Source organism: Neoarius graeffei, chromosome 19 (genome assembly GCF_027579695.1).
Source record: "Neoarius graeffei isolate fNeoGra1 chromosome 19, fNeoGra1.pri, whole genome shotgun sequence".
In the NCBI taxonomy this organism is placed as follows: domain Eukaryota; kingdom Metazoa; phylum Chordata; class Actinopteri; order Siluriformes; family Ariidae; genus Neoarius; species Neoarius graeffei.
This window is the reverse complement of record NC_083587.1, coordinates 37,090,195-37,378,552: the sequence shown is the minus strand read 5'-3', so window position 1 is coordinate 37,378,552 and position 288,358 is coordinate 37,090,195. Positions and strand designations below refer to the sequence as shown.

Here is a 288,358-nt window from a genome sequence, read left to right as displayed (position 1 = left end):
TAAAAGCCAGACTTCCATGTGTTTACAGCCTGCAGGATAAGTTTAATTGTAAAAATGTAAAACTTGTTGATAGAAATAAATGTTTGGCCTGCTTGAAACTGGAACAGGCTGTTCTGATTGCTACTTGTTTTAGTTAGTTAAATCCTTGAGTTATCTTTACTCGCACATTCTGCTCTCTGCTTAATGAAGGTTATTTTAACCAGTAATGTCTTTCTTCTTTCATAAGATTATGATCTTGACAGGTGATGTAATGGTACCTAATGTCTCTCATCTCTCTCATTATCTCTAGCCACTTTATCCTGTTCTACAGGGTCGCAGGCAAGCTGGAGCCTATCCCAACTGACTATGGGCGAAAGGCGGGGTACACCCTGGACAAGTCGCCAGGTCATCACAGGGCTGACACATAGACACAGACAACCATTCACACTCACATTCACACCTACGGTCAATTTAGAGTCACCAGTTAACCTAACCTGCATGTCTTTGGACTGTGGGGGAAACCGGAGCACCTGGAGGAAACCCACGCGGACACGGGGAGAACATGCAAACTCCACACAGAAGGGCCCTCGCCGGCCACGGGGCTCGAACTCAGGACCTTCTTGCTGTGAGGCGATAGCGCTAACCACTACACCACCGTGCCACCCCTCCTAATGTCTCTCTTTTTCCATAAAGTAGTGTAGTCTAAACCATTGATATAATGCTTCATCACCCATTTCTGTTACCCTGTCATACATAGATAACTTAGCATCGTGAATAACATCATCATCAAATCACATGCTACAACACACTCCTGAATGTGAATATATACTCATGTTTGTCCTACTGTAAAGTGAGAAACATCTCTAAACAGCTGTGTCTGGGTCATTGACTGTTTGCTCCTGGATCTGTGAGGCAGAATCTCTTAGGCGGCAGAGGTCTGCATTCCTAGGTCATACTTTGTCAATTCAACCTCTTTGAGTACAGACAGATCAAAACCTAACAGTGTTTTGGTGGCTTGTCTGGGGTCTTCATGTGGAAGGTAAGAATCTTTTTTCATTAAGTATTGAGTTCGGCGGCACGGTGGTGTAGTGGTTAGCGCTGTCGCCTCACAGCAAGAAGGTCCGGGTTCAAGCCCCGTGGCCGGCGAGGGCCTTTCTGTGCGGAGTTTGCATGTTCTCCCCATGTCCACATGGGTTTCCTCCGGGTGCTCCGGTTTCCCCCACAGTCCAAAGACATGCAGGTTAGGTTAACTGGTGACTCTAAATTGACCGTAGGTGTGAATGTGAGTGTGAATGGTTGTCTGTGTCTATGTGTCAGCCCTGTGATGACCTGGCGACTTGTCCAGGGTGTACCCCGCCTTTTGCCCGTAGTCAGCTGGGATAGGCTCCAGCTTGCCTGCGACCCTGTAGAACAGGATAAAGCGGCTAGAGATAATGAGATGAGATGAGAAGTATTGAGTTCTGTTCTTCCATCTGGAGATCTGAAATCTGATTATCCCAATCGCACACATACATGCATCATATAAATAGTCCTATGATGTTTCCTAGGGCCAATTGGATAGTAATTTTCGATTATCCCAGTCGCACACTTATGTTGATTGTATAAATAGTCCTATGATGTTTCCTAGGGCCAACTGGATGGTAGTTTTTGGTTATCCTAGTCGCACACATCCATCCATCCATTACCTGTAACCACTTATCCTGTGCAGGGTTGCGGACAAGCTGGGGCCTATCCCAGCTGACTATGGGTGAGAGGTGGAGTACACCATGGATAAGTCGTTAAATCATCGCAGGGCTGACACACAGAGACAAACAACCATTCACACTCACTGTCAATTTAGAGCCACCAATTAACCTAAACTGCATATCTTTGGACTATGGGGGAAACCGAAGCACCCAGAGGAAACCCAGGCAGACACTGGGAACATGCAACATGAGAACATGCAAACTCCACACAGAAAGGCCTCCGTCGGCCACTGGGCTCGAACCCAGGACCTTTTTGCTGTGAGGCAACAGTGCTAACCACTACACCACTGGCACACATACATGCATCATATAAATAGTCCTATGGTCTTTCCTAGGGCCAACCGGAAGAGACTGTGATTTTGATCTATCTGATTTTGATCTGTCTGATCTTGATTCCTCTGATTTTGATTTGTCTGATTTGCCCAAGTTATCCTTATCTCCAAGTGTTTCTGGGAATAAGAAGGTTGTTGAGTCTTACTCAACCATGCATATTTTAAAGCTGCCATATACTGTACGGATATGGTCTCAATGGTGTTAACAGAGACAGGTTGAGAGGTTTATACACTCAAAGCTGAGAATTATTTCCCAATATTATAATTTGTTGAAATTTTACCTCACTGCACCAATGAAATTCTCTTTCTTTGCGTTTTGTCTACTGTGTGTGTTGTTTTGTATGTGTCAAAATGGGTGGAAGTGGTCAGGATAAGAATGAATATAGGACTCCAAATCAGTTAATGTATGGCAAGGGCATTGGCTATTTTGTGCAACCTTTCATTGATAATATGGATTGAGGGTCAACTTATCTTAGGTATTTTTGACGAGCACTATTTGTTAAGCATTAGTTTGATGGTAAATAAAAATCAACCATGGCCAGCATCATAAGAAAAATGTTGATAACTCTTACAGAGAAAAGAGTAACCCAAAAAGTGTAAAGTTGACTAAATCTGTAAATGCATTTGTGCAAGCTTCACCGCCTCCTTCAGCCCCACTGTGTTAAAAATATCTGTGTTAAAAAATTCAGTACAAGCTGTAAGGTTTGAACAGTTAAGAATACATTTCAATCTGCTTCTGACCTCTCTCAAGTAACAGGTGTTAAACAACCTCAAAACTGCATGGAACAAGCATGCTTTGGATGGGAGGCATTTCACTATGCTTTTCATAACAATCTTTTTGAATAACTTGCTTCCTGAAAATGCTCATGTTTTGAGAATTTCCACTGCAGGTGCCCTCAATGACATGAGCTGCGATACTCAAGACTTGATGGATGTCATGAACTCAAATTGTCAGATCGAGCAGTTCTTCTCCTAAAATTAAGATAAAATCTTGTTGTAGAACAGCTTCTAATGTGAAGATGAAAAATTCTAGTAAACTTGTGAAAAATTCAGTAAACTTATGTGAAATGCTCATCGTTTTGTTATTATTCCTAGTTCCCCTTCAATCTATTAGGTTGTGATATTTTGACTAAGCTCAATTGTTCCATCTCTTTTGAACAAGCCCATACTGTTCTGTGCATACCAGATAACTTATCTTTTGCTTCTGCTGTTTTCTCCTGGTATGACCTGAAGGATGACACAGGCACTTAAGTCTCTGTTCCGCAGATGTTGAATTAGGTGCCTCAAACTCTCTGGGCGTCACATCCCAATGAGGTCGGACATGTACAGGTACCACCATACACTGCTAGTTTGAAAACACCTGTCCCTATGTATTGTAAACAATATCCACTGTCCTCGAAAAGGAGAAAGGCATTGAACCTGTGGTTTCATCACTGTTATCACAAGGTGTTATGTTCCCTTGTTCTTCTCCATATAATACTTTGGTTAACCCAATAAAAATATCAGATGGGGACAGAAGATACACTCAGGATTTTAGATATATTAATCAATTGGCTATTTCTGTTAGTCCTTCTATAGTGGATGTAGCTTCCATTTTATTATCTATTCCTAGTCAACATCAGGGGCGCAGATAGGATTTTTGAACTGGGGGGGACTGAGCTGTCAGCAAATGATTCCATTTTGTGTGTGTGATATATATAAAAAGTGTGTGTGTATATATATATATATATATATATATATATATATATATATATATATATATATATATATATATATATATATACACTACCGTTCAAAAGTTTGGGGTCACTTTGAAATGTCCTTATTTTTGAAAGAAAAGCACTGTTCTTTTCAATGAAGATCACTTTAAACTAATCAGAAATACACTCTATACATTGCTAATGTGGTAAATGACTATTCTAGCTGCAAATGTCTGGTTTTTGGTGCAATATCTCCATAGGTGTATAGAGGCCCATTTCCAGCAACTCTCACTCCAGTGTTCTAATGGTACAATGTGTTTGCTCATTGCCTCAGAAGGCTAATGGATGATTAGAAAACTCTTGTACAATCATGTTAGCACAGCTGAAAACAGTTTAGCTCTTTAGAGAAGCTATAAAACTGACCTTCCTTTGAGCAGATTGAGTTTCTGGAGCATCACATTTGTGGGGTCGATTAAATGCTCAAAATGGCCAGAAAAATGTATTGACTATATTTTCTATTCATTTTACAACTTATGGTGGTAAATAAAAGTGTGACTTTTCATGGAAAACACAATTGTCTGGGTGACCCCAAACTTTTGAACGGTAGTGTGTATACATGTTATTTCACCTCCCTCACTGCCATCACCAGGAACTACCTGCAGGCCAGGACAATGATAACATTTTAACATAGCCTATGGAAATCCAAAGTTTACACATTATCATCACGCACAGAAATTGCAAAGCTAGTTTTAAAACCGCTAAGTTCCAACTGTTAAACATAGCGAGAGGCTGGGCTACATGTGTGTGTAAAGTGTAAACCAGTGCATCCTGACTTTCTAACTATGCCTGTGTGTTGCGTGAGCGGCAGTCAGTCAACAACTCTTCTCAAAGTTTCCTTATGAAACAATATGCTCGCTGAAATTATGGCAGGGAACGCCAGATTAAACATTAAAACTGCCTTCTGAGCACTGTATCTACAGGCTACCACCGAAAGGAGGCGGCTACCAGAAAGGCATCTCTACTCCGTACGATTTTACTTTCACTACGATATTACTTTGAACAGACTATCAAAAAATTGCAAGGTGATATGATAAAGTAAGGCACAGTTTACTTAGTCATTGTTTTTGTTTTTTTAAAACGATGCAATCGTTTTCTGCCTTTTGGCACCCTTCATCATGCCGTGTTGGGGTCCTGAACTAGGAGGCGCTGTCCCTGATATGCCTGTCAAACTTGTTATGGGTAACCATAGCAACCAAGCTCGAGCTCGCAACCTGTGCAGTCTGCGCAGTTGCAACTATGTATATACTGCTGTGCACCTCAATAAACCAAATGGTAATTAGCCTTTTGATTTTTCCGTGAGGTTTGCCTTATGCAAAGAAAGACAGCATAGACGTTTTTTCCTCCCTATAAGTGGGGGGGACCGAACGAGGTGAATTTAAATCTGGGTGGGACGAATCCCCCCCGTCCCCCCCTCTATCTGCGCCCGTGGTCAACATACCCAATTTACTGTTTTTGCAGTGCATTTTTGCACATCCCGGTGAGTGTTGAGACTCAACCCATATTTGCCTTTACTTTTAAGCAGCAGCAATATACATGGACCTGCCTACCTCAAGGGTTCATTGACTCCCCTGCGGTCTTCTCTGTTGTTGTTCAAGACTCACTGAACTCTCTGACTCCCTGATTGCTACACATTGCTCCAATATGCAGACAACATTTTACTCTCAGTTGAAGACAAGTCCAAGTGTGAACAAGGCTCTCTGGCTCTTCTCGTGCACCTGGCTAGGTGTGGATTTAAAGCCTCATGGTCCAAAGTACAGTTCTGTCAGCCCTTGTGATACCTTGGTGAGTGTCGTCTCTCATCTGATTGAATCTCCGTGATACTCGAGGTGGCTCCTCCCTCAAATAAGACTGCCGTGCTGTCTTTCTTCTGACTCATTAACTATTTTCATCAGTACATTCCAGACTGTTCTCATCATGACAAGATCCTGACAAAGTCCTGCCTCAAAGAGCAGCCCAATGAAATTGTATGGTCCTCTGAAATGATTCACTCATTTTGTTATCTGAAACAATCTCTTACATCAGCTCCAGCACTGGGCATGCCTGACTACAATCAGCCATTCCACCTGTATGTCTCAGAGGATGGAGTGACCTTGGTCCTGGACCAAAAACATAGTGGAGGTTATTGTCTTGTAGCTTATCTATCAAAGACCCTGGACCTAGTGGCCTAGGGCATGCCCATGTGTTTACATGCTGTTGCAGCCTCTGCTCACATGGTGACTGATGCTGAAAAACTGGTACTATCTCACACTCTGATTTTACATGCATCACATCAGGTACGCTCAATTTTAAACAATATTGAGACACAACATATAACCGTTCAGCAACGTTCTTGTTACAAGTCTATTCTGTGTGCCATTCAAAATTGTCTATCAAGCTTGTCACATCAAATAATACGACAGCTCTTTTGTTACACTGCATGTTGTCATCCTGCAGGTATAGCCCATATCCAGCATGGTTGCAACACAACTGTCTAGATGAAATTACCTCCACCTCATCACTGGGCATGGTGTGCATGTGTTTCTTGACAGTTCTTGTTCAAAACCTAAAGATTTGTTTTTTTCTGTGTGGATATTCTATTTATACAGATTCCTAATATACCTTTGGGGCAGCTCATGATTTTTTTTTTTTTCAAAATTTGGCACTCACATGGCGTTAAGACCATTGATGGTAAGCCTATATCATATGACTCTCTTGTCACAGATCTTTTGGAAGCATGTTCCCTGCCTAAGCAATTATCCATTGTCAAAACCAAAGGTCACGACTCTGGTGACTCATCTGAGGCCTGTGGGAACCACTTAGCAGACCAAGTCGCTAACTGGGTGGCCAGAGAGGGCAAACTTTGCTCATATGTGTAGGTGCATTTGGGTAATTGAGTGATCAATCTCATTAAATCTGAAGGTTAATAATTAAATTGAATCAGTCTCATTTGAATCGTTTTCAGTGAATCATTTTCATTGAATCAGTCTCATGTTATCATTAAATCACTCATGGAATCAGTCTCATTAATTCTCATCTCATTATCTCTAGCCGCTTTATCCTTCTACAGGGTCGCAGGCAAGCTGGAGCCTATCCCAGCTGACTACGGGCGAAAGGCGGGGTACACCCTGGACAAGTCGCCAGGTCATCACAGGGCTGACACATAGACACAGACAACCATTCACACACACATTCACACCTACGGTCAATTTAGAGTCACCAGTTAACCTAACCTGCATGTCTTTGGACTGTGGGGGAAACCGGAGCACCCGGAGGAAACCCACGCGGACACGGGGAGAACATGCAAACTCCGCACAGAAAGGCCCTCGCCGGCCCCGGGGCTCGAACCCAGGACCTTCTTGCTGTGAGGCGACAGCGCTAACCACTACACCACCGTGCCGCCCGTCTCATTAATTAATACCATTAATTTTGGTGCTTAATAATAAATTACCAAACAGCTAAATTATGGTATATTCCAAATTATTATGATCACTTACCATATTACATAAATCATATGCACCTTTTAGAATCCTTTGGAGATTGGGGACTTCAGAGATATTGGAACACAAACACACAGTTTCAATAATAAATACATTTATTATAACAAAGATAAAAATGGATAATGGCAGTTGAAATATATACAAACAGTGAGATGTGTGTGTGTGTGTGTGTGTGTGTGTGAAAGGCCCTATGGCCTGAGCAGAAGGCTAGCGTGGGATGCTAGCCAGGTATGTTCGTGTGTGTCCACGTGGTGTAGGGATCACCACGTGGGATTTGAGGAGAACAAAGGAATTAGCCTTGTGTGGCTAAGCTAAGACAAAGGGAAGCTAGCTAAGGTGTGTTTGTGTGTGGGGAGAGAGAGAGGCCTTGTGTGTGGCCTACAAAAAGGATTAGCTCTGGTAGCTAACTCCACGTGTGTTTATGGGGGAGGAGTTAACCACGTGGTAAGGCCTATGGCCTAGCAAAAGAAAGAAGCTAGCGTGGGATGCTAACTGAGGTGTATTTGTGAGGCCAGGTGAGGCCTGTGACCACGTGTTTGTGTGTGTGTCAGGCCTGGTGACCACGTGTTCGTGTAGGCCTAGATTAACCTCGTGTGGCTAAGCTAAGACAAAGGGATGCTAGCTAAGGTGTGTTTATGAGTGGGGGAGGACTGCCACATGTTTCTAAGACAATACACTTAGCTTTGGATGCTAATGGGACAAAAGAAATTAGCCGTAGGCTAACTTCACTAGCTTATAACAGTACTGAATCCACTGAAACCTTGATAAGGTCAAAATGTGTGATAAGGAAATTAAAGTGTTAGTCAGGAATAAAGAGAAGCATGCACAGCCTATCTATTAAAACAACTGAGAGATTAAAACAAAACAATAAATCAATTCAACACACTGCGTGTTTACAGTGTAACAAACCGTTCCTGAGGTAAATTCACATTACTTCAATAAAAGATAAATTCCTAAGACTAGGTTTAATTATGCCCAAATGCCAAGTCTTACTCAGTATCTTGCCTCTAGCAAGATTATGAAGAGATGTTCCGAGACTTTGGAGTTTCGCCATTGTGGAGCACGTGAGTCGCTTCCATGAGGCGCAGAGAACTTCTTGATCCGATGCGTGGTCGCTCGTGATGAAAAGAAAGTCTCTGATCAAACAATGTGCACAGCTTTTGAGTTAAAAAGGATTCAGTCGCTTCTTAACTTTAAAATAACTGCCTGGACTGCAGTAGTATGTACTTATAAGGAACAAATGAAAAACCGGTTGTAAATTCAAGCTGAGTTTGAAATCGTGCGATCTTAGAGTCTACCGTGGCCAAAGGTAAACAAAGAAAAGCACGCAACTCTGATTCTTGCAAGAAAGAAAAGAAAAGACGTCTGTTCTTGGGTTTGCTCGGCGGAGCAAACGATTCTCCCTGTGTCCGTGTTGAATTCACGGCGCCAAAAGAGGAGGAGCTAGGAGTTTCCGGGTGGTTTATGCCTTCCTGGAGGATGTGACATAGATGATCCTGTCAACGCGGAAGTTGGCTGATGGGAAATGTAGTTTCTTAAAGAGATGGACTGAATGTACCTACATATGTTTCTGAATCACCCATTTATTCAATGTTGTTTCATTTTTCTTTGCTTTGTGACAGACTAGACATAGCTTTTCTACAGACTCAGCCTACTGAAGCTGACTTGACGTTCTACTGTCCGTCCTTTGTGAAATTAGAATAACTCCCAATTTGAGATCCAAATTGTCTCTTTTAGAGATAATAATGGGCCAACCATTCCCAACCCCATGGACCAAAAGTAACCCTGGTGTTTCATTTAAGTCAAGTCAAATTTATTTGTATAGCGCTTTTAACAATAAACATTGTCGCAAAGCAGCTTTACAGAATTTGAATGACTTAAAATATGAGCTAATTTTATCCCCAATCTATCCCCAACGAGCACGCCTGTGGCAATGGTCTCATCTCATCTCATTTTCTTCTGCTTATCTGGGGCCGGGTCGCGGAGGCAGCAGTCTGAGCATGGAAGCCCAAACTTCCCTCTCCCCAGACACCTCGGCCAGCTCCTCGGGAAGAACACCGAAGCATTCCCAGGTCAGCCAAGAGACATAGTCCCTCCAGCGTGTCCTGGGTCTTCCCCGGGGCCTCCTCCCGGGGGGACATGCCTGGAACACCTCCCCAGGGAGGCGTCCAGGAGGCATCCGAAAGAGATGCCCGAGACACCTCAGCTGATTCCTCTCGATGTGGAGGAGCAGCGGCTCTACTCTGAGCTCCTCCCAAGTGACTGTGCTTCTCACCCTATCTCTAAGGGAGCGCCCAGCCACCCTGCGAAGGAAACTCATTTCAGCTGCTTGTATCCGCGATCTTGTTCTTTCGGTCATTACTCAAAGCTCATGACCATAGGTGAGAGTCGGAACATAGATTGACTGGTAAATCGAGAGCTTCACCTTTTGGCTCAGCTCCTTCACCATGACGGACCGGTAAAGCGACCGCATCACTGCAGAGGCTGCACTGATCTGCCTGTCGATCTCACGCTCCATCCTTCCCTCACTCATGAAGAAGATCCCGAGATACTTAAACTCCTCCACTGGACTTCTCCACCAACCTCAAGAGGGCAAGCCACCCTTTTCCGGTCGAGAACCATGGCCTCGGACTTGGAGGTGCTGATTCTCATCCCAGCCGCTTCACACTCGACTGCAAACCGCCCCAGTGCATGCTGAAGGTCCTGGTTTGAAGAAGCCAACAGGACAACATCATCCGCAAAGGCAGAGATGAAATCCTGTGGTTCCCAAACAGGATTCCCTCTGGCCCCTGGCTGCACCTAGAAATTCTGTCCATAAAAATTATGAACAGAACCAGTGACAAAGGGCAGCCCTGCTGGAGTCCAACATGCACTGGGAACAGGTCTGACTTACTGCCGGCAATGCGAACCAGACTCCTGCTCCATTCATACAGGGACCGGACAGCCCTTAGCAAAGAGCCCCGAACCCCATACTCCCGAAGCACCCCCCACAGGATACCACAAGGGACATGGTTGAATGCCTTCTCCAGATCCACAAAGCACATGTGGACTGGTGGGGCAAACTCCCATGAACCCTCAAGCACCCTATGAAGGGTATAGAGCTGGTCCAGTGTTCCACAACCAGGACGAAAACTGCATTGTTCCTCCTGGAGCCGAGGTTTGACTATTGGCTGCATTCTCCTCTCCAGTACCCTGGAGTAAACCTTCCCGGGGAGGCTGAGAAGTGTGATTCCCCTATAATTGGGGCACACTCTCCGGTCCCCTTTCTTAAAAAGAGGGACCACCACCCTGGTCTGACACTCCAGAGGCACTGTCCCCAACCACCATGTGATGTTGCAGAGGCGTGTCAGCCAAGACAGCCCCACAACATCCAGAAACTTGAGATACTCAGGGCAGATCTCATCCACCCCCAGTGCCTTGCCACCGAGGAGCTTGCAAACCACCTCAGTGACTTTGGCTTGTGTAATGGATGAGTCCACCTCTGAGTCATCAGCCTCCGCTTCCTCAATGGAAGACATGACAGTGGGATTGAGGAGATCCTCAAAGTATTCCTTCCACCGCCTGACAATATCCCCAGTCAAGGTCAACAGCTCCCCACCCGCACTGTAAACAGTGTTGGCAGGGTACTGCTTTCCCCCTCCTGAGGTGCCGGACAGTTTGCCAGAATTTCCTCGAGGCCGACTGATGGTTCTCCTCCATGGCCTCACTGAACTCCTCCCAGTTCCGAGTTTTTGCCTCCACAACTGCCCGAGCTGCGGCACGCCTGGCCTGCCGATACCCATCAGCTGCCTCAGGAGTCCCGGAGGCCAACATGGTCTGATAGGACTCCTTCTTCAGCTTGACGGCATCCCTTACTTCCGGTGTCCACCACCGGGTTTGGGGATTGCCGCCACGACAGGCACCGGAGACCTTGCGGCCACAGCTCCAAACAGCCGCATCATCAATGGAGGCAGAGAACATGGTCCACTTAGACTCAATGTCCCCTGCCTCCCTCGGAAGCTGGGAGAAGCTCTCCCGGAGGTGGGAGTTAAAGACCTCCCCGACAGAGTGCTCGGCCAGATGTTCCCAGCAGACCCTCACCATATGTTTGGGCCTGCCAGGTCTGTCCGGCTTCCTCCTCCGCCAGCGGATCCAACACACCACCAGGTGGTGATCAGTTGACAGCTCAGCCCCTCTCTTCACCCGAGTGTCTAAGACATAGGGCTGGAGATCAGATGAAACGACAACAAAGTCGATCATCGACCTCCGACCTAAGGTGTCCTGGTGCCACGTGCACTTATGGACACCCCTATGCTCAAACATGGTGTTTGTTATGGACAAACCATGATGAGCACAGAAGTCCAATAACAAAGCACCACTCGGATTCAGATTGGGGAGGCTGTTCCTCCCAATCACGCCCCTCCAGGTGTCACTGTCATCACCCACGTGAGCGTTAAAGTCCCCCAGTAGAACAATGGAGTCCCCAGTCTGAGCACCTCTCAGTACCACTCCCAGGGACTCCAAGAAGGCTGGATTGCTATTCGGTCTGTAGGCACAAGCAACAGCAAGAACCCTCTCCCCGACCCGAAGGCGCAGAGAGGCGACCCTCTCATTCACTGGGGTAAACTCCAACACTTGGCGGCTGAGCTGGTGAGCTATAAGCAAGCCCACACCAGCCCGCCACTGTTCACCATGGGTGACTCCAGAGAAGTGGAGAGTCCAGCCCCTCTCGAGGAGCTGGGTTCCAGAGCCCAAGCTGTGCATGGGGGTGAGCCCGACTATCTCTAGCCGGTACCTCTCAACCTCCCGCACAAGCTCAGGCTCTTTCCCCCCCAGCGAAGTGACATTCCATATCCCAACAGCTAGCCGCTGTGTTCGGGGATCAGGTTGTCGAGGCCCCTGCCTTCAACTGCCACCCAATCCACACTCCACTGGCCCCCTACGGCTACCTCTGTGGGTGGTGAACCCACAGGAGATTGGGCCCACGTCACCACTTCGGGCTGAGCCTGGCTGGGCCCCTGTGGTGACGGTGCCACCGTGTGGCGACAGTGGCAAGGAAAAACTCCCTCAGACGACACAAGGAAGAAACCTCGAGAGGAACCAGACTCAAAAGGGAACCCATCCCCATCCGGGCAACAACAGACAACATGACTAACATTAACAGTCCTAACAAAGTCAGCTTTGTTGATGCTATAAACCCCCCATCAACGGAAACCCGAGAGCAAAACTGTTCACGACAACTGCAGTCCCAAAGTCAGCAAGTCAACTGCAGTCCTAAAGTCAGCAAGTCAACTGCAGTCCCCAGCCACAAAAACACCACTGCAAGAGTCCAGAGCATCCTCCAGGTGTGACCCCCAACTGTCCACATGGGGCCGCCCTCCACAGGAGTGATGAGACTCCAACCAGACACAGGGCACCAGGATGGACCAAGCAGGTCCGAGGAGCAGAAAAGGCCAGCATCTCGATCCCAGGACCAACATGTAACTCAGAGGGACAGATTTTGGGGGGGGAGGAGAAGAGAGAGAAAACACAGGTTGTTAGGTATGCCCAATGTCACCTGAATAAGTAGGAACAGTATACATATTGCACTGAGTACAAGCAGGGACTCCGGCAACTAACTATGACAGCATAACTAAAAGGGGAGAGCCAGAAGGTAACACAGGCATGAGGGAGCCCCGGGACATAAAGCAGCCAGCCACTACACCATCAACAAACTCGAGTGAGCAAGCGAGTGGGGACTGACAGCATCCATACATCCCAGTTTACCAAAATACTCTATGTCTGAGGACCCTCCAGATCTACACCTTTACCTCATAAAAACCATTAACAAAAGGCTTGACTAAACAGATAGGTTTTCAGCCTAGACTTAAACACTGAGACTGTGTCTGATTCCCGAACACTACTTGGAAGGCTGTTCCATAACTGTGGGGCTTTGTAAGAGAAGGCTCTGCCCCCTGATGCAGCCTTCACTATATGAGGTACCAGCAGATAGCCTGCACCTTTTGATCTAAGTAGGTGTGGTGGGTCATAGAGGACCAGAACTTCACTCAGCTACTGTGGCACGAGACCATTCAGTGCTTTAAAGGTCAATAGTAGTACTTTATAATCAATACGAAATTTGATTGGGAGCCAATGCAGTGTGGATAAGACAGGGGTGATGTGGTCATATTTTCTAGTTCTAGTAAGGACTCTTGCTGCTGCATTTTAAACTAACTGGAGCTTATTTATGCACTTATTGGAACATCCAGACAGTAAGGCATTACAATAATCCAACCTGGAGGTAACAAAAGCATGAACTAGTTTTTCCGCATCATGTAGTGACATTAAATTTCTTATCTTAGCAATATTTCTGAGATGAAAGAAAGCTATCTGGGTAATGTTATCAATGTGAGTTTTGAATGAAAGACTGGGGTCAATAATCACTCTGAGGTCTTTTACTGCTGCACGCGAAGAAACAGAAAGGCCATCCAGAGTTACTATGTAATCAGAAAACTTACTTCTAGCTGCATGTGGTCCTAATACAAGTACTTCAGTCTTGTCAGAGTTAAGCAGAAGAATAATTTCAATTTATAATTTCAAATTATCCTTTGATAATTTCAAATACTTGGGTTCACATATAAGCTCCACGGAAAAAGACATCAAGGTTCGTAAAGCACAGGCATGGCAAGCGCTTCACAAGATGAACAACATTTGGCGATCTGGAATGTTGGACAGCTTAAAAAGATGTCTATTTGTTGCGACAGTAGAGGCAGTTCTTCTCTATGGTTGCGAGACATGGACCCTTACAGTTCAGGAGGAGGCAAGGCTGGATGGATGCTATACTTGCATGATTAGAAAGATCCTGGGTGTCTCCTGGCAAGATCGTGCCCCAAATAAGATCCTTTATGGGGCCCTACCACCAATATCTTGCAAGTTAAGAGCGAGAAGACTCAAGCTGGCTGGGCACTGTGTGCGCCACAAAGACCTAATGGCACACAACCTAGTACTCTGGGAACTCAATCATGGTCGGGCTCTTCGGGGTGGGCAAAAGCTCTCCTATGTAGACCAACTCAGGAGAGACACCAACACACAGATGGCCGAAGAAATAAGATCTCTAATGCTCCACAGACCATCGTGGCAAGCCATATCAACTTGCTCCTGAGGAAACTCGACCTGATGATGATGATGAAGCAGAAGGAAGTTAATAAGCATCCAGTGTCTAATGTCCTTTACACATTCCTCAATTCTATTAAACTGGTGTCTCTCATCAGGTTTTGCAGAAACATACAACTGTGTGTCATCAGCATAACAGTGGAAACTAATACAATGTTTATGAATAATATCACCCAGAGGTAACATATATAAAGAAAAAAGCAGTGGACCAAAGACAGAACCTTGTGGAACACCAAACTTTACCTCAGTACGTCTAGAAATATCACCATTTACATCAACATACTAATAGCGATCAGTTAAATAAGAGCTGAGCCAGGAGAGGGCCGTTCCCTTAACTCCCACAACATTTTCTAGTCTATCCAGAAGAATGGAATGATCAATGGTATCAAATGCTGCACTAAGGTCAAGCAACACAAGCAGCGAGACACAGCCCTGATCAGACGCCAACAATAGGTTGTTTACTACTTTAACCAAAGCTGTCTCTGTGCTATGATGAGGTCTAAATCCTGACTGATACATTTCATGGATGTTATTCCTATGTAAATATGAGCGTAACCGCTGTGCCACAGCTTTTTCAAGGATCTTGGATAAAGGGGAGGTTTGATATTGGCTGATAATTGGACAGCTGACAGGGATCAAGGTCAGGTTTTTTAATCAGGGGTTTGATAACTACTAGTTTAAAGGATTTGGGTACATAGCCAATCGTAAAAGAAGAATTTATTATTTTTAGAAACGGTTCAATTACTTCAGGTATTATCTGTTTGAACAGACGTGTAGGTAAGGGATCTGGTACACAAGTTGAGGCTTTTGATGCCGAGATTAATGAAAGTAATTCAGTTTCTTTTAGGGGAGTAAAACATTCTAATTAATTATCTGATACAGTTATATTGTTAACTACAGGGTCACTTACATTGTCTGACCTTAAATTAGTAGTTTGAATTTTTTGTCAGATATTCTCAATTTTGTCATTAAAAAATTCATGAAATCGTTGCTACTACATACTACAGGTGTGCATGTGTCTATAGTGGACTTATTCCTGGTTAATTTTGCTACAGTATTAAATAGGAATCTAGGATTATTTTTGTTATCTTCTATTAGGGAGGAGAGATATGTTGATCTAGCAGCACTAAGAGCTTTTCTATAGTTCAGGAAGCTCTCCTTCCACACTAATTTGAACACTACCAACTTTGTTTGACGCCATTTACGTTCCAATTTTCGAGTGGTCTGTTTTAATGTGCGAGTGTCATCATTATACCAAGGTGCTAATTTTTTGTCTCTGACCATTTTCCTTTTAAGAGGACCTACATTGTCTAAGGTATGGCGGAATGTTGACTCTAAGCATTCAGTTGCCTAATCAAGTTCTGCAGGGGCTGACAGTGACCCAATCAAAGTTGATAACTCTGGGAGATCATTTATAAAGCTCTGTGCTGTAGTTGACGTGAATGTACGTTTAATACAGTAGCATGGTGAGGTGCATATATTATTACTCAGACATAGTTTGAATGAGATGAGAATGATCTGAGAACTTCAGACTGTGGAAGTGTGACTATATTTTCTACGTTTAACCCGAATGTTAGTATTAGATCGAGGGTGTGACCACCATTATGGGTCGGTCCTATGACATTCTGATTAATCCCTACTGAATCTAAAATGGACACAAACACTGTTTTCAAAGGGTCTTCTGGGTTATCGAAGTGAATATTAAAATCTCCGACAACTAAAGCCTTGTCTAAGGAAATAACCAGATCTGAGATAAAATCTGCAAATTCAGAAAGAAACTCAGAATATGGCCCCGGGGGCCTGTAAATAATAAGTAATGGAATTAACTGGGTAGACTTATTTTTCGAGGCTACATACATTGAGTATGAAGAACTTCAAATGTATTAAATTTATAACCAAGTTTTTGTGTTACACCTAGATAATCGTTATGAATAACCGCAACGCCTCCTCCTCTGCCAGTTAAACGAGGCTGGTGTATATAACTGTATCCAGGAGGACTCGCTTCATTTAATGCTATATATTCATTTGGCTTAATCCATGTTTCAGTTAAACAAAGTACATTAAACTCCTGATCAGTAGTGAGTTCATTAACCATTAGCGCTTTAGATGTAAGAGATCTAATATTTAATAGCCCCACCTTTAGATCAAAGGTGCTGGCAGCAGCTGTACAGTCAGTATGATCTAATTTTATATTGATTAGGTTACTGGAACAAACTCTGAATATTTCTACCTTTTTGTTTAGCTCGGGGAACAGACACAGTCTCGATGTAGTGGACCCTGAGTGACGACTCTGTGCAGCTAGCAGACAGTCAGTTTAGCCTGTTTGTCTGCTTCCTGGCCTTGGCTCTGGATTGTCAGAAATTAACTAGGCCTGTTCTGAGACTATGACCTATGCTGCAGGAAATGAGAGCAGCACCTTCCCGAGTGGGATGGATACTGTCCCACCCTAACAGGCCAGCAGTGCCCTCAAAATTAGACCAATTATCTATAAAGCCCACACTGTTTTCAGAACACCACCTGGACAACCAGCAGTTCAGCGACCATAAGCTACATCGCCATGCCGCACTGGGATGGGGCCAGAGCATACTACAGCATCGGACATCGCCTTCGCTAATTTAAACACCTCTACAAAGTTACTCTTAGTAACCTCAGACTGATGAAGGCGTATATCATTAGCTCCTGCATGGATAACTATCTTTGAGAACCTGTGCTTGCCTAGGAACCTAAGATTACCTGCTATGTCCGGCACCCTGGCTCCCGGTATACACCTGACTAAAGCTCCTGGTGCCCCTAAAGGCTGAGCTAATTTCACGTGCCATATGATAGAGTCCCCTATAACCAGAGCTCTTTCAGGTTTCTCAGTGGGTGCATCGCTAAGGACAGCAAACCTGTTCGACACGTGACGCAGAGAGGAGTGGTGCTCCCGTGGGCGAGCCTCAGCGGTAGCTTTGGCCGTCACCCATTCGTCCCGCTGTAAGGGCTCTAATGCCGGAGTTGGGGGATTACTAACTCCACCTAGGGCATCCAGACTTTCCTCTACAGAAACTACACTGTTTTCATGCTCACTGACCTTCTTTAAAGCCTGGATACGCGCTTCTAACACTGTAATCTTCTCTGTCAGAGAGCTAACTAATCTGCACTTATCACAAATAAAGCTATTGCTAGCGACGGAGGAAGAATGACTAAACATCCTGCACTCAGCACACTGAACAGGCTGAAGGCATGCCATGATGAAAAGATTCACGTACCTTAATCGAAGATCTGTTGATATTAAAGCAGATCCAATGTGGATGGCCTCCACTTGTGGTCTTTACACAGGAGAAGAAAAACAAGAAAAAGAAAGCTTCCGGTCTCTGCGTTCTTCCGAAAAAAAAAACGGAAAAAGGAAAGCGAAAGTGGAAAGTACAAAAAGGAAAGCGACAGTACAATAAAAATGAAGAGGATACTGGAAAATTATTTGTAGAAAAAAGTTAAAGATTAGTAATTAACACCAACACTCACGGGAAAAAAGGACTCGTCGCAAACAACTCAGGAACCAGGAAGTGCATAGCACAGAATGTGCATGCGCAGCCCAATCACCAAGTTTCATTTACAGGTGATCTGGATGTGATTGTTGGTGATTACTTAAGCTTTTGATTGAGAACTTGAACAGTCTACTTGGCAAAGTCTGTGTCTCTCCCTCTGCCTGCAGAAAAGCCTACTCACACATTTCTTCCAGGTGATCAAGTATTAGTGTACAGCCTTAATGAGAACAGCTGTCCTCATTTACTCCCAGCCACAGTAAATACATGCAAATCATCTGAAAAGTGTCCTCCATCATCCCTACCTCTTCTTGTCTCACCCAAAATGACAGGAGCATTACGGCAATCAAAAAGTCCTTAGGGGACCTTATCTCATCTCACCTTTGACAGGAGTGATTCAGCAATCAAGATGTCCTTAGGGGATCTCTTCTCATCTCACCTTTTCATATATACATAAGTAATCTTTGTATTAGCTTTCTCATAACACTCACTTATGGCCCATATGCTGGCACGAATGCCACTTATATAGCTGTACCATTTCAAGACCTCAAACTTAGGCCCTGTCCACACGGCAACGGATTCAGGTGACTCCGATACAATTGCTTATCGTTTAGGCCTGGCGTCCACATGGCACCGGCGTTTTGGGTGCCCAAAACGCAATCTTTTTGAGAATGGGTTCCAGAGTGGAAAGATCTGGCAACGTTGCTGTTGTGAAGTCGTCTGGATGAGTAGAACGGATTTGTTTACGATGACGTCACAACCACATGACTGTGAGTGCTTCACGCTGGGTAGAAGTGTAACGAATATCACCAGGATATCACCAGGAAAAAGCCTTACAGAGCACTAGTGAGAGCGAAACACGAGCTTGGATATTATTATTATTATCATTATTATTATTATTATTATTATTATTATTATGTTCAGTGTTAGTTCACAGTAGTAACGCAAGAAGCAGAATAGTGACAGTAATAGTGAAGCAAAAACATGCAATTGTACAAACACTGCAGCTCTACAGCAAAATATTCATTTATGAAATGGTCTGATTCTTAACACCAGTAGTGCCAATGATCTTCTCATTGCGATGCGATGCGAGTTGTCAACAAATCCTATAACTTGGTTCATGAAACGCGCTTACAAAATATTTTCACTGTGAATATTTATTGTGTAATGGTGCAAAGTGAGAGAGAGAGAGAGAGAGACTCTGCCCTAAGGGGATCCCGCCAGCAAAAATAGGGGAAAAAAAGGAGCGATCTCACCTCTTCAGATGTGGGTTTAAGTCCTACAATACATTCCTCAAAAAGGGCGTAGAAGAAATTAATCCATCAACGTGTATCATTCAATTTATTCCGGACCATTAAAGACGCCGCCTTCCGCGTAGAATCATACGTCATCCTCATCGCCATATTGGATAGGTCAAAGCGGAGAATAAAGATTCATGTGCTGTGTTTAACTGTACCAACAGGTTTACCGTCCAAACGAGATCATATGGGATTACCTTTCACAGGTGAGAAACAACAAATTAATCCATCAACGTGTATCATTCAATTTATTCCGGACCATTAAAGACGCCGCCTTCCGTGTAGAATCATGTCATCCTCGCCGCCATTTTGGAGAGGTCAAAGCGGAGAATAAAGATTAGCTGCGTTTAACTGTACCAACAGGTTTGCCGTCCAAACGAGATCACATGGGATTACCTTTCACAGGTGAGACTGGAAAAATACTTTTCATTGTATTTGGTCATTATAATGTAATTTTACAAACCGATTTTCCTGACTTTGTGGCTAATATGAAGTCTCGCGCATAATAGTTTATGCGCATGCGTCCTTACTACTTCTATTGTTCTGGTGTCTCCGAAGGGACTGTCTTACAGCGCCCCTAGAGGTGTGGCATGTGTATTGCATCGTTTTCAGCAAGCGTTGCGTTGCCATATGGACCTGATATTTTATTGATTGTTGCCCATTTGGATGCGATATATTTTTAAATAGCATCTCGTTGCCGTTGTCGTGTGGATGTAGCCTTAGGCTACATCCACACGACAACGGCAACGAGATGTTATTTAAAAAAATATCGCGTCCACATGGGCAACAATCAGTAAAATATCAGGTCCATATGGCAACGCAACGCTTGCTGAAAACGATGCAATACACATGCCACACCTCTAGGGGCGCTGTAAGACGGTCCCTTCGGAGACACCAGAACAATAGAAGTATAAACTATTATGCGCGAGACTTCATATTAGCCACAAAGTCAGAAAAATCTGTTCGTAAAATTACATTATAATGGCCAAATACAATGAAAAGTATTTTTCCAGTCTCACCTGTGAAAGGTAATCCCATGTGATCTCGTTTGGACGGTAAACCTGTTGGTACAGTTAAACGCAGCACATGAATGAGGCATCTTTATTCTCCGCTTTGACCCATCCAATATGGCGGCGAGGATGACGTATGATTCTACGCGGAAGGCGGCATCTTTAATGGTCCGGAATAAATTGAATGCTACACGTTGATGGATTAATTTGTTCTTCTACGCCCTTTTTGAGGAATGTATTGTAGGACTTAAACCAACATCTGAAGAGGTGAGATCGCTCCTTTTTTTTTCCCTATTTTTGCTGGCGGGATTGACTCTGCCCTAAGGGCTATTCTCTCTCTCTCACTTTGCACCATTAAACAATAAATATCCACAGTGAAAATATTTTGTAAGCACGTTTCATGAACCAAGTTATAGGATTTGTTGACAACTCGCATCGAGTTCGTTACACTTCTACCCGGCGTGAAGCACTCACAGTCATGTGGTTGTGACGTCATCATAAACAAATCCGTTCTACTCATCCAGACGACTTCGCAACGGCAACGTTGCCAGATCTTTCCACTCTGGAACCCGTTCTCAAAAGATTTTGTTTTGGGGCACCCAAAACGTCGGTGCCGTGTGGACGCCAGGCCGAAATGATAAACAATTGTATCGGATTCACCTGAATCCGTTGCTGTGTGGACAGGGCCTTAAAGATGAGGAAAGCCCAGTGTGATCAAGCATGCATCAGAACTTTTCAGGATCAAAAAGGGCATTGATAGAAATATATATACTTGGCATGCTTGAAACTGGAACAGGCTGTTCTGATTGCTACTTGTTTTGGTTAGTTAAATCCTTGAGATTTATCTTCGCTCACATATTCTGCTCTCTGCTTAATGAAGGTCGTTTTGACCAGTAATGTCTTTCTTCTTTCATAAGATTATGATCTTGACAGGTGATATAATGGTCCCTAATGTCTCTCTCCTTCCATAAAGTAGTATAGTCCATAAAGTAGTTCATCACCCATTTCCATTACCCTATCGTACATAGATAACTTAGCATCGTCAATCACATAATTATCCAATTCCATAGCTACAGCACACTCTTAAATGTGAATATATATTCATGTTTGTCCTGCAATAAACTGAGAAACATCTCTGAACAGCTGTGTCTGTGTTAGTGACTGTTTGCTCCTGGATCAATCCGTGAGGCAGAATCTCTTTGGTGGCAGAGGTCAACATTCCTAGATCATACTTTTTCAATTCAACCTTTTTCAGTACAGATAGATCAAAACCTGACACTTGTTAAACTACTTAACATTTTGTATAAAACATCTGGGTTCAAGTTTTTTAAATGTTATCATTTGGAAATAGAATGCAAGGAAGCAAAGAAATGTGTATCAAAGTACATTGTGTCTGTTCTGACATGAATCCTGTACAAAAATAGATCCAGCAGATCTAATGATATAAAGATCTATTCTTCTGCATGTGCAAACATAATTTAGTGGGTGCTAGTTTGGTTAGGTGTAAGGCAAAAGTTTCCCGTCCTCTCACCTGATTAGTATTTTTTGTGGGCATAGATTAATGTGACATAGATCAAGCAGCACAACACGGAGTGTGATATTTGAAATTTGGAGCTTCAGTGGGATTTGGGAAACCTTTTCGATCAAGTCATATCCTTCTAGGGCTGAGCATTTTCTTGGGAATCCTGTAATTCTGGTGGAACAGTCTGTTGTTTTGATCAAAGATCTGATTGTTTGGGATTTTTTGGTTTCTGACTTGAACCATTTATATGGACTTTAAAACCTGATGAAAATGAATTAATCACCAGATTTATTGCTTTCCTAGAGCCAAGGCACTAAGGCAGGAAACACATTGTGTTGCAAGTTATATCAGCTAGTTAATTATTTTTACCACTAAAATATTGTCATAAAATGTGCAAGTGAAATTGAGTCATGTAATTAGGAAAATGTAAGTATGCTAATCCAGGGAATGAGAAGAACTGCAGTATCGACTCGTTCATAGGTTTTACCGTATTCTGAATGTTTTCATTGTAGAACAATACTGAAGACATAAAAACTATGAAATAACATATGGAACATATATGGAATTATGTGGTAAACAAAAAAAAATGTTTAAAAAATGAAAATATGCTTCATATTTTAGATTCTTCAAAGTATCCACTGTTTACCTTGAGAGTTTTGCACACTATTGGCATTATCTTAAACAGCTTCATGAGGTAGTCACCTGGAATGCTTTTCAGTTAACAGATGTACCTTGACAAAAGTTAGTTAGTGGAATTTCTTGCCTTCTTAATATGTTTTAGATCACCAAACAGTAAATAGTAAATTAAAAAAATAGTAAACAGCCATATTCTACAACTGTAGTAATCCATATTATGTCCAGAAATGTTCAACTAAGTAAAGAAAAATGACATTACTTTAAGACATGAAGTGTGTTTTAATTAATAAAAATAAAGAAAAAGAAACTGAATTAGAAGGTACGTCCACACTTTTGACTGGTACTGTACGTTGGAACCTTCCACAAGATTTTTAACCCTCAACTACTCAGCTAGATGCTTGATTCACTTGGGATTTAAAAAAAAAAACCAAAAGTATAAATATAAATGCATCACATTTCTGACAAAGTCTCTAAAGAACTAATTTACAGATTTTTTAAGTTGTAACCTGTTTTGGTGCGTTTTGAGATTTGTGCAACCCCTCTTGATGTTCTGCCCCCATGCCAACTGCGAAAGCTAAATGGAGCGAAGAACGATGGCCTCTCTTGTCTCAGTCATCAATGTCAGACATTTTCACCTCTAATGATGGGGATGGGAGATGGACAGAGCCGGAGAGGCGAGTGTATGCAGACATCTTGGACAGGCTATGAGCATCGATAATTGCCCCTCCGGAGGCAACAAGGTGTGTGCAAACACCAAATATAATGCTATATATTTGTGTCTGTGACAGAATGAGAATGTGTCTGAATTTGCTGGCAAGGGAGAGAGAGAGAGAGAGAGAGAGAGAGAGAGAGTTGTAAGTGTGAAATTAGTGTTTATATGAAGGTGTGTATTTGAGGGTGCATGTTTGACTGATGCTGCGACAGTTCATTTTCTGAGAACATCAGCCCCGTTGCACGTCCCCCACACCAGAGATAAGGCACAAGAGCAGCTCTGTTCAGATGGAAAAACAAAGACTGCAATTTAAAACCATCGGCATCTTACAGACACACACACACACACACACACACACACACACTATATATATATATATATATATATATATATATATATATATATATATATATATATATATATATATATATACACACACACACACATTTTTCTTTGCTAGTGTCCTGACTGATATTGAAACATAATCCATTTGAGCTGCTGACATGTCTTGGTGTTTCTCTTCGAGTTTCTTCTTCTCTTACTTTCAGATTTGAAAGTTGTGTTTTGTTATGATTAACCCAAAGGATAGAAAGAAAAAGGAAGATTTTGGTGTGGTGTTGGATTATTATTGATTTTGCAATTCAAAATTAAGACAAATATGCTGTTAAGCCATATGCTACAACTAATAGCTGCTCGCTCTGTATGTACAATATACAGTATGCTGTATATGCTGTTTATTAGGTTAGTGAATCTGGTCAATAATTAACTGAGAAACTGTACATGAGATTCACAATAATTTCACTTTATTGTCACTTAGTCTGTGATGTCACTTGCAGCTTTATAACATTTTGCAAGACTCAAGAAAGCTTTAGGGTTTTTTTTCAGTGTAACGATATAGTATTTTTACATTTTCATTCATAAGAAATGGAACAAAATTCAACAACACCACTCTTCTTTTTTTTAAATTTTATAAATTTCACACGAAATTTTTCTTCTATGTTATGCCTAAATTAAATATTAGTGCACTGGTATAAAAAGGTTATTCCATTTGTACAGGCTTTGAAAATCATAAAGTTTGTTGCTCATTCAAGAAACATTATCAGTTTCTTTGTAATAACAGATAAGCAGGATTGTGTGTGTGTGTGTGTGTGTGTGTGTTCGTTCCCTGAGAAGAAAAAGGACACAACACCCTCAGTCACATACAGAAGAAAGAATGCAACACAGTCTGAACTGAAGTGGATCAATGTCGGACCATCTGTCTTGGGTTTCTATCCGAGCCTTAAATATGCTCGGCCATAGATGTGATACAGTCTAGGTTATAGCACCCACCCACCCACGATGCAGTAGTGAAGTACTTTATTACTTTGAGCAAATGTAACCAAACCAATACAGATTGTTTGGCATTGTATTGAGAGCAACTTTGAAACAGAGATGGAAAACGTTTCATTTGTCTTCCATCTTTGCTTCTAGGCCAAAGCAGATTGACGGATGATAAACAATAGCAGAAGAAATGGCACAATTACAACACTAAAAGAGAAATGTGTGTGGAAAAAAAGGGGGATGCGAAACAACTTCTACTGCCACACTTAAAAAGAACTCTAGGGGGAATGGAGAAAAAGGATGATGCGAACATCTTCGACATCGCTTCTCAGCCTAATGTTAATAATTTATGTTGTGTGTGCTTTTTTATGATGATTATTTATTTATTTACTGCTCTTCCAGTTGGCAGCTAGTCAGCTTTTGAAAGGCTTTGTGGACGAGAAACTTTGGAGTTGAGTTTGTAGAAGCTTTCAGCTGAGAATGAGCATCCCTCTTTGTCTCAAACTTGTCTCATTATTGTTATCTGCTACGGCAAAGAACTGAAATATTGATGCAGATCAACTATGGCGCAAGATTCTTTCCAGTTGACCCTAAGGGAGTCTATAATAAACTGCTGTAGCAACAATGTACTGTCAGTTTGCTTTTAGGTGTGAACTTCTGAATGAAATCTGGTTTGTGTGTGTGAAAAGTCTTTGTGAATTTCACTTTCAATCAGGATAAACAGAATATCAAGACACAGGTACAGAGAAGAGATCATTAGCATCTGTCCTGCATCTCAGTACTGTTTTCAAGTCACCTTTGTTGACATGCCTTCTTGACTGGCATGACGTAGCCGTGTGCAGCACTAGAATGAGGAGTAAATAGTGAAGTGAATAAAACAAAAACAACAACTGAGGTGCACTTGAAATGCGCTAATGGAAGTACAATGTTTTTGAAGCTAATATGTGCTGACTGACCAGCTGAATCAACAGGCATATACAGATGGAGAAGCCCGCTACTTAAAACAGATTAACTACATACAGTAATTTAAATATTTACAAATATTAAGCATCCTATTTGTTCTCTGTACATTTATAAATGACCAAATCTGCAATATTTTTTTGTTGTTGTTGCTAAAACTGTAGTTACTTCTTTGTCAATTCTGTTCCTGAACAACCTTATTCTTATTAATCCTATACACAACTGTTTAGTTACAATATCCTATAAAATGGGATAGTTAACTTAACTGAGCCTTCTTAACTGTTTAGTATTGTGTGTCAGTTTTAAAAAACTGACTTATTAACATAAGGAATAGTAAATAAGAACATTAACATTAAGAATTTCAAAAGACATCACCAGGATTTATGAAGAAAAGTAGAAGAGGGCATCTTTACTAACAGTACTGAAGCACAAAACCCCAAATCCCCCCTTGCTCTCACCAAACACACACACACACACACACACACACAAAAAAAAAAAAAAAAAAAAAACCTGACTGTTAAAATATTCCTTTTAGTTCCACACTGATCTGTCAAAAATGGTGAAGAACTACTCTTGAAGCATGAGATAAGGCTGTTCCTGCGCTGTAATCCGTAATGCCTGAACCTTTTAAAGTTTCTCTACAGAATAATATGTGCAACAAACAAAACATTGCTGGGATAATTTATTTATTTGCTTTCGAGTATAGAACATTATTCTTATTCACCCAAATCATGTGGCATTTGATGGCCTTTTATAGCAATATTCAGTCATTTAAATTAAATCTAAATATGGTTTAAACTGATGGAAATATAAGGCATATATAGTGGCTCAAGCTGGACAGAGTGGGAGGAGTATCTAATGTTAAGAATTACTTTACATACAAAAAATACATTAATTGTCCTGTGTATATTATTATTATTATTATTATTATTATTGGCGGCACGGTGGTGTAGTGGTTAGCGCTGTCGCCTCACAGCAAGAAGGTCCTGGGTTCGAGCCCCGGGGCCGGCGAGGGCCTTTCTGTGTGGAGTTTGCATGTTCTCCGCGTGGGTTTCCTCCGGGTGCTCCGGTTTCCCCCACAGTCCAAAGACATGCAGGTTAGGTTAACTGGTGACTCTAAATTGACCGTAGGTGTGAGTGTGAATGGTTGTCTGTGTGTCGGCCCTGTGATGACCTGGCAACTTGTCCAGGGTGTGCCCCGCCTTTCGCCCGTAGTCAGCTGGGATAGGCTCCAGCTTGCCTGCGACCCTGTAGAAGGATAAAGCGGCTAGAGATAATGAGATGAGATTATTATTATTATTATTATTATTAAATAAAATACCTCATTAAAGTATTCATGATAAAGCACTTTAAAGAACATATAACTACTACAAGACATATATGTTTCTAATTCCTATAACTTCTATAGAGTGTGTGTTCCTCACGATTACTCAGGCAAAAATATCAGAATCCAGATGTGCAAAGCTAATAGACACATATTTTCATGCACAAAAGTCTCTAGAGTTTACACATAATACTGCAAGAGCAAAATAAATAAATAAATAAATAAATAAATAAAAATTCAGTGAGGGCAGATCTGGGGGCAGAAGCGCCTTGTTGAGAGTTGAATGGCCAGAAGACAGGAAGTCAAAGATAACTTAAATCACTATGATAACACTTTAGATTACAGCCCACAGATTGCAGGGTAAATACCTGTTAAGTAAAGTGTAAGAAAAAAAACAATAAATGGTATGATTGTAGAAGTGATAACTACTGGGCAATTTACAATTTCAAATTCATTGTACTTCTAAACATAATTAGATGTTATTTAAAATTACTGAGGGGTATAATAGTATAAGTAAATGGTTCTATAGTATGTATATTGTAAATCACTCAAAAGAAAACAAAAACAAACAAACAAAAAAACCCTCAATGTAATTGGTTGATGTAATTTAATAGCAACCTGAAAGCAGTACCTCGACGCTGGATTTCTGCATGCAGTGTTGCAGAAGCACACTTCCATGTTATCTCCTGAGTTAGGATCCCAAAAGATTTCCTGCCTGATCAAGGCACAACTTACATGTCACACACACTTTGAAAACTGTATAAATTAGTAGGGATTAAATTGAACTGTATCAGTGTGTACCATCTGCAAACATACAGCCTGGTCAAACAATTTAATCAGATGGTTAAAAGACACGATTTGTAAGTTTGTGCATGATGATAATAGCAATTGGGATAAATTGCTGGAACCACTCTTATTTGTAGTACGAGAAGTCCCGCAAGCCTCCACAAGGTTTATCCAATCTGAATTACTGTATAGTAGTAAGCCTTTTGATGTCGGACGTCATTAGAGAAAATTGGGAGGAGGGACCTTTTACTAGTAAAAATGAAATTCAGTATGTTCTTGACCTGAGAGCAAAACTAGACACACTGAGTCACTTAACCCAGGAGAATTTGCTACAGGTGCAAGAACAGCAATCCCGGCTGTATAATGAGATATTCGGCTATGGGAATTTGCACCAGGAGATAAAGTGCTTGTTTTACTACCCACATCGAGCTCTCAATTACTTGTGAAGTGACCCGGACCCTTAGAGGTCACACGGTGAGACTTCAACTATGAGGTCAGGCAAATGGATAGAGCTGATGCACTTCAAATATACCACCTCAATCTCCAAAAACTATGGAAAGAGGAGGTTCCTGTGGCTCTGGCGATGGTGGTTCCAAAGAGGGAAGAGTTGGAACCATGAGTAAGTCCAAAAAGGGCATTTCAATTCACCCCGGTCCTCCAGGTGTGATTGAATGCAGTCGCACATACTGTACGGTAGTGCTTACCTGAATACAAAAAAAAAAAATAGTTCAGGATGAACTCAAGACTATGCTCGACATGGGGGTAATCAAGGAGTCACACAGCAGTGGGAGCTGCCCAGTGGTTGTGGTCCCCTGGCAGTTCATGGGGCTGACTGGCAATCACAAAAGGTTTATACCTAATTTTTCAGACACCACCAGTCTGCTGACTGGTGTTTTGCCTAGCTTAAAGCGATTTTGTGTGAGGGTCTGCTGTTGCATTCCCTTGACTTTTCTCTCCCTTTTGTTCTGCAGACTGACATGTCGGGCAGAGGGCTGGGGGCCATTTTGTCCCAGGTGGTGGAGGAGGAGGAGCACCACATGCTGTACATCAGCCGCAAGCTCTTGGTGCAGGACAGTAAGTATGGCATGAAAGAGAAGGGACCAAGTGGGTGGTTCTCACTCTCTGATACTAACAGCTGGGATGCCTTTTCACTCTATGTTCTGATCCTGCCCTGCTCCAATGGCTCCACCACATGAAAGATGCCAACATGTAGATTACTCATTAGTATCTGGCACTGCAGCCATTTAAGTTTGAGGTGGTCCACAGGCCGGGGACACAAATGGTGGTGGATTACATCTCCCACCTGGGAGGATGTCAGCTGCAGGCTGGATGGCTCCCTGGCATGAATTGTGCGGTGGGGGTATGTGGCAGTGGGGGTGTGGTTGAGCAGCAGCTGTGGATAAAGAGGAGGCAAGTAGAACCAGCAGATAACATGTGATGAGTCTCACCTGTGCTGGATTACTGGCAATTTATTTGTGTGTATTTTGTGTTCTTTAAAGGAGATACGCAGAACCATGGCCTCACTTTCGTTTATATATGCCTTGAGGCCTCAAGAATGGCATAGGAATAGTTTTAAGCATTAACAATAAATCTAATATAGTCATTTTTATGATTAAAGTAATTCATATAGGTAGTGGTCTGAGTGAATGACCTTGATGTCCATAACATCACAGCAGGAAGTCTATTGGTCTCATCACCATTTCCGCTATACTAAAACACAGAGCTGACTGCAACTCCGATCCTCCATTTTGAGCTAATTTATCGCCATGCCATGTAGATGTGTTGCTGGCCAGTGCAGCAACACGACAGAAGGTGGATTCACGTTGCATTCATGGCCCAAGAATGTTTAAACTGCAAAGATTTGGACACGTTTTGCAAGAAGTTCACGGGCACATTGGTTGCCTATGAAGTGGTCTCTCCTCTGCTCTGCACATTTTACTGAAGACTCATACGAGACCTCTGATCTGTTGAGGAGCATTGGCTATAAGCCTATATTGAAAGAGGGTGCAGTACCAACAATTAAATAAAACTACAAGACAATGAAAGTATTTATTTTATTTACTTTTTAAAAAAAGTAAAGTAAGTTCAGCTGCACCAGTTCTCCCGGAGTGTGAGCTGAGGGTTGTTGGTAAAACCCGGAACGGAACGGGACATATTATTGCTTGGGCAGTGACCTCCCCATGGTTGTTGCTAAAACTGATGACGTCCCATACTGTCCCAGGTTTTAATAATTGCCTGAGCCAAGCAGTAATGGTGGAGTACGCAGTATGGAGAAAATGGAGAATGAGTGGAGCAGCCGTCTGATTTCTCCACTGGATATTGCTGCTATCTCGCCCTTACGTGGAAGAAGCGAAAAAACGGAGAACTGAACGAACAACTGAAAGTCAGATTGTTTCAAAACAATCGGCTACAAGATCGGCCTTCAAGAAGCGAGAACACAGACGGGTAAGCTCTGACTCTCATTTGGATACAAAACAACAAAAACAACACATTGTTTAGATGCATTTAGATTAATACATGTAACTTGTCTTGTGTATTTAAGTTACCGTTATAAGATTATTTAATTTGCTTCAGAATGTGATTGTCTCAGTTCATCTGATTATTTAATTAGCTTTTTACATTTTATCAGTGAAAATGTATGCATGTACATGCATGTTGCATAAGTTATAACACCTAGCCTGTTTTAATGAGACTCAACCCACAATCAGTGAAGTCAAATCAGTCTTAGTTGAGCAAGTGGGTAACGGTATTTCTTACTTTCACCATAAATTTTTATTTATATGAGTTTGGTCTATAGCTGTCAAAGGCCTCAGCCTTAAAGCTCATAGGCAACGGTTTTAATTTTATGCACATTTGAAACTTTATATGTTAAAAAAAACCCTCTGTAATTTTCTTCTGGTCCCAAGAAGTATTGTTAATAAGTAATAATTAAAATAAGTTAGCACGGATCGTGGCGAAGTTCGGCTATTTTCGTGACCACTTGGCGCATGACGTCATATAGCCTTGCTCTGGTGTTAGCTTTCTGTTCCTATCTCTTATGTTAACAGGTTGGTTTTGACCCATGTCTTAAATCAGCCATAAAATACCCTAAAAACAATTATTTATCATCCAATTTGTTTCTTACCTCTTGGTTACCTTGTTAGGCTCCCTTATCCATGAAAAGATTGGTTTTAATATTTTTGTTGTGGCCCCCTGGGCCTTTCTTTTAACAGCATACCCCTCGTTTTCAATATAAAAAAGTGGTCAAATGAACCTCAAGAGAATAATGTAAATAAAGAAAAGGTTGTTCTGTTACCTGACTATTACTGAGGGGTATTAGATCACATCTCTTAAATGTTCAAAAAAAAGATTTTAATTTTAATATTATCAACTATAGTAACATCTATGGTGTTTCGGGTCAATTTCGACCCATATATATTTACTTCAAGAAAAGGGCAAAAAACAAGTCTTTTTTTTTTCAAAAAATATTCCTGCCTGTCGATGCGTCCCAGAGACTATCAGTGGCCTCATTGCTGGATCTGTACACTCCAGCAAGGAGAAGAACACCAATGTAGGCATCCAGGCATTCCTCATCAATGTCATTCCACATGTTGCCATGGACTTTTATTCCTTCAAGGTTTGTCATAGCAATTATGACTTTTTTTAGTGACAATGGCATAAACAGATCAAAACATGACTTGATGTCACTTACTCTCGTCACAGCAAACCTTGTGATCCCAGGGGTCATTTTGATGACATTTGCAGCAGCTGTCCTGCCATGTACGTCAGGAGGTACTGAGCTCCAACAGATGTTGCCACTTTTGGATCTGAATGTTTCAGCAGGAGCAGCTTCAGCACCGGTGACCTCCTCATCAGACTGATCAGATGTGTCTGTGTCTTCCGGTTGATACGCCACATCATCTTCCTCCTCAGAGACCTGCTCATCTCCATCGCTATACTGCTCTGTGTCCTCTGCCTCATTATCAGTAAAGATATGATCCAGAGCTTGGCTTACATTCAGTCCTCTTCTCATTGTTGCATGCTGTAAATTGGAGATGTGTACTCTGCAAGTCACCAACTCTAAACTCAATTGGCCTTACATGCCTGGACATGTCTGTCTTTGTTTGTTCTGTCAAACAGACAAAGAGAAAAGCCCCTGACTGAAGCTCAAGTGGTTGGAGGAAGAGCTGGCAACCCTCTGGCGGAGCAAGAGGGTTGGCTTTTTCCAAAAGAGGAGAAGAGGCGGAGCGAGAGGGTTGGCTTTTTCCGAAAAAGGAGAAGAGGCGGAGCAAGAGGGTTGGCTTTATCCAAAAAAGGAGAAGAGGTGGAGCAAGTGGGTTGGCTTTTTCCGAAAGAGGAGAAGAGGCGGAGCGAGAGGGTTGGATTTTTCCGAAAGAGGAGAAGAGGCGGAGCAAGAGGGTTGGCTTTTTCTGAAAAAGGAGAAGAGGCAGGGCGAATGGGTTGGCTTTTTCCGAAAGAGAAGACGAGGCAGAGAGAGTGGATTGTGTGCATAAAGACAGAGAGTTGTTTTTTTTCCGGAAGAGGAGACGAGGCGGAGAGAGTGGATTGTGTGTGTGAAGCCAGAGGGTTGTTTTTTTCTGGAAGAGAAGACGAAGTGGAGAGAGTGGATTGTGTGCGTGAAACCAGAGGGTTGGCTTTTTCCGGAAGAGGAGACGAGGCGGAGAGAGTGGATTGTGCGCATGAAGCCAGATGGTTGTTTTTTTTCAAAAAGAGGAGAAGAGGTGGAGAGAGTGGATTGTGTGCATGAAACAAAATCAAGCAGTCAAAGAAGAAACGGCGCAGCAACGCTCAAGCAAAAAGGAGAAGATTGGAGGTAAACATTTTTACTTTTGCTTGCAGTTGACAAGTCAAGAATCCTGAGGGATCCTGTATAATCATTGTGGAAATGAGACATATTTAGGGATATTTCCTCACTTAGAGTAGGCTATAAATAGTATAATGCCGCGGATGGCAGGCTAATGTGGCCTACCAGCGCACTGTCCAGTAATCGTTACCTATATCCACTAGGGAGGGCAGTTTAATTATTCTTCAAAAGGGCTCTTATTTAGTATTACGACGAAAGTAGGAATTTATCATAACTACCAGGATAAATCGTTTGGGCGCGAGTCTTGTTGAGGTCCGGGGTCACCGCGATCAGAGTCGGCCGAGTCACTGTCCGATTCCAAAGCCGCATGGTCAAACCAGTAAGCCACATTCACTGATTGCTTCGCAACGGCCATAGGTTCATACATATATGGTTTCACCTCTCGATATTCAATTTGGAGAGTTCCTACTTCAAAATCGCTCTCGCTTTCAGACATTTTACACAACCTCTCTCGACCAAAGTCCATACACATATGCTCGGTTTGCAAGTAAACACAGAACTGCTCCCGGGCTGTTTGGCTTAAATGACATCACGACGACGGTCCCCTGGCGGTGAAAGTGTGCATAAATGAGATGTAAATAAACCTTCGGAAATTGGGCAAAACAGTATATTTTAACTGCTTTATTCAATTTTAGGGTGCAAATTAGACACTAGGAAAATTGAATTTGCTTTTTGGGTCGTTCTTCTAGACAATAAAGTTGATATTCTACGTTTCACCTCCAACCCTTGCCTATGATCTTTAAAACCGGTTCCTGCTGTGACGTTATGCACTCAGGGCTGGCTGGCTCAGTGGGGCAGCTCGATTGCCAACTTTGCGGTCGATTTTAATTCTCAAAAATATATATTTTTTATTCCCATTTATGCAGCATACAAGAGTTAAGGATGGAGATACTATCCACTCAGAAATTTATTTAAAAATAAAGGTTCTGCGTATATCCTTTAAGAAAGAAGCTGTTAACTAGAGAGAGAGAGAGAGAGAGAGAGATAAACAGGCCAGTGCCGTGTGTGTGTGTGTGTGTGTGTGTGTGTGTGTGTGTGTGTGTGTGTGTGTGTGCAGTGCATGTGTGTGTGCATAGAGTCAAATAAAATAGCTGTAAAGTGAAAGTAAGCAGGAGCTAACATTAAGCAGGCATTTATTATTTTATTATTTTATTACTGCTATTGATAAAATGTCTATCGACAGTACATATCACTCTTGTTTTTTCACCCAGGCCTAGAATGTAACTGAAACTGTATGTTATAGAGTGCAGTTTATGCCATGTTATCGGCTTTGAACTGAATGTTTACCATGCAATATGATTACCGTGCTAAAGTTATTAGCTGGTTTTACAGAGATATAAGTTTATGGATAAGCTAATGGAATTTAAAAAACTGAAAGCTAATGCTTTTTTCTCTTTTCTTTCTTTATCTTTTTTTTGCACATTTGACTCCAGCTCTGACAATTTTTTTGGATTATTAATAAATGTTAAAATCATCAGTCATGTCTCAAGCCATCATTTGGAGGGGGTATGCGACATATAGTTGGTGTGTAGTGTTTATATATGGTTTGACAGAGTTGATATTGTTTTTGTTTTTACTTTGCAACTTTGTTACACCTTTAACTGTGTGTCATTTAAAAATAATCCTTTTTGTTTTCCTTTAGATTATATCAGAAATGTTTTCATTTTGAATAGCTGAGGATAATATTTCGTTACAATGCAGGTTCAAGACAAAGTTGATTTTAACTCAATTAATTTTAATATTGATAACAGTGCATCTCAAAAATTAGAATATCATGAAAAGGTTCATTGTTTCATAATTTAATTCAAAAAGGTAAACTTTCATATATTCTATATTCATTGCATGTAAAGTGAAATATTTCAAGCCTTTTTTGTTTTAATTTTGATGTTTATGGCTTATAGCTCATGAAAATCAGAAATCCAATATCTCACATTATTAGAATTTTCCTAAGACCAATAAAATAAAGGATTTGCAAGACAGAAATGTCCAACTTCTGAAAAGTATGTTCATTTATACACTGGATCCTTGGTTGGGGCTCCTTTACCATGAATTACTGCATCAATGCAGCGTAGCATGAAGGCTATTAGCAGGTGGCACTGCTGAGGTGTTATTGAAGCCCAAATTGCTTTGACAGTGTTCTTCAGCTCATCTGTATTTTTGGGTCGTGTGTTTCGTTGACAATAGCCCACAGATTCTCTATGGGGTTCATGTCAGGTGAGTTGACTGACCAATCAAGCACAGTAATGTCATGGTCAGCAAACCATTTGGTAGTAGTTTTGACACTGTGGTCAGGTGCTAAGTCCTGCTGGAAAAGGAAATCGGCATCTCCATAAAGCTTCTCAGCAGATGGAAGCATGAAGTGCTCTAAAATCTCCTGGTAGATGGCTGCATTGACTTTGGACTTGATCAAACACAGTGGACCAACACCAGCAGATGGCTTGGCCTTCCAAATCATCACAGATTACAGAAACCTCGCACTGGACTTCAAACGCCTTGGATTCTGTGCCTCTCCACTCTTCCTCCAGACTCTCGGACTTTGATTACCAAATGAAATGCGAAATTTACTTTTATCTGAAAAGAGGACTTTGGACCACTGAGCAACAGTCCAGTTCTTTCTCTCCTTAGCCCAGGTAAGACGCTTCTGACATTGTCTCTGTTTCAGGAGTGGCTTGGAATGCAACAGTTGTAGCCCCTTCCCTGAAGACATCTGTGCATGGTGGCTCTTGATGCACAGACACCAGCCTCCGTCAATTCCTTGTGAAGCTCCCCCAAGTTCTTGAATCAACTTTTCTTGACAATTCTCTCAAGGCTGTGATCATCCCTGTTGCTTGTGCACCTTTTCCAGCCAGCCTTTTCAGCAATACCCTTCTGTGGCTTACCCTCCTTGTGGAGGGTGTCAATGATCATCTTCTGGACAACTGTCAGCAGTCTTCCCCATGATTGTGTTTGCATGTATTGAACTACACTGAGAGATACACCTCCTACGCTACAGACTTTGCTCCTTTGTTTCAACCTCCTTTGCTACAGACAGATCAAAACCTAACAGTTCCTATTTCATTATGTTTTACAGGAAGGTAGAGGGTAATAAGTTATACTTATACTTACCAGCTAGTTGCCGGAAAATACAAAGTACTAAGCTCCACTTTAAATTACAGCCCATGCAGCCTCTATTAGAGTGGACTTTACAGAAACAGGAAAGTAATAGGTACTAAACTACAATTACACCATACTTATCAGTTAGTTACAGGAAATTATTTGGACAAAAGTTACTGGAAAGTGGAGGAAACTAAGCTACTCATCAATTTATAGAAGGTTTATTTTATAACATTCTAAACATACTGCTCTGATGGTACCTGCTGAAGGATCAAAACCTGAAGAGAACAAATTTATCTTATTTTCTGGGTGGTTAAAATATCTTAAAGAAATACAACCCTGATTCAAAAAAAGTTGGGACAAAGTACAAATTGTAAATAAAAACGGAATGCAATAATTTACAAATCTCAAAAACTGATATTGTATTCACAATAGAACATAGACAACATATCAAATGTCGAAAGTGAGACATTTTGAAATTTCATGCCAAATATTGGCTCATTTGAAATTTCATGACAGCAACACATCTCAAAAAAAGTTGGGACAGGGGCAATAAGAGGCTGGAAAAGTTAAAGGTACAAAAAAGGAACAGCTGGAGGACCAAATTGCAACTCATTAGGTCAATTGACAATAGGTCATTAACATGACTGGGTATAAAAAGAGCATCTTGGAGTGGCAGAGGCTCTCAGAAGTAAAGATGGGAAGAGGATCACCAATCCCCCTAATTCTACACCGACAAATAGTGGAGCAATATCAGAAAGGAGTTCGACAGTGTAAAATTGCAAAGAGTTTGAACATATCATCATCTACAGTGCATAATATCATCAAAAGATTCAGAGAATCTGGAAGAATCTCTGTGCGTAAGGGTCAAGGCCGGAAAACCATACTGGGTGCCCGTGATCTCCAGGCCCTTAGACGGCACTGCATCACATACAGGCATGCTTCTGTATTGGAAATCACAAAATGGGCTCAGGAATATTTCCAGAGAACATTATCTGTGAACACACTTCACCATGCCATCCGCCGTTGCCAGCTAAAACTCTATAGTTCAAAGAAGAAGCCGTATCTAAACATGATCCAGAAGCGCAGACGTCTTCTCTGGGCCAAGGCTCATTTAAAATGGACTGTGGCAAAGTGGAAAACTGTTCTGTGGTCAGACGAATCAAAATTTGAAGTTCTTTATGGAAATCAGGGACGCCGTGTCATTCGGACTAAAGAGGAGAAGGACGACCCAAGTTGTTATCAGCACTCAGTTCAGAAGCCTGCATCTCTGATGGTATGGGGTTGCATTACTGTGTGTGGCATGGGCAGCTTACACATCTGGAAAGACACCATCAATGCTGAAAGGTATATCCAGGTTCTAGAGCAACATATGCTCCCATCCAGATGACGTCTCTTTCAGGGAAGACCTTGCATTTTCCAACATGACAATGCCAAACCACATACTGCATCAATTACAGCATCATGGCTACGTAGAAGAAGGGTCCGGGTATTGAACTGGCCAGCCTGCAGTCCAGATCTTTCACCCATAGAAAACATTTGGCGCATCATAAAACGGAAGATATGACAAAAAAGACCTAAGACAGTTGAGCAACTAGAATCCTACATTAGACAAGAATGGGTTAACATTCCTATCCCTAAACTTGAGCAACTTGTCTCCTCAGTCCCCAGACATTTACCGACTGTTGTAAAGAGAAAAGGGGATGTCTCACAGTGGTAAACATGGCCTTGTCCCAACTTTTTTGAGATGTATTGTTGTCATGAAATTTAAAATCACCTAATTGTTCTCCTTAAATGATACATTTTCTCAGTTTAAACATTTGATATGTCATCTATGTTCTATTTGAATAAAATATGGAATTTTGAAACTTCCACATCACTGCATTCCATTTTTATTTACAATTTGTACTTTGTCCCAACTTTTTTGGAATTGGGGTTGTAAAAGGAATGGTATATGCTGAGGACCCACTGTGTGAAGATAATGACCCAAAGGTAAGGCTGATGAAGAAGACAAACACTGAGACGAACAACCATTTACACTCACATGCATACTTATGGGCAATTTAGAGTAGCCAGTTGACTTAATCCACATGTCTTTGGACTGTAGGAGGAAACCAGAGTATCCAGAGGAAACCCACACAGGCACTGGAAGAATATGGAAACTCCACGCAGAAATTATTCTTGCTGTGAGGTGACTATGCTAACCATGGCACCACAGTGCTGCTCTCTTTATGACTTTTTACTTTTTTTTTTCTTATTTGTTACTTAACAGGGACTTACCCTGTAATTTGCGAGCTGTAATTTAAAGTGTTACCATACACACATTCTTTACTGAAGTAGAAATACAGACAAGTGCAAAAATGACTGCTAAAAGTAGAAGTACTGATTCACGAATCTTCTCGCATGTCTTTCATTATTTTGGCATCCCCAAAGACATAGTCAGTGATCAGGGCTGCCAGTTCATGTCACAATTCTGAGCCAAATTCATGGACAAACTAGGGTGTCCGTGAACTTAACATCCGGCTCCCACTCCAACAATAGAATAGAATGCCTTTGTCACTGCACAAATGTACAATGAAATTTAGTTCATCACAGGAGAGCAAAGCCGCTGCATATGTATACGTCGCCACTCTTGGGCACATCAGCCCAACCTATGTTAACCTAACTGCATGTCTTTGAACTGTGGGGGAAACCGGAGTACCCGGAGGAAACCCACGCAGACACAGGGAGAACATGCAAACTCCACACAGAAAGGCCCCCGTCGGCCGCTGGGCTCGAACCCAGAACCTTCTTGCTGTGAGGCGACAGTGCTAACCACTACACCACCGTGCCACCCTAACTCTAACAGGTGGAACAAGCCAACCAGGAGACTGGGTGCTTCTTCAGAGCGTTCTGCTCAGAAAATCAGTGGGACTAGGCTCAGTTTCTGACATGGGCAGAATATGCCCAAAACTCCCTAAGACATTCTGCCACACAACTCAGACCATTCCAATGTGTTCTGGGATATCAACCTTCACTCTTCCCTTGGGCTAACTCTCCCACAGATGTACCTGCTGTAGACAACTGGTTCAAATGCAGTGAAATGGTGTGGGAGAGTGTTCACCAGCACCTTGAACAAGTGGCTCAAAGTTACAAGCACTTCATTGACCAGCATAGAGGAGATATCCCCCAATACAATCCAGGTGACAGTGTGGCTGTCCACAAGAGACATATGAGATCCCCAAGCCTGCAAGAAGCTAAATGCAAAATACATTGGACCCTTTAAAGTATTGCAAAGAGTTAATGAAGTCTCATATAAGTTTGATCTTCCCAAACACAGCCATCTCATGAGAGATGGCTGTGTTGGGGAAGATCAAACTTGTATGAGAAAGGTGGGGGAAACTTATATGAGAAAGGTGGGTGCACCCATCTTTCATGTTTCTCATGAAACATGAAAGGTGGGTGCACCCACCTTTCATGTTTCATTACTGAAACCTGCTATCCCTGGTCCTTTAGCCTCCAATCTCCCATCCACTTCACTCCTGCACCACTTACCCTAAAGGGACAGTCAGCATATTTAGTACACAATATCCTCAAATCTTGTCACAAGAAAGGGAATCTTGAATACCTGGAGGAATGGGAGGGCTATGGCTCTGAGGAATGCAGTTAGGTACCAGCCAAGGACATCCTGGATCCACTGCTCTGTCAGAAGTTCCACACAAGACACCCTGACAAACCATCTCCTCGCACCCGGGGCCATCCTAGAAAAAGTAGCACTCCCAGAGTGAGCTTTTGGTAGTGGGGGTTCTGTAACTTCTGCACCTGCTCAAGACTCCAAATCCCAGAGTTCACAGCAGTCTTCAAACATGGCCACTGTGGACTACAATAACCAGCATGCACCGCACCATGCTCCATCACTGGAATTCTGATTAGCACAACACCTGATTCACGTTTATCACAATCACAGCTCAAGTATATAAGGACTCTCAGAACATGTGCAATGTGAAATAAATGCTCAGTGTTCTATTGCCTGAGTTTACCAAGCCTTTCCATTACTGCATTGTTTCTCTGGTTTTGACTTCATTTGTGTATTCTGGGGTGGCACAGTGGTGTAGTGGTCATCACTGTTGCCTCACAGCAAGAAGGTTCTGGGCTTTGGGCACATGTTTTTGTTTGTCTGCTTGCTGCCTTGTTTTACCCCCCCACCCCCTTTTCCCACAGCTCTCTGCCCAATTGGTGTCATTCATCGTTATACCTAGGCCAACTGATCATGGATGCGCCCAAATGGGAGGAGCCCTATCTTTAAAGTGCACGTGGCAGTGATGGCAACCCAGTGCTTTGGCTCTTCCATACACATGCATGCTGTTCAGTGACTGAGTGTTCTGTTTGTGTTGATTCCTCAATGATTGCATCTGTGTGCTTTGCTATGCTACTGTGCCATGTGTCTGTGTTCTGCTTTGCATGATCTGTGCTTGATGTTTGCTATGTGTTCTGTTGTTGCCTATGGTTTATTAATGCTTGCTATGTGTTGTATTATCTGTCCCATCACTACACATTGCTATCAAGTCACATGGTTCATCCTAGGCAGGATGAACAGAGGTCTGTTTCCCAAAGGCATAGTGGCTAACTACGATAGCAACTTACATAGATGGAGCCATGCAACTGTGATGCAAGTGTTTCCCAAAACCATAATTCAAACTTTCAAGGTAAATATTGGAGCACTCATGGCTGTGGTGGCTGAAAACAGACACTTAACCCAGGGATAGTGGAAAGTAGGTGTTTTAAAAAGGAGGGGGAAGTGAGTGAAAAGGAGGTTGTATGAGAGAGTGAGAGGTGTGAAACAGCACAAATTCCAACTACTGTCACTCTACAGCTGCAGGCAAGAGCATTGGGGACTGTCTGGAAGAGCTCTTCTTGTTTTGGCATTTTCCTTGTAGTCCAAGGTGTCAACAAAGTGACCTAGGCAGGGAGAGGAAGGAGGCACCAGTCAGCATGCTCTGCAAGAACTGTACTAATCTATATTTGTTGCGGTGCCTCTTTCTATTCCCCTGGCTGCTTGAGGAGAGCAGCTTGAACTGTATGTGATTAGTTGGCTCCACCCAATGGCCACACTGCTGTTGGTGATCCAAAACAGTGGTGCTAAAGTATAGCTGTCTCTTCAGCACCATCAGAGTGGTAGTGTGAGAAGCACTGTGCCATTTAGGCAGGGGCTTTCTTGGGCTGCCATCACATCCCCTTCCTTAGCTCTAAGCCTACCATCCTTGCAGGCTTGGTCCAGAGGCTGTAGTGTCTTGACAAGCCACTGGCATTCCTGAAATATCCCACATGAGTCCCGGGCTCAGATGGCTCCAGCTGACAGCACCTGGTAAGGGCTCCTGTCCAGGGTACTGACAATAGGGCACCTCTGGCAGCAGGGAGGTGCTATCTTACTCATGCAGAAGACACTTTCACAGTACAATGGTTGAGTAAGGCATCTTGGTGCTTGGATGAATTGAGTTTTACAAAGTCAATGAGCATAGAACCGTCCAGTTAGAGGACACTGTGGGGCAGCTTTGGAGCTTCCCGATCATCACAATCTTTTGTGCCATTGGGATACAAGCTCTTAAGTTCAGAGAGGCATTTACTGGGGGCATGACAATAAATGGCCCGACTTACTATGCAAGGTATGGAGGTGCAGGAAGACCTAAGGTGATAAACCAACAGTGATGGTGACAGGCCTGAGAAGCTGGAAGTTGCTAGCTGGAGGTTTGCACTTAGGCAGCTGTGATGTGATGGTTATGTATTTGGTAAAATGAGTGAATACTGATTCAAGGTCCTATCACAGAATCCAAGCAGCCCTATTTAGGGACACACTGCTTGCCCCAATACAGGGACGCCCCAAGAAAAGGCAGGGTAAAAAAATAAAGCTTCTGCTAAACACCTCCTAGTTGTCATCGGACACAATGGACTTCCATAACAATATGAATACACTAAATAATAAATTAATCATATGATATCTTCACAACTGTCATATTTAGGCATAATATTTAGGGCTGTCAATTGATTAAAATATTTTATTGTAATTAATCGCATTATTATCTATAGTTAACTCATGATTAATTGCAAATTAATCGCACATTTTTTATCTGTTCCAAATGTACCTTAAAGGGATATTTTTCATGTTTTTGGGGAGTGAGAGTGGACATATACACTACCGTTCAAAAGTTTGGGGTCACCCAGACAATTTTGTGTTTTCCATGAAAAGTCACACTTTTATTTACCACCATAAGTTGTAAAATGAATAGAAAATATATTCAAGACATTTTTCTGGCCATTTTGAACATTTAATCGACCCCACAAATGTGATGCTCCAGAAACTCAATCTGCTCAAAGGAAGGTCAGTTTTATAGCTTCTCTAAAGAGCTAAACTGTTTTCAGCTGTGCTAACATGATTGTACAAGGGTTTTCTAATCATCCATTAGCCTTCTGAGGCAATGAGCAAACACATTGTACCATTAGAACACTGGAGTGATAGTTGCTGGAAATGGGCCTCTATACACCTATGGAGATATTGCACCAAAAACCAGACATTTGCAGCTAGAATAGTCATTTACCACATTAGCAATGTATAGAGTGTATTTCTGATTAGTTTAAAGTGATCTTCATTGAAAAGAACAGTGCTTTTCTTTCAAAAATAAGGAAATTTCAAAGTGACCCCAAACTTTTGAACAGTAGTGTATGCTTGCTTTATGCAAATGTATGTGGCCAGGTCAGGAAGGATAAGACTGGACACAGTAAAATTTATTTTTGTGGGTATTTTATTCCCCCACTGCATTAAAAAAATAAAAGAAGAACAACAACTTTATTCATCACATGCTTGTGAAATTCCTCTCTGCATTTAACCCATCTGAAGCAGTGAACACACCAGGGGCGATTTCTCAGAGACAACAAGGGAAGCCAAGCTTCCCCTAAAATTCTCTCCCCAAACTGCAGCGTCTACGACGTTGAATTCTCATTAAAACAATAACTTGCATAACATAATATATGCCCAAGATTGTATTTACAGTGGGGCAAAAAAGTATTTAGTCAGCCACCAATTGTGCAAGTTCTCCCACTTAAAAAGATGAGAAAGGCCTGTAATTTTCATCATAGGTACACTTCAACTATGAGAGACAGAATGGGGGGAAAGAATCCAGGAAATCACATTGTAGGATTTTTAATGAATTAATTGGTAAATTCCTCTGTAAAATAAGTATTTGGTCACCTACAAACAAGCAAGATTTCTGGCTCTCACAGACCTGTAACAACTTCTTTAAGAGGCTCCTCTGTCCTCCACTCATTACCTGTATTAATGGCACCTGTTTGAACTCGTTATCAGTATAAAAGACACCTGTCCACAACCTCACACAGTCACACTCCAAACTCCACTATGGCCAAGACCAAAGAGCTGTCAAAGGACACCAGAAACAAAATTGTAGACCTGCACCAGGCTGGGAAGACTGAATCTGCAATAGGTAAGCAGCTTGGTGTGAAGAAATCAACTGTGGGAGCAATTATTAGAAAATGGAAGACATACAAGACCACTGATAATCTCCCTCGATCTGGGGCTCCACACAAGATCTCACCCCGTGGGGTCAAAATGATCACAAGAACGGTGAGCAAAAGTCCCAGAACCACACAGGGGGACCTAGTGAATGACCTGCAGAGAGCTGGGACCAAAGTAACAAAGGCTACCATCAGTAACACACTACACTGCCAGGGACTCAAATCCTGCAGTGCCAGATGTGTCCCCGTGCTTAAGCCAGTACATGTCCAGGCCCATCTGAAGTTTGCTAGAGAGCATTTGGATGATCCAGAAGAGGACTGGGAGAATGTCATATGGTCAGATGAAACCAAAATAGAACTTTTTGGTAAAAACTCAACTTGTCGTGTTTGGAGGAGAAAGAATGCTGAGTTGCATCCAAAGAACACCATACCTACTGTGAAGCATGGGGGTGGAAACATCATGCTTTGGGGCTGTTTTTCTGCAAAGGGACCAGAATGACTGATCCATGTAAAGGAAAGAAAGAATGGGGTCATGTATCGTGAGATTTTGAGTGAAAACCTCCTTCCATCAGCAAGGGCATTGAAGATAAAACGTGGCTGGGTCTTTCAGCATGACAATGGTCCCAAACACACTTCCCGGGCAACGAAGGCGTGGCTTCGTAAGAAGCATTTCAAGGTCCTGGAGTGGCCTAGCCAGTCTCCAGATCTCAACCCCATAGAAAATCTTTGGAGGGAGTTGAAAGTCCGTGTTGCCCAGTGACAGCCCCAAAACATCACTGCTCTAGAGGAGATCTGCATGGAGGAATGGGCCAAAATACCAGCAACAGTGTGTGAAAACCTTGTGAAGACTTACAGAAAACGTTTGACCTCTGTCATTGCCAACAAAGGGTATATAACAAAGTATTGAGATGAACTTTTGTTATTGACCAAATACTTATTTTCCACCATAATTTGCAAATAAATTCTTTAAAAATCAGACAATGTGATTTTTCTGGATTTTTTTTTTCTCATTTTGTCTCTCATAGTTGAGGTATACCTATGATGAAAATTACAGGCCTCTCTCATCTTTTTAAGTGGGGAGAACTTGCACAATTGGTGACTGACTAAATACTTTTTTGCCCCACTGTATGTTCATAACTATCCTGTAACTTATTTGAGTGATGTCTGACGAACTTGCAGTTCGCTACGAGAATCACCTTTGCTGCCAGGCTGTAACCTTTCTTATTTCAATGGGCTCTATGGACTGGCAGCAGTGTTGCCAGATTGGGCGGTTTTAAGTGCATTTTGGCGGGTTTTGAACATATTTTGGGATGGAAAACGTCAGCAGTATCTGGCAACACTGACTGGCAGCTGGGTATCCATTGCAGTCTACGAGACGGCTCTGAACAGCCAATTTCGGCTAGTTGTTATTGGTTAAAATCAACAAAATCATCACTTCCAGGGAAGCCGGGCTTCTCTGGGACTAAACAAGACAGTGGGAGGGACAAGAAGCCGGGCTGATAAAGGATTATTGGAGGTGGTGTTTGAAAGACATGAGGAGGGTGGTACTTCGGTGAGGAACACGGAAGCATGAGATCAGTCAGTCCCTAGCGGATGTCGAGAAAGTGTAGTCGTGTGCCAAAGTGCTGTCCGAATTTCTTTTCATATAAACATTTCTTCTCATTGATGTCTCTGTACATTACTCTGTAAATAAATGTAAATATTACTCGTTGTGCTCTGTTAACTTTCATCCATTCTATCAGTTTGATCATTCGTGAATTCACTCGTTTATTTCATTTGTAGTTCAATCTGGTTGTAGGCTAGCTTGAGCCTTATTGGGATCTGCAGTGCTAGCTGCTAACAGAAATTGGTGAAGTCTCTGGAAAGCACAACCAGCTGGTATGACAGGGTCACAGACCATTTTCTGGAAAAGGAGCGGAGGGCAGAATTTGTGTATAAATAGTGTTCATGAATCTGAAGTGTGTATATTGTTCAGTAATGTTAAGAGAATGGTGGGCTCTGTGTTATAGGTTATACCTGGGTATGATATTCAATGTTCTGTGTGTTGCATAGCCTACCTGATTATGAATTTCCAGACTGTGTTGCAGAAGATGTTCAAGGATGTGTTGCACAGCTGGGTGTTGTGTTAAAGACTCTGTGTTGCATATCAGGGTATGATGTTCAAGGCTCTTTGTTGAATAGCCAGTGATTTTTGGATGTTTGATATTTTTGATTAAGGATATGAGGCACTAGCCTGGCAAGCCAGACTATAACATGAAATGTACAAGCAAAAATACTTTCTGCCACTAGGTAGGGTTGTCTAGTTCACTATGCTAATGGCGCACACCTTTCTTTGCTTTGATATCCGGCCTACAGGTTTTACGATGAATGCGTAAAATGGGCTTCCCCTGTTTTAAAAACCAGCAGCCGCCACTGGAACACACACATGAGCTATGAGCACACACACATAGCAGTGGGCAGCCATGCTAACAGCGCCTGGGGAGCAGTTGGGAGTTAGCTGCCTTGCTCAAGGGCACGTCAGCCCAAGGCTGTCCCATATTAACCTAACCGCATGTCTTTGGACTGTGGGGGAAACCAGAGCACCCAGAAGAAACCCACGCAGACACAGGGAGAACATGCAAACTCCACACAGAAAGGCCCCCGCCAGGTGCTGGGCTCGAACCCAGAACCTTCTTGCTGTGAGGCGACCAATGCTAACCACTTACACCACTGTGCCACGTTGACTTTATAATTTTGAGGGTTTAGCACAGTTCAGAGTGAACAAAACAATTTAGTATTTTCCTCTAGTTCTGTACTTAACTTCCAGCTGTCAGTAACAGCACTGAAAACCAGAGTTCGGAGCAGCCTCCAAACATGGCCGCTCCAGACTACACCTCCCAAGATTCACAGCCCTCTCTGTCACCAGAGTATTAACTACTGCACCTGCCTCCAATTATCCCACAATCACTTCCCCTATACAAGCCCAGCTCTCACTCTCAGTTAACGCTAAGTATCATTCTGTGACCTGTACCTATACTGAGCTGTTTGTTTTCCTGACTGGCTTTCCGATTTAGACCTCATTTCCTTGTCTATCCTGCATCACTCTGTTCAGTGATTGATCAACCCATGCCTGTTTCCTGACTACAATTTCTGTCTCGTGATTTGACTCCAGCTGCAGTTTGCACTGTACCCACTCTCCCCTGCACCTGCATCCATAAGTGCCTGTGTTCTGACAGGATACTTTGCCAGCATGAATGCAGCAAAGGAGGTGAAGCAGACTGCAATCAATGTGCAGGGCGACTGTCAGGAGAACGCCCTTAGAGGATAAGCGATTTCAACACCAGGATGACACAACTCACTGCTGTGGTGTCACAGGCCATCCTTACACACCCGCCTTCTCCATCTGGTGCGTCCCGAAGCATTTCTCTGCTAGAAAACTTCTGGGGAAACTTGCCATTGTAAAGGATTTCTTCTTCAGTGTTCCTTGTGTTTTTCATCTCTCATGGGGGCAACAGATGAGCACAAGATCTCCCAGTTCATCAGTCTTCTCACTAGTAAAGCTCTCCAGTGGGCAAGCGGGGGTGGCAGCATGGGGGCATATGACAGTTTGCTGGAGCTTTTCACAAGAGTGTTCAACCATGAGCTGGAGGGTATCAAAGTTGGGGAGAGCCTATTAACTATCTGTCAAGGAGAAGGGAGTGTTGTGGAGTATGCACTGGACTTCTGCACCTTAGCCGCCAGCAGCAGCTGGAACGAGCCAGCCCTGAAAGCCAAATTTTACCAAGGTTTATGCCCAGAGGTAGTCAGCAAACTGGCGTGCCATGATGAACACCTCTCTCTTGACTCGCTTATCGACCTGGCCATACGTTTGGATCATCTCCTCTACAAACAGCCCTCACTACAACTACCTCCTGCTCCCTCTCCTAACACTAACTCAGTGACCCCAATAGAAGTCTCATGTACATGACTCCAACCATCCAAAAGAAAGAGAAGAAAGCAAGAGGGCCTCTGCTTTTACTGTGGTGAGGCTGGCCACCTAATCTCCAAGTGCCCTACTTGACCCCCACAAGACCATCAACCAAGCAGAACTTCCAGTCCCACCAATCTGATGAGTTCAGATATTTCTCATAACTCACAATCCTTCCAAGTACCAGTATTATTGAAGCTGCCAGACTCGACCCATGTACTCTGCTTTCATAGACTTGGGGTCAGAGGGAAACTTCATAAATAGCACAGTCATTCAGAAGTACCATCTTACTACCCACAAACTGTTGAGACCCATCAAACTCAAGGCCATTGACGGGGGACCCATAGGAGAAGGATTGGTTTCAGCATGTACAACGCCCCTTGAAATTCAAGTAGGAGCAATTCATACCAAACACATCTCCCTTCTCATTACCCCCACCTCACATCATGACTTAATATTGGGTTACTCATGGCTCCAACTCCATGATCCCTTAATCTCCTGGCAACAACATGACATCCTTCAGTGATCTCCCTCCTGTCTCCAGAACTGCATGAAACTTCCTCAAATCACTCTCATCCACCTTGGTAGAGAGCCCTCAGCCTGACTCCACAGAAAACATTCCAGAGTGCTACCTCAACCTAAAGGAGGTATTCAGCAAAGGGAAAGCCTGTGGTCTGCCTCCTCACTGTCCTTATGACTGCACTATTGACCTCCTCCCAGGTACTACTCCTTCTCGTAATCACATCTATCCTTTGTCTCCAACAGAACAAGCAGCTATGGAGGATGCCTGATGTACCCTGCAACAAGGGTACATCAGGCATTCTACATCTTCAGCCTCAGCAGCATTCTTCTTTGTTGAGAAGAAAGGAGGAGGTCTCCGGCCATGCACAGATCATCGGGGCCTGAACCAGATCACAGTGAAATACCCTTATCCACTCCCACTGGTCCCTTAAGCACTAGAACAACTCAGATCCGCCAAGATATTCTCCAAACTGCACCTGCGCGGCACCTACAACCTGGTCTGGATTCATGAAGGGGATGAATGGAAGACCACATTTAGCGCCACCGCTGGCCACTTAGAATATCTTATCATGCCTTATGGCCTTTCTTGTGCTCCCAGTCTCTTCCAGTGCCTCATCAATGACGTGCTCAGGGACATGCTGGGGAAGTTTGTCATCACCTACATTGATGACATCTTGATTTACTCCCCAGATGAGAACATCCATCGTGAGCATGTCAGGTCAGTGCTTTCTCACCTCCTCACAAATCACCTGTATGTTAAAGCTGAAAAATGTGAATTTCATATCAGCCAGATCTCATTCTTAGGCTATGTGATCAGCTCGGAGGGGGTGAGCATGGACTAGTCCAAAGTCACAGCAGTGACCTTGTGGCACACTCCTATGACCGTCAAGAAATTACAGCATTTTTTGGGGTGTGCCAACTTCTATTGCCGATTCATCCACGGATTCAGCACCACTGCAGCCCCCCTCACCACTATCCTGAAGAACAGACCTCATCGCCTCCACTAGAACTCAGCAGCCAACCAAGCCTTCAACCAATTGAAAATGGCTTTCCCTACAGCCCCCATACTTCAGCACTCAGACCCCTCAAAACCCTTCATCATGGAGGTGGATGCTTCTGAAACAGGAGTGAGAGGGGTTCTATCACAGCACCTTAGCAAACAACCAAAATTGCACCCCACAGCATTTTACTCAAAGAAGCTCACGCCCACTGAGAGAAACTATGACTTCAGCAATCGAGAGCTCCTGGCTGTCAAACTAGCCCTTGAGAAGTGGAGGCACTGGTTAGAAGGTGCAGCACATCCATTCACAATCCTGACTGATCACAAAAATCTTGAGTACTTGAAGACAGCGAAGCACCTGAACCCCTGTCAGGCCAGATGGTCCTTATTCTTCACCAGATTCCGTTTCACCATCTCCTATCATCCCAGTTCCCAAAATACCAAGGATGATACTCTCTCATGCATTCACACAACTTCTCTTCAATCATCTGAACCAACCACTATTCTGCCTCCTGAGTGCTTCCTACAAGCAATCACCCAGGACATCAACAGGGAGATCAGATAAGTACAAACCACAAGCCCTTCTGAGAACTGTCCATCTGGACTTTTGCATGTTCCTGTTAGGGGTGGTGAGATTAGGGTCCAGAAGCAGAACACACAGGCAGTAATCCAATAAATAATGAAATTTAATCCAGGGAAAGGGCATGGCAAAAAAGGTAAACAAACAAATGGCAAAAATAGTCCAGGTACAAAGAAACAAAAAACTTGACAAAAACATGAGACAGACAAGGACAAAAACACTAGAGCAAAAAAAAACATAAACAAGAAAAAACCCTAAGCGCAAAAACCATGAACTAGAAAAAAACCCTTAGTGCAAAAATCATGAACTAGAAAAATAGCTTGAGCAAAAACCATGAAACACAATAAAGGCACAGAAATGGCTAGAATAGCAAAACGAGACGTTCTGGCAAAGTCAGGGTCTGAGAATGGCTTATTTATACACAGCAGAGAGAACCAGGAAGTGAAATGCAGGCTAGATGGAATTCCTGTCCTGGATCCGGATTAGTGCTGACCTGGGAGATAAGTAATCTCGGGAGTGGAAGTCCGTGGCGGAGCCTGGGTGCACTCCGCTCATGCCAGTGGTCATCCCTGCAGCCACTGCACCTACCAACTCCTCCAAAGCAAGTATTGGTGGGAGAATACGATCACAAACATCAACCGTTACATCTCTTCATGCTCTGTCTGTGCTCAAGCCAAAGTCCCCAGAGCTCCCCCGCCGGCAAACTATGCCCTCTCCCAGTACCCCAGCGACCCTGGTCACACATCGCCCTGAATTTCATCACTGATCTACTCCAGTCCCAAGGTAACACTGTCATCCTGGTTATCATCGATCACTTTTCAAAGACATTCAGACTCATCCCATTATCAGGGCTTCCCACTGTATTTGAGACAGCTGAATTGCTCTTCACCCACATCTTCCATTATTATGCTATCCCTGAAGACATAACAAGTGATCAGGGTCCCTAGTGCAGAGTGGCACGGTGGTGTAGTGGTGAGCACTGTTGCCTCAGAGCAAGAAGATTCTGTGTTCAAGCCCAGCGGCTGACAAGGGCCTTTCTGTGTGGAGTTTGCATGTTCTCCCTGTGTCTGTGTGGCTTTCCTCCGGGTGCTCTGGTTTCCCCCACAGTTCAAAAGACATGCAGGTTCAGTACAATGGGGCCATTGTAATTAGTGGTTTTCCAGCCATTATGTGTGTGTATATATATATATATATATATATCTTGTTATGGCAAAACTAATTAAATTAAAATTTGTTAAGCCACACAGCTCATAAATATGTTTTCCAGTAAAATGCAATAACTCACTGGTAAATATACAATACATTCATGAGCAAAAATTACATTTATAAACACTTTTTTGCATAACTCACAAATTTCTCAGAATAAAACAAACTCTTTCAGTCTAGTGTGCAGCCTGCATACTTGTGCACACACACACACACACACACACACACACACACACACACACACACACAGCTGGACCTTAACACGTCTTCTTTTCTCCCCTCTGGACCATCAAAAGCATATAAAAATACACACAATTTATGTAAACAGTCGGAGTGCAACAATATAAGTTGATTCTGTACATAAGTGCACTTTATCATGACTTACGCTGACCGGCTACTTTCCACATTGCTTGCTCGTGCTAGGTCATTTCCTGATTTCCCAAACTACAGGGGAGGCACACAAAATGTGCATGCATTAATCACGTGTCAAAAAAAAAAAATAGTGGTGTTAAAATGAATTTGCATTATCGCATTAACTGTGACATCCCTAATAATACTACAAAGTTTGTGAGTTTTTGCAAGCTTCCTCCTGTGAAAGTCAGATTGAACACATTGCAGTATGAACTCCAGTGTTTCAAACCCACATGGTTCAAACTACTGTGATATTAGCAAGGTATACCAGTTTTGCGAAACCATCATACTTTGCTAATAGTTTAGCGATCGTGCCATCTTAGTTAAATGCTAACTTCCATCATTGTATGGGAAATGCTCCCCAGCTCAGCAGGTGTGCACAGATACATACCCACATGTAGATCTCTGTCTAGACACACTAGGTAAATGGGCGGGTACCACCCATTGTATTTTTGTATAGGCTTGTATTTTTGTATCCTGCTTAGGATAGCGTGGCAGTTAGTGTTGTCTTGGCAGTTTGTCAAGAGGTTGAATTCAGCATTGGATATAGAATCTTGTCTTATGCATTTTCCTTTGGTGCCATCCAGTACTCTCCCTAGGGGAAGCACCAACTACAGTGGTTGTCCTTCCACCTGCCACTCGTCAAAGTTGCTCTATAAAGTGTCTTTTGTGTGAACTGTGTTTATTGTAATAAATGTTGTAAGTGTACCCCAGTTCTGAAGCCTCTTCACTTCCCACCAACCCAGTGTTTCCCCATTTATCTCCAACTTATTTTATCTACCCTGCACTATTCCCCTAGGCCAAAGCCCAAACTTAGCAGGGTTGTAATAACAAGGCTGTTAGGAATTATCTGAAAAAAAAAAAAAACAGAAGCAAGTATGACAATCAAAGTCTCCTGAAGAACTGTGGCAGATTATCCAAGATGTTAGTAAAACTTCCCAGCAAATGCCCTTATAAAGCTGCACAAACCGCACCTGAGAATACTGATGCATTTTAAAAAGCAAAGGATTGTCACGTGTCAAATATTGATTTTATCACTGTTTATTGCTCTTTTAGTAGATTTTTTAACATAGAAATGTTTCATTTTATTATTTTTCAAGGTATCTTTGCTTTACCACATTTCTTTGCATGTGTCTAAGACTTCTATATGTACCAAATATGACAACAATGAAATCTGAACTTCAGTAGTTTCAGGTTTTTTTCATTCAAATTTATTTTATTTTTCAATCTCCAACTGTGAAATTCAATCTGAAAACAGTCCTGTTAATATAGTGGCATAATGTAGTGGTCTACTGTGTGGAAAAGCTTGCATTCAAAGACAATCAGCAATGATGACTGATCCTCAACTAACCTCAGAGCATCAGAGCAGCTAAGTAGACACATCTGACGTAGCTATGATATAAATGTGTGAGTGTGTGCGAGAACAGAATATATTTGTAATGTGGGGGAGTTTATTTTTTTAGATTATTTATAACTTCAACAAGCCAAATCTCCTTACTAGTTGCAGTTTGCTAGATGATCAGGTTAGCTTATAAGCTCTTTTGTTGACTATAAATAAACATTTCATATTTATATTTTTATTTGCTGTATTATGCAGTGTTACTCATTAACGACATAACATTCATTCATTCTCACATCTGGTATATACACACTGCTTATCCTTTGTGGGTTGCGGGTGAGCTGGAGTCAATTCCAGTTGACAGATCACTGCTAATCGATCACAGGGCTAACACAAGAGAGTAAGCAGGGTATTGGCCTTTCTGTGTGGAATTTGCATGTTCTCTTTCTGGGTTTCCTTAGAGTGCTATACTGTAATTTCTTCCTACAGTCTCAAAACATATGGATTTTGTCAACTGGCTACACTAAATTGCCTATAGGTATGAATGTCTGTCTGTCTCTCGTGTTAGCCCTGTAATAGATTAGCGGCGACCTGTCCAGGGTAAACCCCATCTCTTGCACAATGTCAACTGGAATTGACTCCAGATCACGCGCAAACCACAATGGATAAGCGGTATAGATATGATGTAAGAATGAATGAATGTTATGTCGTTAATTAGTTGGCTGCAAGGTTCAAATCAATACTCTACTTGCTGTGAGGCAACAGTGCTAACCACTGCACTACTGTGCCACCAAACAACATAACATTAACATGATAAAGTTTTATCATTTAAAATAATAAGGGAACAGCCCTCTCCTGGCTCAGGTCTTATTTAACTGATCGCTATCAGTATGCTGATGTAAATGGTGATTTTTTTTTTTTCTAGACATACTGAGGTAAAGTTTGGTGTTCCACAAGATTCTGTCTTGGGTCCACTGCTTTTTTCTTTATATATGTTACCTCTGGGTGATATTATTCATAAACATTGTATTAGTTTCCACTGTTATGCTGATGACACACAGTTGTATGTTTCTGCAAAACCAGATGAGAGACACCAGCTTAATAGAATTGAGGAATGTGTAAAGGACATTAGACACTGGATGCTTATTAACTTCCTTCTGCTTAACTCTGACAAGACTGAAGTACTTGTACTAGGACCACATGCAGCTAGAAGTAAGTTTTCTGATTACATAGTAACTCTGGATGGCCTGTCTGTTTCTTCACGTGCAGCAGTAAAAGACCTCGAGGTGATTATTGACCCCAGTCTTTCATTCAAAACTCACAATGATAACATTACCTGGATAGCTTTCTTTCATCTCAGAAATATTGCTAAGATAAGAAATTTAATGTCACTACATGACGCGGAAAAACTAGTTCATGCTTTCGTTACCTCCAGGTTGGATTATTGTAATGCCTTACTGTCTGGATGTTCCAATAAGTGCATGCGGCAGCGGGGGCATGGTCAAGCGCCGGTCTGTGACAGGAGGGCGGAGTCAGGGAAGGTAAGTGGCAGAATCACTACACTTGAGAGCAATTAACCTGTTTGTGTGTCTTCCCAGTGACCGCGCCTTATATAAGGAGGGAGAGCAGAGAGCAGGGGAGCTCTCCCTGGAACCAGACGCCGAGTGTGTGTGTGTGTCTGTAAACGTTAATTATATAGCTGTTAGACTGAAAAGTGTGACAATAAAACGGATTATCAACCTGAGCTCTGTCCTGCCATCTTCTGTGCTCCGCCCATACATAAGAACTGCTACAGTGGTGCCGAAACCCGGGATCTGGAGCACAGAACGCCAAATCGCCCCATGGAGTCTTCCCCGTTCGCCGACCTGGTCCACGCCCTTGCCACGGCCCAGCAAAGCCAGCACCAGGCGCTCGTCACGCTCCGTAAGGAGCAGGAGCAGCGCTTCAAGGCCCTGGTGTTGGCCCAGCAAGAGAACCAACAGGTGTTCCGGCACCTCCTCGCGTCAGCGGGGACAATCGACGCTTCCATCGCGGGCCTGTCCCCCCTCACCCTGACAAAGATGGGCCTGCAGGATGACCCCGAGGCTTTCATCACGCTCTTTGAGCAAGTCGCGGAGACCTCGGGGTGGCCGATGGATCAGCGCGCGGCGCGCCTCCTCCCCCTGCTAACGGGGGAGGCGCAGTTGGCCGCACTACAGCTCCTCGCCGACCGCCGGCTGGCCTACGCGGACCTTTGCCGGGCCATCCTCCAGCGCATGGGGCACACCCCCCAACAACAGCGCCAGCGCTTCCACGCTCTGCGCTTGGAGGAAGTCGGCCGCCCGTTCGCATTTGGCCAGCAACTCCGGGACACCTGCTGGCGGTGGCTGAGGGCCAACAACCGCAACGCCGAGGAGATCGTCGATCAGGTGGTTCTGGAGCAGTTCATCGCGCACTTGCCCACAGGAACCGCGGAGTGGGTCCAGTGCCACCGCCCGGCGTTGCTGGATCAGGCCATCGAGCTGGCGGAGGACCATTTGGCAGCTGTTCCGGCGGCAGGACAGCAGACAGCCTCTTCTCTCCTCTTCTCTCTCTCTCTCTCTCTCTCTCTCTCTCCCTCCTTCTGTGTCCCGTCCTTGCCCCATTCCCCCACCGCGGAGGCGGGGGCCGGCACCACCCCAGCCGGCCCGCCGTACCCACGGTGCCCTCCCGTTTCTTCCTTCTGTGTCTGTCTCTCCCCCCCTCAGGTGAGTGAGCCCCAAAACACCGGTGCAGAGAGGAAGCCCGGGCCGGTTTGCTGGCGCTGCAGGGAACTGGGCCACCTCCAACAGCAGTGCACGGCAATGGAGGTGGGCGTGGTGGTTTGGATCCCCGACGCGCCAGAAGCCGCCCTCGATCGGGCCGGAGCGTATCGCATACCGGTGAGTATCCAAGGGGATACATATCAGGCGTTGGTGGATTCTGGTTGTAATAAGACCTCAATTCACCAAAGCCTGGTGCAAAATGAGGCATTGGGGGGAGCACAGGGGGTGAAGGTGTTGTGTGTGCACGGGGATGTTCACAGCTACCCTTTGGTGTCAGTCCACATTTTTTTCCGAGGGGAAAAATTTATAGTGAAGGCGGTGGTTAATCCTTGCCTTACCCACTCTTTGATTTTGGGGACTGATTGGCCGGGATTTCGGGGTTTGTTGTCGCACTTAGTAGAGAGTGGGTCCTGCCATTTATCAGGGGGAGGTCCCGGTGTCGCTTTGGCGGGAGCAGCTGTCACAGAGCCGTCTACATCATCTCCGCGTCAGAGTGAGGAGCCCCAGGCTCCTCCTCTCTCTCTCGGGGAATCCCTCACGGATTTCCCATTAGAACAATCGCGAGACGAGACTCTGCGACATGCGTTTGACCAAGTGAGAGTAATCGATGGTCAAACGCTCCTGCCGAACGCCACCCCGTCCTTCCCCTATTTCTCTATTATGAAGGATAGGTTATACCGAGTGACGCAGGACACTCAGACAAAAGAACAAATCACGCAGCTTTTGATTCCAAAGAGCCGCCGGGAATTGGTATTCCAGGCGGCTCACTTTAATCCCATGGCTGGACACCTAGGGCAGGACAAGACACTAGTATCAGACACACGGTATCTGGGCTTCCACTTGGGCAACGGGCAGGTGCGTCCCCAAATTAATAAGACGGCAGCAATTGCGGCCTGCCCGAGGCCCAAGACCAAAAAGGGGGTGAGACAGTTCCTGGGGCTGGCTGGCTATTATCGTAGGTTTATACCTAATTATTCAGACGTCACCAGCCCGCTGATGGATCTGACTAAAAAGGGGACACCAGATCCGGTCCAGTGGACGGAGCAATGCCAGCGGGCATTTTCTGAGGTAAAGGCTGCACTGTGTGGGGGGCCACTTTTACACTCCCCTGACTTTTCTCTCCCCTTTATGTTGCAGACCGATGCGTTGGACAGAGGGCTGGGGGCAGTTTTGTCCCAGGAGGTGGAGGGGGAGGACCGCCCCGTCCTGTACATCAGCAGGAAGCTGTCGGTGCGTGAGGGGCGCTACAGCACCATAGAGAAAGAGTGTATGGCCATCAAGTGGGCGGTCCTCGCCCTCCGGTACTACCTGCTGGGGCGCCCTTTCACCCTCTGTTCGGACCACGCGCCCCTCCAGTGGCTCCACCGCATGAAGGATGCCAATGCGCGGATCACCTGTTGGTATCTGGCACTCCAACCCTTTAATTTCAAGGTGGTCCACAGGCCGGGGGCGCAGATGGTCGTGGCGGACTTCCTCTCCCATCGGGGGGGGAGTCGGCTGCAGGCCGGACAGCTGCCTGGCCTGAGTCGGGCGGTGGGGGTATGTGGCAGCGGGGGCATGGTCAATCGCTGGTCTGTGACAGGAGGGCAGAGTCAGGGAAGGTAAGTGGCAGAATCACTACACCTGAGAGCAATTAACCTGTTTGTGTGTCTTCCCAGTGACCGCGCCCTATATAAGGAGGGAGAGCAGAGAGCAGGGGAGCTCTCCCTGGAACCAGATGCCAAGTGTGTGTGTGTCTGTAAACGTTAATTATATAGTTGTTAGACTGAAAAGTGTGACAATAAAACGGATTATCAACCTGAGCTCTGTCCTGCCGTCTTCTGTGCTCCGCCCATACATAAGAACTGCTACAGTGCATAAACAAGCTCCAGTTAGTTCAAAATGCAGCAGCAAGAGTCCTTACTAGAACTAGAAAATATGACCACATCACCCCTGTCTTATCCACACTGTATTGGCTCCCAATCAAATTTCGTATTGATTATAAAATACTACTATTGACCTTCAAAGCACTGAATGGTCTCACACCACAGTACCTGAGCGAACTTCTGGTCCTTTATGACCCACCATGCCTACTTAGATCAAAAGGTGCAGGCTATCTGCTGGTACCTCATATAGTGAAGGCTACATCAGGGGGCAGAGTCTTTTCTTACAAAGCCCCACAGTTATGGAACAGCCTTCCAAGTAGTGTTTGGGAATCAGACACAGTCTCAGCATTTAAGTCTAGGCTGAAAACATATCTGTTTAGTCAAGCCTTTTGTTAATGGTTTTTATGAGGTAAAGGTGTAGATCTGGATGGTCCTCAGACATAGAGTGTTTTGGTAAACTGGGATGTATGGATGCTGTCAGTCCCCCACTCGCTTGCTCAATCGAGTTTGTTGATGGTGTAGTGGCTGGCTGCTTTATGTCCCGGGGCTCCCTCATGCCTGTGTTACCTTCTGGCTCTCTCCTTTTAGTTATGCTGTCATAGTTAGTTTTGCCGGAGTCCCTGCTTGTACTCAGCGCAAAATGTATACTGTACCTACTTATTCAGGTGACATTGGGCATACCTAACAACCTGTGTTTTCTCTCTCTTCCCCCCCAATCTGTCTCTCTGAGTTACATGTCAATCCTGGGATCGAGGTATTGACCTCTTCTGCTCCTTGGACCTGCCTGATCCATCCTGATGCCCTATGTCTGGTTGGAGTCTCATCACATTGCTCCTGTGGAGGATGGCCCCATATGGACAGTTGAAAGTCACACTTGGAAAACACTCTGGACACTTACAGTAATGCTTTTGTGACTGAGGACTACAGTTGGCTTGCTAACTTTGGGACTGCGGTTGTCATGAACAGTTTTGCACTCAAGTTTCCATTAATGAAGAGTTATAACATCAACAAAACTGACTTCGTGTTAAAACTGTTAATGTTATAGTCATGTTGTCTGTTGTTGTCCAGGTGAGGATTGGTTCCCTTTTGGGTCTGGTTCCTCTCGAGGTTTCTTCCTCGTGTCATCTGGGGGAGGTTTTCCTTGCTACTGTCGCCATAGGCTTGCTCATTGGGGATAGATTAGGGATAAAATTGGCTCATGTCTTGGGTCATTCAAGTTCTGTAACGCTGCTTTGGGACAACGTCTATTGTTGAAAGCGCTATACAAACAAACTTGACTTGACTATTATTAACTGTTGATGACAGTGGGCGGCACAGTGATGTAGTGGTTAGCACTGTCGCCTCATAGCAAGAAGGTCCTGGGTTTGAGCCCAGTGGCCAACGAGGGCCTTTCTGTGTGGAGTTTGCATGTTCTCCCCGTGTCTGCATGGATTTCCTCCGGGTGCTCCGGTTTCCCCCACAGTCCAAAGACATGCAGGTTAGGCTAATTGGTGGCTCTAAATTGACCATAGGTGTGAGTGTGAATGGTTGTTTGTGTCTGTGTGTCAGCCCTGCGATGACCTGGCGACTTGTCCAGGGTGTACCCCGCCTCTTGTCCATAGTCAGCTGGGATAGGCTCCAGCTTGCCTGCGACCCTGTACAGGATAAGCAGCTACAGATAATGGATGGATGTTGATGACAGTGGCTTTTGTATTGATATTGCATCATATAATGTTCAGATGTATTCAGATTTTATTGTAGAATGGAAGGATAACATAATGAAGATTTAAAATGAGCAATTATACACATTCATCATTGTGATATATTAACTGTGAGACATCACCATGGACCTCAGTATAATTTTGATCCTGATTATGGCCCTGAGCATGTGTATCAACAAATCAAATGGTTCATGTCAAACAGTTGTTTATTATTACTTATGGTACAAATAAATGTAACAGATCTTAAGTGGTTCAGGAATACACAAAGTGCAACTTTACTGACCAAACATATATTGCTTTATATATGTACAGTTTTCATAAAATTTAAAGCAGATTTATCAGCTTTGGTTTCGAAGTGTTCAGTGTTACAACTTTTCAAACTCATGCTCTCTCTCTCTCTCTCTCTCTCTCTGTGTGTGTGTGAGAGAGAGAGAGAGTATAATCAGTTCGAGTCAGTTGAGTTCGGTCACAAAGCTCTCCTTACTGCCTATTGTATAGGGCAATTCCAGTCACAGTCAATAAAGTTAATCAATGTAAATCACATTTGGGGGGAAGGGGTTGTGGACAAACAAACAAACAAACAAACAAACAAACAAACAAACAAACAAACAAACAAAACCATTACAATAATATCTAAAATGTTCTATATATGTGACCCTGGAAACCACAGCATGAAAAATAACTGGTAGACTCACATTCTCTTTGAGTACCTACCATGTCTAGTGAAATCTACTTACACACGTATACACAAGTCCATAAGTTGCTGTTCACTTCTCTTCCTTCTAAAAACCCACTGCATACACGTACAGCCATGAGGTAATCTTGATGCTAGACTTTATGATTCTTCCATTCATTTTACTCAAACATTTCAAATATTTAAAGATTGTCAGCAACATTTCGCCATTTCTCTGTACAGTGTGCATATTACAATTGAGCTTTGGTCCAGCATTGAAAAGATGAGCAAAGGCAGAACTCATTTCTTTGACTCTTGGATTAAGCTTTTCCTTCTTATTTTGGTTACAGCTTCTTTGTTAAACCTCTGTAAGATATTCCATGTCTGCAACCATAAAACCCGGGCTAGTCAGAGGAAAATGAAAAAGGTGTGTGATTATAAGTCATAACTGGAGCTGTATACACCTAATAAGCATAATAAACTGTAAACTGACAGCTCAGTGTTTTGTATTAAAAATATTTTCTCAAAACCAAACACAACATTTACTGCAGATCATGATGAGAAATTAAAAATGAAGAATTTTGGTAATTTGAAAAATGTAAAAATTTATTTTTTCCCCTTTTGCTTGAATAAAAACTGGGACATACTTGGATCAGTCATAATTATATGCTGGAATTTGCTGGAATTACATGTATTTTTCCTGTAATAATATCTGTCATAAAACTACTTCCAAAGCTTGCTAGTTGTACCAAACTCCTTTAAGGATTATTAATTATTATGGAAAACAATATTGGGGCAATGTCTATTGTTAAAAGTGCTATACAAACAAACTTGACTTGACAATATTGAAAGAGTAGTAAAGCAAAACTTTAAATACTCATCAATATCTTTTTAAAAAGTTTTAACCTTCATGATTTATAATGTGGCATCCAGTACTAGCTATATATTTTTTCACTTAATTATAATAAATGTCATCAATCTCATTTGATCACTTCCTTGTTTTGATCATATGCATTCTCCATTTTTTTCATGTAAAGTGCTAAAATTAAACATGTAAATCAACACAGCTTGGCAAATAATAGCACAAACTATAGTATGGAGAGTTATAAAATGAAACATTATTTTTATTATTTTTAAATATCTGTGTTATGGCTTTTGGCTGTCGTTAATCAATTCAACCTGATTTCTCACCAAATTTTGAAGAATTTCAAATGAAGGTCAGAATCCCAAGAAAACCAATAGCTAACCCTAACCTGAACCATTCATAACTTCTCACATAAGTTGTCTCACTCAGTATTTTTTACACATTTGTTATCATGAACCTAGGTTTCCAAAAGCTTTTTGTTCAAAGCAACTTTCATCACCTCTACTTCTTGCAGATATTTGCTTTAAATTATATTATTTAAATTTTGTAATGTATTTTGTGATTTTTATGAGTGTAACTGAAAATATTAGTGTTCTTCAAGCAGAGAACACTTTAACGACTATGCTGAAGAAATAATATTCTATCATATAACAACAAAATGGAAGAAATGACAAACTGTAGGGAATGTAAGTATAGTACTTGGGTTGTAGTACTCCCTGCCCATTTCTGTTATTTCAACAAATTGCGAATTCATAAGAATTTATATGAGACAACTCATAAAAAAACACATGCATGGTTAGGTTAGGTTACAGCTTCATTTGTGTAAAATCAAACAAATAACCCCAGTGTTTAGAATTCCTATAGATTTTTTTGAGAGAACTGACTGTTAGTTTTGATAATTTTGTATGTTTTGATCACTTGTTTTGTCTGACACAAGTTACAAATTATACGTTTAACAAAAACATGCACAAAAATGATAAATCTTAGAAATGATCTCGTTTAATTTACCACTCATTGGTTGTGTACTGCAAATCATGCAGACCTGAAGCCATTGTTAGGACAAAACATTGAAAAAATTCATCACAGCAAAAGAAAAAAAGTAATGTTTTTGCCCATGTATAGTCCTTGGGCTACAGCCCATGTCCTTGGGCTGAAGAATGATGTTCTTTGGCTAGAAGGCTTTGGCAATACAATGACATACTGTAGTTTAAGTCACAGCTGCAACAATGTGGGTTCTGCCATATCGACTACCTTTGACATATAACCCATTCTTCCAGAGATTAAAAGAAAAAAATCTTTTAAATTATAGTTTTACAAACTGGAGTGAGGTGACTAAAGAAAGGACCACGGGTATATGATGCAGTCATCTCTGAGACAAAGTTCCAAAGAGGTTGTGATTTCAATTTGAAGACAAAATTATCATAATATTTACATATAAACCCAAGTGAGCAAGTGAGACAAAGATAATGTTACACCCTCCCACCACCCCACCACCCCTACACATAGGTATATTTTTTCCCATTTTGGTCAGTACAAATGTAAAAATTTAAACACATTTACAAAAAACAAAACAAACAACCTTCAGGAATTAGACACATCAGACTTTGGTTGTAGTAGTTTTATAGCTGTCCTTGATTTAGGTATGATCTCTAGTGTAAGTTCTCTGCTTTGTCCTTGGATGAGGACCCCAAATTTGAAAGCATTTAGACATTTCTTTACTTAAGTCTCTTCACTTCAATGTCATTACAACACTGCTATTAACCTTTCTATCCTTGTTGGTGGTCCATCACAGTACAATGTTAGAAACGTCCATGTTTTTACTGTCCAGTCGATTGAATCATTGGTAAATGGATCCAGTTTTTTTCTCACATAAGTCCATCTTATCTATGGATGGTCTTCCAAAGGGTCAGCCAGAGGGTCCATAGGTGCAACAGCCCCGAGCTCTGGCTGTTTCAGCCTCTTTATTGTGTTTTTAAGTGCCTGCCTTTTATTGCAGAACCAGACGCGCACCACCTCACGGTCGTAGTTCAGTTTTTCAGCAATCTCAGTCATTTCCTGGCCCGAGGGGTGTGTGTTCTTCTCAAAGTGGCTGTTAAGAATCTCCAGTGCCTGTGGCGTGAAAGAGGTCCGGCGCTTGCGCTTTTTCGATGGCTCACTGCCGATAAACTCGGTCAGGTTCTGCATGCCCGAGCGATGGCGGGCTTCTGCCTCGGCCATCCAGCGCTCCAGCACAGGCTTAATCTTCTGGGCGCTTTTTGGCGTGATGTCCAACTTCTCAAACCTGGCAGGATATAAAAGGCCAGGGTTCAGTTTGCCTGTCAGACTGCTAGCTATAGTGCTCTCTTGGGCTTCCTGTGGTAGGAAAAAGTGGCTTCTCAGGATGGTGTGTCTGGGGGAGAATTGAGAGAGAACAAGCTTACTTTGGCTGCCCCGACTGGGCGAACGGGGTTTGCTGCCTGACCCAGTTTCTCAGGAAGGGTCTCCTGGTCCAAACTGCCAATGAGACAGAGAGTTTCTCTTATGTCATTTGTCTTGCTGCATCAGCACTTGTATGCTGAGAAATCTACTTCCACGTCTTAGTAACACAGCCTTCTTTCTGTGCTAGTTCACTTTGTAACTCTCTGTGTTCACTTTGCAGTGATGGACTGAGGAGACACTTCCACAGACTGGAAAAAAAATGCTCCAAAATTATTCAGCACCTAACTGCTATAATTAAACAATTTAAGTGGGCTTAAACTCTGTTGTTTAACTTAAATGCATAATGATTTAAATATAACACATTGAAGTATATGACCTCATTTAATATTCCCTCTTTTCCTGAGCAGCAAAATGTGCATTTAAATGTAAAACATCATTTATTCACATTTATGGCTTAAATTATTGACCATAATGCACAACTATTTTAATACATCTCTTCATTTCCAAATAGCCCTCGCATCCAGTGAATGTTAATATTAATGCATTTTCATCCCCCAGGCTTGCATATGCGTGCAAATACACAAATGCACTTTGCAAACATTATTATTATTATTATTATTAGTAGTAGTAGTAGTGGTAGTAGTAGTAGTAGTGTTTTTAGAAGTAGCATAGACTGTTTATCTGAATGTAATTGAATTATTTTAAATATAATATTATATATTATATATGATATAGTACACTACTGTATGATTAATTTAACAAATAAACACCAGTCCATTTGACCATGAAAAAACACTCAATATAGCTTATAAAAGACCTATATAATATGGAATACATTTGCAACATAAATAACATGTTGAAATAGAGATAAAACCACGATACAGACTTGGGGATTTGCTTCGATAGTGTGTGTGTGTGTGTGTGTGTGTGTGTGTGTGTGTGTGTGTGTAAACACTTAGGACATGTCACGGGGACCAAAGTCATCTTTCAGCTTATTATTCTGAAATCTCAGATTTTGGTAACACTTTACAGTAAGGTTTTCTTAATTAACAATGTAACAGTTTATTATTAGCTTTAAGCTTAAGTATGTAATTAGTTTTTAGCAATATATTTGTAATATGCATTTAGCATACTTTAATTTGACTTATAGTTGTATTATATACAGTGCCTTGAAAAAGTATTCATACCCCTTGAACTTTTTCACATTTTTCCACCTTACAACCACGAACTTAAAAGTTTTTTAGTGAGATGTTATGTGATAGACCAACACAGAGTAGCACATAATTGTGAAGTGAAACGAAAATGATAAATGGTCTTCAAAAATTTAAACAAATAAAAATCTGAAAAATGTGGTGTGCATTAGTATTCAGCCCCCTGTACTCTGATACCTCTAAATACAATCCAGTGCAATCAATTGCCTTCAGAAGTCATCTAATTAGTTAATAGAGTCCTACTGTGTGTAATTTACTCTCAGCATAAATACACTTGTTCTGTGAAGGCCTCAGTGGTTTGTTAGAGAACACTGAAGAACAAACAGCATCATGAAGACCAAAGAACTCACCAGACAGGCCAGGGATGAAGTTCTGGAGAAGTTTAAAGCAGGGTTAGGTTATAAAAAAATATCCCAAGCTCTGAACATCTCAAGAAGCACTGTTCAATCCATCATTCAAAAATGGAAAAAAAGTATGGCACAACTGCAAACCTACCAAGACATGGCCATACACCTAAACTGACAGAGCGAGCAAGGAGAGCACTGGTCAGAGAAGCAGCCAAGAGGCCCATGATCACTCTGGAGGAGCTGCAGAAATCCACAGCTCAGGTGGGAGAATCTGTGCACAGGACAACTATAAGTCGTACACTCCACAAATCTGGCCTTTTTGGAAGAACAGCAAGAAGAAAGCCATTGTTGAAAGACAGGCATAAGAAGTCCCGTTTGCAGTTTGCCAGAAGCCATGTAGGGGACACAGCAAACATGTGGAAGAAGGTGCTTTGGTCAGATGAGACCAAAGTTGAACTAAATGCAAAGCACTATGTGTGGCAGAAAACTAACACTGCTCATCACCCTGCACACACCATCCCCACTGTGAAACATGGTGGTGGCAGCATCATGCTATGGGGATGCTTTTCTTCAGCAGGGACAGGGAAGCTGGTCAGAGTTGATGGGAAGATGGATGGAGCTAAATACAGGGCAATCCTGGAAGAAAACCTGTTGGAGGCTGCAAAAGACTTGAGACTGGGAAGGAGATTCACCTTCCAGCAAGACAATGACCCTAAACATACAGCCAAAGCTACAATGGAATGGTTTAGATCAAAGAATATTCATGTGTTAGAATGGCCCAGTCAAAGTCCAGACCTAAATCCCATTGAGCATCTGTGGCAAGACTTGAAAATTGCTGTTCACAGACGCTCTCCATCCAATCTGGCTGACCTTGAGCTATTTTGCAAAGAAGAATGGGCAAAAATTTCAGTGTCTAGATGTGCAAAGCTGGTAGAGCCGTACCACAAAAGACTTGCAGCTGTAATTGCAGCAAAAGGTGGCTCTACAAAGTATTGACTCAGGGGGGCTGAATACTAATGCACACCACATTTTTCAGATTTTTATTTATTTAAAATTTTGAAGACCATTTATCATTTTCATTTCACTTCACAATTATGTGCTACTCTGTGTTGGTCTATCACATAAAATCTCAATAAAACCTTTTAAGTTCGTGGTTGTAAGGTGGAAAAATGTGAAAAAGTTCAAGGGGTGTGAATACTTTTTCAAGGCACTGTATATATATATATATATATATATATATATATATATATATATATATATATATATATATATATATATAAACCTGAATTGATTAGGGTTTAATAGACCCATGAGTAAAAATAATCCCACATGAAAGATCACAAATGAATTTATAGCATGTTCTTAAATGTTGATAAATTGCTGAAATCTGGTTTTCAGGTATATATTTATAAATAAACTTGCTTTTCATCTTCAGTTCTGAACTTTGCTGGTTAACAACTAGTAGTACTTACATTATTAATGGAACTTATGATGTATTAATCCTTAAGTTCATGGTTTGTTCATTTTAACAAATGTGTTAATAATTAATGAACCTTAATGTAAAATGTCACACATTTATTCTTTATTTTACATTACTTATTTATTCATCATGTTTATTAAGAAATTGAGCAGAGCACATAATATCATATTGGGAACATTATTTTCTTCCAACTTAGTGAAATTTATAATGGCTCAGAAAAATAAAAATAAGAAAGCATCTTTTATAGACTGTCCACAGACAAAGCCAGTCAATTGAAAGTGTATATTTGAGTGTGTACGGTAGTGTATGTTCACTAAGCAGCTTACACCTGTCAGACAGGCCAAGAAAAGCCTAGCAGAGGGAGAAGAGAGAGATGAGTCCCAGGCTCCTACAAGGATTTCTTTGACGGAATCTTAACTGGCAGTTGAGGAGATGCCTCAAGCAGGGGCAAAGGCCTCTGCTCTCAGGCCCCCAAATGCAACAAGACACATTTTTCTTACTCTTAACACAAGGATGAGTGACATTCCTATGTGAACACTGGACGGAGGAGGACGTAAAAGCTAGAGATTTGGGATAGCAAAGTCATATATATATATATATATATATATATATATATATATATATATATATATATATATATATATATATATATATATACAGTACTGTGCCAAAGTCTTAGGCACATGTAAAGAAATGCTATAGACCAAAAATGGCTTTAAAATAATGAAATTAAATGTTTCACCATTAAAAAAAACAGCAACCAAAAACCCTATAAACAGCCGTAAGCCATAATAAATGAAAAAAAAAAAAAAAACCACAAAAAAGTCAAGTATTTGGTGTGAGATGACCCTTTGCTTAAAAAAAGTCATCTCTGGATCTCTGGTACAATGAGAGCAGTTTTATAAGGAAATGAGCTGTAGGTTTTACTGAGCATCTTACAGAACCAGCCACAGTTCTTCTGGACACTTCGACTGTCACACTTGCTTCTTAATTTTGCACCAAAACCCAGTAGCCTTCATTATGTTTTCTTTTTTGAACTGAAAAGTGGTGTGTTATGTAATATGCTGCTCAGATACAAACCTTTTTTTTTGGTAACATTTAATTTTGTGCTGGAAACCGAACGTTTGGAACTCTAAAATGTTTTTGTACTGACTCGATAATGTATAAATCATAAAATAGAAATCTATAACAAAGTTTGTATGAAAAAAGGGTTCCTAAGACTTTTCCACAGTACTGTACATATATAACAATTATTCCACAAAATCTAGTCATACATAAGCTGATAGACGATGAGGCAGATTTTGAGAAACACAGCATTTTTACTTCTATTTTTTGCAAATTCAATAAATAAAAACTCTGTACAAAATGTCCAACAAAATCATTTCCGCTTAGGCAGACTTCTTAAAAACCTGTTGATGGCTGCATGTATTGACATTAGTGTTGTATTTTTCTAGAACGTGCTGTCTTGCTGAGATATAGAACAGCTTTAAACATTTATTTAATTCTTCCTTGGACATTTCAGTTATGTAATTTTCAAAGTTCTTTGAGATTTTGAACCAGTCTCAAAAAATTCAACAAATTTTAATACTTAAAGATGAAGAATGTAAACATACCAGAAAAATGACAGCAGCAATTTGTGAAAAATGCTCTAATAATAATTATTGAAAAATTAAAAAAGGTATATTCTTACCATCAAATACTTTCATTCCATATTGTATTGCCTTTTTTTTGGGGGGGGGGGGGGGGGGGGGGCTTTTGTTTTGAGTAGTTTTTATTTCATCCTTGGTTGGTTTAGCAAAATGCTCTGCCATTTTGTTTTTCTCTACTTACAGTATATGAGCTAATGGCCTAGTAGTAGAATAGCCAAACAGAGCACACAATTGCTCATATCCAGTGAATATATATATATATATATATATTTGGCTACTCTACTAGTAGGCCATCAGCCCACTAGTAGATAAGCACCATTTTCAAAAAATTGACTTTATATATATATATATATATATATATATATATATATATATATATATATATATATATAAGTAAAATTTTTTGAAAATGGTGCTTATCTACTAGTGGGCTGATGGCCTACTAGTAGAGTAGCCAAATATATTTTATATATATATATATATATATATATATATATATATATATATATATATATATATATATATGTGTGTGTGTGTGTATATATATATATTATAAAATTTATAATACATTTTTTAAATGTTGCTTATTGTGTTTTGGAACCAAACTCTCACACACACACACACACACACACACACACACACACACACACATATTATATATATATATATATATATATATATATATACACACACACACACACAGAGAATACGAGATTCTCATGAAAGACAGTTTTCCAGTGATTGCACTGAATAGGATAAAAAGCAGTATGCTAAGTGATTCTCTTAAGTATACACACCAGTGTTAAGCATTGTTTCTGCCTAATTTGTTTTGCAAATTGCAACCAGTATCTCGTTCATGAATCATTCATATTAGCTGGAGTTTTAGTGTGGGTTAATGGTGTACATTCATGTGGCTTAAACGTCTTAAAGGGATTCCCATCCTGAAATTATGCAGTGCCCATTTTCAAAACATTCATGCGCAGCATTGCATCCTAAGTAGAATTTTTGCTGTAGATGGCTGTGAATTGTTGCATGTAAGAAAAAGAAAATTTGGTTGTTACAGAAGCATCACATATTGTGCACATGCTTTCTCCAGATACAAATGAATTCGCAACTGTTTTCTATATAAAAATCTAATCCATGCTAATATTTATAATATTAGTGGAGTATTAAATGGACACCAAGAGTCATTTGAATATCTTCAATGGATTCACCAATCTCTGAGCTTTTCAGTCAATTAGCTTCGATCAGGACTGACCACATCCCTTATGTGACTTTTGGGGAAAGCAGTAAAGATTTTTTTTCCCCTCAGCCTAAGCTCAGAGAGATCAGACAACATGGAGACATTCTGTCAAGCTGAGTTTGACTGAGCACAGACTTTAAAAGCCCCAAGAGCCTACACAGGAGGAAAAAAAAAAACCAAACCATGAACTCATCCTTATCCTCCTCATCTTTGTTGATGTTAACCAAAGGAAAGCATGTGAAGTCTGCTGTTAAACCCAACAACACAGAGCAGTCTGTCATGTCTAATGCCATACAAATGAATGAGTAATTAAATAAAAAACTCCTGTCTCCTCTCTAAAGAACTTAGATGAAAGAACATGGAGTGAAAGCTTCACATCACCCATTTATTTTGCAACGTAATGGCTTTTAATGTATGTTTCCTAAATATCTGAATTATGTATTTGGGAGGTATAAATATTTCATGCAGAATTTCTGAGACTTTAAACATTAGTTTGAAGCTTCATAATTCTTCGCCAACTTGCCCCTCAGTTCTGTCACACTGTTTCAGGTTTTATTTGGTGTTTGATGTTGATGGAATGAAATTTTTAAAATTGCATGACATCGCTGTGACACATAAACAGAAGCGGCTCATCATCCTGCCCTAAGATTTCAGCAAACATCAGCTCTAAAACAGTAAAAACAAGTTAAAATGTGCCATAAAAAATCTAATGTGTGAGAGCATATGATCCCAAAGATATTAATTTATAATGGGACTTTAATTACATATAAATCAGTAAGGTATAGTGCTTATATTTTAGATCCATATGTGAACTTTATTAAGATTATGGGCATTTGTTGTTATGACCATTTGTTTCCCACAGCAAAATACAGGCCCTTGAGGTCAATCTATCCAAAAATTATATGATAAATACAGTATATGCGAACGAGTCATAATTTCTAAGGCTTTTTGCTAAATATTTTGTCAGTAGTTCACCATAATGTTCCAAACTTTGTTTTTATGGGACTAAGAAGATGTTCATTTTATTAATGGCCTAGCTCAGTGACATTCTCTTTTGCTAAATCCACGAGGAACACATGTAGACCTTCGCAATTATTAACCGCTTTAAGTACTTTGTGTAATACTACTAATACATTTTGCATATACCAAGTAATTTAACGCTCATACTGTATATACAAAGGACAGAGTGAAGAAGACACAGGTTAAGAAATGATAAAATAAATGTCAGTTATGCAGCTTCCATCTTAGGTTTTTACATACATTTATTTCAATATTAATTTCAGGCCTACTCTCTGAAACAGAGTATAGAGTAGGTAAGATTCTTTATTTTATGGCCATTATGGAGAGTTTATTTACTAGCACATACAGTATTTACTCTTTGCATTTTCCTGGACATTTGATAATGTGGGTTTTTGTTTGTTTGTTTGTTTGTTTGTTTGTAATTGCTGCACTGTCAGTCAGATTTGCGTAAATTATTTTATTCATTCATTATAATTTAATTGGATATATTCAGAATACTAAATGTTAAGTACTGTTAGTTATTTAATATTAAATAGTAAAATCACTCAGCCAAAACATTTATAAATTCCTCTTATTTATGATCAAACTTCACATTTTTTTTCCCACAAATGTGCAATTAATTCTTTTCATATCCCTTCATTTTTCCAAAGAATAGTTATTATATCCATCCTTGTAAATATCATCTCACATGCTAATGCTAGGTTTACCAATGATAGACTTGGAAAGTGGCTTATGTTTCATAGAAACTGCAGTGTTTTAATAATTTTTTTGTTCCTTAAGAATGTATCACTTGCCTTTTAAAAAGATTTTTCTTACTTTCACCCCTCATATCTTTACTATCAAAAGTAAAGATGGCCCCAGTGACTAAGTCAGCACACATGCAGCCAGAGCACCATCATCGTAACCTTTACATCAAGATTTAGTGGTAATAAAGTTTTTGTGTTAGGCTTGGCTACTGTAATTTGCGGAGTATGTGTGTTTTTGGTTTTGATATACTGCTCTTTACTTGGATGCTTTTGTAAGTGCTGATAGCTGAACTAGTATTGGAACTTGTAGTTCTGAGCAGCACTTGGCCCTCCTTACCTGCAGATGGCGGATTGACTGTAGGCAGGCCCCTCTGTGGCACTGAGAGCCTGGCCCACCTGAGTTTGTGTCAAACCAAGAGACAGACGACGGATTTTAAATGCTTTGGCAAATTCTCGAATCTCCTCCAGATTCACACCATCCACTTCACTCGGAGCCGTTTGAGGGTCTGAGAAGCATAAAAAGGAGTGAAGATAAATATCTAAACATGAAACCTTGTAATGAGGTATTTTATTTAATTATCTTGTTCAGTGATTAAAAAAATGTGTTGGAAATCATGAAAAAACCAAGTTGTCATGAGGGATTTAAAGGGGTACAGCTCAAAAAGTTAATTAAATTAATTATCCTGGCATTTCTAAATATACAGTATATCTATCTATCAGAGTGCAATGGATATATTCATTGCCAAATTGAAAACCTTAGTATGCAAGCCTCAAATATATGAAGTTCTCATCTCACAAACGTGGAGAACGGCAAAATATTCCCAAACAGGGCATTTTCCACAATGAATGCAAGACTTTTTTGATTTTAAATTTATTATCCCAAGTTAACCAGACAATGCATTCAATTACAGTGGTTTGAAGAATGCAATTTATTATTATTTATTATCCAAAAACATCGTTTGGATAAAATAAATTGTTCACACTTCACATTTAAAATATGTTTGCTAGTCAGTAAAATTAGACTTTGTGTTGTATATCACAGTAGTCGTGCTCAACATTCCGCTTATGTAGGGGAAAAAAGTTTGGCAAATTAAATTATTCATGTTGGTCATTATCAATGAATTATTAAAGAATCCTCTGGGCATATTGAAGGTAAAAACCAAGTGAACCGATCACTTGTCCTTCCTCATAAGTAAATGTGATCTTCAAACATGCTCTGGCCTTATAATGTTTAATGGTGGAGATGAAGATGAAGATAAATGACTTATATTTAGCAAGACATACTGAGTTACAGTCAAACACATTTAAAGATAACTCAAGTAGTTCCTTAAATATATGACTGTATGGCTGTCTTTTAGCTTAAACCTAAAAGACAGCACCAACATGCAATTCCATGTTGTCTTTGCTGCTTCTCCATTCTTTGAGCGAGACAGATGTTGTGAAACCAGAGATATTAGACTAACTAAGAAGCAAACCTGCAGAAATTTGTAGGAAAATATTGATAATTTGACCTTCTGCCTGGTGCACTACGTGCCACCCATCAGCATATTATTATTAGTTAAGTTCATCTCATCTCATTATCTCTAGCCACTTTATCCTGTTCTACAGGGTCACAGGCAAGCTGGAGCCTATCCCAGCCGACTACGGGCAAAAGGCAGGGTACACCCTGGACAATTCGCCAGGTCATCACAGGGCCGACACACAGACAACCATTCACACTTACGGTCAATCAGTGACTCTAAAGTCACCAGTTAACCTAACCTGCAGGGGTGGAAACCAGAGCACCCGGAGGAAACCCACGCGGACACAGGGAGAACATGCAAACTCCACACAGAAAGGCCCTCGCCGGCCACGGGGCTCGAACCTGGACCTTCTTGCTGTGAGGCGACCGCACTAACCACTACACCACCGTGCCGCCCTATTAGTTAAGTTGTGTGACATATTAAGGTTTATTGAGGTCGGACTTTGGCATTGGTAACTACTGTATTCTATATAATTCTGAAAATTGCAAATTTTCCCAGACTGAAAGCTGTGTCTTCTTCTTCTTCTTCTTCTTTTGGTACATATTGCAATTAGAATTAAAGTTATATCATCTTAAAACCTGTTTACTTTCAAAAGTGGAGAAAATTTGCATTTAAAGATTCCATTCATAGGGTCATCACAGACATTAACATCCTGTGTCTTTTTGGGAAATTAATCAATTAAGCTTACGTGGAATTGGCTCCAATATCACAGAAGAAAAATATGGACTTAAGTCCAAGGTCAGAATTGTATGTAACTGTGACTCATGTCTGTTTAAGGCAAATGCCATCCTGTATTACCAACTCACCCACAACTGATAGAACTTGAGCTTGTGATTATGTCTGAAATCTCAGTAACATTTGTAATTTCAGTATTAACTCCTCAGTTACCTAATGGCTCGTTGTACTGAAGGTGAAAAAAACAGAAGTAATCTCTTTTGGAAATATAGTGCATTACAAATGTCTATTTAATACCTCCATCACACATCTCTTTTTTAAACTGTGAAGTGTAACAGCAATCAAAGTCCCCGCCATAAGTACTGGAACAACAAAGTCAATTTTTTTACATTTCCTATACAAAGATATTTGTGTTTAAGATCAAAAGCTGAGAATGAGACATTAGATCCACATTTCACCATTTATTTCATGATAGTTACATCAAGATGTATCAAACAACTTAGACACCATTTTGAAACCACCCTTTTTTCAAATGATCAAAAATCTCATTCATCTCATCTCATTATCTCTAGCCGCTTTATCCTGTTCTACAGGGTCGCAGGCAAGCTGGAGCCTATCCCAGCCGACTACGGGCGAAAGGCGGGGTACACGATTGTTAGGTTTATATAAGTATTAATTCTTGGCCAAGAATTCAGCAAAATTATTCTGTGTCAAAATTATATTAGTTGAAACGACCTTAGGTCCAGCTGGACATTGTTTGGGAACATTTTGTTTATGAAATGTGTATTTTGAACAGAGAAGTGTCTGAAGGTCTGTTTTGGTGTCAGATCGACTCACACACACCCTGAAATGGTAGAATTAAAGTTCATGTTTATGTTAATCCATTCAGTTGAAACTTAGGTCATAGCTTCATAAAAGCTATGAAATATACTGAAATATATTGAAATATACTATGGTAGTGATTTGGATCCCGTAATTAATGAATGCATTCCGTGATTAATGTTAGTTTTATAGTTTTAGATTAGTTTCATAATGACATTATAATTATAGTTAAGATCTTATGATTCTAAGGGTTTTTAGTTTAAAAGCATTAACCTAATTTAGTTATGAGTTTAATCCTGTTAGTTGTTTAATTGTTCTCTCTCTTTCAGACATATTCTCATTGTTCTTGTGGTTAAGTTGTTCTTATTTTAATGTTTATTTTCTTTGTTTTAGCATTGTTTTAGACATATTGTTATTTGTTATTTTGCTTATGTTGATGAAATCAAGATGTAATTTACTGACTTAACACACATTTATGTGTTAAGGAGTTATGTTAAATTATTAGATCCTTTCTGTGCAAACGTGTCTTTGACCTTCTCTGAATAGACTCCGTAGACTAGACATTCTGTGTTTAGACATTCCATGCTGATATCTATCTGTACCTTACTGTCATCAGAAATATGTTTTTATATTATGATTGATTCAAGATCATTACACACTTCCACATAGACACACACCCATTACACACACACACACATGAAGACAAAACATAAACACAGAAACACTATAAGACGTTTCCAAAGATGTTTTCATTTTGACGAAGTGACTGTGCGAATAAACTGACATGTGAATCTCTGATTCTGATTGTCTGTTTCTCTCGACCTGATCATTCTCGTCCTCGGCCGAGGGTGGCCCACGAAGGAATCGGGGTCTCTTTCTGGGTGAACCCAACAATTTGGTGTCAGAAGTGGGATACTAACAACCCTGGACAAGTCACCAGGTCATCACAGGGCTGACACATAGACACAGACAACCATTCACACTCACATTCACACCTACGGTCAATTTAGAGTCACCAGTTAACCTAACCTGCATGTCTTTGGACTGTGGGGGAAACCGGAGCACCCGGAGGAAACCCACGCGGACACGGGGAGAACATGCAAACTCTGCACAGAAAGGCCCTCGTCGGCCACGGGGCTTGAACCCAGACCTTCTTGCTGTGAGGCGACAGCGCTAACCACGACACCACTGTGCGGCCATGATCAAAAATATTAAAACTTTTTGTATTAGAGCCCATCTGGGCAACAAGGTGTTTCTTTTAAGCAATTAATAGCTCTGAATGTCTACTCTTGGTTTGCACCCTGGGTTTCAACTCTGAAATCACCTGCATTTGTTGTTGCTGTTGTTAAAATGGATAAACCAATATGAAGACCAGAGAGCTATCTATGGGAGTAAAACAAGTCATTTTGAAGCTAAGAAAAGAGGGGAATTTTATCAGAGACATTGCAAAAGCATTGTGAATTGCCAATTGCCAATTTGGAAGATCCTGATAAAGAAAGAAACCATGGGTGTACTAACAACCAGACATGGAACAGGTCGGCCAAGGAAAACAACAGCACAGAGACATTAGAAGAGCTGTGAAGGAAAACCCAAAAACAACAGTCAGTGACATCACTGACAACCTCCACAGGGCAGGGGTGATGGTCCACCATTCGAAGAAGACTTTGAGAGCAGAAATATAGAGGCCATACCACAAGATGCAAACCACTCATCAGCAAGAAGAATCTTTAGCCCAGTTTGGAATTCACAAAGAAATACAAAGAAGAGCCACAAAAATTCTGTAACCAAGATTAACCTCTACCAAAGTGATGGAAAGGCCAAAGTGTGGAGAAATAAAGGATCTACTTATGATCCAGAACATATGAGCTCATCGGTCAAGTACAGTGGAGGTAGTGTCATGGCTTGAGCTTTTATGGCTGCTTCTGGAACAGGCTCACTAATCTTTATTGATGATGTAGCACGTGATGGTAGCAGCAGAATAAATTCAGGAGTCCACAGAAGCATTCTTTTTGCCAATTTACAGACAAATGCATCCAATCTAATTTAGGGGGATTTCATCATGTAGCAAGACAATGACTCAAAACACATTGCCAACACAAGAAAGGACTTAATTGGGGGGGGGGGGGGGGGGGAGATTGAAGATTTTAGACATGCCAGGTCAATCACCCAATTAAGCGTGCTTTCACCTCCTGAAGAGGAGACTGAAGGGAGAAACCCCAAAACAAACAACATCTGAAAGAAGCTGTGGTACAAGCCTGGAAAAGCATAAAAAAAAGAAGAATGCAACAGTTTGGTGATGTCAGTGGGCCATCAGTTGGTTGCAGTTACTGCAAACGAGAAATATGCAACCAAATATTAAGTGTTATTTACTTCAATTTACTTTAAGACTATATATTCCGGGCGGCATGGTGGTGTAGTGGTTAGCGCTGTCGCCTCACAGCAAGAAGGTTCGGGTTCAAGCCCCATGGCCAGCGAGGGCCTTTCTGTGCGGAGTTTTCATGTTGTCCGCGTGGGTTTCCTCCGGGTGCTCTGGTTTCCCCCACAGTCCAAAGACATGCAGGTTAGGTCAACTGGTGACTCTAAATTGACCGTAGGTGTGAGTGTGAATGGGTGTCTGTGTCAGCCCTGTGATGACCTGGCGACTTGTCCAGGGTGTACCCCGCCTTTCGCCCATAGTCAGCTGGGATAGGCTCCAGCTTGCCTGCGACCCTGTAGAAGGATAAAGCGGCTAGAGATAATGAGATGAGGTGTGAGTGTGAATGGGTGTCTGTGTCAGCCCTGTGATGACCTGGCGACTTGTCCAGGGTGTACCCCGCCTTTCGCCCGTAGTCAGCTGGGATAGGCTCCAGCTTGCCTGCGACCCTGTAGAACAGGATAAAGCGGCTAGAGATGATGAGATGAGATGAGACTATATATTTCAATACTTTAGCTCACCTAAGAATTGGGTGGTCTGCCCCCAAAAGTGTGAAGTTCTAAGTTGTTTAACACAGCCAGATATTAAAAAAAAAAAAATCAGGAAATGAAAGCTGAAATTCTGTTCATTCATCTCATTTTCATCTTTTGATCTCAAAACCATGCATCTTCATTGTATAGCAAAAACAAAAGAATTGGCCTTACCATTCTAATACTTTTGGAGGGGAGTGTTTAATACAAATATAAATATAATACCATAAATCCAGATAAATACTGGACATATTATATTTTTCTTATTATTTAAAGAGAACTGAAAATACTACGGTATAAGCGTTGTTTCAAAATCAGAGTGTACTTTTCAGGTCCACAAAAGTTCAAAAATCAAACCTCAGAATTTTGTGTTTCTCTGCTACCAAAAACTACCTTTTGAGATGGACATTAACTGTGCAGAATTTCAGAGCCAGTGATGGGAATAACAGCGTTAGAATAAACGGCGTTACTAACGGCGTTACTTTTTTTAGTAACGAGTAATCTAACTAATTACTTTTTACATCGTTATAACGCCGTTCCCATTACTTACAATAAAATACTATGCGTTACTTTATTAAAGCTGTTCTCATCTGGCACGCTGCTCGCTCAGCCTTTCTTTACTCTGCTTTAGTGTGGGGCGGGGAGACGCGAGACAACGGCACAGTAAGCCAATCAGAGTAGATTTGGACAACATACGTGAGTAGGCCACGCCTACTGCACTACTGCGCGCTCTTTCAATCAGAAGAGACAGCGATGGCGAGCGGTCAGCCCAGCACTGCGCTTTCACATTGGAAATACAGCCATTACTTTTCATTACTTGAAATAAAAGGCAAGAGTGTTTACGTGCAATGCACATTATGTTGAGGAACAAAGCGTTTGTCCTCATCAGTGGCCAGTAGTAATTAGTAACATAATTTTAATAACTACAAAAATATATTAAATTTGATAGATGTCTTATCTCACATTGTCCCACAAAAATATTAATATAGTGTAGATAACGTTACTAATTGGTTCTGTTAAGTGTCCATTTCAGTCATTAAACACATTTAACATTCACTTTTATTATGATTACACTAATTGAATTTGATTTTTTTTGAGGGGGAACAAAATGTAATGGAATAATTACTTTCCCTGGTAATTAGTTACTTTTATGACAAAGTAACTCCGTTACTAACTCAGTTACTTTTTGGGAAAAGTAACTAGTAACTATAACTAATTACTTTTTGAAAGTCACGTGCCCAACACTGTTCAGAGCTACAGGTCATATACTGGATAAAGATCATATACATATAAAGATGGCATATAGTGTATTTCTAAAATTGACCCACTTTCTTGTAGTCCACAAGAGTAAGATATACAAAGTGAAAAACTGTTGAAATGTATGTTATTTTAAGTACAAATTTTCAAGTACTGTGAAGCAATGTTTGTACATGATGGGAACTGTAATAACAACTGAAGTGGTGACAATCCTTGTGGTTTTCTGGAGAGGACACTTTCTGGCAGGCACACATTTCAACCACACTTGAAGCTCTGCTGCAAATGTGTCTCGCATCTGTTTCAAGTCCTGTTTTTTACTGTGCAACAGAGTATTCTGTTTCAAAACATAGACGTATTTTCTTAAAAAAAAAAAAATCATTTACAACCTCATAATATGGTGAGTGGTTTCCAGAGAGGACTTTTTGACAGACAAAGAATCCTGTTGGAGGCACTTAGCTTACAAAAAATGTAACTTCCAATTAAATATCTTTCTATTGTGAATGAAAATATATGTTCCAAAGTAAAACCTAGTTAGTGCTAAAATGCAATTCTGAATTTAACCAGAAAAATATGTATAATAATTAAATTAGAATTAAACAAAATGACCAGAAGATCAAAACTGAGCCTGCATTTGACTCTTGCAAACATAAGAACTTAGAAGAGACATTACTGCTGTAGGTAGAGTGGTGTGTCCCTGTAAAATAAGGTATAATAAACTCCAGCACCTGCGACCCTGTAGAACAGGATAAAGTGGCTAGAGATAATGAGATAAGATGAGATAAACTCCAGCATATATATATATATATATATATATATATATATATATATATATATATATATATATATATATATATATATATATATACTAGACCTAGTTGTAGGGGTTACTTGGTGTTATTCAAAAAGCTAACCATGATTATGAAGCAGCCCATAAAGCCTTCAGTCATTCAGTCTGATCAAAACAAACATCAAGCCTTTTCTAGAAGTGGGTTACTGATTTTTCTCATCTTTTTCAACCTATGTTCTCCAGATTTGTGCTAGAGAAGGATGCTGTGACAAATACTGTGTGGCATAGAAGGCTACACCATGGCAGCAAATTGATGAAATGAATAGAGAATGCCAGAGGTATTACATACATTTTGACACAGAGGAAGGGGGGAAAAGAATTATGAAACAGACCATTGGCTACGTTTGCAACAAGTCGATCAATGGCAACTTCCCTTTTATTGAATTCAAAACTCCATCGCAGATGCCTTTGAAACAGGTTTAAAGCAATTGCCTGTGACAAATGAGAATTTATCTAAGTAAAGCAGTTTTTTTAAAGAGACGCCGGGTCTGTGACAGGCAGCATGGAGTGATTTATATGTGGTGGCTAAGAAACTCTGCACACAAGCCTCTGTTTATGACACATGCACTTTTTAATGCACACAGTCACAAAGAAAAAGTGCACAAAACCAATCCATATACTGTTTGGCTCCAGACAAAGACAGGGATAAATATCAGTACAGTGTTTGGCCATGTAGATGGCAGACCTTGATACATAAGTTTCAGAACCCTCAGAGTTTCTTTGTACTCTGGCTTGAACAGACCTTTGTTGTGTATTTGAGCACTACAACCTCTGCTTGCTTTATAATATTCCTTCATTTTCTTAAACCTTCAAGTGCTTATAGAGCTACGCCTGTTATATCCACCATTTCACCAAACAGTAATTTTATCCAGGATGTGTGTGTGTGTGTGTGTGTGTGTGTGTGTGTGTGTGTGTGTGTGTGTGTGCATCTACGTATATGAGAGGGTGAGGTATTTGTACTCACTGCTAACCAGCTGCCCCACACTAAGTGCTGAAGATGAGGATGAAGAGGTTGAGGAGGATGAAGAGGCTTGGCGGAGAGGACTCTGGCTGTGGGGCATTCTCAGCAGGCCTGGCTGAGACACCGGTGGAGGCGGCTGGGCCTGGGCAGCCTGAGACAACTGCAGACAGGTGCAAACAAACACACATAGAACTGTAAGTACCAGAGACAGTACAGAATGTATGAGATTGAGTGTATCAGTTAAGGTAAAGATGAAGGTAAGAAAGACCAGGAATAGCTGAGATGCCAATTTTAGAGTTTACCATTCTCGGCTCTCATACACATACTCAATGTAGTATAAAAATACCATGCCTTTGCTCAAAGAGAAACAGGTGTGCACTGAAATTTAGGAAAAATTCACTCACCAGCCACTTTAATAGGAACACCTGTACACCTGGTCATTCTAGTCATTCATGCAATTACGGTATATGTGGCCAAAAGTGGGGCGGCACGGTGGTGTAGTGGTTAGCGCTGTCGCCTCACAGCAAGAAGGTCCGGGTTCGAGCCCCGTGGCCAGCAAGGGCCTTTCTGCGCGGAGTTTGCATGTTCTCCCCATGTCCGCGTGGGTTTCCTCCGGGTGCTCCGGTTTCCCCCACAGTCCAAAGACATGCAGGTTAGGTTAACTGGTGACTCTAAATTGACCGTAGGTGTGAATGTGAGTGTGAATGGTTGTCTGTGTCTATGTGTCAGCCCTGTGATGACCTGGCGACTTGTCCAGGGTGTACCCCGCCTTTCGCCCATAGTCAGCTGGGATAGGCTCCAGCTTGCCTGCGACCCTGGAGAACAGGATAAAGCGGATAGAGATAATGAGATGAGATGATGAGATGTGGCCAAAAGTACAACCCCGATTCCAAAAAAGTTGGGACAAAGTACAAATTGTAAATAAAAACGGAATGCAATGATGTGGAAGTTTAAAAATTCCATATTTTATTCAGAATAGAACATAGATGATATATCAAATGTTTAAACTGAGAAAATGTATCATTTAAAGAGAAAAATTAGGTGATTTTAAATTTCATGACAACAACACATCTCAAAAAAGTTGGAACAAGGCCATGTTTACCACTGTGAGACATCCCCTTTTCTCTTTACAACAGTCTGTAAACGTCTGGGGACTGAGGAGACAAGTTGCTCAAGTTTAGGGATAGGAATGTTAACCCATTCTTGTCTAATGTAGGATTCTAGTTGCTCAACTGTCTTAGGTCTTTTTTGTCGTATCTTCCGTTTTATGATGCACCAAATGTTTTCTATGGGTGAAAGATCTGGACTGCAGGCTGGCCAGTTCAATACCCGGACCCTTCTTCTACGCAGCCATGATGCTGTAATTGATGCAGTATGTGGTTTGGCATTGTCATGTTGGAAAATGCAAGGTCTGCCCTGAAAGAGACGTCGTCTGGATGGGAGCATATGTTGCTCTAGAACCTGGATATACCTTTCAGCATTGATGGTGTCTTTCCAGATGTGTAAGCTGCCCATGCCACACACACTAATGCAACCCCATACCATCAGAGATGCAGGCTTCTGAACTGAGCGCTGATAACAACTTGGGTCGTCCTTCTCCTCTTTAGTCCGAATGACACAGCGTCCCTGATTTCCATAAAGAACTTCAAATTTTGATTCGTCTGACCACAGAACAGTTTTCCACTTTGCCACAGTCCATTTTAAATGAGCCTTGGCCCAGAGAAGACGTCTGCGCTTCTGGATCATGTTTAGATACGGCTTCTTCTTTGAACTATAGAGTTTTAGCTGGCAACGGCGGATGGCACGGTGAATTGTGTTCACAGATAATGTTCTCTGGAAATATTCCTGAGCCCATTTTGTGATTTCCAATACAGAAGCATGCCTGTATGTGATGCAGTGCCATCTAAGGGCCTGAAGATCACGGGCACCCAGTATGGTTTTCCGGCCTTAACCCTTACGCACAGAGATTCTTCCAGATTCTCTGAATCTTTTGATGATATTATGCACTGTAGATGATGATATGTTCAAACTCTTTGCAATTTTACACTGTCAAACTCCTTTCTGATATTGCTCCACTATTTGTCGGTGCAGAATTAGGGGGATTGGTGATCCTCTTCCCATCTTTACTTCTGAGAGCCGCTGCCACTCCAAGATGCTCTTTTTATACCCAGTCATGTTAATGACCTATTGCCAATTGACCTAATGAGTTGCAATTTGGTCCTCCAGCTGTTCCTTTTTTGTACCTTTAACTTTTCCAGCCTCTTATTGCCCCTGTCCCAACTTTTTTGAGATGTGTTGCTGTCATGAAATTTCAAATGAGCCAATATTTGGCATGAAATTTCAAAATGTCTCACTTTTGACATTTGATATGTTGTCTATGTTCTATTGTGAATACAATATCAGTTTTTGAGATTTGTAAATTATTGCATTCCATTTTTATTTACAATTTGTATTTTGTCCCAACTTTTTTGGAATCGGGGTTGTATATGGACACCTGATCACTGAGCATTACTCTCCAAAACTCTGGGCATCATTATGGAGTTGGTTCCCCCTTGCTATAATAGCCTCCACTCATCTGGGAAGGCTTTCCACTAGATTATGAAATGTGGCTGTCGGGATTTCTGCCCATTCACCCACAAGAGCATAGTGAGGTCAGGCACTGACATCAAGCGAGGAGGCTAGGGGTGCAGTCAGCATTCCAGTTTATCCCAAAGGTGTTAGTGAGGTTGAGGTTAGGGCTCTCTACTGTCCACTTGATTGCAAAGGATTTCTTTTTGTATCTTGCTTTGTGCACAAAAACATTGTTATGCTGGAACAGGTTTGAGTCCTTTAGTTCCAATAAAGGGACTATAAAACTATAGCAAACAGCAACATCCCAGACAAAGATATTCTAAACTAAACATGTGATCATGTTCTGTGGTGATATCAAGGATCAACTTAGGATCAAAACCTTATATCAAGGTTTTGATATATATGTCAAAATATCAAAATCACAAAATTGTCAGAGAGAGTCTTAAAATTCCAAGTTTTTTTTCCATTTTTCTGCATGAACAGTGCATTTCACAAGTAAGTAGCTATAACAGAGCTGTTTTGTGCATATTTGTTAAAAATAATTCAGCCTGTTGTATTGAAGTTGCAGTGTGGAGAAGTAGCTGATTTATATTGAAGTGGGGTGATATAAAAAAGGAACATCCAAAAACCAAGTAATAAGTTTATTCACATGTGACATTCATGTCACTTTTCTATAAAGGACCATGGACATTTATGAAAATGTTAATGCATATTGTGTAGTGTAAAACGTTTCACTGACTAAAAGACGATGTTTCGTGGATAGGACAGGAATTTTAAGGCTTTGTGTTGGATAATACAACTGTGTCTGCATATTTTGAAACCCAGGGTCAAACACTGATGATGAAAATGACAAATGCCATTGGCGGGGGCTTGCACCCATTCAGTGACTGCAGTGAGCTCATTGTTCTCTTTTAAGATCAGAGTTGCCCAGTGCTTTGTGCAGCGGTGCTTCTGTGCTCGCTTTCTGGATCCATGACACGGTGTTCCAAGCGCTGTTGCCCAGTGGTGTCAAGGTGGCTGTGCAAACGGGGTGGGATTTGCCTTCATGCACCTGTTGGTGGGACTGTGGCTAGCTATGCTACTGGAGACACATCCTGACCTCTTTTGGTGGACTTTTTTTTTTCTAATTGTAAGGCGACATTGGGTGTGAGAAAGGCGATATAGAAGTTTAACTTTATTATTATTTCCTGAAATTATGCTTGTGTCTGCATGAAAATAGACCCCATAGTGTGGGGGGGGGGTCTACACACTTTAATACACTGCAATACAAAAAATAAATAAATAAAAATTGTGCCCTCTAATATTTGATTGGACCTGACTGAATTTGATTGGACTGCGTTTAGCTTTGATTACAGCATGCATTCACCATGGTATTGTATCAATAAATTTATGCAATTTCACAACATTTATTTCAGTCCAGAGTTGTATTAACTTTGAGCCGAGATCTTGTTTTGAGGATGGGAAACTGAACCACTGCATAAAATCTTCTCCAGCACATCCCAACGATTCTCAATGGAGTTAAGGTCGGGACTCTGTGGTGGCCAATTCATGTGTGAAAATGATTCCTCATGCTTCCTGAACCACTCTTTCACAGTCTGAGCCTTAATTTTATGCCTGTGCCATCAGGGAAGAAAAATCCATTGATGTGGTAACCTGGCTATTCTGTACATTCAGGTCATCAGCTGACTTCATTTTATTGCCCCATAACATTGCTGAGTCTTGACCTGACCAACTGAAACAACCACAGATTATAACACTGCCTCCAGAGGCTTGTACAGTGGCCAGTATGCATGATGGGTGCATTGCTTCATGTGCTTCACTTCTTACCCTGACACACCCATCACTCAAGAATAGGGTAAATCTGGGCTTATCAAACCACATGACCTTTTTCCATTGCTCCAGAGTCCAATCTTTATGCTCCCTAGCAAATTTAAGCATTTTCTCCTGATTAGTCTAACAAGTGTTTTTCTTTCTTTTATGGGCACACAGCTGTTTAGTACCAATCCTGTGAGTTCTCATCACATTGTGATTGTGGAAATGCTCTCAATTTCACTATTAAACATAGCCGTGAGTTCTACTGTCAATGTTTTTTACAATTCAGCTTCACCAAGTGGCGGCACGGTGGTGTAGTGTTGCCTCACAGCAAGAAGGTCCTGGGTTCGAGCCCAGCGGCCAGCGAGGGCCTTCCTGTGTGGAGTTTGCATGTTCTCCCCGTGTCTGTGTGGGTTTCCTCTGGGTGCTCCGGTTTCCCCCACAGTCGAAAGACATGCAGGTTAGGTTAATATGGGACGGCCTTGGGCTGAGGTGCCTTTGAGCGAGGCACCTAACTCCCAACTGCTCCCCAGACGCTGTTAGCATGGCTGCCCACTGCTCTGGGTATGTGTGTGTGCTCATTGCTCACATGTGTGTGCATGTGTGTGTTCACTGCTTCAGATGGGTTAAATGCAAAGAGGAATTTCACAAGTGTGTGATGAATAAAGTTGTTCTTTCTTTCTTTCTTTCTTTCTTTCTTTCTTTCTTTCTTTCTTTCTTTCTTTCTTTCTTCCACAGTCCAAAGACATGCAGGTTAGGTTAATTGTTGGCTCTAAATTGACCGTAGGTGTGAATGTGAGTGTGAATGGTTGTCTGTCTCTATTGCCGCTTTTCCACTACAAACGCGGCTGAGTTGGGCTGAGCCGTGCCGTGCTGAGTTGGGCTGAGTCGAGCTGAGTGGGGCTGTTGGAGTTGCATTTCGACTACAACCGCGCTGAACCGTGCTGGCTGGAAGTGGGTGGACACATTGGGTGGAGTTAGCAAAAGTGGGTGGATGTCACGTGATGTCGTTAAGCGGTGCAAACAGTGACATCAGTGATCTTTTAAGCGGTAGTCTCACAACCCGGATAGTAAACAATAAACATGGAGGACATGGAGTCGTTAGTGTTGCTGGTCTTGATTCTGTGGCTTGTTGTCACCGATAATGCCAACAGATACTGGCAAGAGCGTATAGATGAGGTGAGGCACATAAGGCTTCAGAAATTCTCGTAATTCTTCTTCCGGTTTTACAGTGTTTACAGATCCCAGCGTGCTCGCGGGGCGTGTGTGGGCATGTGAGGACACTCCTCCTCACCAATCAGTGCACAGGGGAGTGTCTCCTCACGCCCCTAGCCTCACTCAGCTCAGTTTGGCTCGCTTCAGCCCCATTCCAAAACCGTGCGAGTTTTGGGTGCTAAGCAGGGCTGAAGCGAGCTGAGTCGTGCTGCTCTAAGGTAGTCGAAACGCGAGCCGTGTCGGGCTGAAGTGAGCTGAAGCGAGCTGAAGTGAGCTGAAAAAGGGTAGTGGAAAAGGGCCATATGTGTCAGCCCAGCGATAACCTGGCGACTAGTCTAGGGTGTACCCCGCCTCTCGCCCATAGTCAGCTGGGATAGGCTCCAGCTTGCCTGCGACCCTGTAGAACAGGATAAAGCGGCTACAGATAATGGACGGAACTTCACCAAGTGTTTAAGTGATCTCTGATCATGGTCAGTCAGGATCTTTTTCCCCACCACATTTTTTCCACAAAGTTGATGCTTCACCACTATCTTACCAGGTTTTAATAATGTACTAGACAGTTCTTAACCCAATTCCGATCACTTCAGCAATGTCCTTAGTTGTTTTCTTTGCTTGATGCAGGCCAATACTTCGACCCTTCTGAAACACAGTAACATCTTTTCCATGAGCATGGGATACGTCTTCCGACATTTTTGTTTAAGAAATGAGAAGCTCCTCACTGCATCAGTTAGTGTTAAAAGAATTGTTGTCAGCTGAAACACATTAATCACTGCAGTAATTATCCAATCAAATGCTCTTATGTATTTGCTTATTTAAATACAAATGGCGGCTTTTTTTTTTTTTTTTTTGGTCAAGCAGTGTATTTGTCATACAAACACATACTGTCTGTCCACAAAACATAATCTTTTAGTCAGTGAAAAACATTTTACACGACACAATATAAAAAGTGACCTGAATGTTACATGTGAATAGTCCCATGATTCTCATGTGAAATTTGTACATTTGGATTTTAGACACTCGAAATGTTATTCTTCACATATTTTTTCACATGTAGTACGTGTTTTTTTTTTTTAACTTTTATATGCTGCATTAATTTTTTAAATAAATGATTCATGTACTTATGTTAAGTTTTCATGTGATAGGCATGCGATTTCATTTTTCACGTGATTTGTAGATAATGGCAAGAATTTTTTTATCAAAATGTGAACACACATTATTCACGTCACATGTTTACTTGAATGCACATGTGCAATTTGAGATTATTACATGCTTTTCAGATATTATTCATAAGTCCTTGTGAAAAAAAACGTGAAATATATTTGATTCTTTTTTTTCTCTAAGGCATAACAGCAATATTGCTGTGGCAGCTCCAGGTTAAGCTAAAGATTTGGATAAGGTGAGATGCTAGTTCTGGTCATATCTGTGAAGATACTCAGTCGTCCAGGTACATAGTAATCTACTATGATTACTATGATTAGATTACTATGTACCTGGACGACTGAGTATCTTCACAGATATGTTTCTACACACTTTGGGATGAGTACCCTTCGACTAGTGCGGGAGTATGAGAGGACTTCCAGAAAACTGGCAGACATCTTAGCCAGAGAGGATCGTTCAATTTTGTCAGCCTGGAACGACCATCACTGAACAGAGGTGGGGTCTATGACATCTATCAGCCACCTTCAATGCAGACATCAGCATTCTGATTTGGATTCTATTATGATCCATGAGAGGATAAATACTTGATACTCCCTATTAGACAGACAGAACTGATGATGCCTTTCGGACGAGAGGCGAAACGTCTTCAAGACTTTTCAAGCAAGTCCAGTTGCTCTCTTCTACCAACCACAGACTAGTTCTGGTCAGCAAACTTTCTTTAAACACTGCTGTCATATACAGATTAAAAATGCACAATAGGAAGACTGACATATTCAGCATTTTGTGCTTTACGTGACGCACAGATGCTCCAGTTTAGTGAAAGAAATAACCAGAATTTTACCGGGGCTGTACATGTTGTCATTAGGAGCTGTGTGTCAGGAGCATAAAACTGATGCAATCATGTTATATGCACAGTTGGTTTGCTTTTACAAGATCAAGGCAATGCAGCTCCTGTAGGTTGGCTACTTTGTGCTAGTCCCTAGTGTTATTAATTATAGTCTGCAGAGACTCTGTGTGTGTGTGTGTGTTTGAATGTCAGAACAAGTGTTGCATATACTGTCAGAACTGTCGACAGCTGCTGGAGAATTATCCTGAGTCTGCGGCGCTCGCATAGAGCCAGTTGTGTTTGACAGCCATAAATTATCAGGGACACAGAAATGGTTGGCATTTTAGAGTCCACACAAAACCATAAACGTTATTACAAACACATTAGTGTGGTTGCACGAGTGATCAAATGGCCTATGAAAATGACACACAACACCTCCCAGAGAAATGAGATTAACCGGAGTGCATTTTTTCCACTGAATGAATCTAAATCATGGGGCGGGATATGGACAAGCATTATTTCTCTGTAGTATATAGTAGTGTAGTGAAGACAAATGCTCTTGTGTGTGTGTGTGTGTGTGTGTGTGTGTGTGTGTGTGTGTGTGTGTGTGTGTGCACGCGCGTGTGTGTGCAGGGGGCTGAAAAAACCTTTTTTAATACTTCTCTATGCAGCAGTTCTATTGAATGAGTGCATTCTATTGACAAGCCTCTCTCTCTCTCTCTCTCTCTCTCTCTCTCTCTCTGTCTCTAACACACACACGTAAACATGCACAAGAGCACTTAATTATTTTTCAGGTAATTTAATACATTTCTTTTGCACACACTCAAACACACACAGCTCCACACAGACTGGCACACAGGCCTGTCTCTCTCTTACTACACACATACACACAAACCCAGAAAGGTCCTGTTATTTATTCCTAGCTAATAGAATATCTCAGTTTTCTCAGTCTCACTTTTTATTCAGTTTTAAATACACGTCATTCATTTGTTTTCAATCTATATAATATAAAGAGTAGGATACTGAGTGACAATTGTAAAGAGCTCAGATGGCCTTCAAACTGGTTACAGGCTTCAGGTGGAACATAAAAGGTATCAGGAAAAATAAGAACATAAGACATGTCACTTTCTTTATTAAAATGTGTTATTTCATCCACAGTATATCTATATAATGTGCACCAGTGTGTATTAAGCTCAGTATATAACACTTCCAAATGCTGCAATTACATTAGCGTAACTTTACGTTAATTCGGAACGGGGTGCCCAAGTAGTGAGGTTACCGCTTTGGGGTAGAAATTTTGTACACTCCTGAGATGAAGGCAACATATCATACTTATCTACAATATCTTAAATAAGAGAAAGGGGGGGGGGGGGGGGGGCATGGCATGTATTTTTGGTCTACAGGATTCTGCCCAATAGACAAGAAATTACTTCCCATAAATGACATTATTTAACACAATAGTTAACATGAACAAACCATGAATTCCAGTATTAAAGCACCAGTAACATTAATAATGCAACTAACACTTGTATTAGTTGATGAGATGAGATGATAATAATAATAATAATAATAATAATAATAATAATAATAATAATAATAATAATAATTAACCAATGTTCATCCCATCACTGAGTAAAATTAATGACCAATGAACCAACACCTTAAACAACAACATGTTAACTAGCAAAATTTAGAACTCAGCAGGCTGAGGCTGAATGGCAAATTATTTACAACTGGAAACAAGAGCTCTGTAATTTACCAACATAGGACATGTTATTAGGAACATGAAATTACAATTTTGCTAAATATTGTAAATTAATTTTAGTCATAGTTTGAATAAATAATTGCAGCATTAGATTAGATTAATCTAGATTACATTCAACTTTATTGTCATTGTGCAGATTCCAGGTACAAAGCTAATGAAATACAGTTAGCATCTAACAAGAAGTGCAAAATGTAGTATTATTTACTGCATGTGTTATCATTATTATATGGTTTATTAATGTTGAAGTTCCTGTTTTGTTGTTGTTGTTTGTTTGTTTGTTTTTTTAATGTCAGAACATCGCTATCATGTTAGTTATGGGAATCTTAATAATCTTTAATAATAATAATAATAATAATAATAATAACTAGCGGAGGGCGGCACGGTGATGTAGTGGTTAGCGCTGTCACCTCACAGCAAGAAGGTCCTGGGTTCGAGTCCCGTGGCCGGTGAGGGCCTTTCTGTGCGGAGTTTGCATGTTCTCCCCGTGTCCGCGTGGGTTTCCTCCGGGTGCTCCGGTTTCCCCCACAGTCCAAAGACATGCAGGTTAGGTTAACTGGTGACTCTAAATTGACCGTAGGTGTGAATGTGAGTGTGAATGGTTGTCTGTGTCTATGTGTCAGCCCTGTGATGACCTGACGACTTGTCCAGGGTGTACCCCGCCTTTCGCCCGTAGTCAGCTGGGATAGGCTCCAGCTTGCCTGCGACCCTGTAGAACAGGATAAAGCGGCTAGAGATAATGAGATGAATGAGATGAGATAACTAGCGGCCTTGACGGGCCCTCGCACGTGTGGTTCCACAACCCAGGACATCCCGCCACCCAACAAAACAGTCACATGTCATATATTCATCAAATGTTCATCAGACAGGCCCATAACTGCTAAAGAGTATCAGAATCAGAGTCATATTACAAGATATCGAGTTCAACATTCAGCAATATCCTACAGATATCAAATTCAACATTCAGTAATATCTTGGCATATTATATGTTATAATATTTCAACATATTACAATATATCAAAAATCATTGTGCATTTTGTCTGCGACAAAATGCACAACGATAGAAGGTCACTATTAGTGTGTGTGTGTGTGTGTGTGTGTGTGTGTGTGTGTGTGTGTGTGTGTGTGTTCGATTATTTGGTCCGCACCAGGCAGTAAAATTGTTACATTGTAGCATACAGACTGCGTGTGGTCCGCATTCGCACATGCAAACGAACCAATGCATCAGAATCATATTACAAGATATCAAGTTCAACATTCAGCAATATCTTGGCATATTATATGTTATATTATTTCAACATATTACAACATATCAAAAATCCCTTAGCAATTCAACTTCAGCAACATCTTGGCATCATGTTTGCCAAGTTTGACATGAATTTGATGAACCGTCTAGAAGGAGTACGTTAAAAATGACCATGTGTAATTTCACTCCAAATGGCCTTATGACATCATCATTCCAAAGTTCTACCCATTCATTTCAATGGGAAATGGAAAAAGGGGCGCTATGAAGTCCCTGGGCCATGCCTGGGGCCAAAAGTCTGTGGCTGAGTAGTGAGGACAATGACTGATGTGTGTATCAAATTTCATGAGTTTTCATGCATGGGAAATGCCTCAAATAAGGCCAAACGCGACAGAATAATAATAATAATCATCATCATCATCATCATCTTTGAACAACGTGGGTAACAAAAATGTTGCACTAAAGGATGTTTTCACAGGGAAGTTAGCACCCTGTTTCATACCTGAAATTTTCTTTACCATTTAACAATAACATGCAAATTGGAAGCTACAATAGCCAGGTCATTAACTGTAGTAATTAACTGTAGAGGTGTTCTATAGTGATGTACTTTAGTGATGTACTGTAGCAATGCTGCACTGCAAAAAATAGAAAACTGAACTTGAGGAGAAAATTACTTAATACTAGTGGAATTATGTTGCTGCATGGAGAGATAATTTTACTTGACAAGACATCTTGGAATAAATCGGTTACAATCTAGAACCTCAGAGTTGGTGTCTTGTATTCTTCTAAGAGGAAATGCTAGATTGTTTCAATGATATTCAAGATATTCTAACTTGCCAAGATATCATTTTTTGCAGTGTGTAGTGATGCAGTACTGGAGTGATGCACTGTAGTAATATACTTCAGTGATGTAGAGTATTGTTAATTAAATTTATTAGGGATAAAATTAGTTCATATGTTTAAAGCCTTTATTTTTCTGTAAAGCTGCTTTGCAACAATGTCTGTTGCTAAAAGCGGTATGCAAATAAACTGACTTGACGTACTGTAGTGATGTACTGTAGCAATGTCTTGTAGTGATGTACTTTAGTAATGTACTGTGATGATGTAGTGATGTATTGTATTGATGTACTGTAGTGATGCACTGTAGTGATCTCGTGATATATTGTACTGTTGTGCTGTAACAATCTATTGTAATGGTGAAGTGATTTAGTACTGTAGTGATATATTGTAGTGATGCACTGTATTAATGTAACATAGTGATGTGCTGTAGTGATGGACTGCAGTAATGTACCGTACTAATGGACTGTAGTGATGTATTATAGTAGTGATATATTCTGTAATAATGAACTATAGAGATGTACTATAGCGATGTACCATAATGAAGTACTGTAGTGATGTATTGTACTGTAGTGAAGATCACTCAAGTGCCCTGCATCTGGTGGGTCAGACCCGCAAAATGATATCCAAACCAGCTGACTTGCCAAAACATGAAAAAAAAAAAAAACCTGCATCAGAAAAATCTAAAGAGTAATGTCAATGATTTGTCAGGATTTATCTAAGCTTAAACTTGCTGATAAATATTTTTGGACTGATTAACAGCTTATGAAACAAGTGTATGTATATACATGTATAGGGCCTGTATGTCTTCTGGTATATATGGGGTTAGTTGATGGGGCACCTCTGCCAGTCATGCTGAAAAGTGATAAATGAAATTTGGTCTTTTCATTCACAACAGTCTGACTACTCGATCACTTCCAAAACTGCTTTTTGGCATGTCACATGCCGAGATTTTCCGATTGCCTTGACAGGGCCTGTGAGTTTACAAGCCTACAGATGTATGACAGCTGTTGTCACTGCATGCGTGTACATATGTAAGTTATTTTTTTATAATTATTGATCTATACCGTACGCAATTTATATCTTGCACACATGATTAGTCATTTGTGTAATTATGTCAGATTATGATAGACCAAGTACAAGTACACCAAAGAAAAGAAAGCATGTGCATTCTAACACAAAATTCAATAAAGAGTGGTCTTTTGCATTTCTGTGTCTACAGCCTGTGAAAGATTAGCCAGGCAAAGCTTTTTGCACAGTAATTATATATTATTTTTAATAAATTATTTATGAGATCTCGACCTAATGCTTAAATTTCTCTTTATATTACTAGGTTTAAAGAGATTAATATGTTGGAAATATCAGTGTTTTAATGTATCGAAAATCTAGATTTGCATCTGATAGACTCTAGTGTAGGCCTCCATCCATCCATCATCTCTAGCCGCTTATCCTGTTCTACAGGGTCTCAGGCAAGCTGGAGTCTATCCCAGCTGACTATGGGCGAGAGGCGGGGTACACCCTGGACAAGTCACCAGGTCATCACAGGGCTGACACATAGACACAAACAACCATTCACACCTACAGTCAATTTAGAGCCACCAATTAACCTAACCTGCATGTCTTTGGGGGAAACCAGAGCACCCGGAGGAAACCCATGCGGACAGCATGCAAACTCCACACAGAAAGGCCCTCGTCAGCCACTGGGCTCGAACCCAGGACCTTCTTGCTGTGAGGCAACAGTGCTAACCACTACACCACTGTACCACCCTAGTGTAGGCCTATAATAGCCTAATGTCTGTAATGATCTTAGACTAATGTGTGATTTATCAAATGTCAAGGTCATTACCCCATCAAAATAAACACTACTCGGTGCTGTCAGATGCTAAACACATGCTGCTATTAACTGACAGCAGATACACAATCCACTTGCAAGTTTTGTTACCAATATAAATATCATAAAAAGCTTAAATGCTTGGAAATTGCATATTTTAATGCCATTTTAAAAAATAAAAATTATGGGGGAGACGCATAGACCCCCTGAGGGAGGGAATACCCCTCCCTTCTTGGTGGCTTTGTTGCCATCGATCGGCCGCTGTATGGCCTCAGCCTCCGGGATCACTTCAGAAATGGACCAGCATTTGGAAGTTGGAAACTTGGGACCTATGTAGTGATATACTGCAGTCTTAGTGTTTAAGTCTAAGCTGAAAACGTATTTATTTAGTCAAGCCTTTTGTTACGAGCTTTTTATTAGGCAAAGGAGCAGATCTGGAGGGTTCTTGGGCATAGTGTTTTTGGTAAACTGGGATGTATGGATGCTGTCCCCCCCACTCTCATGTATTCACTTAGATTTGTGATGATGGAGTGGTTGGCTGCTTTATGTCCCAGGGCTCCCTTCTGTCTGTGTTACCTTCTGGCTCTCCCTTTTAGTTATGCTGTCATAGTTAGTCTTGCCGGAGTCCCTGCCTGCTTGCACTAAGCGCACAATGTACACTGTTCTTAACCATGAGGTGACAACAGGCATACCTAACAATCTGTGTGTCTCTCTCTCTCTCTCTCTCTCTCTGTTGAGATACACATGTCACTCCTGAGATACCAGTGATGCTGACATGTCCTACTCTCCAGACCTGCCTGTTTCATCCTGATGCCCTACTTTTGGCTGAAGTTCTCATTGCTTCACTCCTGTGGAGGATGGCCTTATATGGACAGTCTAAAGATACACTTAGAAGATGGTTCTGGACACTTAATACAAACAGTTTCGATATGATGGCTTAGGACTACAATTAAAAAAAGTTAAAGTCCTTCCCACGCCGTGTGGCGCCGATCTCCGTTTCCACAGCCCTCGGCCTCTCACATAGCTAGGGTTACAGCGGGGGGCTAGTCCTCTGGTAACCACGAGAGTTTAACTCCCCACTCGCATCTCTATTGCAGCGTGCCTTGCCAGATGGTAGTAGGTACCATTTTTATGATGGTCTTTGGTATGACCCGACTGTGAATAGAACTCACGATCGAGAGGCGGACACACTACCACTAGGCCACTAGCCGGTCTTAGGACTACAATTGCCATGATAAATTTAGGACTGCAGTTGCCAAGAACAGTTTTGCACTCAAGCCTTAATTAATGAAAAACTGATAACTTTAAGAAAATAAACTTCATGTCAAAACTATAATGAATTTCCTGGTTACACAATTGTACCTTTTGACCATATAGGACACACTTTTAGAAGCGAATTATTCATCATGCTATCTGTTATCACTGAAATGAGGATGGGTTCCCTTTTGAGTCTGATTCCTCTCAAGGTTTCTTCCTCATGTTGTATCAAGGAGTTTTTCCTTGTCACTAGGTTTGCTCATTAGAGATAAATTTATTAATTCATATGTTTAAAATCTATGTTTTTCTGTAAAGCTGCTTTGCAACAATGACTAGCTGGAAAAGTGCTATACAAATACCGTAAGTTGACATGATGTAATGTTCTGTAGTGAAGTACTGTAGTCATGTATTGTAGCGATGTACTCTAGTGATGCACTGTAGTGATGTACTATGGTGATATATTGTAATGATGTACTGTAGTAATGTACCATAGTGATGGACTGTAGTGATGTAATGTAGTGTGTATCTAGCAGTAAAATACTACTTTATAGAAGTAGCAGTGTGTAGAAATGTACTTTTGTGATGGACTGTAGCGATGTACTGTGCTCCAATTCCAAAAAAGTTGGGACACTGTGTAAAACATACAACCCCGATTCCAAAAAAGTTGGGACAAAGTACAAATTGTAAATAAAAACGGAATGCAATAATTTACAAATCTCAAAAACTGATATTGTATTCACAATAGAACATAGACAACATATCAAATGTTGAAAGTGAGACATTTTGAAATTTTATGCCAAATATTGGCTCAGTTGAAATTTCATGACAGCAACACATCTCAAAAAAGTTGGGACGGGGCAATAAGAGGCTGGAAAAGTTAAAGGTACAAAAAAGGAATAGCTGGAGGACCAAATTGCAACTCATTAGGTCAATTGGCAATAGGTCATTAACATGACTGGGTATAAAAAGAGCATCTTGGAGTGGCAGCGGCTCTCAGAAGTAAAGATGGGAAGAGGATCATCAATCCCCCTAATTCTGCGCTTACAAATAGTGGAGCAATATCAGAAAGGAGTTCGACAGTGTAAAATTGCAAAGAGTTTGAACATATCATCATCTACAGTGCATAATATTATCAAAAGATTCAGAGAATCTGGAAGAATCTCTGTGCGTAAGGGTCAAGGCCGGAAAACCATACTGGGTGCCCGTGATCTTCGGGCCCTTAGACGGCACTGCATCACATACAGGCATGCTTCTGTATTGGAAATCACAAAATGGGCTCAGGAATATTTCCAGAGAACATTATCTGTGAACACAATTCACCGTGCCATCCGCCGTTGCCAGCTAAAACTCTATAGTTCAAAGAAGAAGCCGTATCTAAACATGATCCAGAAGCGCAGACGTCTTCTCTGAGCCAAGGCTCATTTAAAATGGACTGTGGCAAAGTGGAAAACTGTTCTGTGGTCAGACGAATCAAAATTTGAAGTTCTTTAGGGAAATCAGGGACGCCGTGTCATTCGGACTAAAGAGGAGAAGGACGACCCAAGTTGTTATCAGCGCTCAGTTCAGAAGCCTGCATCTCTGATGGTATGGGGTTGCATTAGTGTGTGTGGCATGGGCAGCTTACACATCTGGAAAGACACCATCAATGCTGAAAGGTATATCCAGGTTCTAGAGCAACATATGCTCCCATCCAGACGACGTCTCTTTCAGGGAAGACCTTGCATTTTCCAACATGACAATGCCAAACCACATACTGCATCAATTACAGCATCATGGCTGCGTAGAAGAAGGGTCCGGGTACTGAACTGGCCAGCCTGCAGTCCAGATCTTTCACCCATAGAAAACATTTGGCGCATCATAAAACGGAAGATACGACAAAAAAGACCTAAGACAGTTGAGCAACTAGAATCCTACATTAGACAAGAATGGGTTAACATTCCTATCCCTAAACTTGAGCAACTTGTCTCCTCAGTCCCCAGACGTTTACAGACTGTTGTAAAGAGAAAAGGGGATGTCTCACAGTGGTAAACATGGCCTTGTCCCAACTTTTTTGAGATGTGTTGTTGTCATGAAATTTAAAATCACCTAATTTTTCTCTTTAAATGATACATTTTCTCAGTTTAAACATTTGATATATCATCTATGTTCTATTCTGAATAAAATATGGAATTTTGAAACTTCCACATCATTGTATTCTGTTTTTATTTACAATTTGTACTTTGTCCCAACTTTTTTGGAATTGGGGTTGTAAATAAAAACAGAATGTGAAGATTTGCAAATCATAGAAACCCTATATTTCATTGAAAATAGTACAAAGACAACATATCAAATGTTGAAACTGAGATTTTTTTTATTGTTTTTTGAAAAATGTATGCTCATTTTGGATTTGGTATCAACAGCACATTTCAAAAACGTTGGGAAATGAAATATAGGGTTTCTATGATTTGCAAATTATCCCATTCAGTTTTTATTTACAGTTTACACAGTGTACCAACGTTTTTGGAATTGTGGTTGTATTAATGCACTCTAGTGATATACTGTAGTGATGTAGTGTATTAATGCACTCTAGTGATATACTGTAGTGATGTAGTGTATTAATGCACTCTAGTGATATACTGTAGTGATGTAGTGTATTAATGCACTCTAGTGATATACTGTAGTGATGTAGTGTATTAATGTACTCTAGTGATATAGTGTAGTGATGTACTGTATTAATGTACTCTAGTGATATAGTGTAGTGATGTGCCGTAATGATATACTGTATTAATGTACTCTAGTGATATACTATAGTGATGTGCCAAAAGGATTTACTGTAGTAATGTACTACAGTGATATACTGTAGTGATGTGCCATAATGATGTACTGTCCTAAGTAACTGTAGTGATATACTGTAGTGATGTGCCATAATGATGTACTGTAGTGATGTACTGTAGTAATATATATACTCACTGGCAACTTTAATAGGCAGTAGTTCTTGATTCTAAGATTCCTGCTCTTGGCGAGTAGGAGTGGAAACTAATGTGGTCTTCTGCTGCTGCAGAAGATGCTTTTCTGCTCACCATGGTTGTAAAGAGTGATTGTGAGTTACTACAACTGAAACCAATCTGGCCATTTTCCTTTAACCTCTCTTATCAACAAGGCATTTCCACCCACAGAACTGTCGCTTACTCAGTGTTTTTTGTTTTTCACACCATTCTGTGTAAACTTTAGAGACTGTTGTGTGTGAAAACCCCAGGAGATCAGCAGTTTCTGAAATACTCAAACCAGTTCATCTGGCACCAACACCCATGCCACAGTGAAAGTCACACTTTGAGATCACAATTTTTCCCATTCTGATGTTTGAAGTGAACATTAACTGAAGCTATTGATTTGTATCTGCATGATTTTATGCATTGTGCTGCTGTCAAGGGATCGGCTGATTAGAGAACTGCATAAAAGAGCAGGTGTGTGGGTGTGCCTAATAAAGTGGCTGGTGAGTGTACTGTAATAATGTACCATAGTGATGTACTGTAGCAATGTAATGGAGTGTGGATTGAGCAGTAAAATACTATTTTATGTTAGTAGCACTCTAGAAATGTACTGTAGTGATGAACTACAGTGATATACCGTAGTGATGTATTGGAGTGATGTACAATACTGATGTATCATAGTGATGTACTGTACTGTAGTGACATACTGTATCAATCTACTGTAGTAATATACCATAGTAATGTACTATACAGCAGTAATGTACTATAATTAGACGAAGTTATGTACTATAGTTAGAGAAGACGAAGGAGATTGTTGTGGACTTCAGGAGAGCGCGCACCCAGCATGCTCCACTATCTATCGACGGTGCTGCAGTGGAGAGGGTGAGCAGCACCAAGTTTCTGGGTGTGCACATCTCTGAAGACCTGTCCTGGAACAACAACAACACATCACTGGCCAGAAAAGCCCAACAGCGTCTGTACTTCCTCTGCAAACTGAGGAGAGCAAGAGTCTCGGCCCCCATCATACACACATTCTACAGAGGCACCATCGAGAACATCCTGACCAGCTGCATCACCGTGTGGTACGGCGCCTGCACCGTGTCCTACTGCAAGACTCTGCAGTGCATCGTGAGAGCAGCTGAGAAGATCATTGATGTCTCTCTCCCTTCTCTTATGGATATCTATAACTCCCGCCTCACCCGCAAAGCCATCAGGATTGCAGGTGACCCCACCCACCCATCTCACAGCCTCTTCAGCCTGCTGCCATCGGGGAGGAGACTGCGGAGTGTCTGGGCCAAAACCAGCAGGCTCAAGAACAGTTTCTTTCACCAGGCGGTCAGGAGGCTCAACTTGCTCCCTGTTCTGCCCCTCCTCCCCCCTCTGCCCCCTGCCACAGATTCTGCCCGCACACCCCCCTTCAGCATCTGACATGTCATCCTCACAGTTTCCCCCCCCAACACACACACACACACACACACACACACACATATCGTTCATTAACACACTGAACTCAGGGACCGCACATCTCACTTTACTTCGCCCATTTGCACTATTCCGCACTACCTCATCTTAACAGCTGCTAGTTTGTTTATTCTGCTTATTTCATGTTTCATGTTTACCTGCTATACCTCAAGTGCCCTTGACTGTTTGGTTATTTGTACCAATTGTGTGTGTGTGTGTGTGTGTGTGTGTGTGTGTGTGTGTGTGTGTGTGTGTGTGTGTGTGTGTGTGTGTTTAGTCTAGTTAATATCTAGAGTGTTTATACTGTTTATATTGTCTGTTTGAGTGTTTAGTCTGTCTTGTTGTTATCTAGTGTTTATACTGTTTATTTATACTGTTTATATTGTTTGAGTGTTTAGTCTAGTTCATATCTAGAGTGTTTTATACTGTTTATATTGTCTGAGTGTTTAGTCTGTCTTGTTCTTATCTAGTGTTTACACTGTTTATATTGTCTGAGTGTTTAGTCTATGTCTTGTTCTTATCTAGTGTTTATACTGTTTATTTATTCTGTTTATATTGTTTGAGTGTTTAGTCTGTCTAGTTCCTATCTAGAGTGTTTATACTGTTTATATTGTTTGTTTTTTTCAATTATTCTATTTTTATTTATTGCATTGCCAGTTTGCACCGTGGGTCAGAGAGGACTGATATTTCATCTGTGCTGTATGTCGAGCATGTATAGCATATTTGACAATAAAGTTGACTTGACTTGACTAGTTAGGTGATGTATTTAGTGATGCCCTGTAGAAATGTTCCATAGTGATGTACTGTGATGTCTTGATGTACTATAGCAATGTAATGTAGCGTGTATCTAGCAGTTAAATACTTTTATTTAAGTAGCAGTGTGTAGTAATGTATCAGGATAATGTACTATACATGTAGTGATGTGTTGCAGAATGTATAGGGTTTTGTGTATGTAGCAGTGTGTAATAATATACTGTCATATAGTGCAAAATAATATTTTTATGAGGCAGTGTTCACTGAAAAAACTTTTGTTGCTATATGCAACAGTGTGTGATAATGCACCATAGTGCGCGCAACATTGTGCAACAAATTAGTAAAGTGTATACAGTATGCAACAGTATGCATTGTGTGTGTGTGTGTGTGTGTGTGTGTGTGTGTGTGTGTGTGTGTGTGTGTGTGTTATAATGTAGTATAGTGCATGTGACATTAGTGCTGACCTGCTGTCCAGGTTTTATTGGTGATAGTGTGATTCCCTGTGTATTGATGACAGGCAGAATCTGGTTCCCAATCACTGTGGCGATGATCTGGCCTTGTGCATTGGTCAGCAGTTGTGGCGTGATTGGCTGGACCTGGAGAGATGAAGTCCCACCCCCTGTTTGGTTAGAAGGTCCTGCAGAGTTTGGCATCAGTGGGATTGTACCAATTATCTATAAATATAAGGGTGGACAAAGAACATTTTCAAAGTTTATTAAGAGACCTGTTCATTCACATCAGGTAAAATGAAATATGTAGTTATGTGATTAATCATGTAGAAGCACATGTGCTAAAATCAAGAAAAACATTAAAGTATAATGAGGAAGTGCTTAATAAAACGTTAAATAGTAAGATCTAAACTTCCACTACCAATTCATCAATTTTTAAAATAAATATATTTGTGTCAAATTATTTTACACTGGCCTTCACTAATTACTGTCAAGTTGTTGTTGTTTTCCAAAGAAAAAAGATTTCCGTATAATATGTATTTGTGAGTAAGTTCATTGTAGTGGACGTCTGAAAAGAGCCTGTTTACTTGAGAGGACATGAACGAAATAATTGAACAGCTGAAGAAGTTGCTGGAAGATTGAGCGCACACACACACACACACACACACACACAAATGACATCTATATGTCCTTGTATCAGAAACCTCAGATCATCAGACTTGTTTTGCTTAGGACTGTCAGGTACATCCCACATGATTATCCGTCATAGTGGTTTGAGTATTGCTAAGGTCAAAGTGCTACAGAAATGTAGACATATACCATACACACAGCCTGTGTGCTGATTTCCACACACATATAATACACACCTTGTAAAGGTCAGGATGTGAGTAGATTTGTGTTAACTGGTGCACACCACTGACTCATATCCATTATAAGACCAGCTGAAATGAGTATGTGTCTATATATACACTTGATAAAACACAGTAGATCAACACCAGTGGATGATATGGCATCCCAAACGATCACAGACTGCAGAAACTTCACACTGGACTTGAAACACCTTGGATTCTGTACCTCTCCACTCTTCCTGCAGACTCTAGGACCTTGATTTCCAAATGAAATGCAAAATTTACTTTCATCTGAAAAGAGGACTTTGGACCACTGAGTAACAGTGATTTCTCCTTAGCCCAGGTAAGACACTTCTGATGTTGTTTCTGGTTCAGGAGTGGCTTGATATGAGGAATGTGACAGTTGTAAGCCCTTTCCTGAAGATGTTTGTGCGTGGTGGCTCTTGATGCACTGACACCAGCCTCAGTCCACTCCTTGTGAAGCTCTCCCAAGCTCTTGAATAAACTTTTCTTGACAATCCTCTCAAGGCTGCGGTCATCCCTGTTGCTTGTGTACCTTTTCCAGCCAGCCTTTTCAGCAGTGACCTAATGTGGCTTACCCTCCTTGTGGAGGGTGTCAATGATTTCTCTTCTGGACAACTGTCAAGTCAGCAGTCTTCCCTATGATTGTGATTGCATGTACTGAACTAGGCCGAGAGATACATGGTATTTATACTGTTTTGCTCAAACTTGAAATGAAATATTCTAATATTTTGAGATACTGGATTTCTGATTTTCATGAGCTATAAGCCATAATCATCAAAATGAAAACAAAAAAGCCTTGAAACATTTCACTTTACTTTTAATGAATATAAAATAAATTAAAGTTTACCTTTTTTAATTAAATTATAAATTATATAAATTATAATATATAAATTAATTATATATTGAGACTGGGAACCCCCCAGCAACATACCCTTGTGAGCAAGAAATTAATGTATGAATGGAAATTGACCTGAAATTGAACATAGTAACAAAGCTGAACACCTTGAACGACCATGCCCAACTACACAACTGTATGAAGTACCTCTTGAAAATCTCCTAGAAGATGTGAATGCAGCAGTATGAACAATCCCTACTATGACTATCACTGAGACCAACAAGCTCAGCATACATCACAGCAACAGTGATATCCTGGAAATGCTTGGCTAAAAGATGGACACATACCATAAGGTGCAATACCCACCATGGAAGAGAAGGTTAGAGGCTAAGATCAAGGCAACCCAGAGAGAAGTTAGCCAGCTATCAGAACTCCAGAAAGGTATGATAAGGAAAAGGCTACCTGTCTATACCTGAGGACAGAGAGACTGCCAAACAAAGACTCACAGCCCTGGCTATCTATCTAAGGAAGTAAAGCTGAAGCCAGGAGAATAAATAGGATGTTCTCCACTCAACCATCAAAGGTGTACACCCAGTGGCAGGGTAATAACAACATGGTTCCAAATCCACCAAGGCTGGAAACTGAACAGTACTAGGAAGGGATATGGGACCAAATAGACCTGAGAGCCAAATACAGAAATCTCCCTGAACAAGACCCAGTAACCATCACTGTGGCAGACATCCAAGTAAGAGTCTTGAAAATGAAGAACTGGACAGCACCAGACCCAGAGATGGTTCACACCTACTGCCTAGTGATGAACCAGCTGCTTGTGGACGGGACTGACCTGAAATGGCTGACTGAAGGTCGGACAGTCCTGATCCTGAAGGACCCACAGAAGGGATCAGTCCCATCCAACTACTGCCTGATAACCTGCCTTTGCACAACATGGAAGCTCCTGTCAGGTGTCATAGTGGATAAGATGAGTAGGCACATGACTCAATACATGAGTGAGGCCCAGAAAGGTAGGAACACCAGAGGAGCAGAACATCAGCTACTGGTAGACAGTGTAGTAGCTTGAGACTGCAGAACATACCAATCTGTGCACTGCCTGGATTGACTACAAGAAAGCCTATGACTCGATGCCCTACACATTGATCCTGGAATGCTTGAAACTGTACAACAGGATTCAACAGGACTCTCAGAAACTTCATCAATAACTCAATGAGGCTGTGGAAAACAACCAACTTCAAGCCAATAACACAGGTCACCATCAAGTGTGGCATATACCAAGGAGATTCCCTGTCCCCACTGCTATTCTGCATAGGACCAAACCCCCTCAGCCAGATCATCACCAAGACTGGCTATGGATACACACTGAGAAATAGAGCAACCATCAGCCACCTCCTCTACATGAATGACATCAAGCTGTATGCCACGTCTGAGCAAGACATTGACTCACTGATCCATACCATCAGGATCTACAGCAATGACATTGGAATGTCATTTGGACTAGATAAGTGTGCCCAGATGGTAACAAGGAGAGGGAAAGCAGTCAGATCTGAAGGGATGGTGCTACCAGATGGCATAATAGGAGAGGTGGAAGACAGCTACAAGTACCTTGGAACCCCGCAGGCAAATGGTAACCATGAAGAGGCTGCTAGGAAAGCAGCAACAGCCAAATACCTATGGAGGGTAAAGCAAATCCTGAGAAGTCAGCTGAATGGGAAGAACAAGGTCTGGGCCACCAACACCTACACCTTGCCAGTCATCAGATACCCTGCTGGCATAATAAGATAGCTGAAGGAGGAGATAGAGGCCACTGACATCAGGACAAGAAAACTCCTGACAATGCACAGAGGGTTTCACTCCAAGTCCAGCATCTTGAGGCTGTACACTAAGAGGAATGAAGGAGGCCAAATACTAGTGAGTGTCAGAGCCACTATCCAGGATCCACAACAAAGATCCACGAGTACATCAGGGAGATGGCCCTGAATGATGAAGTGCTTAGTGAATACCTCAGGCAGCAGAAACCTGAGAAGGAAGTGCAAGAGGAACCATCATGGAAAGACAAACCATTGCATGGGATGTACCATCAGCAGATAGAAGAAGTGGCTGATATTGAAAATTCCTACCAGTGGCTGTATAAAGTTGGACTGGAAGACTGCACAGAGGCACTAATCATTGCTGCACAGGAACAGGCCCTAAGTACAAGATTGATAGAGCCCGGGGTCTACCACACGAGGCAGGACCCCAGGTGCAGACTGTGCAAAGATGCCCCCAAGACAATCCAGCGCATAACAGCAGGGTGTAAGATGCTAGCAGGAAGAGCGTACATGGAACACCATAACCAAGTGGCTGGAATAGTGTACAGAAACATCTGTGCTGAGTATGGTCTGGAAGTCCCAAGGTCAAAGTGGGACACACCTCTGAAGGTGGTTGGGAATGACTAAGCTAAGATCCTGTGGGACTTCCAGATACAGACAGACAAACTGGCAATGGCTAACCAACTGGGCATGGTAACGGTGGACAAACAGCAAAACAAGGCTGTGGTGATAGATGTGGCAATACCAAGTGACAATAACATCAGGAAAAAGGAACTTGAGAAGCTCAAGAAGTCTCAAGGGCTGAAAGAAGAGCTAGAAAAGATGTGGAAGATGAAGACCACAGTGGTAGGAGCCCTCAGTGCAGTGACTCCAAATTGGGAGAGTGGCTCCAACAGATCCCAGGAACAACATCTGAGATTTCTGTCCAGAAAAGCAAAGTCCTAGGAACAGCTAAGATACTACGCAGGACCCTCAAACTCCCAGGCCTCTAGTAGTTTGAGGCCAGAGGAGGGGCGAGCGGGGAATATATATATATATATATATATATATATATATATATATATATATATATATTTTTTCCCCCCTTGGCTCCTCTATATTCTCAAAACGTCCCACTGCCTCCTTGTTTTCTCTCCTTCATTTATTGTTTATTTCTTCCAGTTCTTTTCCTTTCTCTATTCAGCTCTCTATTCTCAAAACATCATCCACCTGAAATGTATGGTCAGGGGTTAATGAGACTGGGAGTCAAATAATATTATTGAATATTTATTATAATATTTTATTATCTTTCAATGGCTGTGAAATTCTGAATATGGAATTTATTATCACTGTTTAAGTACAATGAGATTCAGTGTGCAGTATTTTTCAAATGATAAAAAATGTGGGGAACACTTTATATGAAGGGTCACATGAAATTCTTATAAGCAGTAGTTATTAATGAGAAGCAAATAACACCTACAAATATAAAGTAAGGACATGAGAAAGCTAAATAAAACACTAATAGCCTGAAAATATTGTCGCTTTTAATCATTGTTCCCATTTATTAGCTATAAATAAACAGATAATGTGGCCCCTTATACTAAAGTATTTTAGTATAAGGGGTCACATTTAGTATAAGGTATAAGGGGTTACTGTTATTTACTATTTTTTCTCAGAATTGCATACACAGAAAAGATGAGGTTCTGCAATCTATCTGCAGTTCAGAAGGAAAGTATGTGGGAAAAAAATGTGACAAAGCCCAGAGAGTCTTTCTATGGATTTGAGTATTCAGGTAAAGCAAATCAATCTAGAACTATGAAACGGATTTATAGGACTTTTTACAATAATAAATAAAATGACATTCAATGTATATGGGTATTTTCTTTCTTTCTTTCTTTCTTTCTTTCTTTCTTTCTTTCTTTCTTTCTTTCTTTCTTTCGCAGACCAAATGTCCACACAATTGTAAGTATATCTGAGAGTTTCCAGAACGATGGCAACATTTGGCTGATCCCCATGAAGAAATGAGCTTTTTTTTTTTGGTTGTTGTTTTTTTTTATATACAAAAACTACAGTTTTTATTTCAAAAAATAAAACAGCCAAAAGTTTTCCTTATGATGGCCGCATTAAAAAATATGCAAGTGAAAGGTCCTTACAAGGATAATAAGACAAACGTGTGAGGTTGTGTGTTACTTAGACTATATTGTTACATTGCTCTATCCTGTTGCTCCTTAAATAATTTATTATGCTTTTAATTAATTAATCTACAGTATGTTGCAATTTTAATGCCGTTCCTTACTTCTGATAAAAAGTGTGCATGTATTTGGTTTTGTGTGTGTGTGTGTGTGTGTGTGTACGCACTTCTGATTTTCTACCTAGAGTGTGCGTATAATGTCTGATAAGTAATGTACCCTTGGACACTTATCACACTAGCAACCCTATAAACCATCTAGAGCAATGATCCCCTCTGTGTTGTACTCGTCCACTCCCCCCCACCCTGCTTCATCCCTCTCTCAGTGACATAATAGCAACAGAGTCACATGCCAGAGATCTGTAATTCATCCTCTCCACGGCTCATTTGCCTGCGTTGCTTCGCATTACGCGAAAGATAATTTATCTCTCTCTCTGTCCCTCTTTATCTCTTGCTCTCCTGTGCTCATGCTCTTTATCCCTTCCTCAGCACTCACTTCTGCCACTTAGCATATTTCATTGTGCTGGGTGACGATGCTAGTGTCTCAGGAGCTGCTCTGCTCAATTATTCATCCTCATTGGGCTAAGTGGTTTTACTATTTGTATGAGCAGTGAGGAGATGACAGCCTGCTCACACATGCACAGGACGCCACAGAGCCATTCACTTGTCTCTTGTCTTGCAAATACAGAACATTTTTCACATTAAATTTTGTTCAATGCTATGTAGGATGGATTGGAAAATACAACAAAGAAGAAAGTATCCAACAAAGAACTTCTTTGGTTTCTCATGTCGATTATAAAATCCAAAAAGAATTTTGTTAAATCATTTATTATATAAGAATAAAACATAACAGGGTATGGTGTCATCAGACATTAATCACTGACTGGATGTTATAATGTGGCCTGAAGTGAATGGGAGTTACTGACACCAGCCATGTATTAAATGCTTTATTTCTCTTATACATACTCCAGATTGCAAACACTAACAATATTTTATTTACAGTATAATCATATAGTTCCATTCTTCTATATTTATTTTACATAATATATATTTTTGAATTGTTGAGAGCATCTGACTTAAGAGATAAAAAGATAAAAGAAGGTACCGTTCTTTGGTCAACAACCATTTTCTCTCTGTCTTTAGACTCTGCTTTCTTTATCCTTTGTCTTCTTTTTTTATGGAACATGTTTTACAGTGAAGACTCATCGTGATCATCCTCTCTCTCTCTCTCTCTCTCTCTCTGCTCTTCCTGTGAGAAGTCACTGTTTTGCAACAAATGTCATCTCCTTCTTCCAACCAGGCCAATCTGGAGTGTTCGCCATGGTCTCCAGCCAATATCCCTGTCCATTTTCTCCCCAAACTTAATCCCAAACTTCTAACAAATAGACTAATACTGCCAAAAAAACATCCCACATACTATGTGAACTCAATATTGCACTGAAAACAATATGCCTTATGACACTTTTTCCATCATAAATTGCAGTAGTAACTGGGCAAAACATATCTTAACAATGAGCATTCTCGTGCCTTACATACACAGAAAATCAGCTGAGTGTCTCACACACTTCAGCTTTTTACAGAATGCCAGAAAGTGGACAACAGCGAAATCATCGACCACCTTTCTAATAACAAAGAGGATCTGGCAACAACAATTTGCTGACAAATGATAAGGTTCAACATCAACAAAGCAAGCTCAGCCATAGTTAAACTCACAAACAATGAACAAAAGGCTAAAAGCTTGACACTTCCAGAACTGCTATTTATAGTGATAAAGAGAGAAAGGTAGCATCCACTGCCATTTACCTCTGAGGCTGAACCACAAAATAACTCCCAGAGGCTTCCTTTATATTTATGTGTAAACGGGAGCACACAAAGAGAGAGACCTCTGAACTCCATCTATTTTCTCAGTATGCAGCTTGACTTGATGGATTTATAGCTCAGAGTAAGGACTTGGAGTTGTATTTTAAATTTGCCAAAACAATTCTGTATTCACTTTGCATTCAATCTGTCTTTTTGGTGAAACATTCCTTGAATGCACACTCTGCTCTTTAAACAAGAGAAACCACATAATATAAATATAAATACTCATTTGTGCTCACCGATGTTTCTAGCAGAGGCAATCATGTGAGCAGTTTTACTTTAGAGGACAATCTACTAGATTGAGACTCAGCTGAAGGCAATGTGACTAAGATAGTTCTGGAACCAGGGCTTTACTCAAGCCCAAAAGCCACAAAGACAAACACACAGCATGGCCTTAATGTCTCATGTGAATTTCAGTGCCTTCGATTGTATTATCTTCTTTTCTGTGTCATGTCTGAGGCATCATCTGGTCCTGTTCAGGGCATGTATTAGTATCTTTAATGTTAAAAGCAGAAAGAGGAGAAAGAGGGGGCTCAGGCTCAAAGGCCTACAAGTGTTTTAGAGAGCTCAAACTAAATAATAGGCTGCTGTAATAAGGTCAGGAGCGGAGGCTGTAGCCCTAGGCTTTGACCGTCTCCATGACCTGATTGTGTCAGGCGGCCATGACAGCATGAACGCACAGCAAAAAACACACAGTGTGGTCCATCAAAGCCAGCGTAACGGCGATACATGCAGCCAAGGCCCTGCGGGTGCCTTCAGAAACCAAGTACACGTCAAGCTCATTAGGGATGTTCAGCATCAAGACGCTGACCATGTTCACACACTTGCCTCTACATGCTGAAATGTGTCAGTGTAAGTACACACACGATAAACATACTGTATATTAATCTGTAATCAGATATGCTGTTTAAGAAATTATTATGTGGCATCCATAAGCACATCAGAATTTCTGCATTAATAATACTAATACTAATACTAATACTACTAATAATAATACTTATTATTATTATTATTCCTGGCGACTTGTCCAGGGTGTACCCCGCCTTTCGCCCGTAGTCAGCTGGGATAGGCTCCAGCTTGCCTGAGACCCTGTAGAAGGATAAAGCGGCTAGAGATGATGATGATGATGATTATTATTATTATTATTATTATTATTCGACTCATCATTCTAAAACTTGAGTTAAAATTAAAAGTGTTAGTTGTGGTTTAGGGTACACTGGCCACACACTCTTTCCCTTTAGTATAAGAGGGGTGTGCACCTGTGATAAGATGATTCATTAGATAGGGCTTAGCTATGACAAGCGCCATCGTTCAAGCCTCTGGCAACTGATAAAACAATTCTGCAGCCAGCCCATAAATATGACAAGGTCAGCTGTTTAGCCCACAGTCTACACACTGCAGACCAATCAAACCATGACATTCAGGTTAAGAACATAGAAAACTGGGCCGCTGACCAATCATGCTAATCACACTCACATCCGACTTTCAGATCAGAACAGACTAATGTCTTCTTATCCAGTTGGGATCAGACTGAAAAGGTTAATATGTGAATAGGGAGGCAGATGGTATATGCTTAGAATAAATACAGTGGTGCTCGAAAGTTTGTGAACCCTTTAGAATTTTCTATATTTCTGCATAAATATGACCTAAAACATCATCAGATTTTTACACAAGTCCTAAAGGTAGATAAAGAGAACCCAGTTAAACAAATGAGACAAAAATATTATATTTGGCCATTTATTTATTGAGGAAAATGATCCAATATTACATATCTGTGAGTGGCAAAAGTATGTGAACCTCTAGGATTAGCAGTTAATTTGAAGGTGAAATTAGAGTCCGGTGTTTTCAATTAATGGGATGACAATCAGGTGTGAGTGGGAACCCTGTTTTATTTAAAGAACAAGGATCTATCAAAGTTTGATCTTCACAACACATGTTTGTGGAAATGTATCATGGCACAAACAAAGGAGATTTCTGAGGACCTCAGAAAAAGCGTTGTTGATGCTCATCAGGCTGGAAAAGGTTACAAAACCATCTCTAAAGAGTTTGGACTCCACCAATCCACAGTCAGACAGATTGTGTACAAATGGAGGAAATTCAAAGTTATTGTTACCCTCCCCAGGAGTGGTCAACCAACAAAGATCACTCCAAAATTAAGACATGTAATAGTCAGCGAGGTCACAAAGGACCCCAGGGTAACTTCTAAGCAACTGAAGACCTCTCTCCCATTGGCTACTGTTAATGTTCATGAGTCCACCATCAGGAGAACACTGAACAACAATGGTGTGCATGGCAGGGTTGCAAGGAGAAAGCCACTGCTCTCCAAAAAGAGCATTGCTGTTCGTCTGCAGTTTGCTAAAGATCACATGGACAAGCCAGAAGACTATTGGAAAAATGCTTTGTGGATGGATGAGACCAAAATAGAACTTTTTGGTTTAAATGAGAAGCATTGTGTTTGGAGAAAGGAAAACACTGCATTCCAGCATAAGAACCTTATCCCATCTGTGAAACATGGTGGTGGTAGTATCATGGTTTGGGCCTGGTTTGATGCATCTGGGTCAGGACAGCTTGCCATCATTGATGGAACAATGAATTCTGAATTATACCAGCGAATTCTAAGGGAAAATGTCAAGACATCTGTCCATGAACTGAATCTCAAGAGAAGGTGGGTTATGCAGCAAGACAACGACCCTAAGCACACAAGTCATTCTACCAAAGAATGGTTAAAGAAGAATAAAGTTAATGTTTTGGAATGGCCAAGTCAAAGTCCTGACCTTAATCCAATCAAAATGTTGTGGAAGGACCTGAAGCGAGCAGTTCATGTGAGGAAACCCACCAACATCCCAGAGTTGAAGCTGTTCTGTACGGAGGAATGGGCTAAAATTCCTCCAAGCTGGTGTGCAGGACTGATCAACAGTTACCACAAACGTTTAGTTGCAGTTATTGCTGCACAAGGGGGTCACGCCAGATACTGAAAGCAAAGGTTCACATACTTTTGCCACTCGCAGATATGTAATATTGGATCATTTTCCTCAATAAATAAATGACCAAATATAATATTTTTGTCTCATTTGTTTAACTGGGTTCTCTTTATCTACTTTTAGGACTTGTGTGAAAATCTGATGATGCTTTAGGTCATATTTATGCAGAAATATAGAAAATTCTAAAGGGTTCACAAACTTTCAAGCACCACTGTAGTTCTTTTACAGTTTTCGGTAACACTTATTTTCATGGTATCTTAACAAGACGTCCATAACATGCACATAAGCATCATACAAGTCTTATTTATTAAAAAGAAAGAAACAAACAAAAAATACAATTTATATCAAAACCTTTGAGCTGACATTAGTGATTTCATTTTGCCATTTATTTATATGCTTTTCTTAAAAGTTGTTTTTACTAACAGCATATTCACTACGCTTTCAGGCAATAAAGTATTTATTCCATTCAATTTCATTGAAATATTAGCTTCTTCACATTCTAAATTCACACACACAAGTTCTAAAGACTACTCTAAATATAAAGTTGCATTGAATCAGTGCTTCATAAGCTTTGACTCCACTCCAAATGGGCCAAGAAATTCCACTGCTTCAATGTAATGATATAAATCATAAAAGGTATGATGACAGGGTCATTAGTTCATAGAAATTGTCTCTTCATGAAGTTTCATGAAGTGCTCTTAGTGAATATGCCCTTTACATAAAGTGTTAACTACACTAATTTACTAACTTGAACAAAGTTAGCATCACCATTCCTTCAGTTCCTGATATAACTGACTGGAAAAAGTGCACACACTTAATAATGTAGGATACACTTAATAAATGTATCCTACATTATGTATGAAATATAATTTCAGTAAATTAAATTAAGTAAATTAAACAGCACAGCCTAAACAATTTCAATCATACTGTATGGAATTGCTAAATAACTCAGGAGGAGCATGGGGGGGGATTTCACAGACCAACATATTTAAATTAACCCCTTCAATGCCCTTGGACGAGTCACGTACGTCATGAAATCTTTTACCGCTGTGCCTTATAACGGAAAAATGTTTTAGGCATTGACTATAATTCATATGTGCCACTGTGAAGTAAAAGTAATGTGCCATGTAAGGTACATAAAAGGAGGTGTTTATGACGAGTAGCGTATGTCATAAGGCACAGCGGTAAAAGATTTCATGACGGGCATGACTCGTCCAAGGGTATTGAAGGGGTTAATGGCAGAATTGCCACTTACATTGCCACAAGTAAAATATGTACTGTAAGTTCAACAAAAAGTAAACAGGTAAATAATGGCTCGTTATAAAAACTTGTTAAAAAATACATACATTTATGAACCTCAGTTTATTGAAGTAACATGGACATAATATCAATATGTAAACGCCACATAAGGCCATAAGCTTATTAGTGAACCAAATGATACTAATTTCAAACACATACTGGTCAGTTTTAATCTTTGAGCCTAAGTGATCTGATCCCCTCTGTCTGTGTCTACATAAGGTTGAATATCTGTGTGTGTGTTACGTTACTGACCTGTCCCTGTGCATTGGTGACCAGTTGACCTGTAACGCCCTGCAGGCTCGGCAAAGCAGTATTCCCAAACACTTGTGATCCTGCAATAGAGCCCATCGTTGCTGCTGCTACTGCTGCCTGGCTGGCTAGTGGATTGAGCTAAACAAAGATAAGGAAATAAAGACACTTGATTACAAATCTTTTTCCCCAAGTTCTCCAGGTTATTGAATGTCTAGTCAAACTGATTGGTTTTGTGATAAAAATCTGGATGATGCTTCAAAAACATGAATTAACTAAAAAAATAAATACACTATAAAGCCCTGTGCATACATGGTGCAATATTATCATGGTTTTGCTGACTTCATGTCCTGTTTCATATCCCATGTACGTATAATAAATCTGGTTTGTCCTTACATCTAACGTCTCTTTCTGCCTTGCCTCAAGCATCCTTGTACAAGTTACACCTATACCTGGGTTCCTTCGCAACTATAAGTCTAGCTTAATTGATGTACCTAAATTCTAACTAACAGTAGACCAACATTGAATTTATAAGTCTTTATTTGGTTAATCGGCATTCTTTTATATACACAATAATGTTTCAGCATATAGAGGTGATCACAGAAATTAGGCTAATAAAACAGAACTTGTTAATGGTTTTAACAAGTTAAATGTTTTACAGTCTCCATTTCACAGCTTACAGTTTATAGGCCACCTTATGTAAGCCTCCGTCCTGTAAGCTATTTTCTTCCTTGTTTCCCTTCCTTCCCTAAAAAGGGTGTCCTGTCTCTTCTCTATTCCCCATGGTTCCCTTTTTCACACTAATGTCCTTACACACACACACACACACACACACACACACACACACACACACACACACACACTTGTGCAGAGCTAATAAATCAAGCTAACCTTCTATCAAGTCATGTGCATGGTTTGCTATTTGGAATCCTAAGAGGCAGACTGGAGCTTTTTATTAGGTTGCTTAAATAGATCAAGAGCTCACAGAGTCTGCGCATTGAGTGTCCAATTACTCTCCACAATAAGGGAGTAATAGAACCAGTGCATGAAGTGGAGAATGGATAGAGAGAGGCAGAGAGGCTTTAATGACAGAATTGGAAGCACTGATTCCATTGATTCTGATATCAGTTAATATCTTATTTAAAGTGTGACCAAACCAGGACCAGACCTACACAAAATCAAAGGATGTGTTTAAACTTGAATGTTAAAAATGTTGTTTTTTTAAGAGCATGTGTTATAGGATGATTAAAACAGTAATTATAACTACATCAGTGGCATCGCTAGCTTTAGAGTCTTCTAGTCATGAACATGTAAGTGCAAAAATAAGGCATGAGCTCATAGGCATGTACAAGACATATACTGTATTTGATACTTTTAAGACCATTGATACAGGTGGAACCTGAGCTAATAAGGGTTAGGGTTAGGGTTAGTAGTGGTGAGATATCCAAACAAATCATGTCCTCTCTCTTGTTTTTAAAAACCAAGTGGCATTTTCGCAATGATATATATTTGCATGTACAACCCCAAGTCAGAAAAAGTTGGGATGGTACAGTATGTGGAAAATGAAATTAAAACTGAAAATAATTATTTGTAAATAATATTTGACCTGTAATGCTCTCAAAACAATATAACAGCACATTACTGATGTTTTACCTCATGAATTTTATTTATTTCTTTCAAAATAAACATGGTGGTGTAGTGGTTAGCATGGTCGCCTCACAGCAAGAAGGTTCCGGGTTCTAACCCAGCAGCCGGCGAGGGCCTTTCTGTGTGGAGTTTGCATGTTCTCCCCGTGTCTGCGTGGGTTTCCTCCGGGTGCTCCGGTTTCCCCCAAAATCCAAAGACATGCAGTTAGGTTGACGTGGGGTGGCCTTGGGCTGAGGTGCCCTTGAGCAAAGTACCAAACCCCTGACTGCTCCCCGGGCACTCCGGGCTGCCCACTGCTCTGGGTGTGTGCGCGTGTGTTCACTGCTTCAGATGGGTTAAATGCAGAGGATGAATTTCACTGTGCTTGAAGTGTGCATGTGATGAATAAAGGTTTCTTCTTTCTTATTATTATTTCAATTTTGATTCTTGAAACACATTAAAAACGGAGATGGTAAAACGTTTACCACTTTGACATTCTTTCTTATATGGGCGGCACGGTGGTGTAGTGGTTAGCACGGTCACCTCACAGCAAGAAGGTTCTGGGTTCGAACCCAGCGGCCGACAAGGGCCTTTTTGCGTGGAGTTTGCATGTTCTCTCCGTGTCTGTGTGGGTTTCCTCTGGGTGCTCCGGTTTCCCCCACAGTCCAAAGACATGCAGGTTAGGTTAATATGGGACGGCCTTGGGCTGAGGTGCTCTTGAGCAAGGCATCGAACTCCCAACTGCTCCCCGGGTGCTGTTAGCATGGCTGCCCACTGCTCTGGGTATGTGTGTGCTCATTGCTCACGTGTGTGTGCATGTGTGTGTTCACTGCTTCAGATGGGTTAAATGCACAGAGGAAATTTCACAAGTGTGTGATGAATCTTTCTTTCTTTCTTTCTTTCTTTCTTTCTTTCTTTCTTTCTTTCTTTCTTTCTTTCTTTAAAAGATGTCTAGGGATTGAAGACATCAAGTGATGAAATGTTTCCGGTGTTATTTTGTCCCACTCTTCCTGTGCAACAGTACAGATTTGTTGTCATATTTTTCATTTCAAAATTTGCCACACATTCTCTATTGGGGACAGAGGGAACAGGCACCCTCTTCTTCCACAGTCATGCCTTTGTAATGTGTCCAGAATGTGGTTTTGCATTGTCTTGTTAAAATCTTCCTGGAAAAGATGTCGTCTTGAAGGCACATATTTTGCTCCAAAATCTCAATGTTCTTTTCTCCATTAATGCTGCCATCACAGAAATGTAAGTTACGTTTACCAAGGGCACTTACACAACCTCGTTCCATGACAGACCCTGGCTTTTGGACTTGCTGCTGGTAACAGTCTGGATAGTCGTTATGTCTTTGGTCAGGAGAACATGGTGTCCATTTTATCCAAAAAAGACCTGTAACACTGATTCATCTGACCACAATACACGTTTCCACTATGTGATGGTCCAACCCACATGCCTCTGAGCCCAGGCAAGCTGACGGCATTACAGGACACAGTTAATATAAGGCTTCCTTTTTGAACAATAATATTTAACTGGTATTTCTGGATGTAACACCATAATGTAGTGCTTGATCAATGTTTTCCAAAGTAATCCCAAGCCCATGTGGTTATATCAGCTATAGATGAATGATGGTTCTTAATGTAGTGCTGTCTGAGGGATTGGCGCTCATGGGTGTTCAGCTTAGGCTTGCGCCCTTGCCCTTTACACACCAAAATTCTTCCAGATTCCTTGAATCATTTAATGATACTATGCACTATAGAAGGTGAAATATCCAAATCCCTTCCAATCTTTCTCCATGGAACGTTTTAAACATTTCAATAATTTTCTCACACATTTGTTGACAAACTGGAGATCCTTGGCCCATCTTTGGTCCTCAAAGACTAATTCTTTCCTGGCTGCTGATTTTATACCAAATCATGATTACAATCACCTGTTGATGTCACCTGTTTCAAATTATATAATTATTTAATTGTTTTACATCATTACTAGCCCTTAATTGCCACATCTCAACAATGTTTTTTTTTGGAATATGTTGAAGGCCTAAAATATATATTTGTTAATATATATTAACAAATGAAATGAAGTTGACCAGACAAAACATGAAATATCTTGGATTCATACTGTCTGCAATGAAATACAAGTTAAAGTAAATTTAGAAATCACTGCTTTCGTTTTTAATTTGTATTTTCCATACCATCCTAACATTTTCTGATTTGGGGTTGGGATTTCATTATATATTTAAGTAAAATAGCCAATTTAGTGTTGGGTAACAAAAACAGTGAACATCCACAGAACTCCCCTGTAAAAACAATAGCTTGAAATCAATATAAAATAATGTTTTGCATCTGTAAAGTTCAAATTTTATTAGTAATATTTGTGCCTGCATGAAAATAGACCCCTTAATCATTTAACACGATAGCACCAATTAACAAGGAAATGTTATACATACCATATTAACTGTATAATAACCAATTTGGTTGTACATTTGTACAGCTTTTTGTTTTTGTTTTGTTCATCGTAGCTCTACATGAGTCATATCATATTAATTTTGGCTAAAAATGTGTGTTCTGCCATTATACTAAATTAGAAATTGTAGTGCCGATACCAGATGTACATTATAGACAAATGTGTCTTCAGCATTATCAACTGCCACCTTTTATAAGATTATTTGATGTTATTCTCTTATCAAATATGAAATAATTAAAAATGTCATATTCTCATAAAATACTGAAAATGTGGTCAAAAATATTTTGTATACTTATCTTAATAAATGGTCAATTTTAAGAGGGTTAGGGTAAGGGTTGGTATTTTGTCTATGCCAAATTAACCATTCTATAAATTGCATAAAGGGTAAAAAGTGTAATATGAAAAGGAGTGTCAGGTTATATATAACTGTTATATCGGCATATCAGACACTTGATGTTATGAGTCACGGGAGACTTTGGATTGAGTTTTCATAGCTTAATCTACATTTTTTTTTTTCAAATCAAACTGATTCATGTAAATAAATAACTATTTTAGAATATAACTGAAGTTGTTCTGATGAAAAATATTGAGATCTTAGTGGTTGGAATGATATTTAAAAAAAACAAAAGTCAGAAACACAGGTGTCAATTTCAGTTCAATTAATTGGAATTGTTTATTGGATGTGGCTCACACAGTTTTTTCAAGGTTATCCTTGAAAACTGTGAATATTATTATTTATATTCTTTAATATAAACACTAGTAGGCCCTACTTTTGAGAAATACAAAGGCCTACAGAGCACAACGAGGATATTAGAAATAATCTTTTATTACTTTTTTACTGAGTGAACCAATTTAAAGTTTTTTTAAAACCTAATTAGCATAATTAATGCTAATTACATACTAATTTGCATAAATTGTTTTTATTAATTTTTCATACTTTGTATTCAGTATACAACCATCTATGTGCCTGCCAATTTCCATGTAAATATCTTGAAAAATAGAAAAGTTATTAAGAAAAAAACATTTGATCTCATTCGTTAATAAGGCCCATTTTGGACCATGTGATCCTAATACATAATATTACGCTGGTTTTCTAAAAATTAAGCATTTTTTTCAATCCTTGATTTGTAATATCTCAAGAACGGATAAACATTTTAATTCTGTTAAAAAATATATGTTGTTCTGCATTCAATTCTGAAGTCAGTGAGAGCAGTTTCAAGCAATTTGGATTGAATTAGAATTTTCACCTGATATGCCTACAGTTATATATAAAGATATATCTTATATAAATATGTTTGCCTTCCCTATCTCTCTCTCTCTCTCTCTCTCTCTCTCTCTCGGGAAGGAATCCACCTTTGTTAAACTGAGACCACTCAGCAGCCATTTATCTTTTATCATACCACACTAGCGATGTATTACCAGGCTTTCTGAAATCAAATGATGAGAAAATGCCACAGAGCGATCAATACTTTTTCATTGACAGTAAAGGTTAAGCACATTAAGAATGACATCGCATTTGTCTTATGAAATCATATTTCATGTTGGTGGCCTGAAATTGGATGAGATTGATACCATGTCCCCAGGACTGAAAGCTATTTTTTTTTAACTCCTAATCACAGAAATCATCTTTTCTTTGTCCAGCGTTCCTTCGTCCTTCAGCAAAAGTCAAGTGCCTGTTGATAATATCAGTGGCCTAAATGTTAAGAGCAATGCTTTGCATCCTTGAATACTTTACTGTTTGGCAATTGTGACAACTAAATGCATCAAGAAGCTTGAGGAAGTATACCTGCTTCAACGCAGGTAGTGAAACACACAGAGGTGTGAGTTATAGCAGATTTGAGTTATTGTGGAGTTGAGTCACTACTTGCTAGACTCATAAAAATACATGTTCAGGTAATGGTTATTTAGAGCGATGCCACTGAAGAATCATTTTAGGTTTCTTCAAGAACTTTTTTTTTTTGCCACAGGAAGCTGAAAAATAATCCTCCACAAAAAGTGGAGACATAATGATAACTTTCCACATAATGATAATGGTACACTGCTCTACTAATAAAATGGTTAAATATCCCTCAATTAAAAAGGCTCATTATAAAATCAAAACATGACATCACAATCTTTTTTTTTCTTTTTTCAGTTTACCCTTACAGAAAACCACATCAACTCCACATGATTCACACAATTTTTCACATGTGATTTGAGTTGTATTTCACAAATTTTCACATGTATTATTTGTCGATTGCCCCAGCCCCCCTCCCTCAACCATGTGATTTTTTTTTTCGCATGATTCAATTAATTCCACATGTTCTCATGTTTTGCTTGTGGTTTTATATTTCAGATCTGATTTTTTTTCCACATGTATGGAATGTATTTTTGTTTGTCCACATGTGATTTTTTACACTTCATTTATTTTCACGTTCATTCCTGACATGTAGGGCATGTGGTCACAATGACATTAATAACCTATGTCATATGTGTTGACGTGACTTGGGTACGGCTAGCGTTAGGGTTATGGTTAGGGGTTAACACAGATATGATCCCAACTACCTAGCCAGATCTTCTAATGTTTTACAGTATGATAGTTCCTTATTAAGCTTGTCACTTCTATATTTGGTGTCATGTGCCTGTTGTGCTAAATTTTTATAAATGCTGCTACAGCTTGTAGAAAATGTTCAGGACAATATGTAAGAGGCATCTTTGTTAGATAGTTAATTATGTAGCTAGAAACGTTTGAACAAGTGTTGCCAGGCAAAACAAACCTCGCCCGGTAGCACTTTTTTGTTTGTTTGTTTGTTTGTTTGTTTTTAAGTGCAACTAAAGGGCTCTTCAGAAGAGCTAAGATTTCCTTACATATAATTATGTAGTAAATCTGTAATAACTATGATTTTGACCTTTTTGGGGACCTTGACCTTGACCAGATGACCCTCAAAATGTTGGAGGTTCTATTTGAGACCAACGCCCATCTATCCTGAAAGTTTCATGAAGATTGGTCCAGCCATTTTCCTGTAATGTTGCCAATAAAAAAAACAAAGAAACAAACATACAAACAAAGAAACCACACTGAAAACAATACCTCGCCCCCGGTGGACTCCATCCCGGGCGAGGTAATTAACATAAGTTAGCTAGCTACTGAACCTAGCAAGCTACTGAATCCCCAACAGCATGTGGCTAATTTATCCAGCTCAGTTACCATTACCTTTGAAATATGATGATGATAATTAAGGTGTTGTTCAATTCAGCATAGTTCACTTGATAAATTAACAGACAGTAATTGTTCAAAAATGCATTTCTCAGAAATAGGATAGTTTTGGATTGGTTCTGTCAATTGTAGACATGTAAAAAATAATTTATGAAGTAATTATTCAAGTCTTTTTTCTCATTTAATCTTACTTCTCTTTACTACTCTTATTTACTTACTACTTAATATTGATTTCCTAGAAAGGTCCTTACATGCAATTATTAAATAGATAGATAGATAGATAGATAGATAGATAGATAGATAGATAGATAGATAGATAGATAGATAGATAGATAGATAGATAGATAGATAGATAGATACTCCCTCCCCTCTGAGTGAATGGTATATCAATTTATTAGAATATAAATATGTCGGGGGTGTCGTGGCTCAGATGGCTAAGGCGCCATATACCATAAGTCCGGGGACCCGGGTGCGATTCCGACCCGAGGTCGTTTCCCAATCTCTCCCTGTCTCTCTCTCCCACTCATTTCCTGTCCTGTCTCTACACTGTCCTATCCAATAAAGGTGAAAAAAGCCCCAAAAAAATCTTTAAAAAAAAAAGAATATAAATATGTCCAGATCCCTTTATTATGTTAATTAATATAATTTAGACCCGGTGTAGATGCACAAGTGCTAATATGTACTTCAGCAAAAACAACAGCAGGAGGTGGGTGATAATGCTAAGACATGAGTAGAAGAGGATTGCAGAATTTGAGTCTGAACAGGTGTTTTTCCAGGAGGCTGACTCGTTTCAGAGAGGTACAGCGAGGCAGGAAACGATTAGTTGCCCCATGCATTTTTACTGATGACATGGATGTGTGTCACTAAAAAGGCCTTATGCTTACAGACAGATCACAGAGAATTTACAGGTACAGTAAAACACATTCCTTCCTTCTCTCCTTTCTCTCCTCTCTAAAAAGAGATTATAAATGATGAAATCAAAGAGTACAAATCTGTGATTTTATGGCATTAAACCTTACTATTTAGGCATACTTTAATATGAAACTCAATTTTAAGGATGTAACAAATACAGAAATTAAAATGCAAAAACAAATGTTGCCCATATAAGCAAATCCAAGTTAAACAGAGTTATTATCTATATTGCTGTTTATTCAGTGAGGGGAAAAATCTCTCTCTCTCTCTCTCTCTCTCTCTCTCACACACACACACACACACATTTTGCACCCCTTGCCAAAGCGGATGAGTAAATTTTAAACTCTATTAAGTTCTGTGTGGTCTGCAATGGTCGTTTGACCGGCACGGTCAGATGGAGCAACAACCCATGTAATCTCCAGAAAGAAGGAAAATGGCTCAGTGTTAGCACACAGAGACCTCTGCACATCTGAGTAAAGCTCTCCAAAAGCTAGAGTCCATTTTCTGTCTTTTCTATTCACACAAACTCTATCACTTTCACTGTGAACACAATCCGATTCAACTGGCCTTAAGGTGACTGCTGTAGATGTTCATGATCTCAGGGAAACCGGAGCTGTTTTTAAGATTTTTTTTAAAGCAATGCTAACTGCATTAGCCCTGTGACATAAGTGGAGATCGGTTTCAGAAAGCTTGGCAGTCTTCAAAAACTGATGATTTAATTTATACAAACTGTATATTCAGTATTACTTTATTTGGATAATCTGCTTTAGGCACATTACTCAGTTGACTGTCATGAACATCCTAGTAACTCATTTTCAGCAACAAGTCAAATAAGGTATAACTGTCTTTTAGTATGTCACAAAATATATCAGTCAACTAAACTGTGATAGGACAAGGGATAAGTAAAGATACTATATATGATCTACAAAACATCAACAACTAAAAACTGTTCACATATTGTTTAGGTTGGTTGATGGGTGTTAACCATCTAGTGAAGGTTTGTTGACAGTTTGTCGAGTACCTATATATTGGACCTAATAAAGTGTAGGTACAGTTTTACAGAATCCACTTTGGCCACAATTCCTATGAAATCAGAAGACAGAATGCATTATACATGCATTTACAATGTGTCATAGAATACATAAACATGGTTTTTAAAAATCTGTTTTTGTGGAACATCTGCTGTACAAGTCCCTGTGTAAGTGACTATAGTTACTACAAGTTACTATAGAAGCAATAACATATTCCATGTAAGCAGGGGCACCGCCAGAAATTTTGGGCCCCATGAAAGATTAGAATTTTGGGCCCCCCAACTTTGCCCACCCTCGTCACAATTGCACTATTGTCATTATTTGACTTTTGATAGCCCATGGACCTTGAGTTTGTGACTTTGTTATTGCATTTTATGTATTAACCTACCAGGGACAAGTTTGATGCATTTAAATGAACTCCATACTCAGTAGCCTTACAAATGTTACCCATAAAAGACAGGAAACATCTTATTATAAATTTATTTCAAAGTGACATGGAGTGACATTTCAATTTGATCAATTACGTACGTATTTCTTCATATGTTGTAACCTCTATCCCTCTTTTATGTGTGCTGCGCTTTCTCCAGCTCCTCAATTTGAAACCAATGGTTTAGAACGTGTGAACATTCCACACACATAACTATGTCAAACACTTGACTGGTGTCCGTTATTAGCAACACTTTAATCTAGCAAACTGTATATGGCGCTCGCTCATTAAAAACTTCAATCCTAAAGCATTTATGGGTTGTATTGCTGCTTACCTCCTTCTCCAAAGGGGGGGTTCAGTGGTTTGGTAGGGCGGAGGTCCCCCTGAGGCTGAATCTGTGCATATTTAGGGCACCCCATTAGTTATGAAACTAGTTATTAGCACTAGTTATTAGCCACGTTCATACTGTTAATTTACCATTCGCTAATATTTTGAACACACATGTGAGCGATAGCTACCTTTCTTTGGGAAAAACTGAGTGACCAGTTGCCTGCCTCTCCGGTCCCTCTCAGCTTTCAGCTGCCTTTCTTTACGTTTTTGACAGCCACTCTTCATATTTAGCGATCATAGACTGTACGCACTCCACTGCTGGCTGGCTGGCTGCTGCACCGCGACACAGCAGCAAGTAGCGTTGCACTGATCAGCACACAGATTTAACGCATCGCGCTTCTACCAGAACTGGACCGTACCATTTCGCAAAAGGGGGAGGGTTAAATGACAATATGTTGAAGAACTCAAGAAATAGACAACCTTGTTCAATTAGCTCATTTTACCAGATGGAATATTGCATTGTTGTTATTTCAAAAGTCTTATTAAAATCATTAAAAGCATATTATCAGCCCCTTAAAGGGCCCCATGGCAGTGCTGGGCCCCTAGAATTGTTCTAACCTTTCCCCCCCGGCGGCGCCCATGCATGGAGTACATTAACATAAACCTTGCAGTCAGAATATTAATCTACACTTTCTGACCAATCAAAAATGAGAAATTAGCAGTGCTGTGATAAAGTAGGTGATAATGTTTGGCTTAAACCTGTATTTTTCAAAAAAAATTAATTAATTTTAAAAACCCTACTAAGTATAGTTAGATGCATAACACTTTAAACAGCATTGGTATATGAGATTGTAAAGTATACATGAAAAAAAAGTAGTAAATTTTGTAATATGTTTATAAGAATATCACAGACACTAGTGTTGTTAACACAGAATATCGGTACAGAAAGAGCCTGTATTACAGTGCATTACAATATGCCTGTCTATAAAGTCCTTATGAACAGATATTACAGTTTGTTATTTATACTGACTTTTGTAAACTCACATACCCATGATTTATAAAGTGCTTTGCACATAATCATACTGACTTAGGAGAAAATTATAGAGGCTTTTGTTAAAGTATGGTATTTATATGGTACAGTATATAACATATTATAAATGTACTTATAATGGATTATGAATCTCAGGATCACATCCAAATGAATATAACAAAAAACATTACAAGAAAAAAAATAGAAAGGAAGTTGGTGTGTTGAAAGAAAAAGTTGATTTGCAGTATAAATTATGAATGTGTCATTTAATATCTGCACAACTGTGAGTGTTTGTTGGAGTTGTTATGGTCAGGGCTTCTTGTTCTGCTTCAGGATATTTCCTTAACCATAGTAGTACATATCAATGCACTGTTTTTGCTCACTTTTTTAAACAGCCACCATATTTGTCCATATCTTGCTCATGTCCTTTCTCTCTGCTCTCCCTCTCTCTCCCTCTCTCTCCCCTTTTCTTATGACAGAGTCAACATGCTTGCTCTCCCACTGCTCATCTCTGCAGACTTCTTACCATCTTGTACAAAAACCTCACCCTCATTTTCCCCTCTGTTCTTCTCTGTGTCTCTTGGCATGGTCTATGCCTTTACAAGGGTACATCAAAATGCCATTAAAACCTCTATTCCCCAAGCTTGACTACCAGCAAGCTACTGCTTCTTAAGTTCAACTGCTCTGGCTGTATGTTAAGAAATAACCAATGTAAATAAATGTAGTGTCTGTGCTCTGCATGCCCAATCAGGCAAGTACTCTTCAAACAACACCCTTTCACCACCACTATTTTGGACAGCTGGCAGCCACATGGCCAGTGGAAAACCAAGAAGCATGTTGAAGAAAACCAACTTGGTGTGGCTGAAGACACAGACCCACCCCCAGACTTCATCCTGTAACTTCTCCTAGAGGACAGACTCCTGCAGCACTGGCTCTCCCAGGCACTGGCCCAGGGATTTCATTCTCTGACCCACAAGCTCCTGACCCACCACAGCCTGGAGCCTGCTGCTGCAACCCCTCTCTCCAACTCAGCTCAAGATGACCAGCACTTCCTGACCAAACTCACCACTGAGGACAATGTCAAGGCATACCTGGGCACCTTTGAGAGGGTTGCAATGAGAGAGGACTGACCCGAGAGAGAGTGGGCCAACATCTTTGCCCCCTTCTCACTGGGGAAGCACAGTGGGCCTATTACCCCCTCCTGGAAGGGGAGGCCAAAGGCTATGGCATACTTAAGGGTGAGATCTTGGCCCACTGCAGGCTACTCCTCACATAGGAGACTGCTGAGCTCCATGACTGTACCTACAAAGATGACCTGGAGCCCCAAAGCCAGACTCCCTCCTGACTCCCTCCAGCCTGACCAGCTGTTGGTGGCTGAGTTGAATGGGTCACCCTCGACTGATTTCTGAGAGCCCTGGTGGAGGAAGAAAGAAAGTCTTTGGGTATGAGGGTGGTCAAGACCCCTAGAAACATGGTTGATGCCCTCAAGCCACTGGGTCACATTCAACATGGGGAGAGAGGAAAGAAGAGGGCCCTTCCTGAGCTTCTGATATGAGCAACTCTGATACCCAGTCCTGACCCCAGGCACCCTGAGATAGGCTCAGGAGGGGAACCTGGTCCAGCTTTCACCTCAGAACAAGCCCATGCCTACTGAACCAGAGCAGCTACCTCCTTCACAAGTTGGCAGGACATGGCTAACTGGGTGGTCTGTCTTCACCATGTCCGAATCCAGCACTCCCACTGTCACCCTCCACCTGAACAGGGCCCTGGTGCCAGCCATGCTGGATTCAATAAGCACTGTCACCCTGGCTTGTCCCTTGGCTCTCTCTAAGGCTGTAAATTCCTGTGGCTGCCTGACCATCTCCTGCATGCACAGGGACCTCAAGAAGCCCCCCCCCCCCCCCAAGATCCAGGTAGGAAGCCAATGAGATGAGTCATCTAATCCCTGAACTTCCTGCACCCTAGCTCATAGGAAGAGACTGGCCAGAATTTCCCAAGGAGCCCACAACACTACAGAAGCAGAGGCTGAGCACTGCCTGCAGCCTACTTCCTTGTGAAGAATAGGCTGCTGCTCTACCACTGCAGCCACCACAGTGAGGCCTGCAATCTTCTCATTGTGCAATGATCCAAGATCAATACCCTTCTGCACATGGCCCACTCACACCAGCTAGGATGTCACCTGGGGTTCCCACAAAATGTGAGAGAAACTCCGGGACTAGTTGCACTGGCCCCGCATGGTGGCAGAAATTTAGAATTTTTGTCAATGGTGCCTCAAGTGCCAGTAGGCATCTTCTTGTCTATCATTGGGGTTGCCTTAGAGTGAGTGAGCATAAGCCTAATTGGGCCACTCCCCAAGTCTGCCTGAGGCTATATAAGTATGTGCTAGTGCTGGTAGACTATGACAGCAGGTACCCCGAGGCCATCCCCTTCTGAAAGTGATTTCCAAAACATTGCTAAAGAACTCATGCTCTCCATCAGCCTTGTGGGGATCCTGAAAGACCTGCTTACTGACCAAGGCACCAAGGTAGAGGACCAGCTCAGGGACATGTTCTCGGCCAAGCCCGGGTGGACCCACCTCATCCAGAACAAGATATTTCCACTGTGAGTAGTGATTTGCCAGCGAGTCAAGACTAGGAGCAGTCCTCTCACAGGACTTTGACAAAGAGGAGCACCCCATCATATTCATGAGTAGAAAACAAATGGGCCATAGAGGAGCCCCAGTACTACTTCACTGAGCAGTACTTCACTTTAGTCACTGATCATGCCCCATTGTAGTGGATGAACACAAAGATCAGAATAACCGGATGGTTTTTCTTTGTCCAGGACTTTCAGGTCCAGCATAGAGCAGGAGTCAACCAGTGGCCTCTCCCAGAAGTACAGGCTCTGGTTCTGGTCTCTTTTGACAGTAGGCTCAAAGCTGTCACAATCCCTATCAGACAGACCCTTCCCTCACCCCTACTTCATCTCTCATGTTTTTTTTTTCCATTCCCTTTGTCTCCCTCTTGTGTGTCTGTTTGTCTCTGTGTAGGTCCCTGCAGCAATGGTAGGCAGAAGTGCTTCCTGAGTGCAGTCAGCTGACACTCATTCTCCTCTGGGTATATAAACCCTGGCTTCACACCATCTCCTTGCCAGATCGTTGTTCCCAACCCCTGTGGTATCACGCTACTCTGTGACTAGCTTCCATGCTAGCTCTTGTTATTTCCTTGTGTGTTTTCTGTGTGCTGATTTCCTTATGTTTTCCCCTTTCCAGAATTCCCACTGCATCAGCTGTGTTGTCTGCCTGCCAATAGCAAGCAAACCTGCTGCTCCATTTCTGAGCTCTCTTCTCCCCTTTTGGTACACCTCCTTATCTATTCACCCTACTAGTGAGCAGGTTAAGTGTCATGCCTTCAACACAGTGACTGGGGTTTGATCCCTGTTTTAAGCATCAACTCACCACTCACTTATTTCCCTGTACTGTGAATAAATACTGCACTCTGAAGTCTCTTTTCAGCATTTGTGACATAAACTGAATGGGGGTACTGTGTTGACTATGGGCCTGCACACCCAATCAGACAAGCGCTCCTTGCCATAGTGCTACAATGGTGCTGAAAGAACAGCTCCCTTTCAGCACCACTATTTTGTACAGACGGCAGCCACATTGGTTTTCCCCACAGGGTGGGGAAAACCATTGCTGTGTGGCTGGAGGACAATAATCAGTGCTCCAACTCATCCTCCTTGATATGCAGGGAGAGAATAAAAGTGTGCTGTTTCTGCCAACAAGTGAGTAGGATTGAATGAGATGCTGTGTTTGACTCGATGTCCTTGTCTACCAGCAGAAAGCAGCTTCTGGCCGCTGCCAACTTTACTGACTGCACCAGCCACGAGCATCCAGCACTAAACACTGAGCCACACTCCAACTTCCCCTCACCCTTGTCCACTTTAAAAGAAAAATAAAGGTTTTCCCCACTCCTGCTTCCTGCGTCTGTGACCTGTCTGCCACAGGAGAGCATGCCCTACAATCATTTTTATAAAAAATATATATATGCTCGGGCGGCACGGTGGTGTAGTGGTTAGCGCTGTCGCCTCACAGCAAGAAGGTCCGGGTTCGAGCCCAGTAGCCGGCGAGGGCCTTTCTGTGTGGAGTTTGCATGTTCTCCCCGTGTCCGCGTGGGTTTCCTCCGGGTGCTCCGGTTTCCCCCACAGTCCAAAGACATGCAGGTTAGGTTAACTGGTGACTCTAAACTGACCGTAGGTGTGAGTGTGAATGGTTGTCTGTGTCTATGTGTCAGCCCCGTGATGACCTGGCGACTTGTCCAGGGTGTACCCCGCCTTTCACCCATAGTCAGCTGGGATAGGCTCCAGCTTGCCTGCGACCCTGTAGAACAGGATAAAGCGGCTAGAGATAATGAGATGAGATGAGATATATATGCTCAGATTTTGCCAACAACAACTGAAAATATGGGGATGAAAAGTGGCTGATGCTCAGATTTCTCATAATGCATTGGTGTTTGTAAGTGAAGATAAATTGTGTGGCATTTCATAGGACCTAGGCTGTAATTACACAACAATTATTTAAATTAAACCTTAAAATAAAAATTTCCATGTGTAAATTAGCTACATTAACCAGCTAACAACTACCATTTGCCAAAACACCAACAGTGTCTCAATTTATGTACTTCTGTACTCAGGGGCGCCGCCAGAAATTTTGGGCCCCATGAAAGATTAGAATTTTGGGCCCCCCAACTTTGCCCACCCTCGTCACAATTGCACTATTGTCATTATTTGACTTTTGATAGCCCATGGACCTTGAGTTTGTGACTTTGTTATTACATTTTATGTATTAACCAATGGTTGAAACCAATGGTTTAGAACGTGTGAACATTCCACACACGTAACCATGTCAAACACTTGACTGGTGTCCGTTATTAGTGTAACGGGTTTATTTTTTTCCACTTGCCATTGTGTGTAGTGGTGAGGAAATTCTGCGCTGGCCCTTTAAGAGCGCAGGTAGTTATGGGAACGAGGCGCTGGCGTCTTTCAGTTCATTTTGGAAATGTAAGCGCCAATGCCACTGGACGTTTGCAGCCCGTCCTCAGCAGTGTATTTGTGTCTCATTTCTTCAGAATAAAAAGACTGGTGAACAACACAACGCAACGTCTGTTACATTAGCAACACTTTAATCTAGCAAACTGTATATGGCGCTCGCTCATTAAAAACTTCAATCCGAAAGCATTTATGGGTTGTATTGCTGCTTACCTCCTTCTCCAAAGGGGGGTTCAGTGGTTTGGTAGGGCGGAGGTCCCCCTGAGGCTGAATCTGTGCATATTTAGGGCACCCCATTAGTTATGAAACTGGTTATTAGCACTAGTTATTAGCACCAGCATAACGTAATATTTCATCTTGTTTATCACACAAGTCAGTTCAGTTATTAAAATGGAAAAAAATGTCACTGTACAAACTGTAAAAGTGTTCTCTTGATAGGCTAATCCAACCACATTCATACTGTTCATTTACCATTCGCTAATATTTTGAACACACGTGAGTGATAGCTACCTTTCTTTGGGAAAAACTGAGTGACCAGTTGCCTGCCTCTCCGGTCCCTCTCAGCTTTCAGCTGCCTTTCTTTACGTTTTTGACAGCCACTCTTCATATTTAGCGATCATAGACTGTACGCACTCCACTGCTGGCTGGCTGGCTGCTGCACCGCGACACAGCAGCAAGTAGCGTTGCATTGATCAGCACACAGATTTAACACATCGCGCTTCTACCAGAACTGGACCGTACCATTTCGCAAAAGGGGGAGGGTTAAATGACAATATGTTGAAGAACTCAAGAAATAGACAACCTTGTTCAATTAGCTCATTTTACCAGATGGAATATTGCATTGTTGTTATTTCAAAAGTCTTATTAAAATCATTAAAAGCATATTATCAGCCCCTTAAAGGGCCCCATGGCAGTGCTTGGCCCCTAGAATTGTTCTAACCTTTCCCCCCCTGGCAGCGCCCATGTCTGTACTTACATTTATAACTTGCAGTTAACAGTTAAGGCCTCTGCATGCTTGTGCGACACGGCTTTCGCAGACAGCTTTTCGCAGACAGTTGTAATTTATTGTTGAGCGGGGATAATAGGCGTGCGCGATGTTATTCACCGGCACAACGCAAGGGGGCGCGAAGTCGCTAGGAGTAGTTGGTGGGTGTGGTTAGTGGAGTGTTTATCCTCCGGTTACTTATAATGACTAGAACTGGAGTCGTATAGATGTACAGACTTCCTCACTTCCTCGATCAACCGCTCTTCGTGCTGCTCCATCTTCGCTCGTGTTTTTAAAAATGCCGGTCGTGAAAACAAAACAAACCGGGAAAGTAGAGAAGCGGAAGTGCGTGTACAGCGGATGTAGAGTGGACCAATCAGAGCCCTCTTGTCTGTGAGGCTTCTGCGGTGGTCACAATTTTTGGGAGGTGCGCGCAGAGCGTCTGCGAAGGTGGGGGGGCTACGCAGACACTGTCTGCGACACCGTCTGCGAGGACTGGGTTGTCAGCATAAATTGGCCTTTACACCCAACTAAGCTAGCATTACCTTTCTAACATACTTAGTTACCATTACCTTTCAAAGATACTGAGCTAGGCTTACCTTTAGAACATACTAAGCTAGCATTACCGGTTTAATAATTCAAGTTAAAATTTGAAGCATAAATATATATGACAGTGTGGCCACTATTTTCACTAACAAATCTTTACCTGAAAATAATGTAGATGCTAACATTACATTAATAATTATTTCACCCAACTAAACTAACATTACCATTAGGTGAATGTTTATTCATGAATATAAATTAAATAACTATGTTATTTCATCAGTATGTTTCAAATTACTTAAAACCGTGCTTTCCGGATTAGCTAGGTAATGTTTGCTTCATTACACATACTTTCATTTTGCAAGAGCAGTTGACTTCAAACCAAGAAGGAGTTTCCACCTAGCCTGGAACTTTACATCATCAGTGTATGAAGCTGTATCAAAATACAACTGACCATGTACTGCTTGATAGAGCAAAAAGAGGGGCAAAAGGGGTCATGTTTAATGAGCCAGAATGCAAATGAAGACGAGACAAGGCAGGAAATAAACTGACAAATGTACCTATAAAATCATGATTGAGTGTCTGGCACTAAGCGTCAATCATGCGACTCATTAACTCTTATGATAATTAACCACAGTATGTGCCATTATAGATAATCTCATCTCTCTCTCTCTCTCTTTCTCTCTCTCTCTCTCTTTCTCAAATTGCTGATAACTAATTTCATGCATAGATTTTAATCCATTAGTCTTTCATCCTATTTTTCCCACTGTGATAAACCGAGAATGGTTTTTAAAAGGCATTAATGATTAAATTAACTGGATTACACTTTATTCTGTTGAGATATAGGAAATTATATAGGGTGCATGTATGATTACTGCATCACTGCACAGTCTGTGTGAACACACAAGAAAGACTACATTAGGAAGAACTATGGCATTTCTTAATGTGCTGATATACTTCTACTGCTTGGAAGTGTAAGCTGGCACATTTGCTTTAATTTATTACAAACACAAAGGACAAAATGATCACTTAAATGTACACATTTATAATGGAGAAAACATTCACATTTATAATAACTGTGTTATTGAAATAAAAGCATTAGAAAGAATCCTGGAATATTGTTATTTGTGACTCTTAAACAAATAGGTGATTTTAGTCCCTGTGATATTCACGCCATCTATTACACACACACACACACACACACACACACACACACACACACACACACACACACACACACACAAGTATGTGAATAGAGTTGAGGATAATATCGTGGCTATACTGAGAGTTTGCATAAACTCTAAAGAAAAGTGTTGGTGTGATGAGGTTTTTTTTAAATATCATTTGGACAGCAGTTTTGCTAGCATTTACCCACAATACTGATATAATAAATATCAGTGGTAATTCCCCTGAATAATAAACCATGGATAGAATCCAAACTCAATTCTAATGTAGGCAGACACAGGATAGTCAAAGGTAAGGTTATATTGCACAATTAAACATGTATAAAAACTAGACATCTTACTCTCAGGAAAATAATAAAATCCAGGATATGTACTTAAGGCAACCTAAACTGTTTTAATTCATCATATCAAATTCTGCTCTGTGACATTTGTGCAGAATGCCATTGCATTTCACATTACTTATTGTCCTGACATACAAATCCAGCATTTGAATGACTTTAATATTGGCCTAATCAATGGCTGGTGATCTTTTGATGGTCTCTATTCAGTCTGATGAGGGTCAGCCATGTCTAAGCTTCATAAACAGAATAATGGTAAATGATTACTGCACACTATCATGTCCCAAACTGAACGCCTCTAATGAAGAGAAATGGCTGAGCTTTTTCGACAGTGGCTGCCAGCTGCCATTTGGAAAGGCAAACGTGCAAGATTAATGGTGACCAAGAGCGCCTGTGTGGCAATGATGTGGTCAGGGGATCAATCAATAACCTCTATGCACACACTCTCTCACACACACACACACCTACACACTTACACATGCGCACACAAAACTAAACTTACCCTTCTTTCAAATATACACTCACTCAGGCATGTAGACACAACTACAAGAACTTGCACTGTATCATCACTAAGTGGAGTGATGAATCTGCGACATTTGAAGACAGCATTGATCAGTTTCTTCCATATGTTCCTCCTGGTGGTCTACAGGGGTTGGAACAAACTTAACAAGTGCTACACATTATTGTCCATCTGTTTCTGGAATTGTTCTGTTGTCCCTTTCAGTGTTATTTATGACTTTTATTACAGCACTATGAGTATGTGGTTGGTGTTAGAGAAGGATGGACATCTGACAAAACTCTGAGTGAGAACAAGAAAATGTCTGCGTTCAAATCTGGAACTGTTAATGGCTATGAAGAGGAATGAGAGATGAAGGAGTGCACTTCGTCAGGCCCTGCATTTGATTCAGCTAAAAAAAAATTACTACTACTATCCATCCATCATCTGTAGCCGCTTATCCTCTTCTATAGGGTCGCAGGCAAGCTGGAGCCTATCCCAGCTGACTATAGGCGAGAGGCGGGGTACACCCTGGACAAGTCACCAGGTCATTGCAGGGCTGACACATAGAGATAAACAACCATTCACACTCACATTCACACCTACGGTCAATTTAGAGCCACCAGTTAACCTAACCTGCATGTCTTTGGACTGTGGGGGAAACCGGAGCACCCGGAGGAAACCCACACAGACACGGGGAGAACATGCAAACTCCACACAGAAAGGCCCTCGCTGGCTGCTGGGCTCGAACCCAGGACCTTCTTGCTGTGAGGTGACAGCGCTAACCGCTACACTACTATGCCGCCCACGAATAATAATAATAATTATTATTATTATTGTTGTTGTAAATAAATAAATACAATTTTAAAAAGCTAATGTTATGAACAGGGCTTTGAACCGGTTCAAGGAATGAAAACGAAAACCGAGAATTTTTTCTATTTCACATGGAACAGAAACGAAACCAGAAACTTTATTATTTTTTATGTTCCGGAACAGAAACGCTTATTAAAAATAATGGTAACTGGTTAATACCGGTTTTTATTTCGTTCCTCAAAGTTTCCGTAGCCTACAAATAAAAAAGTCATTCTTCTCCTGCGCAAGTTTCTATGACCCGCTGGGGTTCACTTCCTGTGTGACGTTCGCTGACTGAATGGAGAGAGCGGGAGGGTGGACTACTATCACATCTCCACATCTTAAATAAGAGGTAAATATTGCAGTCTATCGTTATTCAAAAATGTCAATTTCAAACACGATATCAATATATTTGTCCACGTTAATGAGAGGCTCGTGAACATTAAATGACGTTAACCTCTGTTAGCCTATCAATGCATAGGGCCTGACTAACCTTTGGTAACACACTAAACGAATTATCTTTCATTTTTGGCACTTTTTCTGTTTGTGTAGATGGGAAGACATACTGAGAATCCAAATCGCCAACATTTGAAATAATAATTGTTTTGAATTATTTCTTGTCTTATTTAATGAAGGTTGTAATAGAATTAGCCTACATTTGGCTTAAGCTGGATGAGACTGAGACATAATTTTATAGCCATTTGTTAAACAGCTGATAGGGAACGTAATTAACCGTTCCGGGAACGAAATTTTTTTGTGCTAACCGGTTCGGGAACGTCTATTTAATGGTGGAACCCAAAACCGGAAACGTTAAAATTCCGTTTCTGTTCGGAACGAACCAATAGGAAAAAAATTCTGGTTCAAAGCCCTGGTTATGAAAAAGTGTAGCCAACACAACCCTTATGGAAAAATCACAGCCCATTTTTATGGAAATATGTTTTTCATGTGATCATGTTACAACCAAACAAAGATTTCACCGTTTACACCCATCATTTCACCGTGTTATACCCGTCAACTGCACATGAGAATACAAGAAAACACATAACATGATGTGAACAATATGTGATCACATGTGAAAAGAATTGTTTTTTGAGAGAATCCCTTGTGAAAAATTAAACCACAAATGAAAATGACCATGTGAATATTGTGTAAAAAGCACAAATTAAAACATATGCACTACAAGGGGTAAAGTGAAGAATGTGTAAATTTCATGTGTTGTTAGTATGCCTTTTCTGGAAGAGAAGTTTCTCAAAATGGAGTTTGCATGTTCTCCCCGTGTCTGCGTGGGTTTCCTCCGGGTGCTCCGGTTTCCCCCACAGTCCAAAGACATGCAGGTTAGGTTAACTGGTGACTCTAAATTGAGCGTAGGTGTGAATGTGAGTGTGAATGGTTGTCTGTGTCTATGTGTCAGCCCTGTGATGACCTGGCGACTTGTCCAGGGTGTACCCCGCCTTTCACCCGTAGTCAGCTGGGATAGGCTCCAGCTTGCCTGCGACCCTGTAGAACAGGATAAGCAGCTACAGATAATGGATGGACAGATGGAAGTTTCTCAAAGTTTCCAGGATGTAAAAAGTAAGGAGGACAAAAAAAAACATAAATCTGAAACTTTTTTCTTCGCCAAGATGTTATAAAAAAATTCATAGTCATTCCTTTTTCCACTAGCTCATCCTGATCCAGACACCTTCTGCAGGCTTCCCGTGTTTTTTTTCTGAAAAATAATCCCTAATTTCTAAGTAAATAAAAAATCAGCTTTTCTCTGTAGCTTTCAGTGGCCAGCTTCTGCATGCCGTGCCATGCTTTATAATTATTCATATGAAATGCGCCGCCACCGATGTGCAATAGTCTTATTTTCTGCTTCAGTCACCAGTGCACATTTGTATTTTCAAACTGCGAGCCACTCGTTACGTAAGGCAATTTTCTGCCTTCTTAAGAAATACTGTCTGCCGGCCTGCATTAATGAGAGACGGTGAGAAGGAGGGAGGTACAGGGAGAGGGAGAAAGGGAAAAAGGGAGAGAGACAAGAGTGAGGAAAGAAGAAAGGGAAAAGAGACAGGTGTAGTGAAAAGGATAGGAGAATAAAAGTAGAAAGAGCCTCAGAAAATAGATACAGTGGAGTACAATAGTCTAACTGTGCTACTAAGAAGAGATCAAAAAGTAATTTATAATGGACAACACTATTTTATAGTAGACTTGAAGCATGCATGTCGTAATTACAAGTTACAAGTAAGTTTAATTCTTCCAAGCATTTCTTGGTGTTTTTTTTTTAACTTTATAAGTTAAAAAACAGCTATGCATCACTTAAGGCAAGACAATACAGCCACTAAATATGATGTCTTTAACAACAGATGTCATAATCAGTGTTTTCCAATTGATTGCTGATAATTTTCCAATTTTTTGTATTCTTTTTTACATCTTTTATTGGAACTAAAATATTAAATATTTTTTGTATGCAATAATATTTACTTGGGCAAACAAGGCGCCATCTAATTCAATATATGTACATATGCACACTAATTCATTTAATAGACCCAGAAATGTATTCTTTAGATGATATTAGAATTAAAAATTATTGAGTAGTACACTGTGATTACCTGGCGACTTGTCCAGGGTGTACCCCGCCTTTTGCCCGTAGTCAGCTGGGATAGGCTCCAGCTTGCCTGCGACCCTGTAGAACAGGATAAAGCGGCTAGAGATAATGAGATGAGATGAGTAGTACATGAGCTCATAGCCAGTGAGGTGTGTAGCATCGAGTTGGCTATAAGCCATATACGATGAGATTGAGTGGAATAACTGTTTTATTCTATCCACATTCACTGGGTTTTGAGAAACAGAGCATTTTAAATTTTTTTATTTTGCAAATTCAATAAATAAAATTTTTGTGCAAAATGTCTGACAAAATCATTTCTGCTTAGAATGTAAACAAATTGACAAAATGACAAAAATGACAGCAGCAATTTGTGAAAAATGCTATAATAATATTTCTTGAAAAAAAGATACATTCTTACCATTAAATACTTTCATTCCATATTTTGTTGCTTTTTTGTATTTTGGAGGGTTTTGTTTTCAAGTAGAGTTTTTATTTCATTCTCAGTTGGTTCAGCAACATATCCCAGTATTTTCTTCCTCTACTTCTTTAAGATTTTTTTTTTTTTTTGCCGGTTGGCAAACCAACTTAAAGGTGCATTACCACCACTGACTGGGCTGGAGTGTGGACCAGGCGATGGGGGTGGGGGGTGGGGAGTGGGGCATGACAATATTCTTTTAGCTATTTCTGGTTTTTATAAATATTTGATAACAAAGCAATATATTTAACTTGATGCGCTCTGCCATGTTGTTTCTCTCTACTCATGGTATATGAGTTGATAGCCTAGTAGTAGAGTAGCCAATCAGAGTGCACGATTGCTCATATTCAGTGCATGTGGATCATATATACACACACGTACCGTATATAATGAATACAGATCATCTAAAAACTAAGATTGTTTTTTGTTCTGTATATATCGAAAAAAATCATTGTAAGAACAGTTTTTAAAAAAAAATACATGTATTGCAATTCAAGTGACTGCAGTGTTTCCACTCTAGTAAATGAGGTTTATAAAGTTTATGAAGTACATTTGTTTGTATAACATATTGACATGTAATTTGACAAGCAAGCTTTTCAGAGATATATGACGTGATTGTGGGTGGAGCTTAAAACTTCAAAGTTGTTATGTTTGTTGGTCGCAAATGGATAGGTTTTAGCAAATAATAGCAAACTATTACTACAGTTGGAGAGAAAATATGTTGTAGATCTGTCCAAAAATCTGAAAACAAGACTGACGTGACCAAAATAGTTGTTTCTAGAAGTTATATAAAATTAATAAATAGTAAAAAACTACGTTAGTAGATGCACGCATATACAGTATGAATACAAATAGTTCAAGTACAGCTAATAGGTGTGTAATAATGTTGTAGTATTATATTGTTTTTTCATTATTTACCTGAAAGTAAATTTTTTCTGATAATGTCATATGCAAATAACTTCGCATCCAGCACTGCTTTATGCGCAGCCATTTTATCTCAGTAGTTTCCAAGAACTTCAGTTTCCATCCTAAAAGGTACTTTATGCCTTGATATTACTGTCACAAGAATATAATAAATAATAACAAATAGTAAGTAAATAATAATATTAGTACAGAATGACATAATTAGAAGCAAAATTTGAGAAGAATTATTGACTGAGTAAAATGGGTTCTCAGTAGGAATCAAACACTTGGACTGGCATCCACAATGCCAACAGTCATCTTTCTCTTCCACTTTGCTCCCATCATATGAGAAGACATATAATTTCACACACGTTTAGCCTTTGTGTTCTACAGGACGCTACATAAGCAGATTATCACATTGGGTTACTGGTGCATAGAAACCACCTGGGATCTAGCAGCATGGTACTTTAATGTTATTCCACTCAACTGCTTTAGTCAGGTTGGGTGGCTAATTGAACAAAGTGGTTTTATAATGAACACCTAATTACAGCACCGCTGCCATCACCATCAAAATAAATAGATACATTAAACCTAATAAGATCATCAATGCAGGCCATTATGGGTGGACGAAATAATTAGCAATGAACTCATCCTTTCGCATGCAGGGGCAGAGGGGTGAAAAGTGGACTTATGAAATGGTCATAAGGGTTTTGACACAAGCCGGCACATTGAAGGTGGCCCTGAAGAAAGATAGATAGAGAGAGAGAGAGAGAGAGAGAGAGAGAGAGAGAGAGAGAGAGAGAGAGAGAGAGTGCAGCTGACCTTGGTAGAGATGGGATTTTAAGAGTGTGCTGTAATGACGGCTGATTGCTTGGGAATGGTGGAGAATGGAGAGAGGAGGCAACGGGAGGGAGAGATGATAAGAGAGGGGAAGAGACCAAAAGAACAACGAGAAAGACAAGGAGGGAGGAGAAGAGGCTTGTGTAATTGCAGAGACAGAGACAGAGAGAGAGAGAGAGAGAGAGAGAGAGAGAAGGTGAGTTGTCTATGGACTGGGGCTCTGACAGTAAATTGGCATTGTTCGAATGCTGGCCAGTAGTAGGGTGTAATTAAGCCTCAGGGTTTGAGGGTAGGACACAAAGACAGAAGGAGATAAAGAGATAGAAGAACAAAGATACAGTGAGAGAAGTTAGACAGGACATCTTCCTCTACTGTATACCTGAACCTCTTAAAACCAAGGTTTGAAATTCTTGCTGAAATTTGCCTAAGGTTACATATGGAGCTGCTCAGGCAAAAACAAAAAACGTCACTATATACAGGGCGGTTAGAAAAGTTTGATATTATTTGAGATGTAAATATCCCAGAAACTACATAGTCTAGGCAAATGAAACTGAACAGGCTTAATGTTGAGCACTATAAGATTTATTCCTCAAAATTTGAATGAGAAATTCAAAGGTATGTACAGTAGATTCCATGAACGATTTCACAAATTTTCAGTATGCGCACCGCCTCAGACACAGACACACACACAGCCTTCCTCTTTAAACTTTTTGTGCCGTGTCCAAATCTGCATTGCAGTCGGTGCATTTTTAAAGAATTCTCTCTCTCATACTGTAAATGCACATTGCACAGTCTTGTTCGACTGTGTTCGAGTGTACTCTAACGCACAAAACGCCTTTTCTTTTCCAGTGAATGGCATTTCTATACCTAAAAAGATCAAAACAAAAAACATTAAACATAAAATCTTGACCTGTTTTCACACATGCTGTTAAAATTTGAGGTCAATTGAACAAGAATTGGCAAAATTATTAGATTGTGAAATTATAAAAAAAAAAAAATTTAAACACCCTGTATTATATAAGGTGGGGTTTACATTAGACCGTATCAGCGGATCATCAGATTAACGTTTTTAAAACGATTAGTGTGCACACAGCAACACCAATACACGATTCGCGTGCACACAGCAACGCCAATACACGGATACGCTCGGCTCCGCAGGCATCCTGCGCTCCAAATCACTCCGCCCTGAACAGCGAGTGCCCTCTGGAGGGTGCGCACTCCGGCCCTGCGCAGCTCACAGAGTGCGCGAGTGAAGTGCACGAGCAGTGATTCGGGACTGAGCCGCTGTGTGTGTGATCTCAGTGCATATCACTTACCACTTGCAAGTGGAAGGATGGCAAGCCTAAAGACAATCATAACTACACAATGGGCAGTATTTGCATCAGTATTTGCAGTATTTTCATACTTTTATACTCTTTAATGAAAGGTGATACAAGGCGGAAGTCCGCGCCGTTTTTCAGCAGTCGCGTCACATGACCAACGCCAGCGAATCAGGAAGGTGGATGTCACAGTGACGTTGTCCAATGACGACGCCAGCTAGAGCTCAGCACAGCGTATCCGCGTATTCGCGTATTCTCAATGTTTACACAGCACCGGACCAGACACGATCTGGATTGAATACGTGGACCCTGGCGGATTCCCGTTTCCCGGCGTTTCCAGGCGTTTTAATGTAAACGGACAGTGCATCCGCGAAGAAAACGAGACAGATACGGTCTAATGTAAACTTGGCCTAAAAGTACGTTGCTGCAATTATAAACTATCTCTTCTTATGTTTCCTTTATTCAGCTTGTTTATTCTCCTGCTGATTTACCTCACAGCAACAATGCGTAAGTAAACTGGTTTATCTATTCTTAAGCCAAAATTGGAGACAAAAAAAAAACTGGTTTGAAAGACATTCTATCTTGCTGCTTTACCAGCCTGAAGTAGTAGTAGTAATAATAATAATAATGATGGGCGGCACGGTGGTGTAGTGGTTAGCATTGTCGCCTCACAGCAAGAAGGTCCGGGTTCGAGCCCCGTGGCCGGCGAGGGCCTTTCTGTGTGGAGTTTGCATGTTCTCTCCGTGTCCGCGTGGGTTTCCTCCGGGTGCTCCGGTTTCCCCCACAGTCCAAAGACATGCAGGTTAGGTTAACTGGTGACTCTAAATTGACCGTAGGTGTGAATGTGAGTGTGAATGGTTGTCTGTGTCTGTGTCAGCCCTGTGATGACCTGGCGACTTGTCCAGGGTGTACCCCGCCTTTCGCCCGTAGTCAGCTGGGATAGGCTCCAGCTTGCCTGCGACCCTGTAGAACAGGATAAAGTGGCTAGAGATAATGAGATGAGATGAGATAATAATAGTAATAATTTATATAGTGCCTTTTTCATACCCAAGGTCGCTTTACAATTATTGACATTGCACAGTGATACAGAATTCTTTCAGTGTTAGTGAGTGAAGGTTTTCTATTCATGATTATTGCTTATACAACCCTCTATTAATGGCTGTTGAAAGTCATTAAAACACTTTAATGTTGGCAAAAAGATGAATTTAACAGTACATTGTCACATCTGCACAGGAGTCTGTTCCAGTTCTCAGAACACCCCACAGCCTACAGACATGGCTGCCATGGACTACAACTCACAGCCATCGCATGTTCACATTCACCTGACTACTGATTACACACACCTAGACTCTATACAACCACAGCCACACTTACAGTATATAAGCACACTCCACACACACCGAGGGTGCGAAGTATACATGCTGTGTTGCTTAAGCACCAGTTCGTTACCAAGCCTGTTTATTGTCACGATTATTCTGGTTTTGACTCTAGTTCTAGTTTCCTGATTTCTGATTATTGTGCTGTCTGGTTTGTACTATTTGCTGAACGCCTGACCCTTACTTGCATTCTGAATATGACATTTATTACGGTTTAGATTTGTCAGCCTGCTGAAGTAAAATAATATTGTTTTAGTGCAATTATTTTCACCTCAGTATCTGTTCTAATGTACAGAAATAGAAAATGTTATCGGTCAGTTAGAGGATCATAATTCTATAGCCTATAAATTTAGCTTTTTGCAAAAATAATCGATTTTGAATTTTATAGTTGGAGTACGAGGGTTTGTTTTTTTTTTTTTTTAAATGCAGACATTTTTACATTAGCTTTGACTTATGTACCTGACTGGTCAAGTTCAACAAGTTGCAGCTTTTTTTTTTTCTTGTGTAGGATCAGAAAGTACACAATAATCGAAAAAGTGTACAAAGAGAAAAAAATGATGAAACGGGAAATAAAAATACACAGGTGAATTAATGAAATTGGACAGGAAGGTCATGAAAGAGTGCCAGCCAACAACAAGCTAATATATAATGTCAAGACTGTTTGTATTGCGACAATAAAAACACATATGTGACTGTCTTCTGTCTTACAGTATACCTTTCGTCACAGGTTGCTGGATGTTAGTTTATTGGATAACATCAAGTTCAGCCGAATAATTTAACTGACACGTACACATCATCTTTGCAGTAATTATTTGCTATATTCTTGTACCAATGACACAATAAATTAACGATTTTCAATGTATTGATTCATAGAATTTTAGGATGTATACCACTGCATTTGGGGTGTCAGTGCTGACTAGATAGTGATCTACAACGTTAATTTCAAGCTCTGGCAGGACCTGAGGACAGACAGACACCTCAGATTAGATCAAGGATTGCCAGTAAACAGTCATGTGCACGTGTGTCTCAGCCAGGAAAGAGAAAGAGAAGGACAGAGATGGAAAGAGAGACAGAAAGCATTGGAGATAAAATCAACTGCACTGAACTACATTACTCTACACACATTGTGTTTGTCAATCTGTGATGTTCTACAGAAAGAGAGAGAGAGAGTTGAGCATACAGCTCAGCTGAGTTGGTTACACCGGAATTGATCTTAATTAGATCTGAAAGACCTGCCACAGCAGAATGGTCACGGTGATTAGAATGAAAAACAGGAGAAATTACTGATCAAATTAATCATAATGTCGGCCTACAGCTGTAGGCCTGCTGTAATTTGCCACTTCACTGGCTTACATCGGCCACTCACACTCACACACACACAAATACACACACACACACACACACATGCATAGACAGACACTCAGACATATACAAATCCCCGAGGTTCCTCAGCGTGGAGAAACCCTGCTGCTCCGATCAATCAACTCCCACAAATCCCAGTCACCATGCTAATCAGCCCATTAACACGCTTTAGCAAATTTTATAATCTCCTCTGTGTGTGTGTGTGTGTGTGTGTGTGTGTGTGTGTGTGTGTGTGTGTGTGTGTGTGTGTGTGTGTGTGTGTGTGTGCATGTTTTTATATACTACTGAGGACATTTGGATGGTCCCCACAAGGAAGTTGTTGCTGTTTTAAAAAAAAGCCAAAATGTTTCCTTTTCATTATTGAGGTTAAGGTTAGGGTTAGATGCAGGCACAGCATTAATTAACTGCATAATTAATAATTAATATTTCTGACATTTATGACATATGAAATGTATTAAAATTAATATGTATTATAATTAATCATTATGTCAATGGAAGGCTCTTACAAGAATAGCGAGACAAATGTGTGTGTGTGTGTGTGTGTGTGTGTAATCACATAAGCAGTTAATATGCACATATGCACCTCTCCTACATCACTGTGTCTGTCTCTGTGTCTTTCATTCTTTTTCTTGCTGTCTCACATCTTTCTGCCTTTCGGTTGCTATCAGATAGGGAGGTGTGCTGACTTTTACAGCAAGTAAAGGATTTTTTTTTACAGTAAGTATCTAAGGCATTAATCCAAACTCAGAAATCAGTGCTTGATCATCTACAGCCAGAAGTATAGATGAAGCCAAGGTATTTCATGAACGAAAGGTTCGTGATGCATGAGCTACTCAGACTGTGCATCCAAGTACTGTAACACCACATAGATAAGAGAGAGAGAGAAGCAAGGGCTAACACTAACTTCATTTTGAACAATGGACTCACTCAGTGTGGTATTATAAAACACAATGCTGTCAATCCGGTCTCTCTTTGGGCCCTCAGGCCTTTTCTGATTATAGGAGATCTGCTCAGCCCTCCCATGCTCAAGTGATCAGCAAGGGTTGTAGACAAGACAGGAGGAGAGAACAAGAAAGGAAAGTGTATTGTACTCATGTTACCAGGAGGGGTTATTATAGAGGGTTTGGAAACATACTTTCCTGTAATTCTCTGGTTGTTTGTGGTGTCAATGTGTGGCTATGCCTTGAAGTCAGCAGCAAAACTTGGGTGAAACGCAGTGCATCCCTTTCACTCAGACGCAGATGCAAAGCCAATTATGAGCTCAGACCCCCCAGCAGGGACAATGCAAAAGCCACACACACACACACACACACACACACACACACACACACACACACACCATGTTCACATCCTTCTTACTTGCTTCTATCGCTTTTTTCTGGGTGAGTCCATGATTCAGCTGCCATTTAGCCCTTATAGACCATTTGAATTATCTGATTCTTCTTTTTTTTATTTGTTTTCCATCTATAATTAGGGTAACATGATTGCATCAGGTTCAAACCAGACTTATTTGTCAATATCAAAATATCATTGAAACCCAAGAAACAAAACCCATTTTTTTCTTTCATTTGTGCATGTGACTGGTGGAATAATCACAATTCAGAAGTCATGGAGTGAATGTGCGCAGGTAATAGGGTTGAGTGACTGTTGGGAGACATGAATATCTTACATTTTTCATAACCTATAATGGATGACTCATGGAAACGGATGTTTTAAGCATGAGCTGTTAAATGGATTCATGCATTAATGCAAAAATATGATTTTTTAAAAAGTATTTAATGGTTAAGAGGTGATTATTGTACACATAGGTTGTTGTGAATGACGCTTTAGCAATGTTTAAAATGTCTTATAGTTTTACTTTACTTTACATATATGTTTATACTATATATTAAATGTAATTTTATTTGGACAAAATCATATCACGCATATTGTGCTTGGTTGTTGAAGTTGAAGGTAATCCATCCTTCCATCCATCCATTATCTGTAGCCGCTTATCCTGTGCAGGGTCGCGGGCAAGCTGGAGCCTATCCCAGCTGACTATGGGTGAGAGGCAGGGTACACCCTGGACAAGTCATCAGGTCATCGCAGGGCTGACACATAGAAACAAACAACCATTCACACTCACGGTCAATTTAGAGCCACCAATTAATCTAACCTGCATGTCTTTGGACTGTGGGGGAAATCGGAGCACCCGGAAGAAACCCACGCAGACATGGGGAGAACATGCAAACTCTGCACAGAAAGGCCCTCGCCGGCCGCTGGGCTCAAACCCAGGACCTTCTTGCTGTGAGGCAACAGTGCTAACCACTACACCACCGTGCCGCCCCAGAGTACATAATGAAACAAGAAATTCTATCCATTGGAACATTTCTCTATGGTAGGGGTGCGCAAAGTCCTTAACTAAATTGGATCTGCAACTGGTCACCCATAACAACCTACCTAATATTGTATAGGTCTGCCTTGTGCCACCAAAACAGCTCTGACACATTGAGGCATGGACTCCATAAGACCTCTGCAGGTATGCTGTGGTATATGGCAACAAAACATTAGCAGCAGATCCTTTAAGTCCTGTAAGTTGTGAGGTGGGGCCTCCATGGATTGGACTTGTTTGTCCAGCACATCCCACAGATGCTTGCTCAGCTTGAGATCTGGAGAATTTGGAAGCCAAGTCAACTCCTTGATCCCTTTGTCATGTTCCTTAAATAATTCTTGAACAATTTTTACACTATGTCAGGGGCATTAGGGAATATGATTGCTATGAAGGCGTGTACTTTGTCTGCAACAATGTTTAGGTAGGTCAAATTAACATCCACATGTCAAATTAACATCATGTCAAACATTAACATTATGTCAAATTAACATCCACATGAATGCCAGGACCCAAGGTTTCCCAGGAGAACATTGTCTAGAGCATCACATTGCCTCCACCAGCTTCTTCCCATAGTGTATCCTGGTGCCATCGCATGCATCTTAACAACTGTCCTCATGATGTAAAAGAAAATGTAATTCATTCAGACCATGCCATCTTCTTCCATTGCGCTATGGTCCAGTTCTGATGTTCATGTGCCCATTGTAGGCGCTTTCAGCAGTGGACAGGCATCAGCATGGGCACTTTGACCAGTATGCGACTACACAGGTCCATACACAGCAAATTGTGATGAACTGTGTTTTCTGACACCTTTCTGTTAGAGCCAGCATTAACTTTTTCAGCAATTTGTGCTGCAGTAACTCTTCTGTGGGACCAGATCAGATGGGTTAGCCTTCGCTCTCCACACACATAAATGAGCCTTGGGCACCCATGACTGGTTCACTGGTTGTCCTTCCTTGGACCACTTTTGGTAGGTATTAACAACTGCATTATCCATGCCTTGCAACCTCACAAGACCTGCCATTTTGGAAATGCTCAGACCCAGTCATCGAGCCATCACAATTTGGCCTGAGCCAGAGTCGCTCAGATCCTTATGCTTGTCCAATTTTCCTGCTTCTTCCTGGTTTTAAATGTTACGGCTGATCAGTTGACTGGCCATCAGCTATTTTGAGGAGGTCTAATCTGGCCACCCCTAATTTGGATACAACTAATTTGGATACCTCACTCTATGGATTAATTAGATGTGAGCAATTAGTTGGAAATCTAATCACACACCACTGGGTTAGGACTAAGCTCTAGAAACCTCATCCTATAGGCTGCAGTGCAAAGCTGATGCTCTGCCACATACACATTAACGTATAAGGGCTTTAAGTCTTCAAGGCTTCAATGCTCTGTCCTTGGCCCTGATGTGATGTAGTCCTTGCTCATGACCTAGGGACACAGTAAATCCTTTACTTATTTATGGCACCACTATACTTAATCCCATTGAATGGGCCAATAAAGTAATGAGCCTTAATGTTACTCTGACCTGAGGAAAGAGCCAGGAAGCTTGGCAGATATCTTAGTTTAATCTATATTAACTTCTTTGACCAATGAATAATTTCATCATTGCATGATTGCATCAAGGTTATTATGATTGTGGACATGGACAGTGTCACAGTGTTTGTGGCAATATCATAAAATTGGACACACACTAAAAGAAACTGGTCGAACATCAAATCATCAAATATGCTGGTGAAATTCTGGTCAGTATTTTACTGCCCAGTTCTCACGTTTCCCTTTTGAATTCTTCTTAACCCTGAAAGCACTTAAGCAATGTATATATAATGTACCGTATATGAATCATGTAAGCATGGGTTGAAAAATCACTTGCCAAATTGCATCAGATGTGCTTCCACTGCTGTTGTTTAAAAAAAAAAAATTGTAATAACTGGTTGTCCCTGAAGAGCCTTTTCTGATAAGCACTAGTTGTGGGCTCCAGGGACCATTAAGCTCAGGGGCCTGTAGGGTCCAGCTGGTAGGTGTAAAGGCCTGACAGAGGGATAGAAGGTGAAATAAATGGCCTAAGTTGATGGCAGCCATGAAGGGGCCACAGCGCTGAGCAAAAAGGGCCGTGACGCTGATGAATGTGGGGAAGGACATGGAGGCGACCTCTGGCTGAAATGAAACCACTGGGATATAAAAGAGGAGGGGGAGCAGGTTATTAAAGAAGGAGGGATGAGCCAGACAGACAGAAGAGGAGAAATGGATGGACAAATGGACAGCTGGAGAAATGAAATAGGAGGAGAAACAAATTATATACAATTTATATATGGACATGAGTGTTTTACTGGGAAAAACACCACTCGCATTTTTCATACGAACAACATCTGGATGGCAACCGTGACATATTTCTCTATCTGTGAGGATATCGTGAGGAAGTTGATGAATTGTTTTGATAAATTTGGGGACTTTTTGTTTGTGAATGTGTCTATATAATAAAAAGAAAATCATACGTTGGCTTGAAGATATGAAGTTTATCTTCTCATGTTGAAAAACTCACATCGTTCATATGAAATATATTGCGGATCTGAGTGACATATTATTCAATATTTCACTCTGATGACGTCATTCCCAGTGTTTTCCCGCTGACTAGACACACGTTGTCAAATGAACTGCTTCAAAATTACAATTATTTTGATTAACTTGCTTTTTTTGTGTGTGGATGTGTCCAGATGATATAAAGAGCATTACACAGTGGTGCAAAAATATGAAGTTTATCTTCTTGTGTTGAAAAATATATCATTCATTTGCTTTGCTCACTCGTGACATATACATTCACCACTCAAAGATAAACTTCATATCTTTGCACGACCATGTATATCTTCTTCCAGTTGCTCCCGTTAGGAGTCACCACAGTGGATCTGTTCCGCATATTTGATTTGGCATAGGTTTTACACCCGATGCCCTTCCTGACGCAACCCTCCCCGGCACTAAGTATGCACTGGCTTGTACAGTCCCAGTGACTGGGTATCTACATGTCTTTGAGCTGTGGGGGGAACCCAAGCACCCAGAGGAAACCCATGCAGACAACATACGAGCTCCACACAGAAAGGCCCCCATCAACCGTGAGGTTTGAACCCAGACGCTTCTTGTTGCGAGGTACCACTGCTAACCACTGCACCACCATGTTGCCTGATGTATATGCTGCACATTTATTATTTAACACAAATCATCAAGTCTTCGCAGGTTGAAAACAAATTATTAAAAACTAAAAAAACGCTGTAAAAACTACAAACGAATATCTCACAAGATCACTATGTTAACTCCCAGCAGTTAAATGCAGCATCAGCTGTGTATACTTCACCCATATGAAACTTGTCAATAAGTAATTATCATGTAATTGATTCAAATTAGGTTATACCAAAACCATCATAACTCATAACTTAATATTCTGAAGGTCTTCATCCTCAATAATGCTCTATTGCTGTCGCAAGCAAGATGGCAGGAATGAACTCTTAACAATAAACTTTCAATTTTCATTCTTTCAAAGGGACTGGCTTAGCAAACAAGTACTTCTTCCAGAAACAATATTTGTAATATCCAAGATTTCCCCAGACAGATTCAATCACTAAATTGAATTACTGCCCCATTCTCTAAGATTCATCCCAGACCTTGTGTCACTCCAAACCTCCATTTTTGCTGCCATGTTGTGAATAATGTAGAAGAATGAGTTCTTTAAATGGAGCAACATCATATTTAGGAGACATTATATAGATCTGTCTCAAAGGTCTCCATGCCAGGCAGAAATCCTGACTAGAGCTTTTCCTTCAATAATCATTCAGCATTTATGTCAAACACAAATGTCTGCTTTTGAGTAAGGAGCGATTATAAACTTGTAGGATGTCAGGAGAAATAAAGGTTATTCATCAGTGCTGGTTTTGGGGTGGAAATGCATACGTTACTCTGGGGTTTTTATACCGTATAGCTCTTGGGTTCAACATCAAATGTGTATCACATAGTCTTTATGGTTTTAAGCTAAACTACATACCATGGTGTTTATCTTGAAGTTACTTGAGTTAAAATGCAGCTACATAACTCAAGCATGTGTGCTTCCAGTGTACATTTGAGTTTACGTTGAGCTTACCTGCAGTGGCAGAGGAGGTGTGACTGGCGAGGGTAGGCTGCGTGCTGGTGATTGGTTCTGCTTATGAGAAGGTGGAGATTGTGAAGGCTGAACTGAACCAAGGCTGGAGGAGGTACAAGAGGAGGCAGCGCCTGTTGAAGAACCGGTGGCTTGTAACTTGATTGGGGGAGTCAGTGGATGATGGGGTGGCAGCTGATTGAGAGGCTGGAGGTGTGCTGATCCACAATGTTGCTCTCGTTCACGTTCACGTTCACGCTCTCGCTGCTGCTCTCGCTCTCGCTGCTGCTCTCGCTCTCGGTGTTCCCGTTCTCGCTGCTGCTGCTGTTGCTGGTGGTGCTGCTGTATTTGTTGGAGATGCTGAAGATGCTGGAGTTGGGAGTTGAGAGATGAGGTAGCTGCAGAAGAAAGAATGGCTTAAAAAACTAAGCAGCAGTTTCATGCATTCCACCAAAAAGCATTTGGTAATATTTTATTAAAGGTCAAGTTCATAGACGCACGAGACACCTACATGAACTGTTCATAAGAATCTCATCTCATCTCATTATCTCTAGCCGCTTTATCCTGTTCTACAGGGCCGCAGGCAAGCTGGAGCCTATCCCAGCTGACTACGGACGAAAGGCGGGGTACACCCTGGACAAGTCGCCAGGTCATCACAGGGCTGACACATAGACACAGACAACCATTCACACTCACATTCACACCTACGGTCAATTTAGAGCCACCAGTTAACCTAACCTGCATGTCTTTGGACTGTGGGGGAAACCGGAGCACCCGGAGGAAACCCACACGGACACGGGGAGAACATGCAAACTCCACACAGAAAGGCCCTCGCCGGCCACGGGGCTCGAACCCGGACCTTCTTGCTGTGAGGCGACAGCACTAACCACTACACCACTGTGCCGCCCGTTCATGAGAATATACAAACATATAAAGTTATTCAAGCCTTTATCAAGCTGATTGATGTTTATGCAACAACTAAATCAAGTGACTTGTATATATCAAGTTGTGTTATGACATTTCCTGGGAAAAGTTTCATGACACAATGAAGACTGTACTTCTGAAATGTGATAATGGTGATGATATGTGACATACAGTGCCCTCTACAGTTATTACAACTTGCAAATCATTGCATTCTGTATTTATTTATGTTTTACACAGTGTCCCGATACTTTTGTAAATGGGGTTGGAAATGTAAACAAAGACATCGTATTTGGCAGCAAATTTATGCATGCCATTCTTGTGAAGTCATGATATAGTCCTGTTTTCTGTAACGTTGCAGGAATATTACAAACAATTCATGATAACAGTTGATTATACAAAGGCAGGACAGATTTTATCGGTCGCAGTGAGAAGGTTGCAGAATATTTATATGATAAATAATTTATTTTGATTTGCTGGAATATTTAAATTTGGCAGCATAACTAGCAGTAAAACAAATAACTCCAAATAGTGTGAACTACAACAGATTGATGCACGATGTGAGAGTGATATTCATATCAACACAGTAAGGGTTAATTAGTCAGCAACCGACACACCATTAGCCATAATTAATGGATGTACTTAAATTATTAAAAGCAGGAAATTTTTTTCCCTTGTAGATAACTGGGAAAATACTGTACACTGGGGCTGGCATTGCTTTGATGAGTATGGCGTGAGAGCCAGGCAGGCATGCATTTGATCCTCTCCTCTACTCCAAGAAGCAAGAAAATCAGAGAAGAAAAACAAAAAAAAGTGTCTCTCGACCAGTAAACAGGCCACTTTTATATTTCTTCCATCTGCTGACACGTTGACACCACTCTCACACCCAGGCATGAATTATATATGGCATCTGCACCCGGAAAAAAAAGCCACAAGTCCAATTCATGCTTGAAATGTTGGGGCAAGTTGTCTTGCAGGCCTTGACAGAGCGAAGTGTATGTGGCGCTCTCACAACTCTGAAGCACTCAGAACAGCACTACTGGTGGAAAAAGGCGAGGAAAGAACAGAAGGCTGAAGGGGAGGAGGGAAAAAAACGAATTTTAGAAGAAGGTGGAAAAAAACAGATTTCTGTCAGAAAATTATCGGAACCTGAGGAAAGATCAAAGGCAAAAGCAGGTCCTTCTCCCGTCTCCAGTGACGGGTCCAGGAAAAGAGATGGAACAACAAAAGGAGTGTGAAGAGAAGAAAAACAAATAGAGAGATGCAGACAGAGAAAGCGCTAAAGAAACCCCCATGTGGCCCTATTATGTGGGCACCACTGCAGGTAACAGTATGTCTGAACGTCAGTGCTTTATAAATGCTGTCATCTTGTTAAGGAGAGCCGCTGACCGTCCACTTTCCTTAAAAGATGAGAGCAAATTTATCCGGTCTGCTCTAATCGCAGAGAGCTAATTGTCAGAGATCATCATGCACTCCAGGCTGTAAAGGCATAATTAGAAATAGAAAAAGGTTTTGATCAAGACACTTAAATGCGATTGTATTTAATTAACTTTCTGGAAGCTGTCTTAAATGAGGCAAAGTGCTGGCAAATTCTTATTTTAGACATCTATTTCTCCTTGTGATTATTTCATTGAGATTCTTTAATAATTACAAAGAGAAGTAGGTGATAATTCTTCATCTCCTCCTTCATTTTTATTTCAGTAGACCGCTTGATTCCCCTGGGTTTCTGTGTGCTGTGATTTTATTGATTAAGCACCATGATATGAACCGTAATTAACACAGAGAACAAGTAAAGAAAAATTACATAATAGTGGAAGTGTGACTGACTGAGTGACTTATTGCTGAAAAGAATATCCATTTCTATTCATTTCCTATAAACATCAGAGTGTAATTACTTTATATGGCATTATATGATATTATTTGAAATAATATTTATTCATCTTCCATAATCACTTTATCCTGGCTTGAGGTGTGATGTATACACCCTGCATGGTATGCCAGTCCATCACAGGGCATCATGCACACACATTTATACCTAGGAGCAATTTATTCTCTTTGAAATAGTAATTATACATTATTACAATATATTATGATTATACTGTATGCAGTCGCTTGCTAATGCTAGCTAAGTAGTTTGTTAAAGGAGATACGTAGAACCTTTATTTTTAAATACATTTCAGAGTGGATAGTATCTCCACTCTTGTACGCTGCATAAATGGGAATAAAAATATATACATTTTTGAGAGTTTAAATCGACCGCAATGTTGGTATTTGAGCTGCCCCGCTGAGCCAGCCAGCCCTGAGTGCGTGACGTCACAGCGGGAACCGGTTTTAAGGCCGAGGCCTTTGACAGCTGTAGGCCAAAGTCATATAAATAAAAATTTATGGTGAAAGTAAGAAATACTGTTACCGACTTGCTCAACTAAGACTGATTTGACTTCATTGATTGTGGGTTGACTCTCATTAAAACAGGCTAGGTGTTATAACTTATGCAACATACATGTACATACATGCATTTTCACTGATAAAACATAAAAGGCTAATTAAATAATCAGATGAACTGAGACAATCACATTCTGAAGCAAATTAAATAATCTTATACCGGTAACTTAAACACACAATACAAGTTACATGTATTAATCTAAATGCAGGTAAACAACGAGTGTTGTTGTTTTGTATCCAAATGAGAGTCGCATCTAACCCGTCTGTGTTCTCGCTTCTTGAAGGCCGAGCTTGTGGCCGATTGTTTTGAAGCAATCTGACTTTCAATTGTTCATTCACTTCTCCGTTCATTCGCTTCTTCCACGTAAGGGCGAGACATTGCTGCTGAGGCGAGCATATCCAGCGGAGAAATCAGACAGCTGGTTCACTCATTCACCATTTTCTCCATACTGAGTACTCCGCCATTACTGCTCAGCTCAGGCAATTACTAAAACCTGGGACGGGATGTCACCGGTTTTAGCAACAACCGCAGGGATGTCACTGCCCGAGCGATGTCACGTCATGTCCCGTTCCGTCCCGGGTTTTAGCAATAACCCTCGGCTCACACTCCAGGAGAACTGGTGTAACTGAACTTACTTTCCTTTTCTTATAGTTTTCTTTTCCTTTAATTGTTGGTACTGCACCCTCTTTCAATACGGGCTTATAGCCAATACTCCTCAACAGATCAGAGGTCTCGTACGAGTCTTCAGTAAAATGTGCAGAGCAGAGGAGAGACCACTTCATAGGCGCCCAATGTGCCCGTGAACTTCTCACAAAACGTGTCCAAATCTTTACAGTTTGAACATTCTTGGGCCATGAATGCAACGTAAATCCACCTTCTGTCGTGTTGCTGCACCGGCCAGCAACACATCTACGTGGCATGGCGATAAATTAGCTCAAAATGGAAGCTCGAAGTCGCATGCAGCTCTGTGTTTTAGTATAGTGGAAATGGCGATGAGACCGATAGACTTCCTGCGGTGACGTCACAGATGGCAAGGTCATTCACTCAGACCGCTACCTACGGTATATGAATCATTTTAATCATAAAAATGACTATATTAGATTTATTGTTAATGCTTAAAACTATTTCTATGCCATTCTTGAGGTCTCAAGGCATTTATAAACAAAAAGTGAGGCCATGGCTCTGCGTATCTCCTTTAAGAAGTTACTTAAGTAGATGGCTAAGGCATGTTTTAATTTCATTACTTGTGATTAATTTAAACACATGCACTTGTGTCAACAGGTTAAGCTTATGGTTTGGTATCACTTTAAAAAATAGGTACCCTATGGGTACATGTGGCTACTGCTTATAAATAAAATAGTTTTCTGATACCATGTCCATACAGCAAATATAGCATACATGTTATCATTTATACTCGCCTCATCTCTTGCAAGCATCACCAAGCTATGAGCAGCATCAGGGTTTGTAGTTACCAATTTTGTTGACTGTATTTTGTTGTAAATCCAGTGCTGTGAACTAGATCTATTTTCAAAATAGTAAGAAAGCACTTATTCATGAATTGTCTTAGAAGCATTATTTAGTACTAATGAGCACATTTTGTTTCACAAGTGTAGTGTAAAGACTCTAAAATAAAAAAAAAATTAAATAAAAAAATGAAAGCGAATAGTAGAAGTTTGACCAATTATACTTTTAATTTTTACTCTTAGTTTTCACGAAGGAGCTGATTTATTCCCACATAGGACTTTTGTAATTGCAAACCGAGCGGATCGCTCAAAAGATTCCAACGTTGTCTTCGCTGCCTTCTCGAGTTTCTGTTGAATGGCTGGAATTCTGGGTGCAAATATCTGCCAAAAAGCTCAAAAAAAGACCATACAATTTGACCTTTCAGAAGGACCAAACAAAAGCTGTGATAATCAAAAGGTAAATTTTCTTAAAATAAACACCACTTACTTGAGATCGAATCAGTAGCCTTGTCGAACCACGAGGTGAATTTCATTTATCTTTTTATCTGGTGATTATCTTCCGATACTACGAAGTTATAACAAGGTTTCTCTTATTTCATTTCTGGTTCTGACTGGTTCCGAAGTTGTTCAAAAAGTAGAACGGGTAATCGAACTTGATCAGGATAAGTGGTGATTGGTTACAAAGTTTCGCTATTGTTACATTCCTTCTTACATTCTTACAACACAATGACATTGTTCTTGTGTACCTTTGATAACGCGAGATCAACTGTTCGTATCGCGAGATCACGATTCGCCGTTCTGGTGATTGTAATGCTTATGCGTATGTACCGTACATACGCAGTGCACTATTGTTACACTCATTCTTACATTCTTACAACATGATGACATAGTGGCTCCGCCTCTATGAGGCAGTAGCTACAATAAAACTGATAAATAAAAATCACAGCAACTGCAATGAATTGGACAAACTCATGGTACTCAGAGAGGCAGTGTGACAACATGCAACAGCAACATTTGCAAGTGGACATATGCCATAATTTCACTGGTACAAAACAAACCCTGACATTCAAATCACCCATGAAAACTATTGGCACCCTTTTAGATAATAGGCACAATAACTATGCACAATTCCAATTTTTCCACTCAACAAAAGAAGTTAGTTAAATAAACGTCTGTCTTTCACTACATGTCCCCCCCGTCTGAGGAACTGGCAAAAAAAAAAAAAAAGGCTGCCATGACTTCCACTGTCATCTAGCACTTCTGTTCTTGTTCTTTTCTTTCTAATCTTGCATTCATTTTTACCTCCCTCTCACCCTAGAGCCATAAGAAAGGAAACAAGAAGGCAAAGCCAGCAGACCAGATCACCATTTCCTCTATTAAACAGAATCTTGTTTGGCTGACCTCTGTGGCCTTCTGTATAGCCTGTGTGTGTCTGGATGGGTGCGAGTGTGTGTACTGTGTGTTGATCACCATCCATTCTGAAAGCACTTGTCTCTGAGCTGCCACTGGAAGAAGAAAAAAACCCCACCTGTGTCTGAGTGTTGTCAGACTCTGTGTGTGTATGTGTGTGTGTGTGAGAGACGTGTGGCTGATTGTCAGAGGTGAACACAGAGGTCACAGTAAGCAGGACGGACAGTGTGTGTGGCTATTTTTGCTCCTCATACAGAAGGAGAGGAGTAGCTACATTTCCCATTATTCTATAGCACCTGTGTGTCCTAACACCACACCATTTACACGTCTGGTTCAGATGTGTGTGTGTGTGTGTGTGTGTGTGTGTGTGTGTGTGTGTGTGTGTGTGTGTGTGTGTATATATATATACGCGACATCACATCCTTACTCATTACCCTCGGGGCTCAGACAGTACTAAAAGGTCCAGAAGTAGCGATCTGGATAGGGATCAGACAGCACTAAATGATAGGCAGCCTAAGTGGTCCAGAGGGTTCAGGGGACTAGAGAAAGCAGCTTGTTGGGATCAGGACACAGAGCTGGCTCTAGAAGATACATGACATATCACCTATATCAGTATTCTAATCCCTAAAGGGGGTTTAGATGGGCTTTGGGAGTGTGTTCAGGGAGGATGAGGTGGAAAAGTAGTTGAAGAGCAAAAGCAATGGGTGTTTCATATATCTCTAAAAGTAATACAATTATATATTTTTTTTTCTTTAAAAAAGTGACTCTATTAAGGTCAGGACAAGAGACAGTGTTTAAAACTTCCACAATGGGCGTGAAGAGATACTGTACTGAATTTCTCTGATATACAGATGATGTATGTTATCTCTGTTCATTTTTCTAAGGAACATTAATCAATTTTTTTTTTTTTTTTAATCCAGATGGTCAAAGTAGAGGTAAGAGAGTGTACTGCTATTCATGTGTACAGACATGTATACACTTATTCACATCTCAGGGAACTTTAACTTAGTCAATTCACATCCCAGCATTTTTTGGGAGGTGGAAGGAAACTGAAGAACCTGTATGAAACCCACACGGGGGCAAGGAGCACAAGACTGAACCTGTCATCCGTTTGAGACAGTAAGGCATCAAATTGCACGATAATATGAAATGTCTCATCTCATCTCATTATCTCTAGCCGCTTTATCCTTCTACAGGGTCGCAGGCAAGCTGGAGCCTATCCCAGCTGACTACGGGCGAAAGGCGGGGTACACCCTGGACAAGTCGCCAGGTCATCACAGGGCTGACACATAGACACAGACAACCATTCACACTCACATTCACACCTACGGTCAATTTAGAGTCACCAGTTAACCTAACCTGCATGCCTTTGGACTGTGGGGGAAACCGGAGCACCCGGAGGAAACCCACGCGGACACGGGGAGAACATGCAAACTCCACACAGAAAGGCCCTCGCCGGCCACGGGGCTCGAACCCGGACCTGCTTGCTGTGAGGTGACAGCGCTAACCACTACACCACCGTGCCGCCCCAGAAACTACATAGTCTAGGCAAAAGAAACTGAACAGGCTTAATGTTGAGCAAAATAAAGTTCATTCCTCAAAATTTGAACGAGAAATTCAAAGGTATGTAGATTCCATGAACGATTTCACAAATTTTCGATATGCGCGCTGCCTCAGACACAGACACACAGACGGCCTTCCTCTTTGAACTTTTTGTGCCGTGTCCAAATCTGCATGGTGCATTCTTAGAGAATTCTCTCGCTCATAAATGCACGCTGCACAGTCTTGTTCAACTGTGTTCGTAACACACAAAACGCCTTTTCTTTTCCAGCGGATCTAAAAAGATCAAAACAAAAAACATTCAACATAAAATTGTGACCAGTTTCCACACATGCTGTTAAAATTTGAGGCCAATTGAACAAGAAGTGGCAAAGTTATTAGATTGTGAAATGATATCAAATTTTTCGAAACACCCTGTACTTTGCATGCTAATTGTACTATATATGCATTCCAAATCACGGTTGACCGTAGACTCCAATCTACAATCTATCTTCGATTACACATGTAGTCTAGGCAGCTCATTCAGGTTTCACTCCCGCCTCCTGAAAACAACGTGACTTTAAGAGCCTGTGGCTGATGATGTGTTGCTGCTGTTGCTGGTTTTCCATCTGTAGACACAGTACATTTTGAAGGCGCCTATTTGAAAATGCCATATTTACTAATACGATAAATGAAGTTGATCCACCTCCCTTGATGTCTTTTTTTTTTTTTTTTGGTAATAACTAAAATGCCTCAGGGTGGAATTGAAGGGTTTTACACCCCTGACACCCCCTGCAATTCAAATACTTCTTTAGCTTACAGAAACTCTTCTGTTCTCTCTGAGGTCAACTCTTCACACTGTCTGATGCCCCTCTGCCTCACTTTTCCATGCCTACCACCACTGAGGCCTCTCCCGTGCCCCTTCTCCATCCATTGAGCATGTGGCAGCGGGTAAAAAGCCTCATGCAAAATTTATGCTCACCCGGCAGTTTCAGTGGGCGGAAAAATCAATAGAGGTAGGCACTGATGCGTCGGGGAGACAGAGTGCTGGTTGACAGACAGTAAAAGCCTTAGGGGTGTGTGTGTGTGTGTGTGTGTGTGTGTGTGTGTGTGTGTGTGTGTGTGTGTGTGGCGGGGGGTGGGGGGGGGACAGAGGGCTGCATTTGCCGATCCAGAGATGGACCACAGCCTTTGCGCTCTGTCTTCCTTATATCAGAGGGATTATTTTGGGAGGTTCAGAGCCTACCTGAAAAGCACAGAAAGAGCTTTAAATGGAGCACCGTGCTTTTCTGTCTACAATGTAGCCTATGTTGAAGAAACACCTTTTTGCTGCATGTATTTTTATTTTTTTTTATGTGACTGATGTTCTGCACCACTGGGGTAGATGAGCAAAAACTTACTCAGGCAGTCATGTAGAACGGACTGATTGCTATGCAAAGTAACTCCGGGCGCAAACAAGAGCTGAGCAAAAACAAGCCAGATTTCAGTCAGATGAAGACCAAACAATGGGATTGTTTTTTTGTTCCCCTCTCCATTCATCTTCTCTTTAATTATTCCCTTTGCTCACCTTTTAAATCTGTTCACACTTACCAAGAGAAGGGGTTGATCAGGACAAGAGAGGGTGAGAGCTGAAAGAAGAAAGGCGAGAAAACGAGAGAGGTGTCATGCCTACAAGTACGGCAGTGTTACTGATTACTGACAAGTCAGTGCCTGTGATGTTAAATGCTCTTTAAAACTAGTCCAGTGAAAGCAAAACCACAAGCTGAGTAAAAAAAAATTGCTGATATAAAACACATATGATCAAGAAGTAGATCAGATAGATATTCAACACACGGCATACCATCAGTCTTTCTATTATGTACCCAGCTGCTGTTGTTTACGGTGCCCAAATGAAAAGTGAGGCAAATTGTAAAAAAAAAAAAAAAAGTAATGTGAACATTGCTTTCTGTTTCTCTCCATACAGCATTTAATAGAAGATCAGCTCTTCTGTGAAGTGGCAGCCCGATTTTTGTCGGTTTAGTGGTTTCTCTCTCTGCATGGCCTATAAGGCACATGAGCGATGTATGATGAATGAAGTGGCGCGCTGCTTATGCGCTTATCATGCTCGGTGAGCAGCAACAGGTTCAGCTGAGGTAAATGAAATTCCTCTCCAGGACAATATATCATCACAGCAAATGTATGTATGCACCCCAAACTTACACAAGCAACTCGAGCCAAACGCTGACAAAGTGTGTGATGGGTTGGGGAAATGAAGGAATGGAGGTAATGGGTATGCAGCGGGGGTGCTTGGGGTAAGATGCAGCCAGAGTTGTAGTTCCAAAGTGTATTTTCATCGAAGCTGATGCTTTTTCTCGACTTCTTTACTTTTTTTTAAGATGCACTGGTGGGAGTAAATTGAATGTTTGAATGTTCAGTGGCTAATTTAGCACAGAAAGCTTATTAAGCGAAGATAAATCATACCAAGATGCTGACTATAGGGACTAAATGTGTGTTTCTAGTACTGACACACAGGCGTATCTGTATTATTGCAATGTTTTCTGTCAGCTTAATTAGTATAATTCAATTCAACTTCATTTGTGGAATATTCATCACAACCAAGCAGATCCCTAGCGAGAAAGCCAGACATGATTTTGTCATGGAAAATCTTCCTGAGACTACACGAGGACGTCACCTCTTATATAAATCATCACCTTTTCTACAGTTGTGCACTATTAAAGGAGAACTGAAGGCAAATTTTTTTATGATCAAAATTCTATTTATCTCATTTTATTAAATATAGGAATGCATTTTTTATCGCTATTTTCTCACTGCTATAGCAAGTTATGAGTGTTTGAAATATGCTCTGTAATATATCCGTCCATCAAAGCGATGGCCGTAAACAGGATTCGTTGAGACCTGTGCGAGACTTTGTAGGACAGAAGCAAAACGTACAGCGGAAATCAAAGCGACCGACATCTGCCAATGCTGTCAAAAGATGTACGCGCCCTCTTTCGAATGCTGATGTAATCAAGCTGAAAGTTTTGTTTGTTTTGATAGCAATCAGGATAGTTTGAAGAAAGTAGGCAGTAATCATCATTTAAACTCGTTTTTGTGCAATGTTTCGTTTGGAAAACAGTTTTCAAAATGGCGGCACTGACACCTGGCTGACACTTCACATTTCGAAGTCTCACACAAGTCTCGTGAAGATCGCGTGGATAAGCGACGCTTGCCATGGACCGAACAAGCTAAATTCAACACGGCTAAAAACCGAATAGGCCGATAAGTATAATATTTAATTGCAATTAGTTGCCAATACGAGTTACGATATAAGGTTACTAAAACCAAAAACGTAATTGAATAACACGTTAATTAAGAAATAAAGCAAGTTTAAAAATGACTTCAGTTCTGCTTTAAGTTAAACAGAGCTAACTGTGTTTAAAGGATGCTCAGTATGATCATCATAATTTTTATCACCATAGCCGGTACAAATGGATGGTTTTCATGTCAGATTATCCACTGAAGAAATGATGAGACTTGGGTATACACTTTTTCTGGGGGGCAGGAGGGAATGCAGTCCATAAGGGATATCTGTCCAAATTCAAGTGCTCAGTTTAGAACAAATTAAAGCTCAGCGGAAAGATGAATCAAGTGATTTATTAGAGTTACAGGAGAAATATCGGTTGAGAGAACCAAATGTTAGCTGCAACTTAAGTGTAAGGAAAAGGGAGAATTGTCAGGCGAGTGTAACCCAAACTCCCTAATGATTTTGGGGGCGGGAGGGTTCAAGGGGGTAACAGGAGGAAAGGAGGAAAGGGAAGGTGAGAAGTTGCATGTTTGAGGGCAGAAAGACACACTTAGGCTATCTCTCCGTCTCTCCTTCGCTCTCGGCTTTCTTAGCAGATGTAAGACTTTGGATGTAATAGATATCTGTGGTCTACTCATGTGCTACATGATCCAGCTGCTATGTGCCTTCATCAAAGACCCCCCGGGGACCATTACACTCTCTAGTCCTTCCTCTGAGGCCTCTTTCAGCCCTCTTTAACACTTAACACAGGACCCCGCTGAATCCAAAGCCCTGCCATCTTCCGTAGAAAGCATGGCTATTAATTAAGGTAATTAGGCCCTGAACCAGCAATTAGAAACCGCAGAGAGCTTTTAGCCACTGCTTTTCACGTTCCAAAGAGGACTTGGTTTCAGCACCATCTGCTGAGTTTAAACTCACCACAGGGTCTTGTGTTTCGGGGAGAAGAGGAACACGTTATCTGAGATGCAGACCTTCACGTGACCCTAGGGTTCGATTTTTGGACCATCTCAGATTTTGAGTTTTCATCTCTTTTTTTTCCACCTCTCTGATATGAAATGGCAAGTGAAAGCAGCATTGTATGTCAGAGAGCTCTTGTGACTGTATGTGGAAGTGATCCATTTCTGAGGAGTGATGCCAATTAAAATATATTGCAGCACTTTAAGGTCTATCGATTTGTTATTATGTCTGAATGTATTTGAATGGAGAACCCAGAGCTGCCTTCATGTGCATTGAAAAACAGTTTGATTTGTATTGATAGGTTGATTCTTTATATATTGATTAGATGTTGAGGTTATAATGACATGGCTGGATTTGTGTAGCATTTGTATTGATTTCTGGGTAAGTGGGCATTGATAAGCTGCTAGGTTACTATTGATTGCTGTTGACATTCAAGACAGTGCATTATACCTCTGTAACACCAAAATGTTTTTTTCTCCCTTTTTTTCAAATATAACGTCCAAAAATGGAAAGGTGCATTTTCTTACAACATTGCCAATGAGCTATAATACAGGAAAGTAAAAAAAAAAAAAAAAAGGGCTCATACAGGACAGACCTTTTAAACTACACATTTTCCAAGCGATTGAACTAAAAGGCAGACTTAGCCCATCAGAAGCTCTTTTTCTGCACCTCACCCTATATTTTGGCAACTTTTCCATCTATCAAAGAGAACTTTCATGCTCTTCTAACACAAAATGGCATACCTTTGCCTTCATGTTCTCACAAAAGGTACATATTTGTGTCAACAGGGGTGTTAGAAATCTCTACCTCTTTCTCTAAAAGCTTCAACAAAAAGCTTGAAGCTTCACTTCTCATAGTCAGAGTACCAAGCAATATGTTATATTATACACACAAACTCACATGCACATACAGAAACACACACAAAAGGAGTGACATATTGTCACTCCGGTGACAGAACACAATTGTCGTCGCAGTACTATAACCCCTTTTTCATTGCAGTTCACTCCCATGAAATTACCATTAGCATTACGACTCATGCAGAACTGAGATAAATGTAAAAACGTCACCCAATTCAACCAAAGGAGAATGTCAGTTCCCCTAGATTACCATCTCTCCCTCTTTCTTTCTCTTTCTCTATGCTGCCAAGTGTAGTATTTCATTTACAACATAGCTTTGGTTTTTCTCCTCTCACTGACCATGTAAATCACTAATCAATTTCTATTTCCAAGGCCTGATGATGGGTTGTCAGTGAACGCTTATGAATCGCCACACAGCAGCCAAGCACGAGACCTTTAATAATAGAGAGGTGAACGTCTCAGAGGAGAGAAAGAGTCGGGAGAGTAAATGAAAAAGAACTACACTTGAACAAGTTTATGAAATTGTAGCTGATGGTTGAAGCCGACCTAAACTTCTTATTTCATTAAATCAAATTAAAAGGCCAGGCTCTTTTTCTTTCTATCGTGATTTTCGGAAAGTGTTGTTAATAAAACTTTCAAAACCAAGATTACTTTTATTTTATATGCAGCTTTCATCTTTCACTTCATTTTTCACTCCTTAGTTGGAGTGTAATACAGGAGTGCCACTACCTGTATCTGCCTCTTTATCTGTAGTTGGACTTAACCCAGAGGTAGACGTGGCTTAAACCAGAAAGCTTCAAATAAAATAACATTTTTTTTCATTAACACGATACATAAAAAGCATTTTTAATGTACAAGTTATTATTTTAAAAAATGTAAACCGCAGCAAAGATTAAGAGGCTTATTTGTTCACAACATGGTCTATATGGAGCAGCAGCTCTACTGGGAAGTGACATGAAGAAGTTCAGCTTCCTACAACATGAGTGCAGGAACATACTCTTCATCTCTGTATCTGTTTAGAACACATTATCTGTTCGATCCAAATAATGTATTTGGTTGCATTCCAACTACCTTAATGCCTGCCAATATTAACTACATCTTCATGTCCATATTCAAGCTGAGCACATCCCTAACTCCATCCCTGACACATTTTTGTTGAGCATGCTTCTTCTTCAACCTTCTACCTTAGCTGTTTTCTTCTCCATCAACATCATCATCATCCGCTGACTCCTGACTCCAGCTCTCCCTCTCTTATTTAAATATCTGAGTGAGCACAGGCACACAGCTAAAATTCAGGAGCCCGCACCATGCCAGAGAAAGTGCGCACTGAGCGATTTGTTTAATTTAATGCCAGTGTTGAGGAGCTTAAGTCATTTCAGGCCTTTCTGCACCACTTCCCCATCGGAGACAAACGTCAAACGGTTGCAACCTTTTAAAAACCTTTATTGGGTCTCTTCAATTATTTGGAGACTGATGCTATTACCATAAAATATACAGTATATATCAAACACGGGTGAAGATAATGAATGCAGAAAGGAGAAGGGAAGGAATGACGGACCCTGTCAAGATTAACAGAAGTATCTATTTTTGACTGTGCGCTCTTGACCTGCAGTTTCTGCACTGCATGTTTGTGTCTCTGTGCTTTACCGTACAAGCAGCAAGACAAAGAGGCAAGCTCAATTGAAACAGACAAAGCCATATCCTATTATCATTATTATTGTCTATTTCAATCTTCCCTCGTTCTCGCTTATGCGCGCTGTGGCTGTTTCTTCTTTTCGGCATTTAGACAGAGTGACAATGCCACCAGTCCTATTTAAAACGAACAGCATGTGGCAGACCAGGCGGCTGCTGAGTCCGCTTCAAGACCACAAATGCCACAAATACGCCACACAGTAACAGCAGGATTTTAGTAGACACTCGAAGGACTCTCTTTGCCTGTAGCGTTTCAGCTCTAAGAGGAGCGTAGACACAATCTTCTCTTGATCCGTAGCTTATTTTATAATAATAACAATAATAAAAGGACTCAAAGCATGCATTCCTATATTTTAATCTTACAGCAATAATTTTTGAGCATGCTATGGAAAACAGATGACATGGAAAATAAATTCATTCAGTTGGCTCTTGATGTCTAGTCTTTATGACACGAGGCGTGGTATATACTGTATCTGTGTGTATTTCCACCTCACAGCCTGTCTGTGTGTACATTACAATTTGTGTTATTTTTGTTTCTAACCCACTGTCATATGCAGTCACCTGGCAACGCACTTCCAAGCTGCTTATTCAAGTCAGACAATATTCAGAGGGAAAAAAGGCAAAAGAACAGGATGGAGAAGGAACCGGAGCGATATCAGAGGTGCATGGGAGATGAAAAGCTTAATTTCTGGCGGGATTGCCTCAGAGAGCGAGCGCCGCGCAGCCCTCCCTGTCTCCGATGCCACCTCTCACTCTCAATTATTTGGCTCCTGTCACAACAAATCAATCAAATTACTCCAGCAAGCCTGTGTGCAGGTGCTGCTAGCACATCGCCAGTCACATTAGCTTTGAAATGTATGAGAGCTCTGGCAATTTTATTACTCTTATTTATTTAATGCGACTTGCTCCCTTGTGAGTCATCTTACAACTGCTGCAAAGTTAAATCCTTAAAGGACATTACAGAAGGCTGACTGTGGGGAGCACTTTAAATTAAACACAGAGAAAGACAGAGTGAGACACAGAGGTAGAGAGGGAGACACCGAGCGAGCTTTTGCATCAGTATTGTGTTGAAATAAATTGAGAGCTGTACATGTGAAGACTGAGGTTGTTTCAACAGAGTCGGCTTAAGTACAATTTACACAGCCTCTGGCTTCTGACTTCTGCAGCTGACAAAAAGGAGATCGTGAGGAACTTAATTCCTTTACTTTAAATAAACACCTTTGCTTTTGCTGGATTTAAAAGATTTTTGAGAATTGAAACACGTTTCGTTCAGTTTCATTTCATTTCACACGCATTTGTTCAGAGCTCAAACACAGACAAGAAACTGAACTTAATACTTGAACACAACCTGCTGTCATTTCAATTAACTTTGTTTAAATCAATGTTGGGTCTTTAAGCAAAAAAAAAAAAAAATCCTTAAAGTGCCATTCCACCATTGGATGTATTCTTTGGCATAAAATACAATATATTTTGACAACATATATAAATGGTATCACTAGACAGAGAAATCTTTTAGCTTCAAAATGATATATCAAACACAATTTTTTGACAACGACAAGTATATTAATTTTGCGACCAAAGTCACCTACCCTTTTAATTTCCGCGCGTGATGTCATCGGCAGGTTCCCCTTCTTGTGTACCACGTGACGTGTGACGTGGAACATATTATCAGCAATGGCGGATAGAACGCGATAAAAATAATACCAATAAATCTAGCTAATACCAATAAATCTAGCTAACTGAAAGATTAACTCAAAATTTTTCGCAATTTTTTTGGCCCCCATATACGAGGAGAAATGACTCTCTCACTTTGGGGGTTTCCTGGTCTAAAAATAGACCGACACGTGGTACACAAGAAGGGGAACCTGCCGATGACATCACGTTTCACTACCGCGCGGAAATTAAAAGGGTAGGTGACTTTGGTCGCAAAATTAATATACTTGTCGTTGTCAAAAAATTATGTTTGATATATCATTTTGAAGCTAAAAGATTTCTCTGTCTAGTCATGTTGTCATAAAATATATTGTATTTTATGCCAAAGAATACATCCAATGGTGGAATGGCACTTTAACTGTGTTCTTTCTCAAGACTAAGTTGCTTTGGATAAAACTGTCAGCTAAATAAATTCATTCATTCAGCTTCAGTACGGTAATTGCAGATCCTGAACAGATTCGTGGAGCCTATCCCCAGAACACTGGATGCGAGATGGGAATAAACCCTCTATAGGACATCAGTCCATCACATACAGGCAAATAAATGTCAAAATATCAAAGCAATGTAGACTAACTGAGAATTTTTCCTTTATAAGAATGCATAGAAATATTCAGGTAGAATTTTGAATAAGGGTACTAAACTAAATCTGTGCAGTGCCTGGCCCAAATATATCAAACCACTCTTTTCTTCCTCACTGCTGCGCATCTCATAGCAAACTCTAATTATCAACCTTGCTGTCATCTACTTAGTGTTAACTTTACAAATCCTAGAGGTTGGAGTTTCCTTTAAACTAAAATAAGGGCGTTTGAAATGTTGAGTTCCCTGATCTGCCTGTTTTCTGTTCCAGTTATGCATCTCCATCTAAAGCCATCCAGCTCTTTGACAGCAGACGGCATTCCAGAGGGAGCGAGAAGCTGTTCTCTTATTGTAGTGATTAGAGCCAACACGGTTCCTCATTAGCCTACATGAGCTGAGAGATGCAAGCAATTACCCCCTCACCCCTGAGTGCTGTTTTATGTTTCCTATAGAGAGAACACACACACTCTAGCCTTCCCGTCAACCCCCGGTTCCCTCGCTGCATGGTATACTGCAAGCTCTGATGCATCTGTGACCAGGCAGCTTACAATATGAATATGAAAGAGTCTGACTCTACATTTGTTCTGCATTAACTCAGAGAGATACTGACAAGCGGGAGGCTGATGTTTCATTTGCTGCATATGTCTGTAGGGAACAGACTGGAGCACTACATTAGTGTTTCCAAAACCACTTGAATGGCTCATGAAAAGAAAGTTATTTATGATCTAAGGCTGAATTCTGTCTGTCTCTTGAAATTATGCTCGTTGAATGAAGGATACAGCTGGTGTTTTCACAAGAACTTGAAGTTTGCTTTAGTTGGTTGTGTTCGAATGCAGAAAGTGTAACACAAATTGAATGTTCCAGGCAATATAATTCAATTTGTCATTCAAAGAAATGAAAACACGAGACATTGCGACACCACATCACCAATCTTCTAAGATAACATTCCATTCTATCTCCGTCTGTCCTGCAACAATTTAGTTTTAAACAAAACCTGAACAGGAATTGGTTTTTAATAGAATGCCAATGTTGCTAGGTTACCGGTATGTGTTTCGAGAAATATCCCAATAACATGTATGAATGATCTAGAAGTAATCAATATATACAGACATATCAAGCAGTTCAATCTTTTTCTTCAACATGTCTGTTAAACAGGGGCGGCACGGTGGTGTAGTGGCTAGCACTGTCGCCTCACAGCAAGAAGGTTCTGGGTTCGAGCCCAGCAGCCGGCGAGGGCCTTTCTGTGTGGAGTTTGCATGTTCTCCCCGTGTCCGCGTGGGTTTCCTCCGGGTGCTCCGGTTTCCCCCACAGTCCAAAGACATGCAGGTTAGGTTAACTGGTGACTCTAAATTGACCGTAGGTGTGAATGTGAGTGTGAATGGTTGTCTGTGTCTATGTGTCAGCCCTGTGATGACCTGGCGACTTGTCCAGGGTGTACCCCGCCTTTCGCCCGTAGTCAGCTGGGATAGGCTCCAGCTTGCCTGCAGCCCTGTAGGACAGGATAAGCGGCTACAGATAATGGATGAATATCTGCTAAACATAAGTTTACCTCAACCTACATGATGAATCACGTGCTACTATCTCAGACATTTTGTCTGTCCAAAACCTTGTGGTGATGATAAATCAAATACAGTTTTAAAGTTTCATTACCAAATATTGTTTAAAAATTTTTTAAATAATTCTAATCAAAGTATCTGGGGGGGAAAAAAATCATTTCATTAAATTCACAAAAATATCAAATTTTGGGGGGGATTATACTGCACTGGGAAAAGAACATGCTAAAATTAACAAAGAGGGCAAAACATTGAGTGGATCACAGTTCTAAACACCACAGAAAAAAGAAAGTACGTGACATATATTATCTCTTTTAAAATACCAGGATGACATTATCAAGCAGTGTAGGCTGTACCTTTACTTAATAATATTTAAAAATTGGTCCACTTACTCAGCTTCATTAAAATGAAGAAGTTAGGGTTTTTTTTCCCTTAGGATAACAAAATAATGGATGAAATATAAAATTAAAAATTAAAATTAAAAATAGCCTTCTCAGAATCCACTGCTGCTTCAGGTGTGGAATGATTTCATTTTCCTTAACTTTCACTTATAATTAAAATGTGCTTTATTCTCTTTATGCTGATTTTTATTAATAATTGTAAGTTTACTCTGCAGTGTTCTGACCTGATATGTCACGTTATAAGATATGTTGATGGAATGGACATAAGGACATAGATAAATGGTACACGTTCTCATGTGAAGATCCTTTTTTCATACAATGAGCTAAGCATCTCTGAATATGTTATTGGATAAATGACCTAACAAATTATTTTATATTGGGTAGGTACACCCCTTCATACATTTATTTTGACAGCAAGGGAGACAAAGCCGAAACACAACTCCAACTAGAGCAGCAGGTACAATTATCGACAGTCCATAATTATTGACCCCTTTTCAGATTTACCAATAAAAAACAATTTTACAAAGGTGAGTTTCAGTTACAACAGTTATTATTGGTTAATTCATCAACCGGAAGACACCCTCCCCTTGCCCTTTGATCTTGTCATCTGATGACGCAGCTTGTTACCTGAGATGGATTTTTTTCAGCATGATCAGCAATTCAAGGAAAACCTGGACATTATCATCACAGGTAAGCGTGCTGGAAAGATCATGGACATGGTTTTACTGATCAAATTCACCGATATTTCATGATCTCCTTGTCGAAACGTACTTTGTTTCTTACTCTTTCATTTGACAGTCGCCATTTTGTATCTAAACGCGCGTTTGAGAAGTCACGTGAGGTGTCGATAATAGTGATCACTTTCACCGGTGTCCACCATTATCGACACCCTGTGGAATTAAGTGATATTTATAACTGTTATGTATCGGTCTTTGTATAACATTGTTGAAGTAGATGAAGTACTTTAAAAAATAAGTGCTGTGATTTATAATAATCTTTTTTTCTGATTCATAACAGAAAGGAATGTTTATAGAGCATTTGGAATCCTGTTGCAATAAATAGAATTAGACCAGAATTAAATTCTGAGCATATAAAAAATTACATGCTTGAAATATTCAGATTTTTCTGTTCCATTCAGAAAAAAAAATAATAAAATAAATAAATAAATATATATATATATATATATATATATATATATATATATATATATATATATCATTTTTTTTGCAGTTTGTTGTAAATATCTACCACATATTACAATATCAGCAAACATTTTATATTTTGGTTTGAGGAATGACGTGCGATCTTTGACCTGGATTTTCATGTGGTTACAATGTCAACTGCCTGTTGACATTTATTGGTAAACTACAAAACTAGAAATTAATACAAACAGCAACGAATGATTAACATTATCAATTCATTTGTTTACAAACATTCAAATTACTTCCTCATTTACGTAAACACCAACATTGATAAGATATTTTGTACTAAATATAAGTCTATGTAAAACAAATTTAAATAAAAACTATGTTTCGTGGGGCGGCACGGTTAGCCCTGTCGCCTCACAGCAAGAAGGTCCGGGTTCGATCCCCGTGGCTGGCGAGGGCCTTTCTGTGCGGAGTTTGCATGTTGTCCGCGTGGGTTTCCTCCGGGTGCTCCGGTTTCCCCCACAGTCCAAAGACATGCAGGTTAGGTTAACTGGTGACTCTAAATTGACCGTAGGTGTGAATGTGAGTGTGAATGGTTGTCTGTGTCTATGTGTCAGCCCTGTGATGACCTGGCGACTTGTCCAGGGTGTACCCCGCCTTTCGCCCGTAGTCAGCTGGGATAGGCTCCAGCTTGCCTGCGACCCTGTAAAGGATAAAGCGGCTAGAGATAATGAGATGAGATGAGATGTTTCGTTAACTTAATACCACATACCGATTATTTTTTTATAATCATCTGGATGTCGATAATTGTGGAACGGTTTCAATAACTGTGGACAAAGTTGTCGATAATTGTGGAACAGTGTCACGTGATCTGATGCACAAAGTAATCGGGAATCAACTAATTTTTTGTCCAGTGGAAGTTTGAGTAATTATTTATGCACAATTTACGTACTGAAAGTCGTTTCTACTTTTGCAACGGCCAAAAGATCAATAATTGTAGCCACCGCTCTATTTCTCCATCTGAAGAACTTCTGCAAATAAAATTCCTCAACTGTGAAGATACTGTCTCCAGTTTTATCCTACCACCTTTTGCATTTGACTGAATAATAATAAAGCGGCTAGAGATAATGAGATAATAATAATAATAATAATAATAATAATAATAACATTTCTGGAGAAATATAAATATAGTTACCCTGCATTAGCAGAAGACACATTATCTTGTGCAAATGGCAGATAACAGTGACTAGAGATAATACTAAAACACATTATCACTGAACTAACAGATGTGAAATGTGTAATTGCAAACTGTTGCAGATCTGTAAGGACGCTAAAGCAGAGAAAGGTGGTATTTGTGGTAAATTTGATCTGCAGAAAGCTTGGGGGGAAAGCACGAGGTTAAAGAGCTTTAATGTCTGTGAGTGGATTAATATGAAAAGAGAATCCACGGTGAAATCGCACAAGCTTGAGGAAGGTACTAATATGAGTAAAACTGTTTGTACTGTACCTGTCTCTATCTCTATTCACAGTTCTCCTGGCAACAAAGGAGAAATTCAAAACAAAGGCCTCTAACTCAGACACACTGATTGATCATGAAAATGGATTCAAGAAAAGTGTGTGAAAATTGAGGAAGATGATCTATTATTCAGCAAGCCTATGGGCGATTATTCAGCACAGGTGAATCCAATAGCCCTAGGATGGGAACCATGTTTAAAACCCATCCAAGCCGCATATTTGGTGGTTCAGCAAATACTGCATATCACAGTAGAGCAAGAAGTGCCATCCAAACACTCCTATCAATGGCTCAGACTCATCCTGTGACAATAGCAAGACTCGTGTATCCAGCTGGATATGCTTTACAAATTTATTAATACATCATTCAAAGGATTATATGCACAAAAACCTCTTTCATGAAAATAGTATTCACGAAAATCCAGTTAGTTGGCAAAAAATGTTTGTGTCCTACAAGAGTTCCTGAATTTGTACAAAAAAAGGTAAATTGTTGATTTTGACTCTGTTCTCTCCCTCAAGGCCATGGGTGTGCAGAGAAATAGTAATGATTGGGCCTCTTTATGGCCTCTAATGATTCCTCTTTAGGACTCAGACAGCCAGTACATGCTTTATATCAACTCCAGGCTTTGGCTTTCTCTGTGCCAACACTGCAGTATGACATGGTCTTCATACTCGATCCAACTGGCTAAAGATAACTCCAGATTTGGCTCATTATTACCAATAGTTTTAACCATGTAGCGTTTATGTTCATATCTACCTTGCTTGTCAAAGACCAACACACATGCAGCCTATAATGTACTGGTAATTATTATGCAATAATTAACAGCTAGTCTATGAAATCAAGTCGTACATGAGCTGATAGCCAGTGAGGTGCGTAGCACCAAGTTGGCTATAAGCCATATACGACGAGATTGAGTGGAATAACTGTTTTATTCTATCCACATTCACTGTATTTTGAGAAACAGAGCATTTTTATTTTTATTTTTTGCAAATTTGATAAATAAAAACTAACTAAATAAAAACAAAAAAATCCAACCAAATTCTGCTTCGAATGTAAACAAACCAGCGAAATGACAGTAGCAATTTGTGCTATAATAATAATTCTTGAAAAATAAAAAAAGATACATTCTTACCATCAAATACTTTTATTCCATATTTTGTTGCCTTTTTGTATTTTGGGAGTTTGTTTTCGAGTAGAGTTTTTATTTCATCTTCGGTTGGTTCAAACGCTCTGCCATTTTGTTTTTCTCTACTAGTGGTATATGAGCTGATATCCTAGTAGTAGAGTAGCCAATCAGAGCATGCAATTGCTCATATCCAGTGAATGTGGATAGGATGATTATTGTTATGCAGCTAGACTGTAAAGAAGTTTTGATAGTTAAGCAACTTACTATGGTAAATATTGGCAGGTAAATTTTAAATGAAGGTTTCAGATGAATGTTGGTTCAAACAAATGCAAGAGTGCTGAAGTCAGAAACTGAAAAAGAGAAATTCAAAATCTACGTCAGGCCATAAATAATAAATGCCAGTGCAGAGAAATACCAAAGAAGAAATTTCCTACATTATTATTATTATGATTATTATGATTATTATTATTATTATTATTATTATTATTATTATTATTGGAAACACATACACTTACTAGACCTTTATAGCAAGAATGGATGAAATGGATTCTAAGTTGGATTTTTAGCAGTCAGTTCTTACCGGTAGCTCACCCTTTTCCACCAAATCAGTTCCAGGGCTGGTTTGGGGCCAGTGCTTAGTTTGGAACCGGGTTTTCTGTTTCCACTGACAAAGAACTGGCTCTGGGGCCAGAAAAAAACGGTTCCAGGGTAGCACCAGCTCTTTGCTGGGCTAGAGGAAAGAACCGCTTACGTCAGCGGGGGGGCGGAGTTGTTAAGACCAACAACAATAGCAAGACCGTGAGAGGGCGCCATTTTTAAATAAGCGACGAGATATCATGGATGCAGTAAAGCAGCAGTCATCCATTATTGTTGTTGTTGTTGTTGCTGCTTCTTCTTCTTCTTCTCCGTGTTGTTGTTGCTTCGATGTTCGCGCCAAGGTTTATGCAAAGGCAGCGACGTAACTGATGTATACAGTGACGTAATGACGTGGCTCCCCTTAGCACCCCGAGCTATGGAAAAGCAAACTGGTTCTCAGCTGGTTCACAAGTTAAACGAGTTGTGAACCAGCACCAGCACTGGCCCCGAACCAGCCCTGGAACTGATTTGGTGGAAAAGGGGTACATCATGTTGACTTAACTTCCAGAACCAATATCAGGAGCAGAAGCTTCAGGAGTGAGTAAGTGCCAATTAGTGAGTGGTGGATATAACAAAAGCATCTATTACCTTATTATTGTGCAAATTAGAGCTGATGCAAATATTGAAATACTTAAACAAATGTTTATCCCTGTGGGGAAACCTATGCAAGCAGAAAGGATTTCAAAATAAAATCTTTTAGGAAGCTTAACTCTTTAGCAACGTATACAGAGAACCCTTTGGAGAAGTTTGTATTTCATAGTGAAGCTCTGTACCACAAGCTCATCTCATCTCATCTCATTATCTCTTGGCGCTTTATCCTGTTCTACAGGGTCGCAGGCAAGCTGGAGCCTATCCCAGCTGAATACGGGCAAAAGGCGGGGTACACCCTGGACATGTACCACAAGCTGTGGGAGGGAAAATTAATATTTGATTTAATATTGTGAATTAGTATTTTGACATTTTAAATTAGTAACTAGTCTTTTTTTCTTTTTACATATCACATTATTTCAACTTTTATAAAACATTAGGTTTGAGATATTCGATCCTTGTTAAAGGTGTTGTTCTCTTATTTCAAGATATTTTATTGTTAATTTGATTCACTAACATTTTATTTCAATATATGCTATTATTATAACTTATTTTGTAATTTCAAGTCTGTTATCTCATTATTTCAAATTAGCAGCTCATAATGTCTAGAGAGATAGCATCTTTATTTCAGTACAATTTAGATTCTATATTATGTCGAATTATGCATTAAAAAGGCATATAAACCTGTTCTCATCTATAGTTTCAGTTCTCCAGCACTGCTGAATTCATTGCTTTTAGGGAAAAAAATATTGTTGTGATGTCAAACCAACATAAGTTCATGGTTATTTGAGGCGGGCGGTACAGTCTCAATGTACAGTGGTACAGTTAGCACTGTCACCTCACCGCAAGAAGGTTCTGGGTTCGAGCCCAGCGGCTGGCAAGGGCCTTTCTGTGCGGAGTTTGCATGTTCTCCCCGTGTCTGTGTGGGTTTCCTCTGGGTGCTCCGGTTTCCCCCACAGTCCAAAGACATGCAGGTTAGGTTAACTGGTGACTCTAAATTGACCGTAGGTGTGAATGTGAGTGTGAATGGTTGTCTGTGTCTATGTGTCAGCCCTGTGATGACCTGGCGACTTGTCCAGGGTGTACCCCGCCTTTCGCCCGTAGTCAGCTGGGATAGGCTCCAGCTTGCCCGCGACCCTGTACAGGATAAGCGGCTACAGATAATGGATGGATGGATGGGTTATTTGAGGCAGAGATGCTGAAAGGTTATAACTCAAAGTATTACACGACACTTTGCTTTCTATTTCAGAAGCTTCTAAAAAAGTTAAGCAGACCGCAAGGCATTTAATCGTGACTGAGGATACTCTGGGTACATTTAGAAATTCTTCTGCCTGCATGAGTGTTTATTAAAAGCTCAGATGCTGTGTGGCCTGTTGTTATTTATGCATGTTTGTGTCCATTAGAGACATCTTTTACTCCATCTAAGCTCCTCAGCTGTCTGCCTATCCATCCATCCATCCATCCATCCATTCATTCGTCACCTCTCTTTTGGGCCACTTTTTTCTCTGGCCTGTGCATTATTTTAATCTCAAGATTTTTGGAGAAAAAAAGACAAGAAAAGATGTAGCTAAAAGATGTGCTACTTTACATGCACTCAAATGTACAATGTGGCATTTTTTAGTCAGGTATTAGTAAAGGCATGTCATTCAAAATTTATGACTGACGGTTTCCCTCCTCCATCCAACAGTCTAATGGTATAAAAGATACAATGTTTTAAACATTAAAATGAAAACCATTTACAACTATGATCAAAAGAGAACACTTGCACATTAAAGTTTAAAAAAGAGGGATGAAGGATGGAGAGAGGGTCAGAGAAGAAGACAGGAGATTGCTCCGGGATACATCCACAGAGAGAAATGAAATGTTTAAAGTGCTTTTTGTACAAAGATGAAAAATGATGACCTGTAATGTACAGGGTGTTTCAAAAAATTTGATATCATTTCATAATCTAATAACTTTGCCAATTCTCATTCAATTGACCTCAAATTTTAACAGCATGTATGGAAACATAGAAATGTGGCGGCACGGTGGTGTAGTGGTTAGCACTGTTGCCTCACAACAAGCAGGTCCTGGGTTTGAGCCCAGCAGCTGGCGAGGGCCTTTCTGTGTGGAGTTTACATGTTCTCCCTGTGTCTGTTGGGTTTCCTCCGGGTGCTCCGGTTTCCCCCAAAGACATGCAGGTTAGGCTAATTGGTGACTCTAAATTGACCATAGGTGTGAATGTGAGTGTGAATGGTTGTTTGTCTCTATGTGTCAGTCCTGTGATGACCTGGCGACTTGTCCAGGGTGTACCCCGCCTCTCACACATAGTCAGCTGGGATAGGCTCCAACTTGCCCGCGACCCTGTACAGGATAACTGGTCACGGATAATGGATGAATGGTATAGAAATGCCATTCACTGGAAAAGAAAAAGTGTTTTGTGTGTTGGAGTACGCTCGAACACAATCAAACAAGACTGTGCAGCGTGCATTTATGAGAGAACCACCAGCATCGGAAGAGACGGTCGAGCGGGTTTGCGAATATTGAAAATTTGTGAAATCGTTCACATGGAATCTACATACCTTTGAATTTCTCATTCAAATTTTGAGAAATAAATCTTATATTGCTCCACATTAAGCCTGTTCAGTTTCATTTGACTAGACTATGTAGTTTCTGAGATATTTACATCTCAAATAATATCGAATTTTTTGAAACACCCTCTATATGCCCAACTCTTTTAGCCAGGTGCTTCACTTTTCCACCACTTTGCTCACACCTCTGTTTTATACACTCTTAAAGTGCATATTCTGGACCAATTTCTTTTTTTTTATATGAAAGTATGTCCCTTTACACACTCATCCAAAACGGTAATTTTGCAGAAGGTCATCTGTCTACAGCAGAAAAAAATAAAATAACAAAACACGTCTGGAAAAATCCCAAGGGAGTCTGGAGCCAGATTCATGACGTCCCCTGCAGATGCGCCAGCAGGCTGCGAGAGCTTTGCACGGTTTCAGTGCACAGCCTGTGTAGACCAAGCGCTCCCGTTTCTCTCTCATTGTCCGGTCTTTTGGAAAACGATGAGTACTAATCCCATCAAGATTGGTGTTGCTACACCCTCCTATGATACATCTGTTAACCATTTTAATAATTACGTGATAACGTTGAAGAAATTTGCAGAAAACCACCAGGTCGTTTTCTCATAAACAAACCAGCGCTGACGTAGGATTCAGAGGGAGGCGTCCCACACGCGACGTCACAAAAATCAGTGTTTGCCGGGAAATCCAGATGCCAAGTTTTTTCAGAGGCGGACCAATTCGCCTCAAATGGCTTGATTTCAACTGAATTTTTCTGGTATTGCGCAAGGTAAAAAAAATTGCACAAAATGCAAAATGTGACAGATATTTGACCAAAGTTTAATATAAAATAGGAGAATTACATTGATCTTGCTCCTGAATTTACCCGTGATATGCACTTTACAATGGTTGTCTTTATGACCATAAAGGTCCTCTATAGAATAGCAGAATTTCCTTTCGCGAAAGGTTCCAAGTAAAATCATTTAAATTATCCAAAGAACCCTTGCAAAACCTGATCAAGACTAAACATTAAATCCCATTTGGACAGTGACTTTGAGCATTATGGGTCTACACTCTTTGGGAGAGAAGGATATACACAGAACCCATAGAGTCTTTCCTGCAGTTAGAAAACTGAAACCTCGAACTATCCCTTGAAGAGCCTTTCATCTTAGTTTGCGCTTATCTGCAAACTGATCTTTATATTGATTGATATCGTTACCAGATCTGCGGAGGAATTTTAGAACCAAGCCTTTTCCATCATCCCACATTGATAGTGACTTTGCATGTCATTTATAAGCCAAGAAAAAGCATTCCATCTAAAGTTCTTCAGTGTATTCCTCTGAAGAAACCCTTAAACATTTTATGTGAAACAGAGGGTTTTCTTTAAGAAAAAAAAAAAGTTCCAAGCAGTACCTTGAAATTCCAGCAAGTCCAAGCTAATACTGTGAACCATGGTTGGATATTACTTTAGATATTAACGACCACTGAGTGTGTTTTTGATATTACACTTATATTACTTTTTTATAACCATGTATGAGGAAATTAATTTATGCACATACTGTATGTCAGAACATAAATAACACAGTTGCTGTTTTTCCGAAAGAAAAATAATGATGTTAATGTTAACAAGTGCATATAATACATAGTTGGATGGAATCTACAGGATAAACTGCCTGTCATGGGTATAAAACTATATAACTGGACCATTGCTCTTGGCTAATCTAGATAAAGCTCATCCTCCAGCTGAGGTGTACCGTAAACTCTTACCTTGCAGGTTCTGCAGAGGGAGAGTCATGATGCCCCCAGCGGCTGCAGCAGCCACCAGTCCCTGGATATTGGCTGCTGTAGGCAAAGAGAGGACCAGGCCTTGTTGTCCCCCCAGGTGCCCACCTGCATTAAAGGGGATGAGGATTGGCTGATTCAGACCTGGCGCACCTCCTGACATCACGCCACTCATGGCTGAGGCCAGCTGCTGTGCCACCAAGAGAGACTGAAAGAAAATGATATTATAAATTAATTAATAAATAAGCAGCAGGCATACATTTCTAAACTTAAAAAGAAGTCAGAAATTAAAGTTTCTAGTGCTGTGAAACAATGATCAGTGCTAGCAATCATGTTATATTGCTGTTGCATTGTGGTATTCTCCTTATACATGTTTTTCAGGAGAAATAATTTATTTGAGGTTACCAGACCTCTTTAGTAGCCATGTATCTGTTAATCTGTTCAATGTCCATCCATCCATTATTCATAACCGCTTATCCTGTGCAGGGTCGCAGGCAAGCTGGAGCCTATCCCAGCTGACTATGGACGAGAGGCGGACAAGTCGCCAGATCATCTGACACACAGAGGCCAAGTTTACATTAGACCGTATCTGTCTCGTTTTCTTCGCGGATGCACTGTCCGTTTACATTAAAACGCCTGGAAACGCCGGGAAACGGGAATCCGCCAGGGTCCATGTATTCAATCCAGATCGTGTCTGGTCCAGTGCTGTGTAAACATTGAGAATACGCGGATACGCTGTGCTGAGCTCTAGCTGGCATCGTCATTGGACAACGTCACTGTGACATCCACCTTCCTGATTCGCTGGCGTTGGTCATGTGATGCGACTGCTGAAAAACGGCGCGGACTTCCGCCTTGTATCACCTTTCATTAAAGAGTATAAAAGTATGAAAATACTGCAAATACTGATGCAAATACTGCCCATTGTGTAGTTATGATTGTCTTTAGGCTTGCCATCCTTCCACTTGCAAGTGGTAAGTGATATGCACTGAGATCACACACACAGCGGCTCAGTCCCGAATCACTGCTCGTGCGCTATACTCGCGCGCTCTGTGAGCTGCGCAGGGCCGGAGTGCGCACCCTCCAGAGGGCACTCGCTGTTCAGGGTGGAGTGATTTGGAGTGCAGGATGCCTGCGGAGCCGAGCGTATCCGTGTATTGGTGTTGCTGTGTGCACGCGAATCGTGTATTGGTGTTGCTGTGTGCACGCTAATCATTCTAAAAACGTTAATCTGATGATCCACTGATACGGTCTAATGTAAACCCCACCTCAGACAAACAACCATTCACACTCACATTCACATCTACGGTCAATTTAGAGCCATCAATTAGCCTAACCTGCATGTCTTTGGACTGTGGGGGAAACCGGAGCACCCGGAGGAAACCCACGCAGACACGCGGAGAACATGCAAACCCCACACAGAAAGGTCCCTGTCAGCCATTGGGCTCGAACCCAGAACCTTCTTGCTGTGAGGCGACAGTGCTAACCACTACACCACCGTGCCGCCCTCTGTTTAATGTGCAATTTGAAATTGCAAACTAAAAAACAAGTAATGAAAACAGATGAATTTCAAAAAAAGATCTCAATTATGGAAAAAAAAAGTTTTTACACATTTCACCTGAAATGGTTTTTTGGACGATTCAATAAAGCAATATTTCGCAAAATTGAAATGGAAACACATTTTTCACATGTAAGTCGCATGACATGATGAGCAAACCCTATCTTTCTGAAAAAAGAGTGTTCTGTAGGAGCTATTCCAAGAGGAGAAAATATCATCCACAACTGTGTTTTGTGGAATTTTTTTCAAATAGTGCTTCTCTTTTGCACAAAACTGCAATGGATATCCGGCTACTGAAACAAAATATTTGCATTTCTGGACCCTTTTTCTGGATAGAAAACTTGTTTTTTTTTTCAGCTACAGTTTTATTCCCTCACACAACAAACATATATCTATGACATCTCTCTCGTTTCTTAAATATTCCAGCATTACTCTCTTTTTCTCTCTGTTTTTCCTCTCACTGCCTTAATGCAATTACTCAACAATAAAGTCCAGCAATACTCCACTAACCTTCTAAAATAAATCATTCTCCACATACACAATTGTTTCTGGATTACGTTCTTAACAACCAGTAAGAGTAATTATTTATACTTTCATATCATCTTTGATACATTAATTTTATATGCAGCTCAAATCACTGTACAGTATGTGCAAAAATTTTTTGGTTTTTTCTTGCACTTCCTAAAGACTAGAGAAACTAACACATGGTATTAGAGGGACACATCATACATAAGTGTGTTTGTAAGTCACCCTCCAGGTCTGTGCAGGTATCAGAAATAAGGTTCTGTGATATTCATTCATCTTTAGTAAGCACTTTATCTGAGTCAGGGTCACAATGGATCCAGACTGTGCCACAGGAATGCTGGGTGTGAGAAGAATACACAGAAGATGCTGTGGATGGAGTGCCCGTTCATCAGAGGAAACTATTCACACACTCATTCACAGTTAGGGGCAAATTAGTGCAGCTTATGTGCATGTGTTTGGGAGAGGGGAGAAAACCAGTGAACCTGGAGAAAATCCACACGTACAGTGGTGCTTGAAAGTTTGTGAACCCTTTAGAATTTTATATATTTCTGCATAAATATGACCTAAAACATCATCAGATTTTTCACACAAGTCCTAAAAGTAGATAAAGAGAACCCAGTTAAACAAATGAGACAAAAATATTATACTTAGTCATTTATTTATTGAGGAAAATGATCCAATATTACATATCTGTGAGTGGCAAAAGTATGTGAACCTCTAGGATTAGCAGTTAATTTGAAGGTGAAATTAGAGTCAGGTGTTTTCAATCAGTGGGATGACAATCAGGTGTGAGTGGGCACCCTGTTTTATTTAAAGAACAGGGATCTATCAAAGTCTGATCTTCACAACACATGTTTGTGGAAGTGTATCATGGCACGAACAAAGGAGATTTCTGAGGACCTCAGAAAAAGCGTTGTTGATGCTCACCAGGCTGGAAAAGGTTACAAAACCATCTCTAAAGAGTTTGGACTCCACCAATCCACAGTCAGACAGATTGTGTACAAATGGAGGAAATTCAAGATCATTGTTACCCTCCCCAGGAGTGGTCGACCAACAAAGATCACTCCAAGAGCAAGGCCTGTAATAGTCAGCGAGGTAACAAAGGACCCCAGGGTAACTTCTAAGCAACTGAAGGCCTCTCTCACATTGGCTACTGTTAATGTTCATGAGTCCACCATCAGGAGAACACTGAACAACAATGGTGTGCATGGCAGGGTTGCAAGGAGAAAGCCACTGCTCTCAAAAAGAACATTGCTGCTCGTCTGCAGTTTGCTAAAGATCACATGGACAAGCCAGAAGGCTATTGGAAAAATGTTTTGTGGACAGATGAGACCAAAATAGAACTTTTTGGTTTAAATGAGAAGCGTTATGTTTGGAGAAAGGAAAATGCTGCATTCCAGCATAAGAACCTTATCCCATCTGTGAAACATGGTGGTGGTAGTATCATCATGGTTTGGGCCTGTTTTGCTGCATCTGGGCCAGGATGGCTTGCCATCATTGATGGAACAATGAATTCTGAATTATACCAGCAAATTCTAAAGGAAAATGTCAGGACATCTGTCCATGAACTGAATTTCAAGAGAAGGTGGGTCATGCAGCAAGACAACAACCCTCAGCACACAAGTCATTCTACCAAAGAATGGTTAAAGAAGAATAAAGTGAATGTTTTGGAATGGCCAAGTCAAAGTCCTGACCTTAATCCAATGGAAATGTTGTGGAAGGACCTGAAGTGAGCAGTTCATGTGAGGAAACCCACCAACATCCCAGAGTTGAAGCTGTTCTGTACAGAGGAATGGGCTAAAATTCCTCCAAGCCGGTGTGCAGGACTGATCAACAGTTACCAGAAACGTTTAGTTGCAGTTATTGCTGCACAAGGGGATCACACCAGATACTGAAAGCAAAGGTTCACATACTTTTGCCACTCACAGATTTGTAATATTGGATAATTTTCCTCAATAAATAAATGACCAAGTATAATATTTTTGTCTCATTTGTTTAAGTGGGTTCTCTTTATCTACTTTTAGGACTTGTGTGAAAATCTGATGCTTTAGGTCATATTTATGCAGAAATATAGAAAATTCTAAAGGGTTCATAAACTTTCAAGCACCACTGTACATGGAGTGAAAATGTGAAACTCCACACAGAGAATAAGCAAGCTCAAGATCGAACTGGAGTTGTGAGGTGGCAATGCTACCCACTGCACAACCGTGCCACCTGGCTTTTATGTTGTGTTATATCTTTCACTGAGTTTCACACAGCAGCTTTGGCCTCAGCTGTGGCCTGTAGGGCTCCTTGCAGCCTGTGACTGTCCTCTTTATGAAGTAGTTACCTCTCTCTCTCTCTCTCTCTCTTTCTCTCTCTCTCTTTCTCTGAACATCACCTGCTAAGTCTGGGCTTGCCCTCAGAAACCAGAGGTCAGAAACACATTTGTGGCTGTATGATAAGCCACTTTGCTGCATACAGATGGAGGCTGGAGTCACAACTCTGGAGAGTCCAGAAGAAATATAAGAAGATAGTTCAAAACAGATTATTATTATTATTATTATTATTATTATTATTATTTATTATTTTTTTTTTAGGACGGCATGGTGGTGTAGTGGTTAGCACTGTCGCCTCACAGCAAGAAGGTCTGGGTTCGAGCCCCGTGGCCGGCGAGGGCCTTTCTGTGTGGAGTTTGCATGTTCTTTCTGTGTCCGCGTGGGTTTCCTCTGGGTGCTCCGGTTTCCCCCACAGTCCAAAGACATGCAGGTTAGGTTAACTGGTGACTCTAAATTGACCGTAGGTGTGAATGTGAGTGTGAATGGTTGTCTGTGTCCATGTGTCAGCCCTGTGATGACCTGGCGACTTGTCCAGGGTGTACCCCGCCTCTCGCCCATGGTCACCTGGGATAGGCTCCAGCTTGCCTGCGACCCTGTAGGACAGGATAAGCGGCTACAGATAATGGATGGATGGATGGATGGATGGATGGATGGATGGATGGATGGATGATCTATTTGTACTAGCATTGAGGATTTCTGATGGAGATATAAAGCTTCTGTAAGTTACTGTGGATAAGCGTACATACCAAATGCTGTATTTATAAATATAAAATTACTTTATCAGTAGATCCTGCATTCATAATTTCTGCAATGTTATTTCATACACCCTTTCATGCAGCACCATGCATGCAATAGCAAGCTGACAAAGGTCATTTCCTTGTTAGAATAATTTTTATTCAACATTCAATAAAATGCCATTCATCGTTTCATTTACAAAAGGGATCTTTGAATGTTGACTTAGAAAGCGAAGGAAATTAATTAACCACTGAAAAGACAACTACAAAGACGTGTGTGTGTGACAGAATCAAATGGTATGTGCTTAATTTTGCTGGTTTAAGTGTGTGTGTGTGTGTGTGTATGGGGGGGGGGTTTGATATGTAATGTAGGATCCTTCAGGCAAACAATCAAACACAGCTTATCAACATTCCTTCTCTGTCTAGTGAATGTCACTTTTTGGTTTGACACTGACTCAACTCTGTTTTGAAACAGTTAGTCACAACTGGTATTCATCTCTATAATTTCCTTTACTTTATATACAAAGAACAAAAAAAACATTTATATGTCATTGAGATTGATTATATTTACACTGTAACTCTACTGATATTATAATATTATCTCAGTCGCAATTATGTTAAAGGTTCTGACTGCAAAGTTGAATTCTGGGCAAAATGTTCTATTTCTATTGCTGTTGGAGTTTTGAGATGTTTCGCTGCTGCACACACCGTGTATCCTATGTGTCACTGTTTTGCCAAGATAAAATGCGTTCCGCATTTTACGATTCTGAAAATTGCTGAAGCAAGCAAGCAGCAATATCATGTGACCACCATGGGGCGTGTTTGACTGACTTTTAACCAAAATAAGTCAGCATGGGCAAACATGGCGGACTCCGCTGTCCTGCCAGCTAAAAGCCAGCGGAAAAGAAAAGGAAAGTCTGCCTAGTGAGTGCAACTGCAAGATAGAGTAAGGTTAGATGACATCATTTTTCTGGACAGATGACTAAATCATTCTAGCTAGTGCTTAGCTATCTTAGCCTTAGAATGCATGAGCTTGACTCCACGGTAGCAAGTATGGAGTTGTAGGGGCTTTTCTTATGACGTTATCGTAAATGTAGATTTGTTTATCTGGCCGAGCTTTGTGTTTGTCAACGACTGGCACAAGTGTACACAAGTGACTATAAGCCCAACTCAGTAAACATCTCCAAATAAACTTGTAGAAGTTATATCTGAAAGAACAATACCAGAGACCTATAGTGCTTTTGGATGTAATAACAGACGTGGAGATGAGCCTGGTATAACTTTTCACCGCTTCCTGGCAAACCCAGAAAGATGAGAAAAATGGCAAGCTGCAGTTAAATGGGAAGAATGCAGTTAAACATTCCCGTGTGTGTGGCAAACATTTTACATCAGGTTAGTGTGAAAGCTCTGTGCAACATTAAAAGGTAGATCTGGATGTGGACTTTGGATGTGATATAGTTTATTAGACCTAATACTTGGCTAGATTAGTAGCATGTTTGTTATGTACTGATAATGTAGATAAGGATAACCACCATAAAATATGCTAGATCTAGGTCCTGGCTTGTTTATTACTATTAGAAGTCCGCGTTTGAGCTTACCTTTTCATAATAAGGTATTTTTCTTTATCAGGAATTTCCCATAACATTCCAGCACGAGGGGCGGCACGGTGGTGTAGTGGTTAGCGCTGTCGCCTCACAGCAAGAAGGTCTGGGTTCGAGCCCCGTGGCCGGCGAGGGCCTTTCTGTGCGGAGTTTACATGTTCTCCCCGTGTCCACGTGGGTTTCCTCCGGGTGCTCCGGTTTCCCCCACAGTCCAAAGACATGCAGGTTAGGTTAACTGGTGACTCTAAATTGACCGTAGGTGTGAATGTGAGTGTGAATGGTTGTCTTTGTCTATGTGTCAGCCCTGTGATGACCTGGCGACTTGTCCAGGGTGTACCCCGCCTTTCGCCCGTAGTCAGCTGGGATAGGCTCCAGCTTGCCTGTGACCCTGTAGAACAGGATAAAGCGGCTACAGATAATGGGATGAGATGAGATTCCAGCACGAAACCTGCCTCAGAATATTATTAGGCATCTATACTTTCATATACCATTCATCTCCAGTGTATTTAGAAGTCCCAAATATTAAATAGTTCAGGATGTCGTGTACCAAATCTGGTAGCTGGTTTGCTGAACACTTTTCAAGTGGAATAAATACATTTGTGGGTAAAGTAAGAAGAACAATCCTTTATTTTTGTCACATGTACACTCAAGCACAGCGAAATTCCTCCTCTGCATTTAAACTATCTGAAGCTGTGAATGTGCATACACAGAGAGAGAGAGAGAGAGAGAGAGAGAGAGAGAGCAGTGAGCAGAATAAATAAAAACATTTATGGGTAAGTTATATGGATCTGTGTTGCCTGCATGTTTCAGCTTTTGGATGTAACGCTACCTGCTGGTGTAATCTAAATTTTTAATTGGCACAATATCATCCATGCATTGCCATCTTGGTGTGACACAGTTCCATATTTATGCTAATTAGTTAAAGCTCTTCGCATTCAAAAAAAAAAGCTCCTCACGTTCGGCTATTTCCGTAGCACCATACTGTTTACCACAAGAGCTAGGAAAACGGTCCCAAAACAGAGAAAAATGAACCTCAGCACATCAAAATGATCACATCTTGTCCGCATGATATTGTTCTTGCAAGGCATAGGAAAATGCCATGCACAATCAAAAAAAATTTAAAATTTCAGATGATTTTGCAGTCAGCACCTTCAAATTATTTAAACATTACCCTAAACTAGCAAGCAAATGTATTTGTGACACATATGAAAGAATGACACAAGGTACAGTAAGGGTTTGAAACTCATGGGTTTGACAACCATGAGTCTTATCATCACCTCTTCTCTCCACAGCTCAGTGTTTGCTCTTACATGTGTCATGTAATAATCATTGATTAATTCAGGGAGTTTTATCTCTTGACTTCTCAATTATTTTTCATTAGATTATTCAAAGATTGTAAAACATTTTCTTTCCCGCTACCATCACTACAAAAGTATAAGCGTATCATGGGGAATTTTACAGCTCTGTTTACAAACTGAATGAATGAGACATGAACATTTTGCCACAGTGCAAAGTTATTCAGCAACGTGATCAAAGAAATTGAGCAAATCATGCCAAGTGAGAAAATTAGCAAGGTTTTAAGCATTATCTTTAGACAGACTGATTGTTTTTACCACCCTGTTTGTTTCCTAATTTCCTTACCTAAGTGTCAGTGATGCAATGCACTCTCTAAACCACAGGTTCCCAATCCTGGTCCTGGAGTACCCTCTGTCCTGCACATCTGAGCGTTTTTCCTTCTCTAGCAAACCCACTTCACTTCAACTCAGGAAGCACTGTTAATCAGCTGATTAGTTCAGTAAGGTCTGTCATAGCAGAGAAAGCCTAAACAGTAGGTTCTCCTGGACCAGCAGCTGTTTCATGATTTCCATAAATTTTTCTTCCCTAACGTACACGACCAGACCAAAAACAAGGCGTCATGTCTTCCCTGGTTCTGTTCTTACCTATTTTCTGCTCCATGTGTCACTTTCAGGATAATGGATTTCCAATTTTCTTATGTTGTCTATGCTATTTGTTTGACTTGTTCGCTAAATAGCAACATCTCTTGCTTGTTTCCCCCTTGTCTTTTTGTCTATTTTATTCCTTTCCATTTCCCTTTGCAAAGATTAGTCGTGATTTTAGCCTGCAATACTCAGTGTTGTTTTTGTATTATTCCTCATTTCTAGTTACCTTGTGCTTGTGCATCCTTGGCCTACTGTTTGTGTATTCATTCATTCTTGGTACCACTTATCCATTGAGGGTTGCAGGTGAGCTGGGCCAATGCCAGCTGAGATTGGGTGACAGGCATTTCTTTGGCATACATGTCAACCTTTGGTCAATCAAACCTGTATAACCAACCTCCAAAATCCGTATTTCCCTTATAAAATCCTTATAAGATGCAAATTAAAATAATTTACCTAAAATTTGAATGATAATTAACAATGATATATCCAAGTTACTTTTTATTCAATATTAATAACAATAACCTTCAGAATGAATACAAAGCTCCAATGTTTGACAAAAACACAAAGTGTCACTCTAATGTTCTGAATTGTACTCCATGACAGCTTTTTTTAGCAGTCTGCACCAATACCTCACGAGGCTGCATGTCACAGCAAGTGTCTGTGTTGATCTTGCCGGAGTGCCCATTCAGAATCTTTTCAGTCGCTAGTGAAAGTCACTCAGGTGGAAATACACTTTTCAAACAAAATGTTACTTCCCGGTTGGCGGGATTCTCCCAATGCGGTGCGCGCATGATCAAAAGTGGAACGAAGTCTCGCTACCACAAGATAACGCACGATTTCATAAGACTCTTTACTGGCTGTCTGTGCTTTCTGTAGTGTACAGTACGTTTGTAAAAGTTATGCGCTCTTTTATCATCGTGGGAATTGATTATAGCTGTAAATAAATATTGAAGTTTTTTTAAAGAATCCGTATAACTTTATTTGTACGCCCGTATACTACGTTTATTGAATCAAATCCGTATAAAATACGGACATTCCGTATAGGTTGACATATATGCTTTGGAGAGCGAGAAGAAACTGGAGGACCCAGAGAAAACCCACAGAGGAATGAGGAAACATGCAAACTGGCAACTCTTAAATGACTGGGGCACAGAAAGACCCTGGTTTGACCAGTAGGTTCAAACCCAGAACCTTCTTGCTGTGAGGTGACAGCAATGGTGCTAACCATTGCATGTTTATGGATCATCCTAATTTAACTCTGTCTGCACGGACTGTGAATACAGGTTGAATTTGGCGTAATAAACTTATAGCTGAGTTTACACATATGAGTCCTGCTTTTAGCTTTTAGTCTTGTGGGCTATTGGACAAGAAAATAAAGAAGCTCTTCCTCATTAATGAGTAAGTTCACACTCAATTTTCAACATATTTTGTACCAACAGTGGACATTTTAATATTTTTGGAGATGTGCACTGAGCAGATCATTAAATAATAAATGGCACTATTTTCTTAGACAGGCCTAGTTTCTCTCTCATTCCTAACAGAGTGAAATAAAATGATTCCAAGTTCCTGTGTGTGGCATAATTCAAACACTTCTGGTTTCAGTGAATAAAAAACACACTTGATCTTGACTGGACCATCAAAATGGCCTTCATCAGTCTTTTCAAATGGATTAGGTAAAGAAACATGGAATAGTTAGAGCCACTAACTGTAGTACATACTGAACCATGTAGACAAGGACAGACTGCTATATTCTTTGGCATCATTGCATGAATAGATTCTTCTATAGCCTTGATTGACAGAGTCTGTGAAATGTCACGATAAAGCACTCCATGCTGGCAATAACCAATGTTAACTGGAAATTTTCAAAATGAGAGATCTTTAGAAATGTTTTACAGAACTGATAATAATTGAGGGAATGGACTTATACATTCATTTATCTCTCCAGCCTGTATCTTACTCACCCAGTTAGTTAAATTTGCCAATTGTTAGCTTGTTTTCTAATCAGCCCCTTCTTTGTTCCACAAAAGTTTCAAGATTGGACCTGAACCTTGGCTGAGCACTTAACAAAATTCTCTTTAAAATGGAGCAGCATCACATTTGAATACACTTTGCCTGATAACACCTACATATACCTACAAAGTTGAGATAACTGACATAAACCTACAAACATTTCTAAAGGTTTAATCTAAAAAAAATAAAATCAGCTGCCTTAAAGCATATTTTATCCATCCTGATGTGACATCGACATACTGTACCTTATTCAAGTGATGCAGTCAGAAGGTTGTGGTATAATATTTGCCAGGCTGATTTACATTAGAAGGCCATAGGAACAGTACATTAACAGTATGTCAGAGCCAGATAAAAGTAGTAATGAGGCAGTTATTTAGTCATTGTTACATAGTGAAAGTTTTAACAGTGACAATCATTGCACTAAAATTATTTTAATTTACTAAATATCATATATTTACCCTGAGTTACTGGTAGCAGAGATGTTTCTGCAATTACTATTTACAACATTCTTGCTGTCATGTTTATTTACAGTAATGCAGGTTGTACCATGTTGTTGAAAGAGTAAAAAACTGAATTTTTACAAGACTGCACACTGATAACAGTAGATTATTATATAAAACAATCATTGCTGCAATTTTTTCCTGAAATTGATTTAACTTAATAAATCAAAACAATAGAATGTAATAAAAATGGCTTTAGTTAATGCAATCGTTCCATTTCATTTTACAAGAAACAATCTTATTTTGTAATATTTAAGTTTATCTAATAATGCAAATAAGTGAAGATAAATAATGCAGGTTAGCACTGTCACCTCACAACAAGAAGGTTCTGGGTTCAAGCCCAGTGGCCGACAGGGGCCTTTCTGTGTGGAGTTTGCATGTTCTCCCCGTGTCTGTGTGGGTTTCCTCTGGGTGCTCCGGTTTCCCCCACAGTCCAAAGACATGCAGGTTAAGCTAAGTGGTGGCGCTAAATTGACCGTAGGTGTGAATGTGAGTGTGAATGGTTGTTTGTCTCTATGGTGGTGTTTACATTAGACCGTATCCGTATTGTTGTCGTTGCGGATGCACTGTCCGTGCACATTAAAACGCCGGGAAACGACTCCACAGGCGGAACAGTCTGAATCCGCCAGGGCCCACGTATTCAACCCAGTACGTATCTGATCCGGTGCTGTGTAAACATTGAGGAACGAGGATACGCAGTGCTGAGCTCTAGCTGACGTCGTCATTGGACAACGTCACTGTGACATCCACCTTCCTGATTCGCTGGCGTTGGTCATGCCACGTTGGTCATGTGACGCGACTGCTGAAAAACCTTCTCCTCTTTAGTCCCAATGACACGGCGTCCCTGATTTCCATAAAGAACTTCAAATTTTGATTCTTATGCTCTCTCACTCTCTCACACTCTTTCGCTCGCTTGCTCTCTCTCGCTCTCTCCTCTTTCTCACACTCTCTTGCTCAGCCTCTCTCTCTCACTCCCTCACTCAATCTCTCACACACTTTATGTGCTTGCAAGTGGTGAGTGACTTGCGCATGCCCGATATGCACTGGGATCATGTGACGTGCCGTCTAATTAGTCATGTGATTAGTGTATCCATGTATTGGTGTTGCTGTGTGCACGGGGAACGGTTTTGTTGCGGGCACAGAAATTTTGTGTGTGTACGCGAATCGTTTTAAAAACGTTAATCTGATGATCCGCTGATTCGAAATAATGTAAACAGGGCCTATGTGTCAGCCCTGCGATTATTTGGCGACTTGTCCAGGGTGTACCCCGCCTTTCACCCATAGTCACCTGGGATAGGCTCCAGCTTGCCCACGACCCTGCACAGGATAAGCAGTTATGGATAATGGATGGATGTATAAATAATGCAATGAATGAAAATCTTAATAAACCGATCCAGGTATCTAGCATATAGGTACAGTGGTGCTTGAAAGTTTGTGAACCCTTTAGAATTTTCTATATTTCTGCATAAATATGAGCTAAAACATCATCAGATTTTCACACAAGTACTAAAAGTAGATAAAGAGAACCCAGTTAAACAAATGAGACAAAAATATTATAGTTGGTCATTTATTTATTGAGGAAAATGATCCAATATTACATATCTGTGAGTGGCAAAAGTATGTGAACCTTTGCTTTCAGTATCTGGTGTGACCCCCTTGTGCAGCAATAACTGCAACTAAACGTTTGCGGTAACTGTTGATCAGTCCTGCACACCGGCTTGGAGGAATTTTAGCCCATTCCTCCGTACAGAACAGCTTCAAATCTGGGATGCTGGTGGATTTCCTCACATGAACTGCTCGCTTAAGGTCCTTCCACAACATTTCTATTGGATTAAGGTCAGGACTTTGACTTGGCCATTCCAAAACATTAACTTTATTCTTCTTTAACCATTCTTTGGTAGAACGACTTGTGTCCTTAGGGTCGTTGTCCTGCTGCATGACGCACCTTCTCTTGAGATTCAGTTCATGGACAGATGTCCTGACATTTTCCTTTAGAATTCGCTGGTATAATTCAGAATTCATTGTTCCATCAATGATGGCAAGCCGTCCTGGCCCAGATGCAGCAAAACAGGCCCAAACCATGATACTACCTCCACCATGTTTCACAGATGGGATAAGGTTCTTATGCTGGAATGCAGTGTTTTCCTTTCTCCAAACATAATGCTTCTCATTTAAACTAAAAAGTTCTATTTTGGTCTCATCCGTCCACAAAACATTTTTCCAATAACCTTCTGACTTGTCCACATGAGCTTTACCAAACTGCAGATGAGCAGCAATGTTATTTTTGGAGAGCAGTGGCTTTCTTCTTGCAACCCTGCCATGCACACCATTGTTGTTCAGTGTTCTCCTGATGGTGGACTCATGAACATTAACATTAGCCAATGTGAGAGAGGCCTTCAGTTGCTTAGAAGTTACTCTGGGGTCCTTTGTGACCTCGCCGACTATTACACGCCTTGCTCTTGGAGTGATCTTTGTTGGTCGACCACTCCTGGCGAGGGTAACAATGGTCTTGAATTTCCTCCATTTGTACACAATCTGTCTGACTGTGGATTGGTGGAGTCCAAACTCTTTAGAGATGGTTTTGTAACCTTTTCCAGCCTGATGAGCATCAACAGCACTTTTTCTGAAGTCCTCAGAAATCTCCTTTGTTCGTGCCATGATACACTTCCACAAACATGTGTTGTGAAGATCAGACTTTGATAGATCCCCGTTCTTTAAATAAAACAGGTTGCCCACTCACACCTGACTGTCATCCCATTGATTGAAAACACCTGACTCTAATTTCACCTTCAAATGAACTGCTAATCCTAGAGGTTCACATACTTTTGCCACTCACAGATATGTAATATCAGATCATTTTCCTCAATAAATAAATGACCAAGTATAATATTTTTGTCTCATTTGTTTAACTGGGTTCTCTTTATCTACTTTTAGAACTTGTGTGAAAATCTGATGATGTTTTAGGTCATATTTATGCAGAAATATAGAAAATTCTAAAGGGTTCACAAACTTTCAAGCACCACTGTATAAGACATCAAATTACACAAGAGACAGCTAAAAATGAACAATGAAATGAATGTTCATAGAATCGTTGAATCATAGCCATGAAAATTACAGAAAAAAATGCAAGAAGAAAAGGTATATGGTTTACCTATCTGGCTAAAATATCAGGTTAGCTTGCAAGGGTTTGCTACCTAGCTAGGCTAATATTACCTCACATTTCCTACATTTATGTCTTATATTTATGTTTTTGTGTTGTTGCATGATCTTTCATTTCGATAAATATTTTCCCAGAATACTAGATGCATTACAGTACCAAACTCTAAAACATTTTAAAATTATTGTCATGTAGTACTATGTATATAGTTCTCTAGCCGATTGAATTGAACTTAATTTTATTATTTATAGCAGTGTTTCTCAACCACTGGGCTGCGGCCCATTAGTGGGCCATGAAGCGCCATCTAGTGGGCCACAACATTTTTTTCAAGTTTGAAGCCAAATACTAAATAGTTCAGGATGTCGTAGTGTCCCAAATCCGGTAGCTGCTTTGCCATATACTTCTCAAGTGGAACAAATACATTTGTGGGTAAATTAAGAAGAACAAGTCTTTTTTTTTGTCACATTTAACCCGTGCGCACGCACACACACGCACACACAGCAAGAGAGAGAGAGACAGCGACAGAGAGACAGAGAGAGAAAAAGCACAGAGGGTAGAATAAATAAATATGTTTGTGGGTAAATTATATGGATCTGTGATGCCTGCTGGAAGAGAAGAGCATGGAGGAGTGAGAATCGAGCGGCTGTGGTTTGTTTACACCCGATACTAAAACTTGTAGTGTCCTAGCAACCTTCTCAAAGACGTGTACAAAAGCCCAGAAACTCCTCCCTACCCGGGCAAAAATGATAGATTTATCTTGTAGTGTCCTGATCCCCAGATCTTTAATCCAGCCACATATAAAAAGTTGCACTCCTCCATGCTCTTCCAGGTTTTCATCTGTGTGTCCGTATAGAACTATATCTGCAGCACCAGGTAGTTTGAGATGTTGGGGAACTCAATGGATGGATAATTTTCCAACTCATAATGAATGAATGAATAACTTTATTTAAACACGATAAGTTGATCAACAGAGCTGGTGGGGTTGTGCATTTACAGATGCAAATAGTTACGAATACAAAAGACTAAAAATAAATACAATCCGTAAAAAAAACCTAAATCTGATGATTATCTGTTAATTATCTTCACATTAAGTTAATTAAAAGTATCCATAACTATTGTCTTTGTATTTAGTTCTGGCTACAATAGGATTAAAATGTATCCTACTAATGTCAAATTTAGCGAGTACATTTTTCTTTCATAGGAAAAATCCTTCTTTGTTAGCGTGTAAGGCTCTAGCCCATTGAGTGGTTTCTATATCCACTTCTTTTGAGTGTACTTCTTGGTTTTAATAACTTGCTTGTTTGCTGGACACAAACATGGCAATAGGGTCATTCCATGCCAAATCAACAAATATCTGACAAATTTATGCTCGACCATCTCAGATTTCAATGAAATTTGGAGGGCTCAGAGATACTATTAAAAGAAGTTAATCCCCAAAATTTGAGCTTCCTATCTCCAACGGTTTCGGAGATACAGGCATTTGAATTTTTCGATTTTTTTGCATTTTGCTCAAAACATACATATTTCAAAGTGCAATATAATCTTTATTATGCAAGATAGAAACCTAAAATTTTGCACAGAGAGACTCAATGTCTTGTACTACAAGCTTCAACTTAGAATTTCAATGGTCATTGTATATTAGATGGTGATTTTAACAAGGAAATTAAAAAGACAAATTTGCATTTTTTGCATTTTTAACTCATTCTGGAAGCTTGCCTGTGGCAGTAATGCTTAAACTAAGAATGTTATTCAAATCTGCACAGAAATATCTACCAATTTCAGTTTTACCAAGTCTCCACTATTCCTCGTTTGTCTGTAATAGGGTTTTGAAATTCGCCAATTTCTAAAACAAGCGATTTTCGGTAGCATGGATTCCAATGTGGGACAGCAGTTAGGAACTTGTAAATTTTTTTCAGTAATCTCCTAGACCCATATTTTATATTTCCAAGTTTTTGTTCTGTGTCTCTCAAGTATTTCTGAGCTACAGGTGTTTAAATAATCCATTTTTTCCAAATTTGAATTTATATTATTTCCATTTTATTGATGATTAAGGACTGATAAATACAACTAAATGATTTGTATAGATAAGGAAACATTTTACTTGTGTTCATGTCACAGAAATATGGTTTTAAAAATATTATCATTTTGAAATAAGCTAATATATGAACATTTCACATTTTTCAGTATATATATATATATATATATATATATAAAAACTAAAGAAGTCAGTCATTTTTCATATAAATCACTTAACTTACAATTTCTGTTGTATGTTAGTTTATGGCAGTCAGAATCTTTCTTTAGTCCAATTCCTATAGAACAGGGAGGAAGTTCAGCCATTTCTAGATGTCTAAGAACAAACTCATTAATACTGATCTCAAATTGAAAGCAACTACAATTAAATTCCCTAGTCAACTATTCAAAATATCCAATCCTTGCAAAGAAACACATTCAGTTAATAACATTGGTAAATTTTCTCAGTGCTCTGTATTACAATGTATTTAATATAATCCAAGCAATATAATGTTATCTGAACAAGTATGCAGTTTACAGACTCTAAAACTATAAGATATGAGCCACCTGTTCTGGTATCAAAGGTCACCTATTGTGCTGTGTTGATATGGATAAGGCTGGCTGTTGACTGGTACACAATAGCTGGTCATTGATTGCTAATGTTACACAGTCTTAGATTAAAATCAATTTACAAATAATTAATACTGAGCATTAATTGAAATTTTATTTAAAATTGAGGAAGAAACATGTCTCCTAACCTACTTGAGCCTTATTGAAGCATTTATTAACCTTCAAATATCAGTTATATGAAAATATATAAAAAATTCAAATTTGGTGAAAATGTATTTTTTAAACCCCTGTAGTTTAAAAATACTTGAGAGACACAGAACAAAAATTTGGAAATATAAAATATGGGTCTTGGGGATTACTGAAAAAAATTTACAAGTTCCTAACTGCTATCCCACATTGGATTTCTTGCTACTGAAAATGGCATGTTTTAGAAATCGGCGAATTTCAAAACCCTATTACAGACAAACGAGGAATAGTGGAGACTTGGTAAAACTGAAATTGGTAGATATTTCTGTGTAGATTTGAATAACATTCTTAGTTTAAGCATTACTGCCACAGGCAAGCTTCCAGAATGAGTTAAAAATGCAAAAAATGCAAATTTGTCTTTTTAATTTCCTTGTTAAAATCACCATCTAATATACAATGACCATTGAAATTCTAAGTTGAAGCTTGTAGTACAAGACATTGAGTCTCTCTGTGCAAAATTTTAGGTTTCTATCTTGCATAATAAAGATTATATTGCACTTTGAAATATGTATGTTTTGAGCAAAAAACAAAAACAATCGAAAAATTCAAATGCCTGTATCTCTGAAACTATTGGTGATAGGAAGCTCAAGTTTTGGGGATTAACTTCTTTTAATAGTATCTCTGAGCCCTCCAAATATCATTGAAATCTGAGATGGTCGAGCATAACCTCTTGTTGATTTGGCATGGAATGACCCAATAAGTTCTTGTGTTAATGGACCAGATTCCACTTTTGGATCATTAATCCCTTTTGGCTGAGAATGCCCTGCATGCATGGTTTGGCTTTTGGCACATCCATACAGTTTTAAATACCGTACAAGACCTGCAATTAAAAACAGTTTGCTTTTATTGCGTTTATTTAATTCCTGGGCTCCCATCTGTAACAGGGAGCAATGTCGCATCCCATTAATACACTTTACAATAGATTATTATATTCTAATAGAATAGATCTCATCTCATTATCTCTAGTCGCTTTATCCTGTTCTACAGGGTCGCAGGCAAGCTGGAGCCTATCCCAGCTGACTATGGGTGAAAGGCGGGGTACACCCTGGACAAGTCGCCAGGTCATCACAGGGCTGACACAGAGACACAGACAACCATTCACACTCACATTCACACCTACGGTCAATTTAGAGTCACCAGTTAACCTAACCTGCATGTCTTTGGACTGTGGAGGAAACCGGAGCACCCGGAGGAAACCCACGCGGACACGGGGAGAACATGCAAACTCCACACAGAAAGGCCCTCGCCGGCCACAGGGCTCGAACCCGGACCTTCTTGCTGTGAGGCGACAGTGCTAACCACTACACCACCGTGCCGCCCTAATAGAATAGATGAGCCAAAATAATTGGGGATCTTTTTTTAATGGGCTCCAACTTGTTACGAGTATGAATAGGTGGGCCTCAAAGCAGAAAAGGTCGAGAACCCCGGATTTATAGGATTTTTCTGATTAACTGTGGCAGTACCATCACACTGTAATGACAGAGTTACTGTATGTACACCCATAAATCAGAGTGCATTTGGGTTTGATGCTTGATATCCTGTAATCCTTTTTCACATGCCAGAAGTACAGTGAGCTACAAAGTAAGCTGTCGTAAAGCTCTAAAGTAACTCAACCCAGAAAGTGTCGAAACACATCACTATTTCAACAAAAATCTGTTTCTACATAAAACAAATAAATAAAAGCAGCCTAAAACAATTTGGAATATTTAGGTTTATGCGAGTTGTCATGAAGGGTCTATGCACATGCTGTATTAATATAAAAAGCGTGTGCATAAATATGTACATTTTTCTCTAATTGTGTTCATGTTCAGCTCAGCATGTTTATTCACTACTGTTTTTTCTTTATAACTGCAAAATCTAACAAAGTCAATTCTGCATTCTGGAGTTAACTCTAAAGTTGCTTTAATTATTAATCAAGCATCTGAAGCATAATGTTCATGATAATGACTGACAGTGTTTCAGGCAATGAATCTTCCATCATACAAGATGTTTGTTTTGGTTTTTCATGTTAAACTCTCCCATTTTTCATGAGCACATCCTCTATTAGGAGGAACCCAAGGACCCAGAGCTGCCTGGCAGGGGAAGCTGCTGAGAGATTACCCACAATCACACTGATGGCAGGTCTGTGTCACTGCACTGAGGAGAGAGAGAGAGAGAGAGAGAGAGAGAGAGAGAGAGAGAGAGACTCACGTAGGGCTAACTGCCCTCTTACGGATCTAGCTCTGTAATGGCAGAATGCACAAGATCCGACAGAGAAGTGAGAATCCATCAAAACATATTGATTCCGAAACAGAGGAATTGGCTGTGGCAAGAGGACAAGAGACCAGTGTGGCTGAAAGATGTTTGTTTTGGCACTATGACCTTGACAGGGCTCATATTTTAGAGCAAGACTCTAGTGTGTGGGATATAGCGTTACTCGACCTTTATGATTCTCCCCGTTTCTTGTTGATTTCCCATCTGTACCAGCTTTCACTGAAGAAAGTGCTTAATTGAAAATATGGCTACTGTGTGAAAATATTAGTCAAAACAATACTTGGGTGAAAGCTGAACACTTGAAAGTATTTCAAAATTTAAATGAATAGATAGATAGATAGATAGATAGATAGATAGATAGATAGATAGATAGATAGATAGATAGATAGATAGATAGATAGATAGATAGATAGATAGATAGATAGTAATAATAATGGCGGCACAGTGGTGTAGTGGTTAGCGCTGTCGCCTCACAGCAAGAAGGTCTGGGTTCGAGCCCCGTGGCCGGCGAGGGCCTTTCTGTGCGGAGTTTGCATGTTCTCCCCGTGTCCGCGTGGGTTTCCTCCGGGTGCTCCGGTTTCCCCCACAGTCCAAAGACATGCAGGTTAGGTTAACTGGTGACTCTAAATTGACCGTAGGTGTGAATGTGAGTGTGAATGGTTGTCTGTGTCTATGTGTCAGCCCTGTGATGACCTGGCGACTTGTCCAGGGTGTACCCCGCCTTTCGCCCATAGTCAGCTGGGATAGGCTCCAGCTTGCCTGCGACCCTGTAGAACAGGATAAAGCAGCTAGAGATAATGATGAGATGAATAATAATAATAATAGTGGTTAGCATGTCCGCCTCTTGACCGGGAGATCGCAAGTTCTACTGGCGGTCGGGTCATACCAAAGACCATCATAAAAATGGTACCTACTGCCATCTGGCGAGGCACGCTGCAATACAGATGCGAGTGGGGAGTCAAACTCTCGCAGTTACCAGAGGACCAGCCCCCCACTGTAATCCTAGCTATGTAATAGGTGAGAGGCTGATGGCTACAGAAACGGAGATCGGCACCACCCAATGTGCCTGTGGTGTGGGAAGGACTTTAGACTTTTATTAGTAGTAGTAGTAGTAGTAGTAGTAGTAGTATTAATAATAATAATAATAATAATAATAATAATAATAATAATAATAATAAGTATAGGTAATCGTATGGAGCAAAGTAAAATTAAGGATTAATTTCACAAGTGATTTCGAAGTTTCGAAACTTTGAAATCACGAGTGAAATTGATCTTTAATTTTACGAGGAACCATACGATTACTTATTTATAATACAGTATATAGGGCCAAATTCATACTTCAGAAGCCATTCAAGTTCACAACATTTGTCATTCACGTTTTCTGAACCAATCAGGGCGCAAGACTATCTTGCACGTTTGAATCAGTTTCTAAAGCGTCTTTCATCATGACACAAAAAAACTGCGATAGCACCTTGTCTAAGTCACAGCATTCATATGCCACTAGAGAGTCGTTTATTTGTCTTTCTGTGGCCCATTTCTTAAACACGGAAAGCCAAAAATTCGTACTTTTTTTGGTATTTTCATTTTCGCTTGCAGCTTTCAACTGGTTTATCATTTCTTCGTCAAATATAGCGAAACGCGGCATTGCTGAGTCGGCAGAGTCAGCCATTTTGTTGACAAAATTCGCTAATTTTTGTAACCGTAACCAAGCAACGAACTAGCCAATAGCATTTCAGAAATACGGCCCCGTGTTAAGGAAAAAAGCCCTCCTTGATTGACCAATCAGAATTGAGTAATTTGGCCCTATGTATAATAATAATAATAATAATAATAATAATAATAATAATAATAATAATTACAAGACACTCAGCCAAACATATATTCCCCCATAAACTTATCATATATATTAAGTGGCATGTGAAAAATGTGTGTGTGTGTGTGTGTGTGTGTGAGAGAGAGAGAGAGAGAGAGAGAGAGAGAGAGAGAGAGAATTGTTACCTGTGGTCCAACAGGGTATGCTGGATGGGGCTGACACATGTGACCCTGCTCAGACGGGCTACTGCTTGCATCTGACTGGACTGAACCACCTCTGCCACCTAACAGAGTAGAGAGAGAGAGAGAGAGAGAGACAGACAGACAGACAGACAGACAGACAGACAGACAGTTACTTCTGTACTCAAATCAAATTTACAAATTCCATTATGATCCCATTTGCTTCCCATTTCTGCTTTCCTTCTCTTGCAAGAAACGCACATATACAGGCAGAGTCATGCTGTTATGACAGAAAGCCACACTGTAAGTGTTGTAGTAAAGTGGTTTATCAAAACATTCAGCCGTAAACACACACACACACACACACACACACACACTGGTAGTGCTGCCCACAGATCATCGCATCCCTTTATTCCTCTCATTCCTCTGTGTTTAGCAATTTACTTAGCCGAGTATACATCCATTAAAAAAAAAAACTTTTTTTATTCTTAAAATTCCAAGTCACACCATTTATGTATTCCTACTTGCTTATTTAAGTTTAGAAAGTGTAATTTCATGCATACGGCATAGAACGGTCTCGAGTAAAGCAGCACTGCCTTATATTAGTCACAGCAAGCTTATTTTTCATGGGGTACTTTACAGTTTTACACAACAGACTTGACAATAAATGACCCTGGTTACAAAGTTTTTACTCTGAATTTTTAGTGTCATAGAAAAATGCACCAGCAAGGACACAAACACACAGAACTGCACATAGAAATAAAGTGTCTATGCTTTACTTGGGAGCTCTTGTGTGTGAAAACATGAGGAGTGAGAGTATTATTTTAATACGACCAATAAAACCTTGTAGCTATGAATGTCCTTGTGCCATACATAAGGACTTCAGTTAGTCCACTTGGGTGACACTGAATCATTTCAATATTTAAAGCACATGCTTCTGAGGATTAACAAAACACTCACAGTGGTAAGAGTAGCACTTTACAAGAATCCTGCATCCTGCATGACACAGCTGAACATGCCATACTCCTGTCATGCCTGATGTCATATCAGCTGATGTCTCATTATATAACAGAGTAATCTTAATATTATGTATAATGGTATAATAGGTGTCATAATGTTTATCGTATGCGACAGCATACTGTATGTCATATAACAATTTTACGCTAAATATGCTCTATTTACCATGGTGCTTAAGACAGATGTTATTATACAATTGTCATAACTGATGATATCTTCTCCAACAAGATGAAAATCGCTCTGCATTATTTTAGTAATACAAATAGAAATCCCACATCATCAGAGATCACCTGCCCTTATTTTATTTCTATATAGCACTTTTAACAATGGACATTATCACAAAGCAGCTTTGCCAAAATCCAGATGTAGATTTATATTTAGATCACTAAATATAACCAGCAAACCAGAAATGACAGTAGCAAGGAAAAATCCAGTGACACAACGTGAGAAAGAAACATTGCGAAGAATCAGATTCTTATGTTAAATCAAGAAAATGACAAAAAAAAAGTATCATCAACATTATGATGCATTGCTATGACAGTTATGACAAACATATGTACACACAGATCTGACACTTTGCAAGGAACAAAATATGATGTCATGAATACTGGCCAAGTCAGTTTCCTAAATGCAAAAGTCGTACCCCCCCCCCCCCCCCCCATTTTTTCATATAAACTCTGTTATAGATTTCTATTTTATGACTTCTGCATTATCGAGTCAGTACAAAAACATTTTAGAGTTCTAAACATTCATTTTCCAATAGAAAATTAAACATTACAGGAAAAAAAATGTTTGTATCTGAGCAGCATATTATATAAAAGATGACTTTTCAGATTAAAAAAGAAAACAATGAAGGCTAGGGCGGCACGGTGGTGTAGTGGTTAGCGCTGTCGCCTCACAGCAAGAAGGTCCGGGTTCGAGCCCCGTGGCCGGCGAGGGCCTTTCTGTGCGGAGTTTGCATGTTCTCCCTGTGTCCGCGTGGGTTTCCTCCGGGTGCTCCGGTTTCCCCCACAATCCAAAGACATGCAGGTTAGGTTAACTGGTGACTCTAAATTGACCGTAGGTGTGAATGTGAGTGTGAATGGTTGTCTGTGTCTAAGTGTCAGCCCTGTGATGACCTGGCGACTTGTCCAGGGTGTACCCCGCCTTTCGCCCGTAGTCAGCTGGGATAGGCTCCAGCTTGCCTGCGACCCTGTAGAACAGGATAAAGCGCCTAGAGATAATGAGATGAGATGAATGAGACAATGAAGGCTACTGGGTTTTGGTGCAAAATGAAGAAGCGAGTGTGACAGTCAAAGTGTCCAGAAGAACTGTGGCTGGTTCTGTAAGATGCTCAGTAAAACCTACATCTCATTTCCGCATAAAACAGCACTTATTGTACCCGAGACTACTTTTTTTTTTTTTAAAGCAAAGGGCCATCTCACACCAAATATTGACTTTGTTTCATTTATTATGGCTGACTGCTGTTTATAGTATTTTTTAATGTTGAAACATTTCATTTCATTATTTTTTAAACCATTTTTGGTCTACAGTGTTTCTTTACATGTGCTTAAGACGTTTGCACAGTACTGTACATGCAAACATATATTTTTTTTCCAAATGAATATAAATGTAGTGGGGGAAACTGTGTGTGATTGTTGATGTCCAAAACAATTTGTGTTTGTGCATTACACTAGATATTTTCTAGGAAATCTGTAGAGCCATTACTGAAGCACACTGCACTTACTCCCTGAAATTGTGCCAAATATACAGTAACAGGTTGAAATTGTGGGTTTTTGCCCTATTTTCCCAGTTTTTTTTATGAAACATGAATGACTTTAATATAAAATGAACACTGTTTTAAAGTCCATTCACAACACACACACACAAACAAAAAAAAGGGCACAGCTAAACTTGTTCAGGGATCACCGTGGTAACACAGACCACAATTAGGGATGGACATAGAAGGGTAGAGACCTACTGTCCCTGGGCACCCTAATCTTCTCCGCATACTGATCAGATCTAATAATGAGAGTAAGTAATCAGGCTACACACACATACACAGCCCAAAGACATGCAGGTTCGGTTAACGTGGGGTGGCCTTGGGCTGAGGTGCCCTTGAGCAAGGTACCAAACCCCTGACTGCTCCCCGGGCGCTGTAGTGTGGCTGCCCACTGCTCTGGGGGTGTGTGCGTGTGTTCACTGCTTCAGATGGGTTAAATGCAGAGGATGAATTTCACTGTACTTGAAATGTGTATGTGACGAATAAAGGTTTCTTCTTCTTCTTCTTCTTCTTCTTCTTCTTCTTCACACACACACACACACACACACACACACACACACACACACGTACATGCACACCAGGGCTTTACATTAACTTTTTCGCTCACTGGCCACTGTGGCTAGTGGTTTTCCTGAGTCACTAGCCATTCAGCCTTTTCACTAGCCACAATTTTGTTGCCAGGAAATTGCAGTTTTTTCTTCACCATGATACGTTAAAGTTCGGAAGATCTAGATTTAATTATGAATGGCAGCGTATAATGTATCTCTACAGTAGCACTCAATACTCAGTGCTGTTAAGGTAGCTCCCTATATGAAAACATGCAACCAGTTGAGATAAAAATATAAACAGAGTATTCTGTTTATTGAAGTCAAATTCAAGCCCCTTACAATATGAAATATTGTATAATATGAAAAATAACATTCAGTACAACTGAACTGATTCTAATATTAAAAGTCCAATTCAAAACATTTATCATTGAAAAACATTTGATGTTTTGATATGCAAGTATTATGTGTATTATTATGTATATTATGTATTATCTATTAATAGTGTGTGTGTGTGTGTGTGTGTGTGTGTGTGTGTGTGTGTGTGTGTGTGTGTGTGTGTGTGAACATGTGTAGAGAGAGACATTAAATGTCCTCATTACATTCATCATCAGATGAGTCTGAATGGTCCATGAAAAATGGTCTTCGTGACCTGAGGCTTCCAGCAGGCCATAAGTTGATAGCTGGGGCGGGATCAACTTCTTTCCAATCGCGTGAACGTTTCTAAACAGCAGCTCCATCCTCTCCAGCTCAGCCGACTTCATGACAGCCAGGGACTGAAAGCAATGTTGTCCTGTAGTGAACCAGCCATCTTCGCCTGTTTTGATGTTATAGTACCGATGTGTACATTTGACTTTTCGTGGTCCTTTATAGTTTCGAGTTTAAAATTACTGGTGCCTGTCTTTGCCAGACTTTCTACAGTCTTCACAGTACATGGTATTTTCGGTTTTGCTATGAACTAGCCAATCTCACCCGAACTTCCATTTGTCATTGAACTGTCTTATCTTCCTATTAGCGTCTTGTTCATCTCCATGGCCAGAGCCAGCCATGAGGCCACTGAGGTCCGGACCTCTGTCATTTTTAAGAGCTGAAAATACATTTGTACGCTAAATATACAACTGGATAAAAAAAAATAAAGAATAGCATTAAAATGTCTCCGTAAAAAAGTGCATTGTTAATTATGTTAAACGTTGATTCTGTCTTCTGTGTGTGTTTGGTGTGGCTCTGAGACCAAGAACACAAAAGCGAATGAGCGCGTGACTCAGGGGAGGAATGCAGTGCAGCAGACATGGGGTTTTCATGGGAACCATCAGTCCACTTTCATCATGCTGTTTAATTTACATTTTCAAAGCAGCGCAGTTGTAGCCAGACGCGCAGCTTGTGAACAGGCAAGGCAGGCAACTGCTTGGGGCCCCCTGGCCCAGGGGCCCCCTGAGAGTCGGGGCCCGAGGGCTTATTTATTTTGTTTTTTATTGTTTTTATTATTCTTTACCATTGTATTTTCACATTTGGAATTTAAAAAACTTTGGTTTCATACATTTTTCGTTGGTGTCAGATTATTTATAACATATTGGTGATGAACACTGGTCAGAAGGGACCCCTGGAAATTTTTGCTTGGGGCCACAACAGACTCTAGAATCGCCTCTGGTTGTAGCCTGCCTTGTTTGTGATTTTAAAAATAAATCATTCGATAAGCCAAAGCCATAGAGTGGAAAGTTTCAGCTTATGTTTGCCTTGGATAACTTTGCCTAAAACATGGTGGTGTGTATACTGATTTTTTTTCGCAGAATTTTTTTTTTTTTTGTGTAGGTGTAATGGATGCCAGATTCTTAATGTATCTTAGTTCCATAGGCTACACGGTTAGGGTATCTTTTGTCCTCATTGCTTGGGCCAGATCAAACCATTAAACAAGCTTAAATTATTCTTACTCTTGCCACATACTTGATTTTTTTTTTTCAAAACTGATGATATTCAGTTCAAACACCATTAAAAGTAATTTCAGGAATAGATCTCTTGTGTGGCGTGTAATTCACCCCTCTCATTTAAATATGTCGAACATTTTTCGGCACGCGCTTTGCGCATCACGGACCTCGGTGATTTTAAAATGCTGCCTCCGGCCCTGCTCATCTCTGCCCCTTTTTCCCTGAGCAGCAGGGTTTGAAACTCCAGCTATATGCCGCCACATAGTGCGCTTGTCAGTTGTCAGCAACTTTGTTGCTTTGTTCATTAACCGCAGGTTACCGTATCATTGATTTTATCTGAGACGTTAACGAACGTTCTAAACAATTCTAACATGGTGTCAGAATGTTTATGCAGGTGCTCATGGGAGTTGTAGGCATGTAATATTACATTGCAATGCGTATATTATATCAGATGCCTTCAGAGAAAACTACAATTAAAACATATTGTCATACCACAGAATAAACCACCCGCCAAAGTTGCTAGTGGGACTAAAGTCATTACCCGCCAAGGCCAAATTTTACCCGCATTTGGCGGGTGGGTGGGTGCTAATGTAAAGCCCTAATGCACACGTACACACACACTGCTGCACAGCTGCAAACTGTGGATTACAAAGCCATTGAAAAAAATTTATTTTGGATCATCATATATACATCTACAGTATATATTGTCTATAACACAATTAAACCAATAGCATTCATGGTTTATGTTGCTTCTCTTTCAGGGATTACTGGCAGAGGTCTCCACTTTTCTTATTTTTCATAAAACATTATTCAGTAATAAAATTAAAATTGGGGAAAATGAATAAAGTAAATACATAAATCGGCAAAAATGCTTCCTCAGAGCTGTTCATTTGTGAGCTTGGTTGCCGTTTGTATGGCATTTTGCACGTTCTACCCATGCTCTCATGAGTTCCCTCAATGTTCTCCTAGGTCTGAATGTGTGTGTGTGTGTGTGTGTGTGTGTGTGTGTGTGTGTGTGTGTGTGTGTGTGTGTGTGTGTGTGTGTGTGTGTGTGTGCACATGCACATGGTGCCCTGCAAGGGACTGGCATCCCATTTCATGTGAATTCCTTCCTTACACCCAATATTCCCAGAATAGGCTCCGGAGCAATTAGAGTCCTGACTAGGATAAAGTAGTTACTGAAGCTAAATACATGAATAACCAAAAATCACTATTTTCTCATGATCACCTACAATAACTACAATTTTATTATACAACCCCGATTCCAAAAAAGTTGGGACAAAGTACAAATTGTAAATAAAAACGGAATGCAATGATGTGGAAGTTTCAAAATTCCATATTTTATTCAGAATAGAACATAGATGACATATCAAATGTTTAAACTGAGAAAATGTATCATTTAAAGAGAAAAATTAGGTGATTTTGAATTTCATGACAGCAACACATCTCAAAAAAGTTGGGACAAGGCCATGTTTACCACTGTGAGACATCCCCTTTTCTCTTTACAACAGTCTGTAAACGTCTGGGGACTGAGGAGACAAGTTGCTCAAGTTTAGGGATAGGAATGTTAACCCATTCTTGTCTAATGTAGGATTCTAGTTGCTCAACTGTCTTAGGTCTTTTTTTGTCGTCTCTTCCGTTTTATGATGCACCAAATGTTTTCTATGGGTGAAAGATCTGGGCTGCAGGCTGGCCAGTTCAGTACCCGGACCCTTCTTCTACGCAGCCATGATGCTGTAATTGATGCAGTATGTGGTTTGGCATTGTCATGTTGGAAAATGCAAGGTCTTCCCTGAAAGAGACGTCGTCTGGATGGGAGCATATGTTGCTCTAGAACCTGGATATACCTTTCAGCATTGATGGTGTCTTTCCAGATGTGTAAGCTGCCCATGCCACACGCACTAATGCAACCCCATACCATCAGAGATGCAGGCTTCTGAACTGAGCGCCGATAACAACTTGGGTCGTCCTTCTCCTCTTTAGTCCGAATGACACGGCATCCCTGATTTCCATAAAGAACTTCAAATTTTGAGTCGTCTGACCACAGAACAGTTTTCCACTTTGCCACAGTCCATTTTAAATGAGCCTTGGCCCAGAGAAGACGTCTGCGCTTCTGGATCATGTTTAGATACGGCTTCTTCTTTGAACTATAGAGTTTTAGCTGGCAACGGCGGATGGCACGGTGAATTGTGTTCACAGATAAAGTTATCTGGAAATATTCCTGAGCCCATTTTGTGATTTCCAATACAGAAGCATGCCTGTATGTGATGCAGTGCCGTCTAAGGGCCCGAAGATCACGGGCACCCAGTATGGTTTTCCGGCCTTGACCCTTACGCACAGGGATTCTTCCAGATTCTCTGAATCTTTTGATGATATTATGCACTGTGGATGATGATATGTTCCAACTCTTTGCAATTTTACACTGTCGAACTTCTTTCTGATATTGCTCCACTATTTGTCGGTGCAGAATTAGGGGGATTGGTGATCCTCTTCCCATCTTTACTTCTGAGAGCCGCTGCCACTCCAAGATGCTCTTTTTATACCCAGTCATGTTAATGACCTATTGCCAATTGTCCTAAAGAGTTGCAATTTGGTCCTCCAGCTGTTCCTTTTTTGTACCTTTAACTTTTCCAGCCTCTTATTGCCCCTGTCCCAACTTTTTTGAGATGTGTTGCTGTCATGAAATTTCAAATGAGCCAATATTTGGCATGAAATTTCAAAACGTCTCACTTTTGACATTTGATATGTTGTCTATGTTCTATTGTGAATACAATATCAGTTTTTGAGATTTGTAAATTATTGCATTCCGTTTTTATTTAGAATTTGTACTTTGTCCCAACTTTTTTGGAATCGGGGGTTGTACTTCATAACAGAGATAAGTGACAAATAAGGTCACATATACAACATAGATACTGCATCAAAAGCATATTGTGTCAAATTAACCACCAAAGTAGAGGCTAGCATGCCATCCCACCTCATTCTCAAGCCATGTGAATATGTAGATCATGGACTTTTGCCTGTAAGCCATATAATAGAAGAAGAAGAACAAGCCTTTATTTGCCACATGCACACTCAAGCACAGTGAAATTCGTCCTCTGCATTTAACCCATCTGAAGTAGTGAACACACGCATACACAAGTGAGTAATGAGCACATACCCAGAGCAGTGGGCAGCCATGCTACAGCACCCAAGGAGCAGTTGGGGGTTAGATGCTCTTACTCAAGGGCACTCCAGCCCAAGGCTGCCCCATGTTAACCTAACATGGACTGTGGACTGTGGGAGAAACCGGAGCACCTGGAGAAAACCCACATAGACACAAGGAGAACATGCAAACTCCACACAGAAAGGCCCCCGTCAGCCGCTGGGCTCGAACCCAGAACCTTCTTGCTATGAGGCAGCAGTGCTAACCACTACACCATCATGCCGCTCAACCATAATCACTCTCCTGTGTAATTTATAAACATGTTACACTGTCTGACAGATCACATCTACACTTTGGTGCATTTTAGTTTCAGTCTCTGGCTGTGAATATATATATATCCGACATACTGTACATCTGTAAAGTGCTGTCTTTCATTAGATGAAATTGGAACCATTTGATCCTCTTGTGCATAATTGTGAAGTTTTCAGTGTATGACCAAAAAAAAAAAAAATCAATAATTAATACATGCACTTAGGTTTCTCCACAAGGGGTAAAGTATGAATTTGGGTCCATGTAACAAAATTAAAACGCTTGACAGAGGAAACGTCTAGGGATTTCAGCAACTGTTGTGCCCCATTATCAGATCCCACTCTCCCTGTAACTTGTTTATTAAAGGGAGCTGTCCTCTAAGAGGATTACCTTCAAAACACTGAGAATGCAATTATGTGTAGAGCGCTGATGGGGAAAAACTCTTACTGTACTTTTTCCTAATTTTATAGGAAGCCACTTTCCTACATGTATTATTTATTGTATAGCTGAAATTGAATGTGTTTCTGGAGTACTCTTGAAGACAAATGCATTGGTGAATGGAGTTGAGCTGAAATTAATTAATCCCTTCATCACCAATTCATTATAAAATGTGATTGTGATGAAGAATGTGCTTTTCAGATGGAAATGTAGTATAAGCTAACATCTAGAGTTCTTTACAGAAGTTGAAAGTTTACATTTTAAAAAAGAAGAAGAAGAAGACAGATTAAATATATGCTTCTTACAGTCACTAAACTCAGGCTGGAAATTTGCCAAAGCTACAGTACTTTTATATTTTTTACCACTGACATAAGGGAACAGATAAAAAAAATGTGTGAGGAGAAAGTATTTTAAGGGGCAAGTGTGTGAAACACCAAGCAAAATTTTGTGTAAAGAAATTACAAAATGCAATTTGCTTAATAGCAGAGCAGCACAGTGGTGTAGTGGTTAGCACTGTCACCTCACAGCAAGAAGGTCCGGGTTCGAGCCCCGTGGCCGGCGAGGGCCTTTCTGTGTGGAGTTTGCATGTTCTCCCCGTGTCCGTGTGGGTTTCCTCCGGGTGCTCCGGTTTCCCCCACAGTCCAAAGACATGCAGGTTAGGTTAACTGGTGACTCTAAATTGACCGTAGGTGTGAATGTGAGTGTGAATAGTTGTCTCTCTCTATGTGTCAGCCCTGTGATGATCTGGTGACTTGTCCAGGGTGTACCCCGCCTTTCGCCCATAGTCAGCTGGGATAGGCTCCAGCTTGCCCGCGACCCTGCACAGGATAAACGGTTATGTATAATGGATGGATGGAATTTGCTTAATAACATGTTAAAGTCCATTGTATTTGAGTCGGGTAAATGCTTTCTGTGCCACCATCACAGAAGGCTATCAGTGAACCAGATCAAACTCAAATGTGAAAAGTTGAAAGGTGGCTTTCAAGTGGTGCAACAGAAAAGTGTTTGCCCTTTTTGTCAGGGTATCACAAGTACAAATCCTGATGATGCCACCTCCATCCATGACTGGGAGTCTCTCTGGGTGGGAGGGATGGTATTATCTCTATCAATCAGAGTGACACTAACCAATCATGGGTATCTGTGAGCTCATTTATACAGAAGCTCATAGACGGTGCTTACCGCCAAGTATGTTCAGCTGCCTAGTGATACAGCAGATGTGGTGGCTGGATTCACATGGCTTAAAACTTCACCCTCCTAGGCTGGTAGGTGTAATGTGATAGCAGAGAGCTGTTGTTGTGGGTGGGATTTGGGAAGATGTGAGGGAAAAAAATAAACTAAATAGCCATTTAAAGCTCATTAATTAAAACCCCTATTTTGAGTTGTATTTGTTTCTGTCTGTTTCTGTGCAGTCAGTTTTATGCATGCGTGCACCAAAGTGGAGAGATGTTGAAAGTAGTTCATTTTTATTTTTTGTTACCTGTGACAGCATAGGACAGCTGGGCCTTTTATTTTATTTATCACAGTGACCTGTGAACTGCTTTTAATCAACGCAATAAAAATGGACTTTGTGGGCTCCTGAGTTGCAGAACAGAACAGTGTTTCCCCTATTGTCACAAGTTCAAATCCAAATGATACCACAGGCATCCATGGCCGGGAGCCCAAGAGAGCAAAATTGGCCATGCTCTCAGGAAGGGGTGTCAATTACAGCGACAGTAGCTCATCCATACGGAGGTGTGCAGCTAGTGCCTTCCTCCAAGTGTGTGATGCCTGAACAGTGGTCGGCTGGCTTCACATGCCTTTGGAGGAAGCAAGTGATAGCCTTCACCCTCCCAGATATGGTGGGTGGGATTTGGTCATGACTAAATCAGGGAGAAAATCCAAGGGGAAAAAAAGACTTTCTAAGAGAATAAATGCAATATTTGTGTTGGGATTTGATTTCCAAAAGAAACTGGATTGATGCCCAGGATAATATGTACGGTACATCCAACAATCATAGCCTTCTGTATCAGTGGGCACAGAACATAGAAAACATAGATAACAACAAAAATACCAGCTATAATTTAAAAAGAGACAAAACCCCACTCCATTACATTGATCATCTAAGTGGTGACCAGGGAGTTTGGATGAATAGATTTAATAGACTAAGTCAGCACATATTAATTGTATTTATTTTTCCTGCAGAGTGTAAATTGCTAGCTTTAACTGACACTCTGCTGCCACCCCAACCCCCTTTCCCCCCCACCAGACAATCACAAAACAATCGTCCAAGCCACCACTGCTGACAACACCATTTTGCATGCCACCTCCGTCCAACATTTCTGAATCAAAGGGCCGTTATTGAAAGCTTTATAAAGCACTGGTTTGGTTTTTGGCCTTGAGTGCATTTATGAATCAATTTTGCCCTCTATATAAAAAAAGGAGTTTTAACACTGGCTATTTTAGTGGAAATCCATTATATCATAAGCGCAGAAGAGGGGGCTGCTCAATCCATCTATTCAAAATCAACAGGCCAAGGCACAGCAAGCTTTGGGTAGATCTTAAATAGCTCTCCTGCTGGTGCTTTGCTTTGTGCCACATCATCTATTTATCATCTCATTCCACCCTCATTCGGCAAATATGTTACTCACAAACCTGACATAAACTGTGCCTTCTGCGTTTCAGCTACTCAGACCAAGAAACTGATTTACAGATGATTTCAATGAAGCAATTCCATGGATATTAGTATCTTTCTATTCAAAAATGCCCTTTATTTTTCTCTTTTCCTGTCTTTTCAATGTAATCATTAAGCAAAAATCTATAAGGTCTCCAAAACGCATTTGATGATGCCATATGATTTGTTTTACACAGTATTTTTATTACAGTGATCATAAAAGGTTGTGGTTTGGTTTGGAGGGATTCAGTGTCTAGGGCTGACAGGTCACATTTAACAAAAGCAAATCTAGTCAATAACCAGAATAGTGTTTAAATTGTACAGCCATTGATTCAGGCTAGCTAATGCAGCTGATGGGTTGAGAGGAACAGCACTTTAGCTGAGAGAAACAGAGGATCGGAGAATAAAGAGAAACAGAGAGAGCAGAGGAAAGACAATGTGCTGAGATAGAGAGGGACATTTCGAGATAGGAATTTGAAGCTCTGTCTACAGCTCAATTATTTGTGACCCAATAAGTACTGTCATTGACTCAGGAGCGTGATGTTTCAGTAACAATTTTGAGAGTTTCTACACCTTCACAAATGTTTGGAAGTCAAAGGGTGGGTTTACAATGTTTAAAAAGAGTTTAGAGATAATTGAGAATCTGTTGATCCAAGTTTCCATCCATCCATTATCTGTAGCCACTTATCCTGTTCTACCGTACAGGGTCGCAGGCAAGCTGGAGCCTATCCCAGCTGACTACGGGCGAGAGGCGGGGTACACCCTGGACAAGTCGCCAGGTCATTGCAGGGCTGACACAGAGACAGACAACCATTCACACTCACATTCACACCTATGGTCAATTTAGAGCCACCAATTAGCCTAACCTGCATGTCTTTGGACTGTGGGGGAAACCGGAGCACCCGGAGGAAACCCACGCGGACACGGGGAGAACATGCAAACTCCGCACAGAAAGGCCCTCATCAGCCGCTGGGCTTGAACCCAGGATCTTCTTGCTGTGAGGCGACAGCGCTAACCACTACACCACCGTGCTGCCCTTGATCCAAGTTTAATTATCATAATTCAAGTTCATTAAAAATGTTATTGGAAATAAGAGAAAACAAATCTCATCATCTAATTTAACTTAACCTCTTGTCATTTTTGTCCCTCATAGAGACTGTAGCCACTATGTCACCGTGTTGTAAGAACGTAAAAATGAGTGTAACAATAGCACACTGCGCATGTACATACAGGTGTTCCTATTAAAATGGCCAGTGGTTGTATACAATTCGGTTCACCATTTGAAAGAAATGGACTAGACTAAAGAAATCGCTTTCAGACATGTTTATGCTTATTACTGAGGGAAAGTGCATTCCTATTTTAAAATATACTCCAGGTTGTCCCCCTTTCCTCGCCTTCTTCAGTCAGTCGTCCCATGTATGATGCGCTTCCGAGTTGTTACAGGAAGTTGTCGAAAAGACTATTGAGACTACTGAGCTCTAGCGCTGGGCCATTTCCGGGAAATAAAAGTTGGGTTTGTTTGTTTGTTTGTTTGTTTGTTTGTTTGTTTGTTTGTTTGTTTGTTTGTTTGTTTTAAGCTTTTATTAAATTTTTGAAAAATATACAAGGCAACATAGAGACAAGAAGACAATATCGTATAACATATCACAATGCTTCAGGGTACAGGCAAGGAAAGAAAAAAAAAAGCCAAAGCTTTACCTGCATTCCTAAGAGGTCACAAAGATAACAAAATCGTTCTCATGGCTTTAGCGTTCATGGAATGTTTAATACTATCAATATATTCAGAGTTTGGGTCATGGTGACAGCGTGTGTATGTCAGCCTTGGTTCAGAAGTTTCAGTTTTGAAAACTGTAAGAGGTAAGAGTAGAATAATATAAAGTACAGACACTTGGTATATTTTACTTCTGTGATTTTTAAATTGTTCATTTTTGGATTATGCTTCATTTTTGTGGCTACTGCCTCACAGAGTAAATATATTTACCAGCTGGGAGGTCCATATCGTGAAATACCATGACCGGGGTCTTGAAAATACTGACCAAGGCCTCTGGGCCAAGGTCAGTATTTGCAAGGCCAAGGTCACGGTATTTCATGATATGGACTGACCTTAAGCTGGTAAATAATATATTTATTTTTTTCTTTAACAAATTCTAACAGAAAATGAGAGCGCCCGAAAGGGAAACCATATTTAGCACAAACCTGCTACAAGCTCGTCAAAAACCTGTTTGACAAGCTACGTCAGCTCGGAATTTTCCAAAAATAAAATCCGCTTTCACTGTGAACACTGTCGTTATCGCTATCCGTGCTGTAAAATTAATGCTATTATACTGAGAAATGCGAAAATAAATGTTGACAAAAAATTGCTACTATGTTTGTTGTTGTTGTGAATGAGCGAGTCGCCAGAAATCCGTAACCGGGGTCCCAATCGTAGGATTCCGGACCGCTCACGAGCCAGTCAGAGCGCACAATTTGATGGAAACTGGACCGTGAAAAAATAAATACACTATATTTACTGTATGTATCAGAAAAAAATTTATTTATAAGCAGTAGCCACATGTACCCATAGGGCACCTCTTTTTGTTGACTCTCATGATGAAATCACTATTCTTCTCTTTTGAATGAAAACAAAAGTTTCCCTAACTGATGTTTAAATCTTAAATTAAAATCATACATTTTAAATTAATAAAGCAACATGATTAGTTTAATCTAAGTTTACTGTAAAATTAAAACTAGGACTAAACAATGGCTGAAATGTAATCCTGTTGATTCTTTTAGTTTAAATCTTAGTGAAACTGAATTAAGTGATAAACATTAATGTTAAATCATAATTTTTTTTTTTTTTGGGGGGACACACATTCATCTTTATTGATTTAATCTTCATCCTGGTCAGGATCAGTGTTGATCCAGAGCCTATCCCTGGAATACTGGGCACAGGACAGGAATACATCCTGGACAAGATGCCATAATGCTAGCTATATAATGCTGCTGATTGTTTATTATAAAATCACTATAATACTATTAAACCTATTTCAATCAAAATTAATTCATGCTATTTGAAGAATAGCTCTCTCAGGCTATTTTGTGAAACAACTAAATTTATTTGAAAATACACAAAAGTTATTTGACATTAATATCACTTTATTATAAGAAATATTCAGTACATTTACCCATATTCAGATGTCAAGTTTTCACATGCCGATCTTTTTTTTTGCTGATTGATGGATAAATGACTTAATAACAGATGTATAGAAAGGAAAGACAGCTGAAGAAGTGAATGTGGTGTTAATTTAGCTACCAGACAGATGGACGCATCTGTTCACAAAGCTTCCTCCATGCTCATCATCCTCAAGCAATGTCAGCTTGAGGGTTGAAAGAAATAAATATGTGCCCAAATGACTCCTCATCCTTTTAGACCCATCTGTGAAAGCAGAGACTTCAAGGTCTATCCCATGTCTATGGAATCTCTAACGCTTTTAGAGAAAGCCAGAGGAATGCTGGGGTCATAAAGCTTTTCACTCATGCTAACCCCACCGCAAATTATCTTAACCATATTTGCTACAAATAGGATTCTGCCTCCTGACCACCATTCTGTTGATGTCCTGCAGAAGGGCACTTTTTATATCTCTTTTTTTTCACTCCGTCAAAAAATATATATGCTTTGTTTGGTGTCTTATTATCTGCTTAACCAGAATACCATTTTCTTTGATTATTTGGCATTTATAAAATATAATATTATTGCTATAACTAATTAAACATACAGTACCAGTCAAACACTTGGACACACCTTCTAATTCAATGTTTTTTCCTTATTTTTTTATTAATTAAAAGACACTTCCTGTCTTAAAGTAATGATGGACTGTCATTTCTCTTTATTAAGTTGAGCTGTTCTTGATATAATATGGATTATTATATAGTTGTGGAATAGGGCTATTTACTGTATTTTTATTAGTTACTATTTACTGTTTGATCTTAAACTCATTAAGAAGGCAAGACATTGGACTAATTACCTTTTGACGAGGCAGACCTGTTAATTGAAAAGCGTTCCAGGTGACGACCTCATGAAGCTGGTTGAGATAATGCCAATAGTGTGCAAAGTGTCATCAAGGTAAACAGGGGCTACTTTGAAGAATCTAAAATATGAAACATTTTCTTCTTCTTTTTTTGTTTACCACATAATTCCATATACACCAATCAGCCATAAAATAAAATAAAAAACTGACAGGTAAAGTTAATTCATTGAATATGTTGTTACAATGGGCGGCACGGTGGTGTAGTGGTTAGTGCTGTCACCTCACAGCAAGAAGGTCCGGGTTCGAGCCCCGTGGCCGGCGAGGGCCTTTCTGTGCGGAGTTTGCATGTTCTCCCCGTGTCCGCGTGGGTTTCCTCCGGGTGCTCCGGTTTCCCCCACAGTCCAAGGACATGCAGGTTAGGTTAACTGGTGACTCTAAATTGACCGTAGGTGTGAATGTGAATGGTTGTCTGTGTCTATGTGTCAGCCCTGTGATGACCCCCCCACCTTTCGCCCATAGTCAGCTGGGATAGGCTCCAGCTTGCCTGCGACCCTGTAGAACAGGATAAAGCAGCTAGAGATAATGAGATGAGATGTTACAATGGCACCTCTCAAGGGGTGGGATATATTAGGCAACAGTCAGTTCTCAAAGTTGCTGTGTTGGAAGCAGAAAAAATGGGCAAGTGTAAGGATCTGAGCAGCTGTGATGGCTAGATGATTGGGTCTGAGCATCTCCAAAATGGCACATCTTGTGGGGTGTTCCAGGTATGCAGTGGTTAGTACCTACCATAAGTGGTCCAAGGAAGGACAATCAGTGAACCAGCAACGTGGTCATGAGCAGCCAAGGCTCATTGATTCGCATGGGGCACAAAGGCTAGCCCATATGGTCCAATCCCACAGAAGAGCTACTGTAGCACAAACTGCTGAAAAAGTTAATGCTGACACCTTTCTGTTTTATCCAGCATTAACTTTTTCAGTGAGAAGCTATTTTTTCTAACCTTTCCATGACTTATGAAGGGCAACACACTTCTCCCTGATTTGGTTTGTGTGTTATTTTATCTTTCCCATGTTGGTGGATGACTAAGGGAATCTGGCCTCTGTGTCAGCTCATATTTATACTCCCATTAATCAAGAAGTCGTGGGTTACAGCTTGAAAGTTCCTACACACTCCAATCAACTCAAACATGTACAATTTAAATGGGAAACATGCTTCAGTTACATTGTGTTCACTGTAATTCCCAGGGGTGCCAATAAAAGTGACACGTGTTTTGTTGAAAATAATTATTTCTTGATGAGGGGTTTGTTTTTCTTGAAATAAATTTATTTCAATTAAAGGTTGGATTTTTCTGATTTTTTCAGTGTGAGATGAAACAACTTCACCAAAAGGTCGATTCTTACTAATCTTTACAAGGGGTGTGTCAGGGTGCAGGCACTTACGGATGTACATACAGAGGAGAGCGGGGTGCAAACTGTCAACAAAGCCAAAATGTGAGACAGGAATCGAAGTCAAGAAACTAGCGTGGGTCAGGCATTCAGCAAACAACGTAGTAGAGGAAAGACAAAGAGCATAAACGTGAAAAGGAAGTGCAAGAGTCAGAAAATCAAGAGTTAGTCAAGACTTGGTACAAACTGCATAGAGCAGAACAATACTTCGCACTGGATTTGAGTAAAGGAGTGGTTTAAGTAGGGAGAGAAGTAATTAGGAAGATGAGACAGCTGTAATCAATAGTCTGGGGACAGAGGGCGCTGAGATTCTTGGGGAGTGTAGTTCACAGTGTCCCTGTTTGTAGTCTGAACGTTCTCAACAGGTTTACTGACAGGGTGCCAATAATCATGGAGGGTACTGTAAATAATAAATCCCAATTAACAAGTAATAGTTTGCATGTACAGTCTGACAAACTGCATGAGCCATGTGCACACTGTCAGAAATAGGGGTACAGTAGGAGTCCATTTCCGTCCCCCAAGGCATAATCTACACTAATGTACCCCCTAGGGCTCATTAATGGTCCTCAAGGTAACTATGTTTACCTTTTTAGGGCCAAAAAGATACATATATGCTCCCAAGCACTATATAAAGGATAGAAATAAGTACCTTAGAGGGTACTGCCCCAGTGACAAGCCGTTATACCCTTAAAAGAACAATACTTTATTTTTTCGTGGTCCAGTTTCCATTAAATCGTGCGCTCTGATTGGCTCGTAAGCGGTCTGGAATCCTACGATCGGGACCCCGGTTACGGACCTCTGGTGACTCGCTCATTCATAACAACAACAAACATAGTAGCAATTTTTTGTCAACATTTATTTTCGCACTTCTCAGCATGATAGCATTAATTTTACAGCATGGTTAGCGATAACGACAGTGTTCACAGTGAAAGCGAGTTTTATTTTTGGAAAATTCTGAGCTAACGTAGCTTGTCAAACAGGTTTTTGACGAGCTTGTAGCAGGTTTGTTCTAAATATGGTTTCCCTTTCGGGTGCTCTCATTTTCTGTTAGAATTTAGTAAAGAAAAAATAAATATATTATTTACCAGCTTAAAGTGCATATTCTGGACCAATTTCGGGGGTTTTTATATGAAAGTATGTCCCTTTACACACTCATCCAGAAGGGTAATTTTTCACAAGGCCATCTGTCTACAGCAGAAAAAAATAAAATACCAAAACGCGTCTGGAAAAATCCCAAGGGAGTCTGGAGCCAGATTCGTGACGTCACCTGCGGAAGCGCCAGCAGGCTGAGAGAGCTTTGCACGGTTTCAGTGCACAGCCTGTGTAGACCAAGAGCTCCCATTTCTCTCTCATTGTCCGGTCTTTTGGGAAACGATGAGTACTAATCCCATCAAGATTGGTGTTGCTACACCCTCCTACGATACATCTGTCAACCATTTTAATAATTATGCAATAACGTTGAAGAAATATGCAGAAAACCACCAGGTCGTTTTCTTATAAACAAACCAGCGCTGACGTAGGATTCAGAAGGAGGCGTCCCGCATGCGACGTCACGAAAATCAATGTTTCCCGGGAAATCCAAATGCCAAGTTTTTTCAGAGGCGGACCAATTCGCCTCAAATGGCTTGATTTCAACTGAATTTTTCTGGTATTGCGCAAGGTAAAAAAAATTGCACAAAATGCAGAATGTGACAGATATTTGACCAAAGTTTAATATAAAATAGGAGAATTACATTGATCTTGCTCCTGAATTTACCCGTGATATGCACTTTAAGGTTGGTCCGTATCATGAAATACCATGGACAAGGTCTTGAAAAGACTGACCTTGGCCCAGAGGCCTCGGTCAGTATTTTCAAGACCTCGGTCACGGTATTTCACGATACGGACCGACCTTAAGCTGGTAAATAATATATATTTATTTTCTGAGAGTGTGGGTGTGTTGCAGGTTATTTACATCTATTAATAACTGTGTCAATAAATGATGTCAAATGTAAATAGGGAGAGAATACAATAGTGAATAGGGAGATTTCAGTGGGGTTTTTGTTTGTGCTAATAGTTCTCTAAAGACTGAAAGATTTGGCATCAAGCATAACATTGATTGTAAAAAGGTGAGATATTTTGGAAAAATATGTTTTTAAAAATGCCTGCAAATGAAAAAGAAAGAAAGACAGGAATGAATGAATGAATGAATGAATGAATGAATGAATGAATGAAATGAATTAATATTTTAAGCAAAAGTAAGCTGAGTAAATTTAATACCTGCAGTTTGGTTGTATTACTTTGTGCACCCAACCACTGTTCATGACTTTCTGGCATTAAATCACACAACGAGCACTAAATTTTCGAAAATAATTAATTTGCACTGACAACGTAATTAGTATTGATATTCCCTGTATTTTGCAGCTTTAGGTAGGAGCATGTCATATTACATAATCATTACTGCTATTATGCAAAACAGACATGTTCTTTGATTCATGTGAAAGATACAATTTTCCATAGATTCTTTTAGTGCATTATCTTGCACTTTTTTGCTGGTGTCATCAATTTTGCACATGCTTTTTACACACACTAGTATTTATTAAATCTGGGCTTCGATGTGAAGGATGGATTTCAAGAATGATACAAAAAACATATTAATTTTTTTCCTAATTTAATTATAGCCTATTTTTAGCTCTTGGCTCAATCTTACTAATCACATACATGACAACTACTAGTCTAATAAGTATGTGCGTCTTCTGAGACATCGCATTTAATCACAAGCCATCATATTTAAGAAAAGCACTCACGGCCCTTTTCTGTATATACGTATGAGCCTGCAGATGGCCACAGCTGGATGGTGTCACTCTGATGGACAGCTGTCCTTCCCAGCAAAACAGTTAAAGCATGTGTCTGTCTCACAGCGACAGGGAAGTAGTTTGGACTCTGGACCACTCAAGAGCTCTGTAAACAAGTTCTTATTTTAAAATAAGCAATTTTTCCTCAATTATGCATTTGCCATTTATTTACTACTGCATCACATGCGGAGTGTGTTTAGTATGACGTCTGCTATGCAGAGTTGCTTTTTTTTTTCTGAACATAACTTCCCCTTATGCTCCGCACAAAACATTATTTGTGACCAGCTCTTTGTAGAAATTTGAAGAATCCAGATCCAACAAATAGAAACAATGCATCCTAGATCAAAAATTTTCATTCTTGTATGGTCTCATTGAGGGCGGCACGGTGGTGTAGTGGTTAGCACTGTCACTTCACAGCAAGAAGGTCCGGGTTCGAGCCCAGTGGCCGGCGAGGGCCTTTCTGTGTGGAGTTTGCATGTTCTCCCCATGTCTGCGCGGGTTTCCTCCGGGTGCTCCGGTTTCCCCCACAGTCCAAAGACATGCAGGTTAGGCTAATTGGTGGCTCTAAATTGACCGTAGGTGTGAATGTGAGCGTGAATGGTTGTCTATGTGTCAGCCCTGTGATGACCTGGCGACTTGTCCAGGGTGTACCCCACCTCTCGCCCATAGTCAGCTGGGATAGGCTCCAGCTTGCCTGGCGGCTACAGATAATGGATGGATGGATGGATGGATGGATGGATGGTCTCATTGTGTCACTACACTTTTCTCCTTCCCTCCTCTATTTCCACACCTGTGAAGCCACTGCTTCCGTCCTCCACCCCACCTTCTCTGTGAGCTCTATCATGAAGGATCAATACAAATCATCATAAACACTGGCAGACGGAGGGCACTGTCGACGGCCTGCTGCGAATTCTCTCTCTCTCTCTCTCTCTCTCTCAAAATCTCCCACACAAGGTCATCTAGTGCCCTGTCTCAGCACCTAGTGAAGGGTGCAAAAAATGCAAAAAGAGTGAAGCTTTGAAGTCACGGAAACTCCATTCTGCAAGAACAGAGGCACCCGCAATTTTTTTCATTCCATGTCCTTAAGCATGAGCTTGGTGTATGTGCATGGGGCAGGGGTGATAAAAAAAAAAACATTCCTGATAACAAGTGTCTCCAGTTTTCTTTTTCTCTTACACACAAACACACATACGCATCTACCTCTCCTATATATGAACACAGACACACTCTCCTGCCTCTCATCTCCTCAGTCTGTGGTTTCAAAGGAAGCGAATAAGGCAGAAGGACAGAAGGTTATGCATTAGTACTGGTCACTGCTCAAAGAGAAACCGTCATAAATAATAAAGGCTTCAGGAAGACCATCCGGTCTCTTGTTAACGTTTGTGTTCCAAGTCCTGTGCCACACTACATCAGAAAAGCCCAAGATTAATCATTTCAACCACATACTCGAGCTATATGATTAGGTGACTGTTTCAATTATAATGTCCAACAGATAGAGGACCAGAGATGTGATGAGCTGAGAGTGATACTCCAAAGTGCTGACAGCTTTTACATTTTGTATGAAGATGAAAATTTGTTTGTGAATTTCAGCTGATATGCTTCTCCTGTGGGCAGCACAGTGGTGTAGTGGTTAGCACTGTCGCCTCACAGCAAGAAGGTCCTGGGTTCGAGCCCAGGGGCTGATGAGGGCCTTTCTGTGCGGAGCTTGCATGTTCTCCCCGTGTCTGCGTGGGTTTCCTCCGGGTGCTCCGGTTTCCCACACAGTCCAAAGACATGCAGGTTAGGTTAACTAGTGACTCTAAATTGACCGTAGGTGTGAATGTGAGTGTGAATGGTTGTTTGTCTCTGTGTTGGCCCTGTGATGACCTGGCGACTTGTCCAGGGTGTACCCCGCCTTTCGCCCGTAGTCAGCTGGGATAGGCTCCAGCTTGCCTGCGACCCTGTAGAACAGGATAAGTGGCTACAGATAATGGATGGATGGATGGATGGATGGATGGATGCTTCTCCTGTGTCTATTAAAGGTTAGTTTACTACGAAGTGAGGAGGGTGTGTCATTTCTACAGCTATCTTAGGATGAACCAATGTCTATCTACAGTGGGGCAAAAAAGTATTTAGTCAGCCACCAATTGTGCAAGTTCTCCCACTTAAAAAGATGAGAGAGGCCTGTAATTTTCATCATAGGTACACTTCAACTATGAGAGACAGAATGGGGGAAAGAATCCAGGAAATCACACTGTAGGATTTTTAATGAATTAATTGGTAAATTCCTCTGTAAAATAAGTATTTGGTCACCTACAAACAAGCAAGATTTCTGGCTCTCACAGACCTGTAACTTCTTCTTTAAGAGGCTCCTCTGTCCTCCACTCGTTACCTGTATTAATGGCACCTGTTTGAACTCGTTATCAGTATAAAAGACACATGTCCACAACCTTAAACAGTCACACTCCAAACTCCACTATGGCCAAGACCAAAGAGCTGTCAAAGGACACCAGAAACAAAATTGTAGACCTGCACCAGGCTGGGAAGACTGAATCTGCAATAGGTAAGCAGCTTGGTGTGAAGAAATCAACTGTGGGAGCAATTATTAGAAAATGGAAGACATACAAGACCACTGATAATCTCCCTCGATCTGGGGCTCCACGCAAGATCTCACCCCGTGGGGTCAAAATGATCACAAGAACGGTGAGCAAAAATCCCAGAACCACACGGGGGGACTTAGTGAATGACCTGCAGAGAGCTGGGACCAAAGTAACAAAGGCTACCATCAGTAACACACTACGCTGCCAGGGACTCAAATCCTGCAGTGCCAGACGTGTCCCCCTGCTTAAGCCAGTACATGTCCAGGCCCATCTGAAGTTTGCTAGAGAGCATTTGGATGATCCAGAAGAGGATTGGGAGAATGTCATATGGTCAGATGAAACCAAAATAGAACTTTTTGGTAAAAACTCAACTTGTCATGTTTGGAAGAGAAAGAATGCTGAGTTGCATCCAAAGAACACCATACCTACTGTGAAGCATGGGGGTGGAAACATCATGCTTTGGGGCTGTTTTTCTGCAAAGGGACCAGGACGACTGATCCGTGTAAAGGAAAGAATGAATGGGGCCATGTATCGTGAGATTTTGAGTGAAAACCTCCTTCCATCAGCAAGGGCATTGAAGATGAAACGTGGCTGGGTCTTTCAGCATGACAATGATCCCAAACACACCGCCCGGGCAACGAAGGAGTGGCTTCGTAAGAAGCATTTCAAGGTCCTGGAGTGGCCTAGCCAGTCTCCAGATCTCAACCCCATAGAAAATCTTTGGAGGGAGTTGAAAGTCCGTGTTGCCCAGCGACAGCCCCAAAACATCACTGCTCTAGAGGAGATCTGCATGGAGGAATGGGCCAAAATACCAGCAACAGTGTGTGAAAACCTTGTGAAGACTTACAGAAAACGTTTGACCGCTGTCATTGCCAACAAAGGGTATATAACAAAGTATTGAGATGAGCTTTTGTTATTGACCAAATACTTATTTTCCACCATAATTTGCAAATAAATTCTTTAAAAATCAGACAATGTGATTTTCTGGATTTTTTTTCTCATTCTGTCTCTCATAGTTGAAGTGTACCTATGATGAAAATTACAGGCCTCTCTCATCTTTTTAAGTGGGAGAACTTGCACAATTGGTGATTGACTAAATACTTTTTTGCCCCACTGTATCTATCTATCTATCTATCTATCTATCTATCTATCTATCTATCTATCTATCTATCTATCTATCTATCTATCTATCTGTCTATCTATCTATCTATCTGATACATTTGTCCAAGCAACTTACTAGTAAGAGAGAATGCAATCCATGAATATAGCAGGTGAGAGCTAAAAGCCTTGTTCAAGAACCCAAATGCGGTTCTTTGACATTTCTGGGATTTGAACTCTTAATCTAACATGCTCACCTTTCCAGATAGATATTTAGGGAAAAAATCAGGGAGAGTAAAATTGCACAATTTTTGCACAAAGATCGTTTTTGACATGTCATGATGGTACAGATCAGTGACATCACGATTCATGCCTACTATGGTAACTGTGAGAAAACAATAGCATGAGAAGATACATTAATCTAATTGAAATTCAGTTCAATGAGCCGTGTGGTACTAAGTAGAGTTGCTGCATCATACCGTAGCTCCAGTGTCCCTGGTTCAATTCTGACCTTGGTTTATTGTCTGTGTGGAGTTTCTCTGAGTGTTGTCCGAATGACAGTGTGAATTACATCTGGGTTGTCTGGTTTCCTCCAAAACAAACTAGTTGTATTAGATGTGATAAACTGGTGCATGGTAGTGTAGTGGTTATCACTTTTGCCTCATAGCAAGAAGGTTCTGGGTTTGAGCCCAGTGGCTGACGGTGGCCTTTCTGTGTGGAGTTTGTATGTTCTCCCCGTGTCTGCGTGGGTTTTCTCCGGGTGCTCCGGTTTCCCCCACAGTCCAAAGACATGCAGGTTAGGTTAACTAGTGACTCTAAATTGTCCAAGTGTGTGAATGGTTGAGATGAAAAACTTCTATAATAATCCAGTAGAAGGCAACAGGAAACCACGACTGTAATGTTCCCTCGAAGGTGTGATAGATGTCAGAGCTGGACCTGCTATCAGGCAGAACAGCAAAGAAGAAGAAACTGGTGTGAGTGTATATGTGTATAGTGCCCTGATGTCCCAGAATGATAGGTTATCTTGTGTAAATAAAACTCTGATTCAACACACAATAAAGATGTAAACTTAATCAACTTAAGCCTTACAGTGTAGTTTCTGTTAAACCAGTGTCACTTTAATCTCCATGGATGCACAGTAACACACACGGTGTTGTTTGTCCAGCATGTCCAACGCTTTAGGTGTCGCGTGTTATTGTAAGTGTACAGTATATGCCTGTTGTTATATGAATATCATCCTGATTTGTTTTCTCTGGCCCGAGACCATCCTCCAAAATATTTTTCATTTATTAACGTTAAAAGTATGTAAGTAAGTAAGTAAGTTTAATTTGTATAGCACATTTAAACACAGCATACACTGACCAAAGTGCTGTACAGAGTCAATATTTAAAAGACAAATGATCAAAAGAAAAATAAAAAATAAATAAATAAAATAAAACTATAATAATAACAACAATAACAATAAGCTGATGGTTAAGGAAAGGCCAAGGAGTAGAGATGGGTTTTTAGCCTAGATTTAAAGGCAGAGATGGAGGGAGCAAATCTGATGTCCGGTGGGAGCTGATTCCAGAGGCGTGGAATGTAGAAACCATTACAAAAAAAAGTCAACTATTGAATACAAAGGAGTCCTACTGAAATATCACAGTTAGCAGATGCTCTGATCCAGAGCAACATACAACAAACCCAGAGAGCAGTTGGGGGTTAGGTACCTTGCTCAAAGGCACTTCAGCTATTCTTGCTAGTCCAGGGAATTGAACCAGTAACCTTCTGGTCCCAAATCTGCCTCTGTTACCATTACACCATGGCTTCCCCCGATACAGTAGCTAGAAATACACTAACTATACATATCAAATCTTTATAATACTTTTCTTTTAATATCGCGGCACTTTTTTTAAATTGTTGTCTTATTTCAAGATGAACCCACATTTCATTTTTAGTTCTTCGCAATTTTTTTTTTTTTGTAAAAAAGTGTGCTGTTTTCTATAGGGTATGCAAACCTTTGCACTCAACTATATCAATTTGGAACCTTAACCGATGCAAAGTGTTTCCAGCAAGATCATTATTACAATCCACAAATCTCATCTCATCTCATTATCTCTAGCCGCTTCATCCTTCTACAGGGTCGCAGGCAAGCCGGAGCCTATCCCAGCTGACTACGGGTGAAAGGCGGGGTACACCCTGGACAAGTCGCCAGGTCATCACAGGGCTGACACATAGACACAGACAACCATTCACACTCACATTCACACCTACGCTCAATTTAGAGTCACCAGTTAACCTAACCTGCATGTCTTTGGACTGTGGGGGAAACCAGAGCACCCGGAGGAAACCCATGCGGACACGGGGAGAACATGCAAACTCCACACAGAAAGGCCCTCGCCGGCCACGGGGCTCGAACCCGGACCTTCTTGCTGTGAGGCGACAGCGCTAACCACTACACCACCGTGCCGCCCACAATCCACAAATATATTTAGAAAATACTTTATATTCAAGCCTTTCATACCCTTTTTTCTGCACGCAACTATTTTTTTTTTATTAATCCATTATAAAAATTTGAAACACTACTTCCCTGAAGCCTGTTTCAGAAACAAAAGTAGGCCTCGGCAGTACAACTCCTAAATGGCCATCCCGCCTTCAATCCTGTGCTTGAACAGCATCTTACCTGTAGCTATGGGCACTACAGATGCATTAGCGAGCAGATTACACATGCTTGGTAGAAACACATTAGTTAGATGGGAACAGGGTGTCAGCTGTAAGCAGATGACTGAAGGCCATGTCTATAATGAGATCTAACTCCTTAGAAGAGGCACTTGGGGTCACTGGGCTCTATTTACACAAGCTGGTCTCATTGTTTGTGTGTGTGTGTGTGTGTGTGTGTCACTTTATTACCTAGTCCCAGCAAAGCACATCAAGGCTCTCGTTGCATTAGGACCAATCCCTCCTTCTCCCTATTCATGGATAAGCTGATTACACAAACATAATGTGCATGTTTTGTTCTGGGGCCTGCAAGGGAGGGATTTTAAGAGCATAATGCCTAGTGTGTGTGTGTGTGTGTGTGTGTGTGTGAGTGTGTGTGTGTGTGTGTGTGTATACTTATATGTGTATGGAGCAATCCAGGATAAGGAGGTAGTACTAATTTTGCTTGTGGCTAACCATTAAAACAAACAAATTTATGTCTCCGGGACACTTTTTGGATTATAAGTAGAGTAGAGATACATTTGGATGGCTTTGAAAATGCACTAAAGTGTCAAAATACGTTTCTTCCACTAGACATAACATGACTGTCGTCCTGCGCCTAGTAAACATTTGAAATGTGCAATTTTGATATTACTCTTCATACAAGAACAGTGAAGCATAAACCATATCCATCTGTCCATAACAGATACATTTTCCTCTCAAAGTCCCCCTTAATTACACAAATCAATACACATTTTTTTTAATCTATTCACCTTTTTTTTTTCTCTCTCACTCTCTCTTTCTGCTGAAGGTGACCCCTGGGCTGAAACGTGTCCTCCATTTCAGCAGATTCGGTATAAGTGCTGGCCATTTGGCTTGGACGTTAAGTGTACAAAATGAGTGGTCTTGTCTTTTCGGCCCTCTCGTTCTGACAGGCTGATGATAGAAGCATCACATCCCAGGTCCCCAATAAAACGTATAGTGACAAGAGATGAAGCTTTGGTCACTGAATATAATGCTGGATTGTGCTTTGGAGTGCCTTATTATCTTGTCTCAGGAGGGTGGAGAGAAGAAGGATCTCACAGAAAAAGAGTAGATGCCACACTGTACCATCACACACAAACACACACTACATTGGCCTTCTAACCACCTCTTTTCATTGACAATAAACAGCACAAGTTGTATGTGGCAGCTTGAATGCAAAGTAGAAGAAATGATCTTTTTAAAAGAAGAGTGTACATGCCATATAGATTCAAAGGAGATGAGAGGGTTTTTTTGTTGTTTATTTTATTTTATTTTTATTTTTTGGAGTCAGCATGGCTTGGCTGTTAATGATAATCCACACAAAGACCCCACATGGGAGTGGCACAACCCAAACGTGGCACAATCACCCATCCATTATCTTGTAGCCGCTTTATCCTGTTCTACAGGGTCGCAGGCAAGCTGGAGCCTATCCCAGCTGACTACGGGCGAAAGGCGGGGTACACCCTGGACAAGTCGCCAGGTCATCACAGGGCTGACACATAGACACAGACAACCATTCACACTCTCATTCACACCTACGGTCAATTTAGAGTCACCAGTTAACCTAACCTGCATGTCTTTGGACTGTGGGGGAAACCGGAGCACCTGGAGGAAACCCACGTGGACACGGGGAGAACATGCAAACTCCACACAGAAAGGCCCTCGCCGGCCACTGGGCTCGAACCCAGGACCTTCTTGCTGTGAGGCAAGAAGGTCCTGGGTTCGAGCCCAGTGGTTTATTTACATGAATGTGGTTGCACCACCCCACCGGTGGCACAATCACATTCGTGTAAATAAACCACTGTGTTCAAAAGCCTTTTAACTAAAATCACTATTTTTATTAATTATTACTTCTAGAAATTAATACCTTAAAGCAAAATAATAATAATAATAATAATAATAATAATAATAATAATAATAATGGGCAGCACGGTGGTGTAGTGGTTAGCGCTGTCGCCTCACAGCAAGAAGGTCCGGGTTCGAGCCCTGTGGCCGGCGAGGGCCTTTCTGTGTGGAGTTTGCATGTTCTCCCCGTGTCTGTGTGGGTTTCCTCCAGGTGCTCCGGTTTCCCCCACAGTCCAAAGACATGCAGGTTAGGTTAACTGGTGACTCTAAATTGACCGTAGGTGTGAATGTGAGTGTGAATGGTTGTCTGTGTCTATGTGTCAGCCCTGTGATGACCTGGCGACTTGTCCAGGGTGTACCCCGCCTCTCGCCCATAGTCAGCTGGGATAGGCTCCAGCTCGCCTGCGACCCTGTAGAAGGATAAAGCGGCTACAGATAATGACATGAGAGATGAGATAATAATAATGGTCACTGTTGGACTATTGTATAACGACTTTTTTTTTTAATTTAGTTTAGTGGTGTTTTTCCAAATAAAATATTTTTAATGCTAATATTTTTAAGTATTCCATATCTGTCTGTATGAAACTCAATTTCATTGGCAAGCGAAACAGTTAATAGAACAACTCAGCTAGAATATCTCATCTTCTCCTATTCTCTCCCTGTTCTGCTGAGTCAAACGTGCTTTGGGGGGGGGGGGGGGGGAGTCAACAATGGAAGCATCTTTCTAAGAACTTACTGTATGTGATATCAACTTTCACCAAAAAAAAAAATCCAAATACCATGAAAAAATTACAACCATATTCTGGAAAACAGGTTCTAATTTGCTTCTAGTTTTGGGATACAGCTATAGCACCCAGTGTGCAGGATAGTTATCTGCTGGCTGCTATTCCATATAACATCCACATACATTCATTCATGGTCAGTAAATGCTTTATCCTGGTCAGGGTTGAGAAGGATACAAAGCCTATCCAGGGAATGCTGGCTAGCAATTGGGGTTCTAATTGTTTCCCACTCATATTACATTTTTTTTTTAAAAAAAAGGGTGCAAAGTAAATGTAAAAGATATATAACACGGGTCATGTGTCCTTTTCAACAAGGTATGCATTTTCAAATAAATAATATATCCAATCTACAGCATCATTTGCTTCGCTCCAGCCCACTGTGACTACACCTGAAATATAATCATTAAAATATCCATCCATCCATTATCTGTCGCTGCTTATCCTGTTCTGCAGGGTCGCAGGCAAGCTAGAGCCTGTCCCAGCTGACTACGGGCGAGAGGCGGGGTACACCCTGGACAAGTCGCCAGGTTATTGCAGGGCTCATTAAAATATTTTTAATCATATTATTTTTGCATTATTGTATGAATCCATTTCATGCTTGAAGCATCCATTATACGGTAAGTTGGGATTTTTTTTCTGATTCATAAAGATCTTGGAAAATATATATACTTTGAAACCACAACCCTGTTACTGATGTTATACAGGGTGTTTCAAAAAAATTGATATCATTTCACAATCTAATAACTTTGCCAATTCTCATTCAGTTGACCTCAAATTTTAACAGCATGTGTGGAAACAGGTCAAAATTTTATGTTTAATGTTTGTTTTTATCCTTTTAGGTATAGAAATTCCATTCACTGGAAAAGAAAAGGCGTTTTGTGTGCTAGAGTACACTCGAACAAGACTGTGCAGCATGCATTTATGAGAGAGAGAATTCTCTAAAAATGCACCGACTGCAATGCAGATTTGGATACGGCACAAAAAGTTCAGAGGAAGGCTGTTTGTGCAGCAGGGCAAAAGGATCTGGAGAACCACCAGCATCGGAAGAGACGGTCGAGCGGGTTTGCGAATATTGAAAATTTGTGAAATCGTTCATGGAATCGACATACCTTTGAATTTCTCATTCATATTTTGAGGAATAAATCTTATATTGCTCAACATTAAGCCTGTTCAGTTTCATTTGCCTCGACTATGTAGTTTCTGGGATATCTCATCTCATCTCATCTCATTATCTCTAGCCGCTTTATCCTGTTCTACAGGGTCGCAGGCAAGCTGGAGCCTATCCCAGCTGACTACGGGTGAAAGGCGGGGTACACCCTGGACAAGTCGCCAGGTCATCACAGGGCTGACACATAGACACAGACAACCATTCACACTCACATTCACACCTACGGTCAATTTAGAGTCACCAGTTAACCTAACCTGCATGTCTTTGGACTGTGGGGGAAACCGGAGCACCCGGAGGAAACCCACGCGGACACGGGGAGAACATGCAAACTCCGCACAGAAAGGCCCTCACCAGCCACGGGGCTCGAACCCGGACCTTCTTGCTGTGAGGCGACAGCGCTAACCACTACACCACCGTGCCACCCTTTTTAAACACCCTGATAAATATATTGATAAGTGACTAAATTTAAATTGTACCATTAACATAGATATTTGTTGGGGCATTTGTTAATTCTTTGCTTGAAAAAAAAAACCTCAACCCTGTTACACCTTTAAGAAAAAATAATAAAGCATGTGGAGGTTTTTTTTTCCCAGTGATTAAATGTTTTCTTAGATTTAGTATTGTATAATGGAAAAAAAGAAAAAGTTTAATTTTAATTTTTAAGGGCGAGGCTAAAAGGTTAAATGTCAGCGCAATCATGGAATCACCCAATGTACCGCAAAGCACCATCCACACACACCTTCACATATTTATTCACACCTAGGGGCAATTTTGATCCATCAACTGTCATGTTTTTAGGAGCTGTGAGACAGCAATGCTACCCACTGCATCATCATGCCACCCTGCTATACATGTCTTCAAATTTCAATTTCAATTCATTTCCAGTTTTGTTGACAAGAATCTTGGGAACCCTTCAAATGTCTCCACACAACACATATTGCACCCTCCACACTAGAGGCAGCAGATTATGACATATAAACCTGACCAAACTTTGATAGCCAAAAAGTTGAATTATAAGAATAAGTTGAATATTTATTTCATCTTCATTAATATCATGTTGGGTGGCACGGTGGTGTAGAGGTTAGCGCTGTCGCCTCACAGCAAGAAGGTCGGGTTTGAGCCCCGTGGCCGGCAAGGGCCTTTCTGTGTGGAGTTTGCATGTTCTCCCCGTGTCCGCGTGGGTTTCCTCCGGGTGCTCCAGTTTCCCCCACAGTCCAAAGACATGCAGGTTAGGTTAACTGGTGGCTCTAAATTGAGCGTAGGTGTGAATGTGAGTGTGAATGGTTGTCTGTGTCTATGTGCAGCCCTGTGATGACCTGGCGACTTGTCCAGGGTGTACCCCGCCTTTCACCCGTAGTCAGCTGGGATAGGCTCCAGCTTGCCTGCGACCCTGTAGAACAGGATAAAGCAGCTAGAGATAATGAGATGAGATGAGATAATATCATGTTTCACGGATAACATAAGGCAAGGATGTTTTCATATCAGGAATATCAAAGGAAGTTGCTGCTACTCCCGATTAGGGGTCACCACAACAGATCTCAATCCGCATGTTAGATTTGGCACAGTTTTACACCAAATGCCCTTCCTGATGCAACCTTCCCCATTTATCCAGGCTTGGGACCGGCACCAAGAGTACGCTTACGCACCCCCAGTGGCTGGATTGCCACACTACATAAAATAATTTCTCTAAGCGTTGAGAAGATTTTTGCTAAGGAATCTTGCCATTCATACACCTGACCATCACAGCCATACGTATGTGAGCTTTTTATCAAACTATTATCACAAAGCTGGAACCACACAACTGCATGTCACAATAGACAATAGGATGTCTTAGGATGCTGTAGTATTAAGAATTCCCTTCACTGGAACTAAAGGGCCTAAACCTCTTCCAGCTTGTCAATGCCCCTGTACACAAAGTGAGATTTATAAAGACATAATTTGTTAGTGTGGAAGACGGCCTGCACACAGCCCTGAACTCAACCCCACTGAACAACTGTGGGATGAACTGGAATGTTGACTGTGTGCTACACTTCTTTACCGAGCAATGTCTGTCCTCACTGATGCTCAAGTGGGCGAATAGGCAAACCCCACAGCCATGGTCCAAAACTGAGTGGAAAGCCTTCCCTGAAGAATGGAGGTTATTATAACAAAAAGGGGATTAAATCAGGAATGTACGAGTGGACTGTACAATAAGCACATATAGTTGTGATGGTCAGGTGTCCACATACTTTTGGCCATATAGTATATCCACTTTTTTGAATGGATCAAATTCTCTATAGGTAACAAATTGTCCTATCATGAATTGTCCTAGCATGAACTTATCACGCTGTCATTCAGTGAAATCTTAGTTTTATGTTTCAAACAGTCTGAATCAAATGAAATTGCATAATGGATAATATTAAAAATGCATGCATAAAAGATTGTCAAATGGTGTGGAGATCCTTCATCCTTATGTTCTATTAAATATGAAATATACACATAAAGACGCATGTCATTTATTAGTATTATTATTATTATTAGTAGTAGTAGTAGTAGTAGTAGTAGTAGTAGTAGTAGTACACTGAATTTAAATAAAATAAGGAATTAATTAGGAATTAATCTATTTGTTGAGCACAAGAAAAAAAAAGATTGTTAGAGACATAACATCACTTGTATTAATAAGCTTTGTATTCATTTTCCAGTTTCCTTATGTTCAGTTTCAAATTTAGTCTTCTGTATATCTCAAGTTAGATTGCTATATTCTGTATATTTCACACCCAGTGTTCCCAGGATAGGCTCCAGATCCACCTGAGGTGTGTGTGTATATATATATATATATATATATATATATATATATATATATATATATATATATATATATATATAAAAGCCCTGTGATGACCTGGCGACTTGTCCAGGGTGTACCCCGCCTTTCGCCCGTAGTCAGCTGGGATAGGCTCCAGCTTGCCTGCGACCCTGTAGAACAGGATAAAGCAGCTAGAGATAATGAGATGAGATGAGATGAGATGAGATGAGATGAGATGAGATATAAGCCCTGTGATAACCTGGTGACTTGTCCAGGGTGTACCCCGCCTCTTGCCCATAATCAGCTGGGATAGGCTCCAGCTTGCCCGCAACCCTGTACAGGATAAGCAGCTACAGATAATGGATGGATATATATATATATATATATATATATATATATATATATATATATATATAGAGAGAGAGAGAGAGAGAGAGAGAGAGAATGATGTTTACAAGTAGCGTACACAAACTCTGACATAATTTTAGTTACTTCTGAATAAGAAACCAAGCATATAGAGACCCAGCAAGCAACACAGCACTGACAGCACAAATACAATCAACTCAGCACTTTCCTTCCAGGTCTCTTCCTTCCTTTTCTCATGTATTTACTGAGTTCCCTGCTCTTATCAAACTTTGAGCCGATCCGTTTTATCAGACGGGGTTCCCTTTATCTGTAAAGTAAATTCCACAAACCCCATCGATACAAAATGAATTAATGAGCATGATAAATATTAGGTTCGTTATTTCTATGCATACAGTAACATTTTGGCAAATTATTGGAGCCTTAGAGCTTTTTTCATTACTGTTTTTATGAATTATTTCTACATGTTTAATATAATGTAAGAAAAAGAATCAGACCCTAGTCTGAGAAGCGTTATACACCATGCGCTCAGTCACATCGTCCTTTACAACCCTTCAACAAAAACATAGGCTGACTGCAAATCTGCAAAAGTTCAATAATTCCATCCAATTCTAAAGTACATTAAGTATTCTAAATTGACCACTGATTACCAATTTTATTTAATATCACACATTTGCATGCAGATACTGTACAGCGCGGTCCAAAAGTCAGTAAAGAGCAGTAATGAAAATGCTTCTATTTTGCCTTCTTTTTTTATTTTAATACAACAATTTTCATTACAAATTAAATTTTTTGCCATTGAGTGAAAATTAGAATGTTTTAAATATTTATATGAATTTCAGCGTTTATTAGTATGACAGCGTGCACTCAAGTTGGCAAAACTTGCGATCCATTTTAGATCAAATCCAGTAGAATGAAACACTCTTCAATAGAAGAGATTAGCCAAGAGGAAAATCTGACCTTTTGTACAAAGCAGTTAACAAGGTCAAGATCACAAATTTGTTTACATTTAAATAGTGGCCTAGAAATAGTGCAGAATCTAGAACTGAACTTTTACTTTTTTGTTATAAACATTTCATTATTCAAAAAACCTTCTGTTTATACCTTATTATATATGAGAATAAAAATCCCAGATTTTCAGTGTGGTCTCAGACTTTAGGACCCCATTGTATGTGGCTATAAGGTTAAGAATATTAGTACTGGTTTAACATTAAATGTTTAGCGATAAATGTATTCATTTTAAATACATGCCTGTGTTTGTGTGTGTGATTGCTTACGGTCATGACAGCTGAGAGAGTCAGATGATGAGCTGAAAACATGAAGGTGAAGAATGACAAAAAAAATGCAGCCAACAAAAGCAGGTTTTGATGCTTATTAAAGAAAATTGTAACTCGGGCTTTATGAAGTAGTTACCTCTCTCTCTCTCTCTCTCTCTCTCTCTGTCTCTCTCGCTCTCTTCGTGAATCTTGCCTTGGGATATCCTTAAAAATTCATCAGACTGACAATGGAATCCTCCAGACCAATCAGGGAGCTGACAGTGAGAGCCAAATGGGGATCTAAGAGAGATCCCCCACCCAATTCATACACACACACACACACACACAGCAACCAATCCTTCCAAATAAGCAGAGGCCTGCTGTGCTAACACTCTATCTCCTTAATGTCAAGCCACATCATGGTCCCAGTTCCATCCCAAAAGACAAAGAAAAATAATTTACTGATAGAAGAAAATATCCTATCCACTGTCTACGCAGGCATCCAAAAGCTCTTTCTTCCTTAACACACACACACACACATCCATGTTATGTTGGTTGGCATTCATAAGGGGGGTTGCTGATGTCTGATGTATAATTTATTTCAAAACACCAACCCATGCTCTTTCTACTTCTCTTTCAATGTCTGATGTAATGCTGTGAATACCTACCTCAGTCTAATGAAAGAGAATTTAGCACATTCTCAAATGCTGTTAGCCGTGATGGAGTCATCAATGTCTTTTAGACAAATGACACTTACTTAGCAATGTTGATGAAAGAGGTGAAGCTGGGTGTACAGTACTATTCAAATAACATGAGGGTGCCACTAATCTAACAGATTTCTTCCTTATAAATCTCTCAGTTGACTAATCAGCTCGTATTTTTACATTTAAACGTATTTATTTGTCAGATGCTTTCATCCAAAGTGACTAGATGATGCAATGTACAAGCAAAGTAACTGGTACAAATCTCTCATAAGTTTCCACTAACCAGGAAAAAGTGCATGAGAGTTGATGGAAGAACTAAAAACACAACGGAGAGAGAGAGAGAGAGAGAGAGAGACTTAAACATAAACATTGGAACATTAGCAAGATACACTAAAGGCAAGTATAAATTCATAAATAACAAACTGAAATTTAAAAAAAAAAGACAATTAGCTCACTAAGGTCTTGGCTTATTATTTAATTATTCATCCTAGAGCATTTTATTAAGAAACCACGATGAATTATTCAGTAACTACAGTGAAACTAATAAAAAGAAAGTTATTTAAAAACTGAGCTTTACAACAAGCACATCAACAATAAAGTCTATTTCGATGGATTCTACTTTAAGTTTACAAACTCTTGCAAGTTCATGCATTCTTTCTTTTATCTTCAGTAAGCGCTTCATCCTGGTCCGGAGCCCATCCCGGAACCCTGAATACGAGGTGGGAATACAGTTTGAATGAGACGCCAGTTCATCATAGGACACCATGAATACACATATTCACACATTCGTTCGCACCTAGAAGCTTATTTAGCGTCCACCTACTGCCATATTTTTGGACTGTGGTAGGAAACCAGAGAACCCGGAGGAAGCCCACATGGAAACGGGGAGAACATGCACAGAATCTCCATACAGACAGTAAGCCAAGCTCAGGATTGAAGCAGGGATCCTGGAACTGTGAGACTGCAGCGCTACCCACTGTGCAGTATGGCAAGCTGGGTTTGAAAATATCTGTTACAATACTGCAGCACATGGATATAGTAAAAAAAAAAAAGTAAAAGAAAGAAGAAAGAAAGAAAGAAAGAAAGAAAGAAAGAAAGAAAGAAAGAAAGAAAGAAGCCTATATTGATTCATACAATATGTTGCTCAGTCAGGACTTGAAAGTCATCTGAACATCTAAATATACTGACATAAAGTACATATTTTCATAATACTATATTAAAATGCCTGTTTATTCAAAATGAATAAATTGAAAAAGGAGTAAAAGGTGTAAAAGGTGTAAAATACCCAACTTATACCGATATCTAATGCAAACAGAAAAATGAAACTTCTGCGATATTATTTTGTGAAGCTGCAGAAGTATGTCATCCTTTGAAATGACCAATATTGCATTTTATTTCTTTAGTTAAGTTTTCATTTTACCTTCTGAATATACTGTATGTCGCAAGCAGTAGGAAAAATCCCTTTTGACTTTGAATAATTACTGTATATCTATATACAGTAGATGTGGAGATACATTCCTCTCTGTGTGTGTGTGTGTGTGTGTGTGTGTGTGTGTGTGTGTGTGTGTGTGTGTGTGTGTGTGTGCACGCACATGTGCTTGAACACAGACAAATGTGTGTTTTAGGGAGAGAACAACAAAAGTCAAAACACCAAAAACTATGTAAATGAAAATGAAAAGTTACCAAAAAAGTAGACGTGAACTTATGTAAATAAAGCAAAATGAGTTCACTACAGGCCAGAGAAATCAATTTTGAATATATATTTTAAAAAAGAAAAAAAAACAGAATAATGTTGTAAAGTGAAGTACAAGAGCGTTGCTGGTTTAATGTATTTGTTGGCCTTAAATATAGCTCACTGCAAGCATGTAATTTAATATCGAATTTCAGATCATTCAAATAAAAAGTTAAATCTTGAAGATATTATACCCAATATATGCAACTGTATTAAATTATACTCAGCGTGTAGAGTAATGTTATAGGATTTTTTTTTTAGTTTCTTTACGCTTGTCCCTTTATTTTAATAAGGGCTTGTCTTTGAATTTCTCCTATGCATACTTAAAAATAAATCACAAAAAACAGTCATGCAAAAGGAACTTACAGGAATTTACAATCTTGGTTTTTATAGTAATATTCAACCTCATAATAAAAGGAAGAAAACTAATATAAACCTGGAAAGCAGGTTTGCCTGATAGCACTTGATTTTTACGCACTATACTAATATATTAGCATAATAATAATAATAATAATAATAATAATAATAATAATAATAATAATAATAACAGCAAGTTTGGCTATATCAGCAATAACATTATAAAACATAACTAATAAAAAGTTATTTTTGCATATTTGAAGTAATTTCTCATAAATTACTCAAGAATACAGAGAGATACAGTTGAAGAAAGAAAAGAGAGTGAGAGAATGGAAAAAGTGAGTCTCTCTCTCCACACAACAATCACATTTCTCTCCCCCTTAGGCATCCCACCTTTCTCTCATTTTTATCTCCAGTCTCAGCCAAGGAGATTGCAAATGTGAAGAAATGTCACCCGGTGTGACAGATGAGTGCGTCTGCGTCTCCTGTTGCCAGTTTGCCCCAGATTCTGTCATACTTATTTTTTCCTGCATTCTGAAGGAAAAGCGATGTCCTTACGTGCAGCAGGGCTGCATCCCAAAGCTTCACCATCCAAAAAGATTTTGGACATTTCTACGATAAGGAAACTTCTTCTTAGTGCAATAAAACTTTACATATATTTACGGCGATCATCAACAGAACACACGCTGCGAGTTGTTTAACTTCACAGTAATGTGATACACTGGCACACAACGATTCACTGGCTGAGTGGAGTACAGTGCATTATTCCTTCAAAACAGAAGCACGGATTTACGAAATAATAAGTGAAACAACTTCTCCCAAGTCGATTCAAATATGATGGACACTTTCTCTCTAAACTCTGAACGTGTACTTCATCCAACACTTTTACAGTCCTGACAGCTGCCATTTTATCAGCACTTGCTAAAACTCCTCCAAGCGAAACTTTATAACTCACCTCTTACTTGTATGTGCGCGCACACACACACACACACACACACACACACACACACACACACACACACACACACACACAACAACAACAATAACAACTATTCTCTTTAATCCCTTGGCTGTGCCATGTGTGGCCCCAAAGCTTGGTGATCAAATCGACAGAGCTGAGAACTAAAAGATGGGCAGAGACAAAAGAGGTGAGGATGATGAAGGGGATGTACTCACCATACAGCTTGTCTTCGGCATCCGGAGGCAGCAGGAGAGGTTCCTCATTAGTCTCGCTGTCCGGGCTGGGAGCCCTCTCGTCCTCGCGCAGCTCTGCGCCTTCCATCTCTCCTCGCAGGGAGAGCAGCGGCTTGCTCAGCTGCCCAGTGATCATTGGAGCCTGGAGCAGGAAGGAGAGATGGAAGGAGGAGGGGAGAATCACTGGTTAGCACTTGGGTTCTCTGGCTTGCTGTCGCTCTCAAATACACACACACACACACACACACACACACACACACACACACACACACACACACACACACATACTCGCATGTGCTCTCTGCTGTTCCTCTTCTTCTGCTCTCTCCACCTTTTGCTCTCTCTCTCTATCTCTCTCTCTCGCTCTCCAGTGCTGATCACTCATTCACACACCTCTCTCTCTCTCTCTCTCTCTCTCTCTGCTGCCTGAACTAGCTCTCATGGACTGGAGAGATTCAGAACGATTCCATTTGTGTCCTATGTGCCCCAAAGGCCTTATTCATATACTTTATTTTCTCACGTATTACAGTGCAATAACTCTTATTGTGCAACTATGTTCAGTTGTTCAAAAGTATCCAGTGAATCATTTGTTTATTTTGCTCCTTCTCCGTTACAGGTAAAATGATTTAAAAAAAAAAAAAAAAGCTTAAATCTGCAGCTTAAAACAATTCTATTTTAAAAAATTGCAGTACTTCAGCATAAGAGTTGGCACAACAGGCGCCATTGTGAATTTTAATGGCACACTTCAGTCAAGTACCTACAGAAATTTACATATACTCTTAATTGCCCCAATTCATATTTCCACTCTTGCAATCAGCGTAACTCATTCCAGAGAGCACTTTTATGAGGCTCCATAAAAAAACTCAGCATTCCATAATCATGTTATGTGTTAATTCGAATCACAAGTGTAAAACTCCCACAGCAGCGTGGGCAGTTGGTACTTCATGATAATTTGCAGATAAAAAATATATTTTAAAATAATAATAATAATAATAATAATAACTTACCGAAATGGTGTCTCCAGATTCAAAGTGAAATTAGCTGAAGAGCTAGTAGTAAATACTGTATATCCAAAGATTAGCAAGATCAGCGCTAGAAATTTAGCAGCCTTTGACTCTTCACGAAGGCCAAAACAGGATCTGACAGGAAAAGCATCGGCTGGTTCAAGTCTGGGGTCGCCTCTAGAGATTCACCAGAGATGTCACCTCTACTCTCTTTTCCTCTCTCCTCTCTCCATCTCTGTCTCTTGTTCTGCCCCTCCTTCCTTAGATGTACCTCCTCCCTGCTTTCCTGATGCTGAAGCACATCATAAACAAATTCAGGCAGGAGGAAAAAAGAAACGTCTCCTCTCCCTCCCGCTGCCTTATTTAAGGAGAAGTTTCTGCCTTTCTGCCTAAGTGGCTCTGAAATAGGGACAGGTGATCAGTTCGAATCTATCCTGAAAGGAGAAGCAGGAAAAGGGTGGTGGTGGTGGGTGGGTGGTGGGGGTGTTGGTTGTGAATGAAGGAGGTGGAGGGGTGATGTGGCTACCCAGATCTCCACATCACCATATTTGCACGCACCCCCCCCCCCCCCCCCCCCCCAAACACACACACACAGCCAGGGTGTTTCAATGATTGCGGGCCCTCAGGGGCCGCTGTAAGTGCACTCATCAGCCCAAGCACTGCAGACTTTGATGTGACACATGATAATCTATGAAAATGTTAATCAATAGGAATAGTTTAAGCTGTCATTGGTGAAGCAGACCAGTCAATACTCATATACACAGCAACAATGTCGCTTGTCATCGCTTTGCTGGAGTTCGGGTTTTGTTTTGTTTTTTTTGCCAAGCACTTAAGCACAAGAAACTCAACGATGCATCAATATGCCCCCCGCGCTGTCTCCTTGCCAGAGAGGTAAACACATTTTCCACCGCTCCTGAACGATAGTGCCTCTCACTCTGCATTCATTTAAACCAGCATCCCCCTCCATCTATCCCTCCATTCATCCATCCATCCCTTCTTCTCTTTGAGTTGCATGGATAGGTCCAGTGGAGGGCAAAATTAATACCTAATTGAATAGTGCAGTCATCAAAATAATCAATACTTTTTTATTATTTATTCTTTACAGTCCGGTGACCGGTTGAGAGCTGAGAAGAGCTGAGGGAGCGAGGGAGAGAGAGAGAGAGAGAGAGAGAGAGAGAGAGCACAGTGTAATTTTCACTGCAGGCTGGACACACAATAAAACAAGGAAAATTATGACAGAGCAGAGGGGAAAATTTCAGAAGGGACAGGGTATCTTTCTACATCTCTCGACAACTTATTTTCGACAGAAGTGCACCCTTTAAAGAGCATCCTTTCTCCTTCATAATGTCTGATTTTTATTGAAATGTAATATCATGTTACGCAAAAGCGCATGGAATGCCGACTGTCTTCAGGTTATAATCCAATTTCAAAAAGAGCCGTCGGTAGTACGATCACGGGTGACAAAACGGGGGCATCTGATTTTGAAATTTAAATGAAAATTTAAAAAAAAACCAATTATTTGAGAAAAATATTGTAATAAACAAAAATAAATAAATAATTTTCACACACAATTTTACTCATCAAATGTTTTGGAATGTAGATGAAACATTAAAGTGCATGAAAATAAGGAAAGCCAAAGGATGTCCTAATAAGGACATAAACACGGAGTGGGGCATACATAAATAGTTAAAACAATAAAAATAAATATAGATAAAAGAAATGTAGGGACGTAACATATGAAGCAAGCTCGCTCTCTCTCTCTGTGTGTGTGTGTGTGTGTGTGTGTGTGTGTGTGTGTGAGCAAGATTTTCTGCACATTTGAAGATTTTATTCATAATTGAAGGTGTTGTAAGTTCTATCTCTATTATATTATAGTGATTCTATCTCTATGAACATAACATAATAAAATGCAAGTTCCTATGGAAGCTTCTGCTGAAAGTCCACGTGCAGATACTCACTGAGCTGTGAAGAGGGTGGATGGTGTGAGTATGTCATGGTGTGTGTGTGTGTGTGTGTGTGTGTGTGTGTGTGTGTGTGTGTGTGTGTGTGTGTGACTCTTCTTTGGCCTTGCAAGAAGGAGAAACATAGAAAAGCACTTGAATGTTGACCCCCTGCTTCACACACACTCCCTGTTCCCTCCCTGCTCTGAGATTTGTCTCCGTCTCTCTATCTTGTAACATATTCATACTAATTACTAATGGCCCTCGTTGGAGGGCTTCCAGTGTCCCTTAAGGACAGGCGAAGAACTGATGATTTGGGCAGCAAGCAAGCAACCTGTTCACTCATGCACTCGTTCTCAGATGAGCTTCTGCTAAACATTGGGCTTAATTTCCCTCTTATCTTACTTTTGCTTCTTTTGCAGTACTACAGTAAACTGCGATATCGGAACACATTGTTATAATAATTCAACAAAAATACTGTAATTCTAAACTCTCGATAAACTTTCTGATTAAAACATCAGTTTTAATCAGTACAATTTGCAACTAAGCTATCATTCAGTAGACAGTCAAAATGTTACATTTATTAGATTTGTTTTTATTTGGAGATATTTGTGCATATGATTTTTCTTTTGTAAAATGTTGTGATTTACCGCTCATTGCATGCTAATATGATAAATAAATCAGATTTGTGGTCAGAAATTGAAGTCAGTCGACGTAATTTCAGTGAGAGGCTATTCCACTAGTGTTTTCTCTGAAATATTTCTGTCTTCATCCTAGTGGTTTATGGGAAACCCCAGAGAAATGTATTTTCCTCTGCAGGAGCATCTGTTTATTTTATTCAGCGTACACTATTTACATTTAAGCAGATATCTGACTGAGCACGAAAGCCAGAAAATCATTGTACACTAACTGCAACCACAGAATAATTGAAGTCATTCTACGTTATTACAATTTATTGTGGAAGTCTGGGAAATCAATTCTCCTATTGAGTTTCTTTCTTGGTATAATTCGCAGGCAATATTTTGAGTTGGATCATTTTATTTAAAATAAAAAAATAAAGATTGTACTAAAGGTGCCACCAAATACTTATTTAAGTTCCCAGTACATGACTGATTTTTGCTGTTGCTTTAATACGTAAACTGAAAAATCATTTTCAACCACAAAGGTCATTCCACATAATGACAGATGTTTTTCAGTTTTCCGTGGCGGAAATAAATAGTTAAAGAGCCATGAACCTAAAGATATTTAGAAAACCAAAAATGGTTCTTATATGACATTACTTTTAGAATATTTTCTTGAACATGTATTTTATATATAAGATAAAACTGGAGCAAGACATAACACATAAGCAACAGAAAAAAATAATGATATGGTTTTGGGTGAATGGCAATGAATGTGAAAATGTACTGTACACTAATGTTGCTTCTGCGGCAGTGCAAAAGGTTTGTGTCCGCCAAGGGACTGCGTATGCACACATGTTTGCATGCTCTCTCTCTCTCTCTCTCTCTCTCTCATTCGCTCTCTCTCTTTGACACACACACACCCACACACACACACCACACTCGTGCACATTCAAGTGAGTACACAGTATTGTCTGTGATTCAAATTTGTATCATTCCTACAACTTGTTTCATGTGCATTCATAAAGACTATTGTTTAACATAAACATTAACTTCATAAATATAATTATTTCAATGCAATTTATTTGACACTATGCAACGTTGGTGTAATTCAGTGTATTATTATATGCACTCGTTAACACTCTCGCCAAAAGCATTCAAGTATTTTCTAACATATTGCACTAATTTTACCAATTTTTTTTTTTTGCATTACAACGCTACAGACAAATTCTCATTTTCATTTCTGTCAGTCATATTAGACAGTTATTTTTTTTAATTAAAATACAAAAAGAGATTATCAAATAAAAAACCTTCACTCTATATCAAAGCATTTCTCAAACCTTGAGCTGCTCCAGTCTGAAGACATCTACACACCACACACATAGGATCAGAGAAAAGACAGAGAGATTGTGTCGTTCGCGTTTCACTATCAAAGCCGAGATTTTAAAAAAGCTTTTTGAGGCCCAAGATACTATAAGACCCTACTGCTCCTCCTCAGATAAATATAAAAAGCCATTGATTGAGTGAGTTTGTGCAGCTGGTTTCTTTTTTTTTTACAGTTTTTTTTTTCCATCTTTCTTGGTACATCGATCTTTGAGTTGACCTTCTGTTGATTCTGAAGCTTATCTGACCCCTGTATTATAGCCTGGACATGGAGAGATAGAGAAAAATAGATGCAGAGGAGTAAAAATGTAAGGTAGAGGGACCAAAAAGGTGAGAAAGGAGAGCACTGTGAAAGAAAGAAAGAAAGAAAGAAAGAAAGAAAGAAAGAAAGAAAGAAAGAAAGAAAGAAAGAAAGAAAGAAAGAAAGAAAGAAAGAAAATGAGGGCGTTAGGGAGTTACATTTCGACACTGAAAAGAGAGAATAATAAGGGAATTAAAAACAATTAGTGTACATTGAGAAAAATGTTTACTATAAAGGGATGCTCTTTCTCTTCCTCATCCTCATGCTTCTTTGGTCAGTTGCCATCAGCAACAAGGTCTGCGTGTTGATTGGTCTGGCAGGGCTGTACCCAGGACCTGTCTGACACTGATGAATAGTTTTTAATACCTGCAACAACGCTGCATCATCCAGAATAAACACACACACACACACACACACACACACACACACACACACACACACACACACACACACACACATGCATGGCTTATTTACTGACCATATCACGATGCCCACTTTTCCAAAGAAAACTGGAATTATTTCTAAACTCTGTGCAGTTTGAACAAATATTTAAACAAACATAAAACAATATTTGAATTTGTACTTTAATAATTACAATCTGTATAATTTTAATCGGATAATAATACTTATCACTGCATTTATTATGCTTTAAAAATACAACCCCAAATCAGAAAATGTTAGGACGGTATCAAAAATGCAAAACAAAAATAAAAATAAACAAAAAGCAGTGATTTCAAAATTTTCTTTGACTTTTATTTCATTGCAGACAGTATGAACCCAAGATATTTCATATTTTGTCTGGTCAACTTCATTTCATTTCTTCATATACATCCCTTCCTGCATTTCAAGCCTGTAACACGTTCCAAAAAGGGTTGGGACGGGGCAATTTAGGGCTAGCAATGAGTAAATAATGACGTGATTTGAAACAGCTGATGTCAACAGGTAATTCATCTCATCTCATCTCATTATCTCTAGCCGCTTTATCCTTCTACAGGGTCGCAGGCAAGCTGGAGCCTATCCCAGCTGACTACAGGCGAAAGGCGGGGTACACCCTGGACAAGTCGCCAGGTCATCACAGGGCTGACACATAGACACCGACAACCATTCACACTCACATTCACACCTACGGTCAATTTAGAGTAACCAGTTAACCTAACCTGCATGTCTTTGGGGGAAACCGGAGCACCCGGAGGAAACCCACACGGACATGGGGAGAACATGCAAACTCCACACAGAAAGGCCCTCGCCGGCCATGGGGCTCGAACCCGGACCTTCTTGCCGTGAGGCGACAGCGCTAACCACTACACCACCGTGCCGCCTCAACAGGTAATTGTAATCATGATTTGGTACAAAACCAATATCCAGGAAAGGCCTAGTCTTTGAGGAGCAAAGATGGGCCGAGAATCTCCAGTTTGACAGCAAATGTGTGAGAAAATTATTGAAATGTTTAAAAGGTTCCTCAGAGAAAGATTGGACGGGATTTGAATATTTCACCCTTGACGGTGCATAATATCATTAAACAATTCAGGGAATCTGGAAGAATTTTGGTGCGTAAAGGGCAAGGGCATGAGCCTAAGAAGAAGAAGCCTTTATTTTGTCATATGTACACTAGAGCACAAAATTCCTGCTCTGCATTTAAGCCATCTGAAGCAGTGAACACACGCGAGCAATGAGTACACACACATACCCAGAGTAGTAGGCCCAGGGAGCTACAGTGCTACAGTGCCCAGGGAGCAGTTGGGGGTTACATATAAATAGATGACTTGCAACCACGTGATCAAAATGTGCTACATCATGAGCGTCCACCATGATGGTGGATATACAAAGGAACTAGGATGGCAGCCGCTGAAAGCGTGTCTGTAAACAATGCTGAATTTTCTCAGTATTACCACGATTTGAACGGTCGAGCGAAGATTTGATACAAAGAGATGATAGATATATGTGGTTTTGACCCATATTATTTAAAAAAGTCAGACTTTTCTGAAGATAAGACGCTTCTAACAACCATCGAGTACCCAGATATCACATTCGATCTGGTTTGGCTGCCGAAGAATCAAGTCTGACCTTGGACGAAACATGGCCCATTTTCTGAGTGGGTGCCCAGTCTGGATTGTTTCTATCGTATAATTTTGCTGGCGCTCCTAGAAGCGAAATGGTAATACACGTGTTAAAATTATAACAACGGCCAAGTGAACCAGGACAAGAGAATGCTCATTTTATACGGTAGCAAAATTCTAGCAACATGAAATAAAATTCTTCCATGATATTATTGAGAAAGCTTTTGAATCTCACCTGAGATAAAATGATTACTGCAAACACAAGCTGTTTTGGATTTAGCCTCTGTTAAATCAGCCCTGCCAATGTTGTTCAGCCATGCTCGTCTCCTCTCCATACTAAGCCTCAGAGTTTCCTCGGCCTCTTTCTGAATCACAGACGGAATTCTAAAAAATCAGAACGTGCCACAGTCATGAGTACTATTGTGACCATAACCATATACAGCACAAAGATATGGCATAGCTAAAAGAACTCTTAAAGCAGTGGAAAAACAAAGAGAGTTGTGCACGCGTGACTATGTTTTCTATGAAATGTCACTTGACCCCACATTTGTATATCCACCACATGGCCAACATCCAGGTTCCTATTTTGCTTTGGTGTCACTTGCAAGTCAAGGATACATAGGGCTGTTCATTAACCCCTCACCCCACCCCCCATTGTTCCTGCCAGTCCAGGAAATCAAACCAAAAACCCTTTGGATCCAAGGCTGCTAGTCTAACCTTTAGGCCATGACTGAACACCTGTGATAGCCGATTCCTCAGATGGCACTGCATCAGGAACAGTCATTCATCTATAGCTAATGTAGATGAATCATGGTTCAGGATTACATAGGCTCGGGATTACTTTGGCAAACCTTTATCAAGCACTACAATACTGAATTACATCCAAAAATACCAGTTAAAAAGGAAAAGGAAGGACTGTGCAAAAAGGAAGCCTTATGTGTCACGCTCCCAGGCTCACCTAACACTCTGGACTCCACTTCCCACAATCCCACTCACACACCTGATACTACCACGTGCACTCCATCAGCCAACCCTGAGGCACTTCCTAGGAGCGGCTCCCCGAGTTCTAATTGTCGTCACCTGTACCTTTTTTGTTCATGTCTGTATTTATACCCCTCTGTTTGTTTTGTTCATTGCACAGTATTGCCTCCACATTTCCATGAGCCTACTGAGCGTTTGTATTTCTGATTGCGTTTCACTGGGCTGCCAACTCTCACGCAATGAGCGTGAGACACACGCATTTGATTGTCTTCATACGCTCACACATCATACCTCCGATTTCTCACGCTAGAAAAAAATCTAGTTTATCTATCTAATCTAGGCTACCCATTGCATCGCGCCAACCACTTGCGATCAATCAATTATGCCTTACGCACGGCTAAACAGGCAGAGAGGTGTTCTCTTCTGTACACACTCCCCTATGGTAGGTGGCGCATCTAATGATGCTGCACTCGCCAGAAGTTGGATAATCGCCTACCGTCAATTTAGAGGAAGAGGAGAGAAAAGAAGGTATCCGAGTTGAAGACGGGTGTCTCAGACAGGTTTGTACATATGCACGCCAATGTGTGGTGTTACTGGTGTAATTATGAACTTATATAAAGTTTCTTAATCGTTTTAGCCTATAAGTGTTGTGAGAATATTTAATGCCATATCGAGAGCTGTGTACTAGGCATGCTAAATCATTATAGGCCTACTGCCGTGCCACAGCCTCTATCTTCCCCAACAAGCAGCACGGGAGAGCACCTCCTTAGCACACGGTTATTAAGGCGTATTTTTAGTTTGTTTACTGTATGTATGTTATCATACTTTATGACTTTATTTGAAGCCATACTGGAAATGTTGTAAAATAAAGCAAGTAAGAGATAATATTACAAATGCAAGAAGAGCCATTAGCCACCATACCTATTGTTTATTTACAGGGTATTTATTTTTAATTATTTATGATGTATGTAATTGCTCAGTTAAAGTAAATAAAGCATGGTCACCTGTAATATTAAATAACTTGAACTTGTGAATAATTAAAAAAAAAGACAGAGAACAATATACTGAGGAGACAGGGTTTCAAAGAGGGCAAGACAGGTAGAGAATATTTGTCAGATAACAGGCCCTGACGAATGCTCTATTACTAATAAGAAACATAGATAAGAAATAAATTAATAAGAAATATATTAATATAGCTTATTTAAGTATGACCAAAATTTTTAAACCCAACTTTGTGTGCACAGTCCCACCTATGGCCAAGGTTCAGCTTTTTGTGTTTCAATACTGTTCAAACTTAATCATTTTAATGTTTCTTGTAGCACATGCACATTTTGCTTACTGTTTAAGCATTTTATTTGTTCTTTTGCTGTTGATATTTTTCCCCATGCCAATCTTCTGCTGAACCCAGTGGTGGGGAAAGCCCTTAAATGCATAATGAATAGTCAGTGAGGGACAATCTTATTTTTTGCAACAGTTATTAAAAACTTAACATTTACTTTCAATTCAGAAGGTGTTTAGGCTTAGCTGATGAAATATTTTCAAACATGAACTTGCCTTTAAATCTGAAACACAGGTCTATAGGGCTACAGGAACATTGGCGGTCATCTGTAGTTTTCTAGTGTGGGGGCTTTTAAGCCAAAACTTGGTGCTTTTGTTGGCCACAAGCTGAAGGCCTGGCAAGTCAGGGTGTGTAAGAATGTAGGTATGGCACAGCAGGCCACTCCAAAAATCCACCAGAATGCAGGAACATCTACTAAATCCAAAATCTCAACACACACCCCCCCCCCCCCCATTGTCCATCTCCAGCTGGACGACCCACAAACAAAACACCAGAATGCAGGGGGACAAGTGAATATCAAACTGAATACAAAATTCCCACTTACTGCATGGTGTGCGGAAAAATTTTGCCGTCAACCCCCCCCCCCCCCCCCCCCCCCCAAAAAAATATCTCACTCCAAGGAATTTCGAAAAGTTGGCAGCCCTGTGTTTCGGTTTCTTCCCATTTCACCTAGCCCTTGTGTTTATCTGCTCGTTTCTCTCACTTCCCAGTTTCTCAATCTTCGCCTGTTTCTCGACTCCGATTTACCTAGCCCTTGTGTTTATCTTCCCTGGGTTTTCCTGATTTCCAGTTCTTGGACTATTGCCCGTTTCATGACCTCGATTTGTCTAGCCTTCATGACTTCGTTGGATTTCCAGGTATTGACCTGGCCTGGTTATTGTGCATTGTCTTCTCTCACTGTGTCTATTAAAACCTTGAGTTTATTCCTAATCCGCGAGCGTCTGGTTGTCACAGCTGCATTACATTATGTTAACTGTGTGCAGAAGCACCGTAGACTTCTCTGGCCTCAGAGGCATCACACAGTAGAAATACATATTGTGGTCAGACAAATCAGGATTCCGGGTCTTTTTTTTTTTTTTGGAAGAATTGGATGCTGTGTGCTCCAGATCGTAGACAAAAAAGACCATCCAGACTGTTAACAGCGACAAGTCCCAATGCCAGGGTCTGTCATGGTATGGGGTTGTGTCAGAACCCTTGGCCAAGGTAACTTACACGTCTGTGCTGGCAGCATTAATGCAGAAATGTATATTGAGATTTTGGAGCAACATATGCTGCCTTAAAGACAACATCTTTCCCAGGGATATTTCAACAAGACAATGTGAAACCACATTCTAAACACATTACAAAGGCATGGCTGTGGAAGAAGAGGGCACCTGTCCGCTCTGTCCCCAGTCATAGACGTCGCCAGACCCATTTTAGGGTAGCTCCAGCCACCCTATCTTATGGCAAAGCCACCCTATATTTTTTGCCCTTTTTTAAATTATTTGTATTTTTTCCCAATAAAAACAAAGGCAGTAAAGCACTGAACATGAGCCATCAAGAACGCAAGTTAATCCGAACAACAGTTTCTGCTTGCTTATTTATTGTTTAATGCAATATTATTAATATCGTTATGATTCCTCCTCATTGGCTCTGTGTCAAGCGTCACGTCGAGTGGTAGGCTAGTAGGACTTAAAAAACGACGCGGGCATTCTGCAGCAGGCGCGGTGCGGGCTTCCATTGAGTTGGGTTTGCAGAGAGTCAGAATTCTATGCTTTCATTTGCAGACACACACGGTGAGATTGTAATTTGATGTCAGTGGTTTGCATTTGCTTAACTTTACCTAGGCTATATTGAGTCTTCTGTAGAATGTTTACATGATGATTTGTGAAGCACTTGCCCTCTTCAGTTTGCGCAGGAATGCATGACACCTACCATTTGTTTTTTTTGTTTTTTTTCACATTTTTGTAGTTTAGCTGGTGAAGTTGCTTCAGCAAGCAATTAAATGATGAAAGCAATTTTAAAATAGAATAGAAATGGTGGGAAGTGTGTCCCCAAGGTGTGATGCTCTTGAAATAATGAATTGATTGACAGCCTTAGTAGGTGCTCTGAAAAATGTTCGGCGCGCGCTGCGCGCGCACAATACCTTTTCTCCTCTGGGTGCTAAGCTACCCCTGTCTCTCAAACCTAGTGACGTCCCTGTCCCCAGTAGAGAATGTGTGGCGAATTTCACACATCACACACATCACATTATCTCTAGCCGCTTTATCCTTCTACAGGGTCGCAGGCAAGCTGGAGCCTATCCCAGCTGACTATGGGCGAAAGGCGGGGTACACCCTGGACAAGTCGCCAGGTCATCACAGGGCTGACACATAGACACAGACAACCATTCACACTCACACCTACGGTCAATTTAGAGTCACCAGTTAACCTAACCTGCATGTCTTTGGACTGTGGGGGAAACCGGAGCACCCGGAGGAAACCCACGCGGACACGGGGAGAACATGCAAACTCCGCACAGAAAGGCCCTCGCCGGCCCCGGGGCTCGAACCCAGGACCTTCTTGCTGTGAGGCGACAGCGCTAACCACTACACCACCGTGGTGTGGCGAATTTTGTAACAAAAAATATGATAGCGATGAACACCTACTGTTGCACACCTTAAGACTTGTTTGGAGGAAGAATGGGATAAAATAACACCTGAAACACTTCATCACTTGGTGTCTGTAGTCACTAAACATCTTTTAAGTGTTGGGAGAAGGAACGGTGACATTATAAAGTGGTAAATGCTTTTCGGTCCCAACTTGTTGTTTTGAGTGTAATACATATCAAGGATTATTTACGAATCATTGTTTTCCATTTTAATTTCAATTCCAACATACCGTCCCAACTTTTTCTGATTTGGAGTTGTAGTGTTCAGGGTAGAGAAATGAGCCAGTAGCCATTAACCAAGTTGAATTGAACAAAGGTAGTATAAATGTATATTTTTTAAAAAGTATATAAAGGAGGTATGTTTTCCAGGATGCTCCCACAAACCAGGTAAAAAAGAAAAGTGTAATCAAGTACTCTACCAAACCACCAACTTAGGAAATGTAATTCAGTGACTGCCTTGAATTTACCACTTGACTGAGTTTTAAATGTTATCCTCATTAACTGTGCAATACATACTAATTGCCACTGAGGACAGCAGGCCAGTCACAGTGCATGAAAGTATCTTAATGTCCAGGGACAGCAAAGCAAGTTAATCAAGACATTGTCTCTTGCTTGTGGAAGTTAAGTGCATTGTTCAAGACTGATTTCCACATTACATGAGTATTATGACATGTTAGGGTTGTTTTTTCTTTACAGGACAAATTAGCATTCTGACCTTGCAGCCACATGGCTTGTGTGATTTGGTCCAGTGAATAGTAAATTATAGCTCTCAGTCTTGGTGCAAAGTACAGTGAGTGAGTATAGTACTATAGAAAAAATATAGTTGTATAATAAAGAAATGTTGTTATTAGCACAGAAAAATGCATAATTGTAAACATTTATGGAAGGACTCTTTGTTGTCACCACTTTCTAAAAGTGTCTAATAAAGAAGAATGGCATTACTCATGTATCTTATCAGAAGAAAACTAGTCAGCCATGGTTATCTACAGTTAGCACACTCCTCCATGTGTGTTAGGTTGCCCTAGGACATTGGATGAAATGCTGTTTGACAAAATGGAGTGAAAGACCGGCATGTCTCACAGAAAGCATGAGTTAGTCCTCATACTCTCCAATTGGAAGCCATATACAGATTGCCAGTTATCTGGAAAGTCTTTGTATTCTGTAACTTTAAGATTTCATTCCTTCATTAGAATTTGGGCTTAGTAGTCCAAACCTCGGGGCAACACAGTGTTGTAGTGGTCAGCACTGTTTCCTCACAGCAAGATGGTTCTGGGTTCGAGCCCAGTGGCTAACAGGGGCCTTTCTGTGCAAAGTTTGCATGTTCTCCCCATGTCTGCATGGGTTTCTTCTGGGTGCTCAGGTTTCTCCCACAGTCCAAAGACATGCAGGTTAGGCTAATTGGTGACTCTAAATTGACCGTGAGTGTGAATGGTTGTTTGTCTCTATGTGTCAGCCCTGTCATGATCTGGTGACTTGTCCAGGGTGTACCCCGCTTCTCACCCATAGTCAGCTGGGATAGGCCCAGCTTGCCCGCGACCCTGCACAGGATAAGTAGTTAGGGATAATGGATGGCTGGATGGATGGATAGTCCAAACCTGCTCCAGCATGACAATGCTGTTGTGCACAAAAAGAGGTCCTAAACACACAGCTTGCCAAGGTTGGTGTGGAAGAACTCTAGTGGCCTGCACAAAGCTCTGACCTCAACCCCACTGAACACCTTTGAGACAAATTGGAACACTGACTGTGTACCAGGCCTGACATCAGTACCTAACCTCACTAATGCTCTTGTGGCTGAATGGGCAGAAATTCAAACAGCCATGTTCCGAAATGTAGTGGAAAGCCTTCCCAAAAGAGGAGAGGCTGTTATAGTAGCAAAAGGGGCACCAACTTTGGAATGGGAGCACATATGGGTAAGATTTTCAAATGACCACATACTTTTGGTCAAATTTACTACTGCTTATTAATATATTTACAAAGATTTTATTAATAAATTATGTATAATTTGCTTCTAAATACTTCATTATTGAACCTAAAACAATCTGTCCAGTGTGTAACCCACCTCTTGGCCAATGTCAGCTGGGACTGGATCCAGTTCACATGAGACCAGTAATGGATAAGCAGTATACTAATGCATCTGAAAATACTGGAATATCATGGAAAAAGTTCATTTTTTTCATAATTGTATTTAAAAAAAGTAAACTTTCATATAATCTATGTTCATTACATGTAAAATGAAATATCTCAAGGCTTTTTTTATGATTATTGCTTATAGCTCATGAAAATAAGAAATCTAGTATCTTGAAATATTTGAATATTTCATTTTGAGTTTGAGTAAAACAGTATAAATGCCATGCATCTCTCTGTCTAGTTCAGTACATGCAACCGCAATCATGGGGAAGACTGCTGACTTGACAGTTGTCCAGAAGACAATCATTGACGCCCTCCACAAGGAAGGTCATTGCTGAAAAGGCTGGCTGGAAAAGGTGCACAAGCAACAGGGATGACTGCAGCTTTGAGAGGATTGTTAAGAAGAGTTGATTCAAGAACTTGGAAGAGCTTCACAAGGAGTGGACTGAGGCTGGTTTCAGTCCATCGAGAGCCACCACACACAGACGTCTTCAGGAAAGGGGCTACAACTGTTGAATTCCTAATATCAAGCCACTCCTGAACCAGAGACAATGTCAGAAGCATCTTACCTGCACTAAGGAGAGAAATAACTGGACTATTGCTCAGTGGTCCAAAGTCCTCTTTTCAGATGAAAGTAAATTTTGAATTTATTTTGGAAGTCAAGGTCCTAGAGTCTGGAGGAAGAGTGGAGAAAATGTGGTCAATATGGTCAGTCCAAGAGAGGGTTGGATCAAGCATAACACCAAGATACTTGGACTGGTAAATTCTACTTCAGGTCTTATTGCATCCCAAAGGGATCAATAAAGTTTTATCTAATCTAATGTAATCTAATCTAATAACACAAAAATCAGTAACTCTGACAAGCCTTTGATCTGTACCTGGTTTTGGAGTAGTTAAGGAATAGAAAATTATTATCAAGCCAGTTTATAATATTATCAAGCTCTTTAGATAAGAGAGATTCAATTTCTGCAATAGAGCTACTACTGAAAAAAAAGCAAAGTATCATTAGCGAACAGTTGAATGTCACAGTTTTGGACTACAGATGGTAGATCATTGGTATACACTATGAAAAGTAGCGGGCCAAGTATGGAACCCTGTGGAATGCCAAAGTGAATAAACTGCAGGTCAGAAACAACACCATTATTATTGACACTCTGAGTTCTATTAGTCAGGTAGGTTTTAAACCAGCAGACAGCAGAGTCCGTAAATCCATGAGAAAGCAGTTTGTCCAGCATGATATTGTGGTCAAGGGTGTGAAATGCCTTGGAAAGGTCTAAAAAGACCATTGCAGTTAATTGACCTTTGTCCATATTGTGGAGCAGTTTGTTAGAGACATCTGTGAGACAGGTGCTGGTTGAATGCAGTGGCAGATAGATAGATAGATAGATAGATAGATAGATAGATAGATAGATAGATAGATAGATAGATAGATAGATAGATAGATAGATAGATAGATAGATAGATAGATAGATAGATAGATAGATAGATAGATAGATAGATAGATAGATAGAAGCTTGTTATCCTCGAGGTACAAGTAAACCATAGTGTGAACAGTGTGTTCAAGAATCTTGGCAAATACAGGTAAAGTCGAGATAGGCCTGTAGCTTGCAGCATAAATTTTTTAACCTGCCTTGTAGATAGGAGTCACGAAAGCATGTTTCCAGTCAGACGGGACAGCATCTTCAGCAAGAGATCAATTAATCAGAACAGTAAGCAGCTTCACAAGTACAGGAGCTCCATCTTTGAGTAGATGAGCAGGGATGTTTACAAGACCAGTAGACTTTGATGTCTTGATTTTCTTCAACTCCTTACAGATGTAATCTTCATGAATTCTAGATAAACCAAAAACACACTGAGTTTTAGGTGACCGTGCAGGTGTGGAAAAGAAAGATGGTATATTTTACCTTATTTTCATAATGGCTGTTAGAAAATACTCAGAAAGCCCATTTGCTGTCTCACACTGCTCATGCTTCAACCCACAAGTAGTTTCCATAGATCCTACACCTGGAGGTCTTTGTCTTTGAAATCACAGATTTAAGGATTTTCCACAGTTTTACAGTCTTTTTTGTTCTTTGGTCTTTTTTGATGACGTTAGAGTAATAGTCATGGGTTGAATCTCTAATGAGGTGCATTGTTTCATTTTGAAGATCTCTGTAAATTATCCATTCATGATTGACTTTTGTTTTTTGAGCTCTTTTGTGATGAAAATCATGTTGACACATCATAATTCTAATATCACTAGTTAGCCATGGTATGCTGGTCCACTCCTTGTGAAGCTCTTCCAAGTTCTTGAATTAACTTTTCTTGACAATCCTCTCAAGGCTGCGGTCATACCTGTTGCTTGTGTACCTTTTCCAGCCAGCCTTTTCAGCAATGACTTTCTGTGGCTTACCCTCCTTTTGGAGGGTGCCGATGATTGTCTTCTGGACAACTGTCAAGTCAGCAGTCTTCCCCATTATTGTGATTGAGTGTACTGAACTAGACCGAGAGATAGATGGCATTTATACTGTTTTACTCAAACTCAAAATGAAATATTCAAATATTTTGAAATACTGGATTTCTAGTTTTCATGAGTTATGAGCCATAATCATCAAAATAAAAAAATAAAAATAAAGCTTTGAAATATTTAACTTTACATATAATGAATATAGAGTATATGAAAGCTTACCTTTTTGAATTAAATTACAAAAAAAGAACTTTTTCACAATATTCCAATATTCTGAGGTGCACTAGTAGATTGAATGAATGAATGAATGAATGAATGAAACTTAAACACTAATCAACTTTTTCCTATGATGAATTATTTGCATACTGTTGGAAGTGGTCTCATCCAGGACAACTTCATCCAGCCCACGCACCCATCCCATCCTGGGTATGAGGGCTCACTCAATTGTTTGATGAGTATGAAACTGATATAAGTCATATGTTATAGCTTCCATAGTCCCCTGATCTCAATTCATCTGAAAAACTATAGCAGCTTTTGGAGTAATGTGCGAGAGAATATTCATCCTTCAAGTTTTCTGCAAGTTTTCTTCCTTTCAATAAAATTTCAGGCTCTATGCCATAATGCACTGAAACACTGGTGTGTCATGGTAGACTAACAAGGTTTTCCTTTTGTCATATAGTGCATTAAATACTGGTAATTTGTACTTGTTAGTGATTAATTGTTGGTATGAAACAACTGAACAAAAGATCAGTACAAAGAATCAAGATAAATATTGACATAAGAGACCAGGATTAGGTTGACATTTGTTGGCAATATGTTAGAGCTTATTTTAACTGCTTAAATATATTCAAGAATAATTACCTTTAGTTAAGTAGCTCATAGTTAAGTACAACTTTGCATTCATATTTGTTAAATTAAAAAAGATTCTTGATTGAAGACTTTCGGACCCCAATGCAAATTGTATTATTATTGTGTATGGAAATATAAATGAGTTGGGCTGAAGCAGTTAATTAGCAGGATTAGAAGGTGGTGTTGTCTAGCTACCTGAGGTACCAGATCCAAGTGGGTTTGGCATGGTGGCTCAAGCAGGTGGAACTGGATCTGCTCCTAAGCTATGTGTGCTGATTGTTTTCGCCAAGCTCAGCGGGAAAAAGGGAGGATGATGAGGGTGAGTGAAATAGCTGGTGCTCCCTGCTGCCCCCCCTGCCAACACCAGGCTGCCCCAGCATGCCATTATGGATCCATCCAAGGAAGTAGACATGGAAAGGGGAGGGCATTGCAGATTGTATTGAGAAAGAGAAAAAAACACAAGAGGGGAAAAAAGAAAGAGGGATGTGGAGAGGAGAGGTAGTTAGCAGAAGGCAAGCTGAGGCAAAGAGAGATGAAACAGGTTTATGCTTCTCCATTTCTACTCACGCTCTCACATCAGGTTCCCACAGTATTGCTCATGAAGGGCAGAAGAGGGCAAGTTCCAATAACACACAGCCCATGAAGGGAGACACACCAAAGATAAAAAACATTTTAGCCAACACCAAAACAATGAATTTCATTTTTAGCATTTGGTCAACTTCCTTATCAACTTTGTTTACTGTAAAAATCATAATCGTTAGCACCTAAGAAAAAAGGAGAAAATTATTGTATAAAACAAATATTACACACAATGATTAAAATTTTCCAAAGACATATTCTCCTCAAAATCGTTCTCATAAAACAAATTTTAAAATCTCATAAACATCGTAAATCTCATATAAATTTTGACACCCCAAAATTATACCCCTAAAATGATAACAATAACTACAAACTAATTACAAATTAACCTTCATCCTACCAAGTGGGGTCCATCTGGACCCCGCACCTATATGTTTGTTTGCCATTTTAAAAATATGTGACATACTGCCTCACCGTTTTATGAATTTGTCGGAATTTATGTCTTAATTAAAACACTAAAGCACCGGAAGATCAGCTTTTTGCATTGTGAAGGTATAATTAATTTGTTACTGGGGTCCAACCGGACCCCAGAGTAAAGTTTATCTGTCTTTCATTTTATAATTGAATAGCACACTGAAAGTTAACTTCTTTTATTTCTTTTATGTTCCATAATGAAACTACCAAGGCATTCCTTCTTGGGGTCCGTGTGGACTCCACTGCTGCAATAAGCACAGGCTGCAAAACAAAAGCCCTAAATTATTTTACAATTACTTTTTTGTTTTAAATTCTGTAAGAAAAAACCTAAGTTGTAATCCAGAATGTTTTACAGCTGCATGAGCTGCAAAAATAATGTATATAATGCCAATTTTTTTTTGGTGCGCTATAATTTGCTACATGTATGCTAGTTATTGCAATATTATTGCAATGTTATTGCATTTATAATACATCATTGATATTCAGCCATAGTGGATTTTGTTCTTCAATAAAGTTATGTCTGTTTGCTGCATTGAATTGGTTCTTACTGCATTGATTTCAAGGTATTCCCTCCTGGGGTCCATACGGACCCCGCCTGGTAGTTTGTGTATGTAAAATTGGCTGGTAGGATGAAGGTTAAGTGTGTTCTTTATGCCTTGGGCCCTTTAGTGTATTGCTGTTATTAATACAAGATGTTCTGAACAAAACTTATCTGGTGATTTTGTCTTTATAAGCTTTAATTTTAAAGAAAAGTATTGGGGTCCAAACGGACCCCACATGGTAAGATTAAGGTGTAAAATAGCATGGTAGGATGAGGGTTAAGAATTGGCATGGTGATGCATTTTGCATGTTCTCCCATGGTGTCACATCCACAGACTCCATTTCCCAGCAACGCACATGGATTACAATCATAGCTGACTCAAATTCCTGTTCCTAAATTCTCCATGTGAGGACTCATATGATCCAACTCACTAGTCTACTGATTACACTCACACTTGTCACCAATATCATGGGATACAGGTCATTTCATCCAACGACCATTTCGTCCAATGCCATTTCGTCCAATAGTTAAGACATTTCGTCCAAAGCCTTTTTCAGACACACTATCAATTATTTTATATTTCAGGTATTTGTTTGTTTGAAAAAAGAAGGAATTCTCAATGGAATCTGACTGAAGCAAAACACATTTTTGCAAAATGAAAACAAAACAGGAAATGATGCGAATCAGCGAGTGTCAACTTCGGGCACGTTCGGCTGGGGCCGCTTGTGGGGAGAGATCGTTTTTATTAGACCAAATTACATACAGTAGAAAATCTATACTCACACTTGCCAGATATCCTTGGCAAGTACGAGATATGAGATATGACATCCAGATATGAGAAAATGTGCATTTTCTCAGTCTTTATATCGGCACACTGATGCCTCTTGATCATGTGCAGGTGAGCCTCATTAACAGCACGCGTGTGAGAGTCCGCTCAGGTGCGCCCAGACTGCACACACGCCGAGCGAACTCTCGCACACGCGTTGTTAATGAGGCTCACCTGCACATGATCAAGAGGCATCAGCATACCTATATAAAAACTGAGAAAACACACGTTCAGTGTGAAGTATTACACCATGTCAGTGTACATTACCGAGCCTTATTCTCCTGTGTAGATTCCCTGGGTTTCCGAGCTTGTTTCCTGTTCTTAGTTTCTGTTGGGTTTTTTTCTTGTCGCACAATTGATAGTGCGTATGAAAAAGGCTTTGATAGTACATATGAAAAATGCTTTGGATGAAATGTCTCAACTACTGGACAAAATGGTCATTGGACAAAGTGTTCTGATTCCATATCATGCACACCCCAGAAACTATAAAAGGAGTTTTCACACATGCTCACATTGTGAAGCAATGCTCAGTACTATTTAGTCTGTTCTTGCCAAGGCTGTATATATTTATGTCTGCTATTCTGATTTTTGTTTTTTACTCAAATTCTACTTTTCTGGTTGTTGATTGTTGTCTTGTCCGGTTTATCCTGCCTACTGACCACTTGGCTTTGTTTGTTTATTACTTAAAACTCTGATTGTGTTTTGGATTTGCTTGCCTGGATTTTCTTAATAAAGAAAATAATTTCTGTCTGGTGGGCGGCACGGTGGTGTAGTGGTTAGCGCTGTCGCCTCACAGCAAGAAGGTCCAGGTTCGAGCCCCGGGGCCGGCGAGGGCCTTTCTGTGTGGAGTTTGCATGTTCTCCCCGTGTCCGCGTGGGTTTCCTCCGGGTGCTCCGGTTTCCCCCACAGTCCAAAGACATGCAGGTTAGGTTAACTGGTGACTCTAAATTGACCGTAGGTGTGAATGTGAATGGTTGTCTGTGTCTATGTGTCAGCCCTGTGATGACCTGGCGACTTGTCCAGGGTGTACCCCGCCTTTCGCCTGTAGTCAGCTGGGATAGGCTCCAGCTTGCCTGCAACCCTGTAGAACAGGATAAAGCGGCTACAGATAATGAGATGAGATTTCTGTCTGGTTACTAGTGACACAACCATACAAAGTCTTAAGAGTTTACATTATATTGCATGTATTTAACAGTGGTCTCCAAACATTGACTTTGTTTGTATTTTTGCTTGCTCTTTTGCTATTGCCTCTGATATCCTGTTTGTTCCTCACCTGATCCTTGCCTGACCATCAACTCTGATTTTGTCTTGCATTTTGGATTTGCCTGCCTGATTGCCTGAATAAAATCTCTTTCTGCTTTTCTATATGTCTGTCACCTGCATACCTGACAGATTACATTGCCATCATCATGAATGTAGCAGGAGAAAACAGCAGGCATGCTGCATTGTCCACACAAAGTCGTCTCCCAGGAAAACAGCAGCAATGTCCAGGTGAACTTGACAACCATGTTAGCCAGCTCACCATTGCTGTATTGAAGGCACACTTAGCTCAACCTGTGCTGGTAACAAATTTTAGCACACTTATCCCCCACCCTGACAAGTTCTGAGGAGAAGTGTCTGAGTGCAAGGAATTTCTGCTGTAATGCTCCTTGTTTTTTACTGCTCAGACGGGGGCTACAGACCAACAAAGAATCGCTCAGTTTATCAACTTTCTCACCAATAAAGTGCTAAAGTGGGCAACTGCAGTATGGGAGAAGGGCAGCGAGTCTACATCTTTGTACCACCAATTTAGCTGTTTTGCCAAGTTTTTGATCACAGTCCAAAAGGGGTAGAGGTTGGTGAACAACTGCTCACCAAAAAACAAGGGAGGAGATGAGTTGCAGAGTATTCACTCGAATTTCCCATGCTCACAGCAGTGTGGTTCCTGCTCCAAATGGCCTGCAGTAGCTTTTGTTGCAGTTCCCTTTTCTGACCAGAAGATGGCACCCTAAAAGATAGCACCCCACTGATGCTCTTGGGAGACTTCAGCCTTCACCTAGAAGCCTCCCACTCTGCTGCCTTCTTCCACTACTCATCTCCACTCCTTTGATCTCTCCCTGCTGCACTCATCTCCAACCCATAAAGCCATCAATCTTCTAGACCTGGTCTTCCTCAAAAACTGCTCCACCTCATATCCCACAGTTACTCCTCTTCATCTGCCTGACCATCACTTCATTTCATTCTCCCTCCTTCTTCCTCTCCACCCATCCTCTGCCCCATCCTCACAGTTTCAGTTTATCATAACCTCCACCCCCTCTCTCCCTTCTCTCTTGCCTCCTCTGTCACTGCTTCCCTCCCCCCGTCGAATCCTTCTCCAATCTTCCCACTGAATCTGCTGCATCTTCTGTGCTCTCCTCTTTCCTTATCACTTGATGCATTATCTCCTCTTGTCTCAAGACCAGCAAGATCTTCCCCTCCTAGTCCCTGGATGTCTGAAAAACTTTGCTCCAACAGAAACAGCCTACAAGCAGCGGAGAGGAAGTGGAGAAAATCCAGGGTCCCAGCTGACCTCTCTCACTCCAGTTTTGTCACTCCAAAATTTATACCAACATCTCCAACCCTCATCAACTGTTTTCTCTTCTCTCCTCAACTCTGCACCAACTGTACCTCAGTCCTCCATCACTGCAGAGGACTTATGTGGTCTTTTTTGGGGAAAAGATCATGGCCATCTGCAACTCCTTCACTCTGCTTTTTCCCCTCTTTCCACTTCTGATGTCTCCCAGCTCCTGCTCTCTCACTGTCCTACCACTTGTGCCTTTGACCCTATCTCTTCATCTCTCTTCCAGACTATCACTCCTGATATCCTCCTTTTTATCACTTCCCTTGTCAACTCCTCCTTGTCCCCTGGATATGTTCCCTCCAGCTTCAAATGGGCCCACAGTACACTTTTGCTGAAAAAGCCCATCCTAGATCCCTCTGACATCCAGAACTATTGCCCAATTTTTCTTCTCCCCTTCCTATCAAAGATGCTTGAGCATATTGTTGCTAACCAACTCTCCTCTTTTCTCTCTCAGAACAAACTCCTGGATCCTCACCAGTTTGGCTTCCTAGCTGGACACTCAACTGAGACTGTGCTTCTCTCTGTCAGTGAGGCACTTCATGCAGCATGTGCCACCTCCCTCTCCTTTTTCCTGATTCTCCTAGACCTTTCTGCTGCATTTGACACTGTTGATCACCCCATCTTCCAGTCATCTCTATCAGCTCTGTGGATCTGTGGGACAGCCCTACACTGGTTCAAATCCTACCTCTCCAGTTGCTCCTTCCAACTTACCTGGTCTGGTACCATATCAACCACTATTACTACTGGTGTCCCTCAAGGTCCAGTCCTTGGTCCACTTCTCTTCTCCCTCTACACCCAGTCTCTTGGCCCGATTATCTCTGCCAATGGTCTATCCTACCACTGCTATGCTGATGACACCCAATTGTTTCTCTCTTTTCCTCCTTCTGACACACAGGTCTCTACTCGCATCTCTGCTTGCCTGCATGACATCCAGAGCTGGATGGACAACCATTACCTGAAGCTCAACCCAGGCAAGAGAGAAGTGATCTACATTCCTGCTCCATCCTCTCCACTCCTGGACATCGTCATATCCCTGGAAGACATCTCTAGGTCACCTTCACCCAGCACAAAGAACCTAGGGGTGATGTTTGATGACAGACTCTCCTCCTCAGCCACCATTGCTGCAGTGATCTGGATGTGTAGATTTCTCCTCTACAACATCCAAAGGATCCACCCCTTCCTTACCACCTACTCTACTTAGCTCCTGGTCCAAGCACTGATCCTCTCCTGCTGGGACTACTGCAACTCTCTCATTGCTGGCCTTCCAGCATCTGCCATCAGTCCCCTGCAGCTCATCCAGAATGCTGCAGCCCATTTGGTCTACAACCTCCCCCATTCATCCCATGTTACCCTTCTGCTTGCTGCCCTGCACTGGCTACCTATCACAGCTTGCATCAAATTTAAGACATTGGTGCTATCTTACCAGGCTGTCAAGGGGTTAGAGCCAGCACACCACATGCCAGCTAGATGCCTATGCTCCATTACTACTGGTTGCTTGGCCCCTCCTCCTCTCTGCTCCTGCCCAGCCTGCTCAAAACTGTCTGTCCTGGCTCCCCATTGGTGGAATGAACTTCCCACTGAGGTCAGAAAGGCCAACTCCCTGACCACCTTCAAGTGCAGACTGAAGATTCACCTCTTCGGGCTGCACCTCTCCCCTGCTTCTCTGCTTACTGTCTAACCGCATATTGGTCTTAACCAACCCAGGCTGTGTACTGTCTAGCCTGGGGTTAGCCATTGGTGTTATTTTTCTCTATTTAGTTATACTTTGTCAGCTCATTTGTATAGTTGAATTGTTTTCCTTGGCTGTTTGCTGAGTGTTGGTACTTCAACAGAATGTTCCACTGTTACTCTGTCACTTGTTCAGTTGGCACTAGAATTTCTTGTCTAAAAGTTCAGTATTTCTTGTACCTGACTTTTGCACTTGTTGTACATTGCTCTGGATAAGAGTGTCTGCTAAATGCCATGTAATGTAATATCATGTAATGTAATGCAATTTAATGACCAAAAGGTTCAATCATAACTCAACTGAACACACTGCCACACGATTGTACAACATCTAGAAAAGTGAGCAAATCAATTAAATATTAGCTTATATCTGTTAAATGGCAACATGAGACAATTAGTATTTTAATGGAATTTAAAATATATGGAGCTGTGAATGAGGACATAATGAAGACTAATATTTCTTGACCAGCTGATATAAATAGGGGGGCTTTACATGCCCCTATGGATGCACCACCCTTGGATTCAACAGTCCCATACAATCAGAGAGAGATTACTAGGGCAGTAGTGACTCAACAGTTAAGGCTCTGTGTTACTGGTTCAAGCCCCAGCACTGACTGCCACTGTTGGGCCTTTGAGCAAGGCCCATAACTGTTTTAACTGGAACTAGATATGGAGATATTTTTTTAAATGGATAACCATAAATAACTGAACACAGTGAGTGTGTCAATAAAAAAAGAAAACAAATGGAAAGAGAAACCAGAGAACATTCATTTTCCCTAATGGGACCGCTTATACTGTAAATGAACTCCAAAAGAAAATGGGCCAAAAGAGATTTAACATTGCTTTCATTCCTGGCAATTGTGTCGATGGATGAGTTATTGAGGTGTTCTCTGCTTATCATCAAGAAACCATATACTCATATTCATACTCATAAGGAATGTGCAATGTACAAATGTATGTTTTATTTTGCACGTAGTGGGTTTGAACTGGGCTCCATGCATTGATATATGTAACCAATGCCTGGGAAGTGCTGCCCCTCTTGAACTTCATGACTATTTTAATCCATCCCTGCATACATTTGACTTGTACTGATAATTGAGGTGGATTCAGTCTTCTTTCCTAAGTAATATACTGTACTACATAAACACTTCTATGTCACTTCTAAAGTTTTGACATACAGCCTCCAGAATTAATTTATAAAGGCTTTATGCAATGCTTATGAATGTGTTACAAAGGCCAAGTGTAGGTACTCCTCCAAAATTTTATACAAATAAAGTAATATAGGGCACAGAAATAATAATAATAATAATAATAATAATAATAATAATAATAATAATAATAATAATAATAATAATAATAATGCAAAATAAATAAACATATGATCATTATGGCACCATCAATCATTAAATCCAAATCCAAAAAACACCCAGCAATGCTACAACAAACAGACCCTTAAATATAACATACTGTCTCTATATATTATTGTGGATAGAATACCAGGATGTGTGTAAAATTGGAATCTTTTAGAATCATATGGGTTGCCTATTAAAATCATTTTTTTTAAACTTGCTTTTATTAGAATAGTTTAAATGATTTTTTTAATCAAATACTAAAATCCTCTCTATTCCACTTTCCTCAGTTCAGCTCACCGAGGGTCAAAAATATCCCTTAACAACAGCAGGGAGAGATTAATAAATCATGTACCAAAGTGATAGCAGAGTGACAAAAGCTGCTTGATGTAAGCAAGAGAAGCTGCAGGGGGATTAATGCAGGAATGTTTGTGTGTCTATGCATACAGTGTGTGTGTGTGTGTGTGTGTGTGTGTGTGTGTGTGTGTGTGTGTGTGTGTGTGTGTGTGTGTGTGAGATCGGGAGTTGCAATGACATCTGCACCAAATAGAGCTTAAAGGTCAGATCCTGAGGAAGATGACAGAGGAAGTGCCCTTGCTCTCTCATAGTAGAAACACTATTCCTTAGGAGAGAGAAGACCTTTAATATATGAAGTGAAGGTTTGAGCATCTGGCTGTAGGCCAGAGATAATATACAGCACACCAAAACATTTATTTATTTAATTCTGCAATCCAGCACACTGGATTTGAAATGAATTGATGACTATTAGGATAAAGAAGAGAATTTAATGAAAGACTATACATTACATCCATACTGGGAGAAATCAGTGAGAAATTATAGCTAGACATCCAACTGAAGAGCACTAAAAGAGTGTTTGAATATGACTCAGTTGTTTCTCGACCAATGTATCACTGAAATTTTAGAGTTATACTGGTTGAAAAAAGGGGTTCTTTGGATGATTAGTGGCTCTTGGAAATTTTTCTAAAAGGGAAACCATCTCATCTCATTATCTCTAGCCGCTTTATCCTGTTCTACAGGGTCGCAGGCAAGCTGGAGCCTATCCCAGCTGACTACGGGCGAAAGGCAGGGTACACCCTGGACAAGTCGCCAGGTCATCACAGGGCTGACACATAGACACAGACAACCATTCACACTCACATTCACACCTACGGTCAATTTAGAGTCACCAGTTAACCTAACCTGCATGTCTTTGGACTGTGGGGGAAACCGGAGCACCCGGAGGAAACCCACACGGACACGGGGAGAACATGCAAACTCCGTACAGAAAGGCTCTCGCTGGCCACGTGGCTCGAACCCGGACCTTCTTGCTGTGAGGCGACAGCGCTAACCACTACACCACTGTGCCGCCCAAGGGAAACCATTACAGGAGAAAAAAAACTGCAGAACCCATAAGACTGTTCAATGGGATAATTTTTTTTAAAGGAGATACACAGAACCATGGCCTCTCTTTTTGTTTATAAATGCCTTTAGACCTCAAGAATGGCATAGGAATAGTTTTAAGCATTAACAATAAATCTAATATAGTAATTTTTATGATTAAAATGATTCATATAGGTAGCGGTCTGAGTGAATGACCTTGACATCTGTGATGTCACAGCAGGAAGTCTATCGGTCTCATCGACATTTCCGCTATACTAAAACACAGGGCTGCCTGCAACTTCGAGCTTCTATTTTGAGCTAATTTATCGCCATGCCACGTAGATGTGTTGCTGGCGGGTGCAGCAACATGACAGAAGGTGGATTTATGTTGCATTCATGGCCCAAGAATGTTCAAACCGCAAAGATTTGGACACGTTTTGCGAGAAGTTCACGGGCACATTGGGCGCCTACGAAGTGGTCTCTCCTCTGCTCTGCACATTTTACTGAAGACTCGTACGAAACCTCTGATCTGTTGAGGAGCGTTGGCTATAAGCCCGTATTGAAAGGGTGCAGTGCCAACAATTAAAGGAAAAGAAAAATACAAGAAAAGGAAAGTAAGTTCAGTTGCACCAGTTCTCCCGGAGTGTGAGCCGAGGGTTGTTGCTAAAACCCAGGACGGAACAGCACAGGACGGGACGGGACATATTATCGCTCAGGCAGTGACCTGCCTGCGGTTGTTTCTAAAACCGGTGATGTCCCGTCCTGGGTTTTAGTAATTGCCTGAGCCGAGCAGTCATGGCAGAGTACTCAGTATGGAGAAAATGGAGAATGAGTGGACCAGCCGTCTGATTTCTCCGTTGGATATGCTTGCCTCAGCAGCAATATCTCACCCTTACATGGAAGAAGCGAATGAACGGAGAACTGAACAAACAACTGAAAGTCAGATTGCTTCAAAACAATCAGCCACAAGGTCGGCCTTCAAGAAGCAAGAACACAGATGGGTAAGATGCGACTCTCATTTGGATACAAAACAACAAAAACAACAACACACGTTGTTTACCTGCATTTAGATTAATACATGTAACTTGTATTGTGTATTTAAGTTACCGAAATAAGATTATTTAATTTGCTTCAGAATGTGATTGTCTCAGTTCATCTGATTATTTAATGAGCCTTTTACGTTTTATCAGTGAAAATGCATGCATGTACATGTATGTTGCATAAGTTATAACACCCATCCTGTTTTAATCAGAGTCAGCCCACAATCAATGAAGTCAAATCAGTCTTAGTTGAGCAATCTAAGTATTTCTTACTTTCACCATATTTTTTTTTTAATATGACTTTGGTCTATAGCTGTAAAAGTCCTCGGCCTTAAAACCGGTTACCGCTGTGACGTCACGCACTCAGGGCTGGCTGGCTCAGCGGGGCAGCTCAAATGCCAACTTTACAGTCGATTTAAACTCTCAAAAATGTATATTTTTTATTCCCATTTATGCAGCATACAAGAGTCAAGCATGGAGATACTATCCACTCAGAAATGTATTTAAAAATAAAGGTTCTGCGTATCTCCTTTAAGAGTATATAAATAGGATTTGTTGTGTTCATATTTTTTAATTTATTACTAATAAATGCTTGACACTGGGATGGTCTGACACTGTGCCCTTAAGTTATCTTGTGTACTTTGAGTTAAGTGAAAAAGTGAAAGTAGTGTTCATTTATAACTCATTTAAATTAAATAATTAGAAATTAAGGACCAGTGTTGTGTGCTTGAGGTTACCTTGACATAGTCTGTTTCTTGTGGCAAAAAGTATTTGTGCAGTAATTTTATTTCTTTTTATTATTTACTATTTCCTATTTGACGACACATTAAAAATGCAAGAAATTGCATGAATTAACTTTTGATGAGGCACACTTGTTAACTGAAAAGCATTCCAGGTGACTACCTCATGAAGCTGGTTAAGATAATGCCAATAATGGGCAGCAAAGTGTCATCAAGGTAAACGGTGGCTACTTTGAAGAATCTAAAATATGAAACTTTTTTTAACACTTTTGTGTTTACCACATAGTTCCATATATGTTCCATGTGTTATTTCATAGTTTCGATGTCTTCAGTATTGTTCTACAATGTAGAAAATAGTCTAAATACAGAAAAAAATGTATATGAATGAGTAGGTGTATCCAAACTTTTGACTGGTACTGTACCGTATATTACAGTTTGCCTAACAACAGAGGTATTAGAGATATTTCATATAAAGTGAGACCTGTTAATTTGTCCAATTGCACAGGTCTCCTGTAATAGATAATTGTATAAAAGATTGCGTTTCACCCAATATGCATGTGTTTCCTTAAATTAAAGCTGACATTCAGCACTTTTACCACACAGACCCTGCTTTATTTTAAATCCAAAAACAAAATGTCACAAATTGTTACCTAATTATTTAGTGATGTAATGACCAGTGATCGTTCTAATATGGCTACCTAACCTTTACATACATGATATATTTAAGGCTGAACTATAAATGCAAGCCAGTGATTTGTTAAAATTTAGTATCAAGTTTAATAAATGTACTGTATAAACAATACAAACCTTACTGGCCTTGAGCAAACATAGCAATATCAGTCTCATTTTATATTTTATGAATACCATACAAATAGAAATTTGAAACAAAAAAATTGACAGTAATCACAAGAATCTCACACATTGAATATTTCAATTTATCCAAACACAATCCAAAGCAGTATTAAAGTTCAGCATACAGGATGATAATTTGTGTGTCAAAAGGGGGTAAAATTCAACATAACCCAAGAGGAATATCCCAGGTGGAAAAACCATATAGTGAAAAAGAAGAGAAAAGTGACTGAATAATTCATCAACAGCCTAAAGGTAGACTGACCAAAGCCAATGATGTGGTAATCAGGGGAACACTATTCTTCTCCTCATCAATTATTAGTAGTTTATGGATAATGGATTGATGAAGTGACCCCTACTTCTACACCTAAGGGCCTTTCAACTATTTACCATGCTTCTTGTTGAAGAAAATTACACAGAAGGAGCATATAGCTATAACAGATGACTGGACATTAACACACTTTACCATTAAGACACTTTCTGGTGTAGTTCATAAAATAAAAGACAAGACTGATAGTGTACACTCTGTAATGCTTAGGTCTGTTCTGTGAGATAAGCCCGAGAGTCCCATCTTCCATTTCCACTCTAACTCTGTCTTGTTTGGCAGTTGTTCATGATCAAGAAACCCTACAATCTTTAGCAGATATTACAAGTCACAGCCAACATTATTATTGCTCTGTGTTCACTTATGAATACACACACACACACACACACACACACACATATATATATATATATATCCATCCGGGGCGGCACGGTGGTGTAGTGGTTAGCGCTGTCGCCTCACAGCAAGAAGGTCCTGGGTTTGAGCCCCGGGGCCGGCGAGGGCCTTTCTGTGTGGAGTTTGCATGTTCTCCCCGTGTCCGCGTGGGTTTCCTCCGGGTGCTCCGGTTTCCCCCACAGTCCAAAGACATGCAGGTTAGGTTAACTGGTGACTCTAAATTGACCGTAGGTGTGAATGTGAGTGTGAATGGTTGTCTGTGTCTATGTGTCAGCCCTGTGATGACCTGGCGACTTGTCCAGGGTGTACCCCGCCTTTCGCCCGTAGTCAGCTGGGATAGGCTCCAGCTTGCCTGCGACCCTGTAGAAGGATAAAGTGGCTAGAGATAATGAGCTGAGATCCATCCATCCATCCATCCATCCATTATCTGTAGCCGCTTATCCTGTTCTACAGGGTCGCAGGCAAGCTGGAGCCTATCCCAGCTGACTATGGGCAAGAGGCGGGGTACACCCTGGACAAGTCGCCAGGTCATCACAGGGCTGACACAGAGACAGAGAAAACCATTCACACTCACATTCACACCTACGGTCAATTTAGAGTCACCAGTTAACCTAACCTGCATATGTTTGGACTGTGGGGGAAACCGGAGCACCTGGAGGAAACCCACGCGGACACGGGGAGAACATGCAAACTCCACACAGAAAGGCCCTCGCTGGCCACTGGGCTCGAACCCGGACCTTCTTGCTGTGAAGTGACAGTGCTAACTACTACACCACTGTGCCGCCCTATATACAACCCCGAGTCCAATAAAGTTGGGACAAAGTACAAATTGTAAATAAAAACGGAATGCAATGATGTGGAAGTTTCAAAATTCCATATTTTATTCAGAATAGAACATAGATGACATATCAAATGTTTAAACTGAGAAAATGTATCATTTAAAGAGAAAAATTAGGTGATTTTTAATTTCATGACAACAACACATCTCAAAAAAGTTGGGACAAGGCCATGTTTACCACTGTGAGACATCCCCTTTTCTCTTTACAACAGTCTGTAAACGTCTGGGGACTGAGGAGACAAGTTGCTCAAGTTTAGGGATAGGAATGTTAACCCATTCTTGTCTAATGTAGGATTCTAGTTGCTCAACTGTCTTAGGTCTTTTTTGTCGTATCTTCCGTTTTATGATGCGCCAAATGTTTTCTATGGGTGAAAGATCTGGACTGCAGGATGGCCAGTTCAGTACCCGGACCCTTCTTCTACGCAGCCATGATGCTGTAATTGATGCAGTATGTGGTTTGGCATTGTCATGTTGGAAAATGCAAGGTCTTCCCTGAAAGAGACGTCGTCTGGATGGGAACATATGTTGCTCTAGAACCTGGATATACCTTTCAGCATTGATGGTGTCTTTCCAGATGTGTAAGCTGCCCATGCCACATGCACTAATGCAACCCCATACCATCAGATATGCAGGCTTCTGAACTGAGCGCTGATAACATCTTGGGTCATCCTTTTCCTCTTTAGTCCGAATGACATGGCGTCCCTGATTTCCATAAAGAACTTCAAATTTTGATTCCTCTGACCACAGAACAGTTTTCCACTTTGCCACAGTCCATTTTAAATGAGCCTTGGCCCAGAGAAGACGTCTGCGCTTCTGGATCATGTTTAGATACGGCTTCTTCTTTGAACTATAGAGTTTTAGCTGGCAACGGCAGATGGCACGGTGGATTGTGTTCACAGATAATGTTCTCTGGAAATATTCCTGAGCCCATTTTGTGATTTCCAATACAGAAGCATGCCTGTATGTGATGCAGTGCTGTCTAAGGGCCTGAAGATCACAGGCATCCATTATGATTTTCCGGCCTTGACCCTTACGCACAGAGATTCTTCCAGATTCTCTGAATCTTTTGATGATATTATGCACTGTAGATGATGATATGTTCAAACTATTTGCAACTGTACACTGTCAAACTCCTTTCTGATATTGCTCCACTATTTGTCGGCGCAGAATTAGGAGGATTGGTGATCCTCTTCCCATCTTTACTTCTGAGAGCCGCTGCCACTCCAAGATGCTCTTTTTATACCCAGTCACGTTAATGGCCTATTGCCAGTTGACCTAATGAGTTGCAATTTGGTCCTCCAGCTGTTACTTTTTTGTACCTTTAACTTTTCCAGCCTCTTTTTGCTACTTGTCCCAACTTTTTTGAGATGTGTTGCTGTCATGAAATTTGAAATGAACCGATATTTGGCATGAAATTTCAAAATGTCTCACTTTCAACATTTGATATGTTGTCTATGTTCTGTAATATCAGTTTTTGAGATTTGTAAATTATTGCATTCTGTTTTTATTTACAATTTGTACTTTGTCCCAACTTTTTTGGAATCGGGGTTTTATATATATATATATATATATATATATATATATATATATATATATATATATATATATATATATATATCCCCTGTTCAGTCACACTACATCAATATACGGTAATCACACTGGACGCATTGACAGCCTGTCACAAATGAGCCTTTCCCTAGGCCATCTATTGCAGCAGTCTGTTACGAATCAAAATGTAAAAATGTCCAAATAAATTTAATCATTTGTCCAAGTATATAAGAACAAGTTTTATAAGAAGATAAAAATGACTGTTTTTCCTCAGACCTCTTAGGATTAAACAAGCTGGAGACTGAATGTTTGGACAATGTCATGGAGACTGATGTACATTTACCTGAGTTTGAATCACCTTAATGTTTGAATCCTAACTTCCTTCCAGATGCTTAGAGAAAGGGATCAACGATGCATAGCTATGTGCTGTCACAATCTTGGCCTACCTAATAAACATACTAATTAATAAACTGACTGATATGCACATTTTATGGCTAAAGTTTTACATTATAATAAGTATTTCTGGGATAAGGCCATTTCTGAGAGCCACTGTGATCCTGACCAGGATAAAGCACTTACTTTAGATGAATCAGTAATGGAATGATTATCATTGCCATATACCATACTACCAAATTCTCTCATATATAACATCATACATCAATACAGTAAAAGCAATATAATTTGTATTAATAATTGGCATTTAATGTGTTTCTATTTTCATATTTCTACTGATGCACATTGTATTTTGCTACATTTTGAACATAACTGAGTATATGTAAGGGCGGCACGGTGGTGTAGTGGCGAGCACTGTCGCTTCACAGCAAGAAGGTCCTGGGTTCAAGCCCAGTGGCCGGCGAGGGCCTTTCTATGTGGAGTTTGCATGTTCTCCCCGTGTCTGCGTGGGTTTCCTGTGGGTGCTCCGGTTTCCCCCAAAGACATGCAGGTTAGGCTAACTGGTGGCTCTAAATTGACCATAGGTGTGAATGTGAGTGTGAATGGTTGTTTGTCTCTGTCTCAGCCCTGCGATGACCTGATGACTTGTCCAGGGTGTACCCCGCCTCTCGCCCATAGTCAGCTGGGATAGGCTCCAGCTTGCCTGCGACTCTGTAGAACAGGATAAGCGGCTACAGATAATGGATGGATGGATGAATGAGTATGTAAATGTTTCCTTAGGCCACACCAATTTAATTAGTTGGTTCTCGGATTTTTTCAGGAAAAATATGAAGCGAGCGCGCGAAATAAAAATAAAAATAAAATTTAAAAAATCCTCTGATAGTAAAATTAGCGGTGGAAATAGAGGGCTTTCATAATAGAGAAACAAAACAAAGACAATACATTATTGTTACACATTTCATATGGCTCTTTTAATAGCTTATCTTATTTCCACCCATATGCATTAAGGGCTAGCTCTGGCTGCACGTCTTTTATCAGGCAAACCAGTAAACAGATCGGCTAAATAAACGATTGAATTACAGTCAATTGAACATCTACAATGCACAGAAAAAAAGATTTGACCAGGAGTAGGCTACTTCTGATGGCTAAATACTTCGAATGATTTTTTTGTTTGCCCCTCACATCAATCAATGAAATATATAAATCAAACCCATCTCCACAGAATTGTAGTCCAAGTTGGCACATCGCAGGGTAACAAGCTCACGGCATCTTGAGTACAACTGTGCAAAGTTTTCCCCCTCTTGAATTTCGACACACCTGTCAAAGGTTTTACACTTCTGTTCGCTGAATATCCTAACAATCACAAACAGGCTTTGCAGGATTCCCCTCCACAGGCATGTTTCTTCCACAAGTCTTTATCTAAAGTGAAAGGGGTAATTTGATTGGTTTTTGATGTCACATGACCTCAACCTGCAGTCGATTTCGATTTTTTTTTTATTTTGCATTTTCTTCAAGCGGCGATTCCGAGAACCAACTAATCAAATTGGTGTGGCCTTACTGTACAAACAAGCAAGCAGACAATAAAGTAAATGAAAAAGTAAGTCAGTAAGTTTGACAGTGAGGGTGTGGAGGAGCGTCGGCTGTGTACGACGAGGAGTCAAATTGAACCAGCAGGTAACATGTGACAAGTTACACCTGTGTCAAACTATTGGCTTTCTATTAATGTGTGTCTCTGTCACAGTCTGGTCCTGTCCATCCATGCCTGAGTTTGTGGGACTTCCATGCCAGATCCGGGACAGGAATTCAGTCCTGCCCTGCTGTAGGCCATATTCCCTGAAGCGGCACTCCCACACCTGTTACCACTCCTCTCCCATCAGCCAGGGCCTTCTTAAGAGCTGTTTGAAGCTACTCCAGTTGCCAGACTGTCTCTTGCAGACTCTCCTCACCTTGCTACAGCTCTTTGGTATTGTGACTTCTTGATTCCCCCTGCCTGTATTGTTCCGTGTTTTTTTTTTTGTCTAGTTTTCTGTCCAGTTTTTGCCCCTGTTTTACCTGCCTGTTCTTCTGGATTGTGTTTTTTGCTTCCTCTACCTGAGTTTCCCTTGTCCCTGTTTTCTTCAGTTTTTGTGAAGGTTTTTCTGTCCTGTTTTTGTCCCTGACCATGCCTGCCTGCTCGTTTGTGTTTTGACCTCTTGGCCCGTTCTTTGACCACTGATTTTTGCTTGAGCCCTATTGTACCTCTGCCCTCAACTTCATTAAAGAAGTTCTTCTCTGTACACTGCCTGTTTTGAGTCTGCTCTTGGGTCCTCACTTCGCTTCAGCTCGCCGTTTCTGACAGCACAGTCTGGCCAACATGGACCCAGCAGATTTCGCCCAGCTAAGAGCAGCAGTGCAAAAACAGGGAGCTCTCCTTGGGACCCACCAACAGGACATCCAATAGGTGAACCAAAACCTTGTCACCATCTCTAACATTCTCAAACTTCTTGCCACTCAGCTACAACAGCTTCAAGTAACGTCTGCTCCTACACAACCCCCTCTGCCTACCACTCCTCCAGCTCATGCTCCAGCCCTCTTCAGAGAGCCGAGACTTCCCGCCCCACAGCCATATGACGGAGAACCAGGTACCTGCCGATCACTTTTATCTCAATGCTTACTAACACTTGCGCTTCAACCACTGACCTTCCCTACGGCGCATTCCCGAGCGGCCTACACCATCACTCTCCTCACTGGCAAAGCTAGGGAGTGGGGAACAGCTATGTGGGATGCCAGTGCACCATGCTGCACCAGCTTCAAGAGTTTTACAGAGGAGATGAGGTGAACCTTTGATTGCTCTCTGTTTGGCAGAGAGGCAGCAAAAGAAATCATGGGACTGCGGCAGGGTGCCCAGTCCACATTTGATTGTGTGATTGAGTTTTGCACTTTGGTGGCATCTTGTGGCTGAAATGAGAGTGCCTTGTTTGATGCATTTTTGAATGGGCTGTCAGACTCCATCAAGGATAAACTGGTCTCATGAGAACTGCAACCTGATCTCCCTGGTCTCCTGGACTTTGCCAGTCATATTGACTCCCGGATCAGACAGCGGGTGAAAGAAAGGACTCAGACTAGTCTTGCTCCCCCTCAGCCTCCCATCCTTTTCGCTGAGCCAATGCAGGTAGACCGAGTCTGCATCTCCCCTGAGGAATGACTGCACCATCAGGTTATGAGGGCATGTTTTTATTGCGGACACCTGGGGCACTTCTGCCAATCTTGCCCTCTAAAAGGAAGAGCCCACCAGTGAGTTTAGGGGCCCTGGTGGGCAATGTCCAGAATCAGCCCTCGACCGGTCGACCGCTACTCCCAGTGGTCATTATCCATGGCAATCAACCCCATGACCTCCAGACACTCATTGATTCAGGGGCTGACAGAAACCTGATCTGCTTGACCACCACCAAGCACCTGGGGATTCCACTACTGGCTCTGAATCCGTCCCTCACTGTCCTGACCCTTAACAGTACTGGTCTGACCACTATCACCCACAAAACAGCCCCGGCCACCTTAAGAATTTCTGGCAACCACTCTGAATCCATCCAGTTTTTTGTTATGAGCAATCCTCATGTGCCCATAGTGCTTGGTCTGCCCTGGCTAACTCTACATAACCCCCACATCAACTGGACTAACTACACCATTTTAGGATAGTCAATTCTGTTTATTGTCATGCCTGAGATCTGCCCTCCCTCACACCAAGCTGCTCCAGCCCACCACTGGTGAATATCCTGACCTCTCTAATGTGCCTTCTGAGTATAATGACTTAGAACCTGTGTTCAGCAAGTCTGAAGCTGTTTCCCTTCCTCCCCATAGGCCCTATGACTGTGGAATTGACCTTCTCCCTGGCACTGCACCACCTAAGGGGCGACTTTACTCTCTCTCTCTCTCCTTCTGAAAGGCAAGCATGGATAAATACATCACCAAGTCCTTAGCAGCTGGAATTATTCATCCCTCCTCTTCTCCTGCAGGGGCAGGATTCTTTTTTTGTGGAGAAGAAGGACAAATCTTTGCGCCCTTGCATTGATTACTGGGGGCTAAATGACATCCTCATCAAGAACCATTACCCCCTACCTCTCATGATGATGGCGTTTGAGTTACTCCAGGGAGCCCAGATTTTCATCAAGCTAGACCTGCGCAATGCTGAGGATCATGGAAGGGGACGAAAGGAAAATGGCGTTCAACACCCCCACGGGCCACTACAAATATCTCATAGTCCTGTTCGGCCTGACTAACACTCCCACGGTTTTCCAGGCCCTCATTAATGGTGTCCTGAGGGACTACCTTAACCTTTTTGTTTTTGTTTATCTGGACGATATATTGATTTTTTTCCCCTCTCCCTTGATGAACACAGCATCCACGTCAGGCAGGTCCTTCAACAACTCCTGGAAAACAAACTCTTTGTTAAGGCCAAAAAACATGAGTTCCATAGAAGCTCTGTCTCCTTTCTGGGTTTCATTATCTCCCCTGCACAGATTCAGATGGACCCCCTGAAACTCAAGGCAGTTGCTGACTGGCCCACCCCATCCTCTCAGAGAGAACTCCAGCGGTTTCTTGGGTTTGCGAATTTCTACAGGTGATTCATCAGGAACTTTAGTATGGTAGCTGGACCCCTCATGGCTCTAACTTCCACCAAGGTCCCTTTCAGCTGGGGGGAAGGGGCCGAGAAGGCATTCTCCGAGCTCAAACAAAGGTTCATGTCAGCACCCATACTCACCATTCCAGATCCGTCCCGGCAGTTTGTGGTTGAGGTCGATGCTTCGGAGTCAGGGGTCAGAGCCATATTGTCCCAAAGATTGGCTAGTGACAACAAGCTTCATCCTTGCTCCTTCTTCTCTCGTCGGCTTTCCCCCTCTGAGAGAAACTACGACGTTGGCAATAGGGAACTTTTGGCTGTGAAACTGGCCTTAGAAGAATGGAGACATTGGGTGGAGGGGTCAGACCCTCCCTTCATTGTATGGACAGATCACAAGAACCTTGAATACCTCAGGGCTGTCAAGCACCTCAATTCTCGCCAGGCCCAATGGTCTCTCTTCTTTTCTCGCTTCAAGTTCACACTTTCCTTCCGCCCAGGCTCTAAGAATGGGAAGCCCAATGCCTTGTCCAGAATGTTCTCTCCCCTCCAGGAGGAACTGACCTCCCCTGAGACCATCCTTCCTCCATGGTGCCTGGTGGGGGCCGCTCTGTTAGAAGTGGAAACCCTGGTCCAGAAGGCCCATGAGCAGGACCCAGAGCCCAGTAATGCACCTCCTAACCATCTTTTTGTTCCTGTTTCTGTGCGGGCACAGGTGTTGCAGTGGGGTCATGGTTCCAGAATGGCATGCCACCCAGGAGCAGCCTGGACTCTGGCACTCATCTGACAATGGTTTTGGTAGCCATCCATCAAGGAGGATGTCTAGAGGTTTGTGGCAGCTTGTGACATCTGCGCTAGGAACAAGACTGGCAACAGAACCCCTGGTGGCCTGCTGAGACCCCTTCCTGTTCCCCACCAGCCCTGGTCACACATAGCCCTGGAATTCGTCACAGGACTCCCTAATTCAGGTGGCAATACTTGTATCCTCACTATTGTCGACCATTTTTCTAAGGCTGTTCATTTTATCACTCTGCCCAAGCTTCCCACCACCAAAGAGACCGCCAAATTGCTGATACTCCACATTTTTCGTCTACACGGACTCCCCTCAGACATCATGTCAGACCACAGACCCCAGTTCTCTGCCCAATTCTGGAAAGCTTTCTGTAAACTCATTGGTGTTTCTTGCAGTCTCTCTTCAGGATTCCACCATCAGACCAATGGACAGACGGAACGGGCCAACCAGGAGCTGGAAGTGGCCCCCAGGTGCATGGTGTCCAAGGATGCTGCCTCCTGGACCAAGACCCTTCCTTGGATTGAGTACGCTCACAACTCCTTACCCACCTCTGTTACAGGTCTTTCCCCCTTCCAGTGCTCTCTGGGTTACCAGCCACCACTCTTCCCTGTCCAAGAAGAAGAAGTCACCGTGCCCTCTGCCCAGGTGTTTGTGCGCCACTGCAGGAGAACGTGGGCGTTGACCAGGAAAAAGTTCCTACATTCTGTCAAGATGTTTAAAGAGCAAGCCGACAAACACCGCTCAGCAGCTCCCATCTTTCAGGTGGGGCAGCAGGTAATGCTCTCCACTCGCCACCTGCCCCTCAAGACGGTCTCCCGCAAATTGGCTCCCAGGTTCATAGGACCCTTCCCTGTCTCCAAGGTAATAAATCAAGACTGTCTCTGCCCGTAACCATGCACCGTAGTCACCCAACTTTCCATGTCTCCCAAGTCAAACCCCTTGTCTCCAGTTCCCTATCCCCACCCTCCAAACCCCCTCCTCCTCCCAGGTTCATAGACAGTGGTGAGGGCTTCACGGTCAGGAGGTTGCTGAAGGTACGACGCCAAGGCAGAGGACTCCAGTACCTGGTTGATTGGGAGGGGTATGGTCCTGAGGAGAGGAGCTGGGTTCCTACCAGGTTCATCATGGATCCCACCCTCATCACGGACTTCCACCAACAACACCCTGAGACACTTCCTAAGGCACCTGGAGTTGCCCTTTGAACGGGGGGGTACTGTCACAGTCCGGTCCTGTCCATCCATGCCTGAGTTTGTGGGACTTCCACGCCGGCTCCAGGCTGGATCTGGGACAGGAATTCAGTCCTGCCCTGCTGTAGGCCATGTTCCCTGAAGCGGCATTCCCACACCTGCTACCACTCCTCTCCCATCAGCCAGGGCCTTCTTAAGAGCTGTTTGGAGCTACTCCAGTTGCCAGACTGTCTCTTGCAGACTCTCCTCGCCTTGCTACAGCCCTTTGGTATTGTGACTTCTCAATTCCCCCTGCTTGTATTGTTCCGTGTTTTTTTTTTGTCTAGTTTTCTGTCCAGTTTTTGCCTCTGTTTTACCTGCCTGTTCTTCTGGATTGTGTTTTTTGCTTCCTCTACCTGAGTTTCACTTGTCCCTGTTTTCTTCAGTTTTTGTGAAGATTTTTCTGTCCTGTTTTTGTCCCTGACCGTGCCTGCCTGCTCTCCTGTGTTTTGACCTTTTGGCGCGTTCTTTGACCACTGATTTTTGCCTGAGCCCTATTGTACCTCTGCCCTCAACTTCATTAAAGAAGTTCTTCTCTGTACACTGCCTGTTTTGAGTCTGCTCTTGGGTCCTCACTTCACCTCAGCTTGCCATTTCTGACAGTCTCTGTGTGTCTTGCAGATGGCCAATAAAGAGAGAGACAGCTGTGTTTCCCAATGTGGCTGAGGCTGCGCAGCATCCAATCGACAACGGTGAAGCCACCAAGGGGAGATGGTGTAGGAGGGGGTATCCCCCTTCCTGCTGAGGGGTCTGGGGGTTTCCCTTAATTTTTTTTTCAATGGCATCAAAACATGCAATTTCCAAGCATTTCAACTTATTTTTATGACATTTATATTGGTATCAAAACTTGCAAGTGGATTGTGTATCTGCTGTCAGTTTATAACAGCACACATTCAGCATCTGACAGCACCGAGCAGTGTTTATTCTGATGGAGCAACAACCTTGACATTTGATAAATCACACATTAATCTTAGATCATTACAGACATTTGATAATTATAGACCTACACTACAGTCTGTTAGATACAGATCTAAATTTTAGCTACACTAAAACACTTGGATATTTCCAACATATGGATCTTTTTACAAATCAGTAATATAAAGGGACTCACTGTGCAAAAAGCTTTGCCTGGCTGATCTTTCACAGGCTGTATACATGGAAATGCAAAAGACCATTCTTTATTGAATTTTGTTTTTAGAATGTGCATGCTTTCTTTTCTTTGGTGTACTTGTACTTGGCCCATCATAATCTGACATGACTGCACAAATGACCAATCATATGTGCAAGATATAAATTATGTACAATATAGATCAAGAATTATAAAGATTAATTTGCATATGTACATGCATGCAGTGACCGTAGCGGTCATATGTCTGTAGGCTTGTAAACTTCTGGGCCCTGTCAAAAAATTCAGAATATCTCAGCATGTGACATGCCAAAAAGTAATTTCAGGAGTGGTCATGTAGTCAGATTGCTGTCAATGAAAAGACTAGATTTCATTCATCACTTGTAAACATAACTGGCAGAGGTGCACAATCAACTAACCCCATGTATACCAGATGTCCAGGCCCTATACATGTGTATATATATTCATGCACTTGTTTAATAAGCTGTTAATCAGTCCAAAAACACTTATTGGCACGTTTAGGCTTAGATATCCTGACAGGTCATTGACATTACTCTTTAGATTTTTCTGGAGTGGGTTTTTTCATGTCATGGTGGGTCAGCTGGTTTGGATATCATTTTGCAGGTCACTTGGGTGGTCTGCACAATAGTGTGGTAAGGTGCATATATTATTGCTGTTATATTTCAAATTAGATGAGATAATGATCTGCAGTAGTTTCAGACTGTGGAAGTGTGACTACATTTTCCATGTTTAATCCCGAATGTTAGTACACCGCAACCCCCCTATAATTAACTCCTTGGGGGACATCCAAATAGTTCATTATACCAAAAAGTTCATAATACTGTAATGGACCTGCTTGTCACACTAAACACTCATGTTGTATGCGAAATTTTAGGTACATTCTTCTTATCACAAATTTCTCCTTCCCAGTCACTCATTGACTGAGTTAAAAAAAATCATGAACAGAGGCAATGATTTCTTCATCTGTTATGGAAATGATGAAGGTTAATGGTGTATCATTGTCAGTGTCCATGGTTAATGGTGTATCGTTGACAAATTTTTTTGCGTTTTGTTTTTGTATGTGTGTGTGGGGGGGAGCAGATCCAAGAGAAAACTAAGGGAATGTAGTTTTTCCAATTTACCGATACATCCCCATATGTCATTCATACATGCTTTCAATACACCAATATCACACAGTTTTGATTTGAAAAATATGCAACAATAGTATCATTGGTCCTGTTTCTTATAGAAAAAAATACATGGATGAAATGGACTCTAATAGAGACATTAAACTTAGCTTTACTCCACCAAAATTTGCCTTTCAAAATGTGGGAAATAGCGTTTTAGAGGGTTAAAAATTCCAAAATTTCCCGGTGGGGAATACCCCCAGACCCCCCTAGATTTGGCGCGCCTTCGGCGAGCGGCACATCACCCCCCCATCCGAAACTTCCTGCCACTGCCTCTGTTCTAGGTTCAAGTGATTTGATTTTGATGTTGATAATACGTGCCTTGGCAGAGGTATGCACTCTACCGAGTGCCCTTCTAGTTCACAGTGAATTTGCAGGGGTTTTACTGCACAGAGAGTTAGCAGGTAGTGGTCACATGCTTTCAAACAAAAACAATGCATTGGACTCTGGGAGGGCGGCATGGTGATGTGGTGGTTAGCACTGTTGCCTCACAGCAAGAAGGTCCTGGGTTTGAGCCCAGCGGCTGGCGAGGGCCTTTCTGTGTGGAGTTTGCATATTCTCCCTGTGTCCGCGTGGGTTTCCTCCGGGTGCTCCGGTTTCCCCCACAGTCCAAAGACATGCAGGTTAGGTTAACTGGTGACACTAAATTGACCGTAGGTGTGAATGTGAGTGTGAATGGTTGTCTGCGTCTATGTGTCAGCCCTGCGATGACCTGGCGACTTGTCCAGGGTGTACCCCGCCTTTCGCCCGTAGTCAGCTGGGATAGACTCCAGCTTGCCTGCAACCCTGTAGAACAGGATAAAGTGGCTAGAGATAATGATGAGATGGGACTCTGGGAAGCGTGAGACGGCCCCTTTAACACAAAGCCACGCCATTGACGTCACAGTGGTCGAGACTGCAGGTTGAAACTGCATTTCCCATGATGCTCTTGAGTCTGCTTCCTGTTTTGGTCATGTGACTCTTCCTGTGCTCAGCGTCTTGTGCTGCGGATGAGGAGTTTGTGATGCGTTTAATGCTTTAAATGATGTTAGTCATACAGAACCGGTGTCGTTGCTGAGCACCACTGTTTTTGTGAGTCGACACGTTTCTTCGGTGTCTTTTTTTTTTGTTGTCTTTTTGGCTGTAATTAGCATTAGCAGTAAGCTATGTCGGAAGTCGAAGAGCAGGTAACTGTTTACCTTCAAGTTATTTCAGTTTATTTATGCATTTTGCTGAATGTAATACAGTTAGTTTAAAGGTCTATTGCTGCTTAAGGAGGTTGTAATGCTAGCAGTGTATCTGTGCTAAATCCCTGCGGCATGCTGTAATGAATACCAAATAAAGGTTTGATACCAGGAAGTGATTGTCTAATCCGAATATCAATATCTAACTGTTTTAGAGTAAACAATTAAATATGTCTCCTCAATCAGGTAAACTACTTTCAAACACTGGACTATACCAGTCTATCTTCACTAAATACACTCACTGCTGGTCCCTCATTACATATTTATTAGCTTTGTGAGTTATGTTAGTCTTGTAAAATGCATAGACTTTTTCTATCTGTGACAAATATAGGTGGAATACTAAATGTGAGTCTTATTTTACAGGGAAAGAAACCTAGTGAGGAGTCCCTGGATGACTCCGAGGTAGGATACTCATCTCATCTCATTATCTGTAGCCGCTTTATCCTGTTCTACAGGGTTGCAGGCAAGCTGGAGCCTATCCCAGCTGACTACGGGCGAAAGGCGGGGTACACCCTGGACAAGTCGCCAGGTCATCACAGGGCTGACACATAGACACAGACAACCATTCACACTCACATTCACACCTACGGTCAATTTAGAGTCACCAGTTAACCTAACCTGCATGTCTTTGGACTGTGGGGGAAACCAGAGCACCCGGAGGAAACCCACGCGGACACGGGGAGAACATGCAAACTCCACACAGAAAGGCCCTCGCTAGGGCTGCACAATATATCGAAAAAGTATCGATATCGCGATATCATAGTTTGCGATACACATACCGCAAAAATTACTTAAATTTCGATAAAAGGCGCATTTTTCTGTGCCGTCCAATCACATTTGAATGTCAACAAGCGCCGCGGGATAACTCCGCCCCCTATTGCAAAACAAGTAAAAGCCTTGTGGTGATGGCGGAAGCGGTAGCAAGTGTGGTGAGACAAACTTGTGTGAGGAGGAACTGGTTTCCAAAAAAAAAAATGCACGTCTGCTATTTGGAAGTACTTTGGATTCAGGAGGGATGACGTACTGTAAACTCAGGTACTTTGCAAGACATGTAAAACAGTGGTGGGGCGGCTCACTGAGACAAACACTGATGTACAGCAGCATAAAAACATAAAACTGCGCTCGCTCTCTCACACACACACACACACACACACACACTCTCACACACACACTACCGCTCTGTCACCCGCATGTGTTATTAACAGATTGTGTTTGAGTTTAAGGTGAATCTGTGTCGCTCACTTTCATCTCCCGGGAGCTGCTGAAATTGCCATTTTGAATGCTTTATGTTAATGTAATGTAGTTTTCAGTTTTTTGTTTACTTCAACTTGAGACATTTTCTGCTGTGCTCACAAAAATTAAGAGATTTAAAGATGATTGATGGACACCATTGCAGGTGTAGCCATGTTTTTCCAATAAAAAATAATGTTGGAATGGAAGCGATGCATTGGGTGTTTTTTTTTAAATGCTAGATACAGGGCAGAACGGCGAGTAGAGGTAAGAAAAACATTATATATTTAATTATCGTGATACATATCGATATCGAGATATTCAGTCATATTATCGAATATCGCATATTTTTCTGATATCGTGCAGCTCTAGCCCTCGCCGGCCACGGGGCTCGAACCCGGACCTTCTTGCTGTGAGGCGACAGCGCTAACCACTACACCACCGTGCCGCCCCTAATGTAAACATATAAGTTTAATACAAAAAACTTGACATTTTTTTAAAATACACCTGCATAACATCTTATTTCTCCAGATGTGTAGCCTGAGTGAAAAAATGCCGTTTATATATTTTGCTGCTATAATAACGTAAATTTCCCCTTGTAGGATAATAAAAGGCTATCTTATCTTTATCTTATCTTAAAACATAGTTTGTCCCAGACACAAGCCAGCAACCCCCCTTTTTTTTTTTTTGCAGGGCAATGAATAAACACACACACATGACTGAAGTAGCTTTATAAAGTGTGTTGTACAGTGGTGTTGGTGGTGAGCATTGGGAGGCAGCAGTCTGTTGAGTAATCTAACTCGGGGGTTCCCGACCTTTTCTGTTTTCAGCCCCACCTATCCATACTTATAACGAGTCGGGGCCCATTTAAAAAGATCCCCAATTATTTTGGCTCATCTATTCTATTAGAATCTAATAATCTATTGTAAAGTGTATTAATAGGATGCGACATCACTCCCTGTTACAGATGGGAGCCCAGGAATTAAATAAACGCAATAAAAGCAAACTGTTTTTAATTGTAGGTATTGTATTTAAAACTGTATGGATGTGCCAGAAGCCAAACCATGCATGCAGGGCGTTCTCAGTCAAAAGAGATTCATGATCCAAAAGTGGAGTCTGGTCCATTAACACAAGAACTTATTGCCATGTTTGTGTCCAGCAAACAAGCAAGTTATTAAAACCAAGAAGTCCACTCAAAAGAAGTGGATATAGAAACCACTCAGTGAGAGAGAGCAGGGGTGGGCAATTATTTTTTCCATGGGGCCACATGAAAAACGGAAAATTTTGTGGAGGGCCAGACCAAAAGGCTGAACTAAATTCTGCATAATATTAATTGTATTTCTTTATATAAAGCAGTAAATAACATTGTTTTTACAAGCTGCTAAGACTGGTAAGAGTATGGAAAAAACGAGGTTGCCTTACAATGTAATTTATTCAATCAAATTTCCCAAAACAATGGTTAACAAAATGTGAATGTTTGTACCATTTTTTTTTTTTTTCAGTCACATTCACCCCAAAACACAATAAAGACATCACAATATTGTAGTCTAATCACCTCATTTGGTAATGCCGACTCAAATTGTAGTCTTTGAACACTGCGATCTGCTCTCCGCAAACTAAACACATGGCTTCATCTCTGACTGCAGTAAATAAATACTTCGCAGTCCATGTTTTGTTGAAAGCCCTGCATTTGGCATCTACCTTTTCTTCTTTTTGCGGACATTTTGGGGACTAAAGTCTTCTTGTGATCTGCTCGCAACAACTTCGATTCGGTGTAGGTATCAGATCTACAGATCGGCTCGGGCTCCGGCGCCTGCTAGTGATGTCACACTATGTGATTGGCTGGACTGTTTGAAGGATGACGTACAAGTTTGTGGTTGGTCTGGACAAATTACGGAAGTAGTTATCGCGGGATTAGGTTTCGTGGGATTTCATGTCATGCTCATGTCGTGCGCATTGGGTTTTTGTTGAACACAACTTCAAAATAAAAGCAATGCACATTCAGTCCATGCATGAGGTAAAATTAGAAAATACGTTTATTTTGTAATTTCTAATTAACCTTACGCGGGCCGGTCAGAATGAACCAAAGGGCCGGATGCGGCCCGCGGGCTGTAAAATGCCCAGGTCTGAGATAGAGCCTTACACGCTAACAAAGAAGGATTTTTTCTATGAAAGAAAATTTGACATCAGTCGAATAAATTTTGATCCTGTTGTCGCTGGAATGAAATACAAAGACAATAGTTATGCATACTATTAATTAACTTAATGTGAAGATAATTAACAGATAATCAATGGATTTTAAGGTCTTTTTTTTTAAAGATTGTTTATTTTTAGTCTTTTGTATTTGTAATTATTTGCATTTGTACATGCACGACCCCACCAGCTCTGCTGATCAACTTATCGTGTTTAAAGGGGAAATGAAGGCAAATTTTTTTATTATCGAAATTCTATTTATCTCATTTTATTAAAAGCTATTTTGTCGCTGCTGTAGCAAGTTATGAGTTTGAAATATGCTCTGTAATATATCGGTTCATATATCAAAGCAATGGCTGTAAACGAGATTCGTTGAGACCTGTGCGAGACTTCGTAGGACGGAAGTAAAACTTACAGCAGAAATCAAAGTGACCATCTGCCAACGTTGTCAAAAGACGCGCGCGCCCTCTTTCGAATGCTGACCTAATCAAGCCGGAAGTTTTGTTTGTTTTGATAGCAATCAGGAAAGTTTGAAGAAAGTCCGCAGTAATCATCATTTAAACTCGTTTTTGTGCAATATTTCGTTTGGAAAGCAGTTTTCAAAATGGCGGCGCTGACACTTCACATTTCAAAGTCTCGCACAAGTCTCATGAAGATCGCGTGGATAAGTGACTCCTGCCGTGGACCAAACGAACTAAGTTCAACATGGCTAAAAACCGAATAGTCTGATAAGTATAATATATAATTGCAATTAGTTGCCAGTACGAGTCGCAATATAGGGTTAATAAAACTGAAAACGTAATTGAATAACACGTTAATTAAGAAATAAAGCAAGTCTAAAAATGACTTCAGTTCTCCTTTAAATAAAGTTATTCATTATGAGCTGGAAAATTATCCATCCGTTGGATTCCCCGACATCTCAAACTACCTGGTGCTGTAGACTGTTTTACATGGACAAACAGATGAAATCTGGAAGAGCATGGAGGCGTACAACTTTTTATATGTGGCTGGGTTAAAAATCTGGGGATCAGGGCACTACAAGATAAATCCTTTATCGTTTTTGCCTGGATAAGGAGGAATTTTTGGGCTTTGTACATGTCTTTGTGATGGTTGCTAGGACGCTACAAGTTATAGTATCGGGTGTAAACAAACCACAGCCACTTGATTCTCACTCCTCCATGCTCTTCTCTTGCAGCAGGCATCACAGATCCATATAATTTACCCACAAACATATTTATTTATTCTACCCTGTGTGTGTGTGTGGTTAAGCGTGGGTTAAATGCAAAGCAGGAATGTGACAAAAATAAAGGCTTGCTCTTCTTAATTTACCCGCAAATGTATTTATTCCACTTGAGAAGTATATGGCAAAGCAGCTACCGGATTTGGGACACTACGACATCCTGAACTATTTAGTATTTGGCTTCAAGCTTGAAGAAAAATTCACGGCCCATGAGATGGCGCTTCATGGCCCACTAATGGGCCGCAGCCCAGTGGTTGAAAAACACTGACCTAACTGCCTCAGGGAGGAAAATGTTGCTCCCGTACCTTCTAACAGATGGTAGGAGAGTGAAGAGTCCGTAAGTGGGGTTGTTTGCACTGCTGGTGGCATTGTGGGTTCAGTGGTTATTGTACAGGGTGATGGTTTATAGAGAGACCCTGAAGGTCTTTTTGGCTTCTCTCACAATCCGTTGTCGGGTCTTCCGGTTGGAGACTGTGCACTTCCTGTACCGCTAAGTAAGACAGCTGGTCAGGACACTCTCTATTGTTCCTCTCTAGAAGGTGGTGAGGTGGGGGAGCTTGACTCCTTTAAGCCTCAGCAGATATGGAGGTGCTGTTGGGCCTTCTTGGCCAAGCAGGTGGTGTTGAGAATTCAGGAGAGGTCTTTAGTCATGTGCACACCAAGAAACTTTTGACTCGCTCCAGAGATGTCTTCTGATGTGTGGTGGTGAATGGTCTACTCGGGTCCTCCTGAAGTCAGCAGTAATCTCTTTGGTCTTGTCAACTTTGAGAGAGGGATTGTTGTCACCTCCTTCCTGGATGCTGACTCCTTGTTGTTGCTGATGAGGCCCACAGCTGTTGTATCAATACCAAACTTAATGTGTGTTTTCCCACCTCATGTCCAGTGTTTCTGGCCTGGGGTAGGTTCTGGATTCACCATGACCCAGACCACAACAAAGCAGCTACTGAAAATCAATTAATGAATGTAAAAAATCAATTTGTATTGAAATTCTTCTGTTTACTTCGTGTTAATATACACACCAGATGTTAATCATGAAACAATGCTTTCTAATTTTTTTTTTTTTTTTTTTACTACGCTACACAAACTATAGACCTTTTAATGAGTTTAAAAAGGGAACGTTACATGGTTTTGGAAGTGTCTCTTTATCTGAGATTCATCTTAAATATGTTGTGCATGTTAGAGATGTCCTGGGCCCTGTACTACGAAGCGGGTTTTCTGGCTTACCAGGGTAACTTCGAGAGTAACTTGATCACGTGCAGCGTAACTTCCCGATTAACCCATACTACGAAAGTTGGCTATGTTCAAACCGAGGTATGCTGCCATGGCAACTTACGCTGCATCTCAAACCTGCTCGTCTCAGGTTATGTTCTTGGTTAACCCGAGGTTTCCGATTAACCACACCCTTTTTAAACACCACCTCTCCACCTCTAGAGACAATGCCAGCATACCTGGATGACCCGTGCGATATCGGAGCGCAGATTAGAGATGGGATTTATGGCTCTTTGATGGGATCCGCATCTTTTGCCACTTTTCCACTACCAACGCGGCTGAGTTGGGCTGAGCCGTGCCGTGCTGAGTCGAGCTGAGTGGGGCTGTTGGAGTTGCATTTCAACTACAACCGCGCTGAACCGTGCTGGCTGGAAGTGGGTGGACACATTGGGTGGAGTTAGCGAAAGTGGGTGGACGTCAGGTGATGTCGTTAAGCAGCGCAAACAGTGACATCAGTGATCTTTTCAGCGGTAGTCTCACGACCCGAATAGTAAACAATAAACATGGAGGACATGGAGTCGTTAGTGTTGCTGGTCTTGGTGCTGTGGCTTGTTGTCACCGACAACGCGGACAGATACTGGCAAGAGCGTATAGATGAGGCGAGGCGCATAAGGCTTCAGAAATTCTCGTAATTCTTCTTCTTCCGGGTTTACGGTGTTTACAGATCCCAGCGTGCTCGCGGGGCGTGTGGGCATGTGAGGACACTCCTCCTCACCAATCAGTGCACAGGGGAGTGTCTCCTCATGCCTCCAGCCTCACTTGGCTCGGTTTGGCTCGCTTCAGCCCCACTCCAAAACGGTGCGAGTTTTAGGGGCTAAGCAGGGCTGAAGCGAGCTGAGTCGTGCTGTTTTTTGGTAGTCGAAACGCGAGCTGTGTCGGGCTGAAGCGAGCTGAAGTGAGCTGAAAAAGGGTAGTGGAAAAGGGCCATTTGTGATCCGTTCTTTGAAGAGAGCCGTTCAAAAGACTGGCTCATTTGGCTCTTTTTAAATATTTATTCAGTTTTAAGAAGCCAGCGTCTAAAGAAGTCAGATCCCTCTGCTTAGACAGTGACATCAATATTTCTGGACATACCTTTTATATAAAGCAACCTAGACTTACATTATTGTAACCCCTAAACGCTCATAAATAACCATTAAAAAACAATGAGGGCTTCAATGAATGTCCATGCAGAACGGCTTTTCTGTAAAAAAAAAAAAAAACACTCAAGAACATAGTTATGAAGAACGCAAGAATATTTTATAGAAAAACACTTGTTTTACAAAAATATTTAAGTCTGAGATACAAAATAGATACAACTACAATAAATATAACACAAGAACTAGTTATCACACAAGAACATTTTAATAGAAAAAAAACAAACTTTCTATATTAAAAATATTGAAATTGTAACAAAAATAGATAACTATAAACAGTCAGATAAATAAAGTTATAACAAGAACACAAGATTATTTTAATAGGAAAAAACAAACTATTAATGCAAAAAATATTATTAGAAAAATAGATACAACTAGACAAACAGATAAATAAATAAAATACACAAAAATAGAACAAACAAAATGACGATAGAATAAATTAAATGAACGTCCGTGCAAAGTAGTTTTCCCACAATATTATCATTAATATCACACAACAACATTATAAACTGTATACAAAACAATTTGAATTAGGCAAACAGATAAAACTTGAATAAATAAAAGGCAAATGAATGCTTGCTTGCGCACGCGCACACACACACACACACACACACACACACCATTATGAATGATGTTTTTATATTTCATTTTCACCTGTTGCCAGGTGCGTTTGGCACTGCTGTTGCCTCTGAAATGTTCACAGGACATACACCAACTTAGTCAAAGGGACTGAACAGTCAGCCATCCTAATTCATGTGACTCTGTGCACATATCAGCTTAAGTAGGCTACTCCATGAATTTACCATACCAAATTTTATTCAGGATTTTTCGGACATTAAACAAGCTATATATGACTGGGGCCACGTCGAAGGACCATTTTCTGTGACTTGTGATTGATCATGAAGCTTTCTCTCATCCTATACTTCTGTTCTGGAACATGTAGAAGGGAGAATGTACTTACTCATTTACCCGATCGGCAATTCGTTGCCAACATGCTTGCCGCTCCTTATTGGCAGCCGCTGTGTTAGATTTTGCTCTTAATGTTGTTTTGAACTCCTCGTAGCTTTGCATTATGACAGCGCATTCTTCCTCCGTGAAGTACGGCGACCGTGCCATTGTGAACAGTGGGGATTTGCGCTGATAACCTCCCCTTTAACGTGAACGCGCATTAACCCTGATTAGGTTAACACAGGTTCAACAAATCAACTTCATAACTGGCGTCGTAGTACCGTTTAACCCCAAACAAGATAACCAGGTTTTGTCAATCCTGGTTTAGTGGGGGAACCCTGGGTTACTTTTGGGTAGGTTAACCTCCATTCGTAGTACAGGGCCCAGGTCTGATACTGTGTATTGGTACTGGGTGGATACAGACTTGAAATTCTGGGTCAGTATTGGATCAGGTTGGCTTATTTTCCTATCTGATCCACTGATGTTTTTTATTCTCTGAATGTGTCTGGTGACTTTTAATGTTTCCTGAGGGTTTTAGGGGAATCTTCAAATGCTTCCTCCATTTTTATCCCCCACTGGCAGAAAGTCCCGAAGGGGGATTATGTCATGGCGATTTCTGTCCGTCCGTCCCTCCCTGGAAGGGTGCTCACCTTCTGAAATGAACTCCTTTCACAATTTTTGGAGGAATTTTACGAAACTTGGCAGGATGCTTTGTTATATGTCGGTACTATGCATATTGTAATTTCGTTCAATTTAGTCGCATTTTACCAGAGTTACAGCCCTTCATTAAACAAAATTATACTTTGACAATTTCATGAGTGTGTTTTCCTTCTGAAATCAGCTCCTCTCTCAATTGTTGGAGGAATTTCACCAAACTTGGCAAAAAGCATTGTTATGTCGGTAATACGCATATTGTTATTTTGTTCAATTCCGTCGCATTTTACCAGAGTTGTGGCCCTCGATTAACAAGTTTGTACTTTCACAATTTCATGAGGGTGTACATTCTTCTGGAATCAGCTCCTCTCACAATTTTTGGACGAACTTCTCGAAGCTTGGCAAAAGTCCTTGTTATATAACAGTTATACGGACATTGAAATTTCGTTTAATTTGGGCAAGTTTTACCAGAGTTTTGCCCTTGATTATTAACAAACTTGTACTTTGGCAATTTCATCAAGGTGTGCTTGCTTTCTGAAATCAACTTCCTTCACAATTTTTGGAGGAATTTCATGTACCGTATTTTCCGGACTATACGTCGCTCCGGAGTTTAAGTCGCATCAGCCAAAAAATGCATTATGAAGATGAAAAAAACGTATGTCGCACCGGACTACAAGTCGCACTTTTTTGAAAGGTTATTCTATCCATAGAATCTGTAATTCTATCTGATAAGCGGCGCGTGGTTACTGCGCGACTGCATTGTTTATTTAATAAACGAACAGCTGAGCAGTGATGACGCGCCCTTTGCCCTGTCAGTAGCCTCGTCTGATTATTTTAAATATCTGCTACTATCTTTAATACTATCACTATTGTTATTACTAATAGCCTTTATTATTATTATTATTATTATAACTAATATTAGTAGCCTATTACTGATGCATTAATCAGTTTGCTTTTAGAATATTTTTACCGGTAGGGCTTATTATTGCCCCATGGCTCTTTCATCTTTATTAAAGCTGTAGTCATCATCTAGGAGTG

At 40.7% G+C, this 288,358-nt stretch overlaps 2 protein-coding genes across 2 annotated transcripts in view; one reads left to right on the top strand and one right to left on the bottom strand.

Moving 5' to 3' along the window:
* Positions 1-61,746: 61,746 nt before the first annotated feature.
* pou6f2 (POU class 6 homeobox 2) lies at positions 61,747-235,380 on the bottom strand. The gene is made up of 9 exons (XM_060900036.1): positions 235,209-235,380; positions 196,602-196,699; positions 175,167-175,389; positions 147,032-147,426; positions 111,238-111,375; positions 99,164-99,373; positions 79,008-79,164; positions 70,314-70,482; positions 61,747-62,251 (listed from the first exon to the last, which is right to left on the bottom strand). Exons 1-9 carry the CDS (start codon positions 235,360-235,362, stop codon positions 61,747-61,749), a joined length of 2,049 nt encoding a protein of 682 aa, XP_060756019.1. The 5' UTR covers positions 235,363-235,380.
* A 42,999-nt stretch (positions 235,381-278,379) lies between these two features.
* The window catches only part of vps41 (VPS41 subunit of HOPS complex), a 115,019-nt gene continuing 105,040 nt past the window's right edge, over positions 278,380-288,358 (top strand). Inside the window, exons 1-2 of the mRNA XM_060900035.1 lie at positions 278,380-278,596; positions 279,017-279,055. Coding sequence (XP_060756018.1) covers positions 278,576-278,596; positions 279,017-279,055 — 60 coding nt within the window. The 5' untranslated portion in view covers positions 278,380-278,575. The remainder of the gene's footprint in view (positions 278,597-279,016; positions 279,056-288,358) is intronic.

Bases quoted from the DNA above. Each gene is read 5' to 3' on its own strand.
- pou6f2 (XM_060900036.1), bottom strand. From the start codon at position 235,362: ATGATCACTGGGCAGCTGAGCAAGCCGCTGCTCTCCCTGCGAGGAGAG. The intron at 79,165-99,163 runs GTCAGCACTAAT...ACCTGTCTGCAG, and splicing joins CAATAAAACCTGGACAGCAG to TTGTCTCAGGCTGCCCAGGC. The intron at 62,252-70,313 runs GTAAGGAGGGCC...ATTCTCCCCCAG, and splicing joins AGTCAATCCGCCATCTGCAG to ACACACCATCCTGAGAAGCC.